This window comes from Trachypithecus francoisi, unplaced genomic scaffold, assembly GCF_009764315.1.
Source record: "Trachypithecus francoisi isolate TF-2019V2 unplaced genomic scaffold, Tfra_2.0 Contig00110, whole genome shotgun sequence".
Taxonomy (NCBI): Eukaryota; Metazoa; Chordata; class Mammalia; order Primates; family Cercopithecidae; genus Trachypithecus; species Trachypithecus francoisi.
The window spans coordinates 13916-294365 of NW_022680476.1; the positions used below are offsets into that span (position 1 = coordinate 13916).

Sequence of the window (280450 nt, forward strand, 5' to 3'; positions counted from 1 at the left end):
GGGAAAGCAACTTTTTCCCCTGTGCCAAAGCCACTGTCATCCCCAATTGCAAGGTCAGGGAGAGGGCCTGGGACCAGCCCTGCCAGTCTAAGGAATCCAGAAGCTGTGGCGTGAGGAGCTGTGGCCCCTGTGCTATTGGCTGTCTGCTCCCTACCCCTAGGACAGAGGCCTCAGCCAGGGCCCTCAAGCTGGCATTCGGGGCCCCCTGCAATCTCCCCGGTCTGCCTTCTCCCCTTGTCCAATACAGCCTTCTCTATTGCACTGGCTCCTGGGCAGCCTTCATTCAGGCTCAGAGTGGCCCCTGCCATGCCTCACTACCCTGCCTCTGGCAGGGGTGGCCTTCTTGCCTCAAACCTCAAGGCCCAGTGGCAGTGCCCCCACCCTGTCCTGCCTGCCCTCAGCATGCACCTAGCCAGCATCTCAGAGTGCTCCTGTGTGTCGCCTAAGCTGGGTGCTGGCACCATGTCTCTCACCTTCAGGGTTAGGGCTGGCCAGAGGGAGCAGGGTGGTTATGATCCCTGGGGATGAGGACCAGATGGGGCAGAGAACAGGAACTGAGGCACCTGGGGGCCTAGAACCAAGGACGGATGGCCCAGGAGGCTCTGGGCTTGCAAGGTCTCCCAGGGGTGGGTGTGAGTGGGCTACAGGGAGTGGGCTATGGGTGCTGGTTAGGTGGCTGAACTAGAAGCTGTCCTAAGTGAGGAGTTTTCTGCCACCAGTGAACAGTGGAGGGGCGGCTGGGAACGTGTCTTGGACTTTGAGACCCGGAATTCCCAGGATGTCCTGCTGGTCTGTGGGACAGTTGGCAGGACATGTGGAAAGCCGGGAAACTCCAGAGTGTGTGGTCGCTGCAGTGACACAGTGTGGCCACATCCATTTACTGTGGAGGTGGGGTTGACAGAGGAGGGAACGAAGGCCCAAGAGGTGAAGCAACTTGTCTGAAGTCACCCCAGGTGACCAGGATGCAGGCCTGCAGATGTGCGCTCTGGAGCTTTGCCTGGAGTTGGGGTGGAGGAGCCTGCCTGCTGCCTTGTGCCCTCTGCCGGGCCTGGGGGATGTCCCAGGCCCAGGGATAGCTGCTGTCCTCCTATTCTTCCTGCTGGAGTAAGCTGGGTCTGTCAGCAGCAGCAGCAGCAGAATCAGGAGCAAGGCCAGGAGGCTGGAAACAAGCCACCTCCCAAAATAGCTCTGATAACCATGGGGCAGGAGGGCCCAGCCAAGCCTCAGCCCTGACAAGCACAGCCTGGAGCTGGCCTGGGCTCAGTCCCTGGTTTCTGCTGATGGCCTGTAAGGCCCACTCACTCTAGGCTTCGTGGCCCACCTGAGAAGTGGGAGGTTGGTCTGGGAGATGGGACCCTATGACTAAGAACTCGAGCCTGGGTACAGCCCCCGTGGCCGGAGGTGGTCACGGAGGCCTGGCAGGACAGATGTACTGGGGCAGGGGGTGGTGGTGGGAGTGGATGGCAGAGGCTGCTGCAGGCTGGCAGGAGGCCCTGGGACCACAGTTCTGTACCAGGATCTGTTGGGGAACACCAGGGGTGAGCAAGGATGGAGATGGGGTGGTAGGGCACTACCCCGGGTAGGCTCTTTCATGGGCATGTGAAGGCATCAGGGTGGGGTCTCAGAACCTTTCCTCCAGAAACCTCAGCCCAGCAGCGCCCGTTCTTGAGTCCTGGGGTTGGCCATGAGCAGGTGGGACAGAAACAGCAACAGCTGGAGACCTGCAACTCCGGTTCGGGAGCCACTCCAGAACCTGGGGCCCTTTGCTCGGTGGGGAGCTGCTGGAGCCTCCTTAAGGTGGTTGGCATGGGGAGCCAGGTTGTGGGTACCCCAAACCACCGGTCCTGATGCCCCTCTGCCCCTCCCCCACTCCAGGCTGTGAGCAAGACGGCCTGTCCTTCCGGTTTCGTGAGACACTGCGCCTACTGGGCCGCTGCCAGCTGCCCACCGTCTGCACCCAGTGCTGCTGCTCATGCTCCGCCCAGCCACGGCGCCCCCTCTCGAGGCTATCAGTGGGTTGCCTGCCGCTGACTGTGCCAGGATGCACAGACCGACTGACAGACCTCAGTGCCCACCACGGGCTGTGGCGGAGCTCCCGCCCCCTGCGCCCTAATGGTGCTAACCCTCTCCCTACCCAGCAGCAGGCTGGGGACCTCCTCCCCATCAAAAAAGGTATTTTTTTTTTATTCTAACAGTTCGTGTAACATTTATTATGATTTTACATAAATGAGCATCTACCATTCCAAAGCACAGTGTGACTTCATCCTGGATTTGGGGAATCTTAAAAGTCAGAAACTCTTCCCCCAACCACTCTGCCCAAAACTCCACCACGGCAGCACCTTGGCAGGTGCGGCTTTTCGTGTGCTCCTCTGGGGCAGGTCTGCAGTGGGCAGAGCAGCAGTCGGGTCCATGAGAGCATGGCGTCTGGTGAGGCACAGAAGGCCTTGGAAGCCGGGGGCTGCTGCCCAAGGAGGCCTGTCTGCAGAGGGTGGGGTTCTGGGGGCAGGAAGGTCTTCTGGGCAAGGGCACAGCTTGGCCCTTACTTGCTGCCCGCCTGAGGCCCCACTCTGTGGTCCTCAGAGACTTGTTCCACAGGGATTGGGCCCACCTTGTCACTTGCAGGGACTGCCCCTTGGAGTGATGGGGACTGGGGCCCCTGGGGGCACCTCCCTGGCCCTGTTGTATCTGTTGACTTCTCTGCAAAAAGTGGGCAGAGAGGAGAAGAGCAGGCTGGCCAGCTGTGCCCTGCTGTGTCTGTCCCAGGACTTGGAAGGGAGGGAGGGAGCTTGGCCAGGGCGGCTGCCTACAGGTGCATGTCCTGCTGCTCCCCCAACTCAACATGCTCACCTCATTTCACACCAACAAGCCCCATCCTCAGAGGAGGAGCCCAAGGCTCTGAGAGGAAGTAACTGGCCCAAGGGCACATGCCCTGCTGACCCAGGCCCATCCTAGGCTCCGACTGCCCACCTCCAAGCTCCAGGCCACCCTGAGCAGGTGGAAGAGGGAGAGGGCCCCGAGCAGGTCCCAGCGGCGGCTTTGCACAAAGTGGGCAGCCTGCCAGAGGTCACGCAGGAAAGCAAGTTGCTGGGCAAGCTAGCGTGAGTCCCAGCCCTGCTGCGCTGCCCGAGGCTGGAGGAGCGTCAGGAGTGCTTCCTGTCTGTCTACAGCAGCCCGGCTGGCCCAAAGAGACCCTGGGGGCCCATGCTCTGAGTCATGGCTTCCCAGGCCTTAGTCAGAACCGCCTCTGGTGGCAGCCCCTTCCAAGGGGTGGGGAGCAGGGCCTGTCGACTTGCTCCTGACCCACACACTGAGCCAGTCCCTGTCCCAGCTCTGCTGCCGCTGCTGTGCTGCGTGACTTCAGGAACCCCCAGCCTCGCTGAATCCATGTTCCCAGAAGGGAAAAGCCTGCCAGGCCTTGGCTTGCCCTGTCTGGGAATCCTTGCTGGAGCCACCCCTGAAACACCCCTGTGGGAACCCCTTTGGTCTTCATCATTCTTGGGTGTTTTCCACTGATGGCTGGGGGTGTCTCCAGTGGCAGCTGGGCCTGAGCTGTCAGCCCAGGCAGGAGACAAACAGGCCTGTGACTCAGGCAGGGCATGGCACAGCTGGCGGAAGGAGGCGTGCCTGTTCTTTGTGGCTGGGTGGGGGGTTATCTGGACACAGGGAGTCTCCAGCTCCTGGCTTCCCACCTTGGTGCCCCCAGCCCACACCTGCAGCTTGGCCATGGTTCTTGGGGCCTCCCAAGGCTGCCCCTGCTGGCAAAGGCATCCTGACGCACCAGCCCCAGGGTGAGCCAAGGGCAGGGACACCCAGAAATGCCAGGCTGGAAGGTCAGAGAGCCCCTCCTCGCCTCCCAACACCAATAAGCCCTGGTCCACCCTCCAAGCCCTTGGGGTGAGCCTCATCACTAGTGACTATAATGGAATTTCAGTGCAGAATATCATACAAATTAGTTTATTTCTTCCTTAGTATTACAGTTCCAAAATGTAACTTGAAGGTCAGCACAGGAGCTGCTATGATATAAAAGGAGTCACCTGGCGCCCCCTGCAGTCCTCCAGTTGCCCAGCAGCGGTGGGACACTCAGCGGCACACACTAGGTCTCTGTATGGCCTCCCACCTGCAAGGACTTCCCCGGGCAGGCCCAGCTGCCCAGAAGCCCCGGAACACACAGGAAGACAAAACTATAGGATGGCGGGTGGGAATCTGTGCAATACCAACATGTAGTTAGAAAACCCAACCGAGGATCTGTCTAGAATACTTCCTATATCAGTATACTGTAGTTGGAACCAGAACGGTCTCAAGCCATCAGCAGTCTTGGTGGCTACTGTACAGCTGTCAGCATGACTACAGGCAGCGCCTGGAGCTACCTGAGGTAAGAAGTGGGCCGGCCCACACATCACATCAGCAAGTCAGTGAGAGTCAGGGCCAGAGGGAAGAGCAACTCAGAGGCTCAGGCTGGCACAGATACAAGGGAGTCACACACATAAGAACTTGTTATATAAAATAGATATGTGGAATCCAGAAACACCTTGGGCAAATAGCCTATAAAAATATAAACTGTAGTGAAAGCACACGAAAGTATTAACAGAGGTTCAACCCATCAAATAACCCCATCCATTTAAAAGTTGACAACTACCAGCAGGTGTGGGGAGGGAGCTCCCATCAGTCCTTGTGTGCATATTTGGACAGGCCTTTGGGTTTCCCAGCTGGCAAAGTCCCCCTTGCAGGGGCCATGGGCTGGGTGTTGTGGTGAAGGTTTGGAGGAGGAATAGCAGTGTGGGGCAGCCCCTACCAGAAGGGCCTCCTGCCATGGCAGCCAGTGGAGGCCAGGGACCTTCAGGGCACTGGAGGGGACAGAGCAGCTCTTTCCTCAGTGACATGAAGTGGGGAAGTGTTAGCATGAAAGAGTGGAGGCCACAGTCCTGGAAGGAGGAGTTGGCTCCATCCTGTTCCCAAACTGGAACCAGGCAGAGCTGCCCTCTCTTGCCTTCTGGACACACATCACTTGATTCTAGGCAGGAGAACCTCTGAGAAAGTGTCCCCAGTCCCTTTCCTCTAGGAACTCTCCTGCTCTCACACACACACTGCCCGGCAACTGCTGACAACTGGAAACACGAACATACCACCGTGGGTTGCAGCCATGACGGGACCCTGGTCAGGTGCATCTCTCAGGGCAAACTGGACAACACGAGCCTGTCCCTAAAGGCAGCGTCTTAGCCCCAGGACATGGCAGTGTGTGCTGGCATGTTCTAGGGGCCATCAGCTTGGAAAGTAAAACCTGAGGGCAGCTGGTCCTGGCCCACCGGCCCAGCACCATTCCTGCTGCACCTCCTCAGCAGCCGCCCCCCAGGCTGACAGCTGTTGTTTCCCGATGGGCTGAGGGGGTGGGAGGTTCCAACACTTGATTCGAGCAGACTGCAACGCCCAGCTCACAGGACAACTTCCTGAAGGAGTCAGACCTCAAACTGCTGCTCTCAAAGACAAAGACAATGGCAAAACCTATTTTTGATGCCTGAAAAGAAGCAAAGGCTTTTGGCTAAATATAGAGGGGCCAGCCCCTCTACCCAGTGAAACGTTAACCAGCTCCACTAAAGACATGAAGCCGGAGCTCAGTCTAGCGTGCGGAAATGCCAGCTTCGCCGTGGCACTGCTAGAAAGTTGACAGCAAAAAATAACAGGAAAAAAGTACTTCTTAAAACTGCATTGCTATTTTGGGAGGCCGAGACGGGTGGATCATGAGGTCAGGAGATCAAGACCATCTGGCGAACACGTTGAAACCCCGTCTCTACTAAAAAAATACAAAAAACTGGTCGGGCGTGGTGGCTCAAGCCTGTAATCCCAGCACTTTGGGAGGCCGAGACGGGTGGATCACGAGGTCCGGAGATCGAGACCATCCTGGCTAACTCGGTGAAACCCCATCTCTACTAAAAAAAATACAAAAAACTAGCCGGGCGAGGTGGTGGGCGCCTGTAGTCCCAGCTACTCGGGAGGCTGAGGCAGGAAAATGGCATAAACCTGGGAGGTGGAGCTTGCAGTGAGCTGAGATCCGGCCACTGCACTCCAGCCTGGGTGACAGAGCGAGACTCCATCTCAAAAAAAAAAAAAACAAAAAAACAAACAACAAACAAATAAACAAAAAAACTAGCCAGGTGAGGTGGCAGGTCCCTGTAGTCCCAGCTACTTGAGAGGCTGAGGCATGAGAATGGTGTAAACCCAGGAGGCGGAGCTTGTAGTGAGCTGAGATCCGGCCACAGCACTCCAGCCTGGGTGACAGAGCGAGACTCTGTCTCAAAAACAAAACAAAACAAAAAAACTGCATTGCTTCAATTCTTAGTCTCAGTGTGTTCGTATCAACAAAGGATGATTTCCAGTTTTTTTCAGGTAATATGAAACATTCCACTGAGACCGTTTTTCTTGTATTTTCATAACACTGTGCCAGAAAACATCCTCTCACATCTACGCATCAGGGATGGTCTAGAGGGATTAAGCAAAAATGAGGTCCTTGTTCAAAGCCTCTTCCCAGCCTTCAGAAAGGCAGTCCTGTGAGTTCCCAGAAACTGCTGTGTCAGAGGCATCAGTGACCCTGTGTCACGGCAGAGAACAAGGATGCTTCCAGGCAGTGGTGGGGTGGGCACACACCTGGGAGAGCTCACCCAAGCCTGGGCCCCAAGCAAAAACGTTTCCCAGCCCCAGACACTGGCAGCCGGCCTCCTGCACAACCCAGTCAGGTGGAGGAGACACCAGGAGCACTGGCCATCTCCAAGGAAGCCAAGGTTTTCAACTGTCCAAGAGCATTCATGCTGCAGCTGCACCACTGCCCTGCAAAGCGCCACCGAAAAGATTCCTCCATCCCCTCGACCAAGGCCAGCCCAGAGGTGGGTCTGCTTTGCAATATGCCGGTCCACCGTTGACTTGGAATCCCGAACCGTCGTACTTGGTGAATGATTCCCACAAGTCAAGAAGGGCATTCCACAGAATCTCACCAAGCCACGCCAGGCACGCAGCAAGCTGGGGACAGAGCAGCCCAATGATCTGCAAACGCAGGCTGGCCATGAGAAGTGAGGGTGGGTGTCTGGGCAGCCAGGCCCTCCCCATGCAGGCTGGGAGCCACTGTTGGAAGGGTTGCATGTGGAAGAGCAAAGTCTATTCTAGAAATGGGGCATGGCTGGCAGCTTAAAGCCACTGGTGGGAGGTTCACGGGCTTTCTACAGTGGCCATTTCTGAACAAGGGATGTGCCTGCCTTTCTAAGGCAGTCCCTTTTCATACCGACCTTATGCTGAGGCAGCAACCCTCTGGCCTACAGGTGCCTGAAGCACAGTGGGCATCCTTCACAGCACTACCATTCAAAACCACACACCACTGCCCACTATGTACAGGAGAGAGAACATAGGGAGACACCCAGCAAAGCAAGGTTTCGGGGTCAGAGCACCGACAGGCTGACGGAGGCTGGAAACAGGCTCTTGCAAATAGCCACTGGTGAGCCTGAGGATCCAGCCATCAGGCAGAAAGCATGACTGAGATACGTGTAACCAAAAGCATGGCATGGAAATGGCTGTAAACAGATGAGACCTCCCACCCCTGCCCCCGCACAGTGGGAAATGAGGAAGTGCAGTCTGGCTTTGGACATCTGCCCAGCAGATTCCCAGAGGCCACACACGTTACATTCTGGCTTTTAAGCGTGCTTTCACCCTTTGGGCACACTTTGGTTGTGAAGGCAGGAAGAGCAGCGTCCCGGGACCCACTCAGGTATCCTCCTCCTCATCGCTGACCAGCTCACCCTTGTCAGGGCTGGTGTCCCGCTCACGCAGGAAATCCTCACGGATGGCCTCCAGCTTGGTCAGCTCCAGCCAGACCTTCTCCAAGTGGTAGGTGCGTCGGTTCCGGATCTGGCGTAGGGGGAAGGGGTTCAGGTCCCCAAAGGAGATACTGATCAGCTTCCTGGCAGGATGCAGGGGAGAGATAAGAGAATCAGCAGCGCTCACGTGAGTGCTCATGCACAGCCCTCACAGGCACAGCAGGTGGCCTGACGCAGGGTGGGAAGAGTGCTGGCCAGGCTAGGGGTCTGACGTAGGGGACGAGGCCCACCTTCTGCAGAGAGGTGACAAGGAACAATGGCCCAGCCAGGGCAGGTTCAGAATGATGGCCTGGACTCCAGCTCTGCCACATGCTTGCTGTGTGACTGAAATCACCCCCTTTTCTGGCCTCTGATTCCTCATCTGCCCACTGGGGATAACAGTAGTGCCACCTCCTAGGGTGTGGGATTACTCGAGTTCCCACACATAAGCGCTGAGAAGAGTGCCCAGCACTTGCATGGTGATGACGGGTGCGGGTGTGTCTGCCTCCTCAGGTAGGCATGAGGCCTGGCATCGGGCATGAGTCCGGGACGTCTGTGTCCCAGGACTGATTGACTGGGAATGAACACAGGCCCAGGCAGTCCCGGCGATGACTGTCAGAGCCAGTTGGCAATGTGACAAGTGTCCAGATGCAGTCTACAGAGAAACGTGCAGCTCGTGGGTTTCACATTATCCCCAGGTCAAAGCTCCAATTTACAATAAAAATGTTAAGGTTGTGATCACTTGCTCCTAACCACTGGTCAGTGGCTTAACAGAAAAAAAACCAAAAGCTGTCCTGAGGCCTGGCTATGGATGTGTAGCACTAAGGGGTCAGCCACGCTGGTCTCTGGGGATCACAAAATAAGCCAGTTCCTCCAACACGGGGCCACCATCTTCCCCTCTCTGGATTCTGCCAGGCCTCAGACGCTCTGCATCCAGCAACAGTGGCTCGTTCCTTTCCTGTCAACCAAAGGCCCAACAGACTCACCAGCCCCAGGAAAAGCTGTGATGAAACAGAAATGCCCCGAAGGACTTCCTGCCTGTCCCAGTGGAGCAGGCCACTTGCTCCTGCTGCCGTCAGCCGCCTGGGTTCCTGTCAACACACGGCGCACACGAGGGCGCAGCCTTCTGTGTTTCCAAACCCCGCTGCCTGGACATGCTTAACTCTCGTCCAGAGGCTCAAGGTCAGAAAGGCCAGCTTTATTTAAATTCCGAATTCCCCAGCGTGTGTTCTAGAACATGGGAGCACCAGAGAACAGGGAATACCTGAGCACAGGGTATTTCTCAGGTTGTGGATTTCTCAGGTTCCACCTCCTGCCTGGCTCTGCGGACTGGGCTGCCGGCCCCACCAGGCGGGAGGAGGCTTCATGTGAACGGGGCACGGGGTCCCCACTCACCAGCACTTTCTCCCCCATAGCTGTCAGCCCACAGTCCCCACAAACCCCAAACCTAGGGTGCCCACCCCTCCTGTGCTGCAGAACGTGAGCCCGAAGTGTAATTCTTCATTTGCTCCTCAGTCAGGAGCTGACAGAGGCCTCTGAGCCCAGGCTGGCACCCGGGAAGCCAGACCCCACCTCTGCCTCAGGCCTGGAAGATTCCTCTGGGAGATGAGAAGGCGCCCTGTGATCAGCTAAATTTTGGAGACGATGCTCAGCACCTTGAAAGGCTCCCAGAAGTCCTGCTGCAGAGCCTGGTTCAATCCTGTTCAATCCCCGTCTCCTGAATGCAGCTGACCACACAACTCCCTCCCTGTGTTTCTGAAGGCCACTCACTGTGCTGCAGGACTGGCCTCCTTGCAACCTCTAGTCCGAGGAGCTCACTAAAACACTGAGGCTGCAGCCCATAGGCGGGTTATGGGCCCCTGCAGTCTTCATAACACTGGGGAGCCCGTCACTGTGGCCTGGCACTCCTTAAAGCACCTGCTGGTCTGGCGACCCGGCTTTCTAAAGCAAGCTGCAGGGGAGACTGTACTGCGAGCCGCTCACAAGGAGGCGCTGCAGGACCATGCAAAGTCTAGCAGTGTTGGTGCCAGGGAAGGGGCGGGCACTCGCCAGAGCCACGCACACTCGCCTCTGCTCCTCCTGGTAGCGCTTGGGACCCAGTGCAGAACTGAGGGCAGCGGCGCTCCCGACACAGCCCTAGCTGTCGGCATGGGTGAGCTCACTCCGTGTCACTCTCAGGAATCCTGACCCAACACAAGATGAACAGAAACTCTCAAGGCTCACCCCAGGACTCAGAATCAAACTTGATTGAGCAAATATGATTCCAATATCCTTTCTCATTTGGCAGAAATCAGGGCACTGTTGTTGGTGCTATTAGTAAGCCTGAAACTTATAAACCCACTCCCAATAAAAGACCCTGAAAATAGCAACGACCTCCAGGAGGCCTGGCATGGCCTCAGCCAGCACCTCAGCTCCCATTGTCTGAATCAGCTGTCAGAGTCAGAGCAGCCAACAGCTGTGGTCCAGGGGACATACAGACAAAGGTGGCCCAGAACAGGCGACGACTGTGTGGCCAGGGAGGATTCCTGAACACTTGGCCTCCCAGGCCAGAAACTCAGGGGTCCTCCAAGCCAAATTCCTCCCTCCCTCTCTTCAATCCACCCTCCTTCTCCACTTGTGGGACCACCTCTCCCCAGGTCACCACCTCTCTCCCTAGAGCCCTCTAACAGTCACCAGTCCTGCCCCCATCTGACCTGTTTGTCTCTTGCCTAACCCTGCAATACTTCCTAGCGCTCAGGATGAAGCCTCAAGTCCTGAGCAAAGTCTGCAAACACCCTGACAGCCCAGCTCTGCTATGGCCCAGCCACATTGGCACCAGCCGGGCTGAGCTGCCTCCACACTTCCCCAAACACACTTGCCCCACAGTTCTGCGCCACCGATCCTGAAGGAGCCCTGCCCCCATACTGTTTCCTTGCTGCCCCTTGCCCAGCTTACTCAGCCTTTCTCCGGCCTGGGCTCCCTCTACCACAGCACGGATCAAATGATGCGCAACGGTGTCCCCAGCAAGGTCTTCTAGGACAGGCCTTACTCTCCATCCGTCATCCTCAGTGTGCAGCACAGGCCCTACCACGCAGCAGGTACTCAGTAAATGCTTTCTAGACAAATGAAACTATTGCTGTTGGTTGTCGGGATCTGTGTTTGTAGGATAAAGGACAGAATCCTCATCTCAGTTCCTCCTACATAAGGCTACTTGGGCTCACACCCCTTACTCTTTCCTTTCCCTGGAAAGCAATGCCCCCTCCCACACTGTACATCTGGGATGGCTCCAAGTTGGAAGACAGCAAGGACAGGCTACTCTCAAGGAGGCAGGGGCCAGGCTTCCTGCTCTCCTTGACATCTGAGAACTCCCCAGGACTCACCTAGCATCAAGGATAGTGCGAGTGAAGTAGCGGAGATACTTAAATATAGACATGGAATCTTGCAATTTCAAAATCTCCTCTTCCTTGTACTTAAAAAGTGCCAGAGCAAAACGGAAAATAACCTGTGGAATCAACAGAGAAATCTGTTAGCGGAAAAACCCTGTGGGTCCAGGCACAAGGCTGGAGTCCAGGGGGGTGCTGGCCTCACTGCGGACAGGGGGACATGGCTTGCATGGTCCCCAACCTGGGGAAAGACAATTGACCTGAGGGGCAATCTTCCCTGGCTAGGACAAGACTCCTTTATTATAGGAAAATAAACTGGTGGTTTTCAACAACACATCAGCTCAAACCAAAAATCTCCTTACAGGAGATCTTTGTGGAATCCTTTCATATTCAGAGAACACTTCTAGTCAATAAAGCATAAGGAACAAGCATAAGGAATCATTTTAAAATAAAACCAAAACCAAAGTTTTCTGATTCTGAAACTCTTAGAAAGTCCCACCTACAGAGGCTGTTTCCATCTCAACTAGTGTACTTTTGAAGATAGGGAAGGAGATTTTTTTTAATTTTATTTTTTTAATTTATTTTTTTTTTGAGATAGAGTCTTGCTCTGCCACCCAGGCTGGAATGCAGCGGTGCAATCTCGGCTCACTGCAACCTCTGCCTCCCAGGTTCAAGTGATCCTCCTGCCTCAGCCTCCTGAGTAGCTGGGACTACAGGCACCCGCCACCACACCCGGCTATTTTTGTATTTTGAGTAGAGGCGGGGTATTACCATGTTAGTCACGATGGTCTCCATCTCCTGACCTCATGATCCGCCTGCCTCACCTCCCAAAGTTCTGGGATTACAAGTGTCAGCTACGGCACCTGGCCCTTTTTTTTTCCTTTTAATTTGTGTTTGGGGTACATTAGAGGTTAGAGGGAATGGACTCCTGGTAGTCTTGCGAGTTCAAGCAGCTTTGGAACAAATTGCTTTTCCCATATCTAAGGGCCTGTGCCAACCTGTACTTTCTCTTATTTAGTTTGTTTTCCGGGTCTTGCTATGTTGCCCAGGCTAGACTTTAACTCCTGGGCTCAAATGATCTTCCTACCTCAGCCTCCCAAATAGCTGAGACAATTGGCACATGCCACTGTGCCCAGCTAAGGTATAGAATAAATTGAGAAGAGTAACTAGAAGACTAAGGGGGCCTCTACTCCATTACATACACCTGTTTATACAATTAGGGTTTAATATGTAAATGTATTCCTTATTCAAAAACTGATTTTTAAAAAAACATACAACAGAGTGGGTGGGAGGCTCATGGGCAGTAAGGCTCTGAAGTTGGCTCCCCCTCGTTAGTCCCCCTCGTTAGTCCCCCTCATTATTCCCCCTAATCCCCTGCTTATTAGATCTCTGGGCCTCCATCTCCTCCTCCATATGATGGGGTAACACCACCAGACATTTGACAGATGGTGAGGCTCAGGCTCCAACTGTAAATTACAGCTCCCAGCGCCTATCACAGGGCTTGATGTGGGTTGAATGTTTCTGATACATGAACAAATGACTGTGCTTTACTGATACCCTGGACCCAGCTCTAGTCAGGCCATGCTGAGATCCCGTGGGCACCGTGGTAATCCTCACAAGTTCCAGGCAAGACAGCCACTCTACCGCCAACAACGCTGCTGACGGTTGTCAAGCATGTATATCTGAAAATAGCTGAGCTGAGCTAACCCACCTTTGGTCCTTCATAAAGGAAAGAGTCCCATATTTTAAAGAGGATGTCACTAACGACACTATCAACAAACACCACCAGAAACCAGTTGAAAGTGATGAGGGTGTAGTCAACTTTGTACTGTTCAAAGTGGCCATGCAACCGAGGCAGCTTCTCACTCATGAGGTCTCTGAACACCCGCTGGTCCACCTGGAGAGGGAACAAAGGGGAGAAGTGTACGGGGCCTGCCAGGTCACCGGGTAAGCAGACAAACAGACACACAACCTGAGAGCCTGGGGGTGGATCCCACGTGACAGCAGCACAACTGTTCCAAATGCGCCACAGGGTCCATCACGGAGCCAGACTACCATGTTCCAGCAGCGCTGACCTTGTGTGCTGCAGGTACACACTCAGTGTCTGCTAAACACATGCTTTCCACAGGGCATGGGAGTGGGGGTGTCTGTGACCTGAAACCAACTCCTGCACTCAAAATGCCCTGGGAAATAGGCCACTGCAGGGAGCAGGTGGGACAGTCAGCCTTGCCAATCCACATGTAACTACAGGAGACGTTGACACAAAGGGCCAAAAACTGGAATCCTGGGCAGATGGGAGTCTTGAGTCAAAGAGGAAGCAGCATCACCACATCTGTTCAACAAACATTTGCTGGGCTCTTTGTGCAGTGGGGGTGGCAAGGACTCTAGCATCACATGGACCTGAGTCTGAATCTCAGCTCTACCACTTACTAGCTGGGTGGCTTTTAGCAAATTATGGCCTAATTGGCTCTGTGCCTCATCTGGAAAATAGTTAATTACCTCTCTCTTACTGGAATACTGTGAGGATTAAATGAGGCTTATATAAACTACCCATCGCACGACAGACAAGCAATACCTGGTTACCGCCACTCTGTGTCAGGCATGGGGCCAGCGCTGGGCAGAGCAAGAATAAGGTTCAACCCTGACCTCAAGGAGTTAAAAGATGAGAGGGGAAGGCCAGACACATGGACCAACCTAACCATGGCCAGGCCCTGGTAACGATGTGTTCATACAGCCCTGTGGAACCACGGACAGGGCCCGGCCAAGCCCTGAGGAGAAACCGTTCCTACAGCCAGAGTTCAGGCTTCCAGGCAGGAGGGCTGGGAGGTGAGGCAGCACAGCCAGGCAGAAGCTGGTCACAAACACCCCTGAATCACACTGAGGAGTCAAGACACTATCCTGTCAGCCAGGGGCTTTCTTAGCCTTTGTCTATGACTCACAAAAAAACATGCATCTTCAACCACCACCCAGTCCATGTGAACCAGCGCGCATGTGTACAAAACAGAAATAAATGTTTCACAAAACAATACTTAACCTCACACAGCGGACTACACTTTGATGCTTTTAATTCTAATCAATTGGATTTGATGGGAAAAAGATAAAAATAAAAACCTAGTACCAACCTACTAAAACAATTTCTCTATCCATAGTGTAAAAAACGATAGTCATCCCTTGGTGTATACACAAAAAGCTAGCCCTCCACATAAGACGGTTTCACATCCTGTGAATACTGTATTTTCAGTCTGTGTTTGGTTGAAAAAATCCACATGTAAGTGGACCCATGCAGTTCAAACCCACGTTATTCAAGGGTCAACTGTACGTACTTTCCCATACTTCATGCCCAGTCAGGAGCTGCCTTTAGGGAGGTGTAAAGTGGCAAGGGAGACAGACAGCTCACTGTTAAGACCAGCTGACGATGACGTGATTCATTCAGCCTGGAGGATCCAGCTGAAGACGTCCGAGAGGGAGGGGCATATCAGCTGGCCCTGACGTGGGAGGAGATCCTTGTACACATCTCTTCTCCGAACTAGGAGGCAGACTGTGCCTCACTCTTCAGGCTGCCCGGGTGCTTGGCGGAGGGCTGGTGTGGAGCAGGCTGCCAGGGAACGCTTGCTCTGGCCTCTGTTCAAGTTTCCTTCTCCACTGAGCTCTGGAGGACATGGAATGACTGTGTCATTCATCTCTGTGTCCTCAGCACCTAGCAAGGTCCTGGCACAGAACATGCACTCAAAGGATGGAATGAATGGAAAAGCTGACAAGCATGTGGACTGCAGTAGCAGTGGACACGGGGCTCAGGCACTTGATTCTGGCAGGAGGCAGTTTGACAGTGATTGGCAAAGCCCAGTGCTGAGGGTCGACAGCACACACAAAGCTATCCGCATTTTAAGAGCCACCTTACACAATGGCCATCGATAAGCAGGAAGATAATTAAACATGTTCTAGCACCCACCTGATGGAATATTAGGCCACCAAATAGGATGGGTACACAGTATAAAATGACATGGGAAAATGCTCATGCTATAATGTGAACCAGCCAGGATACAGTGTGCTCTCAATTTGGATACCTATATGAACTAGGGGGAAAAAAGCAAAAGGAAATATATCAAAATGCTAACCATGGTTCTCCAGTTGGTAGGATAACAGGTAATTTTCATTTTCCTCTTAACATCTTTCTACATTGCCTGACTTCTCTTTAGTGAGCATCTATTACTTGTATAGTCGGGGGGGGGGGTGGTAGGGATAAGTCTCCTTAGAATTTACATTTATGTTTACGTGACAATGTGATGCAAATTTTATCTTAAATCCAGAAATTTAAAATAAGTCTTTCCCTATAATAATACTACCAACTTTTATTGAGTTTTTACAATGTTCTGAGCATTACATTCAACTTTTTTTTTTTTTTTGAGACAGAGTCTTGCTCTGTCGCCCAGGCTGGAGTGCAGTGGCGCGATCTTGGCTCACTGTAAGCTCCGCCGCCCGGGTTCACACCATCCTCCTGCCTCAGCCTCCCGCGTAGCTGGGACTACAGGCGCCTGCCACCTCACCTGGCTAGCTTTTTTTTTGTATTTCTTAGTAGATACGGGGTTTCACCGTGTTAGCCAGGATGGTCTCGATCTCCCGACCTCGTGATCCACCCGTCTCGGCCTCCCAAAGTGCTGGGATTACAGGCTTGAGCCACCACGCCCGGCCTACATTCAACTTTTTTTAATGCATCATCTGAATTCAACCTCAAATAATCTGTGTGAGGGGGTATTACTCTCATCTTACATATGGGGAAACTGAGGCACAGAGCTGTTAAGTGATGTGTCCATGCCACAGCTCACAGGAGGTAGGGCCTGGGTTGTGACCTACTACATGTGACCCTCCACCCAAGTTCCTAACCAAGGTGCTTGGCCACACTTCAATGGAATTAAGAAAGATCAATGCTTCATTTTTCTTACTCTGAAACACTGAGTCATCTGATATTTTAAATTTGAATCTTTGAAAGCTATTAGCTTTCAGGTGCCCACGAACACACAGAACTTTCTTTACTGACTCTCTAATCCCACCCGACTGACTACTGCATCTTCCTGTTGCTGTTCATTTCCTACACACCAATGCAACAGAACAATACATTTCTTGGGTAATTAGCAAGTGAAGTGATCACAGGGAGACCAGATGAGCTTCTCCTGGGATCCACTGACATCTGCGAAACTGGGACAGGGACCTGAAGGGGGCAGCTGTGGCGAAAGTCCACCCTCTGGGAAGGCCAGAGCTCTGACTCTCTTGCCACCTTCCTGTGATGTTCTAGGCACTGGGCAGAGATGGGCAAGCTTAGGCACAGAGCTGCAGAGGCCTGAGTTCAAACCCCAGCTCAGCCCCTCAGCAGTGGCACCTCAGGCAAATTGCTTATTAGTGTCTTTGGCTCCCAGTTTTCTCCCAAGTCAAATAGGAAGACTGATGCTCAAGCGTGCAGGGCTCTGTGCAGTTGCACAGCTGCTGGCACGGGGCCAGGGCTCAGTAAAGGCCAGCTCCCCTTCCCTGGTCAAAGAGTAGCTCATTAAGTTCAAACATTTACTGCGTGGGGTGCCAGGCAGAGAGGAAAAGGAAAAAGAAAGAAAAAGGAAAGATAGGGCCATGGCCCTCAGGTACCACTGACTAGCTGGAGGACAAGCAGGCACACAAGGATGATCCAATCAGGTGGCTGCTGTCCCAGAGGCCTGCACTGGAGCAGCGGGAATAGCAGCAGGGCCCCGTGCCTGCCTTGGGGCAGGGAGGACCACTCACAGAGGAGATGGTCTGTGTGCTAAGGCTGCACAGGAGCTTCCCAGGGAGATGAGCAACAGGATGTTGTTCCAGTAGAGGGATTACGTAGGGAAGTACCCAGGGGATGGGCATGCCCAGAGAATATATGTCCCATCAGCGGGCAGGAAGGAGGGCCCTGGCGGCATTCAAAGGCATCTTTACCCTGAGGAGCCCCAGACAACAGCAGCAGAGGGACGAGACTGAATGCCTGAGTGAGACAGAGGTTAAACTGGAGCAGTGGGGCGAGTGGCAGCAGGAAGAAAGGAAAGAGGCAACTGCAGTGATGGAGAGGGGACGGTGGTCCCACTGTGGTGAGACAGACAAAAAGGGGACACGGATGTAAGCTTCCAGGCAGGTGGCAGCACTAGAAATGGTGATGACAGGGATACAGGGGAAGGAGGCAGGAGTCCAGGATGGCTTGAGTTTCCAGCCTGGGGAGCTAGAGAGGTGAGGAGCACAGGCGGAAATAGGAGGCAATAATGATGACCCTCCCTCCAAAGGCAGAAATGCAAATGCAAAGAACACTCGCTCAGGGTCCAGCCAGGAAAACGGAAGTCCCTCTAAATATGTGTCACTGAGTGAATGTCATCCAGGGGCTGGCCACACCGTTGAGAGAAAAGCTGAGAAGCCAAACAGCTGACGGCGAGGCAGCCCAGAGTTATAGCAAGGGCAGAAAGCCACCCGGTGGGGAGCAATGAAGGGAGCCAGTAGGGTCAGCTGTTGGTACAGAGGAAACACCAAACAGGAGCTGGGCACAGAGGAGACAAAGCCACCTTCAGAGACAGTGCCCGAGATGGGGAGAGGGAAAACCCCTTCAGTCCCTCCTGTCACCCTTCAGTCTCCTGCCAGCACCTCTCGCTGGCCTGCGGGGCCAGGCCTTGTGACACTGAGTGATGCAGGAGAAGGGCAAGGAGAGGCTGTGAGCAGGTAGGCCAGGTGGGGGCACAGACCTGGAGAAGAGACAAGAGACAGAGTAGGCACACACAGGCACAGTGGCTAAGATAGAAGCTGCCTGAGGCTGGGCCACATGCAAAGGGCCGGCTTATGGGGAAGCCAGTGCCGGCAGCAGCCCCCGCTCAGCCTAGGGATGATGCATGGGTCAAGGATCTGGTCCAGGGCCAGGACCGTCCCAAGCAAAGACAGAAACACTGGGGTCTCCCAGCCCTTATCACCCTGCCCTGGCCCCTGGCATCAGACTCCAGGTGTGGACGGCACGAAATGCGCCACTCAGACCCCCACTGTGGGAGGTGACTGCAGGCTCTGCTGCTGCCCCTCTGGTGCATCACCACATTCATTTCCAGCAGCAGGGCACGGGTGCGGCAGGGGCACGAATGCCGCCCATCTGTGTAGGTGGGTACCTTGGTCACTGCCCTTGGCTTGAGGGCTCCCCACTGGCCCTGCCCAGACTTCCTCAGGACTTCATGGTGGTCACTGCACAGGGTCTGGGACTCTTCTCCCCATCCTCCTCCCTTCCTGGGACTGGGGCTTCTCTGTCCCTTGACCTCCACAGGGGTTCCCCCACGCCAAAGTCTCTGGTTTGTCTCAACCCAGCCCGACATCTGTTTCTTGAGAGCCTGAGCTAACACACCAGTCACCCAAGCACGCCTGGATTATGACTCAGCCCGCTGGTAGGCCTGTGTCCGGGGAAGAGAGCGCAGAGCAGTGAACACAATGTTAGGCCTGCAGGACGGGTCTGTCTCTGCTGGTTCGCAGGGGGCTGAATGAACCCAACTCCGCCTCAGTCACAAACAGCAGGCCATGACTGGGGACAGCCTCTGAGATGTGGCCTGCTGTCTTCAGGAATCAGTCTCTGAAGTCACGTACACAAAGCAACCCCCGACCCCGACCACAGGTTTAATTCAGGTCACATTTCAGCTGCAATTCTAAAAGTGATGACTGAAACACAGAATTTTCAGAACTACCTGGGATCCTAAAAGAGTCTTTGTATAATAGTCTCGGGGCATGAAAACTTCCACTATGGTAACGAGACACCAGAAAGCATCTTCTTGTTCCAGGTACAGGAGGGCCACTGCCACCAACCTACAAGCAAAGGGAGGACAAGATGAGAGCCCAGGCACAGGCAGCTGCTACCACAGTCTCCACAGAGACCATCTGCTTTAAGCCACTTTTTCTCCCACGGCCAAAACTATTTCTAGTTCTCCAATAAAGAATAATAAGGACCTGGCTTAATGGCTCACGCCTATCATCCCAGCACTCTGGGCAGCTAAGACAGGAAGATCACTTGAGGCCAGGAGTTTAAGACCAGCCTGGGCAACATAGCAAGACCCCTTTTCTAAAAAAACAAAAAACAAAAATCAGCCAAGAGTAGTGACGCACACCTATAATCCTAGCTACCCAGGAGTCTGAGGCAGGAGGATCACTTGAGCCCAACAGGAGAAGGCTACAGTGAGTGATGATCACACCACTGCATTCCAGCCTGTGCAACAGAACGAGACCTTGTCTCATTAAAAAAAAAAGGGTGGGGGGGCCGGAGAAGGCACATTTCCTAAAATTTGAGAAGCAAAGCTACTTTTCCCCACTTTCATTTGGTTTTTGTTCAAAGATGAAATTGTTTCCCAATGATCAACCAGCCTCATTAAAAAAAAAAAGTTTTCATTATAACACTTTTGCAAATGCAGCTGATTCTTTGAGTTCATCAAGAAGTTCCAGATAACCCTTTCATACACAAAAAATCCAGATGTGAATGTAAGTAACAAAGAAGACAGGACGGTTTAAAATAGCTTTCCCAATACCATCTTGCTTCCAGGATGAAGGAATAAAATGGGCTGCAGACGAGGGCACCCCAGAGGAGCTAACAGTGCTGTGTCCACTGCATGCACAACAGGGGAGGAGGACCATGTGTCTCAGTTGCTTTGTTGTTCATAACGGAAACGGGTCAGCTATTTACATGCTGTCACTAATCAACAGCCCTGGTATGGCTCCAAGTGGGAATCTGGAGCAGCAGGATGGAAAGGAAGAGGTGAGAGACAGGCCTCCCTCTACTCAGCTGAAACCCAAAACTTCTGCCCATCATACGAAGCTTATGAGCAACACTCATGGGAAAACCCCTGAAGCCATTTCTCAGAAATTTGTTCCTTAGATAAAACTATAATGAACTCATCTCAAATTAAATGGAAAAAAAGTCCGGGAAGAGGATGTCTCAAGTATGCAGGGATGGGATGGAAAGGAGAATGGTGACCACTGGCAGAGACAGAGGAGAGAAAAACAAGACACGCAAGCAGAGACACCAAATCCACAGGACTTGATGGTGCCAGGAGAAAGGGTAGAGAGTCTGAAAGTGGCAGAGCCTTTGAGGACATCACTTAAATTCACCAATATTCCAGATGATAGGCCTGAATCACCATCATCTAGACAAGGCTACAGTTGTCCTACTCAAGTTCTGGGTGCTCAGAAGGCATGGACACGTACCAAATACTTTGAAGAAAAAAATCCCAAAGAATTACAGCTCAGAGGTTTTAATGGTGATGAGGGTGGAGGTGTAGAGAGAAAGCTTCAATTATCTGTATCATTTATGTAGGAAAAAACTGATTCCATGACAATGCCAAATAAATGGAGCATTACTGTACCCCAAACAGGAACACTCAAGTCCTTACCAGGATGCTTAATTTCAGGGGTTTCCAGCTTCCAGGAATTTTTAGATTGAGTATACAATGTGAATGGTGGCTTTAAGCAAAACAAAACTGCTTTATTAAGCAGGATGCTACTTACAGGCTTTTTAAAAATGGAGAGTGTCTAGGAGTAGCTATAGTCCGTTTCACCTTCTGAGGGTACACAGAGAGGCTGCCCTGTCCTCACCACCACAGAGACAATGACTTACTGAAAACCATTTGGTTTCAAGTCTTAACCAAATAACATTCCAGCTTAAAACCCTTTCTTCCTGCAGTACTCTCATTTCAGACACAAACAGAAAACCTTTACCTGGAGGTCAATACCTGGCATGGAGCAGAAGCAAAAAGGCCTGTGAGTAGCCAGAACAAATGTCAGTACTCAGAACTCCAGCTCATGCACAGCTTACAGAATTCCTAAGGTACACATGCAGAGCTTTTTCATTCTTACTTTATCCATATCTCTTTTTTTTTTTTTTTTGAGACAGGGTCTCACTCTGTTGCCCAGGCTGCAATATAGTGGTATGATCACAGCTCACTGCAGCCTCAACCTCCTGGGCTCAAGCGATCCTCCCACCTCAACCTTCCAAGTAGCTGGGATTAGAGGCGCATGCCACCATGCCCAGCTAATTTTTTTTTTTTTTTTTGACAGAGTCTCCCTCTGTTGTTCAGGCTAGAGTGCAGTGGCATGATCTTGGCTCACTGCAACATCTGCCTCCCAGGTTCAAGCGAATCTCCTACCTCAGGCTCCCAAGTAGCTGGGATTACAGGCATGTGCCACCATCTGGCTAATTTTTGTATTTTTAGTAGAGACAGGGTCTCACCATGTTGGCCAGGCTGGTCTTGAACTCCTGACGTCAGGTGATCTGCCTGCCTCGACCTCCCAAAGTGCCAGGATTACAGGTGTGACCCACCGCACCCAGCCAATTTTTTTTGTATTTTTTGTAGGGATGGGGTTTCACCATGTTGCCCAGGCTGGTTTCAAACTCCTGGACTCAAGCAATCTTTCCACCTTGGCCTCCCAAAGTGTTGGGATTACAGGTGTGAGCCACTGCACTGGACCTTTATCCTTTTTTTTTTTTTTTTTTTACAAACTTGATTACCTACTTTCATAATACAGAAATATAAATGGACAACTGCAAGGACAGCAGTAAGCAGAAAGTGCACAAGCCATGTAAGAAGCAGTCATTGTAAAGTCCAGCGACAGGAAGAGCTTCGTGGGGAGCAAACCTCAGTCCTCCTGAGGTCTTATCCCATCCCTACACAGCTCAGAAGGATGAGCCTGGATCACCAAGAAAATGTGAGAGGCTTTTCAGCGTCCTCTGCCTGTGGAAGTAGGGAAGTATGTAAGACCTGTTAAAGGTTCTAGTTTAAAAGGAAACAAGTTTAAGTCCATGAAGGGCTAAGTTTCAATCAGCTGAATAATTGTCTGGGGCGACTTCTTGATTCACAAAAAGATCCTGTATACTGCATAAACAAGGGGTGACCACCAATTTCCACTCCATGCATTACAAACTAATAAAATCAAACTTCTGATCAAAACCCAAGTGTGATGAGAATAGCAAAAAATGAGACTCCAGTAGTTTCAAATGAATTAAACTCTTGTGTTCTTAATACTTTCTGAAAGCATGTTTGTTTCTCTCAGTTCTTCTAGAACTGGGGACACTGTGTCATGAAAACTGGCTTGTTGCAACTATTTTTTTCTCTTAAAATATTGACTTTTCTTGGCCAACCAGGAAGGGAGGGAGCTGCCAGGCAGCACCGGTGCCTACAAGTTGCCTAATGGCAAATGGGAACATTTTGTGCTGTGCCCCCACCTGTTTAGGCCTTGGCAGTAGCCGATGTCTGGATTCCGCCAGGAGAAGGCGAGGAGGACGTTGCGTAGCTTCTGTATGCCTTCTGAGGTGGGGCAGGAGTAATGTTTGTTGTTGGGCAGAGTTCGCAGCAAGTCCAGCTCAATCTGCTTGGAGGCCGGGTTCTGTTTCTCCAGCGCCTTTTGCAGCAAGGTCTGGAAGTGGCCAGGCTCCGTGCTGTCCTTGAACTTCCTGGTGTGACGGTCCACACACCACTTCCATACCTTGGAACGGTGCTCATGGGGAATGCCCGCACGGACAAGGTTTTTTAATTCTGGAGAGCACATCATCTCCCTGTTCACTGTACTGGCAAAATAGTTTTCCCACTTGACCCCAGTGGAGACTTCCTGGTTTTCTGTGAGGTAGAGAGTCTTCAGATCCAACGCGCGGACCTTGGCGACCAACTTCTCTTCCTCGTCATCCTCAGGTACAGTCCTGAACCCATAAATATCATATTCACTGTTGATAAAAATAAAAGGAAAAATTAAAATGACAAAGTTTTAGCAACAAAGACCAACGCAACAGAAATAGAGTCTAGAAACCAAATTATGCACATGTGGTACTTTGAACTATGAGAAGCATTTCAGATCAGTGAGGATATAATCAACTTCTCAGTATATAAAGCTAGAATGACTATCTATATGGAAAAATTAAATTAGATCTCTACTTGATACCATACAGGGAAAAAACCAATCCCAAATAGTTTAACACTGAAAATATGAAAAGCATGGAAGAAAACGCAGGCAGCAACACAAAAACAAGACTGATAAATCTGGCTACATTAATGCGTGTATATGTTTCTTTATCATATATATACTACATATGTATAACTTTATGCTTAAAAATATCATTTTAAAATATAAAAAAATGAAGAATGTATTTATAAGCTATTAGGGAAAAAGATGTTCACGTCCCAGTTCCTGGAACCTGTGGCTGTTTTACGTTACATGGCAATAGGAATGTTGTTAATGGAATGTTAATGCAGAATTTAAAACAAGGAGATTATCTGGGATATCTGGGTGGGCCCAAATATCCTCATGAGCCCTTCAAAGTGGAAGAGTCAGTCAGAGAAACGTCAGGCAGGAAAGATGGGAGGCGTGAGAGGCGCTGGACCTGCTGCTGCCCCAAAGATGGGAAAAGGGGCCCCGAGCCGAAGAACGCAGGGGGCTCTAGAAGCCGCCAACCACAGCTGACAACCAGCAAGAAAACAGCGACCTAGTCCTACAACTGATTGCAAGGAACTATATTCCACCAACAACTTAAATGAATAAGGAAATTAACTATCCCAGAACCTTCAGAAAAAATGCAGCCCTCAATTAAACCTGGATTTTAATCCAATGAGACCCATATTGGGCTACTGACCTTCAGAACTATTAAGTGACAAATTTGTGTTGTGTTGTTTTAAGCCACTATGTTTATAACTTGTTGTACCAGTAAAAGAAAACTACTACAAAGGCCTTTCACACACTACTGCTGAGCGTAAACTTACTCAAGCACTTTGAAAATCAGATCTATCAGAGTTAAAGGTATGTATTTTCTACACACCAGGAATTCCACTTCCAGTCTGTACCCTAGAGAAACTCTCTCATATGGGCACATGGGAATATGGACCATGATAGTCCTTGCATCACTGTAACAAGGAAAAATGGAAAGATCTAAATGTCCTCCATGAGGGGAAGGAATAAAGACATCATGGTAGATTCATACAATGATCTTCTACAAAGAAGGTAAACATGCTCAGTCGTGTGCATCTGTAGTCCCAGCTGTTTGGGAGGCTGATGTAGGAGAACTGCTTGAGCCCAGGAGGTCCAGGCCAGCCAGAGCAACAGAGTGAGACCCCATCTCTTAAAAAAAAAAAAAAGCTCGGGAGTTAACTTGTATCAACCTGGATAATTTCAGAAAATAATGTTGAAGGAAATAAGTTTCAAAATGATACGTATCTGGGATTAGTACATATCCAGTCAGAAATACATACTGAAGTGTTTACAGGTGGAATGACGTGATGTCTGGCATTTGCTTTAAAATATTCCAGAAAAAAAACTGTGGGAAGTAAGGAGGTAAGATGAAATAATATTGTCAAAACATTAACAAGTGCTCAAGTTAGTTGCACACAGGGGTATATGTTACATAATTCTGTCTACTTCTTTGTGTGTTTTAAATTTTCCATAAGAAAAAGTTGAAAATAAAACAATATACATAGTTATTCTACTTATATATAAAATTTGAACACACAATATAAGTAGTAAGAGCACAAAACACTTTTACATGGGAAGAATACACAGCACCTTCAGAAGCGCTCCAGAAGCTCACAGAAGTTAACAGCCACCATGATGGGCAAAGCAGCAATGCCCAGCGTACAGGTGGCGCTCCAGCACCTGGGAACCCGACCATCCAGGCTGAGGGCCTGTCCTCACCACTCACAGGGTGGGTGACTCTGGGCAAGTTATATCACCTCCATACCCAGCTTCTTCACTTGTAAAGTGAGAATAAAAACACCCACCTCACTGAGCATTAAGTACCACTCTGCACATTAAAACCCTTAGCACAGTTCCTGGCACATGGGAGACATCCATAAAAGTGTTTAGTAAAGATGGTGTTGGGTACTTTCTGAGCATATTTCTGTTATCTGAGTAGCCCAAACAATGCAGGCTGGTGCTGTAAGCTCAGAGAAGGGAAAGGTCACATCAAACTGAAGCAAGGCTTCACCTGGGCCTGCAGGGGTGGGGCAGGAGAAGCAAGGAGACTGCAGTGAACAAGGCCTAGACACAGGGCTGGTCCTGAGTCATGGAAACAAGAGGAAGCTGAACTGCGTGAATCTGTAGATTTCTCCTGGCTCAAGTATTTCATCAGTCTAATTTTTTTTAGAAAACAGGTTATGAGAGGGTTCTTAATCCAAGATCCATCATGGGCTTCCAGATTCAGTGATTTCCCCAAAAATATATGGGGTGTGTGTGTATGTGTGTGTAAGCTCAGTTCCCCACTTAAGGGCTCCCTTTGTTTTGAACCACCTGTGGGTAGGGCTGTTTTAGCAGATGGTTCCTATTCCTTGGAAGACCGGCTCCTCCTGAAGTAAGGAAGGATCAGAAGGAAGGCTCCCTTACTTACATGAGAAATAGGTCTTGCAATCAGAAAACCTGTGGTAAGTCCCTGCTCTATGACTTGATTACTAGGGGAGAATGAAGACATTACCTGTTCTGCTGACCTGACAGCGTTTGTCATGAGCACCAAATGAGACACACAGTTGTGTACGGCTTTCTGCGAATGGTTGCTGCTGTTGAAAAAGGGACTTCAGAAATGGGGTGCACTACCCCCAACAGTCACTAGCACCTTTACCTGACAAGATGAGGTTTAACAAATGCTTGCTCTGGCTGCTCTTGGCTCTCAACCTGCAGAGCATCCTCCAGCAACTGGGCTATGACCTCCCGGGTGGGCCCCTGGTCTTCTGAGCACACTGGTGTCTTCATTTCTTGGAGCAATATCAGGTATTTACTTTCTATCTGGCAGAGCTTGGCTTCCAGGCTAGAATACTGCAGAGAATGTGGTGGTTACCTCCATCCAGACAGAGACACAGGAAGAGCAATATTTAGATACTCAAATAACCAGTGAACAACAAACCCAAAACTATTAGGAAGTGAGCCAGAGACAGACTGTATCAAAGACAATAAATTAATTTATGCCACAGACCACCTGTCATGTTTAAAATGGCCTGCAGTGGGCTCCTCTCTTCCTTATAGAGGAGTGCTGATAATTAGACCTCTGGATGCCAACAAATGCATCACCTCTGGACAGCGGAAACCAGGCTACGTGCCAATTACTGAGGTCCAGCTCGGTGCCATTTGGCATATGGCCCATGAGTGGCCACTCCATGCTATACCCATTCTATTTAAGGACACTGTGGTCCAGGACTAGCTCCCATCTGCCACCTTATCAGACAAATCAAATATACCCTGGAAAACACACAGGAATAAGGTCTGGGAAGATGCTTCAAGTTCTATTCAAAAAAGTATATCAGGTATATAACAGCTGTTGACAAGTGTCATTTGACTACAACTCATTTGATGATAGCTGAAATGTTTGTGGTCCCATTACACTTTGTGCAAAGTCCCTTCCAGCCATAATCATATCGGACTTTCACAACAACCCTACTGGGTTCACAGAGGAGGCATTCACCTCATCATCTCCATAAATACGAACTGAACAGCATAAATCAAAACCCAAATAATCTTAATTTAGGGGACCTTATAATTATATATTTAGTTTGTTTTCTTCAAAGTCCATTAAAAATGCTTATGAACAAAGGTAACACACAAAGAAGGCAATACCTTACGTTCTTTTTCTTTAACTAGAGAAACTGAACACATTTTCTGTAGCTTCTCATTCTTACCCAGTTTATGTGAAAAACTCACATCTCAGGGCATTTATCTTTGTCTTCATCAGAGATAAAATAAGACTAACTATATATCTCTATGTACTATATATATATTAAACATATTTTCTTATCAGTAACCACATCTCTCCAAGCCTGGGAGTTGAACCGGTTTGTAAAGCATGTTTATTTTTAATGGTTTCCTAACCTCACCTCCCACCAGGTAATAGAATCCATCTATCCTGACCCACCTTTGCCATCAGATCCCTCTCTCTCCTTTCTGCATTTCTTCGTAGAGCTGAGAGTTCCAAAATCTCCTTATTTAGAAATTTGTTTTGGGTTTTGTACCCCTGTAGATTATCCTGTTAGAAAAAAAAAAAATCCCTGAATTCACATTGGTTGAATATTGACTAATTAATTACCCTGTGTAGTCAGTATCTTGCTGCCTCACCAATCAAATGGCCCTGCTAAGTTAGAGTAAGTTCTAAAGAACTAGAAGTTGTTAAAAGGCACTTTCCGATTAACCTTTTTGGCCATTTACAGTAGTAGAAGGCAGGCAGGCATGATGGCCGTAATGGAGATGGAGAAGATATTTTTATTTAATTGTGGTAGTTTTTATCAACTGATGACAGGAGAAATAAATATGACATATTCCTAAATCTATGCAAATATTTTATCCATATTCCATATTCATTGAGGTGGTTAAAAAAAAAAGCAATAATCTTACTTTTTTTTAAAACTAGAGAAACAACATATTTTCTGAAGGTTCTCATCTTCACTTATCCAGTTTATATAAAAAAAGGTTACATACATATACAGTCCATAACTAAAAATCCCTCTTAATAACAAATTCTACGACCTACAATGTATAAGGCACATAAGAGAACATATTCTTCAACACTGAAAAATTTCAAACTTACAGAAAAGTTGAAAGAAAAGTACAATTAACACAATATAGCCTTCATTTAAATTAGCCAATTGTTAACCTTTGTCTATTTGCTTTCTGTCTATAAAAGAACATAACAAGCTGGTGACAAGTTCTGCCAAGTCCAGCTGTGAGAGCAGGTTGGGGCGGGGCACATGTCATGTTGGCTTCAGCCCTTGAAACTCCAAGCAAGAAAGCTGAAAGGAGCCAACAGCAACAAAAAGCAAACCAAAAAGGAGGTGAAGTGTTTTCATGTAAAACACTGAAAATGAAGCTCAGAAAACTTCCTTAGACTTTCCTAATAAAAACAATGAACTGAAGACGCTGCTAAGGATACTAATCCAAATCACCTCTGAGGCAGTGACTTCTAAATGTTCTTTACAAATTCAGTCTTTTATAAATGTGTCTCTTCTCCCCATCCCACCCCGCTTCTACTTGTTTCTCTTTGATAATCTGACAGGCTGGTGTGTGAGGTTCCCGATCTCCCAATCACAGAAGAAATTATGTTCAAGACAGCTCAAAGGGCAGGCCAGGGTAGTCAAGACAGACTCTGGTGATGCCACAGGCAGGAGACTGCTGCTGCTCCCCAGAGATGTGGCTACAGAAATTCCTCATCGTCAAACAAGAAACCACCACGGGATTATACCATTTCCCCCATAAAATGCAGAACTGAAAATGGTTCAATGTTCCCTTTAATCACTAACATTTATGGAGCACCTGCAATGGGTTACAGGTGCCCCGTGCTAGGCATGTGAGATTCCTAATCTTGTTTAAAACTCACAACTCTTAGGCAGCCATTCTCACCATCTTTATTTTTGAGGTGAAGAATTGAGCCATAGAAAGCTGCCCATTTACTGTCTAGGCTGCAAATCAGATTTCTGAGAGCCAGACCAGTGGGCTCTTAGCTCCATGTTCTCAGGCCCCTGAGGCCCAGAAGAACTTCGATAGGCATCATACTCAACCTGAGCAAAACCACGTCACGACAAGTACTTGAAATGTTGAATATTGGACTTCCTTTTCTCACCTGAATCTCCTTTCTACTGGTGTCTTAAAAGCTTTTTTTTTTTTTTTAAGAAACAAGGTTGGCTGGGCATGGTGACTTATGCCTATAATCCCAGCACTTTGGGAGGCCAACGCAGGAGGATCACTTGAGTTTGAGACCAGCCTGGCTAACATGGCAAAATCCTGTCTCTACTAAAAATACACACACACACAAAAATTGGCCAGGTGTGGTAGTGTACACCTCTAGTCCCAACTACCCTTTCTGAGGCATGAGAATCACTTGACCCCAGGAGGCAGAGGCTGCAGTGAGCCAAGATCATGCCACTGCACTCCAACCTGGGTGAAATAGTGAGACTCTGTATCAAAAAAAAAAAAAAAAAAGGGGGTGGGGGAGACAAGGTCTAACTCTGTTGCCCAGGCTGGAGTGCACTAGTGTGGTCATAGCTCACTGCAGTCTCAAACTCCTGGGCATAAGTAATCCTCCCACCTCGGCCTCCTGAGTAGCTAGGACCACAGGCATGGCCACCACACCCAGCTAATTTTTTTTTTTTTTTTTTTTTTGTAGAGATGAGATCTCACTATGTTGCCAGGCTGGTCTCAAACTCTTGGCCTCAAGTGATCCTCTTGCCTCGGTCTCCCAAAGCACTGGGATTACAGGTATGAACTACTGCACCTGGCCAAAGGTCTCATATTTGGAAAGATTAAGCAAACATATTACTAAAAGGCAGGTCAGCCAAAGGAAAGCTGGCTGGAGGGCAACTGAAGAAAACACTCAACAGTGATGGATAGAGACTGAGTGATACAAGGTGGGTCAGTGAAAGCAAGTAACATCAGCTGTCATGTATGTCTTTAACTTAAAATTTGTGTTACAATCTAAGTCCTGATCATTTATATTACAGCTACTTTCTCTAGAATGATGATGATGACCACAGCAATAACAACACTCAATAGTGAAGACCCTATGAGGAGCCAGGCACTGTGTGAGGGAGGGCTTTACGTGGATTACCGCCTGTAACCCTTACAATACCTATGATGAAAATAAGCACTATTTCACAAACACACTAAAGCAGAGACATGAATTCACCTGCCCAAGTCAGAGGTCCTAAGTGGTGATCTGACTTTGAAATCCAACCAGGGCTGGCTCCAGAGGTCATGTAAAGCATCACCCCACGCTGTTCCACATCCCCTTCCCTCCTGGTGCTTGCTCCAGTTGTCATTCTGCTTTTCTGTTTGTGCCTCTAAACTAAACTGTGAGGCCCAGGAGTGCAGTGCCTGTGTACCCATGCAGAATAAAACAGTAGGCACAAAGCTGGATGCATAGATGAGCTGGAAGAAGAAGAAGCTGTAGGCATGGAGGTATTCATGGAACAGCAAATGCAGGAAGAAAGATAAGGATGAAGTAAATGATAACACAAAGGATGGACAACACTGAAATCGTTAATGAAAGCAATGTGGAAGTGCTGGGGCCACAATGCTGAATGGAACAATCCGAAAGTCCACATACTTCACAAATGGAAGAATTATGGAAACACAGAAAAGGATTGGAAGGAAACATAGAAAAAGAATGACCTAAATCACTAGGGTGGCAAAATCCTAGGACCAATGTTTATTCCTGCCTCAGAATACTACAGAAACAAAAAGCATTAGACCACACCAAGAAAAGTTAGCAAATTCTAAATGGCAGAAATCTTTATAGGCAGCATCCACTGACAATAAAGCATGAAAACTGGTCAAGAACGGCAATAACAAAAAAGATACATAAACATATTTAAAATTAAAAATATATAAAATATGCTTTAAATAAACATATCTTAAATATATATATTTTTCCACTTAGACATTTTAAATTTGGAATCAGAAGTAGGAATCAATATTTCTTCTTCAACCATACCCTGTCTAGAGCTGAAGGGCTATGAAGGAACGCATATCAGAACACCCACTTCTGTCAGTGCGCTCCCTCTTTCTCCCTGGAGCCTTTCCAGTTTTCCCAGTGCCACTGCAGAGGAGACCCATATGAAGTGTGAACACCTTCCGCATTGCAGAGAGACCCCCAGCGCTAGCAATAACAGAGCAAGGTCAGACAGCATGAGGTTATGGACCCAGGCAGGCCTCAATTGTCTCGCCCGGAATCCACCTAACAACCACTTTGCCTCTTCATCAACTGTCACTACATCACCTCACGGTTGTGATATTTTGGGGTCACAGGCTTAAGTTGTTAAAAATTGTTAAACTTGTTGAGAAATGGTGGAGGAAAAAAACTTCATGGCTGATTCAAAACCACTCTACCCATTATGCTGCAGAAAGAAAAGAGTTCTGATCAGCGTTGTATCCCAATCAGCTCCATCAGCTGCCTACAGAAGGAGCTACATAGTCACGACAGCCAGGAAGCCTACCCTCCACACAACCCCGGCTTGCTCCCCCGGAAAACCTGCTCCACATGTCTCCCCCACTGCCGAGTGTCACGCACGCCCTGGAAACCCACCACTATAGTACTATTCTACACACTACAGAAATAGACACACTTGCAAAATAAAACCTTCACCTGTCTGCTGGGTGCCATGGCGCATGCCTGTAATCTCAGGAGGATCACTTGAGCTCGGGAGTTCAAGACCAGCCCGGGCAACGCGGCGAAACTCTGTTTCTACTAAAAATATAAAAATTAGCTGGGTGTGGCGATGTACGCCTCTAGTCCCACCCAGCTACTCAGGAGGCTGAGGCCAGAGGATTTCTTGAGCCAGGGAGGTTAAGGCTGCAGTGAGCTGAGATTGCACTACTGCACTCCAGCCTGCAACAGAGTAAAACACTGTCTCAAAAAAAATACATAAAAATAAACATTTCTGCTCTCATTAAGTAATCCCAAAATCTGTATTATTGATGGGTATATATTTAGGGTCATGTATATTCAATATTGTGTACATTAAAAAACCCAACTTCCATTGGCAACGCTAACTAATACCTCTTATTTAAAAAAAAACAAAAACAAAAACAAAGAAACAAAAACACAAAGGCTATTTTTTTCTTGCAATGGGGTCTCACTTTGTCATCCAGGCTGGAGCGCGGTGGTAGGATCTCAGCTCACTGCCACCTTGCTCTGCTCTCCAGGGCTCAAGCAATCCTCCCACTCTAACCTCTTGAGTAGTTGGGACTACAAGTACAAGCCACCATGCCTGGCCTTTTTTTTTTTTTTTTTTTTTGTAGAGATGGGGGTTTCACTATGTTGCCTACACTGGTCTCAAACTCCTGGGCTCAAGCAATGTGCCCACCTCAGTCACCAAAGTGCTGCTATCACAGGCGTGAGCCATCATGCACTGCCAGCTTTTTTTTAATAGTAGATATAAGTGTAAAGTATTGAGACCCGAGGTTTTATTGTTGTTTTGGATTTTCTCATTCATAAATCCTCTGGGCCTCACATATCCAATGGGTGTTATAAGTGAAAAGTGGTCACTCTGGGGACCATGTACATATTCTAGCCCTGCTGCCATGATTCCAGTGTTTTTACTTCTGTTTTGGAATTATCTTCAGGGTCCCCAGCATGCCCATCATTCCCTCACTCAATGCACTGGCAGCACCTGAAAGGTACTGCTAGGCATGAAGCAAATGCTCAGTAACAACCTGGACAGTAACAAACCTCTGCCCTCCAAGGACAAGCTCCATCCGGAGCCAAACACCCTTGAAAACACATTATTTGCAAGATGAGGGTGGCCAGGTAAGGGACGCCTTGGGGCTGAGACGAGTAGCTAGACATGTTTGGGGTCTGCTGGGGTCAAACGGGCTATACTTGATGCCCCACGTCCTGGGGGCCACGTGTCCACCTAAACCACTCTAACAAAGTCTCAAGAACTGGTGGCAGCAAGAATGTTATGATCCTCCTTGTGGCTTCCCCTCTGAAACAGGAGGCTTCTCTATGGGCAAGGAGGCTTCTCTAAGGGCAAGAAGAGAAATGCAGGCTGCCCCCGCCTCTCACAAATGCTGTGTGTTCCTCCTACCACATCAGTTGGTCACCACCCCAGGCATGACTTGGAGGGTCACTTCCGTTCAGGAAATAGCCTCCCACCCTGAGGGCTAGCCCAGAGAGGGACATGGGGAGGAAAGCTGTCCTTCCTACTAAGTGTCAGTACCCTCCCATCTTGGGTGTTGGGGGCACTGACTCTGAACAGGCCTTCTTCCCAGACCTACTTGGAAGCTGGAGTCCGCTTCCCCAGCTAATCCTATACTGTTAGGAACAATGCTCCCAAAGCAGGCATCCACTAGGTCCTGCAGCAAACTGTACAAATTAAGTTTGTGTGTGCTTTCATGTACACAGGAGGGGTAAGAAACAGCCTCTAGGATACACGGGATAATGAAGTACTAAGGGTGGTATATATAGAAAGGTAAGTCTCAGTTGCTTGAAAGCAAGGGAGGGGAAGGATTTGAAACTGTTCCAAATAACAGCAAGAGTTTCCTTTTCCAAGGAAGCGCCACAGATGATTAATGATTATTTGATGGTAAGTCCTGTTACACTTGTGAAAAAAAAAAAAAGGTGTGTAGCTGTCCATCACACCAAATCAGCTCATGGAGGCCAGGCCTCTAGGGTGACATCGGTGGTCTCTCATGCCAATCACCAGAGCCCCTGCCCTGCTCTTACTTTGAGCCTGTCCAGTTCCAGCTGGTCCCTGGCAACAGGCGCAGCTGAAGGGGAGCTGGGCACCACAGTGGGAGGAGGCCCGCTGCCCTCGCCCTCGCTGAGCTTGATGATGACCTCGTCCTTGGCTTGGATAGTCTCCATGAGCATCCCCAGCTGCTCGTTGAGCTCGCCCACTTTGCTCTTTAGCGTCCTCACTTCCTGCTGAAGGCTCTCCTTCTCCAGGCTGAACCTCTCCAGCTGGCTGGTAAGGCCCAGAATCTGATCATCCTTTTGGTGCAGAAGCTCGAGCGTGTCTTTTGGGACCCCCTCGCAGAGCCGGCTGCTTGTGAAATACTTGTCATACTGGGATGACCGGACTGTCTGCTGGAGCAGTCGAACAAGCTCCTGGGAGCCAAAAGGAGAATGGAGTGAAGGGTGAGGAGGGGAGGAAAAGCAGAAATTGTGACAACATTACATAGAGCAAACGACAGAATTTGAGGAAATGTAGAAACTTTACTGGGAACATTTTAATACTGAACTTCCTCTTGAAGGATCTCAAAAATAGAGGAAAACAATATTTATTCCGTAAAGACTGTCTGTAGAGAACAGTAATAGGAAACAGGAAATAATGGACATGTGTACTATAATTAGCAATGGTGTCCAGTAAATGTTCATGGGTATTAAAAAATCTGTGCTCTAAGAGTCACTGAACTACTGAACAATTAAATGTAATTCGATCTGATTAGCTCAGGAAACTGTTGTTGAATAGGATGCAGAAACTCTTTTTAACGACTGTTAAAGAACTCTGGGCTGAAACTGTGTTCAGGGAGATTCAGCCTCAGGGGCAGGACTGGGCGGTGGGTGCAGACAGCAACCTTCTCTGTCCTCCTTTGAGAGATCTTCACTCTCCTGCAAATGCAAACACCTCTGAACCAATGATCAAGCACAGCAGCCGAGATGACGGCCATGGCAATATGAAACCTCCAGAGGAAAAGCAACTTCTGGGAAACAAAGCTGTCCCCAGACTCGGGGAAACATAAATTGGACTTTATTCCTCCCGTCCTTGGCCTGCTGATGTGGGGTAAGACAGAAACCAGAAGAAGTTACCTTCTGACTGCCTAGGTCTTTCTTTAACCGTTCCAGCTCTTCCTGCTGGCTCTGGATCTGCAGTTGCATTTCGGAGCCGGGCTTCCTGATGCTGATGCTGCCGCTGCCTGCTGTGCCTTCACTTGAAGGGTCACCACTGCTGTGACGATTTTTGTACGATCCAATTATGTCTTTCAAAGGGCGTTTTCCTTTGTAGGGGTTACGTCCAAAATCAAAGGGGAATCCTGAGCCAGTTACTCCTACATAAAAATAAAACTTGTATTTTATTATTATAATTTTTTTTTTTTTTTTTTGAGACAGAGCCTCATTCTGTTGCCCAGGCTAGAGTGCAGTGGCGCAATGTCAGCTCACTGTAAGCTCTGCCTCCCGGGTTCACACCATTCTCCTGCCTCAGCCTGCACAGTAGCTGGGACTACAGGTGCCCGCCACCACGCCTGGATAATTTTTTGCATTTTCAGTAGAGATGGGGTTTCACTGTGTTAGCCAGGATGGTCTTGATCTCCTGACCTTGGATCCACCCGCCTCGCCCTCCCAAAGTGATGGAATTATAGGCGTGAGCCACCACGCCCGGCCAAAACTTGTATTTTAAACGCAAGCCACATCTTCCTTTTGGAAACTATAATAAAATACAGCATCCTCACAAATCATCCTCCAGGGAGTCTGGCATTCACCACCTTGAGAACTACAGGAGATTGATGACTCTGCCCCCACTGCATTCTAGATAGTAACCAACATGCTTCAACCAGAGAAGACTGATTTCCCCCCACTGGACCCTTCCTTGGAAGACTCTACCACAGGATCATTTTTCATGGAAAACTAAGACATATTAAGCATCCTATTTTTGCTAATTTGTCCTTAGCAAAAAACCAAGAACACTCAAATGCATGTTTTTTTTTTAAACGTACAAACATCGTTATGCTTTGAACGTGTCCCCCAAAGTTTATGTGTTAGAAATTTAATCCTCAATGTAACAGTATTGGGAAGTGGGGCCTAATAACAGGTGATTAGGTCATGAGGACTCTGCCCCTGTGAATGGATTAATGTTGTTATCACCAGGGTGGGTTAGTTATCACCAGAGCAGGTTTGCAAAAAAAACAAGTTTGGTACCTTGGCTCTCCCTCACTCTTGCCCTCTCTTGCCTTCCGCCAAGGGACTACACAGAACAAAGGCCCTCCCCAGATGCCAGTGCCATGCTTTTGGACTTCTAGCCCCAGAACCATGAGCCAAAAAAATTTCTGTTCATTATAAATTACCCAGTCTATGGTATTGTTATAACAATATAAAACAAACTAAGACATGCATGTTTTAAAGCATGACTATATTCCTCTTCTTAAAAAATAGGTATTTGGGGTCAGGCATGGTGGCTCACGTCTGTAATCCCAGCATTTTCAGAGGCCAAGGCGGGCAGATCATCTGAGGTTGGGCATTGGAGACCAGCCTGACCAACATGGAGAAACCTTGTCTCTACTAAAAATACAAAATTAGCTGGGCGTGGTGGTGCATGCCTGTAATCCCAGTTACTCAGGAGGCTGAGGCAGGAGAATCACTTGAATCCGGGAGGCGGAGGTTGCAGTGAGCTGAGATCACACCATTGCACTCTAGCCTGGGCAACAAGAGCGAATCTCTGTCTCAAAAAACAAAAACAAAAACAAAAAACAAAAAAAAACAAATGAGTATTCAGAAATACTGTCAGGCCAGGCACAGGGACATGTACCGGTGGTCCCAGCTATTGGAGGCTGAGGCAGGGGGCAGCTTAGGCCCAGGAGTTCAAGGCCAGCCTGGGCAACACAGAGACTCCATCACTAAAAAAGAAAAAAAAATACTATAGGATCTAAATAAATATCAGTGTAGATAGAGTCAAATATATATATTCAAATTATAAAGAGGAGACACAAGGGAGTATATATTATGTAAGTGTGATTTATATAAAGTCAGAAAACAGGCAGAACCAACCTACACTGTTAGGAATCAGCACAGTGGTTCCCTGGGGCACAGTAGTGACTGGAAAGGGCACGGGGATGGCAGCTGGCTCCTGGGGTGTTGGCATAGTCGTCTTTCTTAAAGTGAGTGCTGGTTACATGGGTGTATTCACTTTGTGACAACTCACTGAGCTATATATTTCTGATTTGGGGACTTTCCTGTATGTTATACATCAATAAAAAGTTTACTTAAAGATAGGGGAAAATAAAGGAAGGGTAGTTCACTTTTTGTGAATAACATGGACAAGTTGGAGGGCTGATTCTTGGAGCTGTTTCAGGAAATACCCATGAAGAGTGTAAGATCAAAGTCTAGTGACATCTTTGTCTCTCCCTGTCTATCACGTAAACTCCCCTCAAAGGGGATGAAGGGCTGGGCAGAGGGCTAAGGCTGTCATCCGTCAAAAAAACACTCTCCATGGTGCAGGGAGTTTCTCCTCCTGTCCCGACTCACTAAGTGCTCCCGATTCCTCCTCCCCAGTCCTGCTCACATTCATCCTTCCATTTCACCCTCAGTCTCTACTGGAAGTCACAGCCAACAGTACTTATTTTCAATAACCCAAATCCCCAGTTTTAATCTCTTTTCCTCCAGGTAGCATTATATATCAGTTCATACTGAGCCCCTCTCCTTGGCACTCCCACTGGCCTTGCCATGCATTAGGTAATTCAGCACATTCAGTGTGGCCACATTCTACACCATGTCACACTGGACCAGTGGGTTCTACACCAGGATCCTATGGAGCACAGGTAAGCTCCCTCTCACAGCAAATCATGACAGTCCTTTTCTAGGAGACAGAAAAAATATTTCCTTTCCTAAGTGCTTACTCTTCCAATAAAGGTTTCCTCAAATCCTGTACCCTATTCCTGCTGCCCCATGCTAGAATCAGGCATAAGGTGGAACTTCAAAATTATTTATTGTTATTTTATGTTTAAAACATCAATATTCTCTTAATGAATTAACAAATCTAGGACTGTGGCCGGGCACAGTGGCTCACGCCTGTAATTCTAGTACTTTGGGAGACCAAGGTGGACAAATCACCTGAGGTCAGGAGTTCAAGGACAGCCTGGCCAACATGATGAAACACCATCTCTACTGAAAATACAAAAATTAGCCAGGCATTGTGGTGGGCGCCTGTAATCCCAATTACTCAGGAGGCTGAGGCAGAATCTCTTGAACCTGGGAGGCAGAGGTTGCAATGAGCCAGGATCACACCACTGCACTCCACCCTGCATGACAGAGCGAGACTCTGTCTCAATAAATTAAATAAATGCATAAATAAATCTAGGATTGTAAATGGCTGTTAAAAGCATCAGGCAAAAGGCTGATGGAGAATTTTATGAATGGATCAGGATTACAACCCTAAACTTTGATCAATCTTAACATCAAAAGAGAGAAACAGATGATGTGGCTTCAGATGTGATGCGACAGGAAGCACGCAGCATCTCCCCACCAAAACAGCATTCCTGTCGAATCAGAAGTCAACCCTGAATCTGGGCAGGCCTCTGGCCCTAACTACCAGTATACAGGAATTACATGGGACAGGAGCACATTAAATGACCCCACAGAAATACAATCAGCAAACGCAGACGTGGGAGACTTCTCAGCGCAAAGACCTGGTTTCTTCAACGAATGTGGCAAGGGAAGGGGAAGGGAAAAAAAACCCAGAGAGCTGTTTAGACTAAAAGAGAACTAAGAAGACATCAATTAAATACAACGTGTGGGTCTTGTTTGAACCCTCATTTGAACAAACCGGCTGTAAACAGACACTTAAGGAACAATTAAGAAATTAAATAATATTAAGGATTTATTGTAACTGTAAATATAATAAAGAAGTTGCGGTTATAATTTTTTTTTTTTGAGATGGATTCTCGGTCTGTCGCCCTGGCTGGAGTGCAGTGGCGCAATCTTGGCTCACTTCAGGCTCCGCTTCCCGGGTTCATGCCATTCTCCTGCCTCAGCCTCTCGAGTAGTTGGGACTACAGGCATCCGCCACCATGCCCGGCTAATTTTTTGTATTTTTAGTAGAGACAGGGTTTCACGGTGTCAACCAGGATGGTCTCGATATCCTAACTTCGTGATCCGCCCGCCTTAGCCTCCCAAAGTGCTGGGATTACAGGTGTGAGCCACCATGCCTAGCCGGTTATAATTTTTTAAAAGAGTCATTATCTCTTACAGATACATACTAAAGCATTTGCAGATGCAATGGATTAATGCCTACAATAATAATCCAGCTGATGGTGCAGGGAGGAGCAGGAGCTTAGAGACAGAGAAGGAAGAAGAGAGACCATAGTTCACATTGTAGAAGCTGGATGATGGGTACACCAGAATTCATGAGATTATATTCTCTTCTTTTGTGTACATTTCAAATGTCTATAAAGTTTTTTAAAATCAGTATTTCCATAAAGAAGATCATGACTTCCAAGTGTGCTATCTCCCCCAAAAAATTGAGCCATTGGACTAGACAGTCATTTATTTCTTATAGCATTTATTAAATAACTTTTTAAGCCTTTATGTTTTAAGTCCAACAAAGAGAATGCAAGCCCCCATGGTCTTGGTCCTTATGCTTCTCGAAATACCTGCTAATAAAGCGTCTCCCACATCACTGGTGGTTAACAGATAGCAGTACAGAGAATGACAGACAACAGGAAGTACGCTGATACCTTTGTTTCCTTCAGGGGTAAGCTTCTTCTTTTCTTCCTGTACTACGGACTCCTCTAGGTCCTTAGGGGTTGGGTCTAAAAGTTCCCACTCTTCATTGGTATAAAACACAGTCCTCCGACTATCATTATGTCCTCTCCCAGGACGGAAAGAAGACATCGAATTTCTATTGGGAAAAACAATATGTGTTATTAACAAAAACAAAAGTAAAACAAAATGTAACCTCACGTATATAGGATTGGCAAAAATTAAGATATCTGATGATATCAAATGTTGGTGAGGATAGAGAAATGGGGATTCCTTTTTTTTTTTTTTGAGATGGAGTCTCCCTCTGTCACCCAGGCTGGAGTACAGTGGTACAGTCTTGGCTCACTGCAACCTCTGCCTCCTGGATTCAAGCAACTCTCCTGCCTCAGCCTCCCTGAGTAGCTGGGATTACAGACATGCACCACCATGCCCAGCTAATTTTTTTTTTTTTTTTTTTTTTTAGTAGAGACAAGGTTTCACCATATGATAGGCCAGGCTGGTCTCGAACTCTTGACCTCAGGTGATCTGGCCACCTCGGCCTCCCAAAGTGCTGGGATTACAGGCGTCAGCCACCTCACCCAACCGAAATGGGGATTCTCATATATTGCTGGTGGGATTATAAATTGATACTATTACCACGCAGAGGAACTCAGCAAGGTACTGTTAAGTTGAAGAGGTGCCTACCCCTAACTTCCAGTATTTGCTAAAAGAAATTCTTACATATGTGCACAAGGAGACACAAACAAAAACATTCACTGCAGCACTGTTCATATTACAAAAAAAATAAAAAGGTACAACAACCTAAACATTCATGAACAGGAGAATAAACTGTGGCATATTCATATAGTCAAGTACTACAGCACTTAAAATTAATTCATTCATCCAGCAATTATTGCTTGAGCCTACAACATGCCAGGCACTATTCTAGATGCTTGGAATATCCCAGTGAACAAAACATAGCAAGATTCTTATACTTGTGGAATGTACATTTCAGCCAAAGCTATATGTATCATAGGGATAAATATTTTTTAAACACTGAATGAAAAAGAAAATGGAAGAATTATAGGTATAGCATGATACTGTTTTATATCTTCAGATTATACTATTAATAGAGACTACTTATGGATACATATATATGTAGTAAAACTGTTTTTTAAAATCCACACACAAATTATAATTACCAAATACAGAATATTGGCAACCTCTGTAAAGGTAAAGAACAGGATCAAGAAGAGAGCATTTAGCCTGGTACCGTGGCTAATGCCTGTAATCCCATACTTTGGGAGACCAAGGCGGGCATATCACCTGAGGTCAGGAGTTCAAGACCAGCCTGGCCAACATGGCGAAACTCTGTCTCTACTAAAAATACAAAAATTAGCTGGGTGTGGTGGCACACACCTGTAGTCCCGGCTACTCAGGAGGCTGAGGCACAAGAATCACTTGAACCTGGGAGGCGAAGATTACAGTGAGCTGAGATTGCACCACTGTACTCCAGCCTGGGCGATAGAGCAAGATTCTGTCTCCAAAAAAAAAATAAAAATAAAAAATAGAGAGAGGATCTTAGTAATGTTCTGTTTTTAAAAATGCAGTAGAAATAAGATAAAACTCTAAAAATGAATCATGGCTATCTGAGTAATCAATATACTTGCCTGTGTGCTAAAAATATTTCATTAAAAGTTTTAAAAAGTAGGTTGAGATTTCTGCTTCCAGTGAAGATGGAATAACAAGGACTAGATTTACCCTCTCTGGTGAAAACTAAAGAACTGAAAAAAAAAATTAAAAATATAGGAAACCATGGTTTTCAGACATGGGCCATCAGGCAGCACAGGACAGTGATCCTGAGAGAGGGAAAGCCAATGAGGTAAGCTCACCTTACTGCCTGGAGACAGTTTCCAGGCCAGGGTGCAGGCAGGGGACACCCAGGAGGAGCCCAGCATCTCTCTGAGCTGAGAAGATAGAGTGGAGACTCTCAAGGCAGTTGCAGCTCATAGAGCAGAGTACTAGAGAGAAGAGAGCTGCACAGAGCGAGTGTTGCAGAGATCTTAGATGGTCCCCCAAGTCTTCAACTGAGTACTGACTGCGGCTTCGATGTAAGAAAGCTATCTGAGGACAGGGAGAGAACCAACTGAGAGAAGCAAAGGAAATCATCCCTGAGGCTCACACAGGAAAACCTCATAATTCACAGGGCATCAGAAAGAGTACTGAGAAAGGCTACCAATGGTATTCCTAAAGCCTGTGCTCATCCTACCAAGCAAAGCTTAAAAGCAAACTTCAAAAGGATCAAACTGTTTCAGAGTCATTTAATACACCCAAGAACAAAGCCCAAGAATATTTAGAGCAATACAAAAAAAATCCAGCACACAAAAAGGTAAAATTCACAATATTTGGTATCCAATTTTAAAAATGACCAGGCATGCATGAAGTGGGAAGTACAAGTCATAATGAGGAAAAAAATCAATCAACAGAAACAGGCCAGAAACTACAAATGATAATATTAGCAGACAGGGACTCTAAAAGTTATAACTGTATTCTTTATGTTCTAGAAGCTAGAAAAAAAGAATGAACATCTTAGAGACATAGAAATTTAAAAAAAAAAAAATTTATATCAAATTTCCAAAAATAAAACTACAATGCCTACGATGAGAAACATGTCAAATGGGAACAAGAGCAGACTAGGCATTGTGGAAGGAAAGCCTAGAAAATTTGGTGACCCTGCAATAGAAATGACCTAAAATGAGACAGAAATATGACCTAAAATGAAACAGAAAAATGACAAATGAAACAAAGAAGGATGGATGGACCAATGAGCTGGTCACTGAAGGAGACGAGAAGGGGAGGAGATGGAATAAAAGTATGTGAAGAAATAATGACCAAAATTTTTTCTAAATCTGATGTAAACTATCAATCCACAGATAGAAGAAGCTCAATAAACTTCAAGCACAAAAATCATGAAGAAAACTGTATTAAGGCATATCATAATCAAATTGCCTAATACAAATAATGTTTAAAGTTTTAAGTATAACCCTAATTTGCAAAAGAAATAAAGGAACAGTCAAATTTTTATAGTTAAACTGTCAAAAGGTAAGAGGCATGTGTTCACTATGAAGAGACATCTTAATTCATTTGTGCAGTTGGTAAGTGGAGTGGTGAGGAGAGGACATGCTCACGTGAACCACCTTACTTATATGCACACACACGTAAATGCTTATATTCTCTTACTTAATAGATCCATAGTTATCCCTAAAGCAATAAAAGGAATGAAATATGAAACCACCAAACAATATAGGTAAGTCTCCAAAACATTATATTAAGTGAAAGAAGAAACACAGGAGACTACACGGAGTATGATTCCATTTACATAAAAATTTTTAAAAGTCAAAGCTATAGTGACAGAAAGCTGATCAGAGGTTGCCCAGGGCTGGGTATTAAGGGAAGGGATCAACTGCAAAGGAGAGTGAAGGAATTTTTAAAGGTGTAGAGATGTTCTATTTTTCTTTATCATGGAGGTATTTACATTGCTGTGTATAATTTCTTAAATTCATCAGCCTATTCACCTAAAATAGGTGAACTTATTGAAGGTAAATTATAACTCAATAAAGTTATTAAAATAAACATGCAAATAAGGAAGAGGAAAAAATGTATCATTTGCTGTTTTCTGAGGTGGATTAAAGGCAAGGGGGGAAAAGACAGCTTTATCTCTAGTTTGAATCAGACAGATGATACTCTCATTCAAACAGTCATTTCTCAATGTGTTTTTTAAAGCATATCTTTTTCCCTTTTATTTGTACTTTAAACATTCAGAAGAATACAGAGAAATTATATAACACGCTTATGTTCTCATCACGTTATCACAGCTTATGGATGCATGGCCTTTGGCTAACTGCTTTAACAGTCATCAGGAACCAGCAATTATGCCTGTTTAGAACTGACACTCCCCTTCTCGTAGTTTATTTACTTAGGACCAAGAGGGAGCTGGTAAACAACATACAGCATCTTGCACATGCTATTTATTTCTTGTCTCTTCTAGAGCCTGGCATTGTGCCACACATCTTCACAGACAACTGCATAGAAGGATTCTAGTCAATTCCCCATGGTAACCCAATGAACAAGATACCGTATAAAGTCTGATTTTATAAAAATTATAAAATTGTAGAGAAAACCATTTCTAAATAGCTGCTCAAAAAGAAAACTCTCACAAATGCTGGCTATACTTCTGTTCATTTTTTTGACATGACTGGTTCATCACTTCACAGAGCACTGGCACCACTGGACCCACTGCACCATGACATTTCAGTGGCCCTGCCTATGGCAAGGATCCCACGGGAGCCTTCTCTCAGGTGGCATGTGATTACCACCACTGTCAATTTTAGGAGTTAAATTCTCCTTGCCATTTGCCCTAGCCGTCAAACTGTGCTCCTCAGCTCTGGTTCCTAAAGGGTGAACGCAGGAAAGAGAAATAAGAGCAGGAACACCCCCACAGGGCCTGGAGAGAGAGAACAGTAATTGCAATGACTTAGAACTGCCACACACCCTCCTTCCTCCCGCAGCGGTTTTGGGTTTCCAGCCTGTTGCAAGCCTGAGTCGTACACTGCTGTGCTCTCACCTGCAGCTGAGGGACAGCCTTGCTGGAGGCGTGGTGCTACTTGTCAAGTCCTGGGTAACAGAGAAATGGAATCAGGCTCAAAGTGAAAGCCTCTTGAAACTGAAACAATATACAGGCAATTCCTGTTTTTGCTCTTATGTGGCGAAACCCAATTCTGGGACTGTGCAACAAGGGGGCCATTACAGTGCAGACTTCTCAGATACACTCACCCTATCTGCTCTGGCCTACAGAGGCCTCAGGGGCAATCACGTGTCCTGCCTGTGCACTCCATGTGGAGTTCATAGCTGGTTTAAATGGAGGGTTTTTAACTGGTGTTAGAGGCTGTTCTATGACAGTATTTGCTGTTTAAAGACCCCAGCCTCATTTGACAGATCTTTGAGAGGCCTTCTGTGTTCCCCCAGGCATTGTGCCAGGTACCCACCTATAAACACTCAGCTGCTCTGATCTGAAATAGAAAGTGAGGCACCACCAAGCAGCAAAACAGCACCTTGTTAGGGGCAGTGGTCAGCCTGAGCTTTTTAAAACAAACGCCAGCAATCTGTATCATTAAGAAAACCTCTTTCCAGGTGGAAGTCTGCACAGTTTAAAATGTCTAACTAAAACAGTCATAACTTGTTCGACATTCGTTTGAATTCTGATAACCAGCTAGAATTTACAAGTTGACAGAATTGTTGGGAAATGTTCCATCAAATTTCTTCCGAGTTAACCCCTCCACAAACCACCTGCACAGCCAGGTTTCAGGCCACACCACAACCTCTTCAGCAGGGGGACAACACTGCCGAGGCAGAGGTTTGCACTTGCCAGGACTTTGTGCACAGGAGGGAGGCAGGCTACCACTCCCTTTATGCACAGGAGGGAGGCAGGCTACCACTCCCTTTACGCACAGGAGGGAGGCAGGCTTCCAGCTCCCTCCCTCCCTCCAGACTACAGGCCCTGTTAAGGGAAATGAAGGTGGGGGGCAGGGAGGAGGTCGTGTAGAGGGGTTTCCTCTGACTGGCAACAGCCCTCTCAACAAAGCTGACTCAATATTTCCTCCTCTACAAATTAATTCCTCAAATATATTCTCACAAGGGCACAGAGACATATGTACAAGAATATCAGAACAATGCTATTTGAAATGACAGAAAAGTAGAAACAAGCAGATGTCCATGGCTAGGAAACTGCTTAAATAAATTAGGGCACATTCCTATAACTGAATTCTGTCAGAACAAGAGCTCTAGTAAGGGTAATAAGTTTGGACATTCCAGTAAGTGCCTATATAATGTGTCAGCTCAAAGGGGCACGGCAGGTAGCCCTACACTCCCCACCACTGCTGACTCCTCCTGACCCACCTGCTGGTGAGAGCACAGCTCTGGTCCAAGTGGGCCTCATGACACGGTAAATACGGAGAAGCCATGTCTGAGGGAAGACTGAGCATTCTAAGTCACTGAGGTAGCTATGCACTGACATGGTGGATACTGTACGATCCCTCTGTGTAAATCACATACACACAGAGCAAAGTTCAGGGTGCAGATATAAGTACCTTCAGTTCTAGTGGTGACTTATGAACTTTTAAGTCCTGAGAAGTGGACTTAAAAGGACTTTCACTTTTAACTGTGTACCCCTCAGCAATGACTGATTTTTCTTTTTATACGCATGTATGCTTATTGCAATGAAGTACAAACACACAACTAAGAAGGCAGGCCAAATGGGGAAGCTGTCAGGTGGCAGGCCTGCAAGTCAGGTCACTTGCTATGGTTTGAATATCTCCTCCAAAATTCATGTTGAAATCTAATTGTCATTGTGATGGTATTAAGAGGTAGGACCATTAAGAGGTGATTAGGCCATGAAGGTTCAGTCTTCACGAATGGATCAATACTGTTATCTGGGGAGTGGGCCTAGATTCAACTACAGAAGAGGAGACGGCAATGTGGTCAGGGAAGCAGAGATTTAGACCAAGGCAGCCATAGGCCAAGGAATGCCAGCAGCCATCAGAAGCTGCATGAGGCCAGGAACTAACTCTGCCCTGGAGCCTCTGAAGAAAGCAGTCCTGCCAACACCTTAACTTAGGCCTAGTGAAGCTGGTTTTGAATTTCTGGCCTCCCAAACGATCAAAGAATAAATATGTGTTGTTTTAAGCCACCAATTTTATGGTCACTTGTTATAGCAGCCAGAGTAAATTAATGCAGTTACTCTCCAATAAGCTATTGCCCTTCAAACCGAGGATTTTGATAGGTTGCTTTCTGTTGTGGTCTAGGTTTCAGCTGGCATTCAAGTTTGGAGCATTAATGTCCAAAGTCAGAATATATTTACTTCTGATATGATGTCTTTTTGTCCTGAGGACCTGGAAAGGTGTCATCAGAAAGACCCTTCCCAAAATACTCTAGACATTTACCTGGACAGATGAGTACATCACCCTTCCAATTCTAAGACATCAGAGCAAACACCTAATAAACATGCACAGCCTCAAAGAAACCAAACATCTAAGAAACAATATTCTTACTGTAGAACGTATAGACAGGTACAGTTCTACAGGTTCCCTACTGCCCAAAGGGTGGACACCCCCACCCCTTCACCCTGGGAGTCCCTGGCCTCCTCAGCTCCTCTTCTATCCTCACCCCCTTAGCACCCTACGCATCTGGCACCAGAACCCATGCCACCCTGTTCTGACTTCCTTGCCTCTGCATGGGTGTCCCGGCATTTGCATTTCCCTTTGAACAATCCCTCTCCATCTCTCAAGCCCTTTAAGCCAAAACTCATCTTCACAGCAAAACCATCACCAGCCTCTCCCACAACCCACACTGCAAAGAATAAGCACTTCTTCCTGATGCACCCAGGTAGGTGTGACATGCTGGGTTCGGCCTTGAACTGCACCCTATAGCCCCTGTGGCAGAGGAGTCACAGGCTCGCCTGCCTGTCTTCCTGAAGCCCCTTAAACAGCTGACAGTGGGGAGGGACAGCCTCTTACCCGAGGGAACATCTTCAGCCCCATCCCATAGTGGAGGGGAGACGAAGATGCAGTGGCGAGGGAGGCAGGGCCAGCTGCACAGCCAGGCAGTCCTGAAGAATGGGCTTCTCAAATGCAGGTGATGACCCACTGGGGGCCAGGACATCAAATTAAGGAGTCGCGAAATCAATTTTGAGGGTCATGACAAGCATTTTTTTAGTATTAAAAGAGAAAATACTACTTAGCTTTACTATATGTAGTAGTGAAATTTTTCTTTCAGTTTTATGTACATGCCAATAGTATACATTTACATATGAAGATGTGTATTTTCTGTCAATTCCCAGTCAAAAAAGTGAACAATGCTGTGTCAGAAGGTAACATCCTGCCCAGGAGGCCAAACAGAAAGAAAAGTGCTGAGAGGAAGTGTCGTCCTGCTAGGGAAGGGAGTGTGGCACAAGGGCAGGTGGGTGTGGGCAGACCCCCCACAAGTATAAAGGGCAGAGGATGACAAGCCCCCAAGCAGCGGGAGCAGGAGCTGCAGAGCAACTCTGCCCCTGGAAGGGTCTGGAGCCTTCCCTCATCACTCTTCCTCAAGTCAGTGCCGGACACCCACCATGTGCCAGGCAGTGTGAGGTACTGGAGTAAACCAGAGACAAGACAAACAGGGTCCCTGCCCCATGGAGCTCCCAGCCTTGCAAGGGAGCTGGACCACAGACAAGTACACAAAGAAATACAGAAACTACACGTGGCGGTAAGGGCTGTGAAGGAGAAGCACAGTAGTGAGGAGTGGGAGGAATAGGGAAGGCTTCTCTGAAAGAATGAGCAGAAGTAACTGGAGAAGAGACCCCTCCCTGCAATGGGACAGCCTGAGGCAGGGCCTGTCGGGAAGACAGACATCTGAAGAACTGAAAGAAGTCAAGTGGGCCTGCAACAGAGGAAATGACAGCGGTCAGACCCCATGGGACCCTGAAGGCCATGTTCAGTAGCACAGCCTTCAGCCTAAGGTAATAAGAAACCTCTGAAAGGCTGAGGAAGTTGATTGAATTGATTCAAGTCCCTTAGAATTGGGTCCCTGCAACAGGTGGACCCAGCACCGGCAGAGGATGCAGACAGGTGCCCTTCCTCAGCCCCCAACTCTAAATACAACAGGAGACACAGCCTAATTGCTCCCTCGGTGGCCCTGGACAAGACATTAAAGTTCTCTGAGCCTCGGCTTCCCATGCTAAGTCATGGTGAAAGGTCTCCGAGTCTACAGGCCAAAGCCACTGGTCCTCTCATGACCTCAGTGATTTCCATAGAACAGTGTCATACACTGGCAGCCCTTCTGATATGTGGGTCCCCGGGAGCGTGTGAATGGATCAAGACAAAAAGGACTGCTGGGACACAACTGCTAAGCACAACTTCATGATCCTGGGAGTTATGAGAGAAGACCAGGTGCCACTGTGCCACTGCAGAAACACACACAGACCCCAGCCAACTTCCCACAACTGCTGAAACTCCATGGGCCCAAGAGCAAGTCGCCTTCCTTCCTGCTTTACACATTAGTAAATTGTGTGCATGCAATTTACTAATGGAGAAAATAAAGCTCAGAAAAGTTAAGTCACCAGCTCAACATCACATACCCAATAAGTAGCAGGACTGGGATTCCAAAACCTGGGCTGACAGAAATATCTACAATGTGACCCCACTCTTGAACAGAACTAGAGCTGGACCCCAGGAGCCAGAGGTCCACATCAGGCCCTGCCTAGCACCCAAAGGTGGGCGCACAGTCCAGGCCACAAAGCCACAGAACTTTGCTGACTGCTGTCAGCACTGCTGCAGCCTAAGCACACCTCCTACATACACTGAAAATACATGCTCAACCACTACACAGGCTCCCGATGCACGCTCACACGTGCGCTCAGGCATGCGCTTTCTCACATATGCTTGTGCATTCCTACCCATGAGCATGCACATACACACATGGACTGGCCAGAATTTCAGCAGAGACCTAGTGCCTTCACCTGGTGTGATTTGGACTATTGATAAGTTAAATGAAAAATGTGGTTAAAGCAGGAATCCATATAAAAGGAACTTAAACACAAGCACCTGTAAAGGTATATGTAAATGTGCACTCATCTGCCAGTCTACTGATACACGCCAGCCAAAGCCTCTTCTTGGAATCTGGGGATACTGGGCGTGGTGACACACGCCTGAAGTTCTAGCTACTTGGCGGGGCTGAGGTGTGAGGATCACTTGAGCCCAGAAGTTCAAGAGTTCAGTAAGCCAAGATCGTGCCACTACACTCCAGCCTGGGTGACAAAGTAGAGACCCTGTTTCAAAAAATGAAAAAAGAAAAGAAAAGGGAAAGGAAAGGAGAGAAAGGAGAAAAAGGAAAAAAGGAGAAAAAGGAGAAAGGAGAAAGGAAAAGAAAGGAAAGGAAAGGAGGGAAGGAAGGGGAGAAAGAGAAAGTGAGAGAGAGAGAAAGAAAAAGAAAGAGAGAAAGAAAGAAAAGAAAGAAAGAAAAGGAAGGAAGGGAGAGAGAAAAAAGAAAGAAAGAAAGAAAAAAGAAAAAAGAAAAGAAAAGAAAAAAGAACAGAACAGAACAGAAAAGAGGGAGGGAGGGAGGGAGGCAGAAATTAATCTGGGGATACTAACTGCAGTTCTCTGTTATCTTTCTTGGGCAAATCACATCCATTAAGACATCAACTAATTTTTCCAGTTTTGTTTTGTTTCTTATTAGAAAGTGGAACAAGGCCTAACAGTTGTGAAACAATCTAAGCATAAAATCTTACAGGCTTTCAAGTTTTCTTTTCTGATTTTTCACAATCATGTCACCCACATTCTCATGGCAATTTTTTTAGTGACTCTCCTTTATCAAAGTTTCCCTAAGCATTCAACTTATTTTTCCTAGAAACAACAATTCCTTTTTATATTTCATGGGTTTAATAAATATCCCATTAAATTACATAATTACAATAATAAGTACAACGGGCATTAACCAGTGAGGAACAAACCCAGCTGATTATTGGTAGGTCTGTAGCTCAGCTGGGGGCAGCAGGGGCACAGGTGCCCTGAAGTGGCCCATTTGGTCTCATGCAGTCAGTGAGGACCATGGCTCTACTGAGGAAACTTAAAATGTCAGTTCATCAGGGGAGCTAGTTAAGAGAGTTTCAACTATACTGATAAATAGGATAAAATAATAAATAAACCTTCATTTATCTTTTAAGCCTTGACTATAATGTTGACAGCATTTTGAGTGCATTAAAAAATACAATTTTTGAGCCATTCATTTATAATACAGGAACCTCTTTTAGGGTCATTAAAGTCTGTCTATGCACCTAAGGCATTTTATTTAAAACTTCATAAAGCATGCCATAAGCAAAAACAAACAAAAGAAAAACAAAAAACCATAAACACTTAAGATTCATATGCCAGTCAATAAGCATTAGTGTCTACAGAATGTGGTCCCAAAAACCTCTGTGAAGAAAGGCTTTGTCATGAGCTGTGCCTCCACCAGCAACAGCAACAGCAACAACTAACTCTTGACTAGTACTTCCTAAGTGCCAGGCACTATTTTAAGCAGTGTACACATATGAACTCATCATCATGCTACCAATCTCATGATGTATGATTATTATCTTCATATTACAAGTGAGAAACGGAGGCACAGTATATTCAGTAACTTGCCCAAGTTATCCAGCTACTACGTGGCATAGCTGGGAGTTGAACTCACGCAGCCTGGTTCTTAATCACTGTGTTACACGGCAAAGGCAGAGCTGATAGAAGATAACTCCTAGTGATGTTTCACACTGAATGTGATCTGTCAGCTGTGACAGGTAGAAGTGACAGGCATTCACTTTCCAGGCAGGAGGCACTCAATCATCATCCATGTTCCTATGCTCAAGGACATGGAAAGCACCCAGCATTACAGGTCTGTTTCCACCTCATTCCATTATCTCACTTTGAGGGCAGATGACACACCTCTGGCAAACTAATAGTCCCCCAAATGTATTCTTATGATGAAAGGGGGAAGGAGTACTGGGTCCCCAATCAGGAGACCTGGGTGTGTGTTTCAGCTCGGCCACACACTTGCTATGTGATCTTGAGCAAGTCACTACCTCTCTAAGCCTCAATCTTTTAACATGTGGAATGAAGGGAAGCTCTCAGTGGTTTTCGACACTTTTAGGAGCACAGATCCCTTTCTTTCCTGAGAAGCCCAATACTTTGAAACAGAGGAAACCAGTGGTTCTCTAGTTGCAGGTACCCAGGGAAGGCAGCCCCACTGTGCCTCCCGGCTGATCCCTCCCCATCACCTGGTGGGAGATGACTGGGACTTAATTAGATGGCACAGGGCAGACAGGCACATGGTGAGCAGAGGTTCTGAGATGAAGAGGAAGGCACACAATGGGCAGAACAGAGGCTCACGAAGTGCTAATACTGGGAAGCAGCTGCCCAAGGAAGAAACTAAAGTCATATCGTTGAGAACGTCAAATATCAGACCAAAGAGTCTGAAGCTGCACTTGCAGGCTGAGGTCTATCAGCGATGCTTCTAATGTAGGGAGATAACATGATCAGAGCTGTCTGAAGAGAGAAAACAGCAGAAAGCAGATGGATGGGAGCAGAGCAGGACCAAGAAGGTGGGACTGCAGCCATGAGCCAGGATGAGGAAGGAAGGCAGGGCCCACTACAGTGACCACCCTCACAAGTGCTGGTCTTCTGAGGTCTCAGTATCCCTGACATTTGAGCTCCAATATAACCTGTATATATCCTATACATCCTACTCAGCTTCAACACAAACCTATGCCTTAAAAACTAAAAACACACAGAGAATAACTTTATCATACTGAATTCAACCATGAACGTACAAAAAAGAAAGCAGTTACAGCAAAGAGGCTACTTTTTAAAACAGTGTGTTCTAAGAACACCCCAGCCCCACCCTGAAAAACCAGTGGGACCTCTTATGGAGCTCAGCTGGCCAACTGCACAGTGACCGCTGGCCCGGGCTCTACGGGACAGCAAGAGAACGGCCAACTGCACAGTGACCGCTGGCCCGGGCTCTACGGGACAGCAAGAAACTTCCAAGTCTCCCACAACGCACTGCCTCTACAATCTTTCTCTTTTTTTATTTTTTATTTTTTTTGAGACGGGGTTTCACCCTGTCGCCCCAGACTGGAGTGCAGTGATGCGAACTCAGCTCACTGCAGTCTCGACCTCCTGGACTCAAGTGATCTTCCCACCTCAGCCTCCAAGTAGTTGGGATCACAGGCATGCACCACCACACCACACCCAGCTAATGGATAAACAAAATATGGCACATTCATATATGGGAATATTATTTGGCCATAAAAGGAAATGAAGCACTGATACTTGCTATAACATGGACGAATCTTGAAAATATTATGCTAAGCAAAAGAAGCCAGACACAAGGTATATACAGTGCCATTTATATGAAATGTCCACAATAAACAAACTCATAAGCCAGGGACAGTGGCTCATGTAATCCCAGCACTTTGGGAAGCCAAGGTAGGATTGCTTGAGCCCAGAAGTTGAGACCAGCCTGTGCAAGATAGAGAGAACCCTGTGTCTACAAAAAAAAAAAAAAAAAAAAAAATTAAAATATTAGCCGGGCATGGTGGTGTACGCCTGTAGTCCCAGCTACTTTGGAAGCTGAGGTAGGAGGAATGCTTGAGCTCAGGAGTTCAAGGCTGCAGTGAGCCATGATCATGCAACTGCACGCCAGCCTAGGTAACAGAGCAAGACCTTGTCTAAAACAAAACAAAACAAAACAAAAATCCCACCAAAAAAAAAAATTCATACAGATAGGAGTTGCCTACGGTTGAGGGTTGACAGAGGAGAAGGGGTTGGGGGAAATGAGAAGGAATTGCTAATGTAATGAGTTTCTTTTTGGATCGATGAAAATATTTAAAAATTGATTATGGTGATGGTAGCACAACTCTGTGAATATACCAAAAATCATTGAATTGTACATTTTAAATAGGTGAATTGTACAGTGTGGGACTTGTATCTCAATGAAGTTCTTATTTAAAAAACAAGTCGACCATAGTTGCACCTGCCTGTAGTCCCAACTACTCAAGAGGCTGAGGCAGGAGGATCACTTGAGCCCAGGACTTGAAACCAGCCTGGCCAACACAGCAAGACCTCATCTCATAAAAACCAACCAACCAAACAAAAACCAACCCACCTCCACTCTCACTAGACCATGCACAAACAGGGAATGGAAATCCAGAGCACAGGACCTGGCCAACCCAGTGTCTTGGAGAGGGGACTAGGCCCTAGGCACAAGAAGCCCCAGCTCTGCAGCCTGGAAGAATTGTGACCTCAGACACATACTCTCCTTCAGCCAGTTTCAGTCTCTGTAAAATGTCAGCCATACGACCTATTTCACAGAGTTGAGCAATTAAATTAAACTGTAAGTGTGAAAATGTTTGGCATAGTGTCAGACACAGAATAAGCATGTAATACAAGCTAAAACCACAATGATATATGGGAAAGTATGATGTAAATAATAAAGGCCTTTGTAAGTGTAAGATAGTTTTATAACCTCATTTATAAAATTACAACATACATTATCAGAAACAATCCATTTTCAATTTCATATGCTGCTTTCCAAAGACTCACTTGAGCTCACTGCCCCACTGTTTCAAAGAGTAAAAATTAATGGAATTTGGATGCCCTGGGGCGGGCTGATTTGCAGCTTGTTCTCCCACCAGCTCTCCAGGCACAGTCTCCACAGCTAGGACATTTCTGGCTTTTTCTGCAGAAGCATTTGGGTGTGGGTAAATTAAATCTGAAAAGAAAAAGGTAAACAAATGTCAGTTACTCAAAGCTTCCACACAAAACTTGACATCCCACATAAAACACTGACTTGATATACTATATAAAAAATTAAACTATGTAATAGTATATTTTTAATGTATACTATATAAAAATATAATCTGTGGCTAACTCTGGTGTTCTGAAACCATTTTCATCTAAATAGCTCCATGTTTCTCAAAGGAAGGCTGTGACATACCTCAAACCACTAGGTATTAACAGTGTTGGCCCAGAGAAAGCAAAGGCTAGAATTTTCCTCCAGTACTGTAGACCAATAACCCTCACCATAAACCCGTCATCAAAGTCCAATCACCTGTACTGATAAGAAACAATTTCCAGGATAAACTGTTATATAAGAAAAGCAAAGTGCAGATCAGATTATACAAGGGAAACAAAACAAAAATAAAAAATAAAAAAAAAAAAAGAGAGAGAATGAAATTAAAAAAAAAACCAGGCCGGGCGCGGTGGCTCAAGCCTGTAATCCCAGCACTTTGGGAGGCGGAGACGGGCGGATCACGAGGTCAGGAGATCGAGACCATCCTGGCTGACACGGTGAAACCTCGTCTCTACTAAAAAAAATACAAAAAAAACTGGCCGGGTGAGGTGGCGGGCGCCTGTAGTCCCAGCTGCTGGGAGGCTGAGGCAGGAGAATGGCGTAAACCCGGGAGGCGGAGCTTGCAGTGAGCTGAGATCCGGCCACTGCACTCCAGCCTGGGCGACAGAGTGAGACTCCGCCTCAAAAAAAAAAAAAAAAAAAAACCAAAAGAAAAGAAAAACAAAACAAAACAAAAAAACTAAAAAAACTGGAAAAAAAAAACTAAAAAAAAGGAAAAAAAATGAAAAAATAAAGAAAAAAATAAAAAAAAAAAAAAAAGAAAAAAAGAAAAAAAGAAAAAAATAGAAATAAAGAAGAGAAAAAAACCCAAAAAAAACAAAAAAGAGAAAAAAAAGAAAAACAAACAAACAAAAAAACAAAATAAAACAAAAAGATTATACAAGGGTATCTTTTCTCTAAGAAAGTGGGAGAAATACAAATATAAACGTATTTGCTAATACTTGCAAAGAATGATACTGAAAAAATAAAGTTTGCACATCACAGAATAGCAGTTCAGTAAATTCACAAGCAAACACACTGATGCTAAGGCATGATGAAACTTCACAACACATCTTTAAAATGTAAACTTTTGAAATAGTTAAGGTGGAAATCATATGATGGTCAGGATTTACTTCAAAATAGCAGTATTTTGTTACTTAACAAATACATAGTAATATTTGCTTCAGGTAACATGTTATTTGCTTCAAAATAACAAAGCAGGATATCAATGAAACAAAGGGGGTAATTATTGCTGCAACTACCTAATAAACCTGGAGGTAATATTATGTTATTCTTTGTATATGTTTAAAACTTCCCATAATAAAAAGTTACTTAAAAAATTTTTTTTTGATAAAAAATTTTCTTTTTTTTCTCCCAAGACGGAGTTTGGCTCTTGTTGCCCAGGATGGAGTGTTTCGCTCTTGTTGCCCAGGATGGAATCCAATGGCGCAGTCTTGGCTCACTGCAACCTCCTCCTCACGGGTTCAAGTGATTCTCCTGCCTCAGTCTCCCAGGTATCTGGGATTACAGGCACCCGGCACCACGCCCAGCTAATTTTTGTATTTTTAGTAGAGACGAGGTTTCATCACGTTGGCCAGGCTGGTCACGAACTCCTGACCTCAGGTGATCTACCCGCTTCCGCCTCCCAAAGTGCTGGGATTATAGACATGAGCCACTGTGCTGATAAAAACATTTCTAACTACAAATACTTTGTATTCTTCCAAATGACATAATCTGCACTGGTGTTTCAGTGGTAGAATTCTCCCATGCCAAATGGCATAATCTCTCTGAGAATAGGACATGCTTGTAAACAGAATTCAATATTACTTTAAAATAATCAATTTGATCTACACTTCTTTTTAAAGTATCTCTGTATCAACAAAATCAACCATCTCTTTCTGTGAAATCAGAATTGACTGCTGACCACTGATATTCAAGAAAAATTCTTCTCTCTTTCGAGATAGGATCTCAGTGAACACGACTCACTGCAGCCTCAACCTCCCAGGCTTGTGAGATCCTCTTGCCTCAGCCTCCCAAGTAGCTGGGACTAGAGGCACGCACCATGTCCGGCTAATTTCTGGGGTTTTTTTGTTTGTTTGTTTTGTTTTGTTTTTTTGTAGAGACAGGGTTTGCCATGTTGCCCAGGCTAGTCTTGAATGCCTGGGTTCAAGCAATTCTTCCACCTTGGCGTCCCAAAGTGCTGGGATTACAGGTGTAAGCCACTGTACCCAGCCAAGAAAAATTCGTTTCTAATCAGAGGAGCACAAAACCAGAGCCAGCAAGAACAGGTCTCTGCTAAAGGTCACTGAGCACTGGTAAACGAAGCAGAGAGCAGGCGTTCCTGGGCTGCTCGGACTTGGAGAGCAACGTACTGAATGTCGCATGATGAGCCTGCACTGTGTAGGCAGGTTCTGACTTGACCAGTAAGTGTGGGAAGGGCTTCAAAAACACACTGGGAAAGTATCTTGGGTGTGGCATGAGTAAACAACTGCTGTGTATCTATCAGGGTAATTTGGCTCTGACCAGAAGAGTCAATGCATGGCTTACAGTAGGGTTCTGACTAGGAAAAGCAAGACGGTGTGCTGGGAACAGAAGAATTACAGGCTTGGTAATAGAGTCCACACTTTATTATTTTTTTTTTTTTTACTTTTTTGAGACTGGATCTCACTCTGTCACTGAGGCCTGGAGTGCAGTGGTGTGATCGTGGCTCCACTGCAGCCTCTTGAGTCAAGAGGCAAGAAGTTACAAATAACCACAGATTGCCAGTTCTTGGTTTTACTATCATGTATTAACCACTAGGCACCGAGGGCACAACAACCGATGAGACAGAGCTTTCCCCATAAAGGAGAACACGTCCAGGAGACAGACAAAAGTAAAATAGTAACATGTCAAGCTCCAAGTCACCACAGAATAAATACATTGAGTCCTTGGGATCCAGACCCTTCCTCTGAGTCTTAGGGTTCCAGGAGATGCCTGGGGGACTTCCAGAGGGAGAAGAGGATGGGGGCCCCATGCTCAGTTTCATCCTCAGCAGTTCCTCTCTTCACCTTTTATATACTGGGGTTCCCTTTAAGATTTCATTTGGAAAAGAGGTTCCAGCAAACAAAAGAAAAAAAAAGTTCAAACCCCACTAATCCAGTCTAGTCTCCTTACCTACTTTCTCCATCAGGACACTAGAGTCCAGAGCCAGAGCCAGAACCCGGACATCTACCCCTGCAGTATACAAATATCGCAAGGCAGGTAGAGATGAGTGTACCTCAGAGGAGGGCACAGTACCTGGAGTGGGGGGGCGGGGCGTGCTCAATGTTGGTGAGCGCGTGTGTCAGTTTACAGGTACATGGAGTATGGGCGCAGCACAAACTCCTTTACTTCAAAGGCTGGTCTTACAACAATCATCACAATTCTAAGCCAAATCAGGAAATAAACACAACAAACTGTACGGATTTCTACTACAGGCTGAGTCTGGCCTCTTCTTCCTGTGTGGGTTAGTAGCAAGGTGATGAACGGCCTGAGAGATTGGACTGTCAAATGCTTACGTGGCAAAGTGCCTATTACCAAGAAAACCCCAGGCCTTGCAGCAACCCACAGCCCATACTGGAAATACTTCCTGAGGAACTCAGAGGCCCCAGGGAGGGGTGGAGAAAAGGGACCAGAGACCAGGGAGGAACATGTTGGAGGACAATTTCTAAAAGTAATTATCTGACTTGAAAAAGAAGCTCTTTTCCAGCTTAATACATTTTTGCTGTAACTGTTATTTTTGTCTGATTTTTGGTTTTTAAGAGACCATGTGAGATGTACTTAGTGAAAGCAGAGCTGCTGGCTTCTCCTCAATACATGTCCTAACATTAGCATGCAGGGAACCGCCTCAAGGAGGACATTAAGGGAAAACACAAACTAGGACATGGCAACATTTCCTCGAAGATTTTAAGAGGCTGGACTGGTGTTCATGAACATGTCTTTTGTCTTACAGCTTCAGTGGGGAAAGAAAGTCTGTGCCTGACGGTTTTTGGTGTTTAGACCTCTGTCCTTTTTAAACATTTTCAAATGCCTAAATGAAAACTCTGAGGGAGTTTCCGACTGCACTGTTCCCATTTCCTAGGTTCTGATTCTAGCACCGCCGCTAAATCCAGTGTGACCCTGGGCAGTCTCAGCCTCCCTGGAGCTGCTGGCTTCTCCTCCCTGGTCTCCAGCCTCCCTGGTCTCCAACAGCCCTTCCCACTTGCTGCATTCTAAAACATGATGCTCAAAGTCTCCTCCTAATGGGACTCCCTGCACAGGGGCGGCTCTTGCCTACATCTGGACTGCCTCAGTGAGTATTCCCTCTCCTCTCCTGCTGTCTCAGTTAGGCCTAGGTGCTCCGCCAGCAACTTCTGCAGAGCACAGAACTGTGTACAGTGGGAGAATTCTCATAAAACTCAACCCAGGCCTGTAGCTGTATCCAAGAAAGGAGAAAAGAACACTGGGAAAGGGTTGTCCCCATATGCATCTTTATGAAAAGTCAAAAGACAGGGTGGGCTTAACCTGAAAATTTTTTTTTTATTTACCAATGTGAGTTTTAATACAGATTGTGAAGGACCAGTCAGGAGGAACAGAAATATCTTCCAAGTGAGAACACAGCGTGCATCTAAGCACCAAAAAAAAAGAGGCGGCAAACCACTGGGTCCTGACAGGCCCCAGCATAGGCCAGTCCATATGTCTGGTTAATTATTCATCTGCCTGTCTCCTACCCCCATCAAGGACACAACTCTGTGAGAAGTGAACCTCTATCTGATTTGCTAACAGCTGCATATCCAACACCTAGCATACAGGAGTGACTGAATATTGGTTAAATGACCAAATTAATCCATAAAAGACAGGAACTTGCTAACATGGCATGGGAGAAAAGGCCTTCTGTGGGTTTAAACAACTGGGCAGAAGGCAGCAAAGGCTCCTGCAGTTCTTGAATGGATTTATACTCATCATCCTTCCTGACTTTCCTCTCTCCTGCCACCTTGCCTCTGACAGATTCCCTGAATTGGGGTGGGGGTTTCCCTCTTTTCCTTTCCCATTCCTCCCTGTTTTCCTGCAACCTGACTCAGCCACCGCCCCTGCCCCCATTCACGGCCACATCAACCCCTGTATTCACCTGCATTAAGTCCCACCAAATCTAGGCTGAAGATGTCCCTGCTGACACCAAACTCCAAGCTTGTTCCAGATAGTCTCCTTTCCGACCCTATCCAGCAGGCTCCTCCCAGACAGAACTGCAATCTAACCCCACTCAGCATCTCCCTCACATCCTCCCTCCCACAGTCACATTCTTTCACAACCTGACTTTCACAGAACCTTCAAACCAGAAGGAACCTGGTTCAGAGAGCATCTTGCTTCACAGATGGGGAAATCATGATGTGCTCAAGGTCCCATAAGCTCTCTCCATGCTGTCTCTCAGATACAATGCTGATAACTACCGATACTTCACAAGAACGGATGGCATTTTGCATTTTACAAGGATTACATGAAAGCACAGCTTCCTTGATCTCTGTATGGAATCATGACATTAAAGGTTGATGTGTAATTCCTGTGGCACTGCCAACGCAGGGCCTGCATTCCACCTAATAGCTTTCCTTCTGGCAGCCCTCTACACCCTGCACCCTGCACCGAGAGCACTGCTCAGGCTGCTTGAGGACTGAAAGTTACAGCTACTCCTCCCACGCCATCCCCTTGCACACAAGCTGTTAAGAGTGTAACAGTTCAGGCCGGGCGCGGTGGCTCAAGCCTGTAATCCCAGCACTTTGGGAGGCCGAGACGGGCGGATCACGAGGTCAGGAGATCGAGACCATCCTGGCTAATACGGTGAAACCCCGTCTCTACTAAAAAATACAAAAAAAAAAAAAAAATAGCCGGTCGACAAGGCAGGCGCCTGTAGTCTCAGCTACTCGGGAGGCTGAGGCAGGAGAATGGCGTAAACCCGGGAGGCAGAGCTTGCAGTGAGCTGAGATCCAGCTACTGCACTCCAGCTTGGGCGGCAGAGCAAGACTCCGTCCCAAAAAAAAAAGAGTGTAACAGTTCAACTACCCAACGCAGCTGCTTCAGGGGAGGAAATGTGTGGTCATCCTTCAAACTGTCTTCACAATACAATGTTCTGCAAGAAATACCATCCATATTCAAACAGGCACTTGGGCATTTGAGCCTGCTATGACCATGAATGCTTTAGTACTCATGAACTTTCAAGAAGTTTTTTTAAAAAAGCAGGATCTTGTTACCCCGGCTTGTTTTCTTATTAGTTTATGTGGGGAATGAAGTAAACAGAATGTGCTAGACATACATCCTGTAATGAGGCTATTAGTCATTTATGGGCACCTCCTTTGGGTTCTAGTTACCTCATTCTCAACAGCTATAAAGGTTTGTGGACCCCTGATTGTATCTTTATGCAAATTATTCTTTTGTGTTGAAACTAGGTCTTTATCTATCCAAACACAGAAGACAATGTGGAATGGTATTTGAAGCATGGCATGCCTCCAGAGGACAGGCTACAAAATAGAAGGCAGACAGAACAGATATTGACTAATAATAAAGCTGCAAGTTCCAATCACACACAGGAAAGTCTCTTAACACAGATTCTAGAAAAAAAATTAATGTAAGCAACTATGTGACAGTGCTGGCTCCTTAATGAATATTCAATCCAGCTTTTCCTTACTTATAAACCTTGGTTTTGATCGTGGCCATGTGCTCAGCTAAAATACTTGGCTTCCCAGACTCCTTCCAGCTAGGAATGGCCATGTGACAGTTCCAGCTAACGATGCATAAGCCACAGGTTTCTGGGAAAGCATTCTGCTTTTTGATGTAAGTGCCACCCCCAGGGGCAGCTAGCATGAGCAGGAAAGCTAATACACTCTAGCAATGGAAAACAGAGTCAGAGACTTGGGCCCCTCAGCGGCACTAGTGAGTAGCTATGCCAGCCATAAACTGCTTATCATGTGAGACAAATTACTCCCTATGTGTAAGTCCTTATTAGGAAGGTTTCTTGTTAATTACAGCTGAACATAATGCTAACCCTTTCAAAATGATATCATCTCATACATATGTATACAATATATAATATATGTGTATATACACATACATATGGCTCTTTACACTTAACAATGCAGTTTCCCATTTGATCCTTATAACAACTACAAAGGAGGGTGAACAAACTTCAATTCCCATAGCCACAGTTTCCTACCCCTGTACTACAGGATAAATGACTTTCTTAAGAGTCTGACAACTAGTAAATATCTCCAAGACTCACAGGCCCACAGGGCTTCTTCCACGAGGTAGAGCTGCCTTCTAAGATACACAACTAGCTATCAGTGGAAAATGTTAATCCCCTATATTTTTCCCCATATGGGCTTTAGGCGCTAGGAGGGTCCTGATGGGTGAAGCCCATTAGACTACAAACCAAAATGTTCCAAACAACTGGGTGACCACGAGACAATACTAGGAAAAATTTTATTTTTAATGCAAATCAGTTATAAAAACACTCTTCTTTAATTCTTGCTAGAGTAGGCTAAGCTGAGCAGATAACTACAAGCATGGCTTTAGAAACTTCACAGAGCACTGCCATATAACACAACACAATTTATCTTTGAACCGGATTTGATCTCTGATGATGAAACAAAAGGGTCTAAAATACAAGCTTTTCTTTTTGACTTCCTGCTTCAGACTTTTTGACTTCCTGAACTATTATAGTCTCACATACTGCTCTGGGGCCCAAGTTTCATTCCTTGTTCTCAGAAGCTATCTAAAAATTAATAGAAGTCTAAAGTTACAGTCATTTCTATCAATAAAATCTTCAAAGGCACTCCATTGCTCTTAGGATAAAGTCCAAAATCCCAAGGCCAGCAGTCTAGGCTCTCCCCCAGCTCTGGCTCTGGGTCCCGGGTGTGCCCCCAGGTTCAACTTCCACCCCACAACTGCTTCCAGCCGGTAGCCATCCTGGCTGCAGCTCTGGGAAGGCACCGCAGTCCAGCCCTGTCATCTGCCTCCCGCTTCTCTACCTAGCTAATTCCTAGCCATCCTCCAGGCCTTGGCTTAGATGCACTTCCTCAGAGAGGCCCTAACTGCCAGAAGCTATGCACAGCCCACTTACAGCCCATGGTACCAGCATGCACCCTTCCCTCACATTTCACATTTCTCTCATTTTTTATCTGCACAACCACCCTGCTTGACTAGAAATTCTGTGAGGAGATGGACAAAGTTCATCTTGAGTGCCAACTCTGCTGAATGAATGAGTAAATGTCAGAGGGCATTTACTCAAATGCTAAATTCGATACCTGGAGTCCCCAAACCAAAGGAGGAGAAACAAATATGGGCTTCAGATGTTTTCTCTGGCTCTCCAATCACAGCATTTTGGCTTAGAAGGAGGAAGGACAGCTGTTATAAAGAGACTAGAGGGATAAGCATTACTTCTTTATCCTCCTTTTGGTTTAATATCCCTGAGTCTTTGCTAGAAAGAAGCACTTGGTGTCCTCAGAACAAAGGAACTGAGGCAAATCAAGCACCTCCTGTGCCAAAGGCAGTGGCTATGCTCATGAACACTGCCTGTTCTCACAGGATTTCCAAATGTTCCAAGTGACTCAGACACTCAGTTAGGAGCTCCTTTTGATGAAAAGCACTATAAGAGTGGCTTTCAAAACAACTCAGTTACCAGTGACTTGACCCTGAACTAAACATAAGGGGGCAGAAAGTTGAAAATAAAGGCATGACCTCAGAACTTGGAATAGTCAGAGTGCTAAGTCAGTCGGGAAAGTGACTCAAAAACTCTCACAGAAAATATATCAACAGGTACAAAGCATATATAGTAATTTCTCACTGATAAGAGGATTAACCTACTGAAAAATACTGGGACAAGTAAAAACAAGACTGGCAAATTTGGAGATGAAAAATTTGTCTAAGAACGCATTTGTTTCTGGAGTAAATCAGCCACACATGTGCCAACACCATCCTTGGTGGGACAGGCAACTCGTATGCAGCCCTGTGTTCTGCTGAGCAAAGGGTCCCACGGGTTTTATTAAGTGCTGACAACATCTCTTTACGAAACTGTTAGAACTAGTCCTCACTGTTGTCTACTTCTTTTAATGTATGCTCCATGTGTCTTCCAAAAATACTAGTACGATGGCCTGGGCTTTTTAGACCTTACTTCTGAGCTTAGGAGGCTTTTGTGTTTATTTGTTTGTTTTTCTGGATGTGTTCTTTGCCCTGTATGGAGAGCGGGGGCCAAAAATAGTACCATCTCCATAGTCTTTGCAGGCGGGGTAGGATGGGCAGCAAATAATTGTTGTCCTGTTCTTTCTAGAGGTTATCTCCATGCTGCAAATGGCCAGGGATTACCCTGAGTTATAGAAATGCCATGAATCCAGGACAGAACTAAATCAATGTTTGAAGGTTAAAGTCTTCCTAAGAAACACTAAAGAATTATAAGTAGAATGTTTTGCGAATACCTTCCTAGTGTATACAAACACCTGTTAATCTTGGCAAGTCTGCCCAAGCATGATTATTTAGGCACGAGTGCTCCATCATTAGGTGTGCTAGAAAGGCTGGCCCTGCAGTCAGAACTAGACTTACAGCACCATAACTTACTACATGCTGACCTTAGTCGTATCATCTCTTGCATATGCTTGACACTGGCCTTGCCTGATTCCAAGGCCATCACTGGGCTTGCATAAGCTTCGTACATGGAGGCGCTGGGTAACTGTGGAATGCTATCCACTCATAAGGTAGCATCACTATTATTTTCTTTCTAAAATCATTTTCATTCACTGCTAAGTTCATATGTGGTATCGAATGGCTCACACAAATAACTGACCCAGCTCCCCTTTATTTTTGCCTTACCGGTGTTATCTCTGGCTACAAGACCCTTAGGAAAATCCCCGGGAGTTGGAGAGGTCCTGCTGTCCCACTTGACCATGTCGAGACTGTTACAATATTCCCATCTCTTCTGCTGAAGCTCCTGTAACCAGTAAGTCATGAGTTGACGATTGGGAGCCTAGAAAGAGGGAGGGGAAAAACATGTTATGGCCACCAATAATATGAAGAGCTTAAAAAATATTATGTCTCATGAGTACAGACTGTTCAGCTTGCCATGAGAGTTAAGATGAACAGATCAAGGAAACTTCAGCTACAAGATTAGTAGCTTTTGCTCATGATGAGTTGGTCAAGCAAACAGCAATTGTGATATGAAGAATTGAACCCAGTTAATAAGAAGTCTTTTTAAATTCTAAAATTAAAGAATAATGCAGCATAACATTTTCCTCAAAACTGTTTAGGAAGGTGTGATAATACTGCTGCTCTTTTGCTCTGAGCAACTATAAATTCCATCTTCAGAAATAAAATCTTACATAGGTATGAATGATGGCCTTGCCAAATCACATCAAATAACGATATTTAAACTCCATCAGCATCTGAGAGTATACAAAGAAAACTGCAGATTAAAAACTAGCTGGCACTCCTATCAGAATGGCTAATATTTCAAAACGTTGACAATGCCAAGTGCATTGTCATTGACAAGGGTGAAGGGCAGCTAGAACTTTCACAAGCTGCTGGTAGAATGCAACTTGGTGCAGCTACTTTAGAAAACAGTTTGGCAATTCCTTATAAAGTTAAACATACACTTACCAAGTGACCTGGCAAGCCCATCCCTACATATTCACCCAAAAGGAATGAAAACATATTCACACAAAGACCTGTATGTAAGTATGTACAGAGGTTTTATTCATAATTGCCAAAAAAATGAGAACTTCATCTGGTGAAAGGATTAAAAAAAAAACTGTGGTACACATCCATACAATAAAATACCATTTAGCAATAAAAAGGAGCACACTATTGATTCCTACAACATGGATAAATATTAAATGCATATTGCTAAGTGAAAGAAGCCTGACCCAAACGGCTATATACTACATGATGCCATTTATGTAACACCCTGAAAAGGCAAAATTGTCAGAAGAGAAAACAAATCGGTGGTTGCCAGGGCTTGGCAGGGAGGGGAGCAGCTGACTACAAAGGGGCAGCACAAGAATTTGTGGGTGACAGAACTGTTCTGTATCATGGTTCTGGTGGTAAAGTCATGATTCTATGCATTTGTCCAAAATCATAGAATTATATACACACAGAGTGAATATTATTTAAAAAAATCAACCAAGATGGGGGAGAGGACCCAGAACAATGAACCTAACTATAAACAAACTAGACTGCATGTATGGATTAAGGTCTGCAGGCTGCCCCCTGCAAAGGAGTCCCAAGAAGAAGGAAGGCTGCCATGACACAATTATGGGAACTTCATCAACACTGGCATCCAGTGACATGTGCAGACATCAGGCACAGTGGTTCCCAAGATCAGAGGCAGTGAAGAAAATGGCTCTGTAGGCATGACAGCAAGAGACAGGCCTAAAACAAACTACTACTACTTATAAGCAAAGGATACAAAGGATAACCTCTGGGTGCTGTGGCTACAACTTGAGTCTTTTTAGTGATACTTGCATACCTGGCCTCAGATAAAGAAAAGCCTTCATTACAGGATATTTGGGTATTTTACAGAAAGTTCTTCCAACTATCAGCCAAGTTGCCATTTCATCCATTCATTTAACCAACATTTGCCAAGCACCTATCAGATACCCAGACCTGGGGCTTGGCCTAGTGAGAAAGACAGGAAAAAACACCCAGTAATTTCCATGCTGCATTAAGTGCTATGACAGAAAGCAGAGCAGGTGAGGCAGGGCTGGCGTGACTGGAGAGCACTGGGGAAGGACAAAGAGCCAAGGAGGGAGGTGCAGCAAAGGACAAGGTACTCAAAGTTCATGACACCTGCCACATGCAGGTTTAAAAGCTTCAAAGTATTGGTTTAATGTCTATCTTCTCCAAGAAACAAACTCCAAGTTGTCTCCATTTCTCTAGCATCTAGCTCAGTGCCAGGCACACAGTAGGTCAGTATTTACTGAATACATATATGTAGGAATAGTGAATGAATGAATAATCAGAAAATGATACAGGAGAGCTTGGTCTTAAATGGGAAGCAGGCAGTGGCCAGAGGAAAATAGATTCCAGGAAGAGAGAGGAGTGTCTACAAAAGTGAAAAGGTCAGAGAGCAGGAGTGAGGTGAGGTCAGTGAGCGGCAAGGACCTGGCCCTGAAGGGACTTGTGTGCCTTCCTAAAGAGACGGAATGGGGAATTTAGCAGGGCACTGGGGAAGGACACATATCAGATTATTAGACAAAGGTACTGCTGGTGAAAATGGTGGTGAGGGAAAGGCAGGTGCACAGTTTGCATAAAGGAGGAGATTAGCTCAGGCCAGAGGCCATGAGCCCACTTGAGAGATCCATGAATTGCAGCCTGGAGTTTTGGCGGCAGGCTGGTTGCAGGGTAGACACAGGAGCTCAGCCTGGCCCTGGGGCAGAGCAAAGAGCACACAAGCATTTCCACAGGAGGGGAGAGGAGAGTCACCAGGCAAGTCAGGAACTGAGACACACAACCACAGCCAAATTCAGAGCCCAAAGCCCACCCAGTCCTCCCCCTTTTTTTTGCAGATGAGTGGATAGAGGCCCAGAAAGGGAAGTGACTTGTCTAGGTCATACAGGGAGTCAATACTGTGAGCCCAGTCTGCCAAACCCCCCACCCTTAGAGGCAACTGTGTGTTTGGGTGGGGGGAATGTATGTGTCTGGTCCTCCCACCAGCTCCCTGACTACCTGGCCCTTCCATCCCCATGCCACGGATGAGCTAAGCACCCTGGGAGCCTTCTGCTCCAGCCAGGGAGGCGTCCAGACACTTGCTCTACTTCCTCTTGTTCAGCCTGCACACACAGCTGTGTTTCTATTTATGCTCAGGAGCCACAGGCTGCTCAGAGAAGCTGGCACACACTCACTAGGACAGATCTGAACCAACCTCTCCAGCTGCCTCTGACAATGCAGGCACCATGAAAAATCTGCTTTTTACAAGAAATCCTTTTCCCTTTAAATCTCTGAGTATTTAACTGGGAAACAATTAGTAACCTCTGAGTCATCTCTCACTAAATTCCCGGGGCAAAACTTTGAGATCACATGCTTTCAACGACTGCTATTTTATCATACTGTAGAAATTCGGTCAATAAGGTGGGCAAAATCTGGTCAATAAGGCAGTTAATCTAGATACTGATTAACTGGGTTTGTTTCCTTTCAAAAAAAAAACAAAAATCTAGACAGGCAGGTGTGGTGGCTCACACCTGTAATCCCAGCACTTCGGGAGGCCGAGGCAGGCAGATAACCTGAGGTCAGGAGTTTGAGACCAGCCTAGCCAACACGGTGAAAACCCTGTCTCTACTAAAAATATTTTTTTAAATTAGCCAGGCGTGGTTGTGGGCACCTGTAATACTTGGGAAGCTGAGGTCGGAGAACTGCTTGAACCTGAGATGGAGGCTGCAGTGAGCTGACACGGTGCCACTGCACTCCAACCTGGGCGACAGTGAGACTCTGTCTCAAAAAAAAAATCTAGAGATCACTAGAAGACTTTTTACTTCAATCCCCAATTAGCTAGTAAAAGGCTGGGGGCCAGGCTGTCTGAAATGTCTCTGGGGCATGTGCTTTGACATAAAAGCCCCAAAGGGCCTTTTCTGAAGAGAGCCGAAACCCAAAGACAGAAACATACACAGGTTCTAAGACTGAGCACCACTAAAAGTACAATACAGCAAAATCAGCAGAAATCCAAAAAGCCTCTGGGTTTTCCATCTGGTATCTTTCAGCGAAGGACTAAATGGAGATTTGGCTCAGGCCTAATTAAATGTATAATCACAAACCAGCCTCTTTATCGCCCCAGTCCCAATAAATTGGTTCAGATCTTCCCTGTCCAACACAATAGCCACTAGCCAGACGTGACTACTGAGCACATGAGAGGAGGCCAGCGCCACATGATAAAATCTTTTGGATGCACTGAATTAAATACAATAGTATTAAAATTAATTTTACCGGTTTAATGTGACTACTTGAAAATTTAAAAGTATGTATGTGGCTCACATCTTATCTTTACTCAACAGAGCTGGTCTACACCACAATGGCAAATATATTCCATTTTGAGAGCCAAAGTTGGTGGGAGATCTGGCTTGGCAAGGAACAGGACCTCAGGATTATAACGTAAGCCAAGGGCATGGGGTCCCCATGGGGGCTTGGGGCAGCCAACACCATTGCTCTTCTACAGCACTTTATGACTCAAGATAACTTCTCTTTAAACAGGCACCTCCATATCTCCAACCACTCCATGGTCCATTAATGTCCAAGGAGAGGCCAACATTCTTTAGGAACCCAGGCATATGCTGGTCTGGCTCACAGCTTTAGTGCCTTTATTCAGTGCTCCCAAAGTGGGGCGAGTAGGACCTTCAAGTGATCTGGCTGCACAGACAACGCCTTGCTGAGTCTATCACCAGGAGTTCCCTCCGCTGAGCCTCAGCTCAGCTGGTAACAATGAGCCAGTTAGCGCAGAAGCTTACCACCAGGACCACACAGCATTCACCAAAGACATGCCCGCCAGAGGAATGAGGACCAGGAAGGATCACCATCTGCCCCCCACCCCTCAGAATGATCATTTAAAATGCTGTGGTCCCAAGTTCTGGAGAGTCAGACAGGCATTCCACTCATGCTAGAAGAAACAGTGACAAGGCAGAGCTCCAGAGCTGATTCTAGGCAAGCACCCAGCAAGAAGCCAGGTGTTAGCGCGTGCTGTCTGATGCCTCACCCAGGCCAGCTCCGAGTCTCCCCTAACACCAATCTCTCCAGATCCTTCCTACTCACCCTTCAAGGTCCAATGCAAAGGCCACCTCTTCAGAGCAGGTTTCCCTGACCTGGGTGTGCATTTTGTCTCCCCTAACACCAGTCTCCTCAGCTCCTTCCTACTCACCCTTCAAGGTCCAATGCAAAGGCCACCTCTTCAGAGCAGGTTTCCCTGATTTGGGGGTACATTCTGTCTCCATTCTCTGAATGGGGAGCCTGGAGAATCTTGTAGCCCAGGTAACCCTCCCATGGAGATGAGGGCACTCCCTGCGTGTTCCTCACTAACCTAAGTTCCTTAAAGGCAGAGGCCAGACCTGCTGGTCTCAATATGATCCAAGATGCCTTGCACAGTGTCCTGAATATAAACACTCAAATATCTGACTCATCCTCTCATGTTCAATTGTTGCTACTTCCTCTCAACACTGCTTAAATCCCAGGTCAAATATGGCACCAATCCCAATATGAGACAAAGCCGAACATCTTGGAAAGCCATTGTAGTTGTCTCCTACATGGCTGCATGAACGTCCTGGGTTTCTTCCACTCAGGAAGAGGGGCAGACAAGGATTGGGTGGTCACAATTCTACATGGCAGCCATCTGCTGCCTTTGGGTGCCAAGACATGAGGCACCAGCTAGGAGAATAAAAGCAAGCCATCTGCGTTCTGCTTGAGGTGGGAATGCAGTCCTTGACAGCTGGCTGAGAAGTACCATGTGATGCCCCAGCTGCTCCCACAACCTGCTGTCCCCAGGTCTCTCGTAGCGCAAAACCCAGAAGCCCACTCATGTGTGAGACAGGCCCTGGCCACCTGTTTCTTCTCTTGGGCCCCAGAGACTCCCCTCAGCCTCCCACCGGCTCTCAATTTGATGCTTAGACAAGTCCCACAATAAAGTTGTTTGATTACAAGTTAACTGATTTCAATACACAAATATTAAGGGTCCACTCCCAGTGGGAAGTGCATGATTGTGAGGAGAGGGGCTGGAGTAGCAATCCAGCAGCATCTACAGGGAGTCGGGCCTCATTATCTCCACTAAACAAGTTTATCTAAGCTTTTATTCCCTTTGGTAAACAATGTCCACCTATCAAAATTTACCACATTTTAGAAGCTATAATAATATTCACATTCTTCGACCCACAATTCCATTCCTAGAAATGTAGCTAAAGTAGTTCAAAAGAGGAAAAAGGGACAACACCATGTACATAAAGTGTTCATTTGCTTGACAAATGTTTATTAAGAGCCTAACTTGGGCCAAGTCCAGTAGTTAGCACTAAGAATACAGAACTGGATGAGATCTGGTTAATTCCTACCTCTGAGATATTCACCGCAAGCAAACATTTTCCTTTATGCCAACAATAAACAGTGGGAAACAAGTTCATAATTATAATCAACATAAAATGCCTAGGTATCCAATTAAGAAATCTAGAGGCCAGGTGCAGTGGCTCATGCCAGTAATCCTAGCCCTTTGGGAGGCCCAGGTGGGTGAATCGCCTGGGCTTAGGAGTTTGAGACCAGCCTGAGCAACATGGTGAAACCACATCTCTCAAAAAAAAAAATTAGCCAGGCACAGTGGCATGTGCTTGTGAGCACCAGCTACTCAAAAGGCTAAGGTTAGAGGATCCCTTGAGCCCAGGATACAGAGTTTGCAGTGAGCCAAGATCTGTACCCAGCCTGGGCGACAGAGCAAGACCAATCTCTTGGTTAACCAGGCACCGTGGCTCACTCCTGTAATCCCAGCATTTTGGGAGGCTGAGGCAGGCAGATCACCTTAAGTCTGGAGTTCGGGACCAGCCTGGCCAACATGGTGAAACCTCATGTCTATTAAAAATACCAAAATTAGCCAGGTGTGGTGGCGCACTCCTGTAATTGCAGCTACTCGGGAGGCCGAGGTAGAAGAATCGTTTAAACCCAGGAAGCAGAGGTTGCAGGGAGTCGAGATCGTGCCACTGCACTCCAGCCTGGGCAACAAGAGTGAAATTCTGTCTCAAAAATGAAAACAGAAGACCCTGTCTCTTTAAAATATAATAATAATAGGCCAGGCACAGTGGCTCATGCCTGTAATCCCAGCACTTTGGGAGGCAGAGGCAGGCAGATCACTTGAATCCAGGAGTTCGAGACCAGCCTGGCCAACATGGTGAAATCCCCTCTCTACAAAAAGTACAAAAATTAGCCAGGTGTGGTGGTGCATGCTTGCAGTCCCAGCTACTCAGAAGGCTGAGGTAGGATAATTTCTTGAGCCCAGGAGGTTGAAGCTGCAGTGAGCCATAACTGTACCACTGTACTACAGGCCGGGCAACAGAGTGAGACCCTGTCTCCAAATATATATATATATAATTTATATATATAATATATATAATGGCATTAGGACAACTGGCCAAATATCTGGAAAAAAATAAGTGATGCCCTGGGTAAGAAACCTATCCTCAGAGAAAATAATTTCAAATTTAATTCAAGATTTAACAAACTAATGTATTTAATAAAAACCATTAAATGAATGAATTTAATAAATAAGTAAATTTAATAAAAATCATTAGATCAGTAGAAGAAAAAGCCTGTATAATTAAAATTAAGTTTCTATCTCTTTCTACCTCTTACAACAGCCCTCTACCTCTTACAACAATTGTATAGATTTCCACCAATTATAAAGGTATGGAAGGGAAGATAGGACTTAAATCAAGCAATGCGGCATAGCAGAAATTCACATGGGAAGGTTTAGCTAAAACTGAAATATAAACAGCAGCCACAAGACTCTACACAGAAAATGAATGCCATGTGCACCATGATGCAGTAGACGAGGAAAACAAAACACTCTTTCAAGACCGAGCCCAAAACTGAAAGCTAGAAGGACAGACACTTCAAACCGTAAGCCTGGGAGCTGCTTCTTCCATGGGCAACCCTGGAAGCCAGCTCCAGGCAGCAGGAAGTCACTGATTATAAGAGGGCTGATGATTCTCCCCAGCAGCACAAGAAACTGCTGTCCTAACATTTCTATTTTCTTGGAAGGTAAAGGGCTTTCTAAACCCACAAAGAAAGCAAAGCAAAGAAAATATGTGTCTAAAACACTACAAATAAATTAATAGACAAAGACGAACTGAAAAAAGACCAAACAACTTCAAAGTCACTAAGCGTGGTGTAGAGTTTCACACCACCATAACTTTGCAGGGCTCTTCACTCTTCCTGGATTGTGGGAAGTCCTGTTTGTCTGGTGAGTTCCTATTAATCTTTAGTTTAAAAAAAAAAATATTTTAGACTTCTATTTCAAATAATAACAATCTACATCTGCTGAGGAGAATTTGGAAAATACAGGAAAGCAAAGAAGAAAATAAAATGAACATAGTTGCATCACCAGAAATAACCACCATCAATACTTTGGTATTTCCAAACATTTTTCTACCCATAAACATATAGAAAATTCTCTACCCATATATTTTATACCAATTTTCTAGCCAATTGGTAGAAAATCAATTTTCTTTATAAAACTGTATTAAAATTATATAGACTCTTCCATAATCTATATTTGCATATTAGACACTATCCATAAAACAATTACTGTGTGCCAGACACTATGTTTTCGCTTTATACACACTGTCATTTAACCCTTGTAACTATCTCTCCCCAAACAGTATCATTGCCCATGGACCCTGGAGCCTAACTGCCAAGGTTCAAATCCCAGCTCTGCTACTGGCTAGCTATGTTAGGTAAGTTACATAAATTGTCTAGGCCTCAGATTCCTTGCTGGTAAAACTGAAATAATAATAATAGGAACCTACTTCACGGTATTGAAGATGAACAAGTTAACATGTGTTAAGCTCAAAAGGGTGTTTGACACGAAGTACTCATTAGGTATCAATTATCTATATTATCATGTTTACCCATGATAACCCACTTAACATGTGTTAAGCTCAAAAGAGTATTTGACACAAAGTACCAGTGTGTATCAACTATCTGTATTATCATGTTTACCCAAAATCTCACAGTCACTTGGCACAGTCAAAATTTAAACCTAGTCTGCATTACTTGCTATCAAGGGGAAGGAAGAGAGAGCATGTCCAAGACAAAATCAATCCTCTCAGCATTTCAGCAGGAATCACAAGTTCCTCTACGGTTTTTCTCAAATATTGAAATGCTGATGGCCTCAATCAATAGCAAAGTTCAAAGTTCTGGGTTGGCTTCAGGGACAAATAAAACTATATCAGATGCTGGTCCCCACATCAGTAGAGAAGGTCCTCTGGACATCCAATCTAGAGGGCTAGGCATAGTGTCACTGGGAGAGGGCATGACCATCAGTCTACAATGGCCAACATGCTTCCACTCTTAATCACAATTCCGCTCTAACAGCATTTCTCAAAACTAGACTGCTGTGAGCAATAACAAGACCACACACAAGCAAATATAGAGAGGACAGAAACTTCTCCATCCTGATACAATAGAATCGCCAGGTCTCCTATTCCTAAGGACTCCCTTGTCAGTCTCTCAGATTCATGCGTCCTGACAGTCTCAGCGTCATGTACCCCGGGACCCCTGGGTCTCCAGATTCATCTACCCCTGGGCCTCCGCAACAGCTTCCTAACTGGACTTGCTGTCTCAGTCTCCCCTCTCCAAACACTCTTCTGACACCTAGCCAATGAAGTCATATATGTTGCATGCTTAAAACTCTCTCATGGCTTCCAAGTGTCAAGAAATCTGGCACGCACTGCCCCACACATAGAACTATAACCTTTCTCCCACACAAAAGGCCCACAAAAGCCTTCACAATCTCTGCTCCTACTGCACTAACACCTTCCTAACAAATTCCTACTCTCAAGACCCAGCTCAAACATCTCATCTACAAGGCCAGCCAATATCCCTTATACAACCAAACGATCCTAACTCCAATATGCTCTATATGATGCACACCACCTCAATCACCCACTTAGGGTTATGAACTCTGGGTTCCTTCCCAATGGATCAGGTCCCACCATGTTTATAAGCCAAAAGAACAACATAACCAACAATCACGAAGGAGCCAAGGAAGGAAAATATATATACAGAATGAGTCAAGTCTGCATACCTTATAGAAAGCAATTTAAATTACATGGATAGTTTTGAGTATCCATTTCTCAAAAGAATGCAATGGCTGCTCATAATGAAGGAATTTTTGTTTCTTAAATCCAAGGAAGGATATCTGGATCTCTAAGAAATGTCTAAAGTAATTTCTTCCATAAGCAATAAAAAGCACAAGAATATTGTAAGCAGCCTGATAATACAAAACAAAATTCAAATAGAAAACAGACTATAACCCTGAATCTGATAAATAACTTCAGGTTCCAAATTTTTTCCTGAGTGTTTCAAAATCATGAGCCTGGAAACAATCTCAAGGGATCTGGACCAGCACCAATGGGGAAAAAAATGTATTTTTTTCCCCAGGAAGGTTTTGAAATCTTCTGTTTCAGCCCAGCAACAGAGACTGAGAAGGCAAATACTGGATCTCCTGGCTCCTTGGAAAACGGAATGCAAGGTCACAAACCTCCATTCCTCTAGTGAACATAATAAACCTTTTGTATCTTTTAAAATTGCTATCTTAAAATTAGCATCCGTATGTCTTACAAAATAATCGTATCTTATTAAAATAGTTCTAATCTAACTCCTTTCAAAGGCTGAGCACACACCTAGAACCCATAATCAATTTCCTTGAATAGTCTGTGTTGAGGTAGGCAGCCATTCCCTGGGAAGATGCCATATTCCTCATCCATTCTGGCAGGTGTTGGTCTGAGGAGTTCTGCCATCTCTAACACTCAAGCACCCCTTTTAAAAAGCAAACACCTTGAGAGAAAAGCCATTTCTTAAACCCATATTCAGCAAGTACCTTTTTAAGCAAATACCATTTAACAGAAATTAGCAACTAAGGGTAATGGACTAGAAGAAGAAGGCCTACAACTAGAACAAAGAAGAGCAAATGTGAGTTCACAGGAAAGTGGGCAATGAAAACAACTGGGCTTGTGAGGGATTTGGCCACATCAAAGCCTCTCACAGCCCAGGCCACCCGGCTGGGCTGAGCCACAGATTTCATCAAGACAAGGGCAAGGACAAGGCCACTCTCCGGACATGCTCGTCTCTACAGGAAATGTAGAAGCCTGTCAAAATGCTTTCTGTTTCAGAGAGAAAGGGAACACGAGGCCTCCAAGTGACCACAGGGCTACATTCCTATGGTTCTCTCTCAGCTCTGCCATTGCACAATGTGAGAGAGCCAGGGATGAGCTCACGATAAATAACAACTCCCGCAGCCACAGCCTGTGGCCTATTGGATAGTCTTGCTCCACCTCCGCCCACAGTGGCTTCCACACACGATGCAATACCACATTATTCTGCTTGATGTTTTTTAACTAAAACTAGGGCAAAAGAATGACTGACTTAACAAGAAGTTTTAGGAAATGGAGATAGGATAGGTTCCCAGGCTCCACCCTTCAGACATTTGGGAGGCAGGAGAGCCCAGTACCAGGAACCTGCCTAGTCTTTCAGTGAATTTACAGGCATGTTTGGGAACCATGGTGATTTCTAACAGTGTTTTAAGGTGGGGATGGTGTCTTAGGAGTATCAGATGGTCGTCCTACATCATTGTTACCCACTTCTCTCTGGTGAAAAGCTAGCGGATCTGAAAGTAATTACCAGTTCTTTGGTGGTGGTAATCATTGCAATTCACCCTCCCAGAAATACCTAAAGATGCCAAGTGAACACTGTTCCCTCCAGGAGCCTCCCTCTGAATGCTCAGGGAGGAACCCTAGCATGCAGGGTCTACCAGCCACTATGATCAGCACAGAAGACAGAAACCTTAGGGCTAATGGAGAATTGGGCCAAAAGTCATTCCTCTGGAGCATAGAAACTCAGAATGCAAAGAAGATATGCAGTTATAAACCACAGAGACTCAACCTGAGGATGGAGGGCTCACACTTCACTGGTCTCCACCCACGCAGTTTAGTTATTTCTAGTTCACTTAGAAAGCCACCATCATACAGGGTCAGTCTTTTCTTCACAGCCAAAGAGGACATTCATCATCGAGAGGACAGCAGTGTTTCACAGGGAAGCCACAGAGATCTGCAGCAGAAGGGCTGGGATGCTGGAGAGAAATGCAGATTCCTGAGGCCCACTCTGGCCTGCCAACCAAAGGGGAGGAACCCCAGAATCTGCATTTTAACAGAAAGGAGGAGGAGTCTTTTCCATACAAAACTTGAGAACTGCAGTTCTGAGGGAGCTATTTTGCCTTTAAAAGACAGAAACAAAAAAAGTCTTATCAGCATGTTACCTCTAGGACAATATACACAAGAGAGTTGTGTAAACAGTATAAAAAGTGGTTCACTTCTAAGGCCAGAGGGTATGCCTTACAGAGCAGAATGAAAAGATACAGCCATCTGCCAACTGCCTGTTTTCCTTTGACAAACCAAAGAGAAAACTAAAGCCGCCTCCAAAGAGAAGCCCTCTGAAAAGGGATGCACCAGGCCTCAGTCTCTGCCAGGAAAACATCACTGATGCCTCCTATCAAGTCAACCCCCACTGGAAGTTTATAACCTGTGCTGTTAATTTCCAACCTCCATGTGACTAAACTTCCTAAATCTGTGCCCCAACACAAAATGGTTAAAGGTACAATTTGAGTCTCCGTATACAACTACTAAAAAAAGAATAAGCCCAATTTTCTACTAATGGATTAAGATAGATATATACAGCAAGTATCATCAAACTGCTGGGTTTAAATGGTAAAATACTGTTCATGTGTTTGGAGAAAGTTTCAGTGGTAGGGTAGCTAGCTGTGGGACTCAAGTTTCCTCTCTGTATCATGCATGGGAAGGGGGCTGATCTCTGAGGGTCTCTCCAGTTCTAACTTTGGGATAATGACTCTTGAGCAAAAACAATGGATGCCTTCCTCCAGCTCACAGAGCCACCTATTGACAATGCCCTAACCACACCCAAAATAGGCACAAAAGCTCCCTGAGGCCAGAGGCAAAGCTTGACTCCTGCTCAACAAAGTTTGTTTGGTGAATGGCCAGTTGGCTGCATCCATTTAGAAAGTTGGCCACCTTCTCTGCAAGCACAGCCTCTCCTGAACACCAGAGAGCTGGAGAGGAAAATGAATACTGGGCTTGCTGCCTAGAAATAATTCCTGTAATCCAAGATCAACATCTCTGATAACATTGGCCTGCCCACCTCCAGGCCACGGCCAAGCCTGCCATCTGACAGTCAGCGACACAAGTCCCAGCCCAGAGGCAGTCTGCTCAAGGAAAGTCTGCTGGTACAGTAGCACTGGCCTAGGAAAGGGCCAGAAAGAAGAAGCACACAGGATCTCAGCTACCAAATCCCCACTTCTCACACTGGATTCCAGTTCTCCCAGGCAGTCTCTGCAAAGGCTAAGAAAATGGCCAAGCATGCAAACTCATTAGAAGATGGTGATTCCCAGCTTACTGGGAACACATGTTGCTGATCAAAGAGGAATTAAGTCTTTGAGCAGCTACACAATCATACCAACATTTACTAACTCCCTTTCCCACCTTCTTCAGGGAGTTTTTCTTGATAATCAGTTATACAGAACTCTCCAATTCTGCAATGTTCACCAAAATTATTACACAAATCACAGATTTCTGGCCCTGGGCCATATCCAGATTAGTATTTTACATATGGATGCCCCCTCCCCTTCATTTCCTATGGAGAAGTGCCAGACCTCTCAGAATCAAAAAACTTGCAGACATGTGATATTAATCTCCCAGTGCTGAATACTACAGACAAACATGGTCCTCTTCAATGTCTTTTTCAAAACTCTTACAATTCTTTGATTACATCAGATGCTAAGCTATTTTTAAAGTTAACACTACAGTTTCTTAAATCAACGGAAAATTTTCACTGCTGTATTTGCAGCAAGAAGCATAGTGCTTAGAATATGACAGATGCTCAAAAATATTTGCTGAGTAAATGGACACTGCAAAAGTCCGTTTGACTATGGAATGAAAGCACACTACACACACACACACACACACACACACAGAGAGGATATGAGGGCTTAAAGCATGCATTTAGCCAACAAGCATCTAACAGGTGTTGGCATCCTCTAAGCATGAAAGGCACAGTAGTGAAATGCACTGACAAAATCTCCCAGGAGGTGATGCATTAGTAGGACACAACAGCAGACACTCAAAGTCTAGATCAGGGAGCAAAACCATCCTGAATCTCTAGCCGACTGAGGGCCTCCTGTGCTGGCTGGTAAGCTACTGCCTGCTGGACAATCCCCAAAGCCGCAGTATCCCCAGGGATCCTCTCAGCGTCTTGCCACTCACAAGCCCTCACATATCTGAGTGCTTAAGATGTTTACTGAACTGAGCACTCCAGGCAGAGTATTTCACAGAATACTAGTCAGAAGCCACTAACTAGTCACCACTATCCAGTTTACCATTTCCACATTGCATTCACTCTGTGAAAGCAAACAATACTCAGCTGAGGGCTGGCCTGATAGGATATGGGTACACCTGATCGAATGTCATTAAGACCCCACTACATAAATACCAGAACCGAAAATTGCTAATGAAAATGCCTCTCCCTCTCCCAATCTGACAGTCACTTCTACAACGGCAGGGTCTTTTTCTTTCTTTAGAGGAAGGGGGTGTTACTGTTTGTATTTTGTTCTGACTGGAGGTGGGAAGTCTGCACCTCAGTGGATCAAAGGTAAAAGCAACTGAGCGAGGAGACTGGTTCACCCCCCTCAGATGTGAGGTGGGAGCTGGTACACCTCTACCCCAAACACATCTGAACCCTCCTTCCATTTCTCAAGAAATCGTCATTTCCACGGATTAAGGAAACTGGTAATGTGCATATGAGCAAAGCAAGTGCAGCAGGACAGAAGTCAATGCCAGGGGCCATTAGGAATGCTTCAGGAAAGGAAGTCCACCAGGGTGGGCCGGCCCTAGCCACACACACGCCTGCCAAAGCAAGCTTCACCCATCACAACACCCACCGTTCAGAAACAATTAAGAAGCAACTGCTCAAGATAGGTTCAGCTTTGCATTTATCTACTTTTAAATCTGTTTGCATCAACCTTCGATGGGTTGATACAACCTTCGATGGGTTAATACAACCTTCGATGGGTTAAATACATCAACCCTTCATACCCAAACATGATAATCCTCTTAGTTACATAAAAATACTAGGCATGACCAAACCATCAGTGCCACAGTCCAAATGTCTGTGTCCCCGCAAAATTCATGTGTTGAGACCCAGTCCCCAAGATGATAGTATTAAGAGGGAAGCCTTGTGGGAAGTCATTTAAGTCATGAGGGCAGAGCCCTCTGGAATGAGATCAGGGTCCTTATGAAAGAGGCCAGAGTGGTAAAAGGAATTTGAGGAGAAAAATACATTTAGAAAGATACATTCATACATACATATATACAAACACATATAGATGGAGTCCCCAGCGGGAACTTGCCTGTCCCCTTCTGCTATGAGGACACCACTAGAAGGCACTACCTCTAAAGCAGAGTGAGCCCTCACCAGACACCATATCTGCTGGTGCTTCCCAGCCTCCAGAACTATCAGAAATAAATTTCTATTGTTTATAAGCTACCCTGTCTATGGCATTTTTTCACAGCAGCACAAATGGCCTAAAACAATCTTTCTGGGAGCAGAAGAAAGAAAAAAAAAAAAAAAAACCTATTTGTCAAACCCTGCTTAAAACTCTTCACTGACTCTAGCTCTTAAGATGAAGACAAAATCGTGCCCTGGCCCAAGGCCTGCCTCTTCCAAAGGCTATGTCCCCTCCACTCCTAGCTGCCACCGGGCACTCCTTGAGTCCCACATGCAACCAGCACCCCCACCTAAGGGCATCAGCTTATGCCATTTCCTCTCCACTCCCCACCCCACCTCCAGTCAACACCAACTCATCCTTTGTGTCTCAGTTCAAATGTTGCTTCTTCAGGAAAGTCTTTCCTAGCCCTGCCCCACCCATAAACCAGATCAAGATCCTGAACTATACATGCATTGCATATATTTCCTTTCAAACTTCCTAGCACTGGTTGGTGTTTGTTATATTTTATTAACGTCTGTCCCCCCCCCCCCCCGCCCCCCGCCACCTACTGAAAGCTCCAGGAGGCCAGGGACTGTTTGTCTTGTCCAGTCGTATCCCCAGTGCCTAAGCACACACAGTGAGTGAATGAGTGGGAAGCTTCTGAGGCCTTCCTAGAACACAAGTCAGTCAACTACAGCCTGGGGTCATTTCCAGCCTCTGCCTATTTCTGTACAATCTACAAGGCAAGAACAGTTTTAACATTTTTATTTTGCTATTTTATTTTTTTGAAACAGGGTCTCCCTCTGTCACCCAGGCTGGGGTATAGTGGAGCAAACACAACTCACTGCAATCTCTACCTCCTGGGATCAAGCAGTCCTCCTGCCTCAGCCTCCCAAGTAGCTGGGACTAAAGACATGTGCCATCATGCCTGGCCATTTGCTTTTTGTTTTGAGACAGAGTTTTGCTCTTGTTGCCCAGGCTGCAGAGCAATGGTGCCACCTCAGCTCACTGCAACCTCCGTCTCCTGGGTTCAAGCAATTCTCCTGCCTCAGCCTCCCAAGCAGCTGGTATTACAGGCAACCACCACCATACCCAGCTAATTTTGTATTTTTAGTAGAGACAGGGTTTCACCATGCTGGTCAGGCTGGTCTTGAACTCCTGACCTCAAGTGATCCACCCGCCTCGGCCTCCCAAAAGTGCTGGGATTACAGGGGTGAGCCACCGCGTTCAGCCATACCTGGCTAGTTTTTTAATTTCTGTAGAGATAGGGTCTCACTTTGTTGCCCAGGCTGGTCTTGGACTATTGGGCTCAAGTGATACTCCCATCTCGGCCTCCCAAAGTGCTAGGATTACAGGCGTGAGCCACTGTGCCCAGCTAACATTTTTAAATGGTTGAAAAAAATCAAAAGATTATTTGCGAAACGTGAAAATTATATGAAATCCAAATTTCAGAGTCCATAACTAAAAGTTAAAACACAGCTATACTTCTATGGTTGTTTCTGTACTACAACAGCATAGTGACAGATATGGCAGAATGCGCAAAACCTAAAATAGTATGTGGCCCTTTACATAAAAGGTTTGCCTCTGCTATAACAGTGTCCTCAGAGTCCTGACCATGGGCATGAAACACATGAGACCCGAAAATACGGAACTGACTGTAAGCTCTCTCCTCTGGGGAAGGGTGAGTCATAACCCCCTTTTGGATTCCTGATGTCTGTTAGATTCAGTGGGCATTCACTGAATGGTTGCCACCTCCACGACATGAGTTCTGGCTGATCACTTCTAAAGGGTCAGGGCTCACACGAAAACCAGAGCTTACTGGATGATTATGTTCTTTTCATTCATTCAACAGATGTCTACCTGAGCACCTTACCTTAGTCAGTTCAGGCTGTTATAACAAAAACACCACAGACTAAGTGGCTTAAACAACAGAAATTTACTCCTCAGTTCTGAAGGCTGGAATGTCCAAAATCAAGGTGCTGGTCAATTCAGTTCCTGGCGGGGGCCCTCTTCCGCCAGGCAAAGGAATGCCTTTTTGCTGTATCCTCATAGGTGGAGAGGGAGATCATCTCTCCAGGGTCTCTTTTTATAAAGGCACTAATCCCATTCATGAAGGCTCCACCCTCATGACTTAATCACCTTCCAAAGGCCCCACCTCTAAATATTAGCACATTGGGAGTTGGCACTTCAACATATGAATTTTTCAGGAACACAAACACTAGTCTATAGCATGTCTCCTTTGTGCCAGATACTGTTGCGGGAGTTGAGGATACACACAGTCCTTAGGGAGCTTACCCTCTGGTCAGCAGGAAATAGGATGGAGACTCCCCTGCAATGAGGACTGTGTGAGAGGCAGTGGGAGATGGAATGCCACTGTGATATCACAAGCACAATACTGGACTTGCCTTGAAGGAACTTACTAATTCGAAAGCCATGAAAAGTTAAATACCCATAACTTAAAGAGTTAAATAATGCTTCAAGACTGAGCAGATGCCCTAAGGCAGAACAGCTTAGAAGAACCATACAGCAAAGAAGGCTGGTTCACCACATCTATTTTGCACTGAACACACTATGATTACCCAAGCCAACAAATGTTTGTCATTAAGAGAAATTTCAACACCAGGGAATGTGCGTTCCCACAAAAGTGGGTTAAGAATAGGGGTACACAGCTATTCAGTTATGTGTGGCTCAGAAACCAATACACATGTCCATTTAGCACCAAGCACCTACAGAGGGAGGAATTCATTTGCTGACGGTCTGATGACGCTCTCTTGCTCCAAAGACTGCAGAGATCTGGAAGATCAAGGCTGTTTAAGCTTCACCCTTGGTCAGTCACATGCTCTCCTTCCCCTAAGTGCCTCAGATTCCAGTAAAGCTCCATGAGAAGACTCCAGCACCCCTACACACAGAGAGACGCACACAGGAAGCATCAGCTTCTGCTAGACCCTTGCAGCAGTTTCCAGACGTGTCCAGTGAAAGGTACTAGGTATCCTGGTAAAGAACTGGGCAGTAAAATGTTCCCTTGTGATACTCACTATCCAAAAACGACAGATATCAAATGCAATAAAAGGAAAGACTACTACTACACCTTATCTGATCCACAACAAAATCAAAAAAAAAAGTAGACTTGTCAGAACAGACAATACAATTAGATACTCCACATTTTAGACATTCACTGTTCCTGGAGCCTCTACTTTCAGAGAGGGACTGAGTCTAGCTTCATGATGTTGGCAAAATCACATCCCCTCTCTAGCCTCTATTACCTCATAAAGCACTAGATCAAATCCCTAAGTTTGGGAATAGAGGAGTTTACCAAGAAATTCCTAAATCAGCTTTCATTTAGACTTACATAGAAAAACATTTTGAAAAAGCCCAACAAAACCACAGCTTCTCCAGAGAAGGCTGAAAGATGCTTTTAAATAAGAAAAACATATGATAATAGAATAAGAAAATTGCTGATTTTTCTTTACTTTTTAACCCTCTGTGATAAGAAATGGTATTTGTAAAATTATACACAACTAGCTGAAGGCTGAGCAGCGCTAAATCCTAACTTAAAATCCTTAGAAATCAGGGTCTCCTCTATAGCTGGGCAGCCCTGAAGTGAAACATTAAGGCTTAAGGGGATCAGTTCTTGCATCTGAAAGACAAAAAGGAAGATAAATTGGTAATTTCCATACTTAACACCATAAGAGTTTTTACTCCTACAGCTCAAAAGAAATAACTGTACAATGAAATTTAACTTTCTTAAAACACACCCCTGGCCGGGCACAGTGGCTCACATCTGTAACCCCTGCACTTTGAGAGGCAGAGGCAGGTGGATCACAAGGTCAGAAGTTTAAGACCAGTCTGGTCAATATGGTGAAACCCCATCTCTACTAAAAATACAAAAATTAGCTGGGCATGGTGGCGCGTGCCTATAGTTCCAGCTGCTCGGGAGGCTGAGGCAGGAGAATTGCTTGAACCCGGAGCCAGAGGTTGCAGTTAGCAGAGACTGCACCACTGCACTCCAGCCTGGGCGACAAAGTAAGACTCCGTCTAAAAAAAGGGGGGGGGGGGGGCGGGTTTTAGAGTAGGGGTGTTTGTTTGTTTGTTTTCTGAGATGGAGTCTCACTCTGTCGCTCAGGCTGGAGTGCAGTGGCGTGATCTCGGCTCACTGCAACTTCCACCTCCCGGGTTCATGCGATTCTCCTGCCTCAGCCTCGCGAACGGCTGGGACTATAGACGTGTGCCACTATGCCCAGTCAATTTTTGTATTTTTAGTAGAGACAGGGTTTCACCATATTGGCCAGGCTGGTCTCGAACTCCTGACCTCAAGTGATCCACCCGCCTCGGCCTCCCAAAGTGCTGGGATTACAGGCATGAGCCACCGCGCCCGGCCTTCTTCTCCCTTCTTCCAGAAATCCTTGCCTGGTTTCCATTCCCATTGTTGTATATAGCTAACACTTGGTACTATCTGACTCTGTGACCAATTTAATTTTACATGTCAAAATACTCCTCCATTGTAAGTAACCCAAAGGAAAATGTATTTCCTTTCTTTAAAAAAAGAAATATTCTGAACCTACAAAAAGATGGATAGCATAACATGACAAACAATGATCCAGTCCAAGAAATAAAACACTGCAAAACAACAGGAGAAGCCCTGAGGCACCCATTCCCAATCACATCCTTCCTCTTCCCATCAGAGGTAACCACCACCTGGAAACCAGGGCTCATCAGCCCCATGAAGCTATTCTCCTCGCAAAAGAGCATACATCCTTATGATCTGTAGTACTGTTTCACATGATCTTCCTAACCTTTCTATAAGTGGTATCATTCTGAACACAATCAGTCTGTAACTTACTTCTTGTTCAATTTTATTGTTTGTGAGGGTAATCCACGTTGACACCTATAGCTCTAGTTCCTTTGTTTACTACTGCATAATATTCCATTACATGAATACACTACATATTTGGCCAAAGACACAGCTTGATATTTCATATGCCATGTAGTGCCTACTATTTTCCATACCACTACGGAAAATGTGCCAGCCATTTTCCATAACATTCTCCAGAATCCTCATAGCCACCTAATGAGGAAGGTATGATTCTCACTAGACCAAAGAGGAAACTGGAGCAGAGAAGTGGTGTAATTTGTCCAATATGTGTGAGCAGCAGACTCCTGCTTCAAGTTCAAGTCCATCCAAATTTAAAGCCACACTTCTGACAATGCATGCACCTTGTAACCCTGCTTACGTAGATTCAGATTATTTTTTATTTATTTATTTACTTTTGAGACGGAGTCTGCTCTGTCACCCAGTCTGGAGTGCAGTGGTGCGATCTCTGCTCACTGCAAGCTCCGCCTCACGGGTTCACGCCATTCTCTTGCATCAGCCTCTCGAGTAGCTGTGACTACAGGTGCCCGCCACCACACCCGGCTAATTTTTTGTATATTTAATAGACATGGGGTGTCACCATGTTAGCCAGGTCTCGATCTCCTGACCTTGTGATCCACCCACCTCGGCCTCCCAAAGTGCTGGGATTACAGGAGATTCAGATTATTTTAATGAAAAAAAAAACTGATAGAGGGCTCTACAGTCATCTGGGAAAAATGTGAAATATGATGCTCTAGTTTCTTTAACAAACATTCCACAGGAAATTAATTCGGCACAGGGACAGCCCGTATGTGCACTGAGGAAGAGCCTCTGCCTTTGGCAAAGGTCTCCCACTAGGGTCATTCCCAAGATTATACAGGCACTCTCTAAGTAAGCCTGAGTAGGACTGCAACCCGAGTTGGTTTTCTTTGGGGAACAGGCTGTCTGCACACACTTACAGACAGGACAGGGGAGCCCAAGAGAACATGGGAATCAGATCCTACTTGAACTGGCAAAAGCTGAATCAACAAAGCTCTAAGAACATCTCCAGGGAGCAGCTCCAGCTGTTAGCAGCTCTGGGGTCTGAGGAACAGTCGTCAGCTTATAAGGCCAGGCGCTTGCCTACTCTGTTCTCCACGTGGCCAACTCTGAGAGCGCTTTCATACATCCCAGCCCAACCCTGTTGTCCTGGAGAAAGCCCAACTTGGGAATAGGTAAGAGTGAGAGTGAGGGTGGAGACTCATAGAACTAGGCAGGCAGCAAAGCCTGGAGAAAGGATACCCAGCTCCAGGCCTGGGCCCAGATCCCTCCAGGTGCTCAAAGCAGGTAGGCTCCTAGGAGGTGACAGTCTAGTCCCCCAGGACTCCCAAGGACAGGGGAGGCCTTTCAGCACCAGGACTCCTGACTCTACTCTCCTGCTTCTACACTGTATCTCTCATTGTGTCTGTCCACTGGAGAATTAAAGGAGCCTCAAAGGAGCAAGTCATAACTGGCTGAAGCGACCCCCTCCCACCTCTCCTGGACAAAGCAAGGAGCAAGAAAACAGGCTCTGCCACCTACTTGTTGTGTCACCTTAGCTGAATCATTCCTGTCCACTCTGGAGGGAAATGTAGTGGACTGTCACTAAGGGCCCTGCCATCTCTGACTCTTTCTGTCTACAGTGCTGAATGCACTCTGGCTCACGTGTGGCATCCCAGCACTCTGGGAAGCTGGATGGGGAGGATGGTTTCAGCCCAGGAGTTCGAGACTAGCCCGGGCATATAGTAAGACCGCGTTTCTTAAAAAAAAAAAAAAAAAATTAATTAGCCAGGCGTGGGGGCCTGCACCTGTGGTCCCTGCTACTTGGGAGGCTGAGGTGGGAGGATCACTTGAGCCCAGGCATAGAGGCTGCAGTGAGCCAAGATCGCACCCCTGCACTCCAGCCTGGAAAAACGAGATCCTGTCTCAAAAAGAATAAACAAATAAATAAAAGCACTAACATTTACTAAGCAGTTTAGAGTATAATTCATTTAATCCCAACACCCCATGAGGTAGATACTACTGCTACCCCATTTTACAGAGGAGGCCGCTGCAGCACAGAGCGGTTCACTGAGGTCCCAAGGTTATAAGCAGAGTTCTTTTTTTTTTCATTTGAGACAGAGTCGCTCTGTCCCCCAGGCTGGAGTGCAGTGGCGCATCTCGGCTCACTGCAAGCTCCGCCTCCCGGGTTCACGCCATTCTCCCGCCTCAGTCGCCCAAGTAGCTGGGACTACAGGCGGCCGCCACCACGCCCGGCTAATTTTTTGTATTTTTAGTAGAAACGGGGTTTCACCGTGTTAGCCAGGATGGTCTCGATCTCCTAACCTCGTGATCCACCCGCTTCGGCCTCCCAAAGTGCTGGGATTACAGGCGTGAGCTACAGCGCCCCGCCGGCAGAGTTCTAAAGGAGGCCCCGAGGGTAGAAGCCTACGCTTACAGGCCTGGGAAGGCTGCACGGGACATCCACGGGATGGTGGGGGTCGGGAGACACCAGAGAGGGGCACGAGGTTAGGCGCAGAGGGGATAATGGGTCAAAGTGTCTGAGGAAGGAGATGGGGCTAGGTAGCCCCAGCCAGACTGCCCGAAGCCCAGGTAGAGGGGTGAAGATAGGAACGAGGGCGGGATGTGGAGAAGCAGGGAAAGGCAGGCCGACGTGGCCAGGGGCGAGGAGGCCTTGGAGGAAGGAGGGTGGATGGCGCAGGCCCGTGGTCGAGGCAGGGGGCGCCTGCGGAAGCGCGAGGGCGGCTTTGGGGCGCGCGGTCCCACCTTGAGCACCGTGACGGCTCCTGCGCTGTGCACCTGGAAGTGCGCGGGCGGCTCCGCGCCCAGTTCCGCCGCCTCGTCGGGGCCCTGGTAGCTGAAACAAGCGTCCGCGATGTCCAGGTGGCCGAGGGGCAGCGCGTCCTGCGGACTCTTGAAATAGTAGAGGTAGCAGCGGCGCGCGTCGAACACGAACCAGCGGCTGCGGTAGCCCCGCAGCGGGCCTTTGCCCGACAGCTTCTGCAGATAGCCGCACAGCCGCGCTGGCTCCCGCGCGGGACCCGCCCCGGGCTCCGCTGCCGCCCCCTGAGCCGCGCCCTCGCCGCCGCCGCCCTCCTCCGCCCGGGCTCCAGCCCCCGGCATAGCTACCGCGCGCCAACAGTAGGAGCCCGAGCCCGCGCCCGCGCCCCGCGCCTTGGCGCCACCGCCGCTGCGCCCCCTACCCCTCCGCACCGCCCCATCGCTCCGCAAGGCCCGCGGGTGCGCAAAGCAGCCTGGGACTTGTAGTCCCGCCCCCGCCCGCCCGCCAGCCGTTGCCCCCGCAGTCCCCGGAGGCAGGGTCCTGCGTCCAGCATCCCTTCGAGTCGGTTGCCTTCGTGCTACCTGTGCTCCAAGTCCTCGCCCTGCGGGGTGAAGCAATGGTCTATTTCTTTACGGCAGTGTAAGTACATGGGAGTGTGCATCTCTCAAAACCCAACGGCGTGTCCACTTAAAACTGCATTTCACACTCTGTACCTTTCTCTAAAAACTTGATTTTTAAATCTCCCTCCTGCCAGAGTCTCAAGCTAATATTGTAAAAATGAGACAGCCTATTGCCTGGTGCTGAGTGGGTGCTCAGTAAATGTTTGCAGAATTCATGAAAGCCAAAGCGTTTCCTGCCTCTCCAGACCTCAGTTCGTTCATTGAATTCAACATATATTTATTGAGCGCCTTCTGAATGCCAGGTACAGTTCTGTATGTCAGGCCCTGGCGAATATAGCAGTGAACAAACCAATCATTCTCCTGCCCTCGTGAAGATTATATTCTAGTAAGGCAAGGAGGTGATACACAAGAAAGCAGATAAAAGTAATGTGTGCTACGTTGTATAAATGCCGTGATGACATGTAAATATTATCACTTAAAATAGCACCTAGTATTTATCAGTGCTTTATAGATTAACTTATTTGAACACTCACAACCTGAGAAGGCAAATCTATTGCTTTGTAATAAAGCAAAGAGAAAGAATGAATAAGACTAAGTATTTGCTAGCAAAACAGGGTGACTATAGTCAAAAATAATATAATTGTACGTTTAAAAATAACCAAAAGAGTATAATACAGGCACGGTGGTTCATGCCTGTAATCCCAGCAGTTTGGGAGGCCGGGGTGGGCGGATCACCTGAGATTGGGAGTTCAAGACCAGCGTAACCAACATGAAGAAACCTCGTCCCTACTAAAAATACAAAATTAGCTGGGCATGGTGGCCCATGCCTGTAATCCCAGCTACTCAAGAGGCTGAGGCAGGAGAATCTCTTGAATCCAGGAGGCGGAGGTTGCAGTGAGCCAATATCATACCATTGCACTCCAGCCTGGGCAACAAGAGCGAAACTCTGTCTAAAAAGAAAAAAAAAAGTATAATTGGATTGTTTGTAACACAAAGGATAAATGCTTGAGGTGATGGATACCTTACTTACCCTGATATGATTATTATGCCTTGCATGCCTGAGTTAAAATATCTCATGTAATCCATAAATAGAAACACCTACTATGTTCCCACAAGAATAAAAAATAAAATAAATAAAAAGCAAAGTGAGAGGATGAGGTGAGGGGGCAGGTAGCAGGCTGCTCCCCCAGGACAGGCAAGGAGGCTGGTCTGATCCTGTGACGTGGAGCACAGACCTAGATGATGGGAGGGACAGGGGCAACCAGAAGTATGGGTGAAGCATTCCAGGGAGAGAGAATAGTGAATACAAGAGCTCACTTTATTCAAAGGAAAAAGGAAGTGTATAGCTACATTTGCGAAGGCCCAAACCAAATATCTCACCCTTATAGATTTGCATGTTTTATGCAGACACACTGAAAGACCCAGGAGGAAAACTGATCTTTCTGAGCTAGACAGGAACACAAATTATACTGCCTGTTTAGAGCCACCCAGGTAGGAAGGGCAGGCTCTGGGTCCTTACCCAGCCCACCAACTCTCTGCAGGCCCTACAGTGGCACCACACAAGTGTTCCTTTCCTGGGGCCCGTCAGAGGTCTGGCTGGGGTGGCCACAGCAAGGGTGCTCCCACCTTAGCCCTCTCCACCTGTCTTTGAGCACGGTCAGCACAGTGTTAAGGACTGGACTCTGACTTCCCACTGACTGGATGTGTCTCATAACTCTGCCACTTACCAGAGGCATGACCTTGGGCAAGTGATTTAACCTCTCTGGGCCTCAGTCTCTTCATTTATAAAATGGGATTGATAAATACAAGTAGCTATCTCATGCTGTTGTTATTGGAAGGGTTATGTGAGAAATGCATATGAAAGTGCTTAGCATGGTGCCTCACACATAGTAAGCACTCAGCACGTATTAGCTGTTATTATTATCATCATACAGTTAACACCAATGTCTTCCTCATCAGTCAGCAGATTTGGAGAGGAGGAATCCAACAGTCAGACGGGGCCCAGACAAGGAAGGCCAGAGACTGCGGTGCTACAGGAATGGAGTGGGCTGCTCTCAGGAGTGAGGGGTCCAAGTTCAATTTGGGCTTCACCATGTATGTAAAAGGGGCTGTGACTAATTGGCTTGTGGGGTAGGCAGTCATGGTGGGGTCTGATCTTGAAATACTGTGAGAAAGGGAAGAGCTGGGAGAACCAGGTCTGTATTGCTGTAGTATGGGGAGGCAACGGGACAGGGGAGGGTGTAGCCCATCTCTTCTAGCTCTGTCAGTAAGTTATGAGGAAGTGGGGGTGGCCATGACCTGTGGTCCCAGAGGACAGTACCAAGACCTGTGAGGTGTCTCACGGGGACCAATGTTTGCTAGGCCCAAGGAAGGAGGCACGAGCCCCGCTCCTGTACTGAGAGTCTGGGCTGGCTGGCCAGAGCTAGGCAGATGGAACGGGACAAGGGTGCTGTTTTAAGTGGTAATCATTTACATGTCATCACGGCATTTATACAACATAGCACGCATTACTTTTATCTGCTTTCTTGTGTGTCACCTCCCTGCCTTACTAGAGTATAATCTCCACGAGGGCAGGAGAATAATTGGTTTATTCAATGCTGTATCCGCCAGGGCCTGGCATACAGAACCGTACCTGCTGTCTGTGCCCCTCAATGGGCAAGCTAGACTTCAGCCTGGATCCCCTACACCTGAGCCCCTAGTCCTTCCCTGGTCACCCAGCACAGACGAGCTGGGGCCATTTTAAAATGCTTGCAGGGCTGGGCGTGGTGGCTCACGCCTGTAATCCCAGTACTTTGGGAGGCCAAGGAGGGCAGATCACAAGGTCAGGAGTTTGAGACCAGCCTGGCCAACATGTTGAAACCCAATCTCTACTAAAAATAGGAAAATTAGCTAGGCATGGTGGCAGGCACCTGTAATCCCGGCTACTCGGGAGGCCGAGGCAGGAGAATCGCTTGAGTCTGGGAGGAGGAGGTTGCAGTGAACCAAGATCGTGCCCCTGCACTCCAGCCTGGCAACAGAGGGAGGCTCTGTCTCAAAATAAATAAATAAATAAAAATAAATAAAATGCTTGTAGGCCACTGCTCTCTTCCTTCTGGAGGCCACACCTTACATCATATCAAATATATTAAAATACCCTACATCCCGTAGTAAACATACACATAATTTTTGCTATAAAAATGTTTTCAGGAATATCCATAATTGTGCTCTTGATATTATCTAATTATGAGTTTTCATTTTGATTTTTAATTGGCTGATTTCTGGGCAATCATCACGTCTATGTGGGAATTTTGGCCAAGTGAGAGAAACCTAACCTAGAAATTATTCTCAAATGTAATGACCCTTTTTTTTTTTTTTTGAGATGGGTCTCATTGTGTCACCCAGGCTGGAGTGCGGTGATGCTACCTCGGCTCACTGTAACCTCCCCCTCCTGGGCTCAAGCTATCCTCCCACTTCAGCCTCCTAAGTAGCTGGAACCACAGCGCAGCACCATGGTCAGCTAATTTTTGTATTTTTTGTAGAGATAGGTCTTTGCCATGTTGCCCAGGCTGGTCTCAAACTCCTGGTCTCAAGTGATCCTCCCACCTTGGCCTCCCAGAGTGCTGGGATTAAGGCATGAGCCATGGTGCCCAGCTCTGTTATGACATTTTTATGATGGCTATAAAGGTGACATGTTACGTGTGTAGATATTTAATTAGATGTTCATTAATTCTAATTTTGCTGTTTTTCTTGGGTTTTAGAGCCAATACATTTTTCTTAGGCCACAAACATTTCACAGGCCCCTCAAGCTGCCAGGCCCAGGCACTGAGCCTTTTAGTATACTAGGGGATAAACTGGCCTGGCCCCTGCCTCGGTCTCACCAGGTTCAGAATATGGCCCTCTGAGGAGCCTGCACAGACACAGGCCTGAGTCCCCAGTGAGAATTGTAAAGTGTGGAAACCTCAAGGCCAACAGCAATGTCTCAGGAGGGTCCCCTGGAGGGCCCTGAGTCTGTCTACCCGACCAGGCTTGGGAAGTGGCCCAAGCCTTCCAAGGATCCCTAGAGCCTCCAGAATCAATCCTAAAACCCTCTTGACTCTCTAGACCTCCCCCAGGCCCCTCTTCCCCACTGACTCTCTCAAGGCCCTGCTGGAATGCTTTTTATTTCATGAACAAACCCTTCTCCCCTCATTCCTAGGGCCATGAGCTGAGGAGAACTAGGCAATGGGGCTTTATCTCATCTCTCTTAGTACCTCCATTTTCAATTTGGACAATGTTTATAGTTTATGTAAATAAATATAGCTTCAGTTCTTCCCAAGGGCCGCCTCCATGGAAATGTTGGGGTTGTCTCTGGTGGTTCCTAGTTCCCTAGAACCTTTGTAAATGATTTGTTGACTTTCGCAGTTCCTGAGGTCTCTTATATTAAACAGCAATGTCCTGTGGTCAGGGCCAGCTTTGTACAGCCTGTGTACCTCCCCTGCATCTAGTACAGGCATGAGAGGTGTTGAAGGGTCTGCCCTGCATGCCCATGTAAGCCCCTGCTTCCTCCAGCCTTCCAGGAACCCAGTGACCAGAAGGAAGCAGCCACCCAGGAGGAAGTAGCTGGTGTTTATTGAAAAGGGGAAATTTGGGCAGTAAACTTGCTCCTACATGGCCAGCCTCTGGGAAAACCCTAGGGGAATACAGGGCCAGAGACTCATCCTAGGTCAGTCTCCCCAGAGTTGATAGCATGTGCCCAGAGGCCTCTGAAGAAGCATTCACTGCACACTGCCTTTGTAACTGCCAGACCCCAGGGAGACGGAGCTGGCCGAGATGCTGACCTCCCGTTGGAGGAGTGCACAGATCTGCAGGAGGCCCAGAGAGGAAAACAGCCTTATCACCTGTATGCTGTGTGCCCCCGGGCATGTCCCCGCCCTCTCTGGGCTGCAGTTTTCCACCTGCACAGCAAGGAGATGGATGGCTAAGTGATCTCCAAAGGCCTGCCCCTGCCTGCTCTGAAACGCAACAGTGGCATGAGACACAGCTGTGAGGGCCTGCAGTCATTCTTCCCACAACTCTGCAGGCCGGTGGAGGCTGTGCTCTTTTCAGTCCCCATGCTCAAAGCCCTCTGGATTGTTGCAGCCATCACAACCAAGCTGCCCCCTCCCCTCAGGGCTCCACTCCATCTACAGGCTTGGCTGCCCACTGCAGTTGGTGCAAGCATGACCCCTTTGAGGTGACACTTTTGCATCATATGACCCTGGGCCCTGATGGAGAAGCAGTCCTAATCACCACCCCCATCCAGGGCACAAATGGAGGCCTGTGTCCCTGAGGTAGAAGCAGAGATGGCTCTGTTCCTTGGGGGTTGGACAATGCTATCCTGGTAGGGCCTTGTGAAGGAAGTTGGCCTGATGAGGAGTGGGTGGGGTAGGTGAAGAAGATTGGGGGACTGGAGCTGTGAATGGGCTGAGCATTGGAGGGCTAGGGGCAGGCCAGAGAAGAGCAAGGCCATCCTCAGAGCAGATGATGCTTTGACCAGAGCACACAGCTGCCACAGGGAGACCCCAGACCAGCGAGTGGGCTTTCCAGGTATATCCGCAAAGCTCTGAAAGGGGGCACCCTGCACCAAGCCTACTGCACTGGTGGGAAGTTGTTGGGGGGACTGGGGCAGTGGTAGAGTAGCGGGGGAGTGGTTTTGACATAAAGAAGGGGGCTGGGCCTGATGGCTTACACCTGTAATCCTAGTACTTTGGGAGGCTGAGGCAGGTGGATCACTTGAGCTCAGGAGTGCGAGACCAGCCTGGGCAACATGGCAAAACCCCATCTCTACCAAAAAATTAGCTGGGCATAGTGGTATATGCCTATAGTCCCAGCTACTTGGGGGTCTGAGGCAGGAAGATTGCTTGAGCCCAGGAAGTCAAGGCTGCAGCAAGCTGAGATTGCACCACTGCACTCCAGCATGGGTGACAAAGTGAGACCCTGTCTCTAAATAAATAAGTAAATAAATAAATAAGGAGCGGTGGGAGCTTGGGCCAATCTCCCAGCCTCTCTGTGCCTCAGCTTCCTCAACTGTACAATGGGGCATAATAACATCTACCCCCAGAGCTGCTAGGGACTTAAATGAGCCAGTAAATGCAAAACACTCGATACAGTCCCTGATGTACAACAAGTCTCAGTTTGGTAACTAATTCATTTAACAAACAACCCTGGCCCCTGCTCTTTGCCTCTGGCTGGTGATGGGTGGTGCTGAGAACTCACCACAGGACTAGGCCTGGCCCCCACTGCAGGAAACTCAGTTTTGTCAAGTGGGAGAGCCTCAGAGAGAACAGCCCCAGCAAAGGAGCCCAAGGCTCTCAGACCCTCTTGAACCGTGGACTCTGGCTTCCAGTAGGTCTCATTTCCCTACCAAATTGTCAAGCAAATCTGCATACCTCCTGGCTCTTTTTCTGAGAGGGAACAAATCTGAGGTGCTGGCCAGTCTCCCAGCCCTGGGGCCAGGGTACTGAGGCTCGGACTGATAGAGGCCTGGGTGTCTCTGGGAGCTGATAGAGGATAGAGGGTTGGCAGGGGCTCGATGCCAGGCAGTCAAAGCCAGCATGGGAGTTAGGGAGAGTCACACTGCCCCAGGAGCAGGAGAGCACTGGACCCTGAGGAGGCAATGAGCTGCAGCTGCAGAGGCCCTGTGTCCTTCCTGTTACCGCCCTGTTCCCAGGGCCTGGCACCCAGCCCAGAACAGCATAGTCCCCTCTACCTTCACCTTCCTGCTTCCTAGAGGCTCTCAGGCTCTCCCCTTCCCAGTGCCCCCATCACTCAGCCAAATCTGATCTTGGACACTTCCACCCTTCCCACACAAGCAACAGGGACTAAAACCCACTTTGAGATCAAGCATTTTAACTGAAAGCCTAAAGAGATGCTGTTCTTATGGTGGAAGTTCAGGCATCCTTCTGGTTGGGCAAAGGGGTCTACGAAAGGAGTTTAGAGTGTACTTATGTGAGCAAAGCAATGAATAGGGAAGCAGGAAGAAGGCAGTCAGGATACATGATGACAGGCACAGAAAAGACCCAGAAGAAATAGCTACTGGAGTGGGAGGAATGTTTTTAAATGTGTTTCTTATTTGGAAGTTTGAATACATTGACTATTGATTTTGAATTAATGCATTTTTAAAGTATTTAAAGAGTTTGGGTAGCAGGGAAAATGGCTGGAGCAATGGCATGGGCGGAGGATGCAGCATGTATGGGGGAGGAGGATGGGGTACCAGGTTCTCGTCTTGGCCCTGCAATGGACTTACTCCTTGTCTTGGACAGACCATTTCCATTCTTGAGTTTCAGTGTCCCTGTCTTTATAATGGGAAAGAATGGGGACAGTAATACTACCTTGTATACCTGCTATAAAGATGAAAGGAAATCATATATGTGTGTATGTGAAGTACTTGGCACATGGTAAGGGCTCAAAATCATTAGGAATCTACAGAGGGCCTCCGTTTTCCTAGCTGTAAAGAGAGGGGAAGAGAGACAGGGTTAATTAAGAGACAAGCCTAGGGGCCCCAGCTGCCCAAGCAGCTAGGTGTACCAGGTCTCTGCAACTGGGCCCCACAGTGGCCATCTGGCCTCCAAAAGGCTGTAGAACAAGAGTTCTCAAAATCGTGGTCCTTGGTCCCTTGTCTTCCCTGTGGTCCCTAAACTGATCCCAAAACTTGTCCCTTCTCCAGCTGTCATGAGCAAATAGTAAGCAACTCTGAAGAATTTCATTTTTACATGGGACTCAGAAATACTCAATAGTGAGGCCGGATTATCTATAGCGAAATTAACTTGTATCTTGTTCTTGCTGCTGAAACTGAGAGGTACACTGACAAAGCAGCCTCTTTGATCTAAGGGGTGGTTTTCCGCTCTGGGCTGTCAGGAGCAGAGACTAGAGGCCCAGAGCACCCCAGATGGGTGCTTTATGGCTCAGATGAGGCTGGCAATGTTTTTAAGGCCATGGTAGGTCCAGGGCACTCTCACCTTTGGAGTCCCCATCTCACTACTATCAAATATATATAATTTTAAAATGGCATGGCCACATTTTACACACACACAAAAAATATGTCTTTTGCTTTAAGCTTTTTGGAAAGGATAATTCTTATGAATTTGCTTTTGAAATGATTTGGCCTTGAGGAATTCATTTCATTTACAATTGGTAATGATTTCTTGGCAGTTTTCTGGCATACTTGGGGATTTTTGTGAGCTAAGATAATCTGGCCTCCAAACCATTTTCAGATGTGATGAAACCTTTATGAATGCTAAATGAAGCTGATGCAATATTACATAGTATAGACATTTACTTATCCATTTATTCATTGTGATTTTGCATTTTTCTCCTTTTGAATTTTGGAGCCAATACTGGTTGTTTGTTTGTTTCTTCCAGATCTTAGATCTTTTTATAGGCCCTTGGAAAGTTCCCAGTACCTGGACATTGTCCTGTGGATAAAATAGAACAGCCTGTGTTGGATGGGAGAAGGGCTGAGGGGGACCTCTCTGGACACTGCCCTCCCCAACCAGCAGCCATGTTGGAAAGATGGCAAGACGAAGTCACTCAGTGGCTTTGAGGGGCCAAAAGCATCACAATAACATTGGTGACTTTTCTGGACCAGCAATAGCCCTCTCCCCTGGTTTTTCTTGCATGCTGGGGGCCTCGAAATGACTGAACTTGAAAATATTGTTCATCCATGTATTCAATACTTACTGAGCCATACGTCAATACAGCCCTTAAAGAAAGCAATTTGGCATCATCTGTTAAAATGACAACTGCAAATACCCTTTGATTCAGCGATTCCACTTTTGAGAATGTGTTTCATGGATGTATTTATTCTTACACTTAATCAAATCCATATAAGGTTATCCATTGCTGCATTTTCAGGAATTAAAAAAAATGGAAACAACTCAAATGATCATCAATAGAGGACTGCTTACAAAAATTATGATGTATTCATACAATGGAATAATATGCAGCTGTGAAAATAAGAATGGCACCCCTCTCTTTAGTCTTATGGAAGGAGTGCCAAGATATACTGTTGAATTTTTTTACAAGGCAAGGTGCAGAATGCTGCATAGTACTCTACCTTTTATGTAAGAAGGTGAGGAAAATAAGACTATACATACTTGGCTGGGCACAGTAGCTCATGCCTATAATCCCAATACCTTTAGTACCAGCTACTCAAGAGGCTGAGGTGTGGGAGGATTGCTTGAGCCCAGGAAGTTGAGGGTGCAGTGAACTGTGGTTGCACCACTGCACTCCAGCCTGGCCAACAGAGCAAGGCTCTGTCAGAAAAGGAAAGGAAAGGAAAGAGAAGAAAGAAAGGGAAGGGGAGGGGAGGGGAGGGGAGGGGAGGGGAGAAAAAGAAATACATACTTATTTGGATGTACATAAAGAAACCCAGGAAGGACATTCAAGGAACAACTAACAGTGGTTATCTATGGGAATGAAATGTGGTTAGTAACTGGGTGGATGGGGTTAAATGCCTGGAGAGAGAATATTTTTACTGATATCTTTTTATATTTGTCTTTTTAAAATTATGTTGATTTATCATCTATTTGAATAATGAATTAAAATGTAGTTACTGAAGGCCAGGTATGATGGTTCACGCCTATAATCCCAGCACTTTGAGAGGCCAAGGCAGGTGGATCACTTGGGGTCAGGAGTTTGAGACCAGCCTGGCCAATGTGACAAAACCCCATCTCTATTAAAAATACAAAAATTAGCCAGGTGTGGTGGTGCATGCCTGTAGTCCCACCTACTCAGGGGGCTGAGGCAGGAGAATCACTTTCACCTGGGAACTGGAGGTTGCAATGAGTCAAGATTGTGTCCACTGCACTCCATCCTGGGCAACAGAGTGAGACTCTGTCTCAAAAATCAAATCAAATCAAATCAAATAATAACATAAAATAAAATAAACCTACGGAGCATCTACTTGTGCCAAGCACCATTCTAGGTAAGGGATACAGTGGAAAATGAGATAGACAAATTGAGAAAAAAGAAATAGGATCATTCATTCTTCATTCCCCAATATTATAGAACTAATTCAGGCCTATTAATGAAACAACTTAGGGCTATGAAAATGTAGTGTGCATAGTCTAACACAGGCACATGACAAGCATTTACGGAAAAGTCCACTTTGGTATTCGATCACCAGTCTCTACCAGCAGCAGTTGGCAATGAACATGGCTTCTGCACAGGCTCAAAAAGAGAAGTGAGAGAGTCAGTGCTTGGATGGGGCACATTCACTGGGCCTTCGTCGAAATGCTTAGAGAGACACTACCTCTGAGCGGCTTTCTGGAGAAACCTCAGCTTGCTTCCTGAAAGGGCAAGCCAGGCTGAATACCTTCAGTAGATAGTCATTTGTGGGATAATCCATTACCATCTATGCGCTATAGGAAAAGCAACCTTTTGAGAGAGGAGAACTTAGGACAGGGAAGTTTTGCTAGGCACAGGGACTTTGAATTCTGGGGACTTCCCAGTCCCGGGGATGACTTGCAGCTGTGGGTGAATCATGATGGCCACTGATGTCTACTGCATGTGCCCTGAGCCTCCCGGCCACTTCACTGCATAGATTAGCTCTGAGAAGTCCTGAAACCTACCAGGTAGGTACTTTTTCTCCCTTCTATTTTTATAGATGAAGAAACAAACAAGTGAACTCACAGAGCCAACAAGTAAGGGAGCTGGGATTCTTTTTATTCATTTATTTATTTATTTATTTGAGACGGAGTCTCGCTCTGTCACCAGGCTGGAGTGCAGTGGCACGATCTCGGCTCACTGCAACCTCTGCCTCCTGGGTTCAAGCAATTCTCCTGCCTCAGCCTCCCGAGTAGCTGGGACTACAGGCGAGCTCCACCATGCCCCACTAATTTTTGTACTTTACAGTGGAGACGGGGTTTCACCATGTTGGCCAGAATGGTCTCGATCTCTTGACCTCATGATCTGCCCGCCTCAGCCTCCCAAAGTGCTGGGATTACAGGCGTGAGCCACCGTGCCCAGCTGGGAGCTAGGATTCTAAGCCAGTAAGTCTGACTCCAGAGCCTGAAGCCTTCTTCTCCCTCTCCCTGCATCTCTGGGCCCCAGGTGGAGAAGGAGAGCTAGACTACTGTAGTGTCCTTTATATGCCCAGGCCTCAGCACCCAGTAGGTGACCACACGTATTGAAATGAACAACGACACGAAGAGCACTGTCAAGGACAACCTACCTTTTCCTACCCCAACCCTTCTTCATGGAGCTCACCTGGGCCTCGCCCCTCCCCATCCCCACATTTCCACTGAGTATAGAGACCCACCTTATTTGCCTGACTTTGGAATCTGACCTCTGGCCCATAGCCATACTGGGCTCTGCCGCCTTTTATACACAAAGCCTTTGTCTTCTTAGGAAAATGACCAGGTTCTGCCCATAAAAGTATCCAGCCTGAAAGGAAGGTGGGGAGAGATTGCATCATGGAAAATTGTAGAAACACATTTCTTTGTATTTGAATACTTACAGGACCTCACTTTTGGCAGCTAACCGACTCTGGGTTAGACCACAGCATCCTTAGCCTTTTTGTGCCATGGACCTCTTTGGTATCTGATGAAGCCTATGGACTTCTCAGAATAGATTTTTTTAAGTGCACAAAATAAAATACAGAGAGCAATGGAAATAAATTATATCAAAATAGGGTTTATGAAAATATTTGTGATATTACATGATATGTTTTATTGGCACGTTAAATAACAAGATCCAGAGTTGGGTCTAATTACTGTAATTCTGAGGTAATGATGAGCAAAAATGATATCTCAAGATATCTGCAACAGCTGTAGTGTAATATGAAAATATCTGTTATTTCCGTTGGTAACAAAGTAACAGGTGCTGCTAATGAGGTTTGTTCCCAGCAACATTCACCACGGAAGGAAATGCTTAATTCAATGAAAGGTTAGGAAAAAATCAAGATGTAATCTTACTCCTCCCCATCTTTCCCAATTTTTTTTTTTTTTTTTTTTTGGCATGGTCTTGCTCTGTTGCCCAGACTGGAGTGCGGTGGCACAATCGTTGCTCACCGCAGCCTCAACCTCCCAGGCAGTCCTCCCACCCCAGCCTCCTAAGTAGCTGGAACCACAGGTGTACACCGCCACGCCTGGCTAATTTCTTTATTTTTATTTTATTTTATGTATTTATTTATTTATTTATTTCAGAAGGAGTCTCGCTCTGTTGCCCAGGCTGGAGTGCAGTGGCGCTATCTTGGCTCACTGCAAGCTCTGCCTCCCGGGTTCATGCCATTCTCCTGCCTCAGCCTCCCAAGTAGCTGGGATTACAGGTGCCTGCCATCATGCCCGGCTAATTTTTTGTATTTTTAGTAGAGACCGGGTTTCACCATGTTAGCCAGGATCGTCTCAATCTCCTGACATCGTGATCCGCCCACCTTGGCCTCCCAAAGTGGTAGGATTACAGGCGTGAGCCACCATGCCCGGCTGTTTTTATTTTTTTAGTAGACATGGGGCCTTGCTATGTTTCCCAGGGTGGCCTCAAACTCCTGAGCTCAAGCAATCCTCCTGCCTTGGCCTCCCAAAGTGCTGGGATTATGGGCGTGAGCCATCATGCCCAGCCCCCTTTCCCATGTTAAAGAGTTCCAGTCCTCGTTAGCCCAGGCCTGGGATTTCCGTTCTAATGCCATTATATCCCTGGCTTATGTTTGTGACAGGGAAGACCAATTAGCAAGTATGCAAATGATGGTTCCCTTAGGATGTCCCCTGGCAAAGAGTTGACTCCTCCAGTGTCAAGGTGGGAATTAATGGTTTATAAAAGTGATGTTCCCAGTAGTAGGCCCTCCAAGAACGCTTACTATGTGCCTATGTGCTTGTCCTTGTGAGAAAAGCACTATCTGTAGTATTTCACCCCATCCCCAGGTGAGCTCAGTATGATTACCCTTTTCACGGATGTGGAAAATGTGGCTGAGAGATGAGAAAGAGCTCAGGAGATCGAGACCATCCTGGCTAACACAGTGAAACCCTATCTCTACTAAAAATACAAAAAATTAGCTGGGCGTAGTGGCACGCGCCTGTAGTCCCAGCTACTCAGGAAGTTGAGGCAGGAGAATCATTTGAACCTGGAAGGCAGAGGTTGCAGTGAACCGAGATCGTGCCACTGCATTCCAGCCTGGGCGACAGAGCGAGACTCTGTCTCTAAATAAATAAATGAATAAATAAATAAGTAAATAAAAGAGATGAGAAAGAGCTGCCCGGGTTGAGGTCACAGGTTTGCCTCATGCCCTTGCCTGTTCTCTAAACTATAAGCCTCACACACACCCTCACAGGCATTTTTATCTTGATTTCAGATAACCCATGATGACGTTGTAATAATAATAATTATTATTATTATTATCAACAGGAGTGGACCTTCTGTATTTCAGAATCTTGCATCACCACCACCACCACCACCACCACCACCATCATCATCGAATTAATAGCTAATCCTAGTCACTATGTTATTCCACACACTATTCTAAGGATTTGACTCATCTGACCTTCCTAACAGCAGGACAAGTTAGATCGTTTGATTAAGGTCACATAGCTAGTAAGCTGGAATTTGAACCAAAGAAATCTGGCTGTAACACCCTCATTTTTAAAAACTTTTTTATTGAAGTAGAACATAGACATCGAAAAATGTGTAGACCATGAGTGCAGAGCCAGTGAATCTTCAAACTGTAAGCACTCTCACTCAACTCACTCAATCCACACTCACCCAACCCACCAACCAGAACAAGAAATAGAACACTGTCGGCCGGGCGCGGTGGCTCAAGCCTGTAATCCCAACACTTTGGGAAGCCGAGAGGGGCGGATCACGAGGTCAGGAGATGGAGACCATCCTGGCTAACACGGTGAAACTCCGTCTCTACTAAAAAATACAAAAAACTAGCCAGGCGAGGTGGCGGGCGCCTGTAGTCCCAGCTACTCGGGAGGCTGAGGCAGGAGAATGGCGTAAACCCGGGAGGCGGAGCTTGCAGTGAGCTGAGATCCGGCCACTGTGCTCCAGCCTGGGCGACAGAGCAAGACTCCGTCTCAAAAAAAGAAAAAAACAAATAGAACACTGTCAGCACCAGCAGCTTTTCGCTCCCCACCCAGTCCCCAAGGTAACCACTATCTTAACTTCTATTGCTGTTGGATTAGTTCTGCCTTTTTCTCTTTTTTTTCTTGTTTTTATTTATTTATTTACTTATTTATTTTTGAGACAGAGTCTTGCTCTGTTGCCCAGACTGGAATGCAGTGGCGTGGTCTCAGCTCACTGCAAGCTCCGCCCCCCAGGTTCATGCCATTCTCCCACCTCAACCTCCCAAGTAGCTGGGACTACAGGTGCCCACCACCACGCCTGGCTAATTTTTTGTATTTGTAGTACAGACGGGTTTTCACTGTGTTAGCCAGGATGGTCTCAATCTCCTGACCTCATGATCCACCCACCTCAGCCTCCCAAAGTGCTGGGATTACAGGCGTGGCCACTGCGCCCGGTTGCCTTTTTCTTTTTAGAAAAAGGTCTTGCTATGTTGCCCAGGCTGGCCATGAACTCCTGGCCTCAAGTGATCCTCTCAGCTTGCCCTCCTAAAGTGCTGGTATTACAGGTCTGGCCTCAAGGAAAAATGAAACCAAGCGTCTCTTACTGTGGAATGGAGTTAGACAGAGATAGTTATGTATCAAGTGCTTTAAGCAGAGGAAATGACAACAAATCACTTTAGTCATACTGTAGCAGTACCTGCATCCTATTTTTTATCTTATATAAATGCGCCTTCATTGTAAACCATTATGCTCTCTCTCTCAGTCCTCATAATGACCCTAGAGTCTAGAAAATAGCTTTGTCTCACGCCCATTTTACAGATGAGCAAATTAGTTCTCTGCAACAATTGAATAAGTTTCTTGAGACCCCACGTCAGTCCCAGCTACTTGCCCAGGGTGGTCTCACGTCAGTGTGCGGTGGAAGTGGGAGTCTTATTAAGATCTTTGAGGCTGACTGCACCATCTGCTGCCTCACCATCCATCCAGCCTGGGTTTCTGCTAGGAAACTCAGAAACACATTAGAGACTCAGGGATGTTTGTGTGAACAAATGGTCCCATTGCCCTAACTGCTCCAAAGCTTCCTACCAGAGGCCTATCCCTGCCTTTCCAGGGGACCCATCTACTCCAAAGTCCCCTCTCTTAAAACGACACGAGCTTCTGGTTGTTCTTCAAAATCTGCAACAAAGTCCCACCTCATCTTTGCGCGTGCGTCCCCCTGCTGATGAGGGTCCACTCTGCCAGGTGCTTGCTTGGCTTCCTCCTTCACTGTTCCAATGTCACCTCCTGAACAAGGCTGACCCTGACCCCTGACTCTCTATCTGCATAACGTAGCCCATGGGCTCTCTTGTTCTTCTGCCTTTGTCTTGGAGTGCTTATTCCATCTGACTCTATATTCTACACATATATTTGTCTCCCTCTAGAATGTATGTGCCATGAGGGCAAAGTGCTGTTTTGTTCACTGCTTTATTCCCAGGGCCCAGATTTACATGGCACACAGTAGGGACTCAATACATCTTGAGTGGAAGGAAGACTGACTTAGCACAGAACTTCTTCATCAAAATAAAAATAGCCTCCATGAAGGAAGGATACCTAGAATTTAAATCCACTGCTTTGCTCCCAGGGGCAGTATTGTGGACTTTTGCCAGGGTCCGATCTTTAGTTGTGACAAAGACCAGAGGTTGTGGGGAACATGGCCAAACCTAGTGAGGTAGCCCATCTGCTGGCCAGGAAGCCACGGAGGGCCTTCCCTACCCCTCTCAGGCTGCTTCCCCTATGTCTGCAGCCAGCCAAAGTGCCCCACCCCAAAGCATCAGAGGGGAGAACCAGCCACCACCCCAGAGGTGACAATAGGGCTGCTGTGCCACGGGTCCTTGCTGTGTGCCATGGGTCCTCGGGTAGGGCATGGGCTCAGGCAAATGAGCCAGAGCACACGCAGATATAGAGGCATGTGCGCTGGCTGCGCTCTGCTTCCACTCCGGTGCTCTCCAGCATGGAGGACAGCCTAAAGCAGCTCAGCCTAGGGAGAGATCCTGAGGGGGCAGGGGACAGCCAGGCCCTGGCTGAGCTCCAGGAGCTTGCCCTGAAGTGGTTCATGGAGACACAGGCCCCCTTCATTCTGCAGAACGGTGCCCTGCCTCCCTGGTTTCATGGATTCATCACCCGCAAGTAAGGCTGCTTCTGCCCCACAGGTCCCTCATAGCCCACAGCCCCTTGGGGCTGAGAAAATGGTCTGGGAACTATGGATCAGACTGGTTCCTGTCCTTTCCCTGGGCTAGGCAGGGGCCCTTGGAGGCGGGGGGCAGGGGAACAGACTGAGGAGCACCATGTCCTCTGGTAGTGGCTTCTGTAGGCAGAATCGGGGACGGCAACGGCCTCTACTTTAGTACAAGTTGAGGATGGCTGGGGCTGCCAGAGGACAGAAAGAGGGCCAGACCGTGACTTGATGAGTAACTAGGGGACCATATCATGTATCGTCCAAACCAGGACACTATTAGTAACTAAGCTAGGAGAACTGTCGTAAACAGGGCCATCCCAGGAAAACCTGGATGCACGGTTACCCTAGGTATAAAGGCCAAGATACAGGTTTGGCTTTCTATTTGGGCTGGGTCTCCAAGCAACCAAAACACCTGGTGAAGGAATGACAAATCCAGCCAGTCCTTAGGTCCTGGCACAGCACCTGCACAGAGCCAGGGCCGACTTTATGGGCACTGACTTGTGCAACAGCACAGGGTCAAAAGGGCTCCACATTTGATTTAGTACTCTGCTGTCACTGTCTTGATATTCTAAATCATTTTGAACCAGGGGCCCCATGTTTTCATTTAACACCTGGCCCTGCAAATGATTTAGCTGCATAGAGCAGGCACTCAGTATTTGGTGAGTAACTGAGTGAGGGAATATGTACTGGTCTATGTACTGCCAAACCACAAGACAGGTGGAACTTTTCACCATGCCTCCAAAATATTTGGCACCATGTGAAAAATCTCTGTAGCTGCCTAGGATTGAAGGGGACAGGAAGAGGAATGAGTCCCTTTTAGCTGCTTCAGACATAGCAGTATCTTCTCCCTGCAGAAGCTCGTGTGTAGTGCACATCCTGTAGTACTGTACACAGTGGTTCTGAGGGAGGGACCCCCCACTAAACCTCAACATCTCCAGCTGTGTGGATTTATTCTTGCTACACAACCATCCAGGTGGAGAGTGGGTGGCCAGGGTCAGCAACCAGTGTGCCTGCTAGTGAGGCTGCAGTGGGGAGTCGGGGGGTGCATATGACTTCAGACCCTGACCCAGCCCCAGACAGTCTTGAACTTAATCATTTGGGCCCAGATAGACCACATACTGAGCCCTGACAGGCCACAGACCAATCCACAGGTCTGAGTGGCTCCACTATAAAGGGTTGGAGGTCTGGAACCCAAAGGCATGGCCAGCAGGGATTCCAAGAGAGGCCTAAGTCAGGCTGTACCTGCTGCTGTTAGGGCACAGACCCCAGCTAATGGCATGTCCTCTGCCCAGGCAGACGGAGCAGCTACTCAGGGACAGAGCTCTTGGTTCCTTCCTTATCCGCCTCAGTGACCGAGCCACCGGCTACATCTTGTCCTACAGGTAAGGGGAAGCCCTCTGGGCAAGCAAGCTCAGCCTACCATAACCTAGCCTTGCAGATTAGTGCAGAGGCCCCACTGGCCCAAATTGCCTAGATTTCCCTGGGTCCTGACTCCTGACTCCTTCATTCATCCATCACGTGCTCAGCAGACACTTCCTGAGCAGCACTGGCCGTATGCTACGGATGAAGCCACAGCCTTCAAAGGAGGTGAGTAGGGGTTGGAGGAGGCTTCACAGAGGTGAGCTTTGAGCCTAGGATAGAAGAAAGAATACAAGTTGCTAGGCAGAAAGGAGGGTGTGGTTGGGGTTTAGGAGGGCATCTCTGGTAGATGGAATGCCATGTGCAAAAGTACAGAGGCATGAAAGACAAGGGTGCTGGGGGAGCTGCAGGTTGCTGGGTGCAGCAGAACACTTGGTTCCTTTGGAGGAATGCCTGGAGGGGAGGGTAGGAGAAGCTTAGAATGGCCTTGGATGCCTAGCTAAGTCTGTAGACCCTGAAGGATGATCTGGTTCGCTGTATTTGCATAGGTCCTTTAGGCAGCCTATGGAGAGATGACTGGAAGTCAGAGCTGGAGGTGTGGGGGCACTGGGGACTCCTGCAATTGCCTGAATGTGAGATAATGAGGTCTGGGCTAGGATAGGATAGTGGGGATAGAGAGAAGGAGACAAGGTAGCCAGGACAAAGGCAGAGATGGTGATGTCGAATCTTGTCCCAAGAGTAGGTCGGTTGGAAGGGGAAATTCAGAGGAGGTAAGAAGATTTCTCTAAGTAGGGAGGGAGGCCAGGGCTCCAGGGTAAACTTAAAAGTCTTCAGATTCTGATTCAAAATTGTCACATATTCAGACTGCCCCAGTTCAAACGCTGACCTTGAGCAAGTTACTTTGCTTCTCTGTTACCCCGTTTCCTCATTTGTAAAATGGGAATATGATAGTACCTGCTTCATAGGATTGATGAAAGTGTGCAATCAGTTGATACATTTAAAAGTGCTTGGCACAATGCATATAATGCAGTAAGGACTTTAAATAAATGTTAGTCGTCGTCAAAATATTTTTATTCTATGTGCCAGACACTGTGCTAGGCATTTTGAAATATACTAACTCAGTAGTTTTCAAATGTCTTTTGAGCTTTGGGGATTTTTTTCTTTTGTTTTGTTTCTTCCCAGATAAGATCTTAGGGAGAATACTAACTTATGAAAGAGACTAAAGTGGGACGACTCAAAGGTATACAAATAGAAAAAGGGAACAGAAAAGAGTCCCAAAACAGTCCCAAATGTTTGGTTACCAGATTTGCAACAGAGGCATCACTGCAATTCCATGGGGGAAAGGCTTGCTTTTTCAATAATTGGTGCAGGAGCAATTGGATATCTAAATGGAAGACAATTACTGCTACCTCATACCATACACAAAAATTAATTAATTCTAGGTGGATTGTAGATCCAAGAAAGAAAAGCAAAACAATACCATTTCTAGAAGAAAACAGGAAAACATTGTCATAGGTAAATGAAAATACCTTTGAAAATGAGAGGCCAAGATTTTTTAAACAGGACACGAAAAGTACTAATCTTAAAAGAGTGATTAATTTGATTTCCTTAAAATTAAGAATTTTAAAAAATTTATTTATTTATTTGAGACAGAGTCTCACTCTCTTGCCCAGGCTGGAGTGCAGTGGTGCGATCTCTGCTCACTGCCACCTTTGCCTCCCAGGTTCAAGCACTTCTCCTGCCTTAGCATCCCAACTAGCTGGGACTACAGGCACACGCCACCATATCCAGCTAGTTTTTGTATTTTTAGTAGAGACAGGGTTTCACCATATTGGTCAGACTGGTCTCTATCTCCTGATCTTGGGTGATCCACCTGCCTCGGCCTCCCAAAGTGCTGGGATTACAGGCGTGAGCCACCACACCTAGCCAAAATTAAGAATTTTTACAATTAAAAGATATTATTAAGAGAAGAAAAAGATCAGCGTGCAGTCTTGAATAGGTTATCTATTAGAATACAAATATCTAACAAAGGACTCAAATCCAGAATATATAAAGAACTCCTACAAATAAATAAGACGAAAACAGATAATTCGATAAATAAAAGCAAAAGAACTGAGCACTTTACCAAAAAGAAAAACCAGAAGGCCCATAAGCATATGAAAACATGTTCAGCATCATTAGCTGTCAGGGAAACACAAATTAAAGCCACATTGGATGGCTATAATGGAAAGACAGAATATGTGGAACAACTGGAGCTCTCATACATTGCAATAATTTTATTTTATTTTATTTTTGAGATGGAGTTTCACTCTTGTCACCCAGCTGGAGTGCAATGGCACGATCTCGGCCCACTGCAACCTCCGCCTCCCAGGTTCAAGCAATTCTCCTACCTCAGCCTCCCTAGTAACTGGGATTACAGGCAACCACCACACACCAGCTATTTTTTTTTTTTTTTTTAATTTTTAGTAAAGATGGAGTTTCACCATATTGATCAAGCTTGTCTTGAACTCCTGACCTCAAGTGATCTGCCTGCCTGGGCCTCTCAAAATGCTGGGATTATAGGCATGAGCCACTGTGCCCAGCCCATTGCAATAATTTTAGAAAGCAATTTGGCATGATTTACTAAAGCCAAATACAGGTGTACCCATGTACAGGTGTTTTGTTCATTGTGGATTTTTTTTTTTCATATATTTTGATTTTCTAAAATACTGCGTTATTAGTTTTCTTGATTGAGTTTTTTGGTGCCCCTGTACATTTCGCACCCAAGATGAGTGCCTCACTTGCCTCACTCCAGTTGCAGCTGTGCCTTCCCTGACTCCACCAGAGCAGGCTTAAGTACTTCCCAAGATCCCAGGGCTCCATGGTTTGAAAACCTCTCCGTAGCTTCCTGACGAACACACCATGGCTGCAAGTGGGGTACAGTGGCCCCAGATCAGGCAGGTCTGTTCTGGATCAAGAGCTGGGACCCCTCTCCTGCACCCAGGCACAGAGCTCAGACCATGGGCCAAGGTTGGGCTGCCTTGTGTTGCAGGGGCAGCAATCGTTGCCGACATTTTGTGATCAACCAGCTTCGAAACCGGCGTTACATCATCTCAGGAGACACCCAGAGCCACAGCACCCTGGCTGAGCTTGTGCGCCATTACCAGGAGGCACAGCTTGAGCCCTTCGGAGAGATGCTGACTACTGCCTGCCCCCGGGTAGGCGCCCCACTTCCCCAGGGTGAGGGTGGCTGGGCAGGGAGCCCAGGCCTGGGGTATCCATCACTCAGGCATACCCCTTTTCAAGCCCTCCCTATTTACTATCATCCAGGGGCACTCGGTGTGGGGTCATGATCTCTATTGGAAAAAGGGAGACTGTGGTGATGTCTTACCTGAGGTCAGGAACCCGGTGGGAATGTTGCAGTCTCTTACCAGCAGTCTCATGTAGGCTCTGGAGACTGACTGGGCCTGTGTGACCACATGCCTGCTGTATCCCCATACCCCCAGCCAGAGGACAATGATATGTATGATGCCATCACCCGGGGCCTCCATCAGACCATCGTGGACCCAGAAAACCTGCCTGCCATGGTATCCCCCACAGTGGTCCCAGACAAGGCCGCCAGCCCCTGCTCATCTCCAAAGCCCCAGGTCTCCTTCCTCCATGCACAGAAGAGTCTGGATGTGAGTCCCCAGAACCTCTCCCAGGAGGAAAGCATGGAGGTGAGAAGCATTATGGGCCACCTAGAGTCAGGGTTGCCAGATCAGGGATGTGGGTGCCATGCTCCCAGTCAGACCCTGAGGCCAGGCCAGCCACTCCCTCCAGCTGTAGAGGGTGAGCCAGGCCCAGAGGTGCAGACCCATCTTGGAATCACCCAGGGTTCACCCGTGCCATTGCCTGCCTCTGGCTAGTTAGATTTGGCCAAGGCCATTTTCTAGCAATGTGGCTCTAGGCGAGTCACATAATTTCTCTGAGCCTCAGTTTACCACGCCTGAGGTTCTTGTGAAGCTTGAATGAGAAAACGGATATGAAATGCCTGAACATCCCTTAGTAAGCTGTAGTGTGGGGTGCCTGTGAGTCAATATTTTATTCTTCTCCATAGCACCCCATGGACTCAGAAAAATATTTCTTTTTTTGTTTGTTTGTTTTTGTTCGTTTTTGTTTTTGAGATGGAATCTCACCGCATTGTCCAGGCTGGAGTGCAATGGTGCAGTCTCGGCTCACTGCCATCTCTGCCGCCTCCTGGGTTCAAGTGATTCTCCTGCCTCAGCCTCTCGAGGAGCTGGGATTACAGGCACCTGCCGCCTCATCTGGCTAATTTTTGTATTTTTAGTAGCAACAGGATTTCAACATATTGGCCAGGCTGGTCTTGAACTCTTGACCTCAAGTGATCTGCCCGCCTTGGCTAAAGTGCTGGGATTACAGGCATGAGCCACTGTGCCCAGCCATTTTTACTTTTATTTTTGAGACAGAGTCTCACTCTGTTACCCAGACTAGAGTGCAGTGGCACCATCTTGGATCACTGCAATCTCTGCCTCCTGGATCCAAGTGATTCCCCGGCCTCAGCCTCCTGAGTAGCTGGGATTACAGGTGCACGTCACCATGCCCGGCTAGTTTTTTTTTTTTTTTTTTTTTTTTGTATTTTTAGTAGAGATAGGGTTTTGCCATGTTGGCCAGGCTGGTCTCAAACTCTTGACCTCAGGTGATCCGCCTGCCTCGGCTCCCAAAGTGCTAGGATTACGAGCGTGAGCCACCGTGCCCGGCCAAAAGATTTTTCTTTATATCAGATCACAGCATGCCAATGGCTTTTCCTCATATTTAGAATAAAACCTAAACACTTCACCAGGGCCCACAAGAGCCTCACCAGATGCCCTGCTACCCCCTGCTTCTTCACTGGAGGCTTCAGTGAGGCCTTTTCTCTGGCTTCTTTGGCCTTCTAGATCATCCTTGAACACCAACCTTGCTCCCACCTCAGGACCTCTGCACTGGCTCTACCGTCTGCCTAGAATGCTCTTCCTACAAGATACTTGCATGGCTTACACTCTAACTGCATTCCATTCCTTTCTTAAATATCACCTCAGAAAGGCCCACCTATGACAGAAAATGTTGCCTTCCCCACCTGCCATTCTCTCTATCCCATGACCCTGCTTCGTTCTTTGTAGCACTGATTATGCCCCCACACTCTGTTGTCTTGTGATATATTCGCCCATCATATAGCACATCAAACCATATTGTGCTACACAGCGCAGCAGTATGCTGCCCATCTCCCACATTAGAATATAAACTCCCAAGAGTTAGTCTTGCTCACCAGAGTCCTTGGCACCTAGGACAGTGTCTGGCACATAGTTGGTGCTCACTAAATATTTGTTAAATGAGTGATGGGACTCGGAGATGGGCCATTCTGAAGGGAAATGCAGCAGTGAGTGGGTTTGGGGGCACTGAGGGAACAGTGGACCACAATGGAAGTGGGAGGAGGTGGGAGGAGGGGAGGGAAAAATTGGGTGGGAGGTAGAGCTGGTGACCCAAAGCCTTGAATGCCAAGGTAAAGTACGAGTCCTAGGCCAGGTGTGGTGGCTCACACCTGTAATCCCAGCACTTTGGGAGGCCGAGGCGGGTGGATCACCTGAGGTCAGGAGTTCGAGACCAGCCTGGCCAACACTGGGAAACCCCGTCTCTACAAAAATACAAAAATTAGCTGGGCATGATGGTGGGAGCCTGTAATCCCAGCTACTCAGAAGGCTGAGGTGGGAGAATAGCTTGAACCTGGGAGGCAAAGGTTGCAATAAGCCAAGATCACACCACTGCACTCTAGCCTGGGCAACAGAGTGAGACTCTATCTTAAAAAGCAAACCAAAAAAAGAACAAGTCCTAGAGCATGAGAGCTGGAAGGGACCCTGAGTGTCATGTATCCAACCCTTGCATGTACAGGCAGGAAGACTATAGCCAAGACAGGGGGCCTCGGCTTATCTGAGAGAGTTTTTACTGGAGGGCATCTTAGTGATGGGCTGCTCCTTAAGAGTTTCTCTGTCCCTGTCTCCTCAGGCTCCCATCAGAGTGCCCCCACTCCCTGAGAGGAGTTCCTCTCTCCTGGAAGAGTCTTTTGGAGGCCCCAATGACATCATCTATGCAGACGTGAGGAAGATGAACCAGGCACGGCTAGGCTTGGGCACAGAGGGGTCCAGCAGGCATGCACCAGTTCCAGCTGGCAGCCAGGCCTACTCCCCAGACAGGGAGGCCCAAAGGAGACTCTCAGATGGAGAACAGAATAGGCCTGATGGCCTGGTGCCTGTCCTCTCTGGGGTGAGCCCAGACCAGGGTCCCACAGAGTCTCCCACTTCCTGGGGGTGTTCTGATGCCATGGGATCCCTGGGGGCTACCTGGAGGCAAGAGTTTCCAAAGCTGAGCCAAAAGCCTCAGCCCTGCTTCCAGGGCAGCTCTGCAGATATCTATGAGTTCATTGGGACAGAAGGCCCCCTGCAAGAGCCCAGGGATACACCAGACCAAGAAGGCAGTACCTATGAGCAGATCCCAGCTTGCTTGGGTGACCCAGCCAGGGCCCCACATCCTGGGGCCAGTCCCACATATAGCCCATGGGTACATGGGCCCATGGACCATGGCTACAAGAGGATTTCAGGCCCCCCAGGGCTCCCAGAGCCTGGGAACACCTATGAGCAGATCCCAGCAACCAAGAGCAAGGAGACTGGACGGATGCACAAGGTGAGCTCCAAGACGGGGTGGGGCGGCTCCCAGCCCTTAGAGAGCACCTGGTGGTAGGAGACAACCTGTAGCCCCCAGGCATAGGCAGGTCAGGTCACCACCACTGCCTGGAAGTACACAGAATTTTCCAGCCCTAACATCTGCCTGGAAATGGTGGTGGTGGTCGTGGTGGGAGAGGCAGCTGCTAGATTTGAATGTAAGACGGGCTTCCAGGCTCTTCTAAGGGCATTCTCTACAATAGATCAGCCTCTGCAGGGGTCTCAGAGCCTCTGGGTGCAGGAGAACAGCCCCTTTGCCCCTACTCCCTCGCCTTGTAGCTTTGGGCAAGACAAATTCCAAGACAACCAGTTAAACCTGAATTACAGATAAACAACATTTTTGAGGCCAGGCATGGTGGCTCATGTCTGTAATCCTAGCCCTTTGAGAGGCGGAGGCAGGTGGATTGCTTGAGCTTGGGAGTTTGAGACCAGCCTGGGCAATGTGGCAAAATCCCATCTCTACGAAAAAATACAAAAAATTGCCAGGCATGGTGGCCTATAGTCTCAGCTACTTGGGGGGCAGAAGCAGGAGGATCATTTGAACCTGGGAGGTTAAAGTTGTGATAAGTCCAGACTGCGCCACTGCACTCCAGTCTGGGAGACAAAGTGAGACTCTGTTTAAAAAAACAAACGAAAAAACAAACCAAACCAAAACGAAAACCATTTCAAAGTATGTCTCAAATACCATTATTCCTTTGTTTATCTGAAATTTAAACTTAACTGGGCATCTACATTCTTGTTTAGCAACCCCACCCAGGACCTCCATTTCCTCATCTGTAAAATGGGCTGATCCTCTGCTTGTATCCAGGGGCAGGTGCCCAGAGGATAGTGCTAGACATCCTCTCCTGCTCAGGACACAGCCCAGAGAGGGCTCTTGATGAACACAGCTATTATTCTGAGGATCTCTGTGGTGGTGGTGGTGGTGGGAGAGGCAGCTGCTAGATTTGGGTGTAAGCTGGGGGCTTCCAGGACCTTCTAAGGACTTTCTCTGCAGCAGTCCAGGGGTCCTTTCCCCTCCCTCTTGGTTTCTGCAGGGGTCTGATAAGTAAGGAAGAGAGGGGACCAGGAGTGTGGAGAGCGGTGGCCAGGAGTGGGGCTGGTCCAGGGTTCTCAGGGAGGCAGATGAACTCTCTGGAGCCCTCAGTCCCAACTGCACTCTGCCTATACCCGGAGACAATAAAACCTGGGAGTCCCTTCCCCAGGGGCAAGTCCTCTGATCTCAGTCAGGCACACACAGATCTTCCGGCCGGATTCCTGGTGGAAAGATCTTCCCGGGAAGTGCTGACGGCTCCTCCCTCAGGACAGGGCTGTGCCCCCATACCCCATGGATAGAAGCCTTTGAGATCCTGACTCTCCGGGAACCACGGATCCAGCAGTGGACAGTCCTGAGACCCTCAGAAGCCACATCCCATGTCTGCTCTTTCCCTGTGGCTGCCCCATGTCCTCTCCCATCTCTGTGGGCCTGGGTACAGCCTCACCCCACCCTACCTTCGACACCAGTGCATCCTGAGGCCCCCCAACTGCGGGTCAGGGGAGACCAGGGCACTCCAGGGAGGTAAGGTGAGGCTCGCCACCCTTTCTACACTCCTCCTTCCCCTCCTCTCCTTCGCCAGAAGAGGGTGAACCCTGCATCCAAAATTGGAGAGCTAAAGGTGGGATTTCAGGTACCGGGAGAGGCTCGTGGAATCAACCATCAGAATTCCAACCTGGCCTCATGTCCTGGGCTTGGGCCCCCAACCCAAGGTCAATGAGGGGTCCTCGGAGCCTGGGTCTTTCCCTCCCTGTCCAGCGACCCCAGGCCCCAGTATCTCCTCCTTCCTTCCAGCCTGACAAGCTTCGGAGGCTCTTCTTCACGGACAGGAAGCACAAATTCTGAGGGCCTGGCATCTGGCAGCCCACCAGTGGGTTTCCTGGTACCCAGGCCATGCCAGGGGTTATCGCAAAGCCTTCAGCTCACTTGAAGGCACCCTTTGGATCTTCAGACTCATCCGGCCTACTACAGAACTAGGCTCCGAGACAGCCAAGGTGCCTGCCTGAGAGCAGGTGGAAGAGGACCTTCCAACCACCTGCAGCTCCTGGCTCTGTCCTGCTTTCCTTGTGCCTCCCATCCATGCATAGGAGGGAATCAAGGCTGGAGAGGAGTGACACTGGCCAAAGGCAAGGGTCAGCACCCCCATTTCCCAGATGAGCATTCTGAGGCCCAGGCAGACTGACTGAGCCTGCCTCCCACTACTGAGCACTTACCGAGTGTGTGACAGGCTGTGTGCTAGGACAGACACCTTTCTAACTGGCCAAGTGACATCATGCAATTGCTATTGAGAAAACCAATTCCCCTCCTTGTGGCCCCATCAGCAAAAAGGAGGGGAGGGCCAGAAGCCACATCCTCTGCTTCAGGCCTCTTCACTCCAGCTGTGCCCTCAGGTCAGGCTGGCTCTTCCTGGAGCTCTGTCCCTCAGGAAACTTCCTGTTTTGTGTGTCACTTCCCTTCCTATCCACATTTCCCATTCTCTATAAGGGTGGACAGCTGGCTTGCTGCCCCGCTCCCCACTACCCCAAGCCCGGGATGCAGAAAACAGGACTGATCATCTCCAGCGACAACACCATAGGTACCCCTCCTCCCTGCCCTGACCCTGGGCAGAGCTGGCTCAGGTCGCATTTGTGGGAAATCTACCCTTAGTGACCACTTGGCTATGCAGCTTTTCCTGAAATATAGGCCTGTAAGAGTCCCTCCCTCCTTGGGGGTTGTAAGGATTGAGACTGAAGCAACTGTCCCTGTGCCTGAGTGGTTAGCACTCCTGAATGTTAACCAGAGATACTGTCAGGGAATTTACAGAAGGTTCGGGGCATGGATGTGTCTTCTTTCCAACGGCACACACACTGAAATCAAAGCTAGTGCCTAAAGCAGGAGGCACTGCCTGATGCTGAGAGGTGAGACGCCAATGGTGGGATTTCAAGGATCAGAAGCAAAGGTACCCTCAAACATTTCCTAACATTAGCAGACATGGAGAGCACAGGGATGCAAAAGTGTTTTACTACCAGGAGTTCACACATCTGTGGACAGCACACACCAGTGAGGATTCCATGGTGTTGGGGAGGGCAGGCAGGGTGGTACTCATGACCCAGAGGCAGAGACAGGGGCAAGAGCCCTTCAGCCCACTGTGCCCACAGCTTCACATTGTGAAGGAGGCCAGCAGAAGAGGAACAGGCAGGGGTGAGGAGCAGCCCAACCTTGGGTTTTGGAAAAAGATTGCATAGCTCATTAAAACCCTGACCTCTTTTTTTTTTTTCCCATTCTGTCCTGGGTGACCAGGGTGTCTGCCAGCACTTGGACATGTCAGACCCCACCACCTCCTATTGGGTTATCTGACTTTCCCTCTGGGGGCTGGGGAGCATTCCTGGAGTGGGAGAGGACTGGGGCATAGGGCGGGGTGCGGAGGGCCTGGAGAGGGGCCATGGGTCCTCAGGCTGGACCACAGAGGGGCTGTGGGAAGGGTCCTAACCCTCACATGCCCCCTTCCTGGTTAAGGCTGTTTTTTGCTGAAAGGGCCACAGGAAATATTCATGGTGTGAACCCCAGAGGCTGCCACTGCTTTCCTGGGGAGCGTGGAGGCCACACCCATGTGACTACAGGACAGGACGGTGGACTTCCAGGCCCCTGCAGCCTTGGCAGTGTCCTCAGATCCGGATGTGGAAAGTGCTGGAAAGAGAGAAAGGGCAAGAGAGGGTGAGAGGCCCTGGGTTTGGCAGGTAAAGGCTCCTCAGGGAAAAGCACAGCAGGCCCCACCCCCATGCTGGACAGCGCCTCAATAGGGAACCCTGCATAGTGGATGCAAGTAATCAATACTGAGGGAAGGCAAGCTTGGAGGGACAGCAGTGCCCAGGGAGTTCTGCTCCCAGTTATCACTGAAGGGGCCCCCAGGTCTTCTACCTTCCCCCTTGCAGGGGACAAAGGCCAGTCACACATCTAGGGCAAGGGTGCCTTGAACGTGACCTCCTGCTTCCTGGTCACACACCACTGCTCACAAACAGCGAGTGACAGGGGCTTAGCCCCAACATCCCGGCCTGCCCTGCCGTGCCCTGCCCAAGCCCGGCCTGTAGTGGCAGCACCTGAGGAAGTCAGGGGCCTTGGCGATCATGTCCTCGAAGTCAGCAAAGCCCAGCTTGCCATCACCATCCAGGTCAGCCTCCTCAATGACCTTGTCGCACACAAGCACCACCTCCTCCTCATCCAGCTCTGACTTAGTGAGCCGGGCCAGCGTCAGCTCCAGGTCTTCCTTGCAGATGAAGTTGTCAGTGTTGAAGTCTGTGGGGCGGGGGTTGGACATGTTCAAGTCCAGGTTGCGTGCACCCAGGGACCCCTACACTCCCAGCTGGTCCCACTACCTCCACCAGCTTCTGATGTCCCCAGAGCATCTCCATGCACACTCTCGGGACACTGGATCCCAGCCCCCAAGAGGGCTCACCCACCAGGCATAGCTTAGACACCCACATCCACCACCCACAACAACCCCACAATGACTAAACCATATCCTGAAACAGGTCAAAAGTCCAAATCTGAGGTTTCCTGAGAACTTCAGGCTTAGGCCAGATAGCCCTTCCTGGCCTTAGCCCACAGTGGACCCTGTGTTCCCTTTAGACTTCTAGAGCTAAGGAAACTAAGGCCCAAAAAGGCCATGTGATTTAATCAAGGTGGGAGAGCCACTCGGAGATGGAGTAGGGATTCTGATTGGGGCCTATGTGACTCTAAGACCCAAGTTTTCTAAACCGCACCATGTTGCCTCAGTGGTGTGTGGCCAGGAAACAGGATGGGTCGGGAGACTCAAAATCAAAAGGCCCTTAGAGAGGGGCCTGTGCCTGGCATTTGTGCACACAGAACAGGGAACATGGTTTGATTCTACACAGCAAAAGGCACTATCACTGCCCCAAAGGATAGCAAAATGGTTCAGAGGACCAAGCCATGCATGGCTGCATCAAAGCAAACTCTCTCTTCTTACATTTTCAGCCCAACTACCAGATCTGCGCATGTGCTGTTTCTTCTGCCTGGGGTCCCTTCCCAGCAAACTCCTGGTCATCCTTCAAATTTTGGCTCACACATCACCTCCCAGTGGCAGGGCTTTCTAGCAATAAGGGTCCTCTCCCCCGCAGATGAGCTTCTCGTGCCCACTGGCAAACTCTGACATTAATGTTAGTGATGAAGACCCATCATGTGAGCATTACATGCTCTTTCTCATTTAATTTTCAAAACAAGACTATGAGGCAGGCACAATTGAATCCCCACTATACACATGAAGAAACAGAGAGGTGGCCAGGTGCGGTGGCTCACGCCTGTAATCCCAGCACTTTGGGAAGCTGAGGCAGGTGGATCATGAGGCCAAGAGATCGAGACCATCCTGGCATACATGGTGAAACCCCGTCTCTGCTAAAAATACAAAAAATACAAAAAAAAAACAAAACAAAACATTAGCCGGGCCTGGCAGCAGACGTCTGTAATCCCAGCTACTCGGGAGGCTGAGGCAGGAGAATGGCATGAACCTGGGAGGCAGAGCTTGCAGTGAGCCAAGATAGCGCCACTGCACTCCAGCCTGGGTGACAGAGCGAGACTCTGTCTCAAAAAAAAAAAAAAAAAGAAACAGAGAGGTGAAAAGGAAAGGTACCTGCTTGAGGTCACATCCCTGGTCATTGTTGGACCCTGGAGCCCAAGCTCTTGGGGGTGATTCTGCCCTATCTCTGCAGAGGCCTGGGCACAACTCTAGGGTAGGCATCAGGGGAGATACATCTGTGCCCTTGGCATGGGACATAGCAAATCTCTGGAAAGATTTGCTGGCTGGCTCAATTGCTGTGGCCATTTAACATGAGTAAACTGAGGCTCAGAAGTAAGATGATCCTTGTTGCAAATGAGGCCCCAGGCCTCCCCAGCACCAGACTAGGAGGGCCCTGGCTGCCTCTCCCCACTCCACCCCCAGCCTAGGGCAGCAAGGAAGCCACAGTTCTTCCATGTGTTCCTGTGCCCACCCAGTCCATGTGATCTGCACTCCCTATCTTGGGCAGACAGCAGCCCATCCCAGGAGCAATGCTGTGGGGTCCAAGACTGGGCAGATGTTGGGTGGAATCTGAGAAGCATTTTACATGACCCATGTGGGCATAGTTCGTGGAGGGTAGACCGGCAGGTATTTTCTTTCTGATATGCAAGCAAAACGTGGGTGCACAGACAGAAACCAAAGTCCTCTGAAATAAACATAACTAGAATGTGAAACATAACTAGAACGTGAAACATCAGTCCGGGCGCAGTGGCTCACGCCTGTAATCCCAGCACTTTGGGAGGCCGAGGCAGGCAGATCACCTGAGGTCGGGAGTTCGAGACCAGCCTGACCAACATGGTGAAACCCCATTTCTACTGAAAATACAAAAATTAGCTAGGTGTAGTGGCAGGAACCTGTAATCTTAGCTACTTGGGAGACTGAGGCAGGAGAATCACTTGAACCCGGGAGGCGGATGTTGCAGTACGCCAAGATCACGCCATTGCATTCCAGCCTGGGCGACAGAGTAAGACTCCGTCTCAAAAAAATATTAAAAATAAATAAATAAATAAATAAATAGAAAAAAAGAAAGTGAAATGTCAGCCCCTGATAGACCCTGCTGCCTTGGGATCCAGTGTCTGATCAAAGGTGCTGAGGACAGGAGGTTTGACCTTGACTCTTCAGGTCCAGGTTGGGTCCCAGCCCCTTCCTGGGCCTTAGCCATCTCAACGAGGTCTGTCTGAGGATTTGACACCAGTCCCCCTGGGTCTGTCAGGCCAGCACAGGGGGTGAGCTCATGGGTATGAAGTTTTCTCCCTATGGCTGTGGGAGAAGCGTGGGTCCTTGGCTTATGAGTGCCTGCTGCCCTCTGATGGCTGGTGAGACAGCAGGGCTGAGGGCAGGGCTGGGTGGGGTGAACCCAGGCAGCCCTACCTTTGGCAGTGTTGGGGGGCTCTGGAGGCCGCCCTGTAGGCCTGGCCTCACCACCATGGCCTAGGCAGCCTCTCTAGCTCCTCCATTTTACACCTCAAAGCTGCTGAGTGATCTTTCCAGAAAACAGAGCTGCCCTTCCCCACTGGAAACCTTGCAGTGGCCCTGGTGTCCAGAGCACTAGGTCCAAACTCTGTGGCTGGCTCTTACAGCCTGGCCCCAAATTCTCTTCAGACTCATACCCCCTGTCCCACCACCTTTCAAGTTCCTCCCATCTCCTTACCAAGCTCTGCGCTTCCCTGTGTCTGCATGGGTTGCACCCTCTGTCAGGTCTGCCAGTCCCCACTTCTCTAGTCCAAGCCTCTGCTAGTCCCTGCTTAAAGGTCATGCCTGGGACCCCTCTCACACTAACCACCCGACCTGGGGTTGGCGAGTCCCTCCCGCCTCTGTTCTCAGGAACCCCACAGATGTCTCTCAGGGACTGATCGTCTCCCCTGGCCACCCCACTGGATAGGCACTCTTCAGAGGACAGATCAGCTTCACTGTTCTTGGTGTCCCCAGGGCAGGAGCCAGCAGTAACCAGACAGCCTGAGGGCCCCACATGCTGCCCCCCTCACATTCACGGCCCCCTCCTCTAGCCCTAGTTACCATAGATCTTGAAGGCATAGTTTGCCTTGAGCTCTCGGGGAGCCGACTCGCAGAGCACGGAAAACATGTCCACAAAGTCGTTGAAGGTGAGGTTCCCCTCACCATCCTCGGAAAACGCCGCCACGATCCTTTCTTTGAAGGGATTCTCCTGAAGGAAACACATACAGCAATCACTGTGGGTGCAGGATAATCAGGAGGGCCCTGGAGCCAGACTGTGGACAGCCTATGTGACCCTGGAGGATTGACCAAATCCCTCTGAGCCTCGGTTTCCCCATCTGTAAAAAGGGAATAATAACACCTTCTTAACTGGGTTGTGATGGGATTAAATGAGCTAAAGTATGTAAGGTGTTGGTACCAGGCCCAGCACGTGTAAGAGCTCAGGAAGTGTTCTGTTGGGTCATGTCACATCATTAAGATGGGCACAGCCAGGGACAGTGGCACACGCCTGTAGTCCCGGCTGTTTGGGAGACTGAGGTGGGGAATCACTTGAGCCCAGGAATTTGAAGCTTCAGTGAGCCACGATTGTCCCACTGCACTTCAGCCTGGGCGACAAAGCAAAACCCTGTCTCCAAAAAAAAAAAAGCTGAGCACAGCCAATGTGTTCTCATTGGAGGCACCGCCTCACCTGAAGCAGAAGCACAGATTCGTCCTGTTACCCAGAAGAGCACACAGAGGCTCTGCCTGGATGTGTAGGGCTCTGTCCCCAGCAGAAAAAGATGACAACCCAGGGCACTGGTGGCCCTCAGCTCAGGCCATGTCAGGCCAGGATCTGGAAGGTGGATGTAGGGTCAGATAACTGGACCAGATAAGCAGCAAGAGTCATACAGCCAGTTCAGGCCCAGGCCTGCCGTCACTCTGCTCCTGTGAATTATCCTAGACTACCTTGGATGCCGTCTCTCCCAGGGAGCTGTACACGGATGCTTTTCTAGATCCCCAAATCACTTATCCTACAGCCCTTCCATCCCAACTAAGCTAGCACTTGGCTAGCCCCATTCCGTGCCCAGCCCACGCCAGCGCAGGAGGCTCAGAGACAGACCACTTGGGTCCCGCCCAAGAGTGCCTCACCCGCTCCAGCAACCCTCTGAGCCTACTCTTGAGCCCCTTGCTGGGCCAGACGGGGTGTCGGTCCAGGGCTGAACCTGGGGTCCATTGTCTCTCAGGACTGAGGTCACAACCAGAGTGTAGGCCCCAAGTGGATGCCATATAGCACTCTGACCCCACCATCAAGCCACACATTCCAGGCCTGGCCAGGGGCTACTGACAAAGTACCACTGCAATGGGGAGTTATGCCCCAAATGCCTTCTTAACGCTGAGTGCACTTTACATATTATGGATAAGGAACTCATGAAACGAAACATTCAAATATATATGGTCTGAGGACCAGCAGCATCAGTCTCACCTGGGAGCTTGCTTGAAAAGCAGAATCCTGACACTCTATGTGTACTGAGCCTGAATTGGCATTTGGACAAGATCCCCAGGTGGTTTAAAATTAAATTTTAACAGGTACATTAAAGTCTGAGAAATTATGTTATGGATGACCACGATGCTGACCTCAGTGAGAAGCCACGGTCAGACAAGGGGGAGACAGAAAAATTATCTAACAAAGCAGACGCAGGTCTGCCAAGTACAACAGGCTTGGGGCCACTTAACAAAGGGACAAGCAGATGAGCACAAGCCTATGGCCTGCAGTGGGGTGGCCACTGATGTACAGCACCCTTACAGAGCCCACATAGCTTATTTATTCAGAGTGCAGATGAGGAAACTGAGGCACAGAGAGGTTCTGTGATCTGCTCAGAGCCACACAGACACAAAGGGTGGAGCTGGGTTCAGCCCAGACCTAGGGGCCTCTGCTGCTGGTCCAGAGGCACAGATCCCCTGCCCGCCAGCAAGAGGCCCTGCACATACCCGGAGCTCTGGCATCTGGATGATGAGGCTCATGGGCACGTGGACGATGGGGCTCTTCCTGTAGTCCATTGGGACGAGGTTGGGGGCCAGCTCGTAGAATCGTGAATGCAGCCTTGGAGGAAAGCAGAGGAAAAGTGCTGGAGGGGGTGCCATCCCTAAGTCCCAGTGGCCCAATGCTGCCCTGCCTAGGCCTGTGCCTCTGCAGACCATCCTCAGCCAGGACCAGGTGAGGGCCAATGGGAGGCTCTCTGCTCTGCCCACAGGGTATGAAGTTGGGAGGGAGGTGAGTTCGGCCCAGATCTCTGTACTGATAACCAGATCGTGTCCAGGCCACCCTATTTCCACCACACCCACCCCATCAGCACCACCACCATCACTCCTTGGGCCTGCATCCAAGTCTTCTAATTTTTTCTCCTTTGGGCTCTCATAAGGGTTTTCTATGCTCGGGATACTGTGCTAAGCAATGAACACACTACCTAATTTAATCCTCCTCCACATCACTGTGCAGACAGATGCATCCTGACCCCAGTTTACTGCTCAGCAAACCGAGTGCTGAAGAGGTTAAGAGTGATTGTCTAAGGCCACATAACTAGGGAGCATCAAGGGCCATGGGTTGAGCCCAAGATGGTAAATCCAAGCAGAAACTCTTAGCCACTCTTCCTGCGGATACTCCTGGGGATCCATCAAAGCTTGGGCCCACTTCATGGCCCCATCACCCCAACTTAGGCCCTGAGGGTTGGGTCTCTCTGGGAGAGCTCTCAGCAGTCCTCACACCCTCAGAAAGCCCCTGTAAATGGGCCACTCATAACCTCTCTAGCTGGGAGCCATCGAGACCCAGCCCGCTACGCTGGTGGGCCTGGCCCTCCCTCCTCACCGATGGGTCAGGTCCCTAGTTCCTGTTCCAGCCTCCAGGAAAGCAAGCCCACCTCAACAAGCTGTATGGAACCTCAAAGGTGTAAGGCATCCTGGCACTGTCTCACTTGGAAGCTCCCTTCCTCTCCGCCCCCTGCCCCATCATTCAGTCTTTCTTTGCCCTATGTCACTTGTCCAGGTCCCTGTCACCCCAGAGAATAGCCCCCCATCCCAAGACAGGTACAAATTGTATTCAGATGAAATTGTGAGCTGGGTATGGTGGCCTATGCCTGTAATCCCAGTGTTTTGGGAGGCTAAGGTGGGAGGACCACTTGAGGCCCAGAGTTTGAGACCAGCCTAGGCAACATAGCCTGTCTCTACAAAAATGAAAAAAAAAAAAAAATTAGTTGGATATTGTGGCTCAGTCCTAGCTACTTGGGAGGCTGAGGCTAGAGGATCACTTGAGCTTGAGCCCAGGAAGTGGAGGCTGCAGTGAGCTATGATTGCCCCACTGCATTCCAGCCTGGGCAACAGAGTGAGACCCTATCTCTAAAAACAAAAATTGTGTCCATTAAGTGCTGCCATGGGTGGGACAAGCGTAAGGGGCACTGACTGGGGGCTGAGGTAGGTAACCCGCCTAAGGTGAAGCCCTAGGCTGCTGGCGAATGGATTAGGTATGATCCTGTATCTCCCGGGCTTGGGCTGGCCCTGCCACCCCCAAAGCCAGATCAGCCCAGGTCTCCTTTTAAGTGGCTTGACCTTGTGACACACCCCAGGCCCACCTTTCAGCACATTCAGCATAGCACTGAGTTCAAGAAGAGTTATACATTAGTCCTACCATAACATCAGGACCAGAAACCATACTTATGCTACTTGAGCTGCTCCAGAGTATGAGGCAAGAAATGTGAAAGCCCTCACTTTATTTCACAAGCCACTCAGCACAGCCACCCACCCTTCCCTTGGGTTCTACCAATTATTGTGGTGCTGCTGCCTAGCTGTCCTTAGCAAGGCACCTGACTACTTACCCAGCTCAAACAGATAATAACACCAGCTATTGTTTAGCAAGTGCTTATTCTGTGCCAGGTCCTGAACGAGTCTCTGTGGATTGCTTTACTCATTTTAATCCCCACATCACCCTGAGAGGTAGGTATTAGTCTCCCATTTTCAGGTGGTGAAAACTGAGGCTCAAGAATCAAGGGCTGCATCCTACAAAGCCAATGAACAGTAGAAACAGGACTTGAACCCAGGACCTCTGGACTCCAACCACTTGGCTTCTCCCTGCAAGTCAAGCCCTGGTAAGCACATCATCCCCTGGTTCAGAGCCTGTCCAGGGCAAATAAACGATAAAATGCCACATGCCCACTTTGCTAGTCACACATCCCTAAAAAGGGCCTGAAATCACAAGGATGTGCCAAGACTTGGAGACAGAGCTGGAGGGGAAAACCCCTAAACTTGTACTTTGGGTGGGAGGAGGCTCAACAAATGCCAGGGTGCTGGGATCAAGCTGAGACTCTCCACAAGAGGGCACTCAAGGACTTTCTTTGCTCCTATTTCTTGTGTAGAGGAAAACTTTTTTTTTTTTACACTGTTCCCAAATAAGGAATAACCACTTGTTTCAAAATTCATGCATCTTCTTTCATAATTCATGCCTCTGGTACTTTGACATATCCATTGTGCTTCCAACTGTTACATTTCCCACTTGACCTTGACCCTACCCCATATGTCGGGGTATGATATTGGAGTGTTTCTGGGGGTTGGCCATCACCTCCGAAGTTTTGTGGGATGGCTGCGGCAGGAGCATGAAGTCAGGCTGAGGTTGGAGCCCCGCCTACACCTCTCACTAGCAGTGTGAGTAAGGGGGTTAATCCACTGGAGGATAAGTTCCCTATCAGTAAAGCAGGGGCTGTTCTACTGTTCTCACCCCTGGATGTGCGTAAAACCACTGGCCTTCAACTGGCAACTTTTAGCATACTGCCTGCCATGTCAGAGACTCCCTGGAAGGGGTGGACTAGGGAGAGAGGCTATGGGTGCTTGGCGGGGTTGAGGAGGTATCTTCTGGGGTGGAAAGGCCAGCTGGGACACAGATCTGTTCTAAAACAATAACTAAAATCACATTGGAATTTTTCTTTAAAGAAAAATCCAAGGAGAATTTGAAAACCCAAATCACTGTGAAAGAAACTCTAAGCATCGTCAAAGAACCACATCTCTGTCACCTCTCCCCCAATAAAGGACACTGAGTTCAAGAAGAGTTATATATTCGTCCTACCGTAACATCAGGACCAGAAACCATACTTATGCTACTTGAACTGCTACAGAGTATGAGGCAAGAAATGTGAAAGCCCTCACTTTATTTTACAAAGTTAACAAGAATGCTGATACAAGAACCTAATATGTAGCATCCAGAATGGACCAATGGTACTTGCATATATAGATGAAAAAGTCTTATAAAATAACATACTAGGGGCCAGGCACAGTGGCTTATGACTGTAATCTAAATGTGCTTTGGGAGGCCAAGGTGAGAGAATTGCATGAAGCCAGGAGCTTGAGACCAGCCTGGGCAACGTAGTGAGACCATGTCTCTACACACAAAAAATAATAATAATAAAAATTAGGTGGATGTGGTGATATGCATCAGCAGTCCTAGCTACTTCAGGAGGCTCAAGGAGGAGGATCTCCAGCCTGGGCAACAGAGACCCTGTATCTAGAAAAAATAATAATAATAAGTAGAGAAAGAAAAATAACATACTGGTAAATCAAGTCCAAGACTTTAAAAGAATAGTATGTTAGAACCAAGTAGGATTTCTTCCAGAATGCAAAGATAGTTCAATATTTGGAAATCTGTGACTACAAATCATATTAAGCAAAAAACATTTTGACCAATTTGATAGATGCATTTATAACTGTATGTGTGGATACAGAAAAATATCTGAGAAGTTATATACTACATGTTTACACTGATAGTCCCTGTGAGGTGGGAGTAGACAGTTGTGAAAAGAAGGAGGCTAACTTTTACTTGTTATTTCACCTACTTCTCAATTATTTGAAATTTAAGAAGTATTTATTAATAAAAATTTAAAATATTTTTGTTTTTTTGAGACAGAGTCTCACTCTGTCACCCAGGCTGGAGTGCAGTGGCACCATCTTGGCTCACTGCAACCTCTGCCTCTTGGGTTCAAGTGATTCTTGTGCCTCGACCTCCCAAGTAGCTGGGATTACAGGGGCATGCGACCATACCTGGCTGATTTTTTTATATTTTTAGTAGAGATGGGGTTTCGTCATGCTGGCCAGGCTGGTCTCGAACTCCTTACCTCAAGTGATCTGCCACATCGCCCTCTCAAAGCGCTGAGATTACAAGCATGAGCCACTGCACCTGGTCAAAAGTATTTTAAAGTATATGATATTTTGTCAATAAAAAAAAAAAAACTTAAAATTCTTAGTAAAACAGAAACAAAAGGAGTTTCTGCTTAGGAGCAGAAACAAAAGGGTATCTCTTTCTCTCTCTCTCTTTTTTTTTTTTTTTTTGAGTCTCGCACTGTCACCCAGGCTGGAGTGCAGTGGCTCAATCTCGGCTCACTGCAGCCTCCATCTCCTGGGTTCAAGCAATTCTCCTGCCTCAACCTCCTGAGTAGCTGGGACTATAGGTGCCCACCACCACGCCCAGCTAATTTTTGTATATACTGGGGATATACCCGTCAATGTGGGATGCCTATAATCACCATTATTACATAACATTTCCCCCCAGGAGCACGAATCAATCTACTATTGGCCATCCAGGTCCATGAGTTCTGCATTGTGAGTCAACTGAAGACGGAAAATATTTGAAAAAAAAAAAAATTGCATCTATACTAAACATGTATAGTTTTTTTCTTGTCATTTTTCCTTAATACAGTATAGCAACCCTTTACACAGGTATTATAAGTAATGTAATGATTTAAAGTGTACAGGAGGTGCCGAATTAAAGTATATAGGAGGGGCTGGGCATGGTGGCTTATGCCTGTAATCCCAGCACTTTGGGAGGCCGAGGTGAGCCTATCACTTGAGCCCAGGAGTTTTGAGACCAGCTTGGGCAAAACAGTGTGACCCTTGTCTCTACAAAATATTTATATATATATAAATTAGTCAGGCATGGTGGCATGTGCCTATAGTCCCAACTACTCGGAAGGCAGAGGTGGGAGGACCACTTGAGCCCAGGAGTTTGAGGCTGCAGTGAGCCATGATCGCACCACTGCACTCCAGCCTAGGGGACAGAGATCCTGCCTAAAAAAAAAAAAAAAATTATACAGAAGGATGTGCATAGGCTATATGCAAATACTATGCCATTTTATATCAAGGACTTAAGCATTTGCAGTTTTTGGTATCCTTGGGAGGTCCTAGAACCTATCCCCTGCAGATACTGAGGGAGGAATGTAATTAGTTAAAACTAATTAGGTAAAACAGTAAAACAGTACACTTAAATATTGGAGAGGAGGCACGTTATCATTTACTGGAAAACCAAAAATAATTAGCTTAGAGACTATTTGAAATAGAGTTCAGAAGCCTTTCTACACAACAGTTTTTCTATTATGTATCAACATCATTAGCCTTTTCAAAAATAGGATTTGGCTGAGTGCAGTGGCTCATGCCTGTAATTCCAGTGCTTTGGGAGGCCAAGGGGAAAGGATTGCTTGAGGCCAGGAGTTTGAGACCAGCCTGGGCAACACAGTGAGACTGTTTCTATATTTTATTTTTAATTAAAAAAAAAGTTAAATTCACAATTTAAAAGAACCGAAAAAACAAAAACAACTAAGTATAAAATTGGTGCAAAATGCACTAATTTTGAAGTATCAAAAAAAACACGACAGTTTAACAAAAGATATAAAAATATTTTAGGTAGTTAGACAACTATTGTACATTCCTTTTTTTTTTTTTTTTTTTTTTTTTTTGAGACGGAGTCTCGCTCTGTCGCCCAGGCTGGAGTGCAGTGGCCGGATCTCAGCTCACTGCAAGCTCCGCCTCCTGGGTTTACGCCATTCTCTCGCCTCAGCCTCCCGAGTAGCTAGGACTACAGGCGCCCGCCATCTTGCCCGGCTAATTTTTTGTATTTTTTTTAGTAGAGACGGGGTTTCACCGTGTTAGCCAGGATGGTCTCGATCTCTTGACCTCGTGATCCGCCCGTCTCGGCCTCCCAAAGTGCTGGGATTACAGGCTTGAGCCACCGCGCCCGGCCAACTATTGTACATTCCTGATTGGAAAGACTTAATGCCGTAATGATGACAATGCTCTGTTCATTCTTCTATAAAATGAATACAGTCCTAATCAAAATCTGCAAATGATCTATTTGGGATCTAACCAGACCGATTCAAAAGTTTGTTTGGTTAAGTGTTTCTTCAAGCTACTGGCAAAAAAAAAAAAAAAAAAGCTTGTTTAGAAGAATAAATGTAGGAGTGTTGCAGGGGAACCCTGAAGAAAGAGAAACGGGGGAAACATTTGTCTCTATCAGGTATTAAAACAGTTTAAAGCTATAATAAGGACAATGTATGAAATAGACACTGGCATTTACAAGGCAGACTAGAAGTGGTAGATACCAACATAAATGAGAATGAGCCCATGACACAGCATTTGAAATCAGTGGGGGAAACATTAATTCCTCTGAAAGTCACAAACCAGCAATCCACATTCATGCCTAGTTTTCACATAGCATTTTAAAATAATTAAATTATGTCAAAATAATAAATTTAGAATTTTGTTGCCAACATATACAGATTGAAAGATCTTACACTATAAACCTAGGTTTCTTCATCAAGATGGTCTAAAGTCCCCCAAGGCAATAACCAGCTGGGGTTAAGGAGCAGCTATTTCTGCAAGTATCCATTCCAAAGAGTTCCCACCCAACTAGACAGCTTCATTTATTTACAGTGCATGTTGGCCCCCCTTACAGGCAGCTGAGCTTCAGATTCTTGGGTTATTCAATGAATGATCTGGGGTCAGAAGACAAAAAGCATATAATAGCAGTGGGGGGAAAAAGCTAAAGTCTTAAAAATATCCATATCTTTGATCAGGCAATTTGTTGGAAATACCCAGACATGTGCAGTTATGTGAATGGTACCACAAGAATATTCACGGAAGTACAAATTAAAATCGTGGAAAGTTGGAAATCTAAATGTTCAACTACACGAATTAAGAAATATCCATTAAATGCAGCCATTTAAAATACTATATCAGAATATCTAATGACATTGAAAGTTGTTTGCAAGATGTTAAATGAAAAAAGCAGACTGCACAGTATAATCCCATTTAAAAAAAAAAAAAGCTTGTATACATTTATATACCTACAAAAAGAAAGACTAAAAGGAAGGCTGGTCACTACAATGTTAGTGATTATCTTGGGTACTAAGGGGACAGTAAGATCTTTTTTCTTGCCTTTTTTTAACTTTAAAAATTGTGATAAATGGCCGGGCACAGTGGCTCACGCCTGTAATCCCAGCACTTTGGGAGGCCAAGGCGGGCAGATCATGAGGTCAGGAGTTTGAGACCAGCCTGACCAACATGGTGAAACTCATCTCTACTAAAAACACAAAAAATAGCCTGGCCTGGTGGCACATGCCTATAATCCCAGCTACTCAGGAGGCTGAGGCAGGAGAATCGCTTGAACCCAGGAGGCAGAGATCGCGCCACTGCACTCCAGCCTGGGCGACAGAGCCAGACTCCGTCTCAAAAAAAAAAAATTGTGATAAAATAACATAGGCCGGGCGCCGTGGCTCACGCCTATAATCCCAACACTTTGGGAGGCCGAGGCGGGTGGATCACGAGGCCAGGAGATCGAGACCATCCTGGCTAACATGGTGAAACCCATCTCTACTAAAAATACAAAAAAAAAAATTAGCCAGGTATGGCACTCGGGAGGCTGAGGCAGGAGAATGGCGTGAATCTGGGAGGCGGGGCTTGCAGTGAGCTGAGATTGAGCCACTGCACTCCAGCCTGGGCGACAGAACAAAAGTCTGTCTCAAATAATAATAATAATAATAATTATTATTATTATTATTTTAAAAAACATAAAATTTACCATCTTAATTATTAGTTTTTCTGAATTGTGGTAAAATGCACATGCCATAAAGTGTACCATCTTCAACATCTTGATGGGTACAGTTCAGTGGCATTAAATATGTTCACATTATTATGCGACCATCACCACCACTGGTCCACCTCCAGAACTCTCTCCTTCTTCTAAAACTGAAACTCTATACTAATCAAACAATAACTCCCCATTCCCCCTCCTCTCAGCCCCTGGCAACCACTATTCTACTTTCTGTTTCTAAGAATTTGACTATTCGGACAGGCGCCAAGCTGGGACTACAGGCACACACCACCACACCTGGCTAACTTTTGTATTTTTTTTTTTTTAGAGACAGGGGTCTCACCATGTTGGCCAGGCTGGTCACAAACCCCTGAGTTCATGTAATCCACCTACCTCGGCCTCTCAAAGTGCTAGGATTACAGGTGTGAGCCACCATACCCAACCATGATCTGACTTTTTGATAAACACATACAAAAGAAAAACACTGGCATAATATATACCAAAAGGTTAACAGCCACTATTTCTGGGTCATACGCTTACAGGTAATATTTTTTTGTCTTCTCTTGACTGGCTTCATTTTCTAATTTTTCTATAGTCATTACTTATGTGTGTAGTAAGTAATTAAAACAGGTTGCACAAAGCTTTTAAAAGGTTGAGAAAATAAACAATAAAAGAACAAGTAGACAAACACTTTGGGGTGCTGGCTGGGTGGGCCTCTCTGTGTACCAAGGGGACAAGGACTACTGTCCTGCTGATTAAAGAGCACAACCTAAATTAGGGGACAAGGGAAGTCGAAGTGCTAAGCTCTTACCTATGGAAAGCAAGGTGACTGAACAGGGTGGGCTGCCCACTCGGGCTCAGTGTGGGAATGGAGGAGCTGTGTCCTGGGGAGCAATCGGATCTACCTGGGTGCGGGCAGGGCAGAGGGAAGGAGAATTGGAGGCGGGCTATCTGTGACTCGGTATCACTGCCCCAAAGCTGCCAGAGAGCTGGGCCCCAACCTGCAAAGAAACACCTCCTGCTCAAGTTTCCTCCTCGCCATCTGATCAGTACTCAGGGAGCAGCTTACCAAGAAAACCATCCTGGTGGGGGTGGGGAGTAGCAGCCCTGAAAGGCCGTTGGGAGCAGGGAAGATGAGCAAGGCCTGGGGCTGGACTGCCTGGCTCTGCAGCTGACCTTGCCCTCTCTGGGCTCCAGGCCTCAGCTGTGTCACCCTGACCTGAGATGTGAACAGTGGAGAGGGCTTTCCTGGAGGGGCAGTCAGTCATCTGGCCTCTCCACAGAGAAGGCTGGAGAAAAGTGAAGGGGCTGAAACTGGAATTGAGCCATCATGGCCATGCCTGGTCTCTCCAGGGACAGGCAATCCTGAATCCTGCCTTGTCTTACTACCCTTCCCTGAGGGTGGACAGGTGGGCAGCAAAACTCCAGGTAGCTCTTTTCATGTTTAATAACACCGTCACCCAGCCCTCCTGGACACAGGGCCCTGTGAGAAAACAGCTCCTGCAAGCAATGTCATCCCAGAGCTGCAGACAGGGCCTCAGGCTTGGGTTTTGCTCTGGTGTTGAGTTACAGAGCCTAGGGTGCTGATGCGTGCAGAGGTGTGCAGGCCAGGGCTGTGGGGAGCCAGAAAACCCCTCCCCAAGTCCTCTCACCTGCCTGGAGCTCCTCATTTTCCAAGGGGCAAGGGATACCCCTAATATGGTTTGGCTGTGTCCCTACCCAAATCTCATCTTGAATGAATTGTAGTTCCCATAATCCCCACATGTCATGGGAGGGACCTGGTGGGAGATAATTGAATCATGGGGGCATGCTGTTCTCATGATAGTGATTCTCACAAGATCTAATGGTTTTATAAGCGGCTTCTCCCCTTTGCCCGGCACTTTTCTCTCCTGCCGCCATATGAGGAAGGACGTGTTTGCCTCCCCTTCTGCCATGATTGTAAGTTTTCTGAGGCCTCCCCAGCCATGTAGAATTGTGAATCAATTAAAACTCTTTCCTTTATAAATTACCCAGTCTCAGGCAGTTCTTTATAGCAGCATGTGAATGGACTAAAACCACCACCAAAGGCCCATGATATTGGATCTGATTCCTGGACTGGCCTTCGAGCTCCTCTCTCCTCTTCCCCACACAGGCAACTTTGCTGCTCTCAGTGAGACCACTGGAGGATGGGAGTGGGAGTGGGAGTGGGAGTGGGAGTGGGAAAAGCTGGCCTGTGTCTCACCTCTGCTGCTCCCTAGCCTGGAATGTTCTCCCTCAGCCAATCCTGTCTTTCACCCACGCACTCTTCATATGGTCAGTGGTGGCTAACAGGTACCATGCTCCCCATTAGTCCTGCCTGATAGCAAGTCTGGGGGGAGCTGGGCACCTGGGCCCAGAAACCCAAAGAACCCCTAACAGGCTGTTAGAGCAGCTGGGGGAGCACTAGGGTGGCAGGATGTTGGGGTGCTTATAAAGGGGATGACTCTGGAGTTGGGTCTGGAAGGATGCACAACAATGCTGTGGGCAGAGGAGAGGAGGACACTCCAGGGAGTGGTGACAGTCAGTGCAAAGGCCGGGGCAAGGCACTTTTGTTGCCAGAATGAAAATGATGGTGGGCCTCAGAAGACAGGCAGCCTGGGCTTGGCATCTACAAATGCAGGGGATCCGAAGCTCCCTGTGAGGCTCAAATGAGGCTCCATGCCAAGAACTCTGAAAGGTAAAAGGTGCCACAAGAATGCTAGGGGTGACAGCTTTGTTATTCCAATACTGAAAGCCATGCTGTCCAAATGGGGACCTCACCCCTGACATGTCTCAAGCTACAGGGCAAATCCCACCTATCAAACACTATACCCCAGTGTTGCTGCCTCTCGGCAATGCTATGAGGGTAGGTTTCACTATCCCTATTTTTTTTTTTTTTTTTTTTTTTTTTTTTTTGAGGCGGAGTCTCACTCTGTCGCCCGGACTGGAGTGCAGTGGCCAGATCTCAGCTCACTGCAAGCTCCGCCTCCCGGGTTTACGCCATTCTCCTGCCTCAGCCTCCCGAGTAGCTGGGACTACAGGCGCCCGCCACCTCGCCCGGCTAGTTTTTGTATTTTTAGTAGAGACGGGGTTTCACCGTGTTAACCAGGATGGTCTTGATCTCCTGACCTCGTGATCCACCCATCTCGGCCTCCCAAAGTGCTGGGATTACAGGCTTGAGCCACCGCGCCCGGCCCACTATCCCTATTATACAGAAGAAAACTGAGGCTCAGGGAAGGTCAAATGGTTGCCCAAGGCCATAGAACTGAGATGTGGGAGTAGAGCCCAGGTCTACTGATGCCAGGCCTGGGGGCTTTGCCCCTTGCCCAGACTTTCTAAGGTGGTGGAAGTGGGGTGGCCCCTGCCCATGCAGGGTACAGGTTGGAATAGCCTGGGTAGAGAGGAAAGCCGAGAGGCACTGACTGAATGAGCAGAGTGGTTAGGGCAGTGACAAGCCGCAGCACAGCTCTCTTGGGAAGTTGCAATGGGCTCTGGTCCCAGCCTGACCGTCGATCTCCAGGGGAAGTGATCCCGGGACTTCGCTGGCTTTTCGTGCCACCTGATAGCCCAGGCAGAGGGGCCTACTGAGGCCCATGGGGCAGGTTTCTTGGTATTCAGTGATTCCTGCTCACCGTCTGGTCCTGGGTTTCTGAGGCTGCCAATCCCCTTCATCTTTGCCATCCAGATCCACCCCCATCCCCACCAACACCAAGGAGAAGGGCTGTCCTGGGAAGAAGCAGCGCCCTGATGAATAGCTCAGGGGTGATGGGCATGCCCTCAACTTTTAGACATCCCAGGAGTGGAAGAACATCAAAGCTAGAGCCAAAGGGCCCTTAGGGACCCCTGTCTAACAACAGAAAGGGACTCCCTCCTATACCAGGACCCAGGATGCAGTGAAATAGCAAGGGACCTGGAGTTAGAGGCTGGGTCTTGAGTCCCTGCCTCTGTGACTTTAGCCAAGTTGCTAAGCTCCATCTGTAAAATGGGGTTAAATGGATTCTCTTGTTATAAGGTCACAATGAGGATTAAATAAGAATGTGCCTGAAACCACCCACCCGAAAGCTCAGCATGTAGTGAGTAGATGTTCATTCCCCAGCAGGAGGATCTGGGCCCTGGGAGGAGTGGGAAGCTCTAACTCCATAGCAGCCCAGGGGCGGGGTGGGGACCTGAATGTGCTTCCTGACAGATGCCAACGCTCCGCCTCAGCCCCAGCTAGCACAGCCAGCCCATGTGGGGTGCCCCAGCCTCACCCCGGCCCCAGTCCCGGTCCCAACAGGGTGAACGAGAAGCCACACTTACTTGAGGATGTCCTTCTTATTGAAGAAGGTGCAGTCCTGTCGAGGGAAAACACATTGTCAGTGTGTGATTCCCAGGCCCCTTTTTTTCTCGGAGGCCTCGATGCCACAGGGCTCACAGGGGATAGCCGCGGACTGGGGGCAGAAGAGTCACTACTACCCCTCCCCACCCCACCCTCACCCACTGGGGAAAGTTGGTTCTAGTAGGTACAGAAAATGCCTCCCAAAACCTTTGTCCATCCTGGGCTAGGCCTAAGGAGCTTAGTGCATGGTCGGGGGCTATAGCATGCTTTAGGGTGCACATTTAGGAGGAAGATGAATGCTCACAGGTGTGCGTGGCTGATTTGAGTGCCAGTGGGATACACTGGGGGATGATGAGGAAGTGGCTGGGGGACAACTCCGAATGAGGACCCACAGGGCCACCTCGTGTAGCTGCATGGGGTGCCATCCTCACTGTAGCCCTGAGCATGGTGCTAGGGGGGTTGTGCAGTCCCAGGCTCAGAGACTGAGAGTTCCAGGCACATAGACTGGGGAAGCATCAGTATGTACCTGGTGTCTGAAGCCAGAAAGGGATGAGGTCACCCAGGGAAGGGAGTGAAGAGGCCAGGGAGATATGGGAAGGAGAAAGGTGGGCAGGGTACCAGGTAGCATCCGGGGTAGAGGTGAAGGTAGGCACTGCTGGGGACTCCCAGGTGAGCATTACTCCAGGTGGGGGCAGCACTTGGCTCCTAGGGCCATCCAGATGACAAACTCATCTCAGAGGGGTCCTGTCTGTCTAGATGACCCGCCTCCATCCACAGCGTGGCCTACCCAAGGTGAGTATCAACCACTGGGAGTCAGTGACAATGGCCACTATGCCAGGCCTTGGTGAAAAGTATGGAGGTGAAAAGGACCCAGCACTTTGTAAAATGCCCAGCCATGAAGGGCTTTTGTGCACCTCCCTTGCTGTTTAGCTCCTCCACCTTTGTTCACTGTTACAACATGAAGGAAGAAGGCCTCCTAGGTCTGTAGAGCCCAGAGCCTGCAGGGCCTCCTGGGGCCATAAGCTGACCAGAGCCGGCTCTGATGAGGAGTGAATGGCTGAAACTCAGGCCTGCAAACAGCCAGGCTTGCTCTGAATGAGACCTGAAGCTACTAGACATCAGGGCAATTGGATTGTGTGTTGAGAGGGCCAAAGAGAGGACGCCTGCAGGATGCACACAACATCTGGGGTTTCCACTGGGTGTTTTCAGGAGAGCTGAAGAGGCAAGAGTCGGCAGGAATTTCCAGGCCCCATTTGGCCCAACAAGTCTGTTCTAAGCTGCTGCTCCCTGGGGGTTAGACTAAGGCTCCATGCTGCCTCCTTGGAAACACAGGGGGTTCTCCTGGGGGTCTCAGCTTTGCTTTTGACAATGGCTTCTCTGTAGGAGCCCAGAAAGGCTCAGGCTGGGGAAGCAGTGCCCTTACTCCTCACCCAGCACAGACAGAACACTCCCTACTTAGCAGGCCTCAGGCACAGACTGGCTGGAGACAGGGTGGGCTGATTTCTCAGCAAACTCCAGAAACTCCAGAATGTGGACTTCCCTGCACCCCAGGGCCATTTCCATAGTCTAAGGTGCCCAGTGAGAAGGGCCAGGGCTCTCCCACCTAGCCTGGAGGAGGCAGTCAGCGGAACTGGGAATGGGGAGAGATCCCAGCTCCTGCTCTCTTCCCCGCTGATCTGTGTCCTCCTTTCCCTCCCCTCTCCTCTCTCCTATCCCATGTGTTGGAAAGGAACTATCCAGGTCCTGATTCAAGGGTTCTACTGGCAAAAGATGCAAACACTTCCCCTATAACCCTGCTCCCTGTCACAATTACTTACACCTCCCTACATCAATGGTCCTCAGGCTGTGGCTCCTGGACCAGCAGCATCAGCCTCACTGGGAACTTGGTGAAAATGCAGATTCTCAGGCTCCACTCCAGATCTCTTTAATCAGAAACTCTGTGGGTGGGGCCCAGGGATCTGCATTTTAAAAAACCCTCCCAATGATAGTGATACATGTTGAAGTGTGAGGACGTCTGCTCTAGAGCAGAATCACCTGGGGGGGCTGTTTAAGATACCTGTGTCCTCCACCTCTCAGCAGACCCCAGACAAATTATAGAGAAATCCCCAACGGTGAACCCAGGCATCAGTAGTTTTCAAACCCACTCAGGTGGTTCCAACATGCAGCCCAGGCTGAAAATCACATCACAGCCAGTACATGATGTACCATGCATCTGGCACCTGGGGCTCTGAATATTCAATTTTGCTTAATCCTTATCATTAGCCAATGGGGGCAGGCATTATCTCTCTAGTTTAAAGATGGGTAACTTGAGACTCAGCAAAGTTGAGTAGCTTGCCCTAAGTTGCACACACAGCCCAGGAGGGCTGGGAATGGAACTCAGGCCTCTGTGTTTCCTTTTTCTCCCTTTTCTTTTTTTTCTTTTTTTTTTTTTGAGACGGAGTCTCGCTGTGTTGCCCAGGCTGGAGTGCAGTGGCATGATCTGAGCTCACTGTAACCTCTGCCTCCTGGGTTCAAGTGATTCTCCTTTCTCAGCCTTCCGAGTAGCGGGGATTACAGGCATGCGCCACCACACCTGGCTAATTTTTGTATTCTTAGTAGAGATAGGGTTTCACCATATTGGTCAGGCTGGTCTCGAACTTCTGACCTCAGGAGATCCATCCGCCTCGGCTTCCCAAAGTGCTGGGATTACAGGCATAAACCACTGCGCCTGGCCTTCTTTTTTTCTTTTAAATGGGAGTAGAGCTTGGGGCCCCCACTGGCAAGGAAGCAGAGGCAAGAAAAGATCCTCTGTGCTTCTTGACCACTGCCTATGACTACAGAGCCATGACCACTGTACACCAACCACTCCATGTCCTGCATCTGCTGTGTATTCCTATACTTACACACAGCAGGTGCTTAATACAGGCTTGTGGGATAAGTGATCAGATTTTTCCACATATGCCTTCCACAGCAGTTACGTTATTTCAGTGGCTGCAGAGTATCTCAGTGAGGGCATAGCCCCTGCCTAGTCTTAACCTTTCTTCTCTTTCTGAACATTTAGTAATACCTGTTTCTTGGTTTTAACATCACTGACAAAGCTGCCATGAACCTGCTCATCAACTGATGTTTCACTTTTTCTTCTGTTGACTTGTTTCCCTGGGATTCACTCCAGGAAGGCAGTGCACAGGGAGTGAATATGGCAGGTGTTCTTAAAAGCTTCTCAGGACTCAGGGTGGCCTAGAAGTGTAGCAGGGGAAAAGGTTTGGTAGTCAGAGTTAAATTCTAGTCTAGCTTCAGACCCTTAGGCAAGTCATTTTCCTTTCTGAGCCTCAGTTTCTGCATCTGTAGAGTGGAAATAGTGCCTCTCTGAAGGGGACAGTGTGAAGAGGAAATGAGATAAGGTACAGAAAGTCTATTGGCCCCAGCTGATAGGAAACAATGCAAAAGCCCCATCCACCACCCAAGGTCCCAAAGGCATCTCCCCAGAGTCGGTAGCTCTGCTGTCTTTTCCTTCTCTGGAGTCGCCAATGACCCTGCCCACCACTACATCCTCAGTTGCCCTGGGAGCTACAGCCCCATGTCTGAAGGAACCCTTTCTTATACTTTTGGAGAGCAAGTGCCCCATCACTGCTTGGCTCCTGACAGTACATAGGGACACAGCGACAGGTCTTCAGGCAAAGGTCCCAACTCAGGTCTGGGTCATGAGGAGTGGAAAGGAGGGAGGCAGAGAGGGGGCCTAACCCAGGATTGATGGACCCTCAGAACTTTGGCAGCAGAAAACAGGACAGGCTGGGCTTTCACAGTAGAAGCCTAGATGTCTTCCCAGTTAAGTTGAGTTCTGCCTCCGAGCCTTATTCACCCTATTCCCCATCTCTCCTCTTTCTCCAGGTTGTCCAAACCCTTTCCTTTCTCCAAAGCTCAACTCAAGGGTGACTTGTTTCAGGTAGCCTGCCTGCCTCCCATCTACATGCGTGGTCTGCCTGTGCCAGCCATCAGGAGCCGAGCCACGGGCCGTCCCAGCTGTAATGGAAATGGCTCTCCATCCAGCTCTGCCAGCTCAGGCCTCAGCACTGCCCAGGTGACCATCACACAGCTCAAGGTCAGTCTCCAGTGATCTTAGTTGATTCCCACAAGAGCCCTGTGACATGAGCACAGCCAGGTTAGTAGTTGTTCCCATTTTAGAGGTGGAGACACTTAGGCCCAGAAGGGAACAGTGGCTTGCTAAGGCCCACAGCATCAACTACCCAGCTGACTCGAATCTAGGGCTTCAGAATCCTTGTGCAGAGTTCTTTGCTCTCCTGGAGCCATGCCTTAACAAATATTTGTTCATTCATTTGACAGCATCCTCCAAGCATCTCTGTGCCTGGATAGGGGCCATACAAGAAGGGAGATGGAGTGTAAACAGTGAGGTGCCCAGTATAAACCATTCTGTGGCCACAAGAGGGACTGGGGATGTGTATGTGTCAGGTTCCCTGAGTATTCCCAGCTGAATGAATTGGTGGGGAGGGAGTCAGGGAGCCCATCCCAAAGAGGTGAGACCTGGCCTGGACAGATACATGGGCCAGACTAGGTTAGCAAAGGAGAAGGGAGAGCAGCAGGAGAACAAGGGCCAGAGGTGAGGGAGGGCTTGGCCAGAAGCCCTTCAGTGTGCCTGAAACTTGGGGTACAAAGGGAAAGGGAGTAAGAAATGAGGCTGGAGGCCGGGCGCGGTGGCTCATGCCTGTAATCCCAACACTCTGGGAGGCCGAGGCGGGTGGATCACCTGAGGTCAGGAGTTTGAGCCTGGTCAACACGGCAAAACCCTGTCTCTACTAAAAATACAAAAATTAGACGGGCATGGTGGCAGGTGCCTGTAATCCCAGTTACTTGGGAGGCTGAGGCAGGGAAAATTGCTTGAACCTGGGAGGTGGAGCTGGGATGCGTAGGTTGCCGTGAGCCGAGATCACACCACTGCACTCCAGCCTGGGTGACAGAGCGAGTGAGACTGTCTCAAAAAAAAAAAAAAAAAAAAAGACAGAGGAAGGAAGGAGGAAGAAAGAGATGAAGGAAGAGTGAAAGAACTAAGAGGGCAGGTGGCTGGAGGGGGATGGGCAGGAGGGGCGTGGGAGGGAGCAGTCAGACCTACAGTTTGCAGGAGACTGAGCAGACCTAGCCCAGGGCCCTGGCTGTGGGGATGGAGGAAGGGACCTCCAGGTGAGCCACAAAGGAGGCTGAGTAACAGGCCTTGTTCTTAACTGAAAACATGGGCTGAGGGAGAGCAGAGCGTTGGAATCGCTGGAGGAGCAGCAGTGGGTGTTGGGGAGGCTGTGACTCCTGTTTTAGAGTTTGAGGGGTCTGGGGGATGGCTGTACAATGCAGAGGAGTGGTCTGGACAGAAGCTTGAACATTGGGAATCAGTGGCACCAGGAACCAGGAGGGTACACCCTGCCCGGGAAAGATTAGACTGCCAGGCTGGGAGGTCCCAAGAAACCCTAGGGGTCACTTAGGACAGAGGGTGCTGTAACTCAGGCTCACCCCCACTCAGCCCTGGCTGGCACGTGGCTGGCTGGAGATCCAGAGGGAAGGAGATGTGGGGCTCTCAGGTTTCACAGCACTCATTTCTCCCACCCCGCCTGGCAGGGTCTAGCTAGGCTCTGGCAAAGGATCAGAACCTAACACTGGGACTGGCTCCGATGAGTAACCCAATGCCAGGCTGGTTGGAGTGGGAACCCGGGTTCCCCACCCTCTTGAAGCTACTCCTCACTTCTGAGCATGGCTTGCCTGCTTGCACCTGCCCACTCTCAAGCCTTTATCCAAGCTGTCCCCTCCACCTGGAATGCCTCCTCTGGGCCCCACTGGGCAAAACTCCACATATCTTCCCAAGGCCTGCTCAAGTGCTGCATCATTTCTGGACTTTGCCCCCTTCCCTGCTGGCCTCCGACTGCCCACTAGCGCCCTTCCCTAGAACACACTCCACCACCTGCCTCTATCACAAGGGCCACACACTGGAGGTGAGAGTCTGTCTCTGAGTGTCTGAGACTGAGTGCCTTGGGGACAAAGAGCACACATGGCCCAGCCCAGTCCACTTTCAACTGAAGAAGAGAGCCTGGGAGTCAAGATTTGAAATCCTGTGTGAGCCCTGAATGGCTCCTCAGCCTCTGTTTACACTTCTGTAAAATGGGCTAATAATCTACCTCACTGTGATGATCAAGTGAGTTGATGCATAGAAGGCATCAATTACTGTGCCTGGTACACAGCAGGTGCTTCATAAATGTGTCTCCCCTCTTCCTTCCCAGGGCCTCACCTGGGGAGCTGAGAAATCCATTACTGACAAGTAGGGCTTCTAGGAGGAGAAGGGGCCTTTGTTTTACCTTCACCCACTTCAGAGGACCCACACTTCACGCCTGCTTTCCTTCACAGCCAAAGTAAGCACTGATGAAGGCAACAAGTGCCTATGGAGACTCTGCTGGTGTTCCTCCTGCCCAGTTACACAGGCCACAACACAATCCTGCCTCCTCCACCTGAGGAGTCAGGGGAGAGGCATCAGATGTGGGACTTGAAGGGTGAGAGAGATCATCTGGAGGGAGGAGAGGAATCCAGGCCCAGGAAAAGGCATGGGCAGAGGGAGAGAGGGAGGGAGGAATGAGCCTGGTGAGCTGCAGCAACTGCAAATGGGTTTAGGAAGGCTGCCATGCAGAGAGCAGGGAAGGGACCTGGGGAGACTGAGGCTGCAGAGATAACTGAGCAATTGGCCAGGGCTCTGGGTAAGCCAAGGGTTTGGGCTTCATCCTGCAACCACAGCGAAGTTTCTACCTAGGTGGGATGGTATTGGGATTCCAGATCTGGAAAGCTGGCTCTGGAGGCAGGAAAACCTAGAAAGGTCTAAGGAGGTGGCTGCCGAGGGCCTAAGGGAGCTGGGAGAGGTGGCCCTAGAAGGCTGGTACCAGGCTTGCTTTCTTGCTCCAGTTATCTCCATGCTGGGGTCAGAAGGAGAGAACCCCAGCAGATAAACAAGACAGTTCCAACTGAAGACTGCATGTGGGGACTGACGCATCCCACTCCTAGCCCAGACAGGACCCCAGCTCTCATTTCTGCTTTACAGAGACTCGCTCTCCTGGGCTCCTTCCTGGGACTAGGGGTGCAGGGAGCCGGGAGGGTGGTCCTCTGTCCAGCCTAGTTTACTGACTCCCTCTCGGGGCCAGGTGGGCACTGGAATGGGTGGCTGGGAGGGGTTCGGGTCCTGCCTACGGCGAGAGTAGCTGGGCAGAGGCGAGCCTGAGAGGCTCTTCCAACTGGAAAGAGCTCTTATTACACCGCTGGGGAAACTGAGGCACGGCGAGGGGAAGTCACCGGCCCAAGGTCACGCGGCAAGCTGAAGGCAGAGGCAGGGTTTGAACCCGGGAGAGCTGGCTCTCGGGAGGCCTCCGCCATTGACCGAGAAAAGGGAGGGGCGGCGGGGCCAGCGTTGGGGGCCGGGCGCGCCGAGCTCACCTGGTAGTTGTCTAGCTGTTCTTCGGTGAAGATGGTCTGCTTGTTTCCCATGGTGGCCGCTGCGCCGGCGCTCGCCCGCCCGGCCTCCGCCTCCCATCAGCGGCCGCCAGACTCGGAGCCCTCGCCTCTCGCCAGCGGCCCTTGGCAGCCCCGCGGCTGGCAGCGGCCCACGGCGGCCGGACCCTTCCCGTCCCGCAGCTCGCCTGGAGGAGGCGCGCGGGGGTCTTGGAGGCGGGGACAGGGACCCGAAGCGGCAGCGACTCCGCCCCCGGCGGTAAGAGGGGCGGGCACCCGGCTCCGCGGCTGCAGCGCGCCCGGGTCCCGGCAGGGGGCGACCTGGCCGCGGGAGACGCTACCCCGCACGAACCCTGGGCTCCCGCGGCCGGAAGTGCTGGGGGCGCGCGGGGGTCTCGGAGGCGGGGACAAAGACCCGGAGCGGCGGCGACGCCGCCCTGTGGGAGGAAGAGGCGTGCGCCCGGGTCCCGCCCTGGGAGTCCAGGTCGCACCGGGTGAGGGTGCGGGGCCTGGGAAAAAACCCTCTTGAGGAGGGCAGTGGGGCGAGGGCGGCAGCGAGGACTGTGAGTGAGTGGATCTAGCTGGGGCCGCGCTCCGCCAGCGTCTCGCGTCGTGATCTTGGTCAAGCCCTTCCCCGGGCCCTCCCCCTGTGGGGAGAAGGAGGGGGTCAGTCAAGCTGACATCTGAGGCCCTCCCGGCCAGGCCTCGGGAAGCCCATCTGGCCTTTGGCTGCGGCCTAGGCAGGGCATCTCAGACCTTCTGGGTTCCTTAGAGAGCAGGTCAGGATTTACTTGGCTTTCTCTGAGCCCTTGGTTACAAACGTGAGACTTGAGAGGATTTAAAGGACTTGACTGTGTTCACAGAAGTGTGACAAAGGCCAGGACATTTTCTGGAGCTTTTAAGCAAATGCCATTGTAAGGGAAGCAAGACTTTACCTCTGCCCTCGTAGGGTCTTTGGCTGGGCTTGAGAATTAATTTGGTATAAGACAGATTAAGGGGAGAAAAACAGATTTAATACAAGTTTTACACAACGTGGAAACCCTCATAAGGAAATGAAGACCCTGAGAACTGGCAAAACCTAAATACTTCTTTTTTTTTTTTTTTTTTTTGAGATGGAGTCTCACTCTGTCGCCCAGGCTGGAGTGCAGTAGCCTGATCTTGGCTCACTACAACCTCCGCCTCCTGGGTTCAAGCAATTCTCCTGCCTCAGCCTCCTGGAGTAGCTGGGACTACAGTAGGCGCATGCCACAGCGCCCAGCTAATTTTGTTTGTATTTTTACTAGAGACGAGGTTTCACCATGTTGGCTGGGCTGGTCTCGAAATCTTGACCTCAGGTGATCCACCCACCTCAGCCTCCCAAAGTGCTGGAATTATAGGCGTGAGCCACCAGGCCTGGCCAATTTTTGTATTTCATGTAGAGATGGGGTTTTGCCATGTTGCCCAGGCTGGTTTTGAACTCCCAGGCTCAAGTGATCCACCCACCTTGGCCTCACACCCAAAGTGCTGGGATTATAGGACGTGAGCCATCATGTCCAGCCTCATCTCTTGTTTTTTAGAAAAAGAAGGAGGATCAAGAGTGCACTTCTTGCATCTGCTGTTTTTCAAGTGGCTTTAACTCAAATACTCAATATGCCAGAGCAGCATATGTTGTGGTGTCATGTACTGAACTCCTTCCCTATCCACCAAATGGAGTCACTGCTATCTTTTTGGGGTCCAGCCCATACAACTGTTATTTCTAAACTCAGGATAACTGAATCAGTAGGTATTATCTCCATATTATAGGCAAAGAGATGGGCTGAGAGAGGTTCAGTAACTTGCCCAGGGTCCCACAGCTAGGAATTAATAGAACGTGGACTGGACCCAGGCACTGGCTCAACATACCATTCCACAACTGAAAGTGGACTTTGAAGAGATCGGGAGGTTTTATATATATATATATAAAACATGCTAACATGCTGCTCATTTACATACCAGGTGTTCCAGGTAGAAAATCTGGAACCTCTACAAAGAGGACTGTGTTTTCAGTCCCGGGAGCCCTTCTTCTCATAGGGGAGAAATAGAGGCAACCAACCAGACTAGAAAATTCCTCTCAAAAATCCTTTTAGGCCAGGTGCAGTGGCTCACACCTGTAATCCCAGCACTTTGGGAAGCCGAAGCTGGCAGATCACCTGAGGTCAGGAGTTTGAGACAAGCCTGGTTAACATGGCAAAACCCCGTTTCTGCTAAAAATACAAAAAAAATTGGCCTGGCATGGTGACGCGCCTGTAGTCCTGGCTACTCAGGAGGCTGAGGCAGGAAAATCACTTGAACCTGAGAGGCGGAGGTTGCCATGAGCCAAGATTGTGCCATTGCACTCTACCCAGGGTGAAAACAGCGAAACTCCATCTCAAAAAAAAAAAAAAATCCTTTTAGATCATTATTACCATTGCCCATCTGAAGCTCTCTCTCTTGAGCAATGCTGTGAGGAGGGGAAGGGACACAATTTCCATGTTATAGATGAGAAACCTCGGGCTCAGAGAGGCCAAACGACTTGCCTGATGCCACCCAGCTGGGAAGTAGCAAAGCAAAGCTCTAACCTCGTTCTCTGATTCAAAATCCTGTGCTTTAGCTGCTCCCTGATGTTGAGTGTGGTCCCCAAGGAACAGAGTGTGTGTGTTTGCTGGAAGGGAGGATGGGCCGAGGGAGAAGAATGAAACGTTACTGATTACCTATCTAGTGCCCAGAATTGTACTGGATGTGCTGTATTTACTAAATTTGATTATTCCACAATAGCCTCCGCAGTCTGTAGAGTTTCATATTATTGTCCCATTTCACAGATAAAGAAATAGTTTCAGAGAAGGTGACTTGCCCAAGGTCACACAGCTGGTAATAGGTAGATTTAAATCTGGGCCCTGACTCTTCTTTTTTTTTTGAAACAGTCTTACTCTGTCGCCCAGGGGCATGATCTCAGCTCACTGCAACCTCTGCCTCCCAGGTTCAAGTGATTCTTCTGCCTCAGCCTCCTGAGTAGCTGGGACTAGAGGTGTAAGCCACCACACCCAGCTAATTTTTGTATTTTTAATACAGATGGGATTTCACCATGTTGGCCAGGCTGGTCTCGAACTCCTGACCTCAAGTGTTCTGCCTGCCTCTGCCTCCCAAAGTACTGGGATTACAGGCGTGAGCCACCATGCCCTAGCAGACTCTTCTCTTGATCACACAGTCTAGGACAGGGAAACGTGATTACCACTGTTTAAAGGGGGCTGACTCCTTGTCAATTGCAGTTGTATAAATAACATAACAGGAAAAGGCAGCAGGGGTGCCAGATACTCATTAAATGTTAGGTTATTTTTTTCATTTCTGATTCACACAATGAAGTTTATTTTAAAATTTGGAAACAAAACAGGAATAAATGCTACCAAGTGCTTCTTTGGGATGAGAGGTCATCTTGACCTGCTGCCCAAGTGCTCGTTTGCGATGAAGATGCACTTTGTGATTGAGATGACCTTGCATCACAAACAAGCACTTGGTAGCATTTATTGCAGAACAACTCAATCTGCAAGTTGTTCTTCTAAGACTTAGAATCGAGGTAGATCTTTTTGTTTGTTTTTTGTTTTGTTTTGTGTTTTTGAGACTGAGTCTCCCTCTATTGCCCAGGCTGGAGTGCAGTGGCGCGATCTCAGCTCACTGCAAGCTCTGCCTCCCCGATTCACGCCATTCTCCTGCCTCAGCCTCCTGAGTAGCTGGGACTACAGGCACCCGCCACCACGCCCGGCTATTTTTTTGTATTTTTAGTAGGGACGGGGTTTCACCATGTTAGCCAGGATGGTCTCGATCTCCTGACCTAGTGATCCGCCCGTCTCGGCCTCCCAAAGTGCTGGGATTAAAGGCTTGAGCCACCGCGCCCGGCCTCATATAACCTTCTCTATGAGCTCAATGAAGGCCTAGCTCCTGACCTTTTGCATATTTCAATAAGCTTCCCTCTTGAAAGATTTAGTTCAGGCTGGGTGCAGTGGCTCATGCCTATAATCCCAGTACCTTGGGAGGCTGAGGCAGGAGGATCGCTTGAGCTCAGGAGTTTGAGACCAGCCTGGGCAACATGGTGAGACGCCCATCTCTAAAAAAAAAATACAAAAAATAGCTGGGCATGGTGGCACACACCTGTAGTCCCAGCTACTTAGGAGGCTGAGGGGTGGAGGCTGTAGTGAGTTGAGATTGCACCACTGCACTCCAGCCTGGGCAACAGAGTGAGACTCTGTCTCAAAGAAAAGGGGGAAGGGATTTCATTCAAGGAAGATGCAAACAATATTTAAGGAACAAGATTTGAACAACCTTCAATTTGGGATCAGACAACTGCATCCTTACTCAGAAACTTGAACCTGAGACCAGACGGACTCCTAAGACCTAGACCCCATCAAAATTCCCTAGGTTTTTATGTCCTGTGTGTGTAAGAGCAGAGGTATTTGAACAACCCTGCACGTATCTAAAATACCACTCATTTGATCAATGGACAATTATTTCAGCCATCCATTTTGCTAATGAACAGACCTTCTGCTGCTGGAATGGCATCAAGACAGTTGAAGCCCTTATGGAAGGGTGTCTGAAGTGTGGGCTTCTGGGTAAAGTCCCAACTGCTTCTAGAATGGCCTCTCTCAGGGTGTGATCGTGGGTCTCCTGGGGTCTCTGGGATCTTTGCAGAAAGTCTGCAAGCACAACAATATCTCATAATAATACTGAGACATTATTTGCCTTTTTCATTCTCATTTTCTCACAAGTGTAGAGTGAAGATTTCCAGAAGTTATGTGGGTGTGTGATATTGCAACAGGTTGAATGAAGAAGCAAATGCGGGAATTCAGCAGTTTTCTATTTGTTTTTTGTTTTTCTTTTTTTGAGACAGAGTCTCACTCTGTGGCCCACGCTGGAGTACAGTGGCGCCATCTCTGCTCACTGCAAGCTCCGCCTCCCAGGTTCACGCCATTTTCCTGCCTCAGCCTCCCGAGTAGCTGGGACTATAGGCACCCACCACCACGTCCGGCTAATTTTTTTGTATTTTTAATACAGATGGGGTTTCACCATGTTTGCCAGGATGGTCTTGATCTCCTGACCTCATGATCTGCCCGCCTCGGCCTCCCAAGTGCTGGGATTACAGGCGTGAGCCACTGCGCCCAGCCTGAGCAGTTTTCTATTAAGCCAAGCTCTAAAGACATTTGCAAGCATGTAAAACAATGCCACTCTTCTCACTAAATATTTTTGTTTTCAAATATATGATTATTTTTCATAAAAATGTGTTAACTAAACCAACATATAATGGTTTTGTTTTTGCAGTGGGTAGGAAGAACCTGTCAGGCGATTATACTTGCCAAGCTTTCAGTATCCGAGAGGAAGGTGGGGGTGTCTGTGGGGTGAAAATAGCACCCCAAATGTCTTAGATCCTCATACTTTTTTTTTTTTGAGATGGAGTCTCACTCTGCCATGCAGGCTGGAGTGCAGTGATGTGATCTCGGCTCACTGCAACCTTGGCCTCTCAGGTTCAAGCGATTCTTGTGTCTCAGCCTCCTGAGTAGCTGGGACTACAGGCGCCCACCACCACTCCCAGCTAATTGTGTGTGTGTGTGTGTGTGTGTGTTTTGTTTTGTTTTGTTTTTGTAGAGATGGAGTTTCACCATGTTGGCCAAGCTGATCTTGAACTCCTTACCTCAGGTGATCACCCACCTCGGCCTCCCAAAGTGCTGGGATTACAGGCGTGAGCCACTGCGCCTGGCCAGATTCTTATACTTTTTAAGAACAGGTTGCTTTCATCATCATTGAGAAGAGCTCTTCATCACACTTAAGGTGGTTCTGCAAGACCTCTGGGAGAATCCCAGTGAGCTGGGGTTCCTGTGTCTGTAGAGGCCTGACATCATGGTTTACACAAAAGGAACAAAAACTACCTGGGAATCCCTTAACCCTTCCCAAGCTCCATCAACTCAGGTCACATTGATGTCATAATATGAACTGTCTTCCAGAGCTATCTTTGTGGCTCTCCCAGGCTACTATGAGTTCCTCAGAGGCAGGCCCTGAATGATTAGATGTTCATTTCCGTGTTTGGAGGATTGTTGGGAAGTTTGTGTAGGGAGGGTTCTGATTTAATCAATTTCCCTGCATCTTCTGATCTTCTGATTAGCCCAGGAGAATGGGAGCTTCAGCAGGTCTGTGTTAGGCCATTCTTGCGTTGCTATAAAGAAATATCTGAGATGGTAATTTATAAAGATAAGAGGTTTAATTGGTTCATGGTTCTGCAGGCTGTGCAGGAAACATGGCTTCTGGTGAGGCCTCAGGAAGCTTTTATTCACGGCAGAAGGTGAATAAAATAACACAGGTGGAAAGCAGGAGCAAGGGGGAGGTGCCATACACTTTTAAATGACCAGATCTCACTATAACTCACTATCACAAAGACAGCACCAAGCCATGGGGGATCTGGCCCCAAACACCTTCCACCAGGCCCCACCTCCAGCATTGGGGATTACACTTCAACATGAGATTTGGGCAGGGACAAATATCCAAAGTATATCAAAGTCTTTTGTCATTCTATTCGCTTCAGCTTACTCAAACATCTTTAAAGATGTTATAAGGTGTTACATTAATCAGAGAGTCTTCTGAATTTCCCGTGGGAGTGTTAACAACTCCATTTTGCAGGTGAGAGAATGGAAGGTCAAATTCACACATCTGGAGAATGTCAATGTGAGAACTGGGACCCAGGCGTGCCTGGAGGATCTTCCACTGTTGCCCTGGCACCTACACTGAGAATAAATGTTGTCCCTTTGAAAGGGGCAGCTAGTTCCTCTGTCCACCCCAGAGACTATGAGAATAGGCTTTCAAGTATTTACTCCATTAACCTTGCAGCCCAAGGCTCAGCTACTCCAGAAAGAGAGATGGACGGGGAGTCATTATCTGCTTTGAAGGAAGTTTTAGCATCCTCTGAACTTGACCCATGGACTTAGGCAGATAGAGCAAAGCCAGTCCCCGCAGTATAAACAGATAGGAGATAAGTCAGGTCAATTTGATTCTATCAACACCCCTGATGGCATTTATTTCCTTATAGGCTGGCTCCAGAGATGCTATCCCCAAATGGGCCTCTGGAGGACAAATCTTTTGGTGAACATTCATTAAGCAAAATAATGCACTTATGAGTAAAGCACATGGTGACTTGGATGGCGCCCCATTACCTCCTCAGGACAGAGTCCAAGCTGCTTGCCATGATAGGTGCATGTGGTCTGGACCCTGCCTTTCTCCATTTCTTCCCACCTGGCCCTTTGTTCCTGGTATCCTTTCTGCCTGGCACTCCTTTTCTTTCTCTTCTTTCTGTTTGGAAGATTGGCCTCCCTTAAGTCTTGTCTGCTTGTAACAATCTCTGCGGTAACCCCCATGACACTCTGTCTCATCTCCCCTAGTTCCTGAGGTACCCCAGGCTTAGAGGACCCACAGACCCTGGAATCCATATTACAGCATTTGTTTCAGTGGATTGGGATCAACTGCTTGAATATTTACCCTCCAGATCAGTGTTCTTATGGGAGGGATACTGCTCCCTAAGGAATGTTTTGAGCTATATGGGTGTTTTATGGATGCAATGACAAGAAGGTACTATTTCCACTTAGTGCCTGGGTTTTGGGGATGCTGATGTTCTGTAATGCTGGGACAATCCTGCCGAGTGAAGAATGTCTCATGTCCTGCAGGACCTTGAGGAGATCAATCAGATACTCCTGTAGGAAACAAACCTGTTTATAATGACCTGAGTTTGGAACCCAACTCTGTTTTATAAATAAACTCCTTTTTGTGTGATCTTAACATATGTTCAATTGTCCAGGAATACAAATCAAGGGAAGAATAAAATTTACTTTGTTCAAAACTTTAACAAGACTTGATCACCATTTTGGAGGTAACATCGGAGATGGCAACATGACTTGTGACTGAGAAAGAAGAAATTAACCCAGATGCCTGTGGCAACTAAGAATTTTGCTTGACCTGGCCTGGCGCAGTGGCTCATACCTGTAATCCCAACACTTTGGGAGGCTGAGGCAGGAGGACTGCTTGAGCCCAGGAGTTCCAGACTAGCCTGAGCAACATAGCAAGACCCTATCTCTACAAAAAATTAGAAAGTTAGCTGGGAATGGTGGCTCATGACTGCATTCCCAGCTACTCGGGAGGCTGAAGTAGGAGGATTGCTTGACCCTGTCTCAAAAAAAAAAAAAAAAAAAACACAAGCATTTTGCTTGACGCCATATAGCACACCTGTATTCATCTGCATTTGTGAATGTCACCATCACTGTGATTCATGGTCTATTAAGATCTACTTTTTTAGCTCTTATTTTTAAATGTCAAAGATAAAAACTGTGGCCTGAATATTATCATACCTCTCTCAAATCCAAACTTACTTGTTACAAGTAGATGCAAGCATGTGACTGCTTTATAATGTCTTTTAGAGTATTAGGCCTGAGCATTTATGTATTGAAACACATTATTTTATTATAGTATTCCTTTTATTTCTTTCATATTACAGTAGCAGCATTATATTGATTTTGTTTTTTCATTACGTGTATAAGTGGTTTAGATTATCCATGAATTTCATTTCAGGATGGCAAAGAGGATATTCAAAATATTTGTTATAAAAAGGGAGCATCTGGCAGCATTGAGAACCACTCTAAGGTTCAGGAGGCAGGGACTTCACCTCCCCTGGGTCACTCCATTCTTCTTTGTGTCTAGCATAGGGTCTGGAATATCACAGATGCACAGAGAATCTTTTTTGAATGAGTGATGAAGGAATTGAGGCTGATACTCTGGTTTGGTTACCATCTAGGTAGGTGATGAGGCCCTCTGCTGAGATGGGAACACAGGAGAGAGGGCAGGTTTTGGGGAGAGTAATGAGTTCAGTTTTCATTGTGAAAGTTTGGAGAGCCCTGAAATTTCTAGGTGGCGGGGCCTGAGGGCCAGTGGCTCTGTGGGCCTTGATTTCTCTCTCAAGGCCATGGAAGAGTGGAAATGCAAAGTCATAGTAACAATTCATCTTTTTAATCAGTAATCATTGCTGAGTCTCTCCATGCAGTATGAATAGATCAGTGAGAGCTGTCCATGAGTGTCTCCCTGCTCCTGTGGCGATCTGTGTACCTGCCCAGACCCTCAGAGGCTAGGCGCTCCCTCCAAGTTAGGGGATAGAAATGCTTCATCTCTAGCCCCTCTGACTTCCTGTCCCATCCTGACATAGTAGGTGGCTCAGCAATGATGGCTGGAGGGACCACACAGTAAAACCCATCTGTGGAAACACAAGTATTCAGGGTAACTTTTTTTGGCCTGAAGTCACTGCAGTGGAACATTTGGGGGCGAGTTTCCTCAGGGCCCAGCTCCTTCCCACTAGGCTCTGCCATGTCTCCTGTTTATTAACAGGGAGGTATGACAAAGGGAAAAATCTCTTGATCGAAGACTCACCTCAGACATCTTTTCACTCCTCCAGGGAAGCGTGCAATTTTGGGCTTTAATGACGTATGACAGGGCACGAGCAGTGGAGGTGGTGTGCATTTTAGGTAATATATGTGCTGCTAGAAAGTTGAGGTATAAGGACTTTTTAGGAACACAATTTTTATTGACAAGGAACATTTCAAGAACAATAAAGGAAATCAGAAAGAGAACATATGTTCATAGCAGTGTCATTCATAATAGTGAAAACAACTCAAACGGTCATCAACTGACGAATGTATGAATAAAATGTGGTCTATTCATGTGATGGAATATAACTTGACCGTCATGAGGAATGAAGGACTGATGCATGCTATGATATGGATAAGTCTTGAAAACATCATGCTAAACGAAAGAAGCCAGACATAAGAGACCAGATATTGTATGACTCTGTTTATATGAAATGCCCAGAGTAGGTGAATACATTGGGATGTAAAATAGATTGGTGGTTGCCAGGGACTGGGAGAGGGGAGATGGGGAGTGGCTGATGGAACAAGCCATATGAAAAAGCATTCCAGGCATTGGGAACAGTAAGTGCAAAGGCCCTGCAGTAGGAGGAAGCATGGCCTGATAAAGAATAGCAAGGAGGTAGGTTGGCTTCAAGGGAGACCATGGTGGGGAGAAGCTCAGAGAGGGGCTATCAGGACTAGACCCTTTAGGGCCTTATGGGGCACTTCCAGGGCATTGCCTTTTACTTGGAGAAAGAGAGGATGTCGCTGGCAGTTTTGGGCAGAAAAGGATGTATCTGTCTTATGTTTGAACACAATCCCTCTGGCAGGAGATGGATTTTAAGGGGCAGAAGCAGGGAAGCCAGTTTGGGGGCCACTGCATTGGTGGCTCAAGAGATGACTCTGACTTGGACCCTGGTGGCAGCAGCTGCCAAGGGGAAAAATGTCCAAAACTGAACCTATTTTGAAAACAGAGCTGATCTTCAAGCTTTTGGCCTCAGCAACTAGGAGGCTGGAGTTGAATTTTATTGGGTGGGGGAATTCTGTGGGAGGGAGCAGGTTTCCTTCTACTCTTTGTTCACATATAAAAAGAAGTTATAAGAGAACATAGATAATAGTTTAAATTTTGATTTTTTTCTGAACATTCAACCATAAACATTTACCAAGATGCTAAAGTCTTCATAATAATCACTTAAAAAAAATTTTTTTTGGCTAGGTATGGTGGCTCATGCCTGTAATCCCAGCACTTTGGGAGGCCGAGGCGGGTGGATCACGAGGTCAGGAGATCGAGACCATCCTGGCGAACATGGTGAAACCCCGTCTCTATTAAAAATACAAAAAAATTAGCCAGGCGTGGTGGTGGGTGCCTGTAGTCCCAGCTACTCAGGAGGCTGAGGCAGGAGAATGGTGTGAACCCAGGAGGCGGAGCTTGCAGTGAGCCAAGATAGTGCCACTGCACTCCAGCCTGGACGACAGAGAGAGACTACGTCTCAAAAAAAAAAAAATTCTTTTTTTAACATTTTATTTTTAGAGATAGGGTCTCCCTCTGTCATCCCAGCTGAAGTGCAGTGGTGCAGTCATGGCTCACTGTAGCCTCTTAACTCCTGGACTCAAGCGAGCCTTCCACCTCAGCCTCTCAAGTGGCTGGGACTACAGGTACATGCCACCATGCCTGGCTAAATTTTTATATTTTTGTAGAGACAATGTCTTGCTATATTGCCCAGGCTGGTCTTGAACTCCTGGCCTCTAGTGATCACCTCAGCCTCCCAAAGTGGTGGGATTGCAGATGTGAGCCACCATGCCAGGCCACTGATCACTTCTGAAGGCTGCATGATGGTCCATTTCATTCATTTCCCCTAAATTACATAACCATTTCCTCTGTTAATTATTTAGACTGTTTTTTTTTTCTTTTTAGTTTTCAAAATTAAGGATAATTGTATAATGAATATCTTTGTGTTGATGGCTTTTTCTTTCCGGATTTTTTTCCCCCAAGAGTTTAATTCTCAGGAATGGATTCACTAGGTGAAAGAGTAAGAACAGTTAATGTGCCTCTTGAGACACATTGCTAAACTGTTTTCCAAAGAGATTGTGGAAATTTATAAGGCCAGCCAAGCAGTGCACTATACATTGGATGGTATAAGGCATTGCATTTTATTAATATTTTAAAATAAAAATAAATTTTTTAAGAAGTTTGCATGCATTTGACAACTGTTAAGGTCGACCATTTATTTAAAAGTTTCTTTGGCTGTGTATTGATTATTCAGGTCCTTTTCCCGTTTTTTTTTTCCCGAGATGGAGTCTCACTCAGTCACCCAGGCTGGAGTGCAGTGGTGCAATCTCGCCTCACTGCAACCTCCACCTCCCAGGTTCAAGTGATTCTCCCGCCTCAGCCTCCCCAGTAGCTGGGACTACAGGCGTGCACCACCATGCCTGGCTAATTTTTGTATTTTAAGTAGAGAGGGGGTTTCACTATGTTGACCAGGCTGGTCTTGAACTCCTGACCTTATGATCTGCCTGCTTCAGCCTCCCAAAGTGCTGGGATTACAGGCATGAGCCACCACGCCAGGGCTATGTTTTTTGTTTTGTTTTGTTTGAGACGGAGTCTTGCTCTGTCGCCCAGGCTGGAGTGCAGTGGCGTGATCTCAGCTCACTGCAACCTCCACTTCCTGGGTTCAAGCAGTTCTCTGCCTCAGCCTCCTGAGTAGCTGGGAATACAGGTGCCCACCACCACGCCCAGCTAATTTTTTGTATTTTTAGTAGAGAAGGGCTTTCACCATCTTGGCCAGGCTGGTCTTAAACTCCTGACCTTGTGATCCACCCACCTCTGCCTCCCAAAGTGCTGGGATTACAGGCGTGAGCCACCGCGCCCGGCCCCCCTTTCCCATTTATTTACTAAAGTCCTCATACCTTCTTCACCAATTTGTTGGATCTTTTCCTAACTTAGAGATAGGGATGAACCCTTTGCCAATCATATCTTTAATGAAAATAATATTTTAAATCAAGTAGGAAAACTGTTGAAATGAATTTGTTTATTTTGTAACAAAAAAGAAGCACTTGGTATGTGAATAATTATATTCTGTTTTGCTGATTTGTTCACTTAAAAATTGCTATCTTGATTTTATTTATTTATTTATTTATTTATTTATTATTTGCGGCAGAGTCTCGCTTTGTCACCCAGGTTGGAATGCAGTGGCGCAATCTTGGATACCTGCAACCTCCACCTCCCAGGTTTAAGTGATTCTCCTGCCTCAGCCTCCTGAGTAGCTAGGACTACAGGCGCACACCACCACGCCTGGCTAATTTAGAGATGGGGTTTCACCATACTGGCCAGGCTGGTCTCGAACTCCTGACCTCAGGCGATCCACCCACCTCGGCCTCCCAAAGTTCTGGGATTACAGGAGTGAGCCACCGCGCCTGGCCTCTTGATTTTAAAATCTTTTTTTTCTCTTAAAGTGAAGCACACCTGGATTGGATAGTGCTTGTTTTTACAGATAAGGGTGCACTTTCTAGATTCTTCTCCTGAGTGGCAAAGTTTTCCCACCATCTTGTCCAAACATACCTTGCTGATGGTATCACTGGGCACTACACAGTGCAAGGGACAGGGAAAAAGGGCTTTTCCAGAGGAGAGTGATCTGCATCTTGGAAGAACTCTAGAACATGTTCAAGGAATGGTGACTGGGGCTTCTGGAGCCAAGGGCTGACTCAGGGAACAGATCTCAGCTCAAGGTGAGGTCATTTCTTTCTCCTGCATGTCCCTCTAGCTGCTGACATTTTACCTCTTCAAGGACTGACTCAAATGCCATCTCCATTGTGGCATCTTCCTTGATCACCACCCAACTTCCATCTGAGACTTCTGAGTTTCTCCCTCGCTAGATCTGGAGCTCAGTGGTGGGTCTTGTTCATTTTTTGTTCTCACAGTGCACTTGATAGAGACTGGCTTAGGAAGCCTTCGTAGGATTGGACTGGCCCTCAGAGGAAGTTTAGCAGGTAGGAGAACTGCCTTAATACTTAGGAAGCTTCCTAGTGTGAATGCCAGCATCATCACTTACTAGCTGTACTTCAGTTTTCTCATAGGGTTGTTGTGAAGATTAAATGAAGATTGGACAAAGTCAATCAATGTTTATTTCATAATCACTGAGCAGCAAGTATTCCTTGTGTACCAGTGCCTGTTCCAGAAACGAAGTCATAAGAGATCATCAAGATTATCTCTGGACTTAAGGCATATCTTCTCTCTCTCTCTTTTTTTTTGAAAGAGTCTCGCTCTGTCACCCAGACTGGAGTGCAGTGCCATGATCTCGACTCACTGCAACCTCTGCCACCTGGGTTCAAGCGATTCTGATGCCTCAGTCTCCTGAGTTGCTTGAATTACAGGCATGTGCCACCACGCCCAGCTAATTTTTGTATTTTCAGTAGAGACAGAGTTTCGCCATGTTGGTCAGGCTGGTCTCCAACTCCTGACTTCAAGTGATCCACCTGCGTCGGCCACCCAAAGTGCTGGGATTACAGGCGTGAGCCACCACGCCTGGCCCAAAGCATTTCTTCTCAATGGCACACAGCAGAAGAGAATGTGATGTTTCCCAGGAGAGGTGGGAGCCAAGTGCTAGAGGGCTAAGTAGGGAGAGGGGGACACATTCGTGGGTCTTGGGAGCTTTTACAACTTTTACTACTTCCGAACATGTATGCTGAGTCTTGACAAGGAGCTGGAATTTCAGCCAGTAGAAATGGGGCAAGAGGGCATTGAAGCTGAGGGAATGGCATGACCATAGGCACAGAGAGGTAAAATATGGGAAGTATTTGGGGGCTGGCCAGCAGTCCTAGTTGGCTGGCGCTCCAGGTCTTTGGGGCTGGAAGAGGTGGTGGGAAATCAGGCTGAAAAAAGACAGTGGTGTGAGAGGAGAGTGCAAAGGAGAGCCAGGAGTTTTCAGAGCCAGGGCGAACCCTGGTCAGAGCTGTGCCTGAAGGGGAAGACTGGGAGGGCAGGTTGGCAGGTGAAGAGGCTGTTGTAAGAGCCTGTGCCCGAGATGCTCAGACCTGAAGGAGGGCAGGGGTGACACATTGGGGATGGAGGAACTGTAGGAGAACACTTCAGGATGGGACTGTCAGGGCCTGATGAGGGGGAGAGGCCCAATGGAAAGGGGTTGATAAAAGCCCTCCTTCCTGACAGGGCCACAGACTTAGCTGTAGTTTATTATTTAGGTCATAAAAGCGCTTGGGATCACTCCTCTACTGCACTCATCACCTCTCTGGGTGGGTGGGCAGCTCCTCTCTGGATAGAACACTTGCCAGGGTAGGGTAGCAGAGACCTGGTTTAAACACCTGACCTCCCTTGGCACCCAGCCAGAGGCCTGGCCATCAGCAGGAGCTCAGGAGCTTGTGATGGACAGGCAGAGGACGAGGGGAAAGGTAAGTATGGATGTTATTTCTTCAGAGAAGCATTCCCTGATCTCCAGGTTAGGTTTGAATCAGGTTGCCTGATTTTGCCTTGCCATAGCTCCTTGCTCTTTTGCTTCTTGGCACAACAGTTTTAATGACATATGTGTGTGACACTTGATTGATGCCTGTCTTTCCTACTGGACATTAAGCCCTAGCACTTAAAACAGTGCCTGGCATCTAGTTGACCCTCAGAAATATTTGTAGAGCTAAAAAGACAGATTAGTAGTTGCCTGGGATTGAGGACAGGGGCGGGATTGACTATAAATGGACACAAGGAACATTTTCATATGCTCAAAAACTGGATTGTGGTGATGGTTGTGCAACTGTTTACATTTACTAAAAATCATCGAACTGTACACTTACAGTGAGTAAACGTTATGATATATAAATTATACTTCAATAAAGCTGGTAAAAAATAAAATTCGGCCAGGCACAGTGGCTCATTTTGTGAGCCTGGGGCGAGCAGATCGCTGGGCTTAGTAATTATTTGATCTCAGGAGGTCGAGGCTTTGTAGTGAATCTGTTCGGGCTACTGCACTCCAGCCTGGGCGAGAGAGCGAGACCCAGTCTCAAAAAAAAAAAAAATCAAAATTTGTGGAATGAGAAAATTATGTGTCTTCCTCCACGGGATTGTAAACTCTATGAGAAGCGCTATATCCCCAAGATCCTAGAAGATTAATCAGCACCTAGTAGGTGTGGAACAAACGTCTTACCTAAACAGCGAGTCAGTGAACCAGGGAGGAGAGGAGGAAGCTTTCCCCGAGATCCCGGCTAGGCAGTTTCCGGGTCCGCCTGGCGCTCAGCCAGGAAAGTCACAGAGAGAGGAGCCCGGCGATTGGCCAGTGGAATGTCCAGGGGCGGGGCAGCGAGCGAGCGCGAAGCAATCCTGAGGCGGTCTCGGGGGCGGGGCTCCTAGGGGGCGAGGCCGTGCAGGGGCGGGCTCCGAGCGTGGGGAGGGCGCTTGCGCACTGCTGCTGCCGCTGTCGCCGCGGAGCCAGGAGGGGAAGCGATGGCTGGGCCCGCATGGATCTCCAAGGTGAGCGCTGGCCGGCCGGCGTGTGGCAGGGAGGCTGGTCGCGAGGGCTGGCAGGAGAGCCGGCCGCGTGCAGGGTGTGGGCGGGCGCGCAGGCCAGACAGGGCGGGGGGTGAGCTTGGGAGCCGATCCTGGCCGCCTGTGCCCCGCGTTCTGTGGCCGGCTCGCAGTTTATGGGCCGCCCTGGGCCCGGTCAGCAGCGCAGAGGCGGGGACGGCGTCAAGGTCAAGGTGGGGGGCGCCGGTCCTGCTCCTGCCGAGACCCGGCTGCCATCACCCGCATCCACCCGGGCCAGAGTACAGGCTTCGCGCGGAGCCCGGGAGTCACGGGAACCTCTGCCCCGGCTCCGCCATCCGGGCCGCTTCCCTGGCTTGCGGCCCTGCTGCCGGACTGATCCTCTCAGCACCATCCAGACCTCTCATCCGCTGTCTCCGCGGCTCTTGGCCGGGGAACCGCAGGTGCCACGGGCACTGGCGTTGAGCTTGGGAGGTTTTCCCAGGTGAGAGAATCCTGGGGCCCTTTTCCCTATCAGATTGTTTTCCCTTTGGCGCTCTTCCCAGTCAGACCTCTAGTGCTCTTGTAGCTATTTCCCCTTCAGAGGATATAGGGCATCTTACACCTTGGAATTACCATCTGAACCTTCAGAGAAAGACCAGGAGAGCCTTCCTTTTACCTTTCATTGGTGGGAATCCTGCAAACGCTTTAGCTCTCCTTGACAGCTCAGATGCCGGAGCTGGAAAGGGTTTTAGATCATCTGTGCGGTTCCTTAGCTTCTCAGTGGAACTAACCTGTGCCTGAAGAAGAACTTGCTCAAGGTCACACAGGAGGTCGGTGTCAGCTGGGAGAGGAACCTAGGTGTCTTTGTTCCCATTTCCCAAGGTCACATAACAAATTATGGGTACAGGCCATCAGGCCTCAAGTCTCCTGTTGCTACGAAAGGGTGGTCCCCTAGAAACCCATAAACAATTTAACATTTTTCTATAAGTTTGATACTACTTTTCTCCCTTTTTTTCGGTTTAAAGAGAGGTCCAGAGATGCACTGTTATTTAATGAAAAGATCTCTGTACTGGAATTTAGGAGTCCCAGATTTAAATCCTAGCCATTCCCCTGATTGACTATGTGACCCTAAGTAAATTGCTAAACATCTCTAAGCCTTAATATGCCCATCTCTGAATATCTATACTTACATCACGGAATTGTCTGAGTATTAAATAAAATAATGTATGCGAAAGCACTTGGTATATACGGAAGGAACACAAAAATCTGAAGCTTTCTTATCAATATGTTTATCTGTCATCCAACAGACAGTGGTTTTCATGGGCATCATTAACTGATTTTTTTTTTTTGAGACGGAGTCTCACTTTGTCGCCCAGACTGGAGTGCAGTGGCGCGATCTGGGCTCACTGCAAGCTCCGCCTCCCGGGTTCACGCCATTGTCCTGCCTCAGCCTCCAAGTAGCTGGGACTACAGGGGCGCACCACCACGCCCGGCTAATTTTTTGTATTTTTAGTAGAGACAGGATTTCACTGTGTTAGTCAGGATGGTCTTGATTTTCTGACCTCGTGATCCGCCCGTCTCGGCCTCCCAAAGTGCTGGGATTACAGGCGTGAGCCACCGCGCCCGGCGTTAACTGGCTTTTTTGTTCAATAACTAGGTTCTACTTTGTCACGCTCTTCAGACCCAGATTTGCTTGTGTTGATAAGGCTTATGTCACATTTGCTCCTAAAAGTAAAGCAACTTCTGTGTCACTGTGAAAACTGAACTCAGTCCTTTAATCTCTGAACTTACATTAAATACCCAATTCATCTTTGGTAGGTACATTTGCCTTCACACTGAGGCACTAAAGCAACACTTGATAATGATTGTGCTGGTAAATTTGTTTTGCCTTTAGTGTGATCTGCAGGAAAAAACCCTCATAGTAGGTATTCAGAAAGTGTTGGGTTGTGGAGTCAGACGATGAGGTTCTCTGACATGTACTCCCTGTGTGACCTTTGGCAGAGTCATTTGACTTCTGGGCCAGCTTCTCACTTTAGGGATTGGAGCAGAAGGTGGCTCAGAGGCTGACCCCAGGATGGTGGAGGTGCAGAACTGGATGCCGGTTTCAATCAGGACAGTTCCTCTGTTGAGTTTCCATTTAAGATTGTTTGTTTGTGGCCAGGCATGGTGGCTCATGCCTGTAACTCTAGCACTTTGGGAGGCCAAGGCGGGCGGATCACTTGAGGTGGAGAATTCAAGACCAGCCTGGCCAACATGTTGAAACCCCATCTCTACTAAAAATACAAAAATTTGCTGGGCGTGGTGGTGCGCTCCTGTAATCCCAGCTACTTGGGAGGCTGAGGCAGGAAAATCACTTGAACCCAGGATGTGGAGGCTGTGGTGAGTGGAGATCATACCTGGGTAACAGCAAGACTCTGTCTCAAAAAAAAAAAAAAAAAAAAAGTTTTTTTTTTTTTTAAACGCATCTCAGAACCCGTGTACAACATTATTTACATGTTTTTAAGTTGGATCCTGGAGGTAAAAAAGGAAATGAGTTATGGATTAAGATGGCTCACGACCTGAAGTCCAAAGTTCAGGGTTTTGGTCCAGGCTCCATCAACCTGGCCTCAGTTTCCTCATCTGAAAAGTGCCACTAATGCCTATCTCTACAGGTTTTATATAAATAAAATGATGTGATATATATGTGTGTGTGTATATATATATGAGTATATGAGTATTCTATACAGTAGAAATCCTGCCATCTCAGCCTTCCATGTAGCTGGGACTACTGGTGTGTGCCACCATACTGGCTAATATTTAAAATTTTTTTGTAGAGGTGGGGATCTCACTCTGTTGCCTAGGCTGATTGGTCAGATCTTCTGTCACAAAGACATAAGCTAGTTTTGTGTGAATGTCTTTTTCCTCTTTTTTGGGCTGGGAGAGGAGAAAGAATTCATGTCCGTTTTTTTTTTTTTTGAGACAGAGTTTCGCTCCTGTTGCCCAGGCTGGAATGGAATGGCATGATCTTGGCTCACTGCAACCTCCACCTCCCAGGTTCAGGTGATTCTCCTGCCTCAGCCTCCCAAGTAGCTGGGATTACAGGCACCCACCATCACACCCAGCTGATATTTGTATTTTTAGTAGAGACAGAGTTTCACCACATTGGCCAGGCTAGTCTTGAACTCCTGACCTCAGGTGATCCACCCGCCTCAGCCTCCCAAAGTGCTGGGATTACAAGCATGAGCCACTGCACCCGGCCTTCTTTTTTTTTTTTTTTTTGAGAAAGAGTTTCGCTCTTGTTGCCCAGGCTAGAGTGCAATGGTGGGATCTTGGCTCACTGCAACGTCTGCCTCCCGAGTTCAAGTGATTCTCCTCCCGCAGCCTCCTGAGTAGCTGGGATTACAGGCATGTGCCACCACGCCCGGCTAATTTTGTATTTTTAGTAGAGACAGGTTTCTTCATGTTGGTCAGGCTGGTCTTGAACTCCTGACCTCAGGTGATCTGCCCGCCTCAGCCTCCCAAAATGCTGGGATTACAAGCGTGAGCCACGGCGCCCGACCTCATGTCAGTTTCATTCTCTGCCTGTCGCAAAGTAACCTTTAAATGGTGCTTTGGGAAATTTTATTTTACTTAAAGTTCTGGGTCGTTGTGATGACTTAGGTGCAGTACTACTTTATTCTAAGATCATGCAAGAGTGATGACAAACATGGAAAAGAAGATCATTGCAAGTATTAATTCGGCTGGGTTGGAAACTCTTCAGGTAGAGATGTGACTGAGGCTGGACTCAGCTTTTTTTTAAATTATTGATTACCTTCTATGAGCCAGGGACTGTTCTAGACACTAGATACAACAGTGAACAAAACACAAATCCTTACTCTCCTGGGTTTACATTGCTGCCCCCAGCATATGCAGCTAGGATGGGTTTACATGTTAAAGTCAGTCATTTTGGTCTGGTTTTTTTCATTCTTTCCTTTTTTTTTTTGGTCCATTACCCAGGCTGCAGTGCAGAGGCTGATTTTCATAGCTCACAGAAGCCTCAAACTCCTGGGCTCAAGCAGTCCTGAGCTCAAGCCGACTCAGCCTCCCACGTAGCTGAAACCATTGGTGTGCGCCACCATACCTGGCTAATTTTGTAGAGACAGGGTCTCACTTTGTTGCCCAGGCTGGTTGGTTGGGTCTTCTGTCACAAGGACATGAGTTTTGTGTGAATGTCTTTTCCTTCTTTTTTGTTCAGGGAGAGAAGAAAGGACACGTGCCAATTTTCTTGTCACAAAGTAGGCTTTAAATGGCCTCCCTTCCAACAGCCCACTCGCTGGTAGATGAATCATGCCCTAGGATTAACATTTTGGCCAATAGTTTTGGCATAGAGTATTCTTTTGGATTTGACCGTGTCTTATTTTCAATGCAGAGTCATGACTATAGATACCAGAAGATTAGAGAATAAAATTCATTCATACCTTTTTTGGCTGTTGGTTGTTAGATGCCAATAAATATTTCAGCAAAGGTTCGGACCCCAGAAAAAAATATCAAGACAGGATACAACAAATGTGTCTTTGCTCATGTATCTAGCAGGAGAAAAAGTTGCTTTTAAAAAAATTTAATGCAGCTGGGTGCGGTGGCTCATGCCTGTAATTCCAGCACTTCTGGGTGTCCAAGGTGGGTGGATCACCTGAGGTCAGAAGTTTGAGACCAGCCTGGCCAACATGGAGAAACCCCATCTCTACTAAAAATACAAAAAGCTTAGCTGGGAGTGGTGGCGCATGCCTGTAATCCCACCTACTTTCGGGAGGCTGAGGCAGGAGAATCACTTGAACCCAGAAGGTGGAGGTTGCAGTGAGCCGAGGTTGCACCATTGCACTCCAGCCTGGGCAACAAGAGTGAAACTCTGTCACAAAAAAAAAAAAAAAAAAAAAAATTAATGCATTTTAATACCTTTGGTCTATGTAGATTCTTTTTTTATATTGTTTATAGTAATGTAGTATGACTTTGTACCTGTTCTCAAGGACTAAGTTATTAAAGTTTATAATAAACCTTTAAAATTTATATTTCTGGTATATGATAATGTTAATTGGAGAGAAAAAAAAAAAAAAAAAAACACATACCAGTGGTAATATCTTGGTGTGGTGGGATTACTGGGTAACTTTTATTTTATTTTTTGTATCTTTTCCTAGTCCCAGCAAACTGACAGTAATGACCACAGTACCTATATTATCAGAAGAAACAATAATTTATTTAAAATCTTTATTCTGTATGGCATGGGCATCAGATGGTATTAAATAAACTTTCTTAGATTTTACTATAAAGTGTAATTTCTTAATATTCACAGAATAGATATAATGTATAATTGAAGGAGCACTGGACTAGGAGTCAGAAGACCTGTATGTGGGTTTCCATTTTGCTAATTATTCGCTGTGTGACCTTAGGCAAATCCTTTTCTTTGGGACCAGTGTCTTCCCTTATGAAATAAGCAAGTTACCAGGTGTCGTGGTGCACACCTGTAATCCCACCTACTCAGGAGGCTGAGGCAAGAGGGTCACCTGAGCCCCGGAGCTGGAGGCTGTAGCGAGTTATTCTTGTGCCTTTGAATAGTCACTGCACTCCATCCTGGGCAACCTAGGGAGACCCCGTCTCAAAAAGCCTAAAACAACAAGAAATAAGTGAGTTGTGCTCTGGATTTCATGAGGAACATCCTGGCTCTAAAATGAATAGTTATTTTCTTAGAGTATATGTTACCCTTAAATTGACCTGATGGTCAAGAATGTTGGCACAAAATGATCCACTCATCTGAGAAAAGTCCGTATGTTTGAGCTGAAAAAGTAGTTTTATTCTACCTTCAACATCTTTTATTTGACAACTTATATTAGTTAAATTGACTTTGAAATATATAGTACTTAGGTTGTCAATCTAAAGTAAAAATTTGAGTATTTAGGCTTTCAAATCTGAGATAGCTTGCCACATTGAGCTAATACATGAGATTTGTATTCCTGGGAAGCTACTGAATATATCTGTGCCAAGTTGCAGCATTACCAACCATCAAGACTTCCTCGCTCTTCTTTACTGTGTGTGGTTTAATTCTGTGCTTGATGTCTCTCTGTTGATATTAATATAGGTCTCTCGGCTGCTGGGGGCATTCCACAACCCAAAACAGGTGACCAGAGGTTTTACTGGTGGTGTGAGTATAATTATGTCTTTTATTTTTTCCTTTTAGAAGTTTCTCAAGAAAGATGCTCTAATATATTTATTATATAGCATTTTATCTCCATTCATTTAAAATTAGGGAAAATTGGCCATATTTATAATGTATGTTGAAATTATTGACTGACATGCATAAATCTATTAGGTTACTTGCACATTTGAAAGAATTGTCTGACAGCTGGCTATGTAAGTTTGTCACATTAATATCTTGAAGGAGCCTTATTAAAAATAGATAGAAAGTACCCTTGAGCCTGTTATTTTATTTCACAATCTTGTTTCGGTGAGACAGCTTTTTTCAAAACTTGTACAAGTTGAGAGAAAATTGTTGAGAAGCTTCAAAACCTGCTTTGCATTGTTATTTTATGAGCTTCCCTAAACCCAGTAGATGGAATGCCAATTAGGAATGCCTCGAACATCTATAAGCCCTATAGGCTTGGACTTTCCTTATATAGGCTTTGTAGACTATTGCAGTAGTAGATCATCTATTGTTCATTAAATCTGCTGCTTTTAGAATTCCCAGCATCAGAGTTCTGTGCTTTAAAAGCTGATACCACATCTTTGGAACATTCTAAGACTGTGGGTCAGTGACTTCCTATTTGTTTTTATCCCCGCCCCCACCTTTTATGGAATCTGATTTGGATTTCGTAATTCCTCTACTCCCATATAACATCTATGCCGTGTAAGATTTATAAGACCATAGTACTTTTTTTCCTCCATTTACTTCCTGTATTGTGGAAGAAAAGTAGATTCTCTGTTGACTTGATGACATTTATTATTACATGTTGGGAGAACAGGAAGAAGCAGCCAAAGCGTTCTTTTGGCTCTCCTTATGCCAAGAATGCAGGATAGGGCTTGCACTTCAAGCTCGAGGATAGCCATGCTAGCATTTCAAACGCATTCTGATAAGCGAATAAGATGATCATTGCGGTGTCTGCTATTATTTAATTTTCAGGCTATTTATTTGAAAAAAAATTTGCTTGATGGAGGAGATTATTTTTGAATAAATAAGAGAATATATTTATTTTTTTAAAGATTTCGTCAACCCGAGAAAACTGGTATGAGCCTTAGCCCTGGCTAAGACTGAGGTGGGAGACTGAGGTGGGAGACTTGCTTAAGGCCAGGAGTTCGAGGCTGCAGTGAGCTGTGGTCACACCTCTAAGTAGCCACTGTGCTCTTGCCTGGCAACATAGTGAGTCCTCATCTCTAAAAAATAAAAACTGAAAATTAGAAAAATGAAAAAAATAAAAATGTCTCTTCAGTTGTACAGAAAAAAATCAGAAATAATTAGTCCACCAATCTGGGCAGACAATCATTGGAAGCAAAGGACCAAGGAAACTTGAATTAGTGATTTCTTTTAAATGCAGTTCAAGCAACTAGAATTGAAAAAAAGCCAAGCCCCTAGGTGGGGTGAAGTCCCAAGATAATAAAATATATGGTTCCCAAATGGAAAAAGAGGTGCTGATCTTCTCCCTTATGTATTTTTATTTCTGCGTTTGAAATGCTGGCTTCGTTTTGCCTGAAGCCTTAGAGTAAATCATTGCTGTTACATTATAAAAACAATAATTGTCATTCTAAGTGTGACTCAGGCTTTGCAGGTATGATGACGGATACTATTCTTTTTAGTTGCAGATCAACTTTGCCAAGCTTATGTAGATTACTCTTAGATTTAAGCAGATAGTTTTATAGAGGAACTAAGAAAAAAATGGAAGCTCTCTTGATAAAAAGTCTGATTTTCCCTGAGTACCAAAACAGACCTCAGTAATATTTTGGAGATGTGTCTGAAAGTGTTTTACAAGGCTGAAGAAGAAGTTGCATGAGAAGCTTTCCGGGATCACAATGAAAAGGAAAGGAAAACACTTGCCTTCATGAGAAACCCTCCAAATTTTAGTGAGAGAACATTGTTAATTTGTTGTTGTTGTTGTCTTTGGTTTTAAAGGTTTGAATTAATTGGTCTCTTTGCAGCTTGTCTGAAAAGAAATATCAATTAGGAAATCTACTTGATAGTTTAATTTATTTTCGTTTAAGTAAAGAGTATCATTTGGGTTCTTTTTAAAACCTCTGAACTCAGGTAAAGAGCAGGATTGCACAGTCTCTGATGATTCCTGCCTCCCCTTTGATGACCCTGGGGGAGGTATATCTGTTTTCTTAACAGCATTTGAATCTTTCTGAGACATCTCATAAAGTGGATTTCTCTGTCAAAATGTTCTTTTTGAAGCCTTCAAAAATAAAAATTCTGACTGTCTTCTTTGATAATTTCTTATGTTCAGGTTCAGACAGTAACTTTAATTCCAGGAGATGGTATTGGCCCAGAAATTTCAGCTGCAGTTATGAAGATTTTTGATGCTGCCAAAGTAAGTGGGCTTAAAAAATACATTTAATGATGATTCACTGAAAAGTTTTCTTAGACAGTTGGATTCTGTGAACTTTTAGGATGCATTGTATACATTTCTATGAAATTTAGTAAGGTCTGTTGTTCATCTCCACAGATTGTCACTTTAAACAGTGTGTGTCTTAGTGTTTGCTACTGCCTTTCTTTCTTTCTTTCTTTCTTTCTTTCTTTCTTTCTTTCTTTCTTTCTTTCTTTCTCTCTCTCTCTTTCTTTCTTTCGTCCTTCCGTCCGTCCTTCCTTCCTTCCTTCCTTCCTTCCTTCCTTTCCTTCCCTCCCTCCCTCCCTCCCTCCTTCCCTCCCTCCCTCCTTCCTTCCCTCCCTCCCTCCCTCCTTCCTTCCTTCCTTCCTTCCTCCCTTCCTTCCTTTCGTCTCGCTCTATTCCCCAGGCTGGTCTTGAACTCTAGGGCTCAAGCGATCCTCCCACCTTCACCTCCCAAAGTGCTTGGATTATAGGCGTGAGCCACCGCACCTGGCTGGCTGCTCCTATTGTTGATAGTTTAAACTCCTGCGTTGGCATCAGTTATATGTAAAGTAATCAAAGTAGTACTGTAGTATTTGTGGATCTTTAAGTCCTGCTTGGGTTTGAGATCTTTTAAGCCCTGCCAAATCACCCACCTTTTTGCAAAAAAAAAAAAAAAAAAGACTAGAATTGATGTTTCAAAAATCTATATAGGCGCTTTTGAAATAATCTCTTTAAAATAAAGTTTTTGATGTGTTATCAAGAATGGAGTGTTATTACTTCTAACAGCTGAGCCTTTGATACAGGTAGATAATTTTAAAATTCTGTAAGTGGATTCAGCTGTAAGCTGCTTGTGGCCAGCACTGTGTCTGACTCTGAACTTCTGTCCTAGGACATGCTCTGTGTGCTGGCTGTTAAATGTGTGTGTACACACATGAAGGATGTAGGTAGAGAGAAAGAGATGTTTGTTTATACCTTCAACTGGTACATTCATAGGTTATGCAATACATATATATATATGGAATCTGATTTGGATTTCATAATTCCTATACTCCTATATATATATATTCCTATACTTCATGTATATATATTTCTATACTTCATATATATAAGCTTTGCTCTTGTTGCCCAGGCTGAAGTGCAATGGAGCGATCTTGGCTCACTGCAACCTCTACCTCCTGGGTTCAAGTGATTCTTTTGTCTCAGCCTCCCAAATAGCTGGGATTACAAGCACATGCCACCACACCTGGCTAATTTTTGTATTTTTAGTAGAGATGGGTTTCATCATATCAGTCAGGCTGGTCTCGAACTCCTGACCTCAGGTGATCTGCCCACCTTGGCCTCCAGGATTACAGGTGTGAGTCACCGGGCCTGGTCTATATATATATTTTTTAAAATAAATATTGTTTTTTAAAAACGGCTTTATCAAGATATAATTCATCCTTTTATTTATTTTTTATTTTTATTTTTCATTTGTTTTGAGACATTGTTTCACTCTTAATGCACAGGCTGGGGTGCAATGACATGATCTTGGCTCACTGCAACCTCTGTCTCCCAGGTTCAAGCTATTCTCCTGCCTCAGCCTCCCGAGTAGCTGGGATTACAGGTGCCCGCGACCACACCCAGCTAATTTTTGTATTTTTAGTAGAGGCAGGGTTTCACCATGTTGGCCAGGCTGGGCTAGAACTCCTGACCTCAGGTGATCTACCCACCTTGGCTTCCCAAAGTATAGGGATTATAGGCATTGAGCCACCACGCCGGGCCTAAGTCATCCTTATAAAGTGCACCTTTCAATCCAGTGGTTTTTAGTACATTCACAGAGTCATGCAGCCATCACCACAATCTAATTTTGGACCATTTTCCTCACCCAAAAAGAAACCCCATGCCCTATGCAGTCACTCCCCATTTTGTCTCTCTCCCTCCCTACCTCCTCCCCCTTTTTCCTCCCCAGCCCTAGGCAGCCAACCACTCATCTACTTTCTATATCTATAGGTTTGCCTATTTGGGACATTTCATATAAATAGAATCTTATATGGTCTTTTATGATTGGCTTCTTTCACTTAGCATGATGTTTTTAAGTTTCATCCATGTATCAGTACTATATAATGTTCCTGTGAACCATATTCCTCTGTTCTTTATGATACTCTAATTATAGCCACTCTTAAGAGCCCTTGTGAAAAAAAATAAGTGGGCAGGTGGTGGCTGGGAGTGATGACTGGGCACAGGTAATGTGGATAATTCCTCTGGGCCTACTAGAGAATGACATCTCTTCTTGCATGCCAGGAACTTTCTGGACCTTTACTGTTTTTAGCAGTCGCATCCAAAGTTGAAAAAGGGCTGAGCATGGTAGCTCACATCTGTAATCCCAGCACTTTGGGAGGCTGCGGTGGGCAGATCACCTGAGGTCAGTAGTTTGAGACCAGCCTGGCAAGACCCCATCTCTACAAAAAAAAATACAAAAAATATTAGCTGGGTGTGGTGGCATGTGCCTGTAATCCCAGCTACTCGGGAGGCTGAGGCAAGAGAATCGCTTGAACCTGGGAGGCAGAGGTTACAGTGAGCCAAGATCGTGCCACTGCACTCTAGCCTGGTCAACAGAGCGGGACTCCGTCTCAAAAACAAAGTTGAAAGTTGAATAAGTTTGTTCATCATTGCAGTATGAATGTCAGTTTCCTTTAAGTCTCTCCAGCTCACTGCTCTGTAATGTGGCATCTAGGCACCTATTCAGTGGGAGGAGCGGAACGTCACTGCCATTCAAGGACCCGGAGGAAAGTGGATGATCCCTTCAGAGGCTAAAGAGTCCATGGATAAGAACAAGATGGGCTTGAAAGGTAGCACTGAAGTAGAGACCGGGGTTTTTATAGATTTTTGCTACAGGGGTTAGTTTTGAAAATTTATGCATTTAAACTGAATAAGGCCTGGCCTTCTGTGAAAGTAAAGCTGTTCTTTTATGAAGAAACTACTCACAGTAAAATGCTTTATTCATTTGAGATATTTTTTTCCCCCAGTAAAAGCATTAAAGTATTACTGGATGATACCAAATAACAGTATCTCTATTTAATCTTGAACTATATGTATCTTTTGCTTAATTTTTACATTTGTATATTTATTTATTTATTTTAATTATTTTTTGCGACAGAGTCTCGCTGTCGCCCAGGCTGGAGTGCAGTGGTGTGATCACAGCTCACTGCAGCCTTGACCTCTTGAGCTCAAGCGATCCTCTCACCTCAGCCTCCCAAGTAGATGGGACTACAGGTGTGCCACCATGCCCAGCTAATTTTCAAAAAAGTTTTTTGTAGAGATTGGGTCTCAGTATGTTTCCCAAGCTGATCTGGAATACCTAAGCTCAAGGAATCCTTCTGCCTCTGCCTCCCAAAATGCTGGGTTTACAGGCCTGACTGAGCCACTGTGCCTGGCCTACATTTTTATCATTATTTTAATTAATACATGTTTAAGGCCATGATTCAAAAATACTAGCATGGGGTAGATTTAAATTCAGCATAGGCTTTATTTTTATATTTTTTGAGAGTCTTGCTCTGTCGCTCAGGCTGGAGTGCAGTGGCGTGATCTCGGCTCACTACAACCTCCGCCTCCCAGGTTCAAGCCATTCTCCTGCCTCAGCCTCCAAGTAGCTGGGACTGCAGGCACGCACCACAATGCCCAGCTAATTTTTGTATTTTTAGTAGAGACAGGGTTTCCCCATGTTGGCCAGGCTGGTCTTGGACTCCTGACCTCAAGTGATCCGCCTGCCTTGGCTTCCCAAAGGGCTGGGATTACAGGCCTGAGCCACCGCACCCGGCAAGCATAGGCTTTAAAACCACAGACAGAACCAACATTGAATCTCATCTCTGCTACTTACTGGCTAGAAGGCTTGGGCAAATTTTTTATTCTTAGTTTCTTTTTTCTTTTTTCTTCATTTTCAAATGACAGTAACAGAGTTGCTGTTGTACAGGTTGATGGTAAAGGTTAGATCATGTCAAGCACATGATTACAATGCTTGATCCTCAGGAAGTTCTTAAGATAAGAAATGCAGTTCATATTTCAGAAAGCTCCCATGAGGAAGTTTTCCTCCTTCATTTGAGTCTCAGGTAGAGAGTGAATTAGAGGCAGAACACATTTCACAAGGTAGCCTAGGTGGGCTAGTAGGTCACACGTGAGACCAGAATGCCTTCTAGCGTCATCTGAGTTTTCTTCTGTATAACAGGCCCTTTGAAGACCCCAATAGCAGCCGGTCACCCATCTATGAATTTATTGCTGCGCAAAACATTTGACCTTTACGCAAATGTTCGGCCATGTGTCTCTATCGAAGGCTATAAAACCCCTTACACCGATGTAAATATTGTGACCATTCGAGAGAACACAGAAGGAGAATACAGTGGAATTGAGCATGTGGTATGTTCACTCCAGATTCCTTTTTATTCCTGCTTGGGCTGCTTTCTGTGCATCTGGGACCCCAGAGACAGAACTGCTTTATCTCTGTGAGGAGTTGTGGGTGTTTGTCTTGGTACTGGGTGTCTGGCTGACAGTACTCAAACAGATGTAAGGCATGGTGGTTCAGGTCACAAGCTTGGGAATATGCCCTGTGAATTTTGAATCCCTCACTTCACAGGTATGCTCTTCCGCAGGTGACTGTCCCTGCATCTTAGCTTTCTTCATCTGTGCAGCGGGGCTCGTAATACCTCTTATGGCTGGAGTTAATATGAACCCCATTGACATAGCAGTGTGTGTGATTAGTCATGCTAGCTGGCACTGTGCAGGCTTGCCACAAATGTTACTGTCTACTCCCCACCCTCTGTCTCCCACGGCATTGCTGTCACACGCTTTCCAGCGAGGCGGGACTTCCTCTCTTGCAGATCGTTGATGGAGTTGTGCAGAGTATCAAGCTCATCACCGAGGGGGCGAGCAAGCGCATTGCTGAGTTTGCCTTTGAGTATGCCCGGAACAACCACCGGAGCAACGTCACGGCGGTGCACAAAGCCAACATCATGTGAGCTCCTTGTGGGGACCGGCACCCCATCTTGCTTTGTTGTGGGACAGCAGTGACAGGGCCTCCCTTTCTCCTCTTCCGCTTGCTCCTTGATTCCTAATATCTTTGAAAAAGAACCTTGTAGCAATCCAAAGATCCGACATCTCTCTTCTGTCAGAGTCTCCTCTTTTTTTTTTTTTTTTTGAGACGAAGTCTGTGTTGCCCAGGCTGGAATGCAGTGGCGCGATCTTGGCTCACTGCAACTTCTGCCTCCCAGGTTCCAGCAATTCTCCTGCCTCAGCTCCCGAGTAGCTGGGACTACAGGCCCATGCCACCATGCCTGGCTAATTTTTGTATTTTCAGTAGAGATGGGGTTTCACCATGTTGGCCAGGCTGGTCTCAAACTCCTGACCTTAGTTGATCCACTTGCCTTGGGCTCCCATAGTGCTAGAATTACAGGCATGAGCCACTGTGCCCGGCCTGGAGTCTCCTGTTTACTGTGCCTCACTGGGCGAATGACAGGAGCAAATGAGGAGGGGACGGTGTTTCAGGTCCTGGAAGCTCAAGGAGGGACTGAGGGTTATCAGGAAAGGAAGCTGGAGCCTCTGGGTCCCCAGATGCTGGGGCCATCAGCAGAGGCCACATAGCATACGTTTTAGAAGTGGAATAGTGGGAGGCTGAAAGTAGTACTCTGGCCATTTAAATTCTCATCCAGAGGCTGTTGAAGTCCTCTGAATATGTTAACAGTTTTCCTAACCTAAGAGAAGCATTGAACATGCAAAACAGTAAAACTATTTAAATTATTATGTTAACCTTTGAAAGCAGTTTTAATAATATTAGTGGATATTTCTTCATTCTTGTTAGACAACACTATAAAAATATAGTCTTCTCTATTATGATCAAACTATTTTATATTTTTACCCTTTTATACATTCAGAAGGATCCTAAAACATTTTCAGCTTATATTTTATTAACTACCTAAGAAATAATTTTATTGTAATTGAGATCAGGTAGCTTGGCTTCTGGAACTTAAATTTCTCGAACTTACTTTACTTCTTTGATTTGATTCTTTTCTTTCTGTAAGACTTTTTTTTCAGCAGTTTTTATTTGATTAAATACAGGCGGATGTCAGATGGGCTTTTTCTACAAAAATGCAGGGAAGTTGCAGAAAACTGTAAAGATATTAAATTTAATGAGATGTACCTTGATACAGTATGTTTGAATGTAAGTATATATTCACAATTACCTGCTACTTTTTATGGTGAATAGTGTGTGTGTTGTGGGGATGTAGATTTTGATTACTAAATGCACAAATGTATTCCTTGTAGATGGTACAAGATCCTTCCCAATTTGATGTTCTTGTTATGCCAAATTTGTATGGAGACATCCTTAGGTGAGTCTGGCTGCAACCTTTTTATTTTAGCCTATAATTTACTTATAAACATCCTAACATAATTATGGCTTAACATTTTCAATTGAGTATTATAAAATAAAGTGTTACAACGTATGAATTGAATTCTAACAATTCAGGTTGTGATATGAATTATTACATGTTGGGTGGCTTGTTCCTTCATTTATTTGCCAAATCATCACTGGGCTCTTTCTCCCTAATCATTAGCTCACTCTTCCCAGTTTTTAAATGTTTCATTAATTGATTGATTTCAAGGTTTTGTTATGTATAGCTAGGTAGGTGGGTGGTCGTTGTTACTATTTTTTGGTAATTTTTGACATAATTTCAGACTTACAGAAAAGTTGTAAGAATGGCACAAAGAATTCCCTTGTACTCAACACCCAGATTCCACATTCCCCAGATGTCAGCATTTTATCACATTTACTTTATTACTCCTTCCCATTTTCCCTCCCTTCCTCCTTGCTCCCTTCCTCTTCCTCCTCTCCTCCTTTGTCTGTGCCTCTCTCTCTCTGTCTCTCTCTTTTACACACACACACACACACACACACACACACACACAGTGAGAGAGAGAGATAAGATGTTGGCCAAATGGTGATTTTCTAAGGCCATTTTTTCTATATTTATGAGTTGGCACACAACTGTAAGAATGTTTTTCCTTCTTGTTTATCTGTCAATATGGACATGGGTTTGTTTTTCTTTCTTTCTTTTTTTTTTTATGATAGAGTCTTGCTCTGTCCCCCAGGCTGGAGTGCAGTGGCGCAATCTTGGCTCACTGCAACCTCCACCTCCCAGGTTTGAGTGTTTCTCCTGCCTCAGCCCCCTGAGTAGTTGGTATTATTACAGGTGCACACCACCACACCTGGCTAATTTTTGTATTTTTAGTAGAGACGGGGTTTCGCCATGTTGGCCAGGCTGGTCTCAAACTCCTGACCTCAAGTGATCTGCCCACCTTGGCCTCCCAAAGTGCTGGGATTATAGGTGTGAGCCACTGAGCCTGGCTGTGGACATGGTTTTCTGTTTTATTCAGTGATATATCCATCATAATCACGAATATTGATGCCTAGGTTGTCCTAACTCGGCTGGTGGGGATCCCTTCACCATGTCTCCTGTGTCCTTTTGACACAGCCCTTCGTTCTTTGAACCTTGCCTTGCTTTCTGACACAGTAAGATGCTCAAGCTCATCTGTATTTTCCTAACCTCAGCCCTGGAATCAGCCATTTATCCAAGGAACGCTAGTTCCTTTTAGTGGAGAATGATAATTAAAAACTAAAATCTGGGTGCTAGGTGAGATGTTTTATTTTTCAAAACATTCTTTGAAATGCTTTTCTTCCCCTAGTGATCTGTGTGCAGGATTGATCGGAGGTCTTGGTGTGACACCAAGTGGCAACATTGGAGCCAATGGGGTTGCAATTTTTGAGTCGGTAAGGACCCTGACACCTGAAACAGAATTCAGGTCAGAACAGTGTATGAACGCAGGAGGAGTTATCTGTATAAGTACGCTTTAATTCGTTTTTCAAATTGTCAAAACAAAATGCTTTTTTTTTTTCTTGAGATGGAGTCTTGCTCCATCACCCAGGCTGGAGTGCGGTGGTGCGATCTTGGCTCGCTGCAACCTCTGCCTCCCAGGTTCAAGTGATTCTCCTGCCTCCGCCTCTCAAGTAGCTGGGATTACAGGTGTGTGCCACCACACCTGGCTAATTTTTATATTTTTAGTAGAGGTGGGGTTTCACCATGTTGGCCAGGCTGTTCTTGAACTCCTGATCTCAGATGATGCATCCGCCTTGGCCTCCCAAAGTGCTGGGATTACAGGTGTGAGCCATTGCGCCCAGCCTGTGTTTGTTATATGTACATATATATATGTTTGGTTTATCTCTTCATTTCCCTCCAGATATTTGTTATGTATCCTTCCTTACTTAAAATATTTTACCAAAAATTGACTGAAAAAGATTGTTGGTCTATATTTTTATACTTAAAAAAAAATTACTTTAGCTCTTTATTGCTCCAAGTCTTTATTTATTTATTTATTTTTGAGTTGGGTCCTTATTCTGTCACCCAGGCTGGAGTACACTGGTGTGATCATAGCTCACTACAGGTTTGAACTGCTAGGCTTAAGCAATCCTCCTGCCTCAGCCTCCCAAGTAGCTGGCACTGTAGTCACACACCACCACACCTGGCTAATTTCTAATTTTTTTGTAGAAATGAGGTCTCACTATGTTTCCCAGGCTAGTCTTGAACTCCTGACCTCAAGTGATCCTCCTGGCCTATCAAAGTGTTGCAATTATAGGTGTGAGCTATCACGCCCAACCCAGATTTTATTTCTTCAGTCCGTATCAGATGAATTGCACACAGTAGCTTTCAGTGCATATTTTCTATTGCTGAGGAAAGATGATTAAGACTCCAGCTTTCCCAGAAGAAGACTGTTAGTTCTTGTCTCTCCCCTGATGATGCTACTTTTCCCGATGTGTAGGTTCATGGGACAGCTCCAGACATTGCAGGCAAGGACATGGCGAATCCCACAGCCCTCCTGCTCAGTGCCGTGATGATGTTGCGCCACATGGGACTTTTTGACCATGCTGCAAGAATTGAGGCCGCATGTTTTGCTACAATTAAGGATGGAAAGGTAACAGGAATCTTGATTTACTTGTGCTGGGTAAAATGCATTGCTTCCATGTGTTTTATCTGAGTGAAAGGGACAGTGACAGATAATAATTCTCACACGGGCCCAAGCATTTGATGTTGAACAAGGATTCTTAATGTGGGTCCCAGATTGAACAGGGTATGTGTGCACATGTGTGCATTTTCTGAGGTGAGGATCTAGATATTTCATCCAAAAAAAGTTAAGAAGCACTGACATCTGACATCAAGACATCAGTGTACAGTGGAAAGGTCAGTGGTTTGGGAGCCAGCATCAGTCAGATACATGCCCAATTATTCTATTATTAGCTGTGTGACCTTGGCAAGGTGCATTGTTTTTTTTTTGTTTTTTTGTTTTTTTTTTTTTTTGAGACAGAGTCTTGCTCTGTCTCCCAGGCTGGGGTGCGGTGTCATAATCTTGGCTCACCGCAACCTCCACCTCCCTGGTTCAAGCAATTCTCCTGCCTCAGCCTCCCTAGTAGCTGGGATGACAGGCGTATGCCACCACGCTCAGCTAATTTTTGTATTTTTAGTAGAGATGGGGTTTCACCATGCTGGCCAGGCTGGTTTCGAACTCCTGACCTCAAGTGATCCTCCCGCCCAGCCTCCCAGTGCTGGGATTACAGGCCTGAGCCACTGCACCCAGCCAAGTTCATTGATTTTTATAGACAACTTTTTCCTCTTCATAACAAACGTCTATTGAGTGTACCTTATAAGGTGTGAAGAATAACATGATGAATAGGGTAACATGCTGAGCCTCAAGGAGCTGGGAATCTAGTGGCAGATACAGATGCAGATGTGCCTCTAATACAATAGTCTTATATGTCACACTATGTGCATCTATAATACAAAAGCAATCCAGAAGGTTTATAAAAGTAGTAACTAATATTAATTGAATACTTACGCAACTTTTAAGTTCTTTATATATCATCTCAGCAAAGTTTTTCTTTTTCTTTTTTTTTTTTTTTTGAGACGGAGTCTCGCTCTGTCGCCCAGGCTGGAGTACAGTGGCGGGATCTCAGCTCACTGCAAGCTCCGCCTCCCGGGTTTACGCTATTCTCCTGCCTCAGCCTCCCGAGTAGCTGGGACTACAGGCGCCCGCCACCTCGCCCGGCTAGTTTTTTGTATTTTTTAGTAGAGACGGGGTTTCACCGTGTTAGCCAGGATGGTCTCGATCTCCTGACCTTGTGATCCGCCCGTCTCGGCCTCCCAAAGTGCTGGGATTACAGGCTTGAGCCACCGTGCCCGGCCTAGCAAAGTTTTTCTATAACTCTTTGAAATAAATGCTGTAATTCCATTTTATAGATGAGGAAACTGAGGTACAGAGAGATTAAATAATTTGTCCAAGGTTTTACAGCTCCTAAATGACCAAGTTGGTATTAACACCCAGTCTGGGTCTTACCCAACAAGCTTCTCTGCCTCCGTAAGCAACTGTGGCCCATGGAAGAAGTGTGGCGGGTTATTTCCAAAGTGAGAGGAGGTAATGCACTTGAAGACTCATCCCGTCCTTTTTAACAAAAATTATGAAAAATATGCATAACATAAAATTTACCATTTTAGCCATATTTAGGTATACAGTTCAATAATGTTAAGTACATTCACATTGTAATGTAACCATCGCCGTCAGTCATCTCCAGATCAGTTTCATTTTCTCAAACTGAGACTCTGCACCCATTAAACAGTAACTTTCCCTTCCCCCTCCCATCCTCTGGCACCCGCCGTTCTGCTTCCTGTCTCTATGAATTTGACTACTCTAGGTACCTCATGTAAGTGGAATCATACAGCATTTGTCCTTTAAGTCTGGCTTATTTCACTTAGCATAGTATCTTCAAAGTTGGTCCCTTCTTTTAAAAAGAATTCTGTAATTTGAAATTATATCGTGAGGCCAAAATACAAGAAATTCAGGCTTCTTTTTAACAGCCTGATAATCACATTGGAGGTCATATGATTTTCTTATTCTTTAAAGTTATATTTGGGAAGTTATAATCTACAGCCCAGTAGAGAGGTGCCTGAATTACACAGTGAGCCCTTTTATTGTGTAGGATGGAAAGATAAAGAGAATTAAATATATTGGGGTCTGTATGCAGGAAAGAAAGGATAAGCTGGTAGAACAGATCGGTTGTATGGGAGGCTTTCTTTCCTAAAGAGGGAGGTTTAAGAGTTAATGATTTAGGCAGCTGTGGTGGTGCATGCCTGTAGTTGCAGCTATAGGCTGAGGCAGGAGGATCACCTTAGCCTCTGAGTTCAAGACCAGCCTGGGCCACATAGTGAAACCCCATCTCTTTTTTATAAAAAAAGAGTTAGTGATTTAAATATTTCCTTCGTATTTGTTTCCCAGCCCACAAAAATAGATCAGATACAAAAATTAGTTGGGTATGGTGGCATGCACTTGTAATCCCAGCTATTTGGGAGGTTGAGGCGGGAGAATCGCTTGAACCCAGGAGGCAGAGGTTGTGGTGAGCTGGGATCGTGCCACTGCACTCCAGCCTGGGCAACAGAGTGAGACTCCATCTCAAAAAATAATAATAAAAACAAAAATAGATCAAAATATGTCTCAGGTCTATTCCTGAGACATATTTCCCAAGGATTTTTATGAAACTTCTTGTTTAGATTTGCTTTTATTTAAATATCCATGACCAACTGATCTGTATTAGGGTCCATTGTGTGAACAAAGGGAAAATTTTGGTAAAGCTCCCTGCCTCCCTTTGCATCAAGAGCGCCTTATTCTTTGCGTAGTGCGTTGTATACACTATGAGATTGGATCCCGATCCTCCTGGGCTGGGTAGATGGTGGTGGAGTGGTTCCTCACTTGGAAATGAGGAACTAAATGAAAGAGCAGCCAAGTAGCTTGCCCAGGTGGCATCTCACTGAGGGCTTTAAAATCTTCTTGGTTTAGTTTAGTTTGTGGATACATCTTTTATTTTTGCTTTTTCCTTTTCTCAGAGCTTGACAAAAGATTTGGGAGGCAATGCAAAATGCTCAGACTTCACAGAGGAAATCTGTCGCCGAGTGAAAGATTTAGATTAATGGTTCTACAACTGGTATTTGCATCAGTCACTCTAAATGGACACCACATAAACCTCTATTTAGAATACCTACGTATGTATGCATTGGTTCGCTTGTTTCTTGACAGTACATTTTTAGATCTGGCCTTAATGAAATCTGCGCACAAGATGCAGGTGGATGTCCCTAGGTCTGTTTTCAAAGAACTTTTTCCAAGTGCTTGTTTTATTTATTAAGTGTCTACCTGGTAAATGTTTTTTTGGTAAACTCTGAGTGGACTGTATCATTTGCTATTCTAAACCATTTTACACTTAAGTTAAAATAGTTTATCTTCAGCTGTAAATATCAGGATACAGAATTAATAAGAGAAAATGTCTAACTTTTTAAGAAAAACCTTATTTTCTTTGGTTGTTGAAAAACATAATGGAAATAAAACAGGATATTGATGTAATAGCACAAAATGACACTCTTATAAAACTAAATGGGCACAAGAGAAATTTCCTGGGAAAGTTCACATCAAAAAGAGTGAATGTGGTATATTTCTAAATGATATGGAAAATAGAGACAGATTTGTCCTTTACAGAAATTACTGATTATGAATAAAAACTTCAGATCCGAGAAATATATAATGAGAGATATAATTTTTGTTAATGACAAAGATAATATATTGGATACAAAAACACAAATGTATTGTGCATTCAATTATTTTGTTGTCTTGAGATTTAATACTCTTTCCAAGAGCTTTTAATGAAGCAGAGATCTAGTACTTCATTTTCATTGGATACATTTTCAGCATCATGAGTTGTCACAGCCTCTGAGCCCCGATCTTAAGCCAGAAGGGCTGAGTGTATTGTAAACTTATTCTTGCACGTTGCTGTTTGGGAATGGACCACACTACAGCTGGTAGTTCTGGGGGCGATACTGCTTAAAGGCCTGAACACATGTATTTTGGCTCCAATTGAGGAACTCGGGATGCTGACTGTTAATTTCGTATTTCAACAACTGCCCCTTCTCCTATCCCAGAGCACCAATTACTGCCCTCTGCATCAGCAGTACAAGATGACATTCCAAAGACTGGAGGCGACTCAGCCTGAGTTAATTCACAAAATTGTGCCATGCTGGGGCTTGAGCTTGGGCTTAGGCTTGGGCTCAGCTTTTGACCTTCAGGTGTCTCTTTTCCCTTCCTGCCTTCCTCTCCCTTATCCTCTGCTGCAGCATGATTTTCTTAATCTTCAGACACTCACTATTTTCATGAACAGTTACCCTCTGGCCCCACAACCAAAGACAACTCATGACCTCCCTTGGCCCTTGTGTAACATTGCAAACCTGTGGCTTTGCAAAATGTATCCAGGTCACAAGGGGATTTTTTTTTTTTAGCAATGATATTCCTGCCTGGATCACTTTTTAAGCTTGTAACCAGACTTATAATCTTAAATGTATTTTCCTTTGTTTAAGCTGCTGCTTTCTCTGTTTCATTGGATTGAGCTAGTTATCAGTGGCTCTTGGGTTCAAAGTAATAAAGAATTCCAAAACTGATTGAGATGTTTGCTTTCTCTACCGGTTTCCTGTTCAGATGCCTTCGGTCATTTTGGCTCAGCTTGCTACTGAGAATGGCTGCTTCCCATATTCAGAGTGGAAGTGGGGTGGTCTGGTGGCGACAGGCTAACGTAGAGTTGGCTGTTTTTATGAGAATGCTCCACTTGACGCCATCCTGCACCTTTGTTTATTCCAGGGCACTAATGGTCACTCGCACGCCTGCTGTGCACGGTCCTATGACTTAAATACCCACTACTGTCTGCACTGGTCCCACCTGCTCAATTGATAAAAAAATCAGGTCCTTGTTGACAGTTCTGTTAAAAGGTTTAATATTCAAATTATACATTAAATAGAATCAAACCAGCAGCAGCAGTTTTATTAAGCATCAAGTCAGTTGGCATGTGTGTGGCAGAGGAGTGCCTGGTAATGGAATAATAGGGTCGGCGATGCCCACCGCGATTCCAGAGTAAGTCAGGTCGCTAGGTAAGTTGTAACTGATTGCTTTTCCTGCAGCGCACACGAGCAGTGTCAGCCATCTCCCTCCCACCCCCTCCACAGCCTGCTGCTGGCTGTCCTGTATGTGAGCTAGCAGCTTTTTAATCTACTTGGAACTAAGGCCAAAAATTATCAGCCCTTTCATTCTGGAAGGAGAGTTGACCTCATTTGTCACCTGAACAAAAAGCAATACTTAAACTGAATTAAAACTACCCACATGTGAAGCTTGTCGGAATTGTCAGCTATTGTTGGTGTAAGACCTGGTAAATGTGGAGCCAGTGCTGTGCCCTGACCTGGAGATCTAACAGACTTGCCAGAAATGCCTGTGTCCAGACTGAAGAGACCTGGGGCTCAGGAAGAGGCTCGGAACGCCTGCCCTCTATTCTGTAGAAACTGCAAGCATGGGCCCTGACTACATTTTTTGCTCTTGGTAAAAGGAGTCAATGATATCTTTGTACTTCTCCAGAACTGTGAGCCGTTTCAGTTTCATCGTGGGACCTAAAAGGGAAATGAGAAGAAATGAGTGAGAAATTCTCTGAGAATTCTGAGAATGTGTGTGGTAAAGACTTACACTCAGTGAGTCCTATATATAACTCAGGAATTAGGCCAGATAATCAGGACAGTCAGTAGCCAGCCTCCAAGACAGTGATGGCTCCTGGTATTCACATGGCTTGTGTGTAGTCTCCTGTGTTATACCATTGGTTGTGGGCCGTGGAGTTTAGATGAAGGGTTGGTATGTCATTTCTGAGAATGGGTTATAAAAGACTGCAGTTTCTTTTATATACATAGGAAAGTGGTATAAGCTACATCTGCCTTATCCTTGACCTGCACCCAGTTTTGATCCTCAGTCCATTTTCTCTGAAATGGATTTATTTGTTCTGTCTCTTGAATGAATAAATTGTTGAAGCAATAAAAAAATAGACTAGGTTTCTGTCTTGGGCTTTCTTTTGGACCATTCTTCCTGGGCAAGCCAGCTGCCATGTTGTGAGGACACACAGGAAGCCATGAGAGGCCCACTGCCCACACACAGAGGTTTCTGGCCAGCAGCCAGCAAGGAGCTGAGGCCTGCCAACAGCCACGTAAGTGAGCATGGAGGTGGACCCTCAGCTGCAAGTGACTGCACCCGGCTCATATTGGCTGTAATCCCATGACAGCCAAGCCAGAACCACTCAGCAAAGCTGTTCCTGGATTCCTGAGCTACAGAAATATGGATAATAAATGTTTATTGCTTTAGGCTGCTACATTTTTGGGGTCATTTGTTACACAGCAATATATTAGATAACTAGTACACATCACCTCTGCATGTTCATACAACATTATGCTTTGATGGTTGTGATGGGGGCAGGGGATGTCCAGGTTATGGGGAGCCTCTGCCATGGTCTTTATGAGAGGTCTTCCCCTAATTCCTTTTCTTGAACTTGATTTACCCCCTCAAAAACAAGGTTGAAAGAGCTCTGATTTGAGGTCCTGGGTAGCTTAAAGTGCCTAACTCACTCTTGACTGTGTAACTGGAAACTTTCTGCATTAAAATCATTGTATTAACTACTTAGCGAGGACATCTTCTGTCTGTCTGACCTTGCATTCAGTGTGCTGGCAGCAGACAGTCAGATAAGCTCAAGGTCTCTGATTGCAGCTCAGCATTGCTGTAGACAATTGCATCTGGGTTCAGCCTTAATGAATTTGAGGGAATCACACTGGCATAACCATTTCTACCTACCCTGTTCCATGAACACCCCACGAACATCTCTTGACTACAGCCAAGAGTGACTTCAGCTGAGGCTGCACTAGAGCCCTCTCCTGGTTCTGTAGGCAGTGTTCCAGAACAGCCTTATCCCTTTATCACACAAGCTGACTTTCCAGAAGATCACAGTAGTCTCACCCCTAGAACCACATGACTCCAGCCTGAACACTAACAGGGCCTTGGTGTTGGCCTGGTAGTTCCATTGTGATTTTAGGGGAAAATAGTCCCATAGTCAAGGCCAAGTTAAATGTCATGTTCAGATTAGAAAGTTCTAGCACGTATCAGTCGGGCGCAGTGGCTCACGCCTGTAATCCCAGCACTTTGGGAGGCCAAGGCCGGCAGATCACCTGACGTCAGGAGTTCGAGACCAGCCTGACCAACACGGAAAAACCACGTCTCTACTAAAAATACAAAATTATCCGGGCATGGTGGCCCACGCCTGTAATCCCAGCTACTCAGGAGGCTGAGGCAGGAGAATTACTTGAACCCATGAGGTGGAGGTTGCAGTGAGCCGAGGTCGTGCCATTGCACTCCAGCCTGGGTGACAGAGCGAGACTCCATCTCAAGAAAAAAAAGAAAGTTCTAGCACATATCTTATACATTCAACAGGTTCCACATAACCACAAGCCCATGCATGGAGCCATCAGTGTCCTCCAACAGGAAGTAGATGGGTGTCACCCAGATTCCTACCATGACCTTCTCCTTGCCATGGCTGCTTCATAACAGGCACCTCCTAGGCACTGCCATGGCCTCTGCCTTCCCACACAGCTGTTGCAACGGTGAAAAGAAAAAACGTACCCAACTCTCCACCTGAAATGGAGAAGTCTCTCTCGAGAATGGCCCACTTCTGGATGTGGTAGGGCCGGGCTGCCGCATTCATGTTGACTCTCCGGATTCCCTCTTCGATGGCCTGGTACACGGCCTCATCCTTCCCTACGATCTCGGACACTGTGGTGGCTCTGCTGCCTACCCTCTGGCAGAACTCCACAGCTTGTTCAGTCAGATTATCAGTCGGGTCAGAGGTGTCTGGGTCCAGAGTGCACTGAAAAGCCAGAGATCAGATGAGGACCAAGCCTTACCCCACAAGACGTAAGCCCTGGTCCTGGAGGAGGTCTTACTGCTGTCGGCAAGGGTGTGAATTATGTGAGCTCTGTTTCAAAGAGATGGTTCTAGAATGAGTAGCTGCTACTGTGTTGAGCCTCGTGTCATTGTGGAAGGAGCAGTGGTCTGATAATTAGAAGGGCTCGGTCAGTGACGTTATTGTCTGTAAAGTGGGGACCATAACTCCTGCCTGTCTGCCACCTTGGGGCTCAAGTACCTGCAGAGAGCAACGAGGGAGGACAGCAGCACTTTGTAAACGGGAAAGTGCCAGTAACATGTAAAGGATCATCACGGTGGCTTATGTGGGACAGAAGGAATTTCCGCATGCCACAGTTGCTCCAACAGTGCAGGCAGCATGGACTTGAGTCATTCCAAAATGAAGCCATGAGATCTGGATGTGCCCTGTGCTGAATGTGGCTGCCAGCCAGACCCACAGACCCCCTCACTGGCTGCTCCTTCTGAGCCGGAGCCCCCCAGACACACCTTCAAGGTGAGCAGCATGGACAGGAACTTCCTCTGGTCCCCAATCAGCATGGCGTTGCTAATGATGGGTAGCTCCATCTTCACGGCCTCCTCAATGGGCACAGGGGGCACATTCTCCCCACCAGCTGTGATGATTAATTCTGGGGAGGCAAGGCCAGGCCCCCGGCACAGAATGTAGTCCAGGTGCCCCAGCTGAACCACAACCCAAGCCTCAGCCACAGCCCGGAAACCTCAGCACAGCAGGCAGAACAGCTGGAGACGGCCCCTCTCTGGGAGCCAAGAAGCAGTGGCAGGCCCTCCAAAGCAACTCACACCTGCTGGGGGGCTGGTGGCAGCACCCCAACGACAAATGCTCACCCAGGGTTCCCTCTCCTCAGCTTGTCGTCCAAGACTCAGCCTGCTCAGGCATCTCATCCATGTCCCCTTCTGCCAGCCCCAGTTCCTGGTCCCAAATAGCCCGTGTCATTTCCCTTCCCTGCCTTTGCTTAAGCAAAGTGACCATCCCTGTCACTCACACAGCACTCACCACCATGCTAAGCACTTCACATAGAGTAATTCATTTAATTGTCACAATAAACCTATAATGAAGCAGACACTCTTGTTTTGCAGATGAGGAAGCTGAGGCACAGAGACATTCAGTAACTTGTCCAAGCTCACATGCTAGTAAGTGGCAGAGCTAAGATTTTAAATCCAGTCCAGTTCCAGAGCCCATGCTCTCACCTGCCCTGCTAGGATGCCTCTCCCTTTGCTTGCGCCCTTCTCCCTGGAAGGTCCTCTCCCCTTCTTTCTTTCTGTCCAACAGACTGCCAGGCACTCAGTGCCCTAGCCTGCTGTTCTCTGATAGTAATGATGGCTTACTTCTAGGCTAGATGGCAATAAATTAAATAAAATAAATTTAACGAATGCACATTGACTAATTTTAGTGAGACTGTACTCCTGTCCCTCATTTCTATCTAATTCAACAAAGATTAGTTGGCCACATTCTGTGCACAGGTCTTGTGCTGACATCAGGCACAGAATAGAACAAGGCTGTCCATGGCTGCAAGGAGCCCACAGTGCAGGGGGGCAGCGAGACAGACGGAGGCACAGGGGCTGCAGGGCCAGGGCAGGGAAGCATCAGGCCCAGCTGCATGCTGAACATGAATGGGGTTGGCAGGCAGAGGGCAGGACAGAAGCAGAAGCTCACAGGCCTTAAGGGAACTGCAGGTAGCAAGTGAGGCAGAGGCTGGAGAGTAGTAGGGCAGATCTCAGAGGCTTCCAGTGCTGGCTCAGGAGCTGGATTGTGGGCAGGCAGGTGGGAATCACTGAATGGTGTGAGATCAAAGTTTTAGGATACTCTGGTAGGTAGCTGGGGTGAAGAGTGGTTATTCAGGGGCAGGCTGGCTAGAGAGGAAGCCATGGCAAGTGTCTAGATGATCAGGGTTTGTCTAGGACAGCAGAAGTCAGGTGAAGAGGAAAAGGCAGACTCTGGAAATATGAGAAGACAAAAAACCAGCCTCCCTCACATATGCCTCATCATTGCTACCTCATTCCTGCCCTCTTCTCCTCACCACCGCCCTCTGCATTCTCACCAGCATCTTTTACCATTAGTAAATGATTTTTTAAAAAACCCTTAGCAAACTAAGCCTAGAAAGGAACATCTTTAATCTGATAAAGAACATCTAAAAATTTTTACAGCGAACATACTTTTTTTAAGATTTAATATTTTTTAAAAAAATAAATAGAGACAGGATCTCACTATGTTTCCCAGGCTGGTCTTGAATTCCTGAGCTCAAGCAACCCCCCTGCCTCAGCCTCCCAAAGTACTGAGATTGCAGGTGTAAGCCACTGTGCCCAGCCAAACATACTAATGATAAGATAGTGAATGCTTCTCCCCTGAAATCAGGAACAAAACAAGGATGACCACTATTACCATTTCTATTCAACACTATCCTGGAGGTCCTAACCTGTGCAATACGGCAAGAAAAAAATTCATCTGTCATTTGCAGATGATATCGTTGTGTCCATAGAAAATTCAAAAGAATATACACACTACTGGATTGAATATGTGGTCTGATCAAATGATCCACAAAAGGTCATTTGATCCAAAGCCAATATGCAAAAAGCAGTTGTATTTCTATATGCCAGCAGCAAACAAATAGAAGACAAAAAAACTTTTTGCAGCAACATCTGAGCTGAAAAAAGCTTTTAAGTGATGTTATTTAAAATACCATAAAAATTCTTAGAAGTAAATATAAGGAAAGATGTGCAAAAATCTCTATGCTAGAAAACATAGGATGGATGCGGTGGCTCACACCTATAATCCCAGCACTTTAGGAAGCTGAGACAGGAGGATGGCTTGAGCTCAGGAACTCAAGACCAGCCTGGGCAACATGGCAAAACCCCCTCTATACAAAAATAAAAAGTTAGCCAGGTGTGGTGGCTTGCAACTGTGGTCCCAGCTACTTGGGAGGGTGAAGCTGGACCAGAGGATCACTTGAGCCCAGGAGGTAGAAGTTGCAGTGATCTGAGATCATGCCAGTGCACTCCAGCCTGGGCAACAAAGTGAGACCCTGTCTCAAAAATAAATAAATAAATAAATAAATAAATAAATAAATAAATAAATAACACATTATTGAGAGAAACTTAAAAAGACCTAAATAATCGGGAGGCTGAGGCAGGAGAATGGTGTGAACCTGGGAGGTGGAGCTTGCAGTGAGCCGAGATCGCGTCACTGCACTCCAGCCTGGGCGACAGAGCGAGACTCCATATCAAAAAATAATAATAATAATAATAATAATAATAATAAAATAAAAGACCTAAGTAAATGGAGAGATTTATCATATTTGTGAATTGGAAGAGATAATACTATAAAGATGTGTTTTCCTCACCAAATTGATCTATAGATTCAATGAAATCAAAATCAAAATTCCACCCAGTTTTTGAGGAAACACAATAATTCTAAAATTCATATGGGAATGAAAATGGCCAAGAATAGCCAAGGTCATCTTGAAGAAGACGACCAAGGTTGTAGGGCTAAGCCAGATATCTAGCCCTGTCATAAAACTATAGAAATTAAGACACTGGGTATTGGTGCACAGATAGGCAAATAGACTAAGGGAACAGAATGGAGTCCACACATAGACCTCTCATAGACAGTCACTTCATAAAGGACAAAGGTATCACTGCAAGGCAATGGGGAAAGGATGCCGTGTCAGTTGGATATGTATTTGGAGAAAAACTATTTGGACCCTTACCTCTCACTATACTAGTTCTAAAAGGAGGGCCCGCTCTGGTTGAATTTGGTTTTCTGGCTACTATCCTCCCCCATGCAGGGATGTGGGTCCCCTCATCTGCCGTTACAAAGAGGCACACTAGGCGGCGCCCATGGCACATCCAAGCAGCCACCTGTCACTCCTGGGGTCTCACTGGAGGGTACCTGCCAGGGCTCACCAGCCTGCACATCCCAGGGCCCAAACGCCACTGCGACCTTTTGTCCCTCCCTGGGGTGACCAAGCCTCCATGGCCATCAGCTGGGGCCTAGGCACGGTCGCACACTGCCTACATGATGTCCACAAAGTAGTTTCCCTACTCACTTAGCTTCAGTTTCCCCTATGAAGCCCTGGTGCGGGATTCCCACGTGGGTGCTGCGGGCATGACACCAGCTTGGGTGAAGCAGGCAGAACATCCTTCCACAGAGGCATCCCCAACTATACCTGTCTCTGTGGGAAGTTTGTCTTATTTAAAATTTTATATCCAATTTGCATGCTATTCCCCGTCACATCTGTGTCTGCATATAAAAATACATAATACTTATGCTCTTGAATCTTCTGGAAAGACTTGCCTTGTTTCTCTAGGGGTCTGATTTCCAACTCCACCATTTACTAGCTGGGTGACATTGGGCAAGTTACTTAACCTCTCTGGATGTCCTCATTAACAAGTTAAGGTTAATAGTACGTGCCCCATAGGAGAGTAGAGTAAATAAAATGATGTCACTAAAGGTGCGTGACACTTAATAAAGGTTCAAGACCAGCAGCTGGTATAAACAGTGGTGGCAGTGGAATTCCTGCCCCCACCCCACTGCAGCTGTCCAGGGCGCTTGCCTTTTTTTGTTTGTTTGTTTTGTTTTTGTTTTTGGAGACAGAGTCTAACTCTGTCTCCCAGGCTGGTGTGCAGCGAGGCGATCTCAGCTCACTGCAACCTCTGCTTCCCGGGTTCAAGCAATTCTCGTGCCTCAGCCTCCTGAATAGCTGGGATTATAGGTGCATGCCACCACGCCCAGCTAATTTTGTGTGCGTTTTTAGTAAAGATGGGGTTTTGCTGTGCTGCCCAGAGTGGTCTTGAACTCCTGAGCTCAGGCAATCTGCCTGCCTCAGCCTCCCAAAGTGCTGGGATTACAGGCATGAGCCACCGCGCCTGGCCTGGGGTGCTCACCTTTGAGGCGCCCAGTGATGTAGAGGAAGCCATCGGCATCCAGTCGGCCAACGTCACCCGTGTGCAGCCAGCCTTCCTCATCGATGGCCTCGCACGTCTTGTCCTCCATGTTCAGGTAGCCCATGAAGATGGTGCGGCCCCACAGGCAGATCTCGCCAATGCCCTCTGTGTCCTGGTTCACCAGCTTCACCCGACAGCCGGGCACCAACTTGCCTGAGCTGTCGAGGGAGGGGCCAGGAGACTGATCAGAGGGAGCTGTCTCCTCCAAGCCCCCACTGGGGAGCCGGGGTCCCAACAGCTCAGTCTTCACTGATGGCTAGAAGGTATCACCTCACAGGGCTTTTGTATTTTAACAGGGACTTACAGCTGAAAGGTAGAGCCAGTTTAAGAGTTTTAGGGAATGAAGGAAGGAAGGAACAATTGAAATGGTAATGGTAGAACTTGGAGCACTGTGATAGGCTGGCAGGGAGAGGAGATATTTAATCATAACTGATGATCCTGCAAATCACTCCCCAGAACTGACTGCCCTCACCGCCCATTAGGAGGCTGGCCTGGTCCCCCCAACTTCTACCCTAGCTGGCCCCTGGGCCATCCACTCTCCTAGAACATGCTGGAGCATACCCCACGCCATGAGAGGGAGGGGCCAGAGGAAAACTGCTCCAGAGGTAGACCCCTGCTCAGGGGACACCTGGGCTGTGCAGGCTGTTTTCAACCACAGACTCACACAACAAAGTGGCCGAGGCCACCCCCACTAGACTGAGGAGGATAAGCTAGGGACTTGGCCCAAGAGGGCAGTGTTGGCTCTCAGGGGCTCCATAGCCCAGTGGCCAGGTCTCTGGGACCCAACTGGCTTGCAAAGAGAAGGTGGTCCCCAGGGCACTCAGCAAGCAGACACAAAGGAGTACCAGCAAGGGCGCATGGGTGTGCATGTGTGCAGCAGCCTTGAGACTCACCTGTACAGCCGGTAGTTGCAGGGGCTGGACATGAAGTGGGGGCCTGAGGTCTCACTGAGGCCGTAGCCCGCATACAAGCGGATGTTGAGGCCCAGGAAGAAGTGCTGTGTCTCTGCTGTCATGGGGGCTGCTCCATAGAAGTTCTTCTGACACTTGGCAAAGCCCAGTGCCTGGCGGACCTTGGCTAGCACCAGGTAATCTGCCAGTCTGGTTGTGAAGGGCTTCAGGTCGCTGGTGGGACAGGGAGAATGGTTCACGGAAGAAATCACACACACACAAACACACACACACACACACTAAAAGGGTGGTATTCAGTGAGAACACCCTGGCTCGGCCATTCCAGTTGTCTGTTCCACTTGGTTGGTTTGAATATTGAACCTGCCCATGAACATGCATGCAGATGTGGGTATGCAGGCACATGGTTGTGTGCAAATGTGTCTTGAACCAGGAAGTCAAAGAGATTCAGCTGTGTACAGGTGTACAGGCAACAACAAAGACACATGCCATTTTGCACACAAAATACACATGCACAGAGACTTGAAGTATGTATTCGTGTATACACATGTACAAACGTCGGACCCCAGTGAAGCCCACAATTGCTTTGTTCATGCATGTTCATGTTTCATGTCTGTGCAAATGAAACTGTGGATGCTCAGATACGTACACACATCTCATGAAACATACCCTTTCACAGACACATGAGGAATGGAAACTACTTCTAAATTGAAACCAAGCCAGATTTATATCACTGACCCTCCATAGAACTATGTGGGAATTTTAAAAGCTATAGAAAGACAGAAAGGGTGAGACATCTGAGGGGTTACTTGGGATGCTGAAAAGGCTGGAAAGGCTAAGTCCTCATCACTGTGGCCCCTTCTCCAGCCACCTACTGAGGACAGAAGACCTCAGGAGACTGTGCCAGGAGCTGCTCCAAGGGAGGTGAATTTCACTTCAGAGAAAGCAAGTTAGTCCTCCCAGTCAGAATCCAAAGGTGGAGCGACTCTCCCCAGCAGGCCCTGTGAAACGCATAGGAGCTCAAGCCCCGTCATTGATGGGGCATCTGCATGGGGTCTCCAGAGCTGCCCGGCCACTGGAGCCGGGACAGGCATGGCCTATCAGACCCTCACTGTGTTTTGGGTTATGACCCAGCGCACTGCCTCCCCAGGCCTCCGGCCCGTGGGCCCTCTGTACCTGCCAGGGCAGGTGAGGTTCTGCTCCAAGGTCACCGACATGGCCCACAGCAGCATCTTGCGCCGGATGAAGCCAGACTGAGCCGCCACCTCCTGGATGCGCTCCATGATCTTCTCCCACACCCGGGGCACCCCCATGTGCGATGTGGGCTCCACCTCCCGCAGCGTGTTCACCAGGCTCCCCTGTTCACACCGGAAGAGGCAGCCCTATTGGGTCGGGGGCAGCTGGGGCCCAGGGGCCCCCTCTCACCAGCCAGGCATGCCGGCGGCACACACATGCTCAACGGGCACCCACACACACCTGCACACAAGGTATGGCACATACTGTTTCCTCAATGGTTGTCGCCTCGCTTTTTGCTCACAGAACCCTGGTGGCAGGCAGCGGTCAGGCAGCCGTCAGGCAACCGTCAGGCAACCGTCAGGCAGCCAGTGCTTCAGAAGGACCTCAGTCTCATCCCAGCCCTGAGCGTGGCGACTCTCCATGAGTCTAACTCAGACACAAGAATCCCATTCCCCTCGGCAGCATTTGGTTTGAGAACAGACAGGTGACACTTTGGGACACTGAGATACTGGTGGAGGGAAACTTGCTGGGGGGTTTCTGGGAACATTTTCCTCACAGTTAAAATAAGGGTCCCAAGAACAGGTATATCCTGTGAGGCTGGGATTCAGGGAGGGGCTGTAGCCATTTGGTGATACTCTGAGGACACCCGTACTTGATCGTGTTACAAGTCCCGTGAACCACTCTCACTCCACTTTATGTAATGGCATCAGGTTCACGCTTTGTCGCCCAGGCTGCAGTGCAGTGGCACGATCTCCGCTCACTGCAAGCTCCGCCTCCTGGGTTCACCCCATTCTCCTGCCTCAGCCACCCAAGTAGCTGGGACTACAGGTGCCCACCACCACGCCCGGCTAATTTTTTGTATTTTTAGTAGAGACAGGGTTTCACCGTGTTAGCCAGGATGGTCTCGATCTCCTGACCTTGTGATCCGCCCACCTTGGCCTCCCAAAGTGCTGGGATTACAGGCATGAGCCACCACGTCCGACCCAGTTTACCTTCTTGTTTGGTCATTTGAGTCAGACTGTGCCCATTGCAGCTGACAGAATTCTGACTGATACATGCACAGGAACAGCACACACACAAATGCACACTCAGGGCCCACGGACACACGTGGACGTGGCCTGGCACACGGGCTGGGATGGACGCACAGTAAAGGCAGACTGACCTTCAGGGCGTCGGGTTCAGCAAAGCAGACCTGGGCCCCCCACTGGATGCCTGTCCACAGGTCGTAGATCTGGGCAGCAATGTGGCTGAGGGGCAGGTAGCTGACTACCACCTCCTGCTGGACTTCTGCCGGCCGGATGTCACCAGCCTGGCTGCCGTACCGTGCTGTCCACGTGATCTGGAGGACAAGCAGATGGATCCCAGCAGTGTCCACAAGCCAGCCCTGGCGGTGCTCACAACTGTGGCCATTCTGAGGGCCAGCCCCAGTGTGGTGCCTCTGTGGCATCTCTGCAGGCTCTGAAAACCCCAGGACAGGCCTCCCCTCCCCCTTGCTGGGCTCAGTCTGGGCCACAGACTGATGGGCTGTTCTACCTATCCCAGCTCCTAGAGCAGAGGGGCCCACGGAGCTTTCCCAGGGGCTACTGGGGCAAAGCCATGGCCCAGATTCACCCATAACCCCCCTTGCCCACCCCCACACCAGGCGTCTGTCCTACATTGTCTTGACTCAGCATCACACCCTTGGGGTTCCCAGTGGTGCCGGAAGTGTAGACTAGCGCACAGCACTGGTTGGGCTGCTGGGTGTCAATGATGGCGTCCAGGGCTTCCTCGGGCACTTCATTCCCCAGGTCCATGAATTCCTCCATCTGTAGCCAGATGCAGGGAACAGGCAGGCTAGGTCAGCTGGGTGGGCCCAACAGACCCCACCTAGTGCCCAGGGCCCCACTGCCCATACCGTGTACACGTTGGCCATCTTGTTTGGAGGAGGTTCTTTATATATCACGACTGCCTTTAGATGTGGCAACTGTTTCCAGACCTGCATTGACAGGAAAAATAGATCAGGTTTCAGCAAGAGAAATGTCACCTTCTAAAAAGTACCCCATCTCCCTGTGTGAGTCTGCTTAGCAAATGTCTCTGGGTGCCCCGTATCTGACCTTTGACCCCAGCAGGACAACTGCCACCCTTCACCCGTAGTTTCCCTCCTGAGAACTTGGGAGCAGTAAAGGTGGGGATAGCCAGGGGGCTGGGGATGGCTTCTCATTGGAGGAAAACCCAAAACGAGCTGGGGCTCGGTTGAACAAACCATGACCCGGCCACACAATGGAGTAGTGCTATGTGACTGTAGGAGAGAGAGGGAGAGGAGCAGAGCACAGAGGAGAGAGGGAGAGAATTCTATGTGCAGAGAGTGAGTGGATATATTATTCTAGGATATATTATTAAGTGAAAAAAGGAATGTTTACAATCTGCATATAGTATACCATATTTGTGTAAGAAAGGGGTGCAATGTAAATATATGTATGCAAACATGTATTTACTTATATTTACAAAAAGAGGCCGGGCACGGTGGCTCATGCCTGTAATCCTGGCACTTTGAGAGGCCAATGCGGGTGGGTCATTTGAGGGCGGAGGGTCATTTGAGGGCGGGAGGGTCATTTGAGGGCAGGAGGGTCATTTGAGGTCAGGAGTTCGAGACCAGCCTGGTCAACATGGTGAAACCCCGTCTCTACTGAAAATACAAAAATTGGCCAGGTGTGGTGGTGCATGTCTGTAATCCCAGCTACTCAGGAGACTGAGGCACGAGACTCGCTTGAGCCCGGAGGCAGAGGTTGCAGTGAGCAGAGATCGCGCCTCGGCACTCCAGAGGGAGACTCTGTCTCAAAATAAACAAACAAAAAAAGAAACTCTGGAAGGTTAAACCAAAACCTGATTGAATTCACTATGTATAGGCAGAGAGGGAATAAAGGTAAGAAGAAAGGGATGGAAGCAAAAATTCTTTGAGTGTTATCTCACATGATTTTGACTTTGGAATCATGTAAATGTCTCAACCATTTGAAAAATAAAGTTATATGTAAAAGGAAGCCAGGTGTGATGGCTCATATGCCTGTGATCCCAGCTACTTGGGAGGCTGAGGCAGAAAGATTGCTTGAGGCCAGGAGTTTGAGACCAGCCTGGGAAATACAGTGAGGCCATATCTTTGTGGGGTGGGGGAGGATCACTAAAAAATTTTTAGAAAGGGAAAAAATGAGTTCCTAAAACTTGAAAACACTCTGAAATAAATGAATTAGCCCAAGATCAAGGAACCAGCAGAAAAAAAGAAAGAAATGAATTAGACCACATACTAAGTTAGCAACATAACCACACACACACAGAATTACATCAAGATCAAGGAATTTTATAATAGTGCACTTTGATTCCTCTTTTTTAGTGGCACTTACTCTAAAGGCAGAAAGGAATTTCAAATTATATGCAATAGTCTTATTGGTTTCTGGAGTTTTGTTTTGCTGGTTTTGTTGGTTTTGTTTTGGAGACAGGTTCTTACTCTGTGGCATGATCATGGCCCACTGCAGCCTCAAACCCCTGGGCTCCCATGATCCTGCCTCCGCCTCCCGAGTAGCTGGGACTACATGTTCACACCACCACATCTGGATAATTACATTTTTTTTTGTAGAGACAGGGTCTCACTATGTTGCCCAGGCTGATCTTGAACTCCTGGGTTCAAGAGATCCTTCTGCCTTGGCCTCCCAAAGTGCTGGGATTATAGGAATGAGCTGCTGCACCTGGCCTTATTGTTGGTAATAATATTGATACTACTATTTCAAAATTATTTGATGTATACTATAGGATTATGTTAATCCTATTAGGAACTAAGATTTTAAGGTAAAATAAAAGAAATACAAGAATAAAATTTAAAAAGTAAGCTAAAACTTCACAATATAACATTTGAAATGTTATAGAAATAACAGAAATATCAGTGTGAACTCATGATTTTTTGCTAAAATATATTTTCCTGAGACTTCTGATTCTGATCACAAGGGAGTAACATCCATTATTGCACTGTAAATACTAGGAAACTGGACAAATAGAATAGTTGGGTGGATCCCAGCGGGCCCCAGCTGGCGCCCAGGGCCCCAATGCCCATCCCGTGTACACATTGGCCATCTTGTTTGGAGAGAAAGCAATTGATTTCAGATACTGGACTACAGACAGCTCAGGACTGATATCCCTGAGAGAGGGAAACAGATGAGGTGAGCCTCTAAGTGTGCCCCAGCTTTCTGCCCAGGGGTAATTTTTGGGCTATGGGAGAGACAGAGTTGGGGAGAGAGAGAGAGAGAGGGAGAGAGAGAGAGAGGAGAATACAGAACCCAGTTGTCTTACTGGGTTGAGGTGACCAAGATCAGAACTCAGGAAAGCTGAGGTGGCTAGAATTTGTGAGACAGAATACCAGAGAGGAGAGAACTATATAGAGAAAGAGTTCTAGAAATTATTTTAGGGTCTTTGATTGGCTCTCCATCTGCACATGCATAGGGTGAAACTCCATGAAGCTGGAGGAAGACCAATGACCAGGGGTGGAAGTCAAACAGCGGCGGATGTAGGAATTGCTCGTTTTCCCCCACCAGCATGGAGGGACCCCATCAGTCATTAAGCAGAGACCCAGAAGGATCATGTCTTAGTGATGGGGCTAAATTGGCATTAAAGTAAAGGTTATCTAAAGGCCTGGCCTAAAAAGCCTTAAACATAGCCTCAAAATAACGTTCAGAGAGAAAAAAATGGAAAAAAATTGCCTGTGGGACAATATCAAGAAATCAAACATACATGTAATTGGAGTCCCAGAAAATTGTTTTAATTGAAAAACAGTCTGAGAAATTTTCAAATTTAAATTCGTGGATTAAAACTATAAATCCACTAATTTCAGAAGCTCAATGACTCCTGAGCAGAATAAACACAAAGAAAACCACCTTAAGATACAACATAACCAAATTGCTGAAAATCAGCGAAAAAGGAAAAAAGTCTTAAAAGCAGCCAGAAAAACAAAACACTATGTGGAGAGGAACGAAAATAAGATGTCACAGACTTCTTGTTAGAAATGATGCAAATGGGCCGGGTGCAGTGGCTCACGCCTGTAATCCCAGCACTTTAGGAGGCCAAGGCAGGCAGATCATGAGGTCAGGAGATGGAGACCATCCTGGCTAACACGGTGAAACCCCATCTCTACTAAAAAATACAAAAAATTAGCTGGGCGTGGTGGTGGGCGCCTGTAGTCCCAGCTACTCGGGAGGATGAGGCAGGAGAATGGTGTGGACCCAAGAGGCAGAGGTTGCAGTGAACCGAGATCGTGCCACCGCACTCCAGCCTGAGTGACAGAGCAAGACTCTGTCTCAAAAAAAAAAAAACAGATGCAAATGGAAAACACTGAAATGAAATCTTTAAAGTGCTGAAAGAAAACAAACAAACAAAAAAAACCCTGTGGACCCATAAATCTAAATCAGATAAAATGACTTTTAAAAAATGAGCAGAAAAACAAGCACCTTTTCAGACAAAGACAAGCTGAGAGAATGTATTGCCATCAGACCTGTACTATAAGAAATATTAAAGAAAAGTTCTTAAAGCTGAAAAGATGATATAAGATAAAAACTTGGATCTACATAAAGGAAGACAGAGTATCAGAAATGGCAAAAAATGTGGGTAAATATGAAACATACTACTTCCTTCTTTAAAAATTTCTCTGAAAGATACTCATCTGGGCTGGGTGCAGTGGCTCATGCCTGTAATATTAGTACTTTGGGAGGCCGAGGTGGGCAAATTGCTTGAGCCCAGGAATTTGAGACCAGCCTGGGCAACACAACAAGACTCTGTGTCTACAAAAAATACAAAAATTCAGCTGTTGTCATCCATTTTACTTCTATAGAGGTTATAAACCCCACCATACATTGTTATTACTCTTGATTTCAACAGTTGAGTGTCTTTCATTATTTCTTTTTCTTTTTTCTTTTTGGTTTTTAAGACAGGGTCTAACTCTGTCACCCAGGCTGGAGTGTAGTGTTGCAATCACGCTCACTGCAGCCTCACATGGCTGTGGTCCCAGCTACTTGGGAGGCTGAGGTGGGAGGATTACTTGAGCCCAGGAGGTTGAGGTTGCAGTGAGCCATGATTGCACCATTGCACTCCAGTCTGGGTGACAGAGTGAGACCCTGTCTTAAAAAGAAAGAAAAAAGAAAGAAAGATACTCAACTGTTGAAAGCAAGAGTAATAACAATGTTTGTGGGGTTTATAACCTCTATAGAAGTAAAATGGATGCCAACAGCTGAACGGATGGGAGGGGAAGTGGAAGTATACTGTTGTACGGTTCCACATTTCATGGAAACTGGTATATTTGAGAGTACACTGTGACAAGTTAAAGATGCACATTGTAAAATTAGAGCAAACACTGATATAGTAACAAAGGATAGCTAATAAGCCAGTGGAGATCAAATGGAATACCAAAGCAAAACAAGATAAAAAATACAAAAAATTCAGGAAAGAAAAGAAAAGGGACAAAGAATAGATGGGACAAATAAAAAAATAGCCAAATGGTGGATTTATACATAATTTTGTCAGATTGGATAAAAGGGCAAGATTCAACTATGTGCTGTCTATGAGAAACTCACTTTAAATATAAAGACACAGATAGGTTAAAATTAAAAGAATACAAAAATATATACATGCAAACATTAATTACCAGAAACCTGGAGTGCCTACATTAATTTGAGGCAAAGTAGTTTTGGAACAAGAATTATTACCAGGGATAAGGAGGGACATTTCTTAATGATAAAGGGTTAATTTATCAAGAAAACATAATAATCTAAACATGTATATGCCTAATAACAGAGCTCCAAAATACATAAAGCAAAACCTAATAGAACTGGAAGGAAAAATAGATAAGTCTACAATAATAATTGGAGATTTCCACATTCCCTTTCTTAGTATTTGATAGAGCAAGAAGACAGAAAATCAACAGAGATACGGAAGACAACATTAAAACACTACCAACCAACTTGATTTAATTAACATTTGTAGAATCTTCCAGCCAACAACTGCAGAGTACACATTCTTTCAAATATGCATGGAACATTCACAGAAATTGATCATTATTCTATCACACCTACTCTGTACAAACAGAGTGTCTCAAGTACCAAAGAGCCCCAGGTAATGAGGGAAAGTTCTTTCTTTGGAGAATTTCAGCCAGTGAGTTAGAAAATCAATATTTTGCTACCCCTAATAAAATAATTAATTCAGGCAAACATCATCAAGGGATGCTAAAACCATTAGGAGAAAGGTTGATGGGGAATTTCACAGTGGAAGAAGAGAAGGTGATCATGACCTGAAGCCCAACATCACTGAAAGTGGTACTGCCTGTCATCATGTGCCTCTTGAGCTGGTGCTCTGTGAAGGACATGGTACCACCTATGGGATGTTCTTGCCAAAAAAGTCCAATCTGAAATGCATCAAGACTTTAGATCTAACAGGAAATACAGAAGTTAGAGGGACAAGTTAATTGATGGCAAAAGCAAGCAGTCAGACAACCACAGAACATGAGACCCTGTACAAGATGACTCACCTAGTTACTGCAGGGTCTGTGGCAGAAGTTCTCACAACTGAATGTGCATCAGAATCGCCAGAGGGCTTGTTAAATGTGAATGCTGGGCCCAACACACTAAGTTTATGATTCAGTAAGACTGCGGTGAAGCCTGAGAATTTGCATTTCTAAGTTCCCAGATGATGCTAATTTGGGGACCACACTGGTCAATGGTAGAGCTTTGCTCTAAATTAGAAGACACTTAAGAGACACCACCACATGCAACACGTGGGCCTGGTTTAGATCCTGATTCAAATAAACCAATGATGCGATGACATCGTGGGTATAGAGACAGAAAGTAGAATGATGGTTGCCAGGAGGGAATAGGGAGTTGTTTAATGAGTACAACATTTCAGTTTTGTAAGATGACAAGAGTTCTGGAGATGAATGGTAGTGGAGATTGTACAACAATCTGAATGCACTTACCACTGGACACTTAAAAATGGTTAAGATGGTATGTTTTTATGTCATATGTGTTTAATACAACAAAAAATTGGAAAAAAGACATCATATGTGTATTAGATGATAGGATAGAATTATTTTACTTGTGCTAGGTATGATAAACTTACAGAGCTTATTTGAGAAAGATTTCATATTTTTTAGAGATGCATATTAAAGTATTCAGATAATGAAGTGATATGATATCAGAGATTTTCCTTCAAACACTTCAGCAAAAAGGTCAATTGAAGAAGCAAGTGTGATGAAAACACATTGACAATGATTGGATCTGATGACAGATATATGGGGATTCTCTCTACTTTCAAAAAAAAAAGTTTTGTTTGAAAACTGTCATAATACAAATTTTATTTTATGCCAGGTGTATTAGTATGTTCTCACACTGCTATAAAGATACTGGCCAAGACTGGGTAATTTACAAAGAAAAGAGGTTTAATTGGCTCATAGTTCTGCATGGCTGGGGAGGCCTCGGAAAACTTACAATCGTGTTAGAAGGGGAAGCAAGCATGTCTTACATGGCGGCAGGAGAAAGAGAGCAAGTGTGTATTAGTGCAGGAAAAACTACCATTTATAAAGTCATCAAATCTCTGAGAATTCACTCACTATCATGAGAATAGTATGGGGGAACCACTCCCATAATCCAATCACTTCCCACCAGGTCACTCCCTAAATATCTGGAGATTATAATTCAAGATGAGATTTGGGTGGAGACACAAAGCCTAACCATATTACCAAGCATGGTCTCTCATGCCTGTAATTTCAGGACTTTGGATTGCTTGAGCCAGAAATTTGAGACCAGCCTGGGCAACCTAGTGAGACCCTGTCTCTCTAAAGTAAAAGTACAAAAGTTAGCCAGGATGGTGCTGCAGGCACCTGTTGTCCCAGCTACTCAGGAGGCTGAGGTGGGAGGATTGCTTGAGTCCAGGAGGTCGAGGCTGCAGTGAGCCATGATCATGCTACTGCACCCCAGCCTTGGTGACAAAGTGAGACCTTGTCTCAAACATTTAAAAAACCAGCTTTCTTTTTAAATATTGACCTGGGGTGGTCATTTCCTAACTCTGGACCTCAGTTTCTTCAACTGCAAAAGGGGGATGGGAGATGGTATTTGGATTAGACCAACAACTTACACAAGGGGGTTGGCCTCCCTGAGGGCCTGGCAAAACCTACTGGGTGGGGAGGCTTTTTAATGTCTTCCACCCTTCCTATCCTGGATTCCGATAAGAGAGGGAATGGTAGGGCCAGTGTGACTCCCTCAGGTGAGGCTGAGAAGGGATGACTACTGGGTACAAGTGGTACAAGTAGCTCAGGCATCTGCCAGCCTGGCCCTCAAGCAAATCTTAAGCCTGTCCTGGGAGAGGCTGGATCAGTGCTTGGGTGGGGCTGTGAGGAGTGGAGCTCAGGAACTAGTCCAATGACACCTTTGCCTCCAAGTCACGGGGGTCTATGAAGCTGCCAAACCTGAAGAAATTGAGGCCACAGCAAGGCCAAGGTACCTGGGAGGGCCAGCAACAGAGCATCCCTGCTGGGAGCCAAAAGAGAAGGCGCTTCTCATTCTCTCTGAGCAATTCATCTTAGGTGGCATAATCCAAACCAATATCAAGTATTGATTCAAGTCAGACAGGATGGAGATGTTCAGAATGAGAGATCTTGAAAACACAGGGTCAAAAGGAGCTGAGACAGAAAAGGATCCCACACGGAGGCAAGACAAGCCCCTCATTCATGAAGTGGGCCCATTTGATACATCCTTCTGAGTAGAACACAAGTAGGCCCAAGTGCCCATTTAAAAAAGGGGTTTTGAAATAATCCTAAAATGGGATAAAAATGGGTACACTCACATGGATTAGAGCAAACCCTTGGAGGGGTCTGGAACCCGAAGGAAGAACTGGCCAGGTGCAAAATGCAAATGTGGGGACCCCTTGTTCAAACCTTATTAAGAGTTTCAAGGCTGGGTGAGGTGGTTCATGCCTGTAAGCCCAGCACTTTGGGAGGTTGAGACAGAGGATTGCTTGAAGCCAGGTGTTTGAGACCAGCCTGGGCAACAGAGCAAGACTTCATCTCTACACAAAATTAGCCAGGTGTAGAGCCCCATGCCTGTAGTTCCAGCTACGTGGGAGGCTGAGGTGAGAGGATCACTTGAGCCCAGGATGTCGAGGCTGCAGCGAGCTGTGATTGAGCTACTTTACTTTAGCCTGGGTGGCACAGTGCAACTCTGCCAGAAAGAAAAGAAAAGAAAAAAGAAAAAGAAAAGAAAAGAGAGGAAAGGAGGGGAGAGGAGAGAAGAGAAGAGAAGAGAAGAGAAGAGAAGAAGGAAGGAAAAGAAAGAGAATTTCGTAAACTCGGGCTTTGTGTGAGGTGAAGCATGGGCCACACCCATTTGAAGCCAGCCCTGCTGCCATAGGCTGAGGGTTGAAACCCTAAGGTTGCTGACATTCCCAGCCCAGACATTAATGGGACTTGGGGCCTCCCCCAGCCCTGTCTCACAGTGCCTGTGGCCTCCAAGGGCTGTAAGGAGCTGGCCACAGCTATATATTTCCTTCTTGTCCTCGCTGGAAGAGGAGGGGCTCGCTCTGCCTCAGTTGCTGATTTAGGGTATTCAGAGCAGACTCTGGCACTTTATAAGCTCTCCATAAATGATGCTTTGTGGAGAGATGTGGCCCCCTTGATTTCTCTCACAAATGGTTCTTATGGCATCCTCTTAAGAACCTGCAGCACAGAGTCACTCAACTGCCACCTGCCAGGGATGGGACCTTGAGTAAGCCATACTTCACTGCTCTGGCCCTTGGTGTCCTTGCCTGTAAAATGAATGAGAAGACCCATCTCTCAGGCTGCTGCAATGTCTGCAGGGCACTCAGTGGAGCCAGTGTGCCATGAACAGTTTCTATCCACTGCTACTGCTGGGCTGTGGTGCCGCCACCTGGGACTCTCCTTTTCCACTCTGGGTCTGTTTCTTCATGTGTGAAATGGACAGAAGGTAGGTGTTGGATGGAATGCCTTTTCCAGTCCCTCCAGGTTCTGAAAGCTCCCTAAGTCTTAGACAGAACCCCTTTCTTTCTTGTCTTACAAGTGAAGACTATGACAACATAATGATTTAAAAGCACTTATATGGTGCTGCCATGGGTTGAATTGTGTCCCCATCCCCGCAAAGAGATATCCCAAAGTCCTCACCCCTGGTACCTCTAAGTGTGACCTTATTTGGAGACAGGGTCTTTATGGAGATAATGAAATTAAAACAAAGTCATTAAGGTGGGCTCGAATCCAATATTCCTGGTGTCCTGATAGAAATGGGAAATTGGGACAGAGACAGACACAGAAGGACGACAACGTGAAGACACTGGGAGAATGCCAGGTGAGGATGAAGGCAGAGGCCTGGGTGATGTGTCTACAAGCCAAGGAGCACAAAAATGGCCAGCCAACTCCAGAAGCCACCCCGTTCCAGCAACCTTGGCAAATGAACGCAGGCACCCACCAAAAGCCAGACGCTGGTCTAAGAGTTACCTTTACACCAGCCCTTCCAGTTGACCTCTGCGCCTGTCACCATCCTCCCCTAGGCCACACTACATTTGAGCTCTGGCAGGTCCAGCCCAAGTGTGTGTGTTCACCCGGTTCTCTACACCACCTCTGGGTTTAAACCCTGCTCAGAGGCTTTTTGTCCAGCCAGGGCAGCTCTGGGGTCTTCCTGGGGCTTCATTTTATTTTGCTGTGAGCCAGAAATTCTTGGCCTGGGCTGCCCACAGCCTCAGCTGAGGCTATTTTCAAAGTCACTCTGATTTGGCTATTTTCAAAGTCACAAAGCCCTCCAAGAGATTCTGCCTCAAGGGTCTGGGCTGCAGCCTAGATCTCTCCCAAGGATTCTGGCACTGCCCTGCTGGGAACCACTGGCCCCGCTTGCTTTTCTCTTTCAGGCTTCAGGAAACTTCTCCACTAGAAATGAGGGTAGGCATCCGCTCTGGCTCCTCTGGGGATCCAGATCCCATAGTCATGGAAGGTTGGAGACCATTTGTCCCACCCTCAGGTACAGATGGAAGCTGTGGCCCAGGTGACATCTCCAGAATCAGAGGCAAGCCAACAAGTCAGTCTCTGGGGCCTCCTTTGGGATGCAGGGAGCCCTTGAATGCCTCAAAGGCTGATGGGTTCAGCTGAGACACAGAGGTGTCCCCAGACTACCACACCCCAGTATGGTGCATGGGGGGGACAGAGCCAGTTAGGGGTGGGCCTTAGATCGGGAGGCATCATCAACGCTCCAGAAAAGACCCTGCTGGCTCTAGAGGCACTCTGAGCTCCTGCTTTGCCCTCACTGTCTCTGACTTGGCTCAACCTTCATCCTGTGGCAGCCCTCGCCACCCCCATCACCCCGTTTCTCATCTAGACTCGAGTGCTCAAGATGTCAGAGCCCTAAGCCACTCACCTGCACATAACCCTTCCACTGCCAGAGGACCCCGGCCCCCCACAGCTCTTGTTCCCCCTTAGGGGAGATCCTGTCCCAAAGAGAAAGCCATGGGAGGCAGTGACTGGACAGGAGTCCTACCCAAGGCCTTATCACCACTTCTGGGGCATGTCCCTTGAGCCTCCATTTCCTTGCCTGTCAAATGGGTAAATAGCTGTTGCCCTGCCTTGCTTGCTGTGTGTGATTTAGAGGGTTGCTATTGAGGATGAGGACACTCTGGATGGAGGGCGGGAAGGTCCCGTGTGAGTTGAAGTGAAGGCGCATGGAGATACCCAGCCTCTGACTGCATGCCCACTGCCCCTTCCCCAAACCTTCAGGATCTTTTCCAGCTGCTTCTGCGTGTCGACCACGATGACATTGGCGCAGCAGTCATAAGCGATGTACTGGCAGGCCTCGGGGGAGCTGGTGGTGTAGATGCCGGTGACGATGCCACTGTAGGAGACCCAGAAAGATTCACCTCAGGAGAGGTGCAGAGGGGCCACTCCCTTCCCCCACCCCCACATCTGTAGCCCCCAGACCCAGAGAGCTCCCACAGCCTGGCAGGAGGGGCTCCCAAGGCACCTCAACGCCTCTGCCCCTGCAGAGAGGGTGCCAGATGCAGGTCCACCAGAAGGCCCCAGGGAGGAGGCATGATGGTGGGGAGTGGGTGGGGGCTACTAAAAAGAGATAAGGACCCTCCCCTACCCTCTACCCACCGCCAACCCACTGGAGACCCCATCCCTGCCCCTGCCACTCACCCTGCAAATACTGTGCCCACTGCTGAGAAGAACCACTCCGGGGAGTTGAAGCCGAGGATGGCCACACTGTGGGCCCGCTCCAGGCCGAGCTCCAGGCCAAAGGCAGACAGGCCAGGTCAGCCAGGCAGGGAATGGGACCCTCATGCCCCTCTCAGAGCCCCCACTGCGACTGCAGGGGACCCTGCAGGCTCCACCCTCCCAGGGTCCCCTCAGTCAGAGAATCCCCTTGGAGGAGAAGGGGTTGGTCACTCAACAGCCCTCACTGCGCCTCCCAAGGCCTTCCCAGGGAGTGTGTCCGGCCCCTCAGCCCAGCACACTGGGCTTCCAGCCCGCCCTGAATGTGATCACAAATGAAAAGTGAGTATCAAGTGCTTGGCACATGGTAGGGGCTCAGCAAATAAAAGCTCAGTACGGTGCCCAGCATGGAGTATCAGCTCCACGCACAGTGATGGCTTTTACAGTTATTGTTCCTAAGAGCCTTGCCCAGTGGGCAAGTGGCCTGTGAGGCCCAGAGCTGGCAGGCACATCTGGGGAGGGGCAAGGCCTTGCCATGAAGGGCCCCCTTACCTTCAGGAAGCCCTTGGCAGCTCTGCGGGCGAGCAGGTAGTATTGGGAGTAGGAGATGTGCTCCCACTTGTCCTGGCGCTTGAAACCCAGAGCGCTGAAGTCCCCGTACTTGTCCAGGGCCTCGTAGAACATCCGATGCACAGTGTAGGGAAGTTGTGGGCAGCTGGGGTCTATGCGTAGGCGCACTCGCCCATCGGCCCGAGTCGTCCACAGTGCCACCTCTGCGGGGTGGGGGGAGACCACAGCTTGGATCATGCCAGCCTGAGGTTTTCCCCAGGGGACCCTTGTCCTGCCCTGGGTGGAGCTCGCAGCCCTTCTGGTGCTGAAAATGCCTTAGGTACTGAGCTTTGAGGCTGGCAGGCAAGGATAGGCTGGGGTAGGCTGGGGTAGGCTGGGAGACCGCCTAGAGGAGGAGATCTGACTCAGCCTTGAAGGAAGAGCAAAGTTTAGGGATGCAGCAAAGAAGATGAGAGGAAATAACTGGAGGAAAGACGGAAGGCCTAGACACTCTGTTCCTTCTTTTATCCCAGCTGGAATTTGCCTCCCAAGGTTGGACAGTGGAACTGTCAGATCTCCAGAACTCCAGATCTCCTTCAGGGTGTCTGGTTTTCCCTGCCCTCCTGTGAACGGGTTGGGGACAGATCCAACTAGACAGAAGGTCAAAGCACCAAAGAGAATGACCCTCTCGAGAGTCTGGAGGAGACTGAAAACCATCAGCCCTGCTCTCCAGTCTCCCAGTCTCAGGAAATAACAACAGTCTTTGCTCATTCTCCCTCACAAATGAGGTGTCTCATTTAGTCTTCACAGCATGGGTTTGGAGAGCTCCATTGCACAGATGGGGCAGCTGCAACTCAGAGAGGTTCAGTCATGTACCCAAGATCACACATCGAGAAAGTGCAGGGTCAGGATTTGAATTCAGGTGTACCTGATGCCACAGCTCACACTTAGGACATTGTCGGGGGTGCCACCCCACCTTTAAGAGTCAGAGGCTTACTCCGTGTGTGGTGGGTGGGCACAGAGGTTTACTACTTAGTATGCAAGACTTTGGCAAGCCACTGAACCACTGAATCAGTTTCAGGGGAAAGATGAGGACTCAGTTCTCAGGGTGGACATGAGAATCAAGAGAAAGGGTGTATATGAAGAAGATTTGACCTATGGCTGGTGCTCCATAAATGCACGTTTTCCTTCTTCCTCTTTTTTTCCAAATTTGCAAAGGAAGCTTGAATGGGTGGTCTGGACCCTTTGGTCTCATGAGACCTCCTTTCCTTAGGGCAAAGGTGGTGGTTCCACGATGAAGGTGGGAAGGGATGAGGGCTGGCCAGGACACATGGGCTGCTCTGCCACCTGCTGGCCAGACCCACCTTGCCCATTGTCCTGTCACCGGTCCTTCCCTGAGGCAGACAGATGAATAAGATGAGCTTGTTCCTTCTCTTTGACACTCTTAGGTTGCATGCAGACTCTGAGGTTGGCAGAAAGAGGTAAAGATCTGGGGTCTGGGACAGGAAAGCCCATTCCTCCTCCTGTGGAGCGCCAGAAGTGGGGATGACAAGGACATATCCAGACCCAAACGGGATAGATGGCAGCTTGCAGGAAATGCAGGCGGGGCAGGGGAGGGTGCCAGAGAGAAGATCTTATGTATGGCAGAGGCCAAGACCTCCTCGGATGAACGCCTCTGCCACTGGCCATGCGGGAGCCCTGAGCCCTCAGGTAGTGGCTTGAGTCAAGGGCTACTGAGCCCTGTACAATCCCTCCTCAGCCCTCTCCAAGCCTTGCCCCATATCCCGGGATGCCAGCCTGGTGGACCCCGCTGATCTGCCTCTTCAGAGCCTCTAACTGTTGCATTTTGCTAAAGTCCATGCCCAGACCAGAAAGTCAGGTACACCTGGGTTCAAAAACCTCAATTCTGCCTCTGTGTGCTGTTTGACCTAACAAACCGTTCTCTCAGCCGCATCTTCATCACCTGCAAATGTGAGGGGTTGGCAAGGACATGGGGACACAGAAGCCCTCATACAGTGCTGGTGGGAATGAGATGGTACAACCGTGTAGGAAAACAGGTTAGCAGTTTCTTAAAGAGTTAAACATAAAACTACAACGTGATCCAGCAACTCCACTCTTAGGTATCTACCCAAGATAAATAAAAACACATGTCCCCCACGAAGCTTACACACTGATGTTCTTCACAGCATTGTTTATTGGTCAAAAAATTGAAACAATCCAAATGTCCACTGACTTGTAAGTGAAAAACAAAATGTGGTCAGAGAGTAGCATGCTATTCAGCTCTGAAAAGGAACAAAGTGGCCTGGGGCAGTGGCTCATACCTGTAAACACATGAGGACACCGAGGCGGGTGGATCACTTGAGCCCAGGAGTTCAACACCAGCCAGGGCAACATAGTGAGACCCCATCTCTTCAAAAAATAAAAAAAATTAGCAGGGCATGGTGGGAATATAATTCCCAGCTACTTGGGAGGCTGAGGTGGGAGGATCGTTTGAGTGTGGGAGGTCAAGGCTGCAGTGAGCCATGATCGCACCACTGCACTCCAGCCTGGGCAACAGAGTGAGACTCTGACTCAAAAAAAAAAAAATTAAAATTAAATAATAAATTAAAAATAGATAAAAAGGAATAAAGTACGGATAGAGGCTACAACATGGATGAAACTCAAAAACATGTTCAATGAAAGAAGCCAGGTACGAAAAAGGAAAGGCAGAAAAGATAGTAGCAGATTACTGGTTGCCCCAGGCTAGAGGTGGGAGTGGGGAGTGACCGTAGAACAAGCACAGGAGATCTTTTTGGGGTGATGGCCATGCCCCAACATTGGATTGTGGGGATGTTTTGCAACTCCGTAAACTTGCTAAAAATAATCAAATTGTGCACTTAAAATGGGTAAATTTCATGGCATATAAATTATAGCTCAATAAAGCTACTTAAGAAAAACACAGAGGGCTGGGCATGGTGGCTCATGCCTATAATCCTAGCACTTTGGGAGGCCGAAGCAGGCAGATCAATTGAGGCCAGAAGTTAAAGACCAGCCTGAGCAACACGGTGAAACCCTGTCTCTACTAAAAATACAAAAATTTGCTGGTCATGGTGGTGCACACCTGTAATCCCAGCTACTTGGGAAGTTGAGGCATGAGAATTGCTTGAACCTGGGAGGTGGAGGTTGCAGTGAGCTGAGATCACACCGCTGCCCTCCAGCCTGGGCGATAGAGCAAGACTCTGTCAAAAAAAAAAAAAAAAAAAAAAAAAGAGAATGTTGACCCCCCCACAAAGTGGTGCAAGGATCCTGTGCAATGGCCCTCAGAGCATGCCCAGGGCTTGGCATCCAGTTGCCGCTCAGTGGTTGTTACTTCTCTTCCCTCCTGGCGCAGATTCCTCCTAGGCCTAGACCAGAGAAAAGGCGACTTTCACCTCTAGAAGCTCACACTCCTCTGTATTCACCTGTTCACCCAGGTTGCCAAGAAGAGCAGAGGTGAGTCTTGGGATCTCTAGCCAAACGTTTTAACTTGAGCATTTATAATCTCTCTCTTTTTTCTTTCTGTCTTTCCTTTTTTTTGACATGGAGTCTCACTCACTATATTGACCAGCCTGGAGTGCAGTGGTGCTATCTCAGCTCACTGCAACCTCCACCTCCTGGTTTCAAGCAATTCTCCTGTCTCAGCCTCCCGAGTAGCTGGGACTACAGTCATGCACCACCATGCCTGGCTAATTTTTTTGTATTTTTTGGTAGAGACAGGGTTTCACTGTGTTGGCCAGGCTGGTCTCGAACTCCTGGCCTCAAGTGATCAGCCTGCCTTGGCCTCCCAAAGTGCTGGGATGACAGGCGTGAGCCACCATGCCCAGCCACTATAATCTCTTTTTTTGTTTTTGAGACAAAGTCTCACTCTGTCGCCCAGGCTGGAGTGCAGTGGCACGATCTTGGCTCACTGCAACCTCTGCCTCCTGGGTTCAAGTGATTCTCCCACCTCAGCCTTCTGAGTAGCTGGGATTACAGGCGCGTGCCACCATGCCTGGCTAATTTTTGTATTTTTAGTAGAGATGGGGTTTCGCCATGTTGGCCAGGCTGGTCTTGAACTCCTGACCTTAGGTGATCTGCCTGCCTCGGCCTCCCAAAGTGCTGGTATTACAGGCATGAACCACCGTGCCTGGCCTATAATCTCTTTTTAATGACCAAAATGTGCATACTTGTTCCAAGAAATACAAAACAATTTAGCCGTCTATGACAGAAAAAGTGATAGGCCCTCTTTCTACAAATACACATACAAGGACTTAGCTTTTATTTTGTTGTTGCAATTGCTTTTTATGAAAAATAAGGTGGCAGAGGGGAGAGGTCATGTTATTAACATATTAATCACCTGTAGCAAACCCAAAATGCTCCTGGGACCAGGTTGGCAGTGTATCAGCATCATAGTAAATAATGTATTATAATACATAATAAATGAATGAAGTGCCCCAGGATTTGCAAGTGAAACTAGAGGCAGTCTTCTTTTCCAGGAAGAAATGAGCTCACTCTTACTTTCCTTGAGACACATGGACCTTGGAGTCCACCTTTTGTTTCTCTGCTTTTGATAGAGACATGGAACAGTGCAATATTTTTCTTTTCTTTTCTTTTTTTTTTTTGCCGGGGTCGGTGGGGGACAGGGTCTCACTCTGTCACCCAGGGCTCAAAAGATCTTCCAATCTCAGCCTCCTGAGTAGCTGAGACCATAGGTGTGCAGCACTAAGCCCAGATAATTTTCTGTATTTTTGGTAGAGACGGAGGGGTTAGCCATGTTGCCCAGGCTGGTATCAAACTCCCGAGTTCAAATGATCCTCCAGCCTTGGCCTCCCAAAGTGCTAGGATTACAGGCATAAGCCACTGTGCCTGACCATATTTTTCCATTATATGAAAAACTACAGGCCAAGTGCAGTGGCTCATGCTTGTAATCATAGCACTTTGGGAGGCCAAGGCAGGGGGATTTCTTGAGGCCAAAAGTTCCAGACAGCCTGAACAAAAGAGAGACCTTATCTCTACAAAAAGTAGATCCTGGCTCTACAAAAATTTAGCCAGGTGTGTGAAGTATGTAAAGTAATGTGTATTCTAATTAGATCGATTTAGCCATTCCACAATGTATACATATTTTAAAACAACATATTGTACACAATAAATGTGTACAATTTTTGTCAATTTAAAAAGTAAAGTTTTTTAAAAAGAAAGAAAAACTGCAGTGCAAGGGCAATGATAATTGTACCGACTGCGGCCTCAGTATCCAGGAGGCAGCAAGGAGTGGTTGTCATCCAAAGGGGACTATGGAGGTGGGAGAATGCATACTTCATCCAAATGGGGTGGCCGCTCCTCAACTCTAGGATTTGGTACCCAGTAGGAATGGAGACCAAAAGTTACCAGAAATCTGGGTGTGTTTTAAATAAATTTAATACTTTTAATTCAATTTTTTTTGAGACAAAGTCTTGCTCTGTTGCCCAAGCTGGAGTGCAGAGGCGTGACTATAGGTCATTGGAGCTCCCAATTCCTGGGCTTAAATGATCCTGCCACCTCAGCCTCCTAAGTAACTGGGACCATAGGTACATGCCACCATTCCCAGCTATTTTTTTTTTTTTTTTAATTTTAGTAGAGACAAGATCTTGCTATGCTGCCCAGGCTGGTCTTGAACTCCTAGTCTCAAGCAATCTTCCTACCTTGGCCTCCCAAAGTGCTGGGATTATAGGTGTGAGTCACTGCGTTCAGTCAAATGTATGTTTTAAATCATATGACTCAAATCAAACCTAGCCATTAGCCAAATCATCCATCTTTAATGTTGGTGATATTAGCATGCCTGCCCCATTGTGTGCATGCTGTGTGGCTGTGTCGTACTGCACGGTTGGGCCCTATCATAATTGACTCTGCCACTCTCCACTGAAGGATGCTCAAGTGATATCCAGCCTCCAGCCCTCCTTTTACGTTTAGATTATTAGAAGGAGGTTTACCGGATCAAGGGAATAGAGTGTTTAAAATCTTGATGGACATTTTGGACAGATTTCTTCACCTAATTTCTCCTCTCTCATCAGCTACATGGTTCTGTCTTTTTCCTGTTTCTTCTTCCGTGGAGCCTGTGCTTTTGTGTCAGGTCATCTCACATCCTTCTTGGACGGGGGGAATGAGGCATGGGAAGGGAAGGAAGGTTCATAGATCTGCAAGGTCAGTCTCCTATTAGCCCAGCTGTTTCCTGACAGGGACAAGAACCCTGGCCCTGGAGGACCCCTTGTCACTCTTGGGAAGGGTGACAAGGCCTCCTAGTCAGCTGCGTGACCCAGCCCTTTCTCTGCACAAGCTCAGCTGAGCCAGCAGGGCCTGTCCGAGCCTCTAGACCAACTGGAAGAGGAGATCCTGGTGGGAAAGGGGCTGCCCCTGCCCTCACTGAGGCCCCCATCATCTCTTGCTTATTGCTTACTGAGCCCCTGCCATGTGCCATGTCATTCTTTGACCATCACCGCTGTCACCTCCCAAAAGAGTTGAGTGGCAGAGCTGGCATCCAAACTCCCACAGTTCCATACCCAAGTCTGCTCTGTTCCCATGGGGGTGCCGCCTCTCATGGTGAATTTCAAGGAAGACCCCGGCACCACATCTCCCATTTCCTCTGGGAAAGGACTATCATGTCTCCCGCCAAGTCCTGTGCCAGGCTCAGGCTGGGTGATCTTGGGCAGCCATGACCTCCAGCCACTGGCCTTTTCCCACCTTCCTGAGGCTCCCAGAGTGACCTTGCTAAACCCAGGTCTGACCTGCTCAAAAGCCCCCAACAGCTCTCATTGGCCACAGGGAGATGTAGATACCATGGCTTCTAAGGCAGGCCCTCCCCAAGGGGCTCACTTACCTTTCCCAGCGTCAACACACACCTTTCCTTAGAGCCAACCTGAACTGCTCCCAGTTCTCTTTGGTTCCCCGCCTCTGTGTCTTTGCCTGTGCTGTGACTCTGCCTGCAATGCCCTTCCCTCCATCACACGTCCATACTTTACCGCCCTTCAAGGACTATGTGTTGCCTCCTCACTAAAGACTTCCATCCTTGAGCCTAATGAAGGATGGGGTCATGGTCAGGGCTGCCTCTTCCACCAGCCTGGAGCTCTGGAAGTCAGGTTCCCTCCCCTCTGAGTCCTGGCTACCAGCAGCAACTTGGCCCCGAGCAGAGGCCAGGGCCCTCTTCTTTGGGAAGAACGAGCTGACCTCTGCCCAACCCTAGTGCCAGGAGGGCTGGAGACCCAGTGACTGTGTCTAGAGGACCCAGGCCTTCATCTCTCCCCCACCTCACCCTTGCCCCCAGGGTGGCCAATGAGGAGGCAGGACATGTTGTGCTCAAGCACAGAGACAGGCTCCCAGAGCAGGTATCTCCTCAAGAGGGACACACCAGCCTGCTTTCCCATCCTGCACCCCTGAGAGACCTAGGTAGGGCCTGCCCTGCTCAGTGTCCTTCTGACCTGGGCCACCACAGTTCAGTGGCCTCAGCCTTGGGTGCCAGCTGCCAAGCTCACTCCCACCCTTGAGAGCTGAAAGAAGGGAAGACAGATGCATCTCCTACCCTGGGGTGCGCAATCCTCCCCCATCTTCTCACGTCCATGTGTTCCCATCTGTGGGCTCTGCTCACACTGTGTCCTCTGCCAATATCCCTCTCTATAGAAGAAGGAGAAGTCTCTGGACAATGACTTAGAAGGGCTGGGCCTGGGTTTTAGCTACTGGCAAGGTGTGCCAAACGCAGGGCAGAACAGTCAGAAAGGGTTGCCCACAGCTGTTGAGCCTTGGACACTGGCCCTGCGACCCTGACCACATGCATGAGGCTGGAGTTGCAAGCCCTGGCCAGAGGCACATAAGGTTGCCTGCAGGAGCACTGCTCAGTGGGAGTGCTCCCTGTAGGTGGTGACAGACAATTAGAGCCTCTCTGTTGCAGAGTTTGGAAGTGACTTGCAGAGATCAGGACAGCCAAGCTGAGATAATGGGGTGGTGGAAGTCACAGCATAGTGAGTGGAGTGCACAGACGCAGGTGGTGGCAGCAAGGCAGGGAGGAGCTGAATTGCAACAATGCTAGTTGTCACCTGAGCAGGGAGCCAGGAAGGTCCATTCTTCCCATTCCCTGCTACCTCTTTCTTTTTTCTTTTATTTTCTTTCCCATTATTATTATTATTATTATTATTATTATTTTGAGACAGAGTCTTGCTCTGTCACCAGGTTGGAGTGCCGTGGCACGATCTTGGTTCACTGCAACCCCTGCCTCCCGGGTTTAAGCGATTCCCCTGCTTCAGCCCCCCGAGTAGCTGGGACTACAGGCGCACACTACTATGCCCAGCTAATTTTTTGTATTTTAGTAGAGACAGGGTATCATCATGTTGGGCCAGGCTGGTCTTGATCTCCTGACCTCGTGATCTGCCCAAAGTGGTGGGATTACAGGCATGAGCCACCACTCCCGACTTCCTCCTAGCCTCTTTCTAAGCTTCTTTTCTTCCTTGCCTTTCCTCACAATAACCCACATCTCCTGAAGCCATCTGAACTCATCTCCTAACCTCCCTCTCTCCCTGGGTTTCTCCTAAAAGGAAAGAACCTGAAGCAACAAAGATATAATCAGGCAAATAGACAACATCCACTGTCTGTAAGGTGCAGTGCAGTGCAGAACATGAACTGGCACAACTTTCTTGGGGACAACTGGCAATATATATCCAAAGGTTTAAAACAGAAACATCCTTGCACTTAGCAATCATACTTTCTGGAAGTTACTCAAGGGAAGCAATCATAGACATGTACAGCGAGAATGTGGAAATGGATACCTGCACAGCTCCGTGTCTATTAGCAAAGCCATTGGAAACAACCCAAATGTCCAACAGGGGACTGGTCTCCTATTCGGTTCATTACGGTAGAGCCATACCATGGATTCCTATGCAGTCATTAAAATAAAGTACTAAAATAATATTTAATGACATGTGGAAATGTTCACAGTATAACGTCGAGTGAAAAGAGGACCAAAAAATGTGCATACAGAAATGCATAGACCACACTGAAAAGAACTGTATTCACGTATTCTTATTAAAAGGCTTAGCACATTGTGGGTATTCAAGACATCTCTCTCTCCCCTTTGTACCTAGACTCTGAGCTTCTGATGCAAGCACTGACCTTGCAATAAGTGTTTGCTGAAAGAGTAAATCCAATTAAGCATGTGATGCTTCTAGCTGCATCAGGAATACAGGCAGAGACCTCAGCCAGACGGGTCATCTTGGGAAGCTGGGGCAGGGAGTTTCCACACGCAGCATATCAGAGGTAGATGGTCCTTTTACAGATGAGAAAACTGAGTCCCAGAGTGGGCAGGGATGGCCAAGGTCATGGCAGAGTTAGGGGCAGAGTTGGGACTAGGCCTCAGTTGGTCCCGCAGCTGCCTTGTGTCAGTAGCTGGCAGGCTGTTCAGTGAATGGAAGCTTGGGAGTCCAAAGTCTACTCTCCCCTGGATGGTGCCGGGGTGGAGAGTGTGCCCCAGTCCCCTAACTCTGTCATATGCTGGGCAGCTCAGAACCAAGCATGAGGGAGGGATATGAGTGGGCCCAGGTCTGCTGTGGCACCTCTCAGCCTGCCTCTCTGAAGGTGGTTTCCTGTGGGTAGGAGGGACTTAGGAAATCAGGATGATTGCCAGTCCTTAACGTAGTCCTCATCTCCCCTTTGTGCCCCATCAACAGGGGTGCAACCATCAGCTCTGTCCCAAACTAAGATCACTGCTGCAATATCAGCCAAGAATGGGGAAGGACACAATCAAGGTCTCTGTTGCTCAGCAAGGCATCCAGATCCCAGCAGGAGCTGACTCCAAAAGGCAACCAATGACTAGATCCAGAGCACAGTGGAGACCCCAGAAAGCTCACAGCCTGCTGCCAAGGCAGCACCACCAGCACACTGCCCACCCACCAAGTGCCAAGTCAGCTGAGAGCCGGGGGTGGGCTTTCCCAGGCAAGGCTGGTACTCTCTGCCACCTCCCTCTCCCTCTCCCCCTTCCTCCCTCTGCCACTTGTCTTGGCCTGACCCTGGCTTGTATCTTATCCATCCACCCTTTATGCTGGGGGCCACTGGGCAGGCAGGGAGCTGTGTTCTCTGGGGTTCTGGAATAAAGGCGTCTAAAGAGCAAAGGCAGTCACTCAATTAGCCGGGAAGGAGAACAACACAACAGCAGAGAGCAGAAGGCTGGGGCTGTTTTCTGTGGTCTGTGGGAAAGGCTGCAGGAAAGTAGCTAATTGTGCAGATGGAGGAATAACTGGTCCTGAGGAAGAGGTGGATCTCAGACCTAGGACAGATCTCTCTCTGAGAATGGTCCTGCAGGGCACCGACCCCAAAGGCCTTCCTCCAAAGGCCAGGCAGAGACCAGCCCCAGGTGGGGCCCTCTCTCCAACACTGGACCCTGAGCTGAGGGCCAGCCCAAGGCAAGATACTCTTGGGGATACAGAAGAGGAAGAGGCCACACTGGCCCCAGGACATGAAGAGAGATGAGGACAAGACCTATCACAGAAGGGTCTGTCAGCTGTTCGGTAGTTCCTCTGTGCCCGAGGGGAGAGGGTCCCTGCAGCTGCCACTCCTGGCTTTCTCGACGGGGACTCAAGAGCTCTGAGTTCTGGCCACCACAGCAGAGTAACCCTGGGCAGACCCCTGGTCTCCCTGGGCCTCAGTTTCTACATCTGAATTACAATTGGGGTGGACTAGATATTCTCTATACGCTCCTCCGTGGTCATTGTTTTAGCTTTTTAATCCTGCCTCTAGGATTCCACTTGTCCAGGCCTGGACCACCAGGGTAAGGGACCCAAGATGTGCTTTACCTGCCCCTGTAAAGGTGAGCACGCTCAGGAGATGTGCAGGAGACCTCAGGCTGGGTTTCCATCCACTGGAGAGAAGCTAGGTCTGAGCAAGAAATCGGGCATCCCAGCCAGAAGCCCTGGGCTGACCTGCCCCAGACCTGTTCCACATGGCAGGGTCCCAGGAGGGGACACCCAGGCAGTGTCTGAGGCTGTCCAGGCAGGGGCTGGGTGGGTGCCTTGACCCCTGTGGAAAATGTTTCTCTAAGGACCCCCAGAGATTCCACTCGTTTTGGCTGGCAGGGCCAGGATTACCTGTTTCCATAGCACGGAGAAGGAATCACCGGCACTCATTTCCTCTGACCCTTGGAAAGCCTTTCCTGCCGGCCCCCACTCCCAGCCCCATCAGAGGCTGCCAGGACAGGTAGGTTCTCCGCCTTCCGCTATCCCAACGGCCTCCTCCTGCTACCCGGCCTCAAACTGTGAGCTTCTTGAGGACAAGAGTTGTATTGGGCTTCTTTCCGGCTCCCTAGCTCATAGCTTCAGCCTGAAACACCACCCCTTGCGATGTTTGAGAAGGGTTGGAGTGACAAACCGAGGGAGGCCCAGCAAATCCCTTGACCCACAAAGGGCTTCACTGGACTGGAGACAAGTGGGGCTGAGCACCTACCTTCCCAATCTCAAAATCTCCTTAGTGGGTGTGGGAGTTTCCTAGGGAGAAAGCGGGTGGGGAGCCAGCCCTGGCCAGCACCTCCAGCAGTTTCATCCCCAGCAGCTGCTCACCCCGGGTGCCCTTCCTTCTCTTTGGTCTTGATGCTGCCCTTCTCCAGCTGGGCTTCATGCTTAATATAGAGAGGCCAGCAAGTAAAAAGTAATGTGTCTCCAGGGCCCAGCACAAGGCTGCCTTTGTGTGAAGGTCAGATTCCAGTGTCTCTGTGGCCGGACTTTGTGCAGCTGCTCCCTGGGAGTACAGCCATCAGGGCAGCTCAGAGCTCAGCCTAGGGACCAGAGCTCAGGACTTCAAACTTTTTGGGAGCTCAAAGAGATCTGGGAGCCTCCGAGGGCTCCAGAGTGAGCCCTGATTCCTGTGTACAAGACTCCAAGAGCTCCCCAGAGGAGCTGCCAGGGGCTGCAGTTAGATGGAAGGGAGGCAGGGGCTGGCCAGACCTGGGAGGGCCAGACCTGGAAGACCAGACTGTGTGATGCCATCTACGTCCTGAAGAGGCAGTGTGGCCAGTTAAGAGTTCCGCCTCTTACCGGTTGTGTGACTCTGAGAAAATCACTAACCCTCTCTAAGCTCCATTTCCTCTACCAAATGGGAATGATACATATGCTTTCCCTGCTGCTGATATGAGGATAAAATGAAAGAATACAAGAAAGTCTCTTAGCACAGGACGTGGCTCTTCTTATTCAGGGCACAACTGTGTGGGGAAGGAGGACTTTCAGTTCTCCTAATCCCACGAATCCCTCCTCCCCAGCAGTCTTTGATAGGGATAGTTGCCTTTTCTCAATCTTATCAAAAGCTGCTTTGTGAAAGGGCAGCTCCAAGACCCCTCCCAATCTGTGCCAGCCCCAATCCCCCTTCTTGCACAGAGACTAGAGCCCAGGGCTCCCAAGCTTCTGGGGAGTCAATGAGAAAGAGTCCAAGCTCCGCTCCAGGCCTGGCACGCGGTGGACACTCCATCCATGAGAAACTGGAACTCATCCACACTCTAGCGCAAAGGCTCCTCCTCCACCCCCAAGGACACCAGGGCTGCAGGAGAGGGTGCTGGGCAGAGCATGGCCCCCGAGCCAGGTCTGTGGGAGCCCATGACGCCTGCTCAGCACTGCCCTGGGAAGCACCTGGGATCCCTCTGTGGCCTCCGCTCTGGGTGCCTGCTGACAACCACGGTTCCTCCTTAGCCCCTCCCAAACCGCCCCTTTCTCCTTGTCACCAGCCCTGGAAGCTGAACTCCCAAAGGCAGAGCACTCAGTCCAGACCTCTAGGCCTAGAGGTAGCTTGCGGTTCTGAGGACAGCTGGAGGTTCTTCTAATGCAGGAGGCCCACTTTGCCCCCACAGCTCCCAGAGAGCAGCCCTCTTTCCTCAGCCTGTCCCTGCCCTTTACAGAGGACCTGTCTGCCCTCAGACTGGGGGTTCTTTGAGGGCAGGAAAGAAGATTGTCCATCTCAGTCTCCCTCACAGCCCAGCACACAGGATGGAGGATCCTGGGGCACGTCTACCTTGGCCATCCCTGTCAGCTTCCCAAATTCCTAATACACTAGATCGTGATGGCCTTGTCACCTCCCCTGCAGTTGCCCACCCAGGCCCTGCCTCTCCATTAAACTCGGGGCCTTCTCCCTGCCCCCCATCTGGCCTCTGGCTGCTCAGATGCCTCTACTCCAGCACTGTCTGAAGGCACCCTCTCTGGGACTCCCTCCCCTGCTTGTTTAAAACCTGCCCATGCTGCGTGCCTGCTGCTGCAAGGCTGCCAGACGACAGCCATTCAGATGAAGGCATTGAGGCCCACAGGGCTGGGGATTACATGTTTCTCCCTGGGGATGCCAGATGCTTTTCTGGGGCTCCAAGGGACACGGACCCTCCCCCACACTGGCTCTCTTCCTGCCCCTTGAATTGCAGGAATGCCAGTGCCATCACTCATGCTCAGGACTTGCTGAGCTCCACGGTTTTTCTGTGGCCCAGGCCCCTGGTGCCAACACCTGCTCTTTGAGCACCCCAGAGAAGGGATTATAAAGTCTGGGGTGTCTGAGCCTAAGCAAGCTGGTGGGACCTGCTCCACGTGGCTCAGCAAGTCAGCGAGATGCCTTGGAATCCTGGGAGGATGAGCGTGGGAGGCTCCCTGGACCCAGCTGGCCCTGTTCCTGGCCTCTCTCCGGTGTCTTTCAAACCATTCTCAGAAACCAGTTGATCCTCTTCTTGGCCCAGTCCCTACTCCTTTATCTCTGAGGCGAGGGTGGGGGGCATGAGAAGAAACACCCACCCCCACAGTTCAGGCCAGATCCCTGCCAAAGCCCCCCAAGACACTTGGCCTGGGATAGGGGCAGCTGACCTGGCGGCATTGACCCTCTGCGCTGGGTACCTATTGTTTTCTTTTTGTTTTTAAATTTCTATGTTGTTACAATGTTGTTGTGTGGCCAATAAAAGTGCACAAAAGCTGTATTATTGTTATCATTTTGATGACTCCTCAGAGTCAGAGTAAATAACTCTGCCTTCCTTAAGGCACAATTATTTGATGGTGAAGATCAAGAAAATAATATGTAATGTTTCAAGCCTCCAAAACAAATCTTTCTAGTCTACACCTGTCTACCTGCCCCTTGCCCCAGTTAACAAAGCCAAAACTCCCAAGGCATTGCTTATCTGGGCTTTCTCCTGTCCCTCAGCAACCCTGTGCTAGAGATCCAAGTTCCCAAGGCCTGGCCCCAGATGATGTCCTACCCGTCTCTATCTCTGGCCTCTCTTCTTCCCAACTTCCTTGAAGAAGAAATCTCCCTACCCCCCCATTCCTTTCCATCACGCCTGGCCCTAATGGTGGCCATAAAGGAAGGGGCTTGGTGGAGTCCCTGGGAGCGTGGAGACCAGCAAGATCCCCAGCTACCCCTTCCCGCGGTTCTGTGTGGTGGTCCCCCACACCACCCACCCCTCCAACATACCCAGCACAGTGCAATTTCCCGCCCTGCCCCACCCGGCAACCCCCAGCTGGCTTACCTGGAGCATCCCACTGGGCATTATTCACCTTCTCTGGCACTGAGAGCTTGAGAGCATGGTTCAGGGACTCTTTGGAGAGTGGCTGCCTGTCAGTCAGTGAGCTGGGGTGGTGAGGGGACCAGGAAAAACATTCATTAGAAGGTGGGGGACTGGCCTGGGCTCAGGGACTCTGGCCTGGCACACATCTCAGCACACCCAGGGGGACACTGGCACCTCTGTCTCCCACAAATGCTGGGGCCATCCACAGAGGAGACCCCAGTGGGTCAGGGGACAAGACCTCAGTGGTTGTAGGGGCTAACCCTGCCGCCACCCAGCCTCCCTGTAGGCTCTGAGGGCTCGGGAGAAAGGGAATTCAAGGCCTTCTGTGCTCTACTTCCTGGTGTGACCCTGGGCAAGTTCATGCCTCTCTCGGGGTCTCAGCGCCCCCATCTGGTTGAGGAAGGGGCTGAGGTCTGCACTGAGGCATTCTGAACACCACTCCTGGAGAGGGCAGACTTTTGGTGTGGGGCTGCCCCCACCTGTCACTCGCTGCACCAACCAGTCCCCACCCATGCCCAGAAACTCTGAGTGGGGCTGCAGGTGCTCATAGTGCTCTCAGGGGTCCCTATTCCGGCCCCCAGTGAGGGCCTCCCCTCTTCCATGTGCCTGTGGGTGCACCCCATGTCTGTTCACTCCATGGAGAAGACAGGCACAGGTCCAGGGAGACCTGAGGCCCAGGGATTTGTACCTTCACCCCTGACCCAGATCCCCTTTGCCTCCCAGGCTCAGTGACCCTGGCTAAAGGGTCTACCGTTCTGAGCCAGTCCGAGTTTCATGGGTTTCTGGGCTTTCATTATCATTTCAGCCTGACTGCCCTTCAGCATCATTTTTCCTCAGGGTTCACCTGGCCAGACCTCAACCTCCTAGATGGCTGAGAAGATGGATTTCAATACACACTTCAGAACTGCAGCAGGATTACACAACTCCAGAGACACATTTCACAGTCAACAAATATGTTAACAGAATCCACGGGAGTTGTGCAGCATGCAACCTGTGCAGCTGGTCATGGTGTCCCTGAGGGAAGGACCCTGGGTCCAGGGAGTCCTGTCTGTCAGTCAGGGTGGGGCTAGCCCCGTACCTGCCCAGTTCCCAGGAAGCCGGGCCAATTACCTGCTTCTCACATTCAGCCTTACTCCTCGTCGGCACTGCAGGTTCCGAACAAAACTAAGTTTGTGAACACACCCAGGCCCACCTGGCAGCAGTCTGTTTAAAAACCTGAGATAGGTTTTAAAGTGAGAGATATCAGAAGGTTAGGAAGGGAGGGGAATGGGGAGAAGGGGGATGATTGGGGAACCGAGGTGGCGCCACTCTTGGGATATTTGTGAGCAAGGCCTGGGCCACAGGGCTGGAGCAGCCCTTCCATTGCTATGGCGACCCGCTCCAGGGAGGTTGTGGAAAAACTGAAGAGATGGCAACGCGTGCTTCCGGGGCGAGGTCTCCTGTGCCAGGCAGACAGAGGCACCTGAATGCTGCAGAACTCGTCCTCCTGACTTTGGATCCTTGGTTACAGCTCTCTGGGATAGCCAGATAGAAGCTACCTCTACTTTGGGCTGCAACGTTACCAAACGGCCCCTGAACTCTGGGTTCAGGCAAACCAGGGACACGTACACTGCTAGGCTCAGGGGCCCACACTGTGATCATCTGGGGAAGACTGTGAACTTGGTTGATGTCCCTGCCCCATCTCGGCCTGTGTCCTCAGAAGACGGTGGACAGCACCCCAGGTTAGAGTTAGCAGCAGCTTTAATTAGCCTCTGAGATCACCAGCTGGGCAGCCACCTCCACATTAGCCAGGCAGGAGGCTGTCCTTGGCTGTAATGTCCTACCATCTGAACTGCTTCCTCACAAACAAACCTGTTTTTAAATCCTCCTAATCAAAAGGTACGGACAGCACTTCTCTCCCCATAGAAAATTAGTGTAAACCGGTTCTGGTTTTAAAATAGCTACACAAAGACTAAATGAAAAGACAGCCACCGAAAGAAGTCAAGGGTCAAGCAGACTTATCGTGATTAGAACCTTCTGTTTATAGGGAGGTTGAGGCTGTTGGCAGCACCTTCTTGCTGTGGGCGGGTGCCTTTTCCGGGAGGGCCAGCACCCAGTGCGGTGCCAAATTTCTTGTTGCTCAGACACTGATCTTGTCCAGCAGCCATGGTCAATGAGAGGGTGGACCCTGGCCCTCTGCCAGTATCAGTTTAACAAGAACATCTTGCTTATCCCTGTGGCTGGTCCAAGGCACTGATTCAACTCTCTATGCCCTATGCTTACAGAATTTGGGGCGCATGATTAAGAGAATGTCAAAAACTAATTTTCCGAATGAATTAAGCCTGATCTTTTCCTTAATGGGGGCCTTGAGAGGTAGTCCCTTTGAGAAGATGTCATTCAAAATAGAATATGCTAAACCTCCAGTAACTTCCTGCTCACTCAGGGTTATAACCAGTAACAGGCTTTCCTGACCTGACTTGCCACACAGAAACAAGTGAAACTGCTCAGGCCACCTGCCTCTCCTCATTGTGACTGCTGTCTAACCTTCGTTGTTGTTAGTAATGGTAGTCTTTCAGTTTTTATTTTGTATGTATATATTTATTTATATTTTGCAGACAGGGTCTTGCTCTGTTGCCCAGGCTGGAGTGCAGGGGCACAGTCACCACTCACTGCAACCTCAAACTCCTAGGCTCAAGCAGTCCTCTCATCTCAGCTTCCTGAGTAACTGGGACTACAGGCCTGCACCACCAAACCTGGCTAATTTTTGTATTTTTTGTAGAGACAGGGTCTTGCTATGTTGCCAAGGCTGGTCTCCAACTCCTGGGCTCAAGCAATCCTCCCGCCTTGGCCTCCTAAAGTACTGGGATTACAGGCGCGAGCCACCATGCTCGGCCATTTTTTAGTTTTTCATCCTCTCCCCTGTGACTAGCAGTCACTTCTTGCTACTTTGTGTGCTGGCTTCTAGCAATTCATCTCACTCCTACATTGCCATTTCTTTCTGTAGTAGAATAGAAAACAGCCAAGCTTGTTAGAACTGTAGGTTATATCGGGGGACACGTTCCACAATGGAACCTATCACGTTGTCCTCGAAGAAAAGAAGCTGAGGTTTGGGGATCCGCCCCTACTGTATCTTGACTCCTCAAAAACATTTTGGGCCCTACTCCTAATTCTTGCTGCTATTCCAGGAAGGACAGGTGGCCATAAATGATTCTACAGGTGAGTTGATATTACTGTCATCATGATCATCATAAGCATGCTGAAGGTGATTAACATATTATTCCTGTCATTCTGGAAAATTATGCTCCTTCTGGAAGGCGGTACTCCAGAGGTTGGCAGAAGTCACCTAACATGATTGAATGACAATAATGGTGGGAGAATGGCCTGAGGAGGCTGACTGGCTTCTGTTTGCATTTTGAATTCCCAGGAGGAAGAAGAGCCTACAAGCGTGGCCCTCTTTCACCCGGATGAGAACAAGCATTAATCTCTGACCTCAGCTCACATAAGCACACTTTAAGCTCATTGCCTTGCTCTCCTTTCACAGAAAACAAAAACACTTTATCAGCACCTACCCAGCAGCATGGGAATAAGAAAACAAAGGGCGTGTTTGACCAAATATGATGTAAGATGTGTGTGGGGGGGCAGAGGAGCCTGGGAGCGTCTGCACTGTGCCTTTCTCTTAACCATCTCTTGGTGGATTGGTGTCTCCTTACTCCTACCTTCCAGTGCAGCTTATGGGAACCATTTGCACACAGAGCCTCCCAAGCCTCCTTCAGCTCCTCTTCCAGGAAGCCCTCCGAGATTTCCCCAACACCCTCTCACCCCTATGGACCTTGGACACTCAGGTTTGGGTTTCAACGGTCACACATGGCTTGAGAGCTGGGGCCACTTCTGATTCAGCTCTGTCCTCTGGCCATGAGTACTCACTGTTGGAGCTCAGCACATATTGGTTGGACCTAAACCTTCTCAAGTTGTCGCTATGTGTGAGACACATAAATTGAGGAGGACCCTCATTTCCCATCTGAACACTTCATGGATGAGGATCCGTTTCCTATTTATTTCTGTTGCCCTTTCTTCTCGCTTAGCCTTCAGCAGCCAGGCCACTGTTGTGTATGAAGTAGGTGCTCAATGAATGCTTTCTTGAAACAGGATAGCATCAAAGTTCACCAGTCTGTCTGCCTACTTGGGCACAACTCACTTTACTAGCTGTGTGGCCAAGTCACGGATCCTCTCTGGCCCTTGGTTTTCTGCCCATATCCTGTGGCTATTGCAAGAAGGTGATATATGAGAAGTGCTTAGTACGTAGTCAGCTCTCATCATTATTACTCACGAGCTTTCATGGATCTTTGGGGGCGCAAGAAGAAAAAGATAACTTGGCAAGATTGAGAGGGTGACCGACAGAATGAAAAAACCCTAAACCCAAGTCTGGGGGTCCAGGTTCCGTGCCAACTACTTTCCCTGGGAGACTGGCTGGGGGCCAGGAGGCGGGGGAAGGTGGGCTCCTTGTTCCTTACACAGTCCTCATAATGGAGCTGGTAGACCTGAGCAGGAACACCTCTGGCATGGTGCCTGGGGGGTGGCTGCAATCTGTGAGCTCGCCCAGGAGAGAGCCAGAACCTCAGAGAACGTGTCACGGAGTCCCCCCGGGAGAGCCACAGCAGCCCCAGAGAGGCCCAGCTCCACCGGACCGCCCTGCAACAGAGATACAGCGTGAGTCACCGCTGGCAGCCTGGCTGGGCGAGGGGACAGCTGCCCTCTTTCCTGGCCATGACTCATCTGCTCCTGGGGTGGGACACCTGGCTGTAATTTACAGCCCGGCCTCGTAAGCCCACACCTTCAGATTCAAAGGAGAACACCTTGTAGCAGGTGGCTGCCTTGAGGATGTGGTCTCCATTCCCCATGGCCAACTAATGAACAAATAGCTAAAATCTCCAGGACTCCTGCTTTGCAGAGACTTCTGGCTACCATTCACCAGCCTTCCTGTCACTTCTGGTAGTTCTCACCTCTCTCTGCTCGGTGAGCAAAGCAGAACTGACTCCCCAATGGCTGGAGAATGTTCTCCATGGAAGGTGTTGCCTAACTAGTTCCCCATATCCTAACAATCCCAAACAAGGAGAAGAACAACGCCTCCTCCAAACCCCATAGTGCTAGTCACACAGGCCTGTGAACTGCCTGGTGCTCCCAATAGCAACAATAGAGTCTGCAATGGCGATTCACGCTGGCTTCCCCATCACCCTGCGTGGCGGACTCCGCGTCCCCTGCTTCTCTTTAGTCTGCATGGACTGCCTCACCTCAAAGATCTGGCCTCTGGCAGCTCTCTCCTAATTGCCAATTCCCAGCCTGAGGACCCCCATAGAGGACTCACGGTAGAGGGTGTGCCTGGGGATCTGGCTGCCCCAGGGTGCTCACCTTTCTCCTTCTTGCACCTGGCAGGTACAGGGCTCAGCATCCCTTCTGCTCCCTCAGCTAAGGCATGCTGAATATGGGAGCCAGCGGCTGTGGGTGTCCCAGGTTCCGGGTGATGAGGCAGTGGGGTTGGGCATGAGTGGGGACCTGCCCCAGCCTGCCCTAGGGCTGCAGTCGAGGTGTGGCCCCAGATACCTCTGACCTACATGGCACGGGACCCAGCTGCCCACCTGTGTGGCTCTTACATAAGAAGGGCGGGCAGCAGGAGAAGGACCTGCCATTGCAGGCAAGAGACACAGTTTTTTGGCGATCATCCTTGGCAGAACCTTGGGAGACATGGCTCCTGCCACTGGGTCCCCCAGGGCTGGGCGATAAGTGCGTCTTTTTGTTTGGTTTGGTTCTTTACTTTTCTTTACTAAGCACATGTACTATGCTGAGCGCCTTGGGTTGGCTTCTCCCATTCTCTCCATGGCCCTGCAATGTAGGTTTTATTAATAGTCACATTTTCCAAAAGAGGTGATAGAACACTAGACTTGCTCAGTGTTGCCCAGGCAGCAAAAGGCAGAACTAGCATTGTGAACAGGGGTCTCCATGGCCCGCTCTGAAGCCAAGATGCTATGTACACAAGGTTTACCCAGTATGTGCATGTCATAAAACTCAGCTAACCACCCCAGCTCCCCCTATTCCCTCTGGAGAGCCCCTATTCTATGGTTACAAATATCCCTGCACCTTGCCCTGTGCCTTCTAATACCCCCTCCACCCTCCACCTCCTCCTTCACTACAGGGACTAGCCAGTCTGTGGCAGCAGCCAGCCCCCACCAGCATCTTCCTGCTTCCTGGAGTTTCCTGGGGGCTGTCCCTGGTGATCTGCCCACTTCTCAGCCCCCTTTCCCCCTTACGGAGCTCACACACTCCCTCATCTTTAATTATTACCTGCAAGCTACAACTCCCAAATTCCAAACTGCCTCTGGCATGAGTGGGGGTTAGGTGAGGTGAAAAAATGGAGGCAGCCCTAGTCAGTGTTAGGGGGAAATTTTAAGCCCTAATTATTATTATTATTATTATTATTATTATTTGAGACAAAGTCTCACTCGGTTGCCCAGGCTGGAGTGCAGTGACCCAATCTCGGCTTCTTTCAGACTCCATCTCCCAGGTTTAAATGATTCTCCTGCCTCAGCCTCCTGAGTAGCTGGGATTACAGGTGTGTACCACCTCACTTGGGTAATTTTTGTATTTTTAGTAGAGATGGGATTTTGGCCATGTTGGCTAGGCTGGTCTGGAGCTCCTGACCTCAAGAGATCTGCCCACCTCGGCCTGCCAAAGTTCTGGGATTACAGGTGTGAGTCACCACACCCAGCCTCAGCCCTAATTTTAAGGCCAAGGGGCAGGGCACAGAGGCAGCGATTAGGACAGGGGTTGTTCAAGGTCCTCCACCTGGTCAGATGGCAAACGACTGTCATATTGCTACCCTAAACTGGTAGGTCAATGCCAGCACTCTAACTTCAGGAGAATTCTACCCTTCACCAAATTTCAATTCCATCTCAGCAATTCTTGCCTGTTGCCACTTCAAGACACCCTGACAGTTTGACTCAAGTACTGGTCCTGAGCCTCTGATGCATTAGGAACCCTTTTGAGAAGCTACTGGGAGCCCTCCCATAGACCCCCATCAAGGCACTTTGTACCCCAATGCTCTCTTGCTGTTTTATGTTCTCACGGGACTTTGGAAGCCCACGCTATATTAACAACCCCAATCCTACTGAATCCCAGGAAGGAATTCAGACCTCTCCTTTGTCCTGAAGAGCTAAAGATGAACTTGTTTCTCTTCTCCCCCTCCCTCTTTTCTGGTGAGGGCTGAGCCATGATGTTAATGAATGGAGTTGTCACTGATACTTGACGTTGGTAGAGAATGACAACAGAAATGTCCTCAAATGTCCTTCAAGGCTAGCTCTGGAATCACAGTGTCCAAATTGATGAGGTTTGAAAATCTCAACAGTGGCCAGGCTTGGTGGCTCATGCTTGTAATCCCAGCATTTTGGGAGGCCGAGGCGGGCAGATCACCTGAGGTCAAGAGTTTGAGACCAGCCTGGCCAACATGGTGAAACCCCGTCTTTACTAAAAATACAAAATTAGCTGGGCGTGGTGGTGCATGCCTGTAATCCCTGCTACTTGGGAGGCTGAGGCAGGAGAACTGCTTGAACCTGGGAGGCAGAGGTTCCAGTGAGCCGAGATTGTGCCATTGCACTCCAGCCTGGGCAAAAAGAGTGAAACTCGAAAGAAAGACAGAAAGACAGAAAGAAATAAAGAAAGAAAAAAGGAAGGAAACCTCAGCAGTTATTATGCCAGCACATGGCTCATTCCAAGGTTAGGAAGGCTTGGGAAATGTGTTATCTACCCTTTTCGTCTCCTTACAAAACCCAGTAGCTGACCTGCTGTGGTAGAGCCGCCTATGACACTCTTCAGACCTCACCTCCTCTGGGAGGGACCTCAGCCCTCATGCTTCTTCCTGGAGCTGCCCTGGCTGATCTCCTCCCAAGGCACTTAGCATTTAGAAACTGGATATTGTTTTTTTAAAAAACATAATGGCCTGTCATGAAATAAAAATATTAATTAAGCCCTTATTCTTTCCCTGCCCCAGTGACTGACAGTTCCCTGAGGATCCTCCCTCCTTCTATGAGTATTGATTTAGCACCTCCTCTGTGCCAGATGTTGCATGGGACGAAGGGCTAAAGTGACAAAAATGGACATGGTCCCTGCTTCGAAGATTTAGATGATAGGATCGATGAACAAAGATGCATTCTTTGCAGGGTTGCTGGGCCCAGGCTTGGGGAGGGGGTATAATGATCTTAAAGGAAGAAAGCTGGCAAGGAGTAAAGGTCTGATTATTTCATGGGAGACAGTGTGGGAGGCTAGTGCGGAGGAGAGGAGCCAAGGCCAAGGTGATAGACGTGGGCTGTGGACCATCCCCAGTCTTGGTTTTCCAGCTCACATGGGTGGGGTTTTGGGCTGAGCAGAGATCTTCTAGGGACGTAGAATCTTTCAGAAAGGTTGAGGGCAGGGGTGGTTTAAGATATATCCCCTTAAATCCACCAGAAAGAATATATTTGGAGCAGGTACCCTGGAGTCCTTGACTGACTGAAGCCCCCAGCCCAAGACCCCAGTGGAAGTGTGTTTGCTGAGAGGCCTCAGTCCCCAAGGCTCATCTCAGCTCCACCTTGGCTCCTGCCTGGGTGGGTGGGGCAGCCCAGCCAGCTCACTTCTTACCCAATTGGCAGTGCTCATAGTGTCCAACTCTGTCATGCCAAATCCCACAGCCTGCTGTATACAAATAAATGTGTCAGACATCAAGTTCCACTCCACAGCCCTAAAGGAGCTGGTAAGCAGCCTGGCTGTACCCAAGACAAAGTTCTCTGGGCACCAGAACATCAGAACATCTGGCTTCTAGCCCAGGCTCTGTTTCAGTTTTGTGACCTTGGGCAAGTCCCTGGTTCTTTCCGGGACTCTGTTTCCTCAGATGTCACAGATAAAGGGCCTTGTCATTTTCTATCTGTGACTGTTCATCTAGGGCTCTAGGCTGGAATCCTGCTGCATCAGGTAGGGACAAGGCTGCAAAGTTGGGTATTGCCAGGCCCCCAGGCCCAAGGGGGCAGAAGAAAACCAGACAGGAATAATCACAGTAGCTAGTAACTAACACATACCCAGCACTGCGTGTCAGGCAATGTTTCATGCAGCTTACACATGCAATCTTTGTAACAGCCCAATGAGGTACTATCACCACCCTCACTTTACAGATGAGGAAACTGAGATACAGAAAAATTATGGAAATTGCCAAGGTCCTTTGGTTAGCAGAGTCAGAATATAAACTTGGGCAAGTGGGTTCCAGAGTTTATGCTCCTAACAAGCCAGCTATACCCAATAGTCTCAGGCCTATTGGGTGACTGGGGTGGAGCAGGATAGGGACAAAGAATGGGGAGGTGTAGAGAGTGAGGCACTTCAGGGTCCTCTAAACCCCTGCATCCAACCATTCATCATCAGACCCTATTGGAAAATGTTTATATAAACAATGTGCATATATTAAATAATAATCTAGGTGTTTTCATATGTTGTATTGATGACAGACACAGAGAATGGCCAGTTGGTGGTTTTGGTCACCACAGGAAGGGCAGTGTGATGCTCAAAGCTGACATAATTCCAGCCCAAAGCAAAGGCTGCTAGAAAATCACCATCTCCCCATTGCTTGTCATTTTTATTTGAAGTACCACAAGTGTGACTTTAGGTACTCCTCTCCTAGGAGGGCCTTAGTTAACCCATCTGTAAAATGGGGGAAGGGTGGACAGGACGGCCTGTAAGTCCCAGCTCTCATGATAGGTGATTCTCTACCTTTCTTCCAGTGAGATGAGAAGAAGAAAGAACCCTGCCTATTCCTCAGACTCCAGAGGAACTTTATGGGGGTGGGGGTGAGGGTAGGGGTGAAGCTGGGGTGAGGCTTCCGCCAGCGGGGGCATTGTGCTGTGCAGTGGGCTGGTTCTGGCTCACAGACTTGCTCCCTGCCATGGAGGAGCCCAGGGTTTAAAGAGGAAGATAAAGAAACACATCCACAGCCTGTACAAGTAAGAGGCAGCTCTGAACGTGGCAGGCAAAGGGGTCAGGCAGTGGGGACACAGAGCAGAAGGAGCCTGGCCTTTTAGGGGAATATTATTTCACCTTTTAAAAAGTGAGAACTAACATTTGCTGAGCACTTAGTATGTGCCAGGCACTGTTCCAATTGCTTTACACAAATTAATTCATTTGATTATCTCTATCAAGTGGGTACTGAATTATAATCCCTATTTTATGGGGAAATGGAAGCATAGAGATATGAAGTAACTTGCTAAAGGTTATACAGTTAGTAACGGGGATGGTTGAGTTTCTAATCGAGGCAATCTAACTTCAGATTGCATCTCCTTTTTTTTTTGAGATGGAGTATCGCTCTGTTGCCTAGGCTGGAGTGCAGTGGCGCGATCTCAGCTCACTGCAACCTCCGCCTCCCAGGTTTAAGCAATTATCCTGCTTCAGCCTCCTGAATAGCTGGGATCACAGGTGCCCACCATCATGCCTGGCTAATTTTTGTATTTTTAGTAGAGGTGGGGTTTCACCACGTTGACCAGGCTGGTCTCAAACTCCTGACCTCAGGTGATCTGCCCATCTTGGCCTCCCAAAGTGCTGGGATTACAGGCATGAGCCACTGCACCGAGCTGCATCTTCTTAACCACTACCATATGCACTGCCTAAATTTAGGCGAAGCTCTATGAGGTCCTTGGCACCTCTCCATACAGCTCAGCAACACAGGATTTCCTAGGAAGCAATTGACTGGAATTGCTTAGCAGAGTGGCTAAGATACTTGGTTATTGTGCATGTATTTTTACTTGGTTATTGTGCATGGTGGTGCGTACCTGTGATCCTAGCTACTTGGGAGGCTGAGGAAGGAGAATCGCTTGAACCTGGGCGGGGAGGTTGCAGTGAGCCGAGATTGTGCCACTACATTCCAGCCTGGGTGACAGAGTAAGGCTTTGTCTCAAAAAAAAAAAAAAAAAAAAAAAAAAAGTGAACTTGAAGACAAAATAGCAGAAATTATTCAATCCAAAGGGTAGAGAGAAAAAAATATTTTTAACTTGAACAGCACAAAACATTGTTGAATGAAATTAAGGAAGACCTAAATAAATGGAAAGACGTCTCATGATCAAGAGACTTAATATTGTTAAGATGGTAATGCTCTCCAAATTTATCCACAGGTCAACACAATTCTTATCAAAATCCTAGCTGGCTTCTTTGCAGAAATTGACAAGCTAGTCCTAAAATTTGTATAAAAATTCAAGAGACCTGACGGGGCACCATAGCTAATGCCTGTAATCCCAGCACTTTGGGAAGCTGAGGTGGGTGGATCACGAGGTCAGGAGATGGAGACTATTCCTGGCTAACACGGTGAAACCCTGTCTCTACTAAAAATACAGAAAATTAGTCGGGCGTGGTGGCGGGCGCCTATAGTCCCAGCTACTCAGAAGGCTGAGGCAGGAGAATGGTGTGAACCCAGAAGGCGGAGCATGCAGTGAGCTGAGATCACGCCACTGCACTCCAGAATCTGGGCAACAGAGTGAGACTCTGTCTCAAAAAAGAAACAAAAGATTCAAGAGACCTAAAATAGTCAAAACATTCTTGAAAAAGAACAAAGTTGAAGGATTTGCACTTCCTGATTTGAAAACATATTGAAAACTTACAGTAATTAAGACAATAAGGTACTGGCATAAGGACAGATATATAGGTGAATGAAATAGAATTAAGAATTCAGAAATCAATTCACATTTACAGTGAACAAATTTTCAAGAAGGCTACCAAGATAATCCAATGGGAAAATAATTATCTTTTCAACAAATAATGCTGGGACACATGCCAAAAATAAATAAATAAAGTTGGATTCTTTCCTCATACCACAAACAAAATTAACTTAGATGTAGCAAAGATGTAAACGTAAATGCTAGAACTGTAAAAATATTAAAAGAAAATATTAATAAATCTTTATGGCTTTGTGTTAGGCGAGCTTTTTTAGATAAGGTAAAAAAGCGCACAAACAAAACAAATAAATTGGACTTAATCAAAATTAAAACCTGATGTGCTTCAAAGGACATCATCAAGAAAGTGAAGTTAACCCACTGAATGGGAGAAAACATTTGCAAATCATACATGTGATAAGGAAATTATATCTAGAATATATAAAGAACTCATACAAATCAATAAGACAAATAATCCAATTAAAACTGAGCAAAGGATTTGAATAGACATTTCTCCAAAGAAGATATGCAAATGTACAACAAGCACATTAAAAGATGCCTGACATCGTCAGCCACCAGGAAATGCAAATCAAAATCACAGTTAGATAGCACTTCATACCTGGTAGGATGGCTATGAATAAGAAGATAATAACAGTGTTGGCAAGGATATGGAGAAATTAGAACCCTCCTATACTGCTGGTGGGAATGCAGATACTTTGGAATACCATCTGACAGTTCCTCGAAAGGTTATGCATAGAGTTACCATATGATCCAGCAATTCCACTCCTTTGCATATACCCAAGAGAAATGAAAACAGATGTTCACACAAAAACTTGTACATAGCCGAGCGCAGTGGCTCATGCCTGTAATCCCAGCACTTTGGGAGGCCGAGACAGGTGGATCACAAAGTCAGGAGATCGAGACCATCCTGACTAACACGGTGAAACCCCGTCTCTACTAAAAATACAAAAAATTAGTGGGGCGTGGTGGTGGGCGCCTGTAGTCCCAGCTACTGGGGAGGCTGAAGCAGGAGAATGGCGTAAACCCGGGAGGCAGAGCTTGCAGTGAGCCGAGATTGCGCCACTGCACTCCAGCCTGGGCGACAGAGTGAGACTCTGTCTCAAAAAAAATACAAAAAACAAAACAAAACAAAACTTGTACATAAATGTTCACAGCAGCACTTTTCATAATAGCCTAAACATTAAAACAACCCTGAAGGGTGCCTGCCCCTCCACACCTGTGAGTATTTCTCCTCAGGAGGGATAAGAGACTGAGAAAAGAAATAAGACACAGAGACAAAGTATAGAGAAAGAACAGTGGGCCCAGGGGACCGGTACACTCAGCATGCAAGGACCTGCACCAGCACCGGTCTCTGAGTTCCCTCAGTATTTATTGATTACTATTTTCACTATCTCGGCAAGGGGAGTGCGGCAGAATGGGGTGAACAGGATGACAGTGGGGAGAAGATCAGCAGGAAAACATGTAAGTAACAGAATCTGCATCATAAATAGTCATAAATAAGTTGAGGGAAGGTACTGTGCCCAGATGTGCACGTAGGCTAGATTTATGTTTCTCTTTACCCAAACATCTCAGTGTAGCAAAGAGTAACAGAGCAGTATTGCTGCCAGCATATCTTGCCTCCAGCCACCCGGCGGTTTTCTCCTATCTCAGAATAGAATGAACAGTCGGCTTTACACGAGACATTCCGTTCCCAGGGATGTGCGGGAAGCAGAGGCCTTCCTCTTATCTCAACTGCAAGAGGTCTTCCTCTTCTACTATCTCCTCAGCACAGACCCTTTACGTGTGTCGGGCTGGGGGATGGTTAGGTCTTTCCCTTCCCACGAGGCCATATCTCAGGCTGTCTCAATGCGGGGAAGCCCTGGACAACACCCAGGCTTTCCTGGGCAGAGGTGCCTGCAGTTTTCCGCAGTGCATCGTGTCCCTGGTTAATAAAGAATGGAGAATGGCAATGACTTTTGCCAAGCATATTGTCTGCAAACATATTGTTAACAAGTCACATCCTGCACAGCCCTAAATCCCTTAAACCATGATTCAATACGGCACATGTTTCTGTGAGCACAGGGCAAAATGGAGTTTCTTATGTCTACCTTTTCTACATAGACACAGTAACAATCTGATATTTCTTTCTTTTCCCCACACAACCCAAATGTCCATCAATTGAGGAATGGGTAAACAAAATGTGGTATGTCCACATAATAGAATATTACTTGGTCATACGAAGAATGAAGTACTGATACACGCTACGACATGGATGAATCTTGAAAACATGTTAAGAGAAAGAAGTCAGTCACAGTAGATCATATATTGTATTAGTCTACTTAAATGAAATGTCCAGAATAAGTAAATCTATAGAGACAAGCTGTAGCAGATTTGTGGTTTCTTAGAGCTGGGAGGATTGAGGAGAAACAGGAAGTAACTACTAATGGGTATAGGGTTCCTTTTTAAGATAATGAAAATATTCTAAAATTGGTTGTTAGGCTGGATGCGGTGGCTCACGCCTGTAATTCCAGCACTTTGGGAGGCTTAAGTGGGAGAATCACTTGAGGGCAGGAGTTCAAGACCAGTCTGGGAAACATAGTGAAACTTTGTCTCTACAAATCATTAAAAAAATTAGCCAGACATGGTGGCAGGTGCCTGTGGTCACAGTTACTTGGGAAGCTGAGGCAGGAAGATCACTTGAGCCCAGGCAGTGAGCCAGGTTTATGCCACTGCACTCTAGCCTGGGTGACCCAGTGAGATCCTGTCTCAAAATAATAATCTAAAAAAGATAATATTTTAAAAGCAACCAAAGCAGAGGTGAGGTGGGATGGAGTGGGGAGGACACATTACATAAAAGGAAATTGATAGAAATGATAACTGACTTCACAAGAAACAATGAAGACCAAAAGATATTGTAACAGTATTTTAAAGTGCTAAAAGTACTTTAAAAGTAAATGATCAAGCCAGAATTCTTTTTCAGTAAATATATCCTCGAAAAATCAGGTGAAAAAATGACATTTTTATTTAAATAGAAGATGGGAGGATTTGTCACCAGGAAACTGCTGAGGTTGCTTGAAATCTTACCTGCAAATTATTTAACACTTGTCCCAACAATAGGTAGAATCTCATTTCCCTCTCTTAGAATCTGGGCTGGCCTTATCACTGGCTTCTAACTAACACAACGTATGGGAAGTAACCTATATGACTTCTAAGGCTAAGTCATAAAAAGCAATGCAGTTGCCACCTGACTCTCTCAGGGCACATGCTTTTTGGATCCCTGACCCACCATGTCAGAAGTCTGGCTACCTTGAACGAGTGATGTTGGAGTGATGTTGGAGTGATGCTGGAGTGATGCTACATGAACTTGCATGTGAACAAACCACACAGAATAGAGGCGCTGAACAATGAGAGCACATGGACATAGGGAGGGGAACAATGTGCACTGGGGCCTATTGAGGGTGGGGTGGGGGGAGAAACAACATCAGGAAAAATAGCTAATGCATGCTGGGCTTAATACCTAGATTTTAAGTATTGGTTTGATAGGTACAGCAAACCACCATGGCACACATTTACCTATGTAACAAACCTGCACATCTGCACATGTACCACAGAACCAAACATTAAAATAAATTTAAAAAAAAAATAGAGACACTGAAGGGCCCAGCTATTCCAAATCCTAGTTTAATGAGTCTTCCTATTTCAGGCACCAGATGTGATAAAGAAGACTTTGACCTGTCCCTAGCCTCAGCCACCAGCTGCCATGTCACAGACACTCAAAGAGCTTATGGAGAGACCCATTGGTAAAGAACTAAGGTCTCTGGCTAACAGCCAGTGTGGTAAGTTGAAAATGTCCCTCAAAAGTTATCCACATAGTGTTACCATGTGACCCAGCAAATTGAAAGCTGTTAAAATTAACTTAAATGGCAAAAACTTGGAAGAGATTTGAAGATGTAATTAAATGAAGGATCTTGAGACTGAAAGATTACCTCGTATTATCCGGTTGGGCTCTAAATTCAATCACATGTATTCTTGCAAGTGGGAGCAGAGAGAGATTTGACGTGCACAGAAGAAAAACAATGTGACCACAGAGGCAGAGATGGGAGTGATGCAACTACAAGACAAGAGTGGAATGCTGGAGCACCAGGAGCTGGAAGAGGCAGGGAACAGATTCTGTCATAGAGCCTCTGGAGGAAAAGAGTCCTCCTGACACCTTGACTTTAGCCCACTGAAACCAGTTTTGAACTTCTGTCTTCCAGAACTGGGAAAGAATAAATATCTGTTGTCTTAAGCCACCAAATTTGTGGTAATTGTTATAGTGCAGTGGGAAACTCACACATCCGGTGAGAAACAGGTTTGTCAACAACTTCATGAGTGAGGTTGAAAGCAGGTCTTACCACTCCAGATGGCTGTTACCCTGGCTGACATCTGGACTGAAACATCATGAGAGACCCTGAGCCAGAACCACTCAGCTAAGTTGCTCCTTTTTAAAAAAAAAAAAAAAAAAAAAAAAAAAAAAAGAGAAAAAAAAAGAAATGTATTCAGGCTGAAGGGACTTGGCCCTGATGGAAACATGAATCTATAGAAAGGAATGGAGATCACTGTAAATGCTAAATATATTGGGAATAAAATAAGAATCTCCACTCTTACTACCTCTACTCAACATTACATTTGGAGATCCTAAAAGATGCAATAAGGCAAGAATTAAAAGGGAAAATGACTGGAAAGGAAGAAGTAAAACTTTTTATCAACAGATACCAAAATTTTGAACATAAAAGTCTTAGGGGAATCTACAAAAAAAAGTGTTGGAATTAATAAATAAATTTAGTATGGTTGCAGGATATACAGTCAATATTAAAAAATCAGTTATATTTATACTAACAGCAATTGATGAGGAAATTAAATTTAAAATACAGTTTTGGCTAGGCACGGTGGCACACACCTGTAATCCCAGCACTTTGGGAGGCCAAGGCAGGTGGATCACCTGAGGTCAGGAGTTTGAGACCAACTTGGCCAACATGGTGAAACCCCATCGCTACTAAAATTACAAAAAATTAGCCTGGCATGTTGTTAGGCACCTGTAACTTCAGCTGCTTGGGAGGCTGAGGCATGAGAATTGCTTGAACCTGGGAGGCAGAGGTTGCAGTGAGCCAAGATCATGCCATTGCACTACAACCTGGGCAACAAGAGTGAAACTCTGTCTCAAAAAATAAATAAATAAATAAAAATAAATTTAAAAATAAAATAAATTAGTTTTCACAGCAACAAAAACATAAAATTTCTAGAAATGTTTAAGAAAAAATGTGCAAGATAGCTACACTGAAAGGTATAAAACATGGTTGAGACAAATCAAAGACCTAAATTAATGGAAATGCATACTATGTTCATGGATTCACCCAATTTGAAATATAGAGTCAATTTATTCCCAGTTAAATTTCAAACAGTCTTTTTTTAGTAAACTGACAAGATGATTCTATATTTTACATAGAAGTACAAAGGATCTAGTATATTAGGAATCTATTATTATGTAACAAATATCCCAAAATGTAGTGGCTTAAAAAAAAAACAAACACTATCTCACAATTTCTATGGGTTAGGAATCTAGGCATGGGCTAGCTCTGGCTCAAAGTGTCTCACAGGGTTACTGTCAAACTGTCAACCAGGGCTGCAGTCTTCATATGAAGGCTCAGTGGATGAGAATAAGCTTCCAAAAGCAGACTCATGTGATTGTTGGCAGGATTCAGTTCTTTGCAGGTTGTTATCAATTCCTCCCTGAATGTTGGCCAGAGGTCTCCCTCAGGTCCTTACCACATAAGTGTGTCTTAGAGTGAGCAAGAAAGAAAATGAAAGAGAGCAATCAAAATGAAAGGCACAGTATTTTTGTAGTCTAATCTCTGAAGTGAAATCCCATCACTTTTTGTAATTATACACTTTTAGTTCTTTTAAAATGTACAATTAAATTGTTATTGACTACAGGGTTACTTTTATGGTCATAATAAAAATTACATAGAAATTAAAAAAAAGAAATCCCACCACTTTTGCCATATTCTATATTAGAAATGAATCACTAGATCCAGCCCATGTTCTAGGGTAGATGATTACACAAGAATTCAAAAGGCAAGAATATCAGAGGGCAAGAATCATTGAGCAATATCTTAGAGGCTGCCTACTGCACCTAGCATAGATAAAACAATCTTGTAGGGGGAAACAATTCACGAAGTTAGAGGACCAACACTACCTGATTTCAAGATTTAGTATAAGACTGTAGTAGTGGGCCAGGTTCAGTGGCTCTGGCCTGTTCATCCCAGCGCTTTGGAAGGCCAAGGTGGGAAGATCACTTCAGGCCAGGAGTTCAAGGCCAACCTGGGCAATGTAGCAAGACCCCATCTCTAAAAAAAAAAAAAAAACTTTTAAAAAGCTATAGAATGAAGACAGTATGGTATTATATAGAGAAATAATTGCTAAATGGAAGAAAATCCAGAAATAGGCTGACACAAATGTGGTAAATTTTAGATAAAGGAGCCAAGTAATTTAATGTGGGAAATAGTAGAACACATAGAAAAAAAAAATATATATATATATATATATCATAGATATGTATATATGACCTTGAAATAGCAAAGATTTCTTAGAGAGGGCACAATAGCACTAACCATAGTTAAAAAAAAATTTGCTCATCAAAAGACACACCATTGGCCAGGGGTGGTGGCTCACACCTATAATCCCAGCACTTTGGGAGGTCGAGGTGGGTGGATCACTTGAGGTCAGGAGTTCAATACCAGACTGGGCAACATGGTGAAACCTGGTCTCTACTAAAAATACAAAACTTAGCTGGGCATGGTGCCACATGCCTGTAGTCCCAGCTGCTCAAAGGCTGAGGCACGAGAATTGCTTGAACCCAGGAGGCGGAGGCTGCAGTGAGCTGATATCACACCACTGCACTCCAGCCTGGGCAACAGAGCGAGACCCTGTCTCAGGAAAAAAAAAAAAAAAAAAAAGACACAATTAAGAAAATGAAGATAAGCCACAAACTGGAAAAAAATATTTGTGATACATGTATCTGACAAAATATAACCAGAATATATAAAGAATGCCTACAAAACAATAATAAAAGGATTAAGTACTCAATTACAAAATGAGCTACAGATTTGAAAAGATAATTTACAAAAGAAGACATGGAAATAACCAATAAGCACATGAAAATATGCTCAATATCACTGACCATCAGGGAAATTTAAGTTAAAACCACAGCAAGATGTCACGATCCACCCACCAGAATGAAACTAAAAAGAGTAACAATACCCAGTGTTGACAAAGATGTGGAAACTTCTGGCAGCTTCTTTAAGCACACACCTATCTTCTGACCCAGTAATTCTATTTCTAGGGATTTAGCCAAGAAAATGAGAACATATGTCCACAAAAACACCTTATACAGGCCAGGCGCGGTGGCTCAAGCCTGTAATCCCAGCACTTTGGAAGGCTGAGACGGGCGGATCACGAGGTCAGGAGATCGAGATCATCCTGGCTAACACGGTGAAACCCCGTCTCTACTAAAAAATACAACAAACTAGCTGGGGGAGGTGGCGGGCACCTGTAGTCCCAGCTACTTGGGAGGCTGAGGCAGGAGAATGGCGTAAACCTGGGAGGCGGAGCTTGCAGTGAGCTGAGATCCGACCACTGCACTCCAGCCTGGGCAACAGAGCGAGACTCCGTCTCAAAGAAAAAAAAAAACACCTTATACAAGAATTTCATAGCAGCTTTATTCACAAAATCTTCAAACTGGAAACAACTCAAATGCCCATCAATAGATTAATGGATAAAAAAATTGTAGTATAGCCATACAATGGAATTCTACTTAAACGTACAGACGAATGAACTACTGAGGTACTTAGCAATACTGATCAATCTCACAAACATTTCGATGAGTGCAAGGAGTCAGACAAGTAACGTTCTGTGTGATCCCATGCATGCCACCATCAAGAACAGCTGGAACACTGGCTGTTCAGAACAGTGGTTACTTATGTTCTGAAGGGAGGGTGAAGATTGATTAATTGACTGATCTCCTGCCTTAGCCTCCTGAGTAGCTGGGACTATAGATGCACGCACCTCCACACCCAGCTAACATCTAAATTCTTATTTTACAGCTGTTTGGGACCAGAGTCTGAGCTAGGCCCTAGATATCCTTCACATGGTCACAACCTTTACAGTTTCCAAAGGACCTTCCCAGCCCTGTTCTAAAGTGTTCCTCACAGGCTCCCTTGCAAGAAGCCAGGATTGTCTGGGTAGGAGGCCAAAGCTGGGATCCAGGGCTCTCTCATAGGACCTAGTGTGAGATAGGATTTTTTTTCTACCACCACTGGCCCTAGATGAAACTGTGATTTTGCAGGGATGAAGAGGTAAGTAGTGAGTTCCCCTTCCCTGGAGGTAATCAAGTCAGAGTAGATTGATAATATGTGAATGTTGTAATACAGTGGATTGGACTTAGTGACCTAAAAAACCTGCTTGCCTGGTACTCTGCCATTCAGGGGCTTGCCTGGAGACAGTGAGTTAGCTTTGGGCCCAGATCTTGATATCAGGTCAGTTTGAGCTCTGCTGCCCCTGGCTAAAATCTCTGCAGCTCCTGCAAGGACTGGAGCTGGCTTGGGCTGACTTGCATCCGGAAGTTATCCAGATCTGTACTCAGAAGTCTAGGACCAGTGTTCATTTGCCCTAGAGACTCACGCTTTCCACGGATATGCCTGACCCTTTGATCTTGGGCTCTTGACACCAGCACTTTGAGTCCCTGTGGCTTTTACATGATAGTCCCAAATCTGCCCTGTTCCCACTGGCTTTTAGTTTCTTGAACACTACAAGCTCCATCCCACCTTGGGGCCTTTGCACATGCTGCACCCATTTCCTAGAAAGTTCTTTCCCTAACCAACTCCTACTCCTGTTTCAGGTCTCAGTTTAAATATTGCTTTACCAGGAGAGCCTGCACCAACCCTCAAGACCAAGTCAGATCTTCGTTATATTCCCTCTGTCTTTTTTTTTTTTTAATTATCAACATTTTAAAAAATGTTTTTATTGTGGTAAAACACATATAACATAAAATTTTCCATTTGAAATATTTTTAAGTGTATAATTCAGTGGCATTGATTATATTCCCTTTTTTTTTTATTCCTTCATGGCACCTGTCACAATTACAGTTTAATTGTATAATTATTTGTTAATGTCTGTCTTCCCTGCGAGCATGCAAACTTCTTAAGGTACAGACTTGTTCTTGTTTTCTGTTATATTCTTCAGTGCTTAGCACAATGCCTGATTATTCTACAATAAATAATTTTGAATAAATGAATGTATTCTTAACAAAAAGAGGAAAACAATAAAGAAACCAAAACATGAAACAACAACTGTGTTTCAATATCATGGGAAGTGGGCAGTGGGAGTGGGAAGAATTTCAGCACTAGAAAGCCCAGATAGTCCATGTTTAAGGACACCTGTGTTCTTTCAGTGACATTTGCCTTACGATTGCCCCTCCTAGGCTAGCACACCCCAGAGAGGCAGAGCTCACTCCCTGTCATCCTGGGAAAGCTCTGTCCATGGGAACAGCCTTGCTCACGCGGCTTGTAGCTGCCTCCTGCAACTGTTCCACATCCCTGGCTCTTTGGGGGCTCCTCTCTGCACCCAGTCTTTGGGTAGGCAGTGCTGGGAGAGTCAGCTAGGAGCCCAGAGTGAGTGTGGTCAGTTCTGAGCCTGACAGCCCTCCCTGGGCCAGATGGGACCCTTGGAGCTCCCAAGTCCTGGCCTCCTGCCTCCACCTCACCCCTAGTCCAGCCTGTACTCACTGCTGCTAGATTCACAAACCCCAAACCGGGCTCTCCCTGGGCTTCTGCTGCTTGCACCCCTCCCAGAGCTCCTGTCTGCCTCCTCCTTTGGGCCTGGCTGCCCTTAGTCTGGCCACATCAACCTCTCTAGGCACAGGAGTTAGCCGGTCCCCAACCTGACCAGTCTGATGGCCACTCATAACATCTCCACAACCATGCCTTTGGTCAGCACAGTGCCCTGCTTGCCATCCGGGCATCCACAGCCTTTCAAACCCAGGATGGACTGTCCTCTTCTTAGGTTCCTTCCCAAGCCCTTCCTCCACAATGGGCTTCCTTAGGCTCAGGGAGACTGGTGTCTCCACCAGACAGAGGGCTTCCCGGGGTCGGGACCCATGCCCTGGGTAGGCTCAAGGGGTGTCCCTGATGGAGGACATGGTCTACAGCCACAGCCTCAAGGGCACAGAACACAAGCTGCCAGAGCAGGGCCAGTGTCAGCTCAGGCCCTGCTGGTTTTGCCTCTCCTGGCCCCGGCCTGGCTGTTTCCTCCGGACACCTGCCCCAATCACTCGGATCCAGCCCTGCAACTGGTGTGGCAGGAAAGGGAACTCTCGTGGTCAGGCTAGGGTGCAAGCCCTCCTCGGGCTCTCAGCCTCCCCTTTCTTCCACCTTCTGTCTTCCCCTCTGCAACACTGGGAATCGGGGGGAAGATAAGCCCCTCTCAGGCTATGGAGGAATGCAGACCCGCCTTTCCCCAGGAGCAGCTGCCATGGCCACAAGGTCAGGGCAAATGGGCAGGTCTGAGATAGAGCCCTTCTGATATGATCTGGCTGTGTCCCCACCCAAATCTCATCTTGAATTCCCATGTGTTGTGAGAGAGAATAGGTGGGAGGTAATTGCATCATGGGGGCAGGTCTTTCCAATGCTGTTCGCATTATAGTAAGTCACACAAGATCTGATGGTCATTATAAGGGGGAGTTTTTCTGCTCAAGCTCTGTTGTCTTGTCTGCTGCCATGTGAGACGTGCCTTTCATCTTCTGCCATGATCGTGAGGCCGCCCCAGCCACATGGAACTGTAAGTTCGATAAACCTCTTTCTTTTGTAAACTTCCCTGTCTCCGGTATGTCTTTATTAGCAGCGGGAAAACAGACTAATACACCTTCCCTCCTGGAGTTGGCCTGGAGGAGCAGAGAAGCAGAAAGGGGCATCACAGTGGTGGCAACAACAACGATCTCTCTGCCTTATTTATTTACCTATTTTTTGAGACAGAGTCTTGCTGTGTCACCCAAGTGGAGTGCAATGGTGCCATCATGGCTTGACCTCCTGGGCTCAACTGATTCTCCCACGTCAGCCTTCTGAGTAGCTGGAACCACAGGTATGTGCCACCACATCTGGCTAATTTCTTTTTTTTCTTTTTTTGAGATAGAGTTTCACTCTTGTTGCCCAGGCTGGAGTGCAATGGTGCAATCTCAGCTCACTACAACCTCCGCCTCCCAGGTTCAAGCAGTTCTCCTGCCTCAGCCTCTCAAGTAGCTGGGATTACAGGCATGCGCCACCACGCTTGGCTAATTTTTTTTTGTATTTTTTTAGTAGAGATGGAGTTTCTCCATGTTGGTCAGGCTGGTCTCGAACTCCCGATCTCAGGTGATCTGCCTACCTTGGCCTCCCAAAGTGCTGGGATTACAGGCATGAGCCACTGTGCTCAGCCTTTTTTGTATTTTTTTAAGCAAATTTTTGTATTTTTTGTAGAGACGGGGTTTCGCCATGTTACCCAGGCTGGTCTTGAACTTCTGGGCTTAAACAATCCACCCGTTTTGCCCTAACAAAGTGCTGGAATTACAGGTGTGAGCCACTGTGCCCAGCCTATTTTTTATTTTTATTGTTTTTTTTGAGACAGAGTCTTGCTCTGTAGTCCAGGCTAGAGTACAGTGGCCATAGCTCATTGCAGCCTCACACTCCTGGGCTCCAGTGATCCTCCCACGCCAGCCTCCTGAGTAGCTGGGACTACAGATGCACACCATCATGCCTGGCCAATTTTAAAATTTTTAGCAGAGACAAGGTCTTGCTTTGTTGCCCAGACTGGTCTTGAACTCCTGCACTCAAGCAATCTTCCTTCCTTGGCCTCCCAAAGTGCTAGAATTACAGGCATGAGCCACTGCACCCGGCTCTCTCTGACTTTAGAACAATGTTTAACAAGAATTAAGTTCTTTCCTCACAGCTGCTCTGCAAGAATGTCAGAGCAGGTTTGGCTTCCCTGTTTGACAGATGGGGAAACTGAGGCTCAGAGAAGGTGTCTTGCCAAGGGTCACAGAATGGGTTAGGAGCAGAGCTGGACTGGAACCCAAGGCATGTGCCCTCCAGCCTGCTGCTAAGAGCGTTCCAGGATGTCGCTATAAGGGTTACTATGCCTGTGATGGGTAACTCTTGTGCTTTGAAAACATTTTCATACACATCAGTTGGTGAAATCCACCCAATTTTTCTGCAGTGTCAATGAAGTTCAGGCATTTTATATTTATTTGCACAGAGGATGCTATTGAGGCCCAGAGAGGTTAAACAATGTATCCAAAGTCACTCAGCAAGAAAGTAGTCGAACTGGCACTCCAACTCTTGAATTTTTAATCTTTCTCGTTCCCTACAGGGTCCCAAGACCCATTTACCCTTTCAGGAGGGAGTCCTTCTCTGCACAAGCCTAGGGTTCTGCCTCAAGTTTGCCTACCTTCCTTCAGTGATGTCTGCAAAACAAGCCTGGGCCTCTGTCAGCCTTGCAGGGCACACAGGACCCTCTGGCACCCCTATTCACCCTAGGCCTGAGACGTGGACGTCAAAGCCACTGGGCTCCTGAGCCCCACTTGGCCCCTCACTCATAGGGAGCAGAAGACTCTGAGATCCTGCAGACCTTGATTTTTGTTTTCAAGGGCTCCCCTGGCCCTGGCTGTCCTCATGCCTGTCTACCCCTGCTCTGGACACATTTATTTCCTTTATTTTATTTTATTTTATTTTTTTTGAGATAGAGTTTTGCTCTTGTGGCCCAGGCTGGAGTGCAGTGGCACAGTCTCGGCTCACTGCAATCTGCACCTCCCGGGTTCAAGCGATTCTCCTGCCTCAGCCTCCTGAGTAGCTGGGAGGTGATGTACCATCACCTGGCTAATTTTTGTATTTTTAGTAGAGACGGGGTTTCATCACATTGGGCAAGCCGGTCTCGAACTCCTGACCCCGGGCGATCCATCCGACTCAGCATCCCAAAGTGCTGGGATTACAGGCGTGAGCCATCGTGCCTGGCCTCTGGACACATTTCGATGTGCTCCTCTGAGCATCTCGCCTGGCCTTCCTGCTCTCTGAGCCCACAAGCTCCAGGGAGGAGTGGAGGTGCCAGGATACCAGGGCCCGGAGATTTTGAATCTGCCCTTGGGTGAGGAAGTCAGTCCAACTTTCCTCCAGGGGCCCTTGACCCTCTGTGCGTCTGACCTATGCCCAGGGATGGGCTGGCCCTCATGCTCCTCGAGGCTTTGCAGGGAGGAGTCCTTGCTTCTGGGAGGACAGGAGTCCACTTTGGCTTAGCAGGGTCCTCTGGAGACCCAGGGCATGGCCCAGCTGCCAGCCCTTGGAGGGGCCTCTGCATCTCTGAGGTGCATTAACATCTGTTCCCATTTCCCTCTATCTTCCTTCCCCATAACCTCCCATCAGGACAGTGGCCATAGTCTTGGAAGCTCAGACACTGGCATTTCCTCCCCATTACTACAGAGGGCTCGGACCCTGGCATTTAGCTCCTATCCTCCCCGGTTCTAGACGCCCACCATCCAGACCTCTCCCGTCCCCATACTTCCTGTCTTGCTCTGCTAGGTCGTTCTCTCTGCCGACTGCTCTTGTCTCCACTCTGACTGTCAAGGTCCATCTCAGGCGCCCCAGTTAGAAGCCTCCCTCTCTCTGCCCCTTAGCCTGTGCCCCTCCTGGACACAAATCACAGTGTGTGTGTTTGTGTGTGTGTGTGTGTGTGTGCGTGCGTGCGCTCCTGCCTTCTTCCTGCCTCCTGACCAGGGCATCCCAGGGCTGGGACTGAGTCCCATCTTCTCAGGATCCCCTACTCCCTGGATGGACAGGGCCTGGGCAGGGTGGGCATGGTGAATGCCTGACACATTGAATCCACTTCCTCCGAATCACAGATCACTGGAATATACACAATGGAAGGGCTTTAGAGAAACCTCAGCCACTGCACTCATATTCAGACAGGGAAGCTACAGCCCAGAGGGGCAAAGGGACTTGCCAAGGTCACATAGCAAACCGGAGCGAGAACCTCTGGCTCCCCGACAAAACTTGTCTATCTTTGACACCTGCAGGCAAAAGGCCCCCTTGAGAAGACAGGGAAACATTCTTCTTGACTAAAAAATTCCTCCTCCATCCAATTGAGATCCAACGGGTCTCCCACTGCAGCCCCAGCTCATACCCCTGGGATGTGCCTCATTCTTTGATGAGCCTTTCTTGGCCATGCTAAGTAACCCTCCAAATGACTGGTTCTTCTTCCATCTTACAGATTGCCCAGATCCTTCCCTTCATTTCCCAGGTGAAGAAACTGAGGCTCAGAGAGAGAAGCAACTTGCCCAAGTTCACACAGCAGAGTAAAGTCTAGAACTTGGCCCACAGGTGCAGTGTGCAGAAACCCAACCACCAACTTACCTGGTTTTCAATTTTTCTTGGGTGGTCCCCACAGTCATGTCCTGCCAGCTCTCCTGTGGGGTCTCTCTGCTGTCCAGCATGCTGGGGTCCCCGTGTGGGCAGCCGTATCCAGCTCCAGAATTGCGTGGCATCTGCCTCGGGCTTCCACTAAAGACAGCTCAGTCACCCACTGTGAGAGGCTGGCCTTGAGTGGGCAGCGGGGGCAGGCATGGGGCGGGGGGAGGCGGCAACTAGAGTGACCCAAAGAGGCTCATTTCCTCTCTATTTTTAGAAGTTTAAAAAAAAAAAAAGCTCCTCAGTGAAGTTTCTCAGAATTAAAACTTTCCTCTTCTTTGTGGTTTTGTTTCACTCAAGATGAGGAGAATTTCAATGAAGCCAGTGTTCTTTATGATGCAAATCTGCTCCGCTTCTCCCAGGAGGTTTGGCCAATGGGCTCAGGGCTTCTGGGCCCCCAGAAAACCTCCTCACTGGCTTTAAAAGGCCATAGTGGTTCTCAGCACAAATCCAGACCCAGATCCTGAAGTGGCTGCTACCCCTGGCTGCATACACTCTGCACTCTTGACTTGCAGTCTGCCGAATGCTGCCCTGGGAGGGATCTCACCCACTCAGTCCACCTCCCCCAGGTCCTGCGTGGAGGCTGCAGATCTGAGGAGGGAGCCCACCCCAGAGGAAGGAAGGAGACTTTTCCAACACTGAGAACTGTCACATGGTCTACAGAAGCATTTGCACCGAAGACATGATAGAGGCAACCGAGGAATGTGACTTTCCAGGGACATCTGAATAGAAGCCCGGACCTGCCCCTTCTTCTAAAGGAAGGAAGCATGTTACGGGTGGATTTTCAGGCAGCCATAAAGAGATGGGAAATTCACACAGGACAAGACCTTTTTCTGAATACCAAAAGTCTCACCTCTAAGACCGTGTATTCATTCCCCAGGGCTGCTGTAACAAAGTTCTACAAGTTGGATGGCTTCAAACAACAGAAATATATTCTCTCATGGCTCTGGAGGCCAGATGTTGGAAATGAAGATGTGCGCAGGGCCACACTCCCTCTAGGGGCTGTGGGCAGACTCTTCTTTGCCTCTCTCCCAGCTACTGGTGGTCACTGGCCATCCTGGGTGTTCCTTGGCTTGCACGTGCATCTCTCCAGCCTCTGCTTCTGTCCTCACATGGCTGTCTTTCCTCCGTGTCAATGCCTTGGTACATTTTCTGTTGCTATCACTGAATACCTCAGACTGGGTAATTCATAACGAAAATAGGCTGGGTATGGAAGCTCATACCTTTAATCTCAGCACTTTGGAAAGCCAAGGTGGGAGGATCGCTCGAGCCTAGGAGTTCAAGACCATCCTGAGCAACATAGTGAGACTTTGTATCTTTAAAAAATAAAACAAAATTAGCTGGGTTCCATGCCGTGGTGTGCACCAGTGGCCCCAGCCATTTGGGAGGCTGAGGTGGGATGATCACTCAAGTCTGGGAGGTTGAGACTGTAGTGAGTCATGATTGCACCGCTGCACTCCAGCCTGGGCAACCAGAGTGAGACCCTGCCTCAAAAAGCAAAACAAACAAATTAAAAAAACACCAACACACACACACACACACACACAATTGATTTCTTAAAGCTCTGGAGGCTGGAAATCCAACATTAAGGTGCTGGCATCTGGTGAGGGCTTTCTCGCTACATCATAATGTGGAGGGCATCACATGGTGAGAGGGCAAGAGCGTGGTGCCAGCTCAGGTCTCTCTTCCTCTTGTAGTTTCCAGTTTCAACATGGGACCCCACCCTGATGACCTTACCTAATCCTAATTACCTCTCAAGGGCCCCACCTCCAATCAACATAAGAATTTTGAGGTTAAGTTTCCAACATATGAAATTTGTTGGAAATTTTCCAACCATAGCAGTCTATGTTCTTATTTTCTCTTCTTACATGGACACCAGTCATTGGAGTAGGGCCTTCCCTGATGCCATAGAACCTCATCTTAACTAACTGTATCTACAGAGACCCTATTTTCAAAAAAGATCACATTCTGAGGCTCTGGGTAGACATGAATTTGCTTGGGGACACAATTCAATTCCATATACATTGTGTACAGGAGGTGTTAGTGGGGATACATATGAGATGTCCCCAAGAAGAAATAGGTCCAGCTGGGCCACAGGTGATGCTGTCTGGTGAAGGCAGGTAACTGAGAAAAAGCTGGGCTGCCTTCTATCAAACTCGCGGTCTCAGGCCACAAGCCCCCAAATGGTGCCTTCCTAATGCTGTTGAAGGTACACTGAGCGGGAGGTCTGGGGTCCGGATGCAAGGCCTGAATCTCCCACTGACACGCCCTCCATCATGATCTTGGGCAGATCTCTGCCCTCTCCTGGCCTCAGTTTTAACTGCTTGAATCATGAGGGTGAAGGCCTGGGGTGGGCCAAAGTGGCCACCAGCTCCAGCTGGACATGAGAAGGTGATGGGGAGCCCTTTGCCCATGGGCTGATTGGAGGGATCCAGTGAGACACCACTGTAAGTGACAAGTCAGTGTCTCCCCACCACAGGAGAACCGTAATCAGAGAAAAAGACATAGAATGCTCAGCTCTGAAGTTCAAAAGCCTTGATCAAGATGAAAGCCTGGGAAGGTTTGGAAAAATGTGTAAGTTTTTCATTCCCAACACCCCTTCCTTCCCCTTCCCTCAGATTCTTATAGATCCAGGGAACCAGGAAGGGGAAGAGAGTTCAAACAGAGGCAAGGCCCTGGGGAGGGCCTTAAGAAGACCTTCCTTGGGCAGATCTTCCAGGTCTGAGCATAATGAGGACCTGAGGTGGCCCAAGAAAGCGACAGGGCGCCCAGAGTGCTCAGCACAGGCCACAGAGAAAAGATGGCTTCAAGGAACTGAGAGCAAAAAGGCCCAGCATACCCCCTTGCCAGGGCAGTCAGTGAACTGAGGGTCAAGTGGCTGCTGGAGGAGAGAGTTAGTGGGCTGGCAACAGAGGCTGATGGGAACATGGTCATTCTGCAGTCACTGGGAGGAGGGCTGACCCCACCTGGCAACCAGGACAAAGGGAACATAGCAACAGAAGTTCAAGGCTGGGACATGGTGCTGAAAAGGTCAGGCCGTAGTGGAGTCTGATTCAGCTGAACTTTTTGAATGGCTCATTTCATTTTGAAAAATAAAGACAAGCAACATGCTAGTTATTCTGTTTGCCCCAGATTCCCTGTCTACTCTCTCCCATCGCTCTGTCCCCAGAGCTGCCCTGTGTGAGCATTCCTTGGGCTCCCAGCCTCTGGCCTCTGGTTGTCAGGCCAATGCCAGGTGGTGGCAGGACAGAAGGTGGAGAGAAAGAAAGATTGGAGTTTTTATTCCCCTCCTTCCCTCCTGGCTGGCCACACTTTTGGCAGCAGGTGCATCCTTGTCCTTCTAGCAGCAGCCCCTCCAGCCAGCTCTGGCCTCAGGGGAAACAGTTCCTCCCCAGCTCCTTCAGGTCAGAAGTGTCTAGCTCCCTGCAGCTGCCTCACTATCCCCTGTGGTTCCCTTAACACTGTCCTCACCTCTTTGTCCCTTCATTAAGTTCTTCACCTGCCCCTTTTAAGGGGGCCATCTCTTTCTTGCAGAACCCTGATTGATACAGTGGAACATGAAAATGTACAAAGGGACTAACTGCTTGATGAGTATGGGGTCTCCTTTTGGGGTGATGAACATGTTTTGAATCTAGATAGAGATGGTGGTTGCACAACACTGTGAATGTACTAAACGTCACTAAAATTGTACATTTTAAAAAAAATTTTGAGACAGGATCTCATTCTGTTGCTCAGGCTGGAATGCAGTGGTGTGACTGTAGCTCGCTGCAGCCTCAAACTCCCAGGGTCCAGTGATCCTCCCACTTCAGCCTCCTGTGACTGGGACTACAGGCATGTATCACCATGCCTGGCTAATTTTTAAATTTTTTTGTAGAGACAAGGTCTTGCTATATTTCCCAGGATAGTCTTGAACTCTTGGCCTCAAAGGATCCTCCTGTTTCAGCCTCCCAAGGTACTGGGATTATAGGCGTGAGCCACCATGCCCAGCCATGAATCCTACATTTTAAAACAGTGAATTTAATGTTATGTGATTTTCACCTCAATAAAATGTTTTGAAAGGTACAAAGGGCTTCACAGTAAAAATTAAATTTTCCTCCCACTTTTCTGTCCCTCTCCTCACCATTCTTCACTCATTTCTTTTCTCCAGAGCCACCACTGTTAAAATTTTTTTTTGCATCATTCTAGAAATATCTTGGATATATACAAATGCTAACATATGGCATACACAGTTTCGTATCTTCTTATGCTTGACAACATTTGCTGGAGAACTTTTCATATTTTTGCCTGGAGAGCTTCCTGGTTCTCTTTTTAGGGGGTATGTATAGCATTCCATGGAAGGGCTGGCCCGAGATGCATTTCAACAGCTCTGTAGGATAAACATTTAGGTTGTTTTCAGTCTTTTGCTGTTACAGATGAAGCTGCGATGAATAATCTTATCCTGGCCGGGCGCGGTGGCTCAAGCCTGTAATCCCAGCACTTTGGGAGGCCGAGACGGGCGGATCACGAGGTCAGGAGATTGAGACCATCCTGGCTAACACGGTGAAACCCCGTCTCTACTAAAAATACAAAAAACTAGCAGGGCGAGGTGGCGGGCGCCTGTAGTCCCAGCTACTCGGGAGGCTGAGGCAGGAGAATGGCGTAAGCCCGGGAGGCGGAGCTTGCAGTGAGCTGAGATCCGGCCACTGCACTCCAGCCTGGGCGACAGAGCGAGACTCCGTCTCAACAACAACAAAAAATAATAATAATCTTATCCTTGTGTGGTTTGTACTTGAGCTAGTCTATCTCTAGGATAAATTCCTAGAAATGGGACGCTACGACTTGACTAAGTTTAAACTTGAAAATGACAGAGTTTTTGTGAAACTGTTAATTGGGGGCTTCTTGCTCCCAGAGCTCCCAAGATGGCGGCGGGCCCCTTCCAAGATGGTGGCAAGCCTCATGTTCTCTGACCTGGGGTTCTTGGCCTCACGGATTCCAAGGAATGGAATCTGGGGCCATGTGGTGAGTGTTATAGCTCTATTAGAAGCCGTGGGTCACGGAAGAGAACCAGTGACTAGTGTTCAGCTCAATTAGGACGAACCCGGGCACTTAGCTGTGCAGGAACAATGGCAAGCTTTTAGCCCGATCGGGGGCGGCAATGGGAGCACAGTGGACACCCTGCTGGATCCGGAGGGATGGCAGTCAGTGGCGGGTCTGTGATGGTGACAAACAGCAGTGGTAGATGGTGAGTGAAAGCTCAGCTTGAGCCCTAACAAACACGGACCAGAAGAGAGTGCAGTTGCAAGATTTAATAGAGTGAAAACAGAGCTCCCATGCAAAGGGAGGGGACCCAAAGAGGGTAGCTGTTGCTGGCTCCAATGCCTGGGTTTATAGCCCGATCATTGTCCCTCCTGCTGTGCTCTCAGGTGATAGATGATTGGCTATTTCTTTACCTCCTGTTTTGTCTAATTAGCATTTTAGTGAGCGCTCTTTATTACCTGATTGTTCAGGTGTGAGTTAAATTGCAAGCCCCATGTTTAAAGGTGGATGCAGTCACCTTCCCAGCTAGGTTTAGAGATTCTTAGTCAGCCAAGGAAATCCAGCTAGTTCTGTCTCTCAGTCCCCCCTCTCAACAGGAAAACCCAAGTGCTGTTGGGGAGGTGGCTGACTAGCACTCTAACTGCTCCTGCTGAACTAGGGCATAGTAGGGGTTGTGTAGTTGAGATTTCCTCGGGAGGGGTCGGCGACCCATTCCATGTCACTGTTTAGTTCTTGAGAGAGTTTGTAGTAGAACTGAGTAGAGGTTGTGATACCACCAATGCCAGTACCTAGTCCACCTAGCACTCCTGCTCTGATAACAAAAGGAAGAATAGGTACTCTTTTGTTGCGGGGCTTAGGTACAACATGATTGTATAAATCTTGTCCAGTGTAGATGGTCATAGGTGGCACTAAGAATGAGAGGAAGCACATAGATTCTGAAGAGCCATTCAAACAACGATAGGCTGAGGTACCACAGACAAAAAATATTCCTGAGGGTAGGCAGACTATTTGTGTGGGAGGAGTCAGCCACCTGATGCATTGGGAGTTGGTTGTGTCTATAGTATCGCTACATTTTACACAGGTGAGGTTTGAGGTATGGGTTATTTCCAGATTGGAAACAAGAGGTCCTACTAAAACGGAAGTGGTGTTTATTTTTGTGCTGAAATTGTTCCATTGTTTAGGTACAGGGAATGAAATATATGGCCTGAAGAGCAGGGAGAGGCACATCCAGCAGTAAGTAGGGTTTTGGGCCGAGACCTCATGGAACCCAGTGAGGGTGATATTAAATAGGCTCACCAGGTGAGTATGGAGGATTTCATGTAGTTCTGAGAGATCTAGTCCTTTGTAGGGGCTAGGCATGCTATGTACCCAGGTCAGTTGGGAGATTACTTCCTTTACGTGTTTTTCTCTTGCCTGATCTTGAACTCCACTCCCATCAGACAAACCGGTATGGGTGAAGTAAGTCCAACAGACAGTGGCTCCAAGTCCTCCAGGACAACTAGGATTAATCCTTTTTCCTGTCCAATAATGAGTATTTGCATGCATGTATAGAGCGGCAGAGTTATAGCAGTTGTGGGGCATATGGGTGTGGGCAGTGAAGGTGGGGGTTCCCTTAGATTTATGGGGCATTAATGTTTTCTGGAAGCTACATTTTCCATAGAAACTCTTGGTAAGGGAAGCTACTGGTCATACAGCGGCCTGGAGGGGGTGCAGTGAGAGTGAAAGGGAGTAAGAGAACAGTATAGAGAAAAATATGAGGGAGGGCCATAGGGATTTATGATTTTAGTTACTTTCCTCCCGGTTGTTGCTTGAAGAGCAGGCGCAGATCCTCTAGAGGTTCACAGGAAAAGCTAGCATTGTCTCCTGGTTTTTGGGTTTCTTTGGCAGTATCCAGGGTTTGACTTGAGTGTGATGTATCCAAGACTCCACTCCAGCTGCTTTAATCATGGTTGGGGTAGATAAAATGACTGGGTAGGGTCCTTCCCAGGATGTATTTAGGGATGGGGAATTAGAGGGAAGGGACTTGACTCATACCATGTCACCAGGGTGGAATAGTTCCTTTCCCTCTTCTCAGGGACAGGTTCCTTGTAATGTTTTAAGAACTTGTCGATATTTAGCTAAGGAGGTGATGTCTGCAACTAAGTTGGCTGTCTCTCAGTCAAGCACCAGGTCATGGGTTAGGAAGGGCCGTCCATATGGCATTTTGTATGGGCTAAGTCCTGCTTTTTGGGGAGAGTCTTGTATTCTTAGTAAGGCTATAGGCAACAGAGCAGGCCATGCAAGGTGGGTTTCCTGAGTTAGCTTTTTTAGATGTCATTTGAGTGTTTTGTTCATTTTCTTGTCCTTCCCTGAGGACTGTGGCCTCTAGGTCCAGTGTAAGTGATATTGTATACCTAATGTCTGGGATATTCCCTGGGTTACTGTAGCCTTGAAAGCGAGGCCATTGACACTCTGTAAGCCTTGAGGAAGTCCGAATCTGGGAATTATTTCATGAACTAGTGCCTTTATTACCTCTTGGGCCTTTTCTGTCCTACAGGGGAAGGCCTCTACCCAACTAGTGAAAGTATCTAGCCAAACTAGTAGATACTGAAATCCCTGAGATTTGGACATGTGGGTAAAATCTAGTTGTCAGTCTTCTCCTGGGTAACGCCTGTTCTTTGTTCTCCTGAAGGAGCTTGGCAATAAGGCAGGGGGTAATTTTTTTGGCACAGTTCACAGGCCCTGACTATCTGCTTGATAGTTCTGAAAAGGCCTGGTCCAGTAAATAATGATTTGGCCATCTGATGGGTGCTATTAATGCCCAAGTGAAAGGTTTGGTGAAGGGTTTTAAGTCATTTTCATTGTTCAGCTGCAGGCAAAAGTATTTTTCCTTCCTCGGTGGCTAGCCATCCTGAGAGGAGGAAACTATGTCCTTGTGAGAGTCCCCATTCTATTTCTTCTTCTGAGTAGCGGGGCCTGGTTTCCCAGAGGGGATGACCCCACACTAGGGGTCCTGCTATAAGCATTTCTCATGGAGGGTCCTGCCTTGTGGCTCTTTTTGCTTCAATATCCACTTGGCGGTTCCCTTCTGTTTCCCTTTCCTTTCTGGTGACCCCGGCAGTGGAAGACTGCCACCTCTTTAGGTTTCTGTACAGCCAATAATAATCTCCTAATGGCTTTTTGATGTTTGACAGGTGTTTCCTCAGAAGTTAGGAATTCCCTTTCTCTCCATATTGCTGCATGGGCATGGAGGACTAGGTAAGCAGACTTAGAGTCTGTATATAGATTTACCCTTTTTCCTTTTCCTAATTTTGGTGCCCAAGTGAGGGCTATTAGTTCAGACAGCTAAGCACTAGTTCCTGGAGTGAGGGGATTACTTTCAAGTATTTCATTATCACTGACCACTGCATAACCCGTTTTTTGAAGTCTTTTTTCTACAGAGGAACTTTCGTCAGTGCACAAGTTGAGGTCGGGATCAGTCAAGGGAACCTCTAAAAGTTCCCCTCGAATGCTGTAGTTTTGAGCAATTACCTGTTGACAGTTATGTTCTATCTTTTCTTTATTGTCTGGAAGAAATGTGGTTGGGTTAAGAATTGCCAGCTACTCGGGAGGCTGAGGCAGGAGAATGGCGTGAACCTGGGAGATGGAGCGTGCAGTGAGCCGAGATCGTGCCAGTGGACTCCAGCCTGGGCAACAGAGCGAGACTCCATTTCAAAAAAAAAAAGAGTTGCACAAGTGCACAGTCACAGCACTGGCCCTTCAAGTAATAGAGCCTGATATTTAAGTAAACGGTTGTCTGACAGCCACAAGTCTCCTTTAGCAGTGAGTATGCCGTTTACATCATGAGATGTCCACACAGTTAGATCTCTTCCCTGTATTATTTTAACTGCTTCAGATACTAAGACTGCTACTGCCACCACTACCCGTAAACAGTGAGGCCAACCCTTTGCCACTACATCAATGTTCTTACTCAGATATGCCACGGGTTGCAAGCTCTTCCCTCAGACCTGTGTAAGTACTCCTAGAGCTATTTCTGTTTTTTGTTTTTGTTTTTTTTGTGTGTGACATATAAAGAAAAGTCTTGCCCCATTGGCAAGCTTAACATTGGGGCTTGAGTTAGGGCCTTCCTTAGGGCCTAGAAAGCTGCTTCTGCTTCAGGTGTCCATCTTACTAAATGGGCATTGGCTTTCTGAGTTTTCTTAACTAGTGTATATAATGGCCTGGCTATTTCACGGTACCTGGGAATCCATATTCGGCAGAAACCTGTTATGCCAAGGAACCCTCTTAGTTGCTTTACAGTTTTGGGATAAGGATAAGCCAGTATAGGCTGGATACATTCCTCACTGAGAGCCCTGGTGCCTTTGGACAATTTTAGCCCTAAGTATTTAACCTGCTGTGAGCAGAGCTGAGTCTTTGGTTTGGAAACCTTGTAGCCACAGGTAGCGAGGAAATTTAAGAGTGCTTGGGTGGCTTGATGGCACAAGGTTTCTGAACGGGTGGCTAAAAGTAAATCATCCGCGTACCGAAGGACAAGAGTGTCCAGGTATGAAAATTGGCTCAAGTGTTGGGCTAATGCCTGGCCAAACAGATGGGGGCTATCCCTGAACCCTTGGGGTAAAACAGTCCAAGTGAGTTGAGACGTTGGGTTCAAAGGATCTTCAAAGGCAAACAAGAATTGAGAGTCAAGATGTATAGGGATGCAGAAAAAGGCATCCTTAAGGTCCAGGACTGTAAACCACTCTGCTTCCTCTGGTATTTGGGAAAGCAGAACATAAGGGTTAGATACAGCTGGGTATAGAAGGACAATGGCCTCATTGATAGTTCTGAGATCTTGCACTAACCTCCACTGTCTGTTGGGTTTCTGTACTCCTAATATTGGAGTATTGCAGGGGCTATTGCATGGTTTTACTAGGCCTTGGGCCTTTAGGTCCTTAACAGTCTTTTGGAGTCTTTATTGGGCCTCAGGTCTAAGGGGGTACTGCCTTTGGTAGGGAAAGGAGGCAGAATCCTTTAGTTTAACTTGAACAGGACGGGCATTCTTTGCTTGTCCATATTGTCCTTCTGTTGCCCAGACTTCCGGATTAATTTCTTCCTCAAACAGGGGACAACAAATGGATGTTCCTTCTCCTATGTTCAGTTGTATAATGGCCTCTGCTTTTGCTAGAATGTCTCTCCCTAACAAGGGAGTGACATTTCTAAATATGCTTTCAGAAATAATTAGAAAAGCATGTGAGAAGAGTAAAGTTCCCCAGTCACACCTTAGTGGCTGGGAGAAGTATCTAGTGACTGGCTGTCGTAAGACCCCTCGGATAGTGACAGATCTGGAGGACAGTTGTCCGAGACAGGAGAGTAGGACTGAAAAGGCCACGCCAGTGTCCAGGAGACAGTTAACCTCCTGGTCCTCAATGGTCAAGCATACCTGGGGCTCTGTGAGGGTGATGGCATGGGCTGGCACTTGCCCTGGGCACCCTCAGTCCTGCTGCTGGACTTTCAGTGACTTCTGGCTCAGAGGACCTTCATCCCCTGGGGCAGTGGGCCTTCCAGTGATTCCCTTGACATAAGGGGCATGGATGAAGGTGCAGCTTACTTCTACTTGGACAATCTTTTTTTTAAAGTGTCCTTGTAGACTGCACTGGAAGCAAGTCCTATTAGGCATTTGATTTGCCCAGCTTTTCCCTTTTCCAGAGCCTCCAAAGTCTGCTTGCCTGAGGGCCAGGACTAAAGCGGGGGCCTTTTCTTATCCCATTTGTCCCGTTCTGCCTGCTCCTCCTAATCTCTATTATAAAACACCGAGGTTGCCAAGTTCAATAGGGTTTCTAAGTTTTGCTCTGGGCCTAAGGTGGACTTTTGAAGTTTTTTTCTAATGTCTGCAGCTGACTGGGTGATAAATTTATCCTTTAAGATTAGTTGGCCTTCAATAGAGTCAGGTGAGAGGGAGGTATGCTTCCTTAGTCTCTCCAGAAAGGCAGTAGGATTTTCTTCCTTTCCCTGTGTTATAGTGGACATCACTGAATAATTCATAGGCTTCTTCCTAGTTTTCCTTAGTCCTTCTAGCACGCAAGTTAGCAAATGTCTGCGGCACCAATCTCCATGTTCTGATTCTGTGTCCCAGTGAGGATCTACACTGGGAACTGCCTGCTGGCCTGTGGGGAATTGTTCTCTTTCCTCTGTTGTCATCCTTTCATTGACCTGACTGAGATACCAGAGATCGCCAAACTCTCGGGCTACAGTTATGGCGGCACTTCTCTCATTTGGGGTTAGTATCTGATCTAGCAGTAACATTATATCTCTCCATGTCAGATCAAAGGATTGTCCTAACCCTTGTGAAACATCAATATAGCCGTCAGGATTATCTGATAATTTACCTAGGCCTATTTTAATTTGCTTTAACTTTGAGAGAGAAAAAGGTACACACACTCTGGCTGGGCCGAATTCTCCCCCTCCCATTGCTTGGAGGGGGTTTAATCAGGGAATATCGGCACTCTTGGGTTCATTGTTTACCCCTTTGCCTATCTCCTTTTGGACCGTTTGGGTTGAAGGGGGGTCCTTATTAGCTGGGGAAGGAGTCAGGGGGGCGCTGGGGTAGGGAAGTAGACTCTGAGGGCTTCCTGTAGGGCATAAATCACACTTTTTACATAATTGCAAGTTGTCTCTTAATGAAAAGAAAAATTGTACATATGGCACTTCAATCCATTTGCCTTCTTTTCTACAAAAGAGGTCTAGTTGTAAGATGGTGTTATTAATTTATACTTCCCTCAAGAGGCCAGGTTTCTCCCCCTTGAAGAGGATATCGTAGCCAGGCAGTACTGCAGAAGAATATAAGTCGTTTCTTAGCGTCTGAGGGTCAAATTGGTCCCAATTCTAGGGGTGTTTTTGCCTTGGGGGGAACATTTCCCATCTGAAAAAAGAACATAGGGATGCCAGCACCACTAGTTGTTTTCCAATGAGCATTACTCCTAGAGCGTCTCTATGATCCTAATGCTTATTTCTTTCCAGGGTATGTAACCACCTGTGGACCTCTGCTTATTGGATTAGTTACACTCACCGATGTAGCAGTCTTGCACCCCTTTTCCCACCTTTCTTGACCACAAAGAAAGTGGTCCAGGCTGCTGGATTCTAGTGGTCCTTTACCAGCATACCCAACATTGCCTTTGTGCTCAGGGGTGAGTCCTAGAGCTGGGCTGGGTTCCTGAATATTTCATAACAACCCAGCTGCCCCATCAAGATGCATTCCCAAAACAGTTCTTATGCAAATTCATTTCAGAAAGGGTGTAGGTAACTTTTTGAGTCAAGGTTGAGATAGTCTTTTTGATTTTGTAAGTACTTTAAGGCTTGGCTGAGTGCAAACAGCTCGCACTTTTGAACAGACCAATTATTAGGCAATTTTTCTAACTCTGCTTCCACAGGAGTCTCCGTATCAATTACTGAATACCCATTGTAGTTTTTTCCTCAATCACCTGAGAAGAACCATCTATTGTCCTGTCCTGAAGGGAGTTCCTCCTAGGTCTGGTTGGACCTCTGTATGGTAAATAAGATTTAAATCCCCTGTTAGGAAATCTGCTGGGTTAAGGGAATTATCAGTGGTTGGTGTTAAATTACCTTATTCTAACAGAATAGCCCCACACTTTAAGATTTTTGAGTTAGTAAGCTACCTTTTTGCTTTTTTGACTTAGAATAATTCTGAGCAGGTGAGGTATGCTCACAATGAGGTTTCCTCTAAAAGTTACTTTTTTACTTTCTTTTATTAGCAGAGCAGTTGCCACTACAGATTGAATGCATCCGCTGGTTACTGGGTTAAGGATTTTTAATAGGAAAGCTATGGGTTGTCAGTGGTCTCAGTATTTTTAGATTATGCCCTTGTTTACAGTGAGAACAAGGTAGTATTGGAGTGTTATAGGGTAATGGAGAAGACCTTCAATTATCAGTTGTAGGTTTTAAATTTACCCTGGCTTTTAAAGGAATAGGGCACTTTTTTTTTTCTTTTCTTTTCTTTTTTTTTTTTTTTTACTATTTCTATCTTTTACTCTTTGACTTCCTCGTTGTCTCTCTCTCTCTTCCCTCCATGCCTCTCTCTCTCTCCTCCATGAGTGTGTCTCTCTCTCTCCTCCATGTGTGTCTCTCTCTCTCCTCCATGTGTGTGTCTCTCTCTCTCCTCCATGTGTGTGTCTCTCTCTCTCCTCCATGTGTGTGTCTCTCTCTCTCCTCCATGTGTGTGTCTCTCTCTCTCCTCCATGTGTGTGTCTCTCTCTCTCCTCCATGTGTGTGTCTCTCTCTCTCTCCTCCATGTGTGTCTCTCTCTCTCCTCCATGTGTGTGTCTCTCTCTCTCCTCCATGTGTGTCTCTCTCTCTCCTCCATGTGTGTGTGTCTCTCTCTCCTCCATGTGTGTGTGTCTCTCTCTCCTCCATGTGTGTGTCTCTCTCTCCTCCATGTGTGTGTGTCTCTCTCTCCTCCATGTGTGTGTCTCTCTCTCTCCTCCATGTGTGTCTCTCTCTCTCCTCCATGTGTGTCTCTCTCTCTCCTCCATGTGTGTCTCTCTCTCTCCTCCGTGTTTCTCTCTCTCCTGTCTCTCTCTCTCCTCCTCTTAGCCATTACAAACTTGGGGCCCTGGCAAGGGTGGTGGGGAATGGATACCACATAACTGCCCATGTTGAGAGCTGTATACCTAAACTGGGAGGGACATCAGGGATAAGATTCCCTGGGTTTGTAGCCTAGATGCCTAAGGATGCGGCATAGAACTTCCTTAGATCCCTTTGGAGATATAACTTGCTAGAGGGAAATGAAAGCCTAAAGCATTACTACCTAAGAGGCAAGGATCAGAGGAAGTAGATTCAGAGGTAAGGAGAATTTTGGGGCTACATTTTCAAGAAAGTTGTAGTGGGGACCCAGGAGGTATGGGTCAGAAGAAAAGGTAGGGGTGCACTCATGGGTGACTGTCAAATAGAGACTTCTGGCTGCGCCATGATCTCAACTGGCTAATGCCGGGAGTTCAGGATGACAGCTTTCTGCCTCTAGTTGACCCTCAGCTTCCCCAAGAAAATTGAAAGTGGAAGCTTGCTCCAGGCAGACCAACGTTCCCAACCCAGAAGGACTGGGGGTTGTTAGAAAGCCCTTCCCCAGATAGCCTCACACCTGAGTCTTAAGTCTGGTGGCCACACTAATCATTTTTAACCAGCCGACACGTGCCCGGTATTCTCCAAATTCTAAGGAAGGATAGGACAGAATAGCAAGTGAAAGTGGTCCAATATTACTCACCACTTTGGAGGTCCCTTTGTGGTTGCCAAAATGTTATGGGGGGGCGGGGAGTCCTTGCTCCCAGAGCTTCGAAGATGGTGGCAAGCCTCGTGTTTTCTGACCCGGTGTTCTCGGTCTCACAGATTCCAAGGAATGGAATCTGGGGCCATGCAGTGAGGGTTATAGCTCTATTAGAAGCTGTGGGTCATGGAAGAGAACTCATGGAACCATGAGCTGACTAGTGTTCAGCTCAATTAGGACGAACCTGGACACTTAGCCATGCAGAAACAATGGCAAGCCTTTAGCCCTCTCAGGGGCGGCAATGGGCACCTTGCTGGATCAGGAGCACAGCGGACACCCTGCCGGCTCCAGAGGGATGGCATGGACAGCCCTAACAAACACGGACTAGAAGAGAGTGCAGTTGCAAAATTGAATAGAGTGAAAACAGAGCTCCCATACAAAGGGAGGGGACCCAAAGAGGGTAGCTGTTGCTGGCTCCAATGCCTGGGTTTATATCCTGATCATTGTCCCGCCTGCTGTGCTCTCAGGTGATAGATGATTGGCTATTTCTTTACCTCCTGTTTTTGCCTAATTAGCATTTTAGTGAGCGCTCTTTATTACCTGATTGGTGGGGTGTGAGCTAAGTTGCAAGCCCCGTGTTTAACAGTGGATGTGGTCACCTTCCCAGCTAGATTTAGGGATTCTTAGTCGACCTAGGAAATCCAGCAGGTCCTGTCTCTCAAAATGAACAGATTAAATGTCCTGCCATTAGGAGGAAGGGTGGAGAGCTGTAAAAAAATTTTTTTTTCATTGAGTTACAGAAAATAAAACTGCAGTTTTGCCCACCTGAGTTTGTTCATTGTGGAAGTTTGTTCCTGTTATGCGTGTAAGGCCAAATGCCTCTGCACCAGCCTCTACCATCATAGAAGTGATTGCTACCCTCACTGGTTTTCAACTTCAAGAATTGGCCTGGTGCAGTGGCTCACACCTAGCACTTTGGGAGGCCGAGGCAGGTTGACTGCCTGAGCTCAGGGGTTTGACACCAGCCTGGGCAACACGGTGAAACCCCATCTCTACTAAAATACAAAAAATTAGCCAGTATAGAGCTGTGCACCTGTAATCCCAGCTACTTGGGAGGCTGAGGCAGGAGAATTGCTAGAACCCAGGAGGTGGAGGTTGCAGTGAGCCAAGATCACGCCACTGCAATCCAGCCTGGGTGACAGCATAAGACTCCATCTCTTTAAAAAAAAAAAAAATCAAGACCGCTATTTTCCAATCAATTTCTTTATCACCTTCATGAGTTTTGCCATATTTGCTTTCCTCTGGGGTATTGTACATTATTTACTATTTTTCAACTCCCTTTTATAATTTAAAAATGAAATAGCTTTATTCTAAGCAATTGAAGGACTTGTTATATAAATATATAAATATAGATATTTCCCAATGTATGTCAAAATTAACATGAAACTACCTTTTCTTCCCTCCCTCCCTCCCTCCCTCCCTTCCTGTCTTTCTTTCTGAGATTGGCTGGCTCTCATTATGTTTCTCGGGCTGGTCTTGAACTCCTGGGGTCAAGGAATTAGCCTGCCTCCCACAACAAAGAGATATTAAGTGTTTTGTTTTTGTTTTTAAAATGTGCCGAGGCCGGGCGCGGTGGCTCAAGCCTGTAATCCCAGCACTTTGGGAGGCCGAGACGGGTGGATCACGAGGTCAGGAGATGGAGACCATCCTGGCTAACACGGTGAAAGCCTGTCTCTACTAAAAAATACAAAAAACTAGCCGGGCGAGGTGGCAGGCGCCTGTAGTCCCAGCTACTCTGGAGGCTGAGGCAGGAGAATGGCGTAAACCCAGGAGGCGGAGCTTGCAGTGAGCTGAGATCCGGCCACTGCACTCCAGCCTGGGCGGCAGAGCGAGACTCCGTCTCAAAAAAAAAAAAAAAAAAAAAAAAAAAAATGTACCGGGAGCGTGAATCCGGGAGACGGAGTCTGCAGTGAGCGGAGATCGCGCCAGCCTGGGCGACAGAGCGAGACTCCGTCTAAAAAAAAACCAAAACCTGGAGGCTTGGGTGGGAGCGTCATTGCTGTATGTTTTCAGCATTAGCTTTTCTGGGCCACTTTATTGTTATCATGTGTATGTATTACCAGGAGACAATTTTTTTTTTCTTTTTAAATTACGAAATAGGGCACCTGGGGCTCTGGCTTGAGGCCTTGCAGTCCTCTCTGGGTGCAGGAGGAGCAGGAGAACAATGGGCCTCTGCTGACCCCTGCTGGCCTCAGTGCCTCCCACCCGCCCTGGTCTCCACAGGACGGGGGTCTTGCGCCACCGCCTCCATCCCCAGAAACAGCCATCCTTCCTCCTCTGCCCCTAGAAGGCCTCCGTCAGCCACTGCAGTGTGCTCTGGACATTGGGTCTGGGGCCTGGTTGGGAGACCCTTGTGCTCCGGAGGGCACTGAGGCTCTGGGCTGCATTTGTGTCCCCTCCAGCCCTGTCTACATCGAGTGGGTGGGGTTTGAGTCCTGGGATCAGAGTATCCACCAGCTCTAGATAAAACCCGACTTTGGGAGGCCAACGTGGGCGGATGACCTGAGGTCAGGAGTTTGAGACCAGTCTGACCAACGTGGTTAAGCCCTGTGTCTACTAAAAATACAAAAATTAGCTGGGCATGGTGGTGGGTGCCTGTAGTCCCAGCTACTCGGGAGGCTGAGGCAGGATAATCACTTGAACCTGGGGGGTGGAGATTGCAGTGAGCCATGGTTACGCCACTGCACTCCAGCCTGGGTGACAGAGTGAAACTCTGTCTCAAAAATAAATAAAATAAAATAAAATAGGTAAAACCCAGAGAATTTTGGAGATTCAAAGTCTTCTCCCAGGGACTCAGATTCTCTGAGCTATAGGTCACCAGGGCAGAGCTTTCCTGAGAGCACGGGCAGAAGAACGTAGCACACAGAGGAGTCTAACGTGCCAGGACTGAACTGGGAGTGGGCAATGGAAATCATGGAGGATGGAGCCCTTTGGAGGATTAGGGAAGAAGGAGGAAGGGAAGGAACCCAGATGTCTGGGCAACCTCTGCAGAGGAGGCACCTTCTTTTCTTACCTGGAAAGACCTGGATCAAGGGCCACGTGACACGTATTCTCCAGATCTGCACCATATAGGGCAGGGGTGGAACGCACTCGTTTTTAGATTAGCTCCATGGCCCAGGCCAAGTCACCTGAGTCTCAGTTTCCTCCTCTATAAAATGGAGAGTCATGATTGCCAGGGGGCACAACTCCTAACTGAAACCAGCAGAGACAAAACGGACCACGAGATGACGGGTGCAGTGCAGGACGGGGTTAACAACTAAATAGGAAGGGGCGGGGGTGCTCTGCCACCGGGAAGGATACCCTCTCTCCACCTCCCTTATGAGGGAGTGAATCTCACAGCTCACTCTGCACTGGCTCCCTCCTGTGGAGAGATCGGGGATAGGAAGGAGACAGCCGGTAAGTTCCCCGGCTTTCTCCCCTCAACAGAAGGGTCCAAAGTTCAGCGCACAGGACCTGTCTGGGTCACCTACATGACATAGAAAAGAGCTATGTTTCCTTGTGCAACTGTGAACAGCTCAGAAATGCAACTAGCTTCTATTTGCTTTCCTTCCTTTTCTGCCTCATTTCCTTTTTTTTTTTTCCTGACTCTTGTGCCCTAGAATTCCACTTCCAGTAAAGCCTTAGGACATAAGCTTTGCCTTGGGCTCTGTTTTCTAGAGCATCTGGGATGAGATAGATGCTTAGAAGCTGTTTGACCTTGGATACATGACTTAACCTCTCTGTGCTTTAGTTTTCTCATTTGTAAAATGGAGTCATAATGATTCCTAGCTCATGAGGTTGCAGTGAGTTAAGTCTACTGAAGGCACTTAGAGCAGTAGGTAAGCATTCAGTTAGAATTCATTGTCAGGTGCAGTAGCTCACACCTGTAATCCTGCCACTTTGGGAGGTCTGGCACTTCCTTGAGTCCAGGAACTTGAGACCAGCCTAGGCATCATAGTGAGACCTCACCTCTATAGAAAAAAAAAAAAAAAAAAAAAATTAGTTGGTGGCATGTGCCAATAATCCCAGCTACTCAGGAGGTTGAAAGAGGAAGGATTGCTTGAGCCTGGGAGTTTTAGGCTGCAGTGAGCCGAGATTGTGCCACTGCACTCGGCCTGGATGACAGAGTAAGACCCCATTTCAAAAAAAAAAAAAAAAGAAAGAAAATAAAATAAAAGTGTTCACTGTTTTTAGTACCCTGGGGCCTGAGAACGTTCTGGACATCGGGACAGAGGCAGCTTATCGGGAAAAAAATTGAGATTTGAATGACTTTCTCCAGGGTTCTCATCAATGACAGAGCCACGCAGCAGAGGATGCCTGTTGCTACCCAGGCTGCACCTCCCACGCTGGCTGCCCCTGACCTTGGGGCAGTGGCCTGAGGCTGGGGAAGGAACACTGGATTGAGAGTCAATAGGACTTGGTTCCAGCTTGCATGACCCTGGGGGAGGCCTCCACATCTCAGAAGCCCTGTCTTCTCACCTATAAATGACTACATTGATTGAACACAAACCCAGTGAGCACTTAGCCCAGATGGGATCTGTGAATATCACAGCTGGAAGGGCTTAGAGACACTTCTAGCCTTCTACCTTCCTTTTACACATGACAAAACTGGGGCCCTGAGAGAGGAAATAACTTGGCCAGGGTGAGGGAGAGGGCTTGTGGATTAGACAGGGACAGAGGAGGGGTGGCAGGGGGAGGGGATATGCAAATTCATTTCTCAGCACCTGAGAGCTGGCCTGGGAACACCTGGGAATAGCTTCCTCTGGCACAGACACCCAACATCAGGAACCTCAGAAAGCAATATCTTTTATGAGTCTGGGGACCCCTCCAGCCTCTGCCTGAGGCAGCAGATGTGGCTAGGAATGGGGAGCCAAGGCCCAGGAATCCTGGCAAATGGCCCAGACAGCCAGAAGCCAGGGCCAGCACAGGCTGGGGCAGATAAGTGCTGCTCACTGAGGGGCTGAACAGCCAAACATGGAGAACTTGATCCCCTGCTCAAACCCCATGTCTTAATGACAAACTTCTAAGGCCAGGAAATGGGAGGCTAGGGGAGCATCTTCAGCTGAGCCAGGATGGGGCCCTCTGAGATTCTAGCTGAGCGTTCCCCTCACCCTCCTTGTTGATGTCCAGAGGGCAATTGCTGGGAAGAAAGGAGTGCCCAGGTGAGTTTGCACTCAGGTGTGAGAGCTGCTTCCTGGACTTCCAAAACAAGGGAGGAGAGGGGAAGGAGGTGACACTGGTGTCCAGAGCCATGCCAGACATTCACCTCCAAGGCTTCATGTGTGCTTCATGACAGTCCTGCCAGGAGGCATTATTATAACCCTCCATTGTGCAAATAGGGACACTGAGAGGGCTGGGGTATGCCAATGTCCCACAGTAAGTCAGTTTCAGAACCTACACAGGCTGATCTCTGACCCAGGCCTCTACCTCCAGGGTCAAGGGTGGGGCGGGAGCTCAGAGGAGGGCTTTGCAGCCGTAGAGTGATGAGTGCATGATGGTTGCATTGACCGTGGGAATGGGGCTTTCTCTGCTTGTTCTCGAGGAGCCCAGAGGAACTCATTGTGCAGGGCACAGTTACAGCTGAATGAATTCGTGCTCTTTTCTGTCATGTTACCCAAGGCTCTAAAAAAGCTTTTTTTTTTTTTTTCCTTTTCCCAAACAGGAATCTGATCACCTCAATAGACCACCCTTGCCTGGTAGGACTTTGGGAGCTTCATTCTTTATGAGGGTCTCTCTCAGGCAGAACCCAGACAGACCTTGCCCCCACTCCCAGGAAAGTAGAGCAAAACCCTTATCACAGGTGGGAGAAGAGCGGCCATCCTGGCTGCTTGGGAACAGCTGGGGTCAGCTTTGATCAGCCCTCTCTGCGGACTCAGGAGGGCCCTTGGCAAGAAGAGTCGTCCCATCCCCAGGAACCATCAGCATCTCTAACTGACGTCCTTCAGGGCCTCACCACCTCGGTTAAAGAACATTCACACTGCAGGACCACGGAGGCTGAAGAGAGCGACACAAAGAGAGAGGGGGGGTGGGGAGAGCCCTTGAGTTGCTACTTTTGAGGGCTAGGCCCAGGTAGAGATAGCAGACACCCCACTGCCTCCTCCCACTCCAACTTCCCACATTTATCTCCTCTGGGAAGCCTTTCTAGACACCCCTGCATCCCCCAACTTCCTCACATAGTCCATAGAGACTCCCTCACTGCCTGCTACTCTCAGCTAAACTGCCACTTCTGCTCAGCTTGGGGCCACAGGAGCCTGGCTTCTCTGCTGACCTTGTGGTCTGACCACACTCAGATAGATGAGCATGAATAAATGTGACCATGCATCCATCCCTCCATCCCTCCAACACAAATTAACAAGCACCTATGATTTGCAGGGAACACCTTGGGGGCACAGGGATGAATAATACAGGTGTTCTTATAAGCAGTTACTAGGAACTCCAGCTAGGAAGTGAGCCTTAGACATCAACAGCGAATGAAACAATACTGTTTTGTAAATCAAGTTTTTCTTGTGTCCCAGGCTCTGTGCTAAAGCATTTTATACACATTCTCTCATTCAATCCTCATGCAACCTTATCAAAATGACTATTATCATTTTTTATAGACCAGGACACTAAGACACACAGATATTAACTTGCCTAAGGTGGCCACAGGGGCAGCAAATGACAGAGCCAGGCTTTGCACACAAGCAACACCACCTGTCAGAGCCACCAACCGTGTGTGGGACTGGGGAGAGGAGGCCACTCTCACCAGCAGGATTGGGAGTGGCTTCCTGATGAAGGTGACTTGTCAGTGGTGCCAGGACTGAAGGCACTGAGTTTTGGGCCATGATAATTCTAGGAACAAAGATAGAAAAGTGCAAGGCACATGGAGTGACTAAGGAGGACAGTGCCAGGCCAGGAGAGGAGGGTGTAGACCTGGATTGCGTGGAGGGAAACGCAGTTTCATAGGCTTGAGGCCTTGCTGCCAGGCTAAAGTTTGGGGCTTGCAGTAGGCAGAATTATGGCTCCAAAGATGTCCATGTTTGGCTGGGTGCAGTGGCTCACACCTGTAATCCCAGCACTTTGGGAGGCCGGGGTGGGAAGATCGATTGAGCCCAGGAATTAAAGATGAGGCTGGGAAACATAGTGAGACCCTGTCTTAACAAAAAAATTTGAAAAGAAAATGAGCTGGGTGTGATAGCACGCACCTGTAGTCCCACATATTTGGAAGGGTGAGGTGGGAGGATTGCTTGAGCCATGGTCGCCCCACTGCACTCCAGCCTGGGTGATAGAGTGAGACCCTGTCTCAAAAAAAAAAAAAAAAGAGAAAGAAAGGAAAAGAAGAAACTCGAGCATGTGTTAGCTTATGTGTCAAAAGAGATTTTGCAGGCATGATTAAGGATTTTGATATGGGAAGAGTATTCTAGATTGTCAGTGGGGCACAAGGTAATCACTAGAGTCCTTACAAGACAGAGGCAGGAGGCTCAGAGTGAGAGAAGATGTCATGATGGACACAGAGTTAGAGAGGGAGACTTGGGATGCCACATTGCTGACTTTAAAGATGGAGAAGAGTGACTGGGCACGGTGGCTCACACCTCTAATCCCAGTGCTTTGGAGGCTGAGGTGGGCACATCATTTGAGGTCAGGAGTTCCAGACCAGCCTGACCAACATAGTGAAACCCTGTCTCTACTAAAAATACAAATAAAATTAGCTGGGTGTGGTGATGCACGCCTGTAATCTCAGCTACTTGGGAGGCTGAGACAGGAGAATCACTTGAAGTTGGGAGGCAGAGGTTTCAGTGAGACTAGACTGCACCACTGCACTCCAACCTGGGTGACAGAGCGAGGCTCCACCTTGAAGAGAGGGAGGGAGGGAGGGAGGGAAGGAAGGAAGGAAGGAGGAAGGAAGGAAGGAAGGAAGGAAGAAAGAAAGGAAGGAAGGAAGAAAGGAGGCCATAAGCCAAGGAATGCAGGTGGCTTCTGGAAGCTGAAAAAGCAAGGAGACGGATTATCTACACCCTAGATCCTACAGGAGCAACACAGCCCTGTGAACATCTTGATTTTTAGCTCAGTGAGACTTGCTTTGGATTTCTGACCTGTGTGATACGTGTGTGTTGTTTCAAACCACTAAGTGTGGTCATTTGCTAGAGCAGTTACAGGAAATTAACACAGCACTTTTACCTGAGCACCACGTGGGCACTGGGGCTTCAAGCAACATTGTACGACTGGCATTTTAGAAAGCTGGATTCAAATATTTACCAAGCTTTCTACATGCCAGGACCATGCTAGGCCAAGGGGAGATAGTGCAAAAGACAGGTGCAGCCCCTGCCTTGGGTGGGGCTGTAGCATCATTGGAGGCCACTCCAGCTGCCACACTGGATTAGAGGACAGTGCAGGATGAGCAGATTATCACTAACTGGCAGCCCGAACAGAGGCAGTTCCTAACCGGCAGCTGCAGAGCTTTTGTTTAATTGAGAAAAGACTTATCTGAAGGGCTCAGAGGCGAGCACTTTTCTTTTTTTTTTTTTTTTTTTTTTTTTTTTTTTTTGAGACGGAGTCTTGCTCTGTCACCCAGGCTGGAGTGCAGTGGCCGGATCTCAGCTCACTGCAAGCTCCGCCTCCCGGGTTCACGCCATTCTCCCGCCTCAGCCTCCGGAGTAGCTGGGATACAGGCGCCCGCCACCTCGCCCGGCTAGTTTTTTGTATTTTTAGTAGAGACGGGGTTTCACCGTGTTAGCCAGGATGGTCTCGATCTCCTGACCTCGTGATCCACCCGTCTCGGCCTCCCAAAGTGCTGGGATTACAGGCTTGAGCCACCGCGCCCGGCCGTGCACTTTTCAACAGCTGTGCCAGAGCCAGCCCAGCAGCCACGTGGCTACAGCAAATTGATGCTATGGCTGTCCACTGCCCTTTCTCAGCAGGGCTGCCTGAGGGGCTCGTAGGAATGAGGGGTGGGGGGCCACCTGGGGTTTCTCAGAGCACCAAGCAGGATTCTCCACTGGTGGGAGGAGTGTGCTGGGAGAAGGTAAGAGGGGCACTGAGGTGCCACCCCAGCCCATACCCCAGTTCCACTCCCAGGAGTATATCCAAGAGAAGTGTAAACATACATGTGCTAAAATATACACCCCAGAATGTTTGTGGCAGAGCCATAATACCCTCAAACTAGAAGCAACCCCAATGTCCACCAAGAGGAGAACGGGTGGCTAAAGTGTGATATGTTCCTACAAGGGAACACTGAACAGTGATGAGAATGAATGAGCCATCATGAAACCCAGCAACATTGGTAATTCTCACCAACTTGATATAGAGCAAATGAAGCCAGATACAAAAGATCTATTACATGACTCCGTGTACTTATTGTTCACAAAGAGGCAAAATGCATCTGCATGCTGGAAGTCAGGATAGGGTTCCCCTGGGGTGGTGGAGGGCATAGTGATTGGGAGATGGCACGGGGGCTTCTGGAGTGCTGGCAATGTTTTCTTTCTGATTCAGGGCAGGGGTTAAATAGGAGTGTCTGCTTTGTAATAATTTATTGTACAACACACGTATGGATTGTGCATTTTCTTTGGGTACCTTATATTGTGATGTTTATTTTTTAAATTATTAATGAATGTACTACAGTGTTGGGGGTTATTTTGGTGGCTATGTGATGTAGGAGGCATTGGCTTAGTGTTAGAAGGCCCAGGTTCCAGCCTTAATGTGCCTGGACTATGATGCTGTGCACACTGGGCAAATTGTGGCCCCTTTTTGGGTCTCAGTTTCCTCTATCCGTGAATTGGAAGGTTGTATATGTGAGTTATATGATTTTTGCAGAAATTCAGCAGAATCCTGGAACTATAGCTAACCTGAGTCGTTATTTTAAAGAGAAAGACAGAAAGAGAGAGAGCCCAGGACTCTGTTGGAACTGGAGACGTTTTCCTGCTTCCTTGTTAGAGCGGTCATGTGATGATTTGGCTCCATTACTAACGGCCCAATTATCTGACCTTGGCCTCAGAGACAGGTGTGTGGTGGACTGGAAAGAACATGGTGGGTTTGGGAGCACTCAGTCCAGGTTAGAATTCTGGCAAGGTCCCCATTTTAGTTGTTCGTGAACTTGGGCAAGTTAATGCACCTCCCGCACTCTTCCTTCTGTTACTAGTAAAGTGCAGGCGCCCAAGCCCACCCTACTGGGCGGATGGGAAGATGAAGTGAAAAGTGCCCCCAGCTGTTGGAAGCAGGGAGCCCTGGGAAAGCAGACCCCACCTTTACAGGTCACAGGGACTGTATCCTGAGAGCCTCACCTGACTGCGGGGGGCCTCAGGCCTGCCCCTGCCCATGAGGCCCAGAGAGTGGGGGTTGGGGAGGGATTGCAGCGTGAGGGGCCTGCTCTATGGCCCTCCGGCGAGGGGCCTGGGCTAATGCCCTGGGGGCCTGTCATCCCTCCCATGTGGTTTCCCACTGCCTTGCTCGAACAGCAGGTACCAGGAGAGCCTTGCTGAGCTGAATGGAAGTCCAGCCTTTCACACTGCACTCAGCTCAGTATGAGAGGACATGAGAAATGGGTAAGGATCTTGACACGTGAGAAACAGCTGGATAAACTGCTGGAGTTGAAGCGAAGTCGCTCGGAGAAGACCCAGGGGCCATGGGCCACTGCTTTTGCAAATCCAATGGGCTCTCTGGATTTTCTGGTCTTTTGTGTGGAGGCTAGTGTTTCTTCATCTCTGATTTGTTTTCAGAGAATCCAGATCTGCTTAATTTAAATGGTTTTCTTTTCTAACTATATAAGGCACATATGTTCCTGCAAAAAAAAAAAAAAAAACGAAACGCATAGAAAAGCAAAATAAGAAAATAAGGCTGGGTGTGGTGGCTCATGCCTGTAATCCCAGCACTTTGGGAGGCTGAGGTGGGTGGATCACCTGAGATCAGGAGTTCGAGATCAGCCTGGCCAACATGGCGAAACCCCACTTCTACTAAAAATACAAAAATTAGCTAGGCGTGGTGGTGTGTGCCTGTAATCCCAGCTACTCGGGAGGCTGAGGCAGGAGAATCACTTGAACTGGGGAAGCAGAGGTTGCAGTGAGCCAAGATTGTGCCATTGCACTCCAGACTGGGTGACAGAGCAAGACTCCATCTCATGAGGAAAAGAGAAAAAGAAAGTAAGACTCGGCCAGGTGCAATGATTCACACTTGTAATCTCAATACTTTGGGAAGCCAAGGTGGGAGGGTATTATGAGTCCAGGAGTTCGAGACCAGCCTGGGCAACATGGCAAGATGCTGTCTCTACAAAAATAATTTTTTTTAATTAGCTGGGTAGGGTGAAGCAAGACTTCAGTCCCAGCTACTAGGGAAGCTGAGGCAATAGGATCACTTGAGTCTGGGAGGTTGAGGCTGCAGTAAGCCATGACCGTACCACTGCACTCCAGCCTGGGTGACAGACCAAGACCTGTTTCAAAAGAAAAGAAAAAGAAAAGAAGACTCACTCATCATTTCATCATCTGGAGATCGCTATTGTTAACATTTTTGTGTATATCCTTCAGATTTACATATGTGATCACCAGGTATATTTGATCAGCCAGGGTGTTTGGTTGCAGGCAACAGAAACTGGTTCTGGCTAGCTACATTAGTTAAGGCAGAATTGGCTGCTGTACTAGGAAAATCCCCAAATAACAGTTGCGTTATACAACACAAATGTATTTCTTGCTCACATAAAGCCCGACACAGTGGTTCCTGCTGGGTAGAGGGGAGGAGGCAGCTCTGGATCACAGTCACTCAGTACAGGACCCAGGCCAAGGGTGGCCCCACCCATTCAATGCCTGGCTTCCTAGGTGACCAGCCAACATGCAGCTAGCAGGCGCGGAAGAGAGCATGCAGAGGATTCTGCAGACCTGAAGGGGTGTCCGTACTGTTCCTTTTCTTTCCATTGGCCAGAATTCAGTCACCTAGCCATACCTAATGGAAAGGCTGTTGGAGGACTCGCAGAATCGACAGGAGGCTGGGGCACCAGGCTTGAGACTGAGCAGTTTCGAGGGAGCTCCAGGGAGTCAGGAAGCAGAAAGCAATACACATACACCCCCAGCCCCACCAGAGCTGCCAAGAATCGCCTCCAATTCCTCTTCGCTCCTCCAATTCCTCTTGGTGTTACTCTCTCGGGAATCAGTGTCCTATAAGAATGCATCTATCTTGTTAGGAATCCCCAGATCATGCCCTCATCCCTGGCTGCACCAGGACCAGGAGAGGCTGGATCTGGTCCCTGAACCTTGTCATGGGAGGCAGGCATTTCCTGTGGCTGGGCTTACCCTTCTCCCTCCCCAGGAGAGATAATTTCCTTTTTCTTCTGGTTTTATTGCAATAGAATTGACAAAAAAAGTATATATATTTAAGGTGTACAATGTGATAATTTGATATATGTATACACTGTGAAGTGATTGCCACAATCAAGCTAATGAACACATCCATCCGCTCACATAGTTACTTTGTGTGTGTGTGGTGAGGACACTTAAGATCTACTCTTAGCAAATTTCAAGTATGCAACACGCTATTATTAACTATAGTCACCATTCTGTTCATTAGATCCCCAAAACTTATTCCTCTTACAGCTGAAGCTTTGTACCCTTTGACCAACATCTCCCCTTTCCTGCCCCCCACCCCTCACCCCTGGCAACCACCATTCTACTCTCTGCTATGAGTATGACTTTTTAAGATTCCACATATAAGTGAGTTAAAGCAGTGGTTGTCAATACTGACAAAGAGACCATTTTCTGAGGGCCTCTTGAGAAAGAGGGTTGGTTCTGGACAGTCAAAAATAACAATGTTTTCTATTGTCTCACTATACTGTGTTATTGGGCCTGGGATCCTGCCCATTCTGCCAGTTGCCCCACCCACCCATGCACCTGCTGAGTGGCCATAGCCGTCCTGGGTTTCTACAGCCACAGGGAGAAGTCAGAGCGCCTGGGAAATGGAATTGCCCAGAAGCCTCATGGAAAGGAGCCATGTGGAGTCCAAGGTGGCTCAAAGCTATAATATCTCACGAAGGTTTCCATGTTAAGCCCTCAAATACACCAGGACGACTTGCCCAGCCCTCTCAATCACCAACGCAACCCATGGCCAACAAAAAGCTGTGAGAGGAATAGGAAGAGAAAGCCTACAAATGCAAATTTCAGTGTGGAGGTGTTTTGTCTTTTTTTTTTTTTGATAGAGGCAGGGTCTTACTATGTTGTCCAGGCTGGTCTTGAAGTCCTGGCCTCAAGCAATCCTCCTGCCTTGACCTCCCAAAGTGCTGAGATTATAGGTGTGAGCCGCTATGCCTGGCCTGAGGTGTTTTGTCTTTAGGGAACCTCATTCCATGATTAACCGGGTCCTTGACACACTCCGAATCACTGTTTGAAACAATAAGTGCACAAAAAGATACTCAACATTGTTGGTTCCTAGGAAAATGCAAATTTAAAAACATGAGATATGACTACATATTCACCAGAAATGGGCAGAATTAAAGACAGATGACCTGGTCCAGTGGCTCACACCTGTAATCCCAGCATTTTGGGAGTCTGAGGCAGGAGGATCGCACAAGCCCAGGAGTTCAAGACCAGCCTGGGCAACACAGGGAGACCCCATCTGTAAAAAAAAAAAAAAAAAAAGGCCAGGTGTGAATGGCTCACGCCTGTAATTCCAACACTTTGGGAGGCTGAGGCAGGCAGATCACTTGAGGTCAGGCGTTCAAGACCAGCCTGGCCAACATGGTGAAACCCTGTCTCTACTAAAAATACAAAAATTAGCCAGGCTTGGTGGTGCACGCCTGTAATCTCAACTACTCAGGAGGCTGAGGCACAAGAACTGCTTGAACCCAGGCAGAAGTTGCAGTGAGCCAAGATGGCACCATGGCACTCCAGCCTGGGTGACAAAGCAAGACTCAGTCTCAAAAAAAAAAAAAAAAAATTATCCAGGCATGGCGACATGCACCTGTGGTCCCAGTTACTTGAGAGGCTGAGGCAGGAGGATTACACTAGCCCAGTAGTTCGAGACCAGCCTGGGCAACATAGCAAGATCCCATCTCTAAAAAAAAATTATCCAGGCATGGTGGCATGCACCTGTGTTCCCAGTTACTTGAGAGGCTGAGGTGGGAGGATAACTTAAGCCTGGGAGATGGAGGCTGCAGTGATCCATGATGATGCCACTGCATCCCAGCCTGGGTGACAGAATGAGGCCTTGTCTTAATAAATAATCTCGATAAATAAATAAAGATACTCTACAGTGCTGCCAAATATTCAGAGCAACTGGAACTCATCTACATTGCATACATATTCCATTGTATACAATGCAATAACCATTTTGAAAAACTGCTTAGCAGTTGTGAAATAATAAGAAATACACATATTGGTTTCTGCCCCCAGTTCCTGGCACAGAACTACTAAAACTCTTGTAATTTCCTTAGGAAAATAGGAGTGCTAGGAGGATCTTTTGTTCTAATATTTAGTCTTTGACCCAGATTCCTAACATAGAGCTCCTATATCCCTGGGAATGTCCTGGGTGATAGGACCATCTTTTGTTCTAATAACGTGACGCCTGATGGGCTCCTGAATAGCCTCAAGATGAGAGCCGGTTGCCCGGGGAACCAACCGTGTGATTAAAGAATTGGAACTCGGCCAGTGTGGTGGCCCATTCCTATAATCCCAGCATTTGGGGAGGCTGAGGTGGGAGGATTGCTTGAGCACAGGAGTTCAAGACCAGCCTGGGCAATGTAGTGAGTGAGATCTTGTCTCTACTAGAAGTAAAAAATTGGCTGGGTATGGTGGCATGCACCTGTAGTCCCAGCTACTCAGGAGGCTGAGGCAGGAGGATCACTTGAGCCTGGGAGTTTGAGGTTGCAATAACTATGGTTGAGCCACTGTACTCAAGTCTGGACAACAGAGCAAGACTCTGTCTCAAAAAAAAAAAAAGGGGAACTCCCAGCCCTGCCTCCCTGACCACCCTGGTGGAGGACAGAAGGGCTGGAGACTGAGTTAATCACTGAGGCCAATGATGTAATCCATCATACCTATGTAATTAAGCCTCCATAACAGCTCAAATGGACAGGGTCCAGAGGAGCTTCCAGAGAGCTGAACACGTGGAGGTTCCTGGAGTGGTGCATGCAGGGAGGGCGTGGAAGTTCCGCGTCCCCTTCCCACAGGCCTCACCCCGTGCATCTCTTCCACCTGGCTGTTCATCTGCATTCTTTGTAACAGCCTGTATAATAAACTGGTAAACATAACTAAAGTGTTTCCAGAATTCTGTGAGTTGCTCTAGCAAATTAATTGAACCCAAGGAGGGGGTTGTGGAAACCCCAATTCACAGCAGGCCAGAGGCACAGGTTGTGATTGGCATCTAAAATGGGAGGGCATGTAAAGTCTTGTGATACTGACCTGTGGGGTCTGAGGCTATCTCCAGGCAGGTAGAGTCAGAATTGAGGTGAGTTAGAGGACACCTAGCTGATGTCCACTGCAGAACAGCTTGCTTGCTTGTCAGTGAGGCAAGACCTCATGCAGCAGTAACACAGACACCTATTCTGTGACCTGGTAAATCCACTCTCAGATATGAGAGTGGATGAGAAATGAAACCACACATTCACACAGATTCATGCAAGTGGCTTTATACATGGTAGACTGAAGCAGTAAGCAATCCAAATGCCCACAATCAGGATAATGAATAAACACATCGTGGTATATCCACACAATAGAATACTACTCATCAGGACAAATGGACTAATGAGACAGACATGTAGGGCCATGGACAAATCTCAAAAAGGTGTAATGAACAAAAGGAACCAGACTAAAAACATCTCCTACCATATGGTTCCATTTATATGGAATACAGTCTGTGGTGACAACTCAAAAGAATGCGGAAACTTTCTGGGGTGACAGAAGTAGCTGTATCTTGATCCAGGTGGTCACACAGGTCTACACATGTGAGCAGCCCACTTAAGTTTTGTGCATTTTACTGTATGTGATTTATACATAAAGTACTATGAAAATTTAAAAATTAATATGGCTGGTCCCCTTTCAGGTTACAACGGTCGCTTTCAGTGAATGCTTACCTGTCCCAGGCCTGGCTCCCCAGGTCTGCCCTCTGGTTCTTGTGTAGGAGGATTGACTGTTTCTTCCTGGATGCTGGACCACGCAAAGTGGGGACACCTGTCACCTAGTCCCAGCTGGCCCTGATGGCCTGCTTGGTGAGGCCTGCAGCAGGTGAACATGGGGCATTCTTTCTCTCCACTATACAGGGACCCACGGTTCCCTTATTGATTCAGCTGTTCCTCAGTCCTCACTGGCAAGTAATGGTATCATGTATTGTCTTAATTGGCATTTCTTGGATTAGTAGTGATAGTAGTGAGGTTGAGCTTCTAAAATATGGTTACTGGGCATCTTTATCTGTTTATTCAGAGCCTGACATTTTCTTTCCTTTTCTTTTTCTTTTTCTTTTTTTCTTTTTTTTGACAACATCTCACTCTGTTGCTCAGGCTGAAGTGCAGTGGTACATTCAGGGCTCACTGCAGCCTCAACCTCCCCAGCTCACTCAAGCAATCCTCCCACCTCAGCCTCCCAAGTAGCTGAAACTGCAGGCGCACACCACCACATCTGGGTAATTTTTTCTATTTTTGTAGAGATAAGGTGTCACTATGCTGCCCGGGCTGGTCTCAAACATCTGGACTCAAGCAATCCTCCTGCCTTGACTTCCCAAAGTGCTAGGATTATAGGTGACAGCCATCACGCCTGATCAGAGCCTGACATTTTCTCGGGACTCGTTCCACATAATGGTTAACAGTGAAAAAGAAAGGAAAGATATATTTTTGCCAAGCAAGCATTTCTAAAAGATATATATGTATTTTTGCAACAAGATTCTGTTCTTCTTCTGTGCCTTTCCTAGGAGGGAGTATCTTTTTGAGGGGTAATTTTTTGTGACAACAATGACAGTAACAATAAAAAATGGAACCATCTGCTCCTCCAGACTCAGTAAAATTGGCTTGAATCCCTCAAATTTGACAGCCTACAGCACTCCAAAGCTTTCCTCACAATCATGTGCATTCTCCAGGGCGGAGGGTTCCATGGCCTCCTCTGCATGTGTTCACTCCCTCCTTCCACGTTCACTCTACCCTGCACACACACACAAGCACCAAATATTTGTGAGTTTAGCACACTGAAGATGGGCTGGGGTGGTGAGGAGACAGGAGGGCCTAGCAGGCTCACCTGATTCAAGCCTATCTTCATCCTGCAGGCTCTTCTCTCTTCCCTCTTCCTCCATTTTTTTTTTTTTTTTTTTTTTTTTAAATGTAGTCTTTCTCTGTCTCCCAGGCTGGAGTGCAATGGTACTATCTTGGCTCACTGCAAGCTCCGCCTCCCAGGGTCAAGTGATTCTTCTACCTCAGTCTCCTGAGTAGCTGGGATTACAGGCGTGCGCCACCACACCCAGCTAATTTTTGTATTTTTGGTAGAGACAAGGTTTTGCCATGTTGGCCAAGCTGGTCTCGAATTCCTGACCTCAGGTGATCTGCCTGCCTTGGCCTCCCAAAGTGCTGGAATTACAGGCATGAGCTACTGAGCCCAGCCCCCCTCCCTCCTTGCTTCTCATTTTTCTCCCTCTTGAGAGCCTAACAAATTCCTTTCCCATGTCATGCCAGGAAGTTTCACCATCATCTTTTAAGGCCCTGGCCTTAGAATCTCAAATACCTTATCAATGTATTTTTTCCAAAGATAGTTCCCATTCTAAGAACAATTGAATGCCAGCTACTCAAATGCACATTTGAAAATGTGACTCCACCATCATCATAATAGAATTGCAGTGTTTTTCTGCTTCTGAACAGATTTCAGGCTACTTCTCTCAAACTTCCAAGCTGGTGAATGGCACCACGCTACTCTGACCGTGCAAACAGCACTCTGAGGACTTGGAGCCAAGAAGGGTAAACTGAGTTCAGACCATGGAAAAACTTCAATGCCAGGCAAAGGATTTGGATTTGATTATTTTACTTAAGGATCCATCAAAGCTTCTGGAATGGAAGGAGGGTGACTGGAGGGGGCTAGGCAGAGGATGATGAGGGCTCATCTTAAAGCCAAGACAGGTCTGGGAGACTCTAAGGAACATCCACAAACTTTAATGATGGGGAAGGAGTGACAGAGGAGAGATGAGATGCCTCCAGGCTGGAGCCTGAGTATCTGAAGATGAAGTCAACTTTCCTTTCCTTCCTGGTCTGGAATAGTCTGTAATTTTCTAGGCACCATACTTAACACAGGCCATTACTGCTGAGATAGGACTGCCAAGGCTGAGGAAAGGTCTGAAAAAATCATTAAGTGTAGCTTTTACTGGACACACACACAAGGCACCCTATAACAGTGGCGCTATTAAGGTAAGTGTCTCAGCCCAGTTCCCCTGGAGGTTTTTCAGCCTCCCACCCTATTTGGCTTTTTTTATTTCCAAATAGAATCCTTCTAGGCAGATGCACGTATGGAGCTCTTTGTATCACATAACAACAATGGCTAGTATTTATTGAACACTGGGCCAAGCCCTGTCCAAAAGCTTTCCGTCCTATAATTCATATACACACGTAACCTTTTCTGTTCCTCACAACCCCATGAGGTAGGTTTTTTTTTATAGAAATTGAGGCAGAGAAGTTAAGTAACTTGCCCAAGGTCACGCAGCCAAGAAGTGATGGAGCCATTATCACAACCAAAGCGCTGATGGGTTTATTTTCTAGAAAAAAACAAACTAGGAGACAGCAGAACAGGCCTGTGGCCCCAGCTTAACTGCTGACCAACACAAGCTTGAGCAGGCTTTTAAATACATACTCTTTCATGAGGACATTTTTGGGAGCAACAGATACGCTCACGTCTCGATTAAGATTGTGGTTTCATGGGTATTTACATATATCAAAACTGATCAAGCTGTACGCTTTAAATAGGTGCAATTCATTGTGTGTCAGCTGTTTTTATAAACTTTTTTTAAAAAGTGGATAGCAATTATGTGATGGAATTAAAGTATCTGTAATACTTCTATAGTAACTCTCAATTATCTTATGAGACTCCATTATGACATTCAAGCATGATATATAAAATCCATGGTTCATTTTTGAATCTAAGGATTGCTTTGAGGATTTTGCTGTGCCTCAGAGGAGCAAAATGTCTCCAAATTGAAACTGAGAGCTACAATGACTCAAGAAATGTTTTATAATCTGGCATTACTGAAAATAGAACACAAAGTATGCAAAGATGTTGTCTGTAACAACATAGCGATATTGCTGAAATAAAGTAAAAAAAAAAATTTATGAAATAAATATACAACAAAATTTTTAAAGTACACCCCCCCACCTTTGCTGCCCTAAGGATAAAATCCCACTCTGCCCTGAAGGCCATCCCCCTCCTCCATCACTGTTCCAGAAACACTGGTTCCTTTCTGGTTCTTCACACCTTGGGGCCTTCACACGTGCTGTTGCCTGTGCCTAGAACTCTCTAACCCAAGTCCTGCATGCCTGGTTTCTTGTCAACCTCCAGGATTCATGCGAAGGTCATCTCCTCCTTCTGACCAACCAGAATTCAAAAGGACACTTTTCCTTCGCTCCTACAGTTAGAGCTTTATTTCTAGATTTGTTCTTGTCCTCTGTGTGGGGGAGACAGGATGTGTTCCGTGGTGCGCTCCAAAGCCTCTTGCAACACTGGACACGAAAGGCACTTTACAAATGTGTGGGAAGGATGGAGGGATGTCTTCTCTCTGGACTCTGGGACCTCAAAAGATGGGTGCCCTGATGAGAAGAGCTCAGAATTTTGTCTCTAAATTCCAAATACGTGGCAGGATGACCACTCCCTCACTTTCTTAGTTTTTTTCTCCCCAAACAGAGCAGCCCCAACCTCTGGTGGCAGCAGCTCTGGGTAAAGGCCAAGTTCCAGAAGGAAGTGACTTCTCAGAGACCAGGCCCTAACCCACAGGAATGTAGCCAGAGGCTCAGGTTTTATCTGTTCAAGCAAGGTGGCAATGGTTAACTATTTCAGTGTGAGTTCTTAGAAAATTCTATGGGTTGGAATGCTAGCAAAATCAGCCCGTGCTAGGGGTCACCCAAAGTGGCTGGAGTCAGGTGTTCAGGCACAGCTAGTCTCTGAGCTCTTTGAGGATAAGCATAACCTTAATCTAGTACTGTATTGTTGGTTTCCAGCACAGATCCAGACACATAGCAGGTGTGCACTAATCCTGTTGTGATGAAATCAATAAATTCCACTGTGAGAACATGTGCTTTCTGCACACGGTAAGCCCTTTATGCATTGTCTCCATTCTTCTGTACAAAATAATTCTGTGAAGCAATGTTCTTATCCTCATTTTGCAAAGGAGGAAATGGAGGTTCAGAGAAAGGTAATTTGCCCAGGGTCAGGGTCACACAGCCAGTGAGAGGCAAGGCCTCTCCAAGTGGAAATCCCTCCCAATATTAAAACAATGGCCTGAAATGACAACTGCTGTTTGGGGGGCCAATAAATTGACGTCCTCCCCTTGAAGTACTCGTCCCCTATTCCCAGCCTCTCTGCCACCCAGGCACTGTCTCCTCTACCCCTCGCTGCTCTGGCCTTGCATGATTTCGGTCCTCTCCACTTTCTGGGTTCTCCTCTTGCTTCTTTGATGGCTGTTCCTCTTTCCACTTCCTAAAGGCAGGTGATCCCCAACACTTTTCCTTGGAGTTCTCTTTTTCCTTCCAGCCCTCTCTCTAGCTTGCCTCTCAAACCTGCATGCCCAGCTCGGGCCTCTCCCAGGAGGTCCAGATCCATCCAGCCCCCGAAGACTGCTGCTAGTTACTCCTCTCAGAATGCAGGTCCTGCTCTGAAACCTTCAATAGCTCCCCAGGGCCCATCAGAACAGCAAACAACTCCTCAAGGCATTCAAGGCTCTAGCACACCTCTCTCTGTTTCCCTCCCAACTCACAGCCTTCATCCATCTGTGCTCTCTGCCTTTATCCTGCTGTCCGTTCAGCATGGCTGCCCTCCCTTTCCCGCTGCTCAAGGGAGCTCTAACTTCCTGGACTATGGCACAAGCTCCTCGTCCATGAAGTCCTTCCTGGTCCCCTCCCCAGGTAGGTGTGGCTTCTCCCTCTTCAGGAAACTCCTTGAAGACCCCATCCCAGCATTCCCTGGGTAAAACCTACTTCCATGCTTGCTTTGACTCTCCTATGCTGGGTCAGAAAGGAAGCCCCACACAGCATCAGGGGACAATGGCTGTTCTGTATAATTTGGCTTCTTTAAGAATCTCCCCAACTGCAGAATGAGATGGTGGAACTGGATCAGCATTTCTCAAATTTCTGTCATTCAAGTACCACCACTGTTGCTTTATTCTTGTACTACAGGTACTATCATACACTTACTATGTATCTACTCTTTTTAAAAAGAATTTAAAAAGGAAATCTAAAATTGCTTACTATGAGTGGAAAGCCAATGTCACTTTTAATAAAAGTTACAGTAATGAAAAGGTCATCATGAAAATAAACACATAGGCCGGGCGCGGTGGCTCAAGCCTGTAATCCCAGCACTTTGGGAGGCCGAGACGGGCGGATCACGAGGTCAGGAGATCGAGACCATCCTGGCTAACACGGTGAAACCCCGTCTCTACTAAAAATACAAAACAAAACAAAACAAAACAAAAAAAAACTAGCTGGGCGAGGTGGCGGGCGCCTGTAGTCCCAGCTACTCGGGAGGCTGAGGCAGGAGAATGGCGTAAACCCGGGGGGCGGAGCTTGCAGTGAGCTGAGATCTGGCCACTGCACTCCAGTCCGGGCGACAGAGCGAGACTCTGCCTCAAAAAAAAAAAAAAAAAAAAAAGAAAAAAAAAAAGAAAATAAACACATAACTGACAAAATAAGAAATGTCTGTGTAATGCCTCCAATCCTCCCATGCAAAATTCTGGAAATAATCTACTAGATTGTCAGAGGCTTTGTCTAAGATAAACAAAGCTGAACACTAGTTAAAACTGTAAGCACAGAATTTAATCAGTCATAACTATTGCAATAGGGAAAACAATCTAGTATGAACTGAGCTCAACATTGATTTGTACGAAAAGTAATTGGGCATTTTGAAAAGAGGATGAGGGAATATGAAGAAGGACAAGGAGCAGTTTGACAGAATCAGGGAAGTGAGAAATGACAAAGGGTTGGTCAGTGTAAGTGACATTAGGCCAGCTGTGTCTGCTAGCTGCCAATTACCAAAGTTAGGATGCCATCCTCCCAAAGAGACTGGGAGACAGAAGCTCTATCCTCAGGTGTTGGATGAAACAAAACAGTAAATATTTTGGCAGCCTTAAGCTTTCTCAGGCAGGCACTTTAAGAGGGGGTAGTGCGGCCAGTGTCACCTTAGGTAGGGGCCACCAACCCCTGGGCTGTGGACCAGTACTGGTCTGTGGCCCGTTAGGAACCACAGATCTTAGATCTTTCATCTTAGATCATCAGGCATTAGATTCTCATAGGAGCTCAAAACCTGCTGTGAACTGTACATGCGGGGGATCTAGGTTGCATGCTTCTTATAAGAATCTAATGCCTGATGATCTAAGATGAAACAGTTTCATCCCCCATTTTTTTTTTTTTTTTTGAGATGGAGTCTCTCTGTTGCACAGGCTGGCATGCAGTGGCACAGTCTCAGCTCACTGCAACCTCTGCCTCCTGGGTTTAAGCGATTCTCCTATTTCAGCCTCCTGAGTAGCTGGGATTACAGGCCCGTGCCACCACACCTGGCCAATTTTTATATTTTTAGTAGAGACAGGGTTTCACCATGTTGACCAGGCTGGTCTC

General features: G+C 47.4%; 5 protein-coding genes across 14 annotated transcripts; 2 read left to right on the forward strand and 3 right to left on the reverse strand.

Moving 5' to 3' along the window:
- Positions 1-6309: 6309 nt before the first annotated feature.
- On the reverse strand, positions 6310-86899 carry TBC1D2B (TBC1 domain family member 2B). Its single transcript, XM_033236808.1, has 13 exons — positions 86453-86899; positions 63411-63564; positions 53276-53444; positions 39101-39264; positions 34464-34702; positions 33378-33761; positions 27078-27188; positions 25794-25987; positions 22425-22919; positions 18904-19021; positions 12909-13094; positions 11195-11316; positions 6310-7939 (listed from the first exon to the last, which is right to left on the reverse strand). The coding sequence occupies exons 1-13, from the start codon at positions 86807-86809 to the stop codon at positions 7744-7746; spliced, it is 2889 nt and encodes a 962-aa protein (XP_033092699.1). The 5' UTR covers positions 86810-86899; the 3' UTR covers positions 6310-7743.
- A 16161-nt stretch (positions 86900-103060) lies between these two features.
- SH2D7 (SH2 domain containing 7) lies at positions 103061-114267 on the forward strand. Its single transcript, XM_033236919.1, has 6 exons — positions 103061-103245; positions 104587-104676; positions 107685-107850; positions 108139-108351; positions 110672-111346; positions 113210-114267. The coding sequence occupies exons 1-6, from the start codon at positions 103070-103072 to the stop codon at positions 113258-113260; spliced, it is 1371 nt and encodes a 456-aa protein (XP_033092810.1). The 5' UTR covers positions 103061-103069; the 3' UTR covers positions 113261-114267.
- A 130-nt stretch (positions 114268-114397) lies between these two features.
- On the reverse strand, positions 114398-140924 carry CIB2 (calcium and integrin binding family member 2). Of its 4 annotated transcripts, none has more exons than XM_033237123.1 (7): positions 140555-140660; positions 133087-133121; positions 125045-125106; positions 120885-120996; positions 118980-119127; positions 115492-115687; positions 114398-115081 (listed from the first exon to the last, which is right to left on the reverse strand). In XM_033237123.1, the coding sequence occupies exons 4-7, from the start codon at positions 120951-120953 to the stop codon at positions 115060-115062; spliced, it is 435 nt and encodes a 144-aa protein (XP_033093014.1). In that variant the 5' UTR covers positions 120954-120996; positions 125045-125106; positions 133087-133121; positions 140555-140660; the 3' UTR covers positions 114398-115059. The 4 variants fall into 4 exon arrangements, with proteins under 4 accessions (XP_033093014.1, XP_033093098.1, XP_033092946.1 ...); XM_033237207.1 differs by lacking the exon at positions 125045-125106 and adding an exon at positions 129602-129695; XM_033237055.1 differs by lacking the exon at positions 125045-125106 and having other exon boundaries at positions 140555-140853.
- A 15423-nt stretch (positions 140925-156347) lies between these two features.
- IDH3A (isocitrate dehydrogenase (NAD(+)) 3 catalytic subunit alpha) lies at positions 156348-178517 on the forward strand. Of its 2 annotated transcripts, none has more exons than XM_033237851.1 (11): positions 156348-156451; positions 162534-162596; positions 164887-164970; positions 167684-167798; positions 169172-169359; positions 169821-169954; positions 171055-171157; positions 171262-171326; positions 172681-172765; positions 173812-173964; positions 176922-178517. In XM_033237851.1, exons 1-11 carry the CDS (start codon positions 156425-156427, stop codon positions 177003-177005), a joined length of 1101 nt encoding a protein of 366 aa, XP_033093742.1. In that variant the 5' UTR covers positions 156348-156424; the 3' UTR covers positions 177006-178517. The 2 variants fall into 2 exon arrangements, with proteins under 2 accessions (XP_033093742.1, XP_033093818.1); XM_033237927.1 differs by lacking the exon at positions 156348-156451 and adding an exon at positions 156929-156947.
- ACSBG1 (acyl-CoA synthetase bubblegum family member 1) lies at positions 178345-244115 on the reverse strand. Of its 6 annotated transcripts, XM_033237477.1 has the most exons (16): positions 222614-222830; positions 221719-221896; positions 218339-218443; positions 217190-217290; positions 202711-202931; positions 202144-202232; positions 201718-201838; positions 190849-190929; positions 190610-190759; positions 190117-190293; positions 188895-189076; positions 187704-187934; positions 186751-186968; positions 182338-182477; positions 181552-181795; positions 178345-179510 (listed from the first exon to the last, which is right to left on the reverse strand). In XM_033237477.1, exons 2-16 carry the CDS (start codon positions 221766-221768, stop codon positions 179425-179427), a joined length of 2196 nt encoding a protein of 731 aa, XP_033093368.1. In that variant the 5' UTR covers positions 221769-221896; positions 222614-222830; the 3' UTR covers positions 178345-179424. The 6 variants fall into 6 exon arrangements, 5 of the variants coding, with proteins under 5 accessions (XP_033093368.1, XP_033093298.1, XP_033093501.1 ...); XM_033237407.1 differs by lacking the exons at positions 221719-221896; positions 222614-222830 and adding an exon at positions 243381-244101; XM_033237610.1 differs by lacking the exons at positions 221719-221896; positions 222614-222830 and adding an exon at positions 219080-219187.
- Between the last annotated feature and the right edge of the window lie 36335 nt (positions 244116-280450).

Coding starts and splice junctions, on each gene's coding strand:
- TBC1D2B (XM_033236808.1), bottom strand. CDS start 86,809: ATGCCGGGGGCTGGAGCCCGGGCGGAGGAGGGCGGCGGCGGCGAGGGC. Junction 34,703..39,100: donor TACCCCTGAAGGAAACAAAG/GTATCAGCGTAC, acceptor ATTTTTATGTAG/GAGTAACTGGCTCAGGATTC. Junction 33,762..34,463: donor AAGACCTAGGCAGTCAGAAG/GTAACTTCTTCT, acceptor TTTGGCTCCCAG/GAGCTTGTTCGACTGCTCCA.
- IDH3A (XM_033237851.1), top strand. CDS start 156,425: ATGGCTGGGCCCGCATGGATCTCCAAG. Junction 162,597..164,886: donor CCAGAGGTTTTACTGGTGGT/GTGAGTATAATT, acceptor TCTTATGTTCAG/GTTCAGACAGTAACTTTAAT. Junction 172,766..173,811: donor GGGTTGCAATTTTTGAGTCG/GTAAGGACCCTG, acceptor CCCGATGTGTAG/GTTCATGGGACAGCTCCAGA.
- SH2D7 (XM_033236919.1), top strand. CDS start 103,070: ATGGAGGACAGCCTAAAGCAGCTCAGCCTAGGGAGAGATCCTGAGGGG. Junction 104,677..107,684: donor GGCTACATCTTGTCCTACAG/GTAAGGGGAAGC, acceptor CTTGTGTTGCAG/GGGCAGCAATCGTTGCCGAC. Junction 107,851..108,138: donor TGACTACTGCCTGCCCCCGG/GTAGGCGCCCCA, acceptor CCATACCCCCAG/CCAGAGGACAATGATATGTA.
- CIB2 (XM_033237055.1), bottom strand. CDS start 140,605: ATGGGAAACAAGCAGACCATCTTCACCGAAGAACAGCTAGACAACTAC. Junction 119,128..120,884: donor TCCAGATGCCAGAGCTCCGG/GTATGTGCAGGG, acceptor TGTTTCCTTCAG/GAGAATCCCTTCAAAGAAAG. Junction 115,082..115,491: donor AAGGCCCCTGACTTCCTCAG/GTGCTGCCACTA, acceptor CTCTCTTTCCAG/CACTTTCCACATCCGGATCT.
- ACSBG1 (XM_033237407.1), bottom strand. CDS start 243,511: ATGCCACGCAATTCTGGAGCTGGATACGGCTGCCCACACGGGGACCCC. Junction 202,932..217,189: donor TGCCCAGTGGGATGCTCCAG/GTAAGCCAGCTG, acceptor CCCACCCCGCAG/AGGTGGCACTGTGGACGACT. Junction 201,839..202,143: donor GTGGGCACAGTATTTGCAGG/GTGAGTGGCAGG, acceptor GGTCTCCTACAG/TGGCATCGTCACCGGCATCT.